General features: G+C 56.4%; 73 protein-coding genes and 1 non-coding gene across 74 annotated transcripts; 41 read left to right on the forward strand and 33 right to left on the reverse strand.

Annotated features, from left to right (window-relative positions):
* The first annotated feature begins 792 nt into the window (after positions 1–792).
* Positions 793–1,580, forward strand: B0I36DRAFT_319982 (uncharacterized protein). Its single transcript, XM_046153488.1, has one exon. The coding sequence runs from the start codon at positions 806–808 to the stop codon at positions 1,265–1,267; it is 462 nt and encodes a 153-aa protein (XP_046013593.1). The 5' UTR covers positions 793–805; the 3' UTR covers positions 1,268–1,580.
* A 4,337-nt stretch (positions 1,581–5,917) lies between these two features.
* On the forward strand, positions 5,918–6,757 carry B0I36DRAFT_373380 (prolyl aminopeptidase-like protein; the record flags this gene model as incomplete). The annotated part of the gene is made up of 1 exon (XM_046160190.1): positions 5,918–6,757. The coding sequence occupies one exon, from the start codon at positions 5,918–5,920 to the stop codon at positions 6,755–6,757; it is 840 nt and encodes a 279-aa protein (XP_046013594.1).
* Positions 6,758–7,583: 826 nt separating this feature from the next.
* Positions 7,584–10,061, forward strand: B0I36DRAFT_100348 (uncharacterized protein). The gene is made up of 4 exons (XM_046147699.1): positions 7,584–8,337; positions 8,414–8,827; positions 8,894–9,177; positions 9,238–10,061. Exons 1-4 carry the CDS (start codon positions 7,754–7,756, stop codon positions 9,960–9,962), a joined length of 2,007 nt encoding a protein of 668 aa, XP_046013595.1. The 5' UTR covers positions 7,584–7,753; the 3' UTR covers positions 9,963–10,061.
* Positions 10,062–10,859: 798 nt separating this feature from the next.
* On the forward strand, positions 10,860–13,002 carry B0I36DRAFT_241327 (major facilitator superfamily-domain-containing protein; the record flags this gene model as incomplete). The annotated part of the gene is made up of 8 exons (XM_046149835.1): positions 10,860–11,024; positions 11,088–11,164; positions 11,220–11,271; positions 11,336–11,533; positions 11,638–11,731; positions 11,797–12,303; positions 12,372–12,526; positions 12,610–13,002. 8 exons carry the CDS (start codon positions 10,860–10,862, stop codon positions 13,000–13,002), a joined length of 1,641 nt encoding a protein of 546 aa, XP_046013596.1.
* A 423-nt stretch (positions 13,003–13,425) lies between these two features.
* On the forward strand, positions 13,426–15,331 carry B0I36DRAFT_320000 (meiotically up-regulated gene 113-domain-containing protein). Its single transcript, XM_046153490.1, has one exon. The coding sequence runs from the start codon at positions 13,709–13,711 to the stop codon at positions 15,074–15,076; it is 1,368 nt and encodes a 455-aa protein (XP_046013597.1). The 5' UTR covers positions 13,426–13,708; the 3' UTR covers positions 15,077–15,331.
* A 3,913-nt stretch (positions 15,332–19,244) lies between these two features.
* On the forward strand, positions 19,245–21,827 carry B0I36DRAFT_320003 (FAD binding domain-containing protein). The gene has a single exon (XM_046153491.1). It carries the CDS (start codon positions 19,508–19,510, stop codon positions 21,341–21,343), a length of 1,836 nt encoding a protein of 611 aa, XP_046013598.1. The 5' UTR covers positions 19,245–19,507; the 3' UTR covers positions 21,344–21,827.
* Positions 21,828–24,382: 2,555 nt separating this feature from the next.
* On the reverse strand, positions 24,383–29,397 carry B0I36DRAFT_100400 (uncharacterized protein). The gene is made up of 2 exons (XM_046147700.1): positions 29,350–29,397; positions 24,383–29,275 (listed from the first exon to the last, which is right to left on the reverse strand). Exon 2 carries the CDS (start codon positions 29,195–29,197, stop codon positions 24,734–24,736), a length of 4,464 nt encoding a protein of 1,487 aa, XP_046013599.1. The 5' UTR covers positions 29,198–29,275; positions 29,350–29,397; the 3' UTR covers positions 24,383–24,733.
* Positions 29,398–31,889: 2,492 nt separating this feature from the next.
* B0I36DRAFT_407325 (uncharacterized protein) lies at positions 31,890–32,354 on the forward strand (the record flags this gene model as incomplete). Its single annotated transcript, XM_046161840.1, has 1 exon — positions 31,890–32,354. A coding segment is annotated over one exon (465 nt), but the record flags the coding sequence as incomplete, so codon positions are not given.
* Positions 32,355–36,345: 3,991 nt separating this feature from the next.
* Positions 36,346–39,027, reverse strand: B0I36DRAFT_240706 (GTPase-activating protein GYP7; the record flags this gene model as incomplete). Its single annotated transcript, XM_046149784.1, has 3 exons — positions 36,346–36,683; positions 36,751–37,332; positions 37,389–39,027. 3 exons carry the CDS (start codon positions 39,025–39,027, stop codon positions 36,346–36,348), a joined length of 2,559 nt encoding a protein of 852 aa, XP_046013601.1.
* A 771-nt stretch (positions 39,028–39,798) lies between these two features.
* B0I36DRAFT_361540 (Sec1-binding region of Mso1-domain-containing protein) lies at positions 39,799–40,710 on the reverse strand (the record flags this gene model as incomplete). The annotated part of the gene is made up of 1 exon (XM_046158495.1): positions 39,799–40,710. One exon carries the CDS (start codon positions 40,708–40,710, stop codon positions 39,799–39,801), a length of 912 nt encoding a protein of 303 aa, XP_046013602.1.
* Positions 40,711–41,554: 844 nt separating this feature from the next.
* Positions 41,555–42,744, reverse strand: B0I36DRAFT_421671 (ribosomal L28e protein family-domain-containing protein; the record flags this gene model as incomplete). Its single annotated transcript, XM_046162189.1, has 3 exons — positions 42,298–42,744; positions 41,878–42,215; positions 41,555–41,853 (listed from the first exon to the last, which is right to left on the reverse strand). Exons 1-3 carry the CDS (start codon positions 42,642–42,644, stop codon positions 41,555–41,557), a joined length of 984 nt encoding a protein of 327 aa, XP_046013603.1. The 5' UTR covers positions 42,645–42,744.
* A 167-nt stretch (positions 42,745–42,911) lies between these two features.
* Positions 42,912–45,549, forward strand: B0I36DRAFT_320011 (tRNA modification GTPase trmE). Its single transcript, XM_046153492.1, has 3 exons — positions 42,912–43,664; positions 43,732–45,281; positions 45,408–45,549. Exons 1-3 carry the CDS (start codon positions 43,380–43,382, stop codon positions 45,424–45,426), a joined length of 1,854 nt encoding a protein of 617 aa, XP_046013604.1. The 5' UTR covers positions 42,912–43,379; the 3' UTR covers positions 45,427–45,549.
* Positions 45,550–46,199: 650 nt separating this feature from the next.
* Positions 46,200–46,581, reverse strand: B0I36DRAFT_361543 (uncharacterized protein; the record flags this gene model as incomplete). The annotated part of the gene is made up of 2 exons (XM_046158496.1): positions 46,200–46,341; positions 46,544–46,581. The coding sequence occupies 2 exons, from the start codon at positions 46,579–46,581 to the stop codon at positions 46,200–46,202; spliced, it is 180 nt and encodes a 59-aa protein (XP_046013605.1).
* Positions 46,582–49,394: 2,813 nt separating this feature from the next.
* B0I36DRAFT_320013 (uncharacterized protein) lies at positions 49,395–50,730 on the reverse strand. Its single transcript, XM_046153493.1, has one exon. It carries the CDS (start codon positions 50,500–50,502, stop codon positions 49,594–49,596), a length of 909 nt encoding a protein of 302 aa, XP_046013606.1. The 5' UTR covers positions 50,503–50,730; the 3' UTR covers positions 49,395–49,593.
* Positions 50,731–50,901: 171 nt separating this feature from the next.
* B0I36DRAFT_421673 (glycoside hydrolase) lies at positions 50,902–53,957 on the forward strand. The gene is made up of 3 exons (XM_046162190.1): positions 50,902–51,424; positions 51,511–53,477; positions 53,542–53,957. Exons 1-3 carry the CDS (start codon positions 51,187–51,189, stop codon positions 53,791–53,793), a joined length of 2,457 nt encoding a protein of 818 aa, XP_046013607.1. The 5' UTR covers positions 50,902–51,186; the 3' UTR covers positions 53,794–53,957.
* A 331-nt stretch (positions 53,958–54,288) lies between these two features.
* Positions 54,289–55,589, forward strand: B0I36DRAFT_320018 (uncharacterized protein). Its single transcript, XM_046153494.1, has 3 exons — positions 54,289–54,673; positions 54,787–54,862; positions 55,109–55,589. Exons 1-3 carry the CDS (start codon positions 54,628–54,630, stop codon positions 55,317–55,319), a joined length of 333 nt encoding a protein of 110 aa, XP_046013608.1. The 5' UTR covers positions 54,289–54,627; the 3' UTR covers positions 55,320–55,589.
* Positions 55,590–56,922: 1,333 nt separating this feature from the next.
* On the forward strand, positions 56,923–59,219 carry B0I36DRAFT_320022 (uncharacterized protein). The gene has a single exon (XM_046153495.1). The coding sequence runs from the start codon at positions 57,385–57,387 to the stop codon at positions 59,119–59,121; it is 1,737 nt and encodes a 578-aa protein (XP_046013609.1). The 5' UTR covers positions 56,923–57,384; the 3' UTR covers positions 59,122–59,219.
* A 776-nt stretch (positions 59,220–59,995) lies between these two features.
* Positions 59,996–62,158, reverse strand: B0I36DRAFT_373396 (major facilitator superfamily domain-containing protein; the record flags this gene model as incomplete). The annotated part of the gene is made up of 2 exons (XM_046160194.1): positions 59,996–61,648; positions 62,105–62,158. 2 exons carry the CDS (start codon positions 62,156–62,158, stop codon positions 59,996–59,998), a joined length of 1,707 nt encoding a protein of 568 aa, XP_046013610.1.
* A 269-nt stretch (positions 62,159–62,427) lies between these two features.
* B0I36DRAFT_320024 (uncharacterized protein) lies at positions 62,428–62,913 on the forward strand. Its single transcript, XM_046153496.1, has one exon. The coding sequence runs from the start codon at positions 62,475–62,477 to the stop codon at positions 62,658–62,660; it is 186 nt and encodes a 61-aa protein (XP_046013611.1). The 5' UTR covers positions 62,428–62,474; the 3' UTR covers positions 62,661–62,913.
* B0I36DRAFT_100575 (uncharacterized protein) lies at positions 62,428–63,318 on the forward strand. Its single transcript, XM_046147702.1, has 2 exons — positions 62,428–62,944; positions 63,047–63,318. Exons 1-2 carry the CDS (start codon positions 62,657–62,659, stop codon positions 63,230–63,232), a joined length of 474 nt encoding a protein of 157 aa, XP_046013612.1. The 5' UTR covers positions 62,428–62,656; the 3' UTR covers positions 63,233–63,318.
* A 452-nt stretch (positions 63,319–63,770) lies between these two features.
* On the reverse strand, positions 63,771–66,408 carry B0I36DRAFT_100549 (fungal-specific transcription factor domain-containing protein). The gene is made up of 6 exons (XM_046147701.1): positions 66,164–66,408; positions 66,025–66,080; positions 65,715–65,966; positions 65,174–65,659; positions 64,410–65,121; positions 63,771–64,355 (listed from the first exon to the last, which is right to left on the reverse strand). The coding sequence occupies exons 1-6, from the start codon at positions 66,219–66,221 to the stop codon at positions 63,829–63,831; spliced, it is 2,091 nt and encodes a 696-aa protein (XP_046013613.1). The 5' UTR covers positions 66,222–66,408; the 3' UTR covers positions 63,771–63,828.
* A 1,519-nt stretch (positions 66,409–67,927) lies between these two features.
* B0I36DRAFT_265794 (homoaconitase) lies at positions 67,928–70,860 on the forward strand. The gene is made up of 2 exons (XM_046151203.1): positions 67,928–68,319; positions 68,370–70,860. The coding sequence occupies exons 1-2, from the start codon at positions 68,000–68,002 to the stop codon at positions 70,396–70,398; spliced, it is 2,349 nt and encodes a 782-aa protein (XP_046013614.1). The 5' UTR covers positions 67,928–67,999; the 3' UTR covers positions 70,399–70,860.
* Positions 70,861–71,009: 149 nt separating this feature from the next.
* Positions 71,010–74,503, reverse strand: B0I36DRAFT_320030 (uncharacterized protein). Its single transcript, XM_046153497.1, has 2 exons — positions 73,459–74,503; positions 71,010–73,397 (listed from the first exon to the last, which is right to left on the reverse strand). Exons 1-2 carry the CDS (start codon positions 74,018–74,020, stop codon positions 71,209–71,211), a joined length of 2,751 nt encoding a protein of 916 aa, XP_046013615.1. The 5' UTR covers positions 74,021–74,503; the 3' UTR covers positions 71,010–71,208.
* B0I36DRAFT_320032 (uncharacterized protein) lies at positions 74,504–75,434 on the reverse strand (the record flags this gene model as incomplete). The annotated part of the gene is made up of 1 exon (XM_046153498.1): positions 74,504–75,434. A coding segment is annotated over exon 1 (551 nt), but the record flags the coding sequence as incomplete, so codon positions are not given.
* A 1,092-nt stretch (positions 75,435–76,526) lies between these two features.
* Positions 76,527–78,359, forward strand: B0I36DRAFT_320035 (uncharacterized protein). Its single transcript, XM_046153499.1, has 2 exons — positions 76,527–77,735; positions 77,812–78,359. The coding sequence occupies exons 1-2, from the start codon at positions 76,961–76,963 to the stop codon at positions 78,066–78,068; spliced, it is 1,032 nt and encodes a 343-aa protein (XP_046013617.1). The 5' UTR covers positions 76,527–76,960; the 3' UTR covers positions 78,069–78,359.
* Positions 78,360–78,966: 607 nt separating this feature from the next.
* B0I36DRAFT_100620 (uncharacterized protein) lies at positions 78,967–79,966 on the forward strand. Its single transcript, XM_046147703.1, has 2 exons — positions 78,967–79,813; positions 79,941–79,966. The coding sequence occupies exon 1, from the start codon at positions 79,238–79,240 to the stop codon at positions 79,712–79,714; it is 477 nt and encodes a 158-aa protein (XP_046013618.1). The 5' UTR covers positions 78,967–79,237; the 3' UTR covers positions 79,715–79,813; positions 79,941–79,966.
* Positions 79,967–81,689: 1,723 nt separating this feature from the next.
* On the forward strand, positions 81,690–82,754 carry B0I36DRAFT_100631 (uncharacterized protein). Its single transcript, XM_046147704.1, has one exon. The coding sequence runs from the start codon at positions 82,003–82,005 to the stop codon at positions 82,582–82,584; it is 582 nt and encodes a 193-aa protein (XP_046013619.1). The 5' UTR covers positions 81,690–82,002; the 3' UTR covers positions 82,585–82,754.
* Positions 82,755–88,250: 5,496 nt separating this feature from the next.
* B0I36DRAFT_241814 (family 3 glycosyltransferase) lies at positions 88,251–90,634 on the forward strand (the record flags this gene model as incomplete). The annotated part of the gene is made up of 5 exons (XM_046149863.1): positions 88,251–88,332; positions 88,403–88,500; positions 88,569–88,844; positions 88,908–90,463; positions 90,520–90,634. The coding sequence occupies 5 exons, from the start codon at positions 88,251–88,253 to the stop codon at positions 90,632–90,634; spliced, it is 2,127 nt and encodes a 708-aa protein (XP_046013620.1).
* A 2,488-nt stretch (positions 90,635–93,122) lies between these two features.
* On the forward strand, positions 93,123–95,270 carry B0I36DRAFT_361556 (uncharacterized protein; the record flags this gene model as incomplete). Its single annotated transcript, XM_046158497.1, has 2 exons — positions 93,123–93,514; positions 93,596–95,270. The coding sequence occupies 2 exons, from the start codon at positions 93,123–93,125 to the stop codon at positions 95,268–95,270; spliced, it is 2,067 nt and encodes a 688-aa protein (XP_046013621.1).
* Positions 95,271–95,581: 311 nt separating this feature from the next.
* Positions 95,582–97,363, reverse strand: B0I36DRAFT_320046 (CobW/HypB/UreG, nucleotide-binding domain-containing protein). The gene has a single exon (XM_046153500.1). The coding sequence runs from the start codon at positions 97,303–97,305 to the stop codon at positions 95,983–95,985; it is 1,323 nt and encodes a 440-aa protein (XP_046013622.1). The 5' UTR covers positions 97,306–97,363; the 3' UTR covers positions 95,582–95,982.
* Positions 97,364–98,324: 961 nt separating this feature from the next.
* B0I36DRAFT_347957 (uncharacterized protein) lies at positions 98,325–98,800 on the forward strand (the record flags this gene model as incomplete). The annotated part of the gene is made up of 2 exons (XM_046156630.1): positions 98,325–98,463; positions 98,601–98,800. The coding sequence occupies 2 exons, from the start codon at positions 98,325–98,327 to the stop codon at positions 98,798–98,800; spliced, it is 339 nt and encodes a 112-aa protein (XP_046013623.1).
* A 537-nt stretch (positions 98,801–99,337) lies between these two features.
* B0I36DRAFT_430178 (uncharacterized protein) lies at positions 99,338–104,127 on the reverse strand. The gene is made up of 2 exons (XM_046162526.1): positions 99,938–104,127; positions 99,338–99,846 (listed from the first exon to the last, which is right to left on the reverse strand). Exons 1-2 carry the CDS (start codon positions 103,756–103,758, stop codon positions 99,729–99,731), a joined length of 3,939 nt encoding a protein of 1,312 aa, XP_046013624.1. The 5' UTR covers positions 103,759–104,127; the 3' UTR covers positions 99,338–99,728.
* Positions 104,128–105,241: 1,114 nt separating this feature from the next.
* On the reverse strand, positions 105,242–106,226 carry B0I36DRAFT_100687 (uncharacterized protein). The gene is made up of 2 exons (XM_046147706.1): positions 105,507–106,226; positions 105,242–105,449 (listed from the first exon to the last, which is right to left on the reverse strand). The coding sequence occupies exons 1-2, from the start codon at positions 105,957–105,959 to the stop codon at positions 105,279–105,281; spliced, it is 624 nt and encodes a 207-aa protein (XP_046013625.1). The 5' UTR covers positions 105,960–106,226; the 3' UTR covers positions 105,242–105,278.
* A 195-nt stretch (positions 106,227–106,421) lies between these two features.
* B0I36DRAFT_240488 (ERG2/sigma1 receptor-like protein) lies at positions 106,422–107,234 on the forward strand (the record flags this gene model as incomplete). The annotated part of the gene is made up of 2 exons (XM_046149765.1): positions 106,422–106,776; positions 106,867–107,234. The coding sequence occupies 2 exons, from the start codon at positions 106,422–106,424 to the stop codon at positions 107,232–107,234; spliced, it is 723 nt and encodes a 240-aa protein (XP_046013626.1).
* Positions 107,235–107,536: 302 nt separating this feature from the next.
* Positions 107,537–109,051, reverse strand: B0I36DRAFT_320056 (pseudouridine synthase). Its single transcript, XM_046153501.1, has one exon. It carries the CDS (start codon positions 108,902–108,904, stop codon positions 107,807–107,809), a length of 1,098 nt encoding a protein of 365 aa, XP_046013627.1. The 5' UTR covers positions 108,905–109,051; the 3' UTR covers positions 107,537–107,806.
* Position 109,052: 1 nt separating this feature from the next.
* B0I36DRAFT_320057 (uncharacterized protein) lies at positions 109,053–109,673 on the forward strand. The gene is made up of 2 exons (XM_046153502.1): positions 109,053–109,275; positions 109,350–109,673. Exons 1-2 carry the CDS (start codon positions 109,059–109,061, stop codon positions 109,490–109,492), a joined length of 360 nt encoding a protein of 119 aa, XP_046013628.1. The 5' UTR covers positions 109,053–109,058; the 3' UTR covers positions 109,493–109,673.
* Positions 109,674–110,150: 477 nt separating this feature from the next.
* Positions 110,151–112,882, forward strand: B0I36DRAFT_100711 (uncharacterized protein). The gene is made up of 3 exons (XM_046147708.1): positions 110,151–111,060; positions 111,129–112,282; positions 112,379–112,882. Exons 1-3 carry the CDS (start codon positions 110,356–110,358, stop codon positions 112,479–112,481), a joined length of 1,962 nt encoding a protein of 653 aa, XP_046013629.1. The 5' UTR covers positions 110,151–110,355; the 3' UTR covers positions 112,482–112,882.
* A 3,901-nt stretch (positions 112,883–116,783) lies between these two features.
* B0I36DRAFT_320061 (uncharacterized protein) lies at positions 116,784–118,785 on the forward strand. Its single transcript, XM_046153503.1, has 5 exons — positions 116,784–117,184; positions 117,247–117,360; positions 117,421–117,437; positions 117,487–117,637; positions 117,693–118,785. Exons 1-5 carry the CDS (start codon positions 117,017–117,019, stop codon positions 118,293–118,295), a joined length of 1,053 nt encoding a protein of 350 aa, XP_046013630.1. The 5' UTR covers positions 116,784–117,016; the 3' UTR covers positions 118,296–118,785.
* B0I36DRAFT_382806 (uncharacterized protein) lies at positions 118,482–119,454 on the reverse strand (the record flags this gene model as incomplete). The annotated part of the gene is made up of 1 exon (XM_046160937.1): positions 118,482–119,454. Exon 1 carries the CDS (start codon positions 119,202–119,204, stop codon positions 118,482–118,484), a length of 723 nt encoding a protein of 240 aa, XP_046013631.1. The 5' UTR covers positions 119,205–119,454.
* A 420-nt stretch (positions 119,455–119,874) lies between these two features.
* Positions 119,875–119,994, reverse strand: B0I36DRAFT_t71. The gene has a single exon. It is a non-coding gene; the product is annotated as a tRNA-Ser (tRNA).
* Positions 119,995–120,793: 799 nt separating this feature from the next.
* On the reverse strand, positions 120,794–123,974 carry B0I36DRAFT_100753 (uncharacterized protein). Its single transcript, XM_046147709.1, has 3 exons — positions 123,364–123,974; positions 122,515–123,287; positions 120,794–122,456 (listed from the first exon to the last, which is right to left on the reverse strand). The coding sequence occupies exons 1-3, from the start codon at positions 123,732–123,734 to the stop codon at positions 120,835–120,837; spliced, it is 2,766 nt and encodes a 921-aa protein (XP_046013632.1). The 5' UTR covers positions 123,735–123,974; the 3' UTR covers positions 120,794–120,834.
* Positions 123,975–125,858: 1,884 nt separating this feature from the next.
* Positions 125,859–127,563, reverse strand: B0I36DRAFT_100766 (uncharacterized protein). The gene is made up of 2 exons (XM_046147710.1): positions 126,546–127,563; positions 125,859–126,484 (listed from the first exon to the last, which is right to left on the reverse strand). Exons 1-2 carry the CDS (start codon positions 127,175–127,177, stop codon positions 125,983–125,985), a joined length of 1,134 nt encoding a protein of 377 aa, XP_046013633.1. The 5' UTR covers positions 127,178–127,563; the 3' UTR covers positions 125,859–125,982.
* Positions 127,564–128,322: 759 nt separating this feature from the next.
* Positions 128,323–128,964, forward strand: B0I36DRAFT_361568 (acyl-CoA N-acyltransferase; the record flags this gene model as incomplete). Its single annotated transcript, XM_046158498.1, has 2 exons — positions 128,323–128,491; positions 128,561–128,964. The coding sequence occupies 2 exons, from the start codon at positions 128,323–128,325 to the stop codon at positions 128,962–128,964; spliced, it is 573 nt and encodes a 190-aa protein (XP_046013634.1).
* Positions 128,965–128,988: 24 nt separating this feature from the next.
* Positions 128,989–129,800, reverse strand: B0I36DRAFT_373407 (short-chain dehydrogenase; the record flags this gene model as incomplete). Its single annotated transcript, XM_046160196.1, has 2 exons — positions 128,989–129,299; positions 129,356–129,800. 2 exons carry the CDS (start codon positions 129,798–129,800, stop codon positions 128,989–128,991), a joined length of 756 nt encoding a protein of 251 aa, XP_046013635.1.
* A 1,266-nt stretch (positions 129,801–131,066) lies between these two features.
* Positions 131,067–134,104, forward strand: B0I36DRAFT_320069 (uncharacterized protein). Its single transcript, XM_046153504.1, has 2 exons — positions 131,067–133,567; positions 133,654–134,104. Exons 1-2 carry the CDS (start codon positions 131,359–131,361, stop codon positions 133,899–133,901), a joined length of 2,457 nt encoding a protein of 818 aa, XP_046013636.1. The 5' UTR covers positions 131,067–131,358; the 3' UTR covers positions 133,902–134,104.
* An 890-nt stretch (positions 134,105–134,994) lies between these two features.
* On the forward strand, positions 134,995–136,292 carry B0I36DRAFT_361571 (uncharacterized protein; the record flags this gene model as incomplete). Its single annotated transcript, XM_046158499.1, has 4 exons — positions 134,995–135,046; positions 135,135–135,246; positions 135,415–135,767; positions 135,826–136,292. The coding sequence occupies 4 exons, from the start codon at positions 134,995–134,997 to the stop codon at positions 136,290–136,292; spliced, it is 984 nt and encodes a 327-aa protein (XP_046013637.1).
* Positions 136,293–137,439: 1,147 nt separating this feature from the next.
* Positions 137,440–141,034, reverse strand: B0I36DRAFT_100812 (Sec39 domain-containing protein). The gene is made up of 3 exons (XM_046147711.1): positions 139,368–141,034; positions 139,154–139,310; positions 137,440–139,099 (listed from the first exon to the last, which is right to left on the reverse strand). The coding sequence occupies exons 1-3, from the start codon at positions 140,869–140,871 to the stop codon at positions 137,773–137,775; spliced, it is 2,988 nt and encodes a 995-aa protein (XP_046013638.1). The 5' UTR covers positions 140,872–141,034; the 3' UTR covers positions 137,440–137,772.
* Positions 141,035–141,254: 220 nt separating this feature from the next.
* Positions 141,255–142,980, forward strand: B0I36DRAFT_100859 (t-SNARE). The gene is made up of 3 exons (XM_046147712.1): positions 141,255–141,619; positions 141,697–142,301; positions 142,390–142,980. The coding sequence occupies exons 1-3, from the start codon at positions 141,597–141,599 to the stop codon at positions 142,857–142,859; spliced, it is 1,098 nt and encodes a 365-aa protein (XP_046013639.1). The 5' UTR covers positions 141,255–141,596; the 3' UTR covers positions 142,860–142,980.
* Positions 142,981–143,260: 280 nt separating this feature from the next.
* B0I36DRAFT_361574 (uncharacterized protein) lies at positions 143,261–145,123 on the reverse strand (the record flags this gene model as incomplete). The annotated part of the gene is made up of 1 exon (XM_046158500.1): positions 143,261–145,123. One exon carries the CDS (start codon positions 145,121–145,123, stop codon positions 143,261–143,263), a length of 1,863 nt encoding a protein of 620 aa, XP_046013640.1.
* Positions 145,124–146,176: 1,053 nt separating this feature from the next.
* B0I36DRAFT_361575 (uncharacterized protein) lies at positions 146,177–146,746 on the forward strand (the record flags this gene model as incomplete). The annotated part of the gene is made up of 4 exons (XM_046158501.1): positions 146,177–146,181; positions 146,357–146,441; positions 146,558–146,618; positions 146,685–146,746. 4 exons carry the CDS (start codon positions 146,177–146,179, stop codon positions 146,744–146,746), a joined length of 213 nt encoding a protein of 70 aa, XP_046013641.1.
* Positions 146,747–147,160: 414 nt separating this feature from the next.
* B0I36DRAFT_361576 (clathrin light chain) lies at positions 147,161–147,963 on the reverse strand (the record flags this gene model as incomplete). Its single annotated transcript, XM_046158502.1, has 3 exons — positions 147,161–147,610; positions 147,667–147,860; positions 147,921–147,963. 3 exons carry the CDS (start codon positions 147,961–147,963, stop codon positions 147,161–147,163), a joined length of 687 nt encoding a protein of 228 aa, XP_046013642.1.
* A 438-nt stretch (positions 147,964–148,401) lies between these two features.
* B0I36DRAFT_430191 (RNA polymerase II-binding domain-containing protein) lies at positions 148,402–150,360 on the forward strand. The gene is made up of 4 exons (XM_046162527.1): positions 148,402–148,876; positions 148,952–149,043; positions 149,109–149,309; positions 149,370–150,360. The coding sequence occupies exons 1-4, from the start codon at positions 148,779–148,781 to the stop codon at positions 150,167–150,169; spliced, it is 1,191 nt and encodes a 396-aa protein (XP_046013643.1). The 5' UTR covers positions 148,402–148,778; the 3' UTR covers positions 150,170–150,360.
* Positions 150,361–151,151, reverse strand: B0I36DRAFT_320083 (uncharacterized protein). Its single transcript, XM_046153505.1, has one exon. The coding sequence runs from the start codon at positions 150,912–150,914 to the stop codon at positions 150,441–150,443; it is 474 nt and encodes a 157-aa protein (XP_046013644.1). The 5' UTR covers positions 150,915–151,151; the 3' UTR covers positions 150,361–150,440.
* Positions 151,152–151,808: 657 nt separating this feature from the next.
* On the forward strand, positions 151,809–154,741 carry B0I36DRAFT_320085 (P-loop containing nucleoside triphosphate hydrolase protein). The gene has a single exon (XM_046153506.1). It carries the CDS (start codon positions 152,015–152,017, stop codon positions 154,427–154,429), a length of 2,415 nt encoding a protein of 804 aa, XP_046013645.1. The 5' UTR covers positions 151,809–152,014; the 3' UTR covers positions 154,430–154,741.
* A 259-nt stretch (positions 154,742–155,000) lies between these two features.
* On the forward strand, positions 155,001–156,437 carry B0I36DRAFT_320086 (hydrolase). Its single transcript, XM_046153507.1, has 2 exons — positions 155,001–155,320; positions 155,457–156,437. Exons 1-2 carry the CDS (start codon positions 155,255–155,257, stop codon positions 156,342–156,344), a joined length of 954 nt encoding a protein of 317 aa, XP_046013646.1. The 5' UTR covers positions 155,001–155,254; the 3' UTR covers positions 156,345–156,437.
* Positions 156,438–156,757: 320 nt separating this feature from the next.
* B0I36DRAFT_320088 (adaptor protein complex gamma-adaptin subunit) lies at positions 156,758–160,153 on the forward strand. Its single transcript, XM_046153508.1, has 5 exons — positions 156,758–156,933; positions 157,017–157,140; positions 157,318–157,506; positions 157,591–159,694; positions 159,757–160,153. Exons 1-5 carry the CDS (start codon positions 156,924–156,926, stop codon positions 159,841–159,843), a joined length of 2,514 nt encoding a protein of 837 aa, XP_046013647.1. The 5' UTR covers positions 156,758–156,923; the 3' UTR covers positions 159,844–160,153.
* A 211-nt stretch (positions 160,154–160,364) lies between these two features.
* Positions 160,365–163,800, reverse strand: B0I36DRAFT_407345 (uncharacterized protein; the record flags this gene model as incomplete). Its single annotated transcript, XM_046161841.1, has 3 exons — positions 160,365–162,283; positions 162,401–163,000; positions 163,113–163,800. The coding sequence occupies 3 exons, from the start codon at positions 163,798–163,800 to the stop codon at positions 160,656–160,658; spliced, it is 2,916 nt and encodes a 971-aa protein (XP_046013648.1). The 3' UTR covers positions 160,365–160,655.
* A 567-nt stretch (positions 163,801–164,367) lies between these two features.
* On the reverse strand, positions 164,368–166,550 carry B0I36DRAFT_320091 (uncharacterized protein). Its single transcript, XM_046153509.1, has 3 exons — positions 166,037–166,550; positions 165,701–165,796; positions 164,368–165,580 (listed from the first exon to the last, which is right to left on the reverse strand). The coding sequence occupies exons 1-3, from the start codon at positions 166,274–166,276 to the stop codon at positions 164,651–164,653; spliced, it is 1,266 nt and encodes a 421-aa protein (XP_046013649.1). The 5' UTR covers positions 166,277–166,550; the 3' UTR covers positions 164,368–164,650.
* Positions 166,551–167,108: 558 nt separating this feature from the next.
* B0I36DRAFT_241053 (cation efflux family-domain-containing protein) lies at positions 167,109–168,521 on the reverse strand (the record flags this gene model as incomplete). Its single annotated transcript, XM_046149814.1, has 1 exon — positions 167,109–168,521. The coding sequence occupies one exon, from the start codon at positions 168,519–168,521 to the stop codon at positions 167,109–167,111; it is 1,413 nt and encodes a 470-aa protein (XP_046013650.1).
* A 1,713-nt stretch (positions 168,522–170,234) lies between these two features.
* B0I36DRAFT_240635 (class I alpha-mannosidase) lies at positions 170,235–172,036 on the reverse strand (the record flags this gene model as incomplete). The annotated part of the gene is made up of 2 exons (XM_046149775.1): positions 170,235–171,404; positions 171,479–172,036. 2 exons carry the CDS (start codon positions 172,034–172,036, stop codon positions 170,235–170,237), a joined length of 1,728 nt encoding a protein of 575 aa, XP_046013651.1.
* Positions 172,037–172,892: 856 nt separating this feature from the next.
* On the reverse strand, positions 172,893–174,488 carry B0I36DRAFT_320099 (EF-hand protein). Its single transcript, XM_046153510.1, has 7 exons — positions 174,332–174,488; positions 174,155–174,211; positions 174,030–174,045; positions 173,755–173,880; positions 173,617–173,687; positions 173,406–173,547; positions 172,893–173,341 (listed from the first exon to the last, which is right to left on the reverse strand). Exons 1-7 carry the CDS (start codon positions 174,332–174,334, stop codon positions 173,307–173,309), a joined length of 450 nt encoding a protein of 149 aa, XP_046013652.1. The 5' UTR covers positions 174,335–174,488; the 3' UTR covers positions 172,893–173,306.
* Positions 174,489–175,152: 664 nt separating this feature from the next.
* Positions 175,153–176,216, forward strand: B0I36DRAFT_320102 (uncharacterized protein). Its single transcript, XM_046153511.1, has 2 exons — positions 175,153–175,337; positions 175,401–176,216. The coding sequence occupies exons 1-2, from the start codon at positions 175,310–175,312 to the stop codon at positions 175,727–175,729; spliced, it is 357 nt and encodes a 118-aa protein (XP_046013653.1). The 5' UTR covers positions 175,153–175,309; the 3' UTR covers positions 175,730–176,216.
* A 544-nt stretch (positions 176,217–176,760) lies between these two features.
* Positions 176,761–178,669, forward strand: B0I36DRAFT_101004 (uncharacterized protein). Its single transcript, XM_046147714.1, has 2 exons — positions 176,761–177,317; positions 177,375–178,669. Exons 1-2 carry the CDS (start codon positions 176,884–176,886, stop codon positions 178,537–178,539), a joined length of 1,599 nt encoding a protein of 532 aa, XP_046013654.1. The 5' UTR covers positions 176,761–176,883; the 3' UTR covers positions 178,540–178,669.
* A 5-nt stretch (positions 178,670–178,674) lies between these two features.
* On the reverse strand, positions 178,675–181,021 carry B0I36DRAFT_320105 (uncharacterized protein). The gene has a single exon (XM_046153512.1). The coding sequence runs from the start codon at positions 180,721–180,723 to the stop codon at positions 178,930–178,932; it is 1,794 nt and encodes a 597-aa protein (XP_046013655.1). The 5' UTR covers positions 180,724–181,021; the 3' UTR covers positions 178,675–178,929.
* Positions 181,022–183,017: 1,996 nt separating this feature from the next.
* Positions 183,018–187,539, forward strand: B0I36DRAFT_347985 (uncharacterized protein; the record flags this gene model as incomplete). Its single annotated transcript, XM_046156631.1, has 2 exons — positions 183,018–183,465; positions 183,617–187,539. The coding sequence occupies 2 exons, from the start codon at positions 183,018–183,020 to the stop codon at positions 187,537–187,539; spliced, it is 4,371 nt and encodes a 1,456-aa protein (XP_046013656.1).
* Positions 187,540–188,125: 586 nt separating this feature from the next.
* Positions 188,126–190,267, reverse strand: B0I36DRAFT_241397 (uncharacterized protein; the record flags this gene model as incomplete). The annotated part of the gene is made up of 2 exons (XM_046149843.1): positions 188,126–189,425; positions 189,498–190,267. 2 exons carry the CDS (start codon positions 190,265–190,267, stop codon positions 188,126–188,128), a joined length of 2,070 nt encoding a protein of 689 aa, XP_046013657.1.
* Positions 190,268–190,738: 471 nt separating this feature from the next.
* Positions 190,739–193,053, reverse strand: B0I36DRAFT_320113 (uncharacterized protein). The gene is made up of 2 exons (XM_046153513.1): positions 192,540–193,053; positions 190,739–192,392 (listed from the first exon to the last, which is right to left on the reverse strand). Exons 1-2 carry the CDS (start codon positions 192,630–192,632, stop codon positions 191,076–191,078), a joined length of 1,410 nt encoding a protein of 469 aa, XP_046013658.1. The 5' UTR covers positions 192,633–193,053; the 3' UTR covers positions 190,739–191,075.
* A 213-nt stretch (positions 193,054–193,266) lies between these two features.
* Positions 193,267–195,510, reverse strand: B0I36DRAFT_101030 (uncharacterized protein). Its single transcript, XM_046147716.1, has one exon. It carries the CDS (start codon positions 195,122–195,124, stop codon positions 193,568–193,570), a length of 1,557 nt encoding a protein of 518 aa, XP_046013659.1. The 5' UTR covers positions 195,125–195,510; the 3' UTR covers positions 193,267–193,567.
* A 2,663-nt stretch (positions 195,511–198,173) lies between these two features.
* Positions 198,174–199,660, forward strand: B0I36DRAFT_101040 (uncharacterized protein). The gene is made up of 2 exons (XM_046147717.1): positions 198,174–198,631; positions 198,695–199,660. Exons 1-2 carry the CDS (start codon positions 198,388–198,390, stop codon positions 199,384–199,386), a joined length of 936 nt encoding a protein of 311 aa, XP_046013660.1. The 5' UTR covers positions 198,174–198,387; the 3' UTR covers positions 199,387–199,660.
* Positions 199,661–199,933: 273 nt separating this feature from the next.
* On the forward strand, positions 199,934–200,733 carry B0I36DRAFT_361593 (uncharacterized protein; the record flags this gene model as incomplete). Its single annotated transcript, XM_046158503.1, has 2 exons — positions 199,934–200,047; positions 200,167–200,733. 2 exons carry the CDS (start codon positions 199,934–199,936, stop codon positions 200,731–200,733), a joined length of 681 nt encoding a protein of 226 aa, XP_046013661.1.
* Positions 200,734–201,717: 984 nt separating this feature from the next.
* Positions 201,718–203,281, forward strand: B0I36DRAFT_347989 (uncharacterized protein; the record flags this gene model as incomplete). Its single annotated transcript, XM_046156632.1, has 3 exons — positions 201,718–202,483; positions 202,703–202,828; positions 203,169–203,281. 3 exons carry the CDS (start codon positions 201,718–201,720, stop codon positions 203,279–203,281), a joined length of 1,005 nt encoding a protein of 334 aa, XP_046013662.1.
* Positions 203,282–204,483: 1,202 nt separating this feature from the next.
* On the reverse strand, positions 204,484–208,345 carry B0I36DRAFT_430206 (uncharacterized protein; the record flags this gene model as incomplete). Its single annotated transcript, XM_046162528.1, has 6 exons — positions 204,484–205,123; positions 205,687–205,755; positions 206,230–206,360; positions 206,672–207,192; positions 208,224–208,257; positions 208,319–208,345. The coding sequence occupies 6 exons, from the start codon at positions 208,343–208,345 to the stop codon at positions 204,856–204,858; spliced, it is 1,050 nt and encodes a 349-aa protein (XP_046013663.1). The 3' UTR covers positions 204,484–204,855.
* Positions 208,346–211,626: 3,281 nt separating this feature from the next.
* Positions 211,627–212,467, forward strand: B0I36DRAFT_347991 (uncharacterized protein; the record flags this gene model as incomplete). The annotated part of the gene is made up of 3 exons (XM_046156633.1): positions 211,627–211,715; positions 211,959–212,039; positions 212,095–212,467. 3 exons carry the CDS (start codon positions 211,627–211,629, stop codon positions 212,465–212,467), a joined length of 543 nt encoding a protein of 180 aa, XP_046013664.1.
* Positions 212,468–213,113: 646 nt separating this feature from the next.
* Positions 213,114–214,636, forward strand: B0I36DRAFT_320122 (Homeodomain-like protein). Its single transcript, XM_046153514.1, has one exon. The coding sequence runs from the start codon at positions 213,512–213,514 to the stop codon at positions 214,433–214,435; it is 924 nt and encodes a 307-aa protein (XP_046013665.1). The 5' UTR covers positions 213,114–213,511; the 3' UTR covers positions 214,436–214,636.
* The last annotated feature ends 15,850 nt before the right edge of the window (positions 214,637–230,486 follow it).

The raw sequence follows: 230,486 nt of genomic DNA on the forward strand, positions 1-230,486 counted from the left end.
TATATCGAGAAGGAGGTGTCCAAAGAAGTTGGAGCGATACAGTCTGACAAGGCCGTGTCACACCCCAACCGTCCATACCCCGCATGTCACAAGCATTCGCCTTGGCAGGCACATTTTCCTTTCACATTCGGAGCTTGCAGCCATCTTGATCGCGATTATGGTCCTCTGGAGTGCATCCCGTCAAACACGCGCCTCTCTGTCACCAGAAAGCTCAACATGTATGTGCACTTTGTACTTGCTGGCAATCAGGGGACTCGACAACTTCACACTAGAAGCGCTATCAGGGCTGACGGGAAGGCGCAGAAGCCGCTTTAGTCTGAGCTTGATGCACTAGCCCACATGATGACTCACGGCGCTGGAGGTTGGGTTGGATAGACTTTTCCTTCTTGTCGTATGCGTTGTGGAACTTGAACGAGCAGAGGATGGAAGGCCCTGGGGAATTTTCCTGTCAACCCCCGTCTCGAAACCCCCCATGCATTACGCGAAGGCAAGCGCCGGAGTGGTCGGGAGGCACGGAGATCAATGACTGCAAGGGGACCGTCGCATGATTCGGCCCTGATTTCGTGGCGTTTGTCACTGGGGTCTGGTGCCGGCACTTCTCGGTGCTCGCACTCCATCCCATCAAGGCGAAGCTTTGCTCCTGGCTCTAGCCCTGCTCCCCCCGCTGGTGGGTCTAGGCATCGCTTGACTCGGGAAACGAGCCGCTGAAGAAATGGGTTTTTGCCTCTGCGGCTCAGGAGCCCTGCGACCAGTTCGGCCACACCTGGGCAGTTACTGATCATATCGTGGAGCGTGTTGTCAGCACATGTCGTCTTGTTATGCAGTGCCTGAAGCGCTGGATGTCCCTGCATGGCGAAGCGAGCCCTGGCGAGACATGGCATGTCAGCAAAGTGTGAATCAAGTTCTTCACGAATGGATTGATCTGATGTCTCAAAGTCATTATCCAGCATCACAGTGCGCTACCCGTCTTGCTACATTAGTAAGGCCCATTGCGCAGGGGAATGTGTTTTTTTCTTCTCTTCTGGCACCAGGAAAATGCACATGCAGTCTAGCACAGTACTGTTTCCTTTTGCCGACTGGTATTTGCCTTCTGACTGCACGTGCATGCAACCTCGCAGGGTGGGACCAGGGAGCCGACTGGGGGGCTTCATCGGCAACCTCCAGAGTCCCTGGTAGTGCTGGTGCCAGCACGCCAGCAATTAACGTAGTTGTGGTGGGTTTGGCGAAGGGCAAGAGACAAGCCAACTACCGTGGTAGGGCGAAATGATAACCAAAGCACACCCTGGGTCAACCGCCATGTGGACAGCCCAGCCTGGTCGTCTGCCAAGCAAGCTAGACCTGCAACCCTGGCCCCGAGTTGTGGAGTCAGCATCAACAAGTCATGCACCGTGCTGCTGCCAGCAGCCATTCAGTTGTAGGCAATTTTGCGTGGCATGTCGATCGTTGCGTACACAAGGCGAGCATTGCGATCCGTGGCCGCGAGCATGGGCTCATTCTGCAGCGTGCGACTGTGCGATCCACCAGTAGGCGCCACACCATGGCAGTCGGCGTGAGAGTGAACGAGCCGTTGCCCACGGACGGACAAGTCAGGCACTCGCACGCCGCTTGCCTTGGCAACGAAAGTCGATGGATAGCACAGTGGCTTATTGCCCAGATCGTCAGTCAAAGCAAACGGTGCCCAGTCTGAAGCGTGTCGACGAGCCCTGAGAGGACACAGCGAGGTCCTGGCAGCTGTCCTGCTCTCTCAGAGGCTCGCCAGGTAGGGATCCGGCGACGTCGTACGACATGATGCGGCGTGGCGTGACACAGCAAGCTGCGAACCGATGCAATGAATTGTGCAGCCCCAAGGAGATATCACGCCAGAGGTTGATGCTGGGGTTGGTGAAGGGCGGGCAAGGCGGGTGGGCGGGCGCACTTCAAAAGACCCTCGTCATGTGTCGCTGTCCCCCACACCCCTCAGTCAGTTCCTTGTCGCTCCAGAGAGCGCTAGGCGGGAAGCAGTAAAGACTCATCTGATCGCCTGTCGGCATTTCGATAGGCTTGCTCAGGGGGCGACGGCCTCGGCGCCTGTGCTTGGCTGCGCGCAGCAGTGTCTTTGGAGATGGCGTGGTACAGTAGAGTATGTGGTGGTCGTGAGTACGTTAGCGTAGTGAGGGTGACGGAGGACAGGCCGCGGGACTGTGCTAGGAGCCAGCAATGAGCCTTTACCAGTCAGTGACTTCCATTGCTTGCCTCCATTGGCCGCAAGCCACGAGCACGCGCGATGCTACCATGGCAATGATTGCCCATCTGGCCAGCACCAGCCCGACCCGACCTGCGCCCTGGGCGTTGTGCCGCACGCCAAAGCGGGATGGCTCACTTGGCGAGCGCGCCTTACCCGCCCGCCCCTCGCTCCATCAACCATCAACGACAGCGTGAGTGGTTGCTCAGCACCCGGTTGACGGTTGACTGGACCGGCCATGCACCGGCCGGCCGTCTGCCGGCGGAGGGCAGGATCGACCGCGCCGTGTCGGGCTGCCCCTCAATGTCAATCCTTCCGTTCCGTCACTGCTGATCGGTCGCTTATGCACTGTTCATCTGTGATAAGCGTAAATGGTTATTCCCGCGAGACGAAAAGCGGCTGCTGAAACGTGACGGCTGCCGGCATGCCCAGCAGGCGATTTGCTCTCCGCCAGAATTACTGCTGCACAATGCCTGCACCTGCAGCTCCCATGGCGGGCGGCATCACCCATCAGCCCATCACACGTCCCAGCCGGCCCAGGTGCACCGAACCGCAACACCCCGGCTCGTCCTTGTCGCCAGCCATGTCCATCCGTGGCTGGCCGCTCGTCTTGATTGCTGCGGCAAAACCTGACGCAACGTGGGAGGGCAAGAAATGTTCCGAAGCATGTCGACAACGAAAGCCCCCGAGTCCAAATGCCAAAACACAACCCAGCAGCTGGATTTTGCTATCAGTTTCAGTATCTCAATGCGTTGCTGCAGGCTTTGCTGCTTCAGGGTCACGGGTGCTCATCCCGCGTGGGCTGCCCACATGAGCACCTTCCACATCACGCGCTCCATGCCAGGATTTGCTCGACGAGTGGCAGGTCAAAATCAAAGTCCGCCTCCCTCCCAATTGCCGGCCATTCTTCATTGGCTGCAACCCACCAATCTGCAGTGCCCATGCCGTTGGCGTCGTTGCATCGACTGCAAGCCTAGGCCACACACACACCATCTGGTCAAGTTCAATGGCCAACTGCCGAGACTGCGACCAGTCACGCGGCGCCAAGACCGCCATCGGTTCTGCAAACGGTCGTAGCCCTAGGGCTTGTCTTTGGAGTTTGCGGGCTGGTGATTGGAGGCACGTCTTTAACTTGATGCTAATTAGTACAACTCACTTTGGTAGGTCAGTGCCGACTCCTACGGTACTGTGCAGTTGTCGTAGGTGAGTTTCTTACGTGATGGTGCAAGGCTCGTATAGGTCCCTGACGCACAAAAATGAGGCCACGTTCGGTAGCGTACAGGTAGTATGACTTTTAGAAATCAGAGCTCGTCACCATGTCTGACCAAGAGAGAGTTTAAATTCTCCTGGAAGCCTCCAAGAAAGGGCCACGGAAGTGACTGCGAAAGAGTGCATCATGGTTTTGCAGTTGACCACGCCGAGACTGATAGCGTAATGGTGCATCTAAATCCTCATCAATGGGATGCAGTCACATGCGTGACGAAATTGCAGCAGGCAGGCAACTAATTGCATTTCCCCTCATTACGACGAACAGCCTAGTGGACAATGTGGTCTTGCCTTACTTCTTCGGCTTTGAGAACTGCCCCTTCGATAATACGCAGCCCGTAGAGCATCAATGCCAGATCAGCACAAATACAGTATCCTCGTAGTGTTCGTCAAGACCAAGACAATATTTCTCACTCTGGACTTCACTTGACAATTGAAATTCCGCGATATCTCTCTATTCTAATAAGAGATACGTTCTCGGGTTGAGCCAAACGAAATCACAAGCGTTTTGGGCGAGTTTCACATTTGGCATCAAAGCCACATCCTTTGAGATTTGACCTCAGACCTGACTTTAAGATCAGGGCCACTGGACGAACAGCGCCCACTCTATGGCTTGCGACGGGGCAGACACTACAATGTTTGGTTCATGGGGACATTTGGTAGTGTCAGACATTATTGATAATCACTGTACGATTTTTGAAGACATAATGATTCACTTTGCTGAATTTCTGCAACTTGCGCGTGTGTATCTTTGGAGAAGCTGACACGCGATGGGAACCATGAGCGTAGGCGCCGCTTGGTACGGAGAAGACACGGCGTGTATTTTGAGTGCAGCCTAAAGGCACGGTTTATTACACGATAGATTCGTAGCACCTCCAAACCCCTAGGACAAGTGGGTTGCGCGTACTGTAAATAATGATGATCTTTGGAGGAATGGGGTGGAACAAACGGTCCTTCCCATGGTCAAAGTCTTCGCTGGAAACGCATTTGTCCTCCCCGACGCACGTCGGATGCTCTCAGACACAACGATATCTTTACATGGCAGTCAGCAAACGCTCCCGAATGCAAGCATAGCTTCGTTATCTTTTCACACCCAGACGACGAAGAGCTGAGAATAGAATGAGAGTCCTGACGAGAGGGCCGAACGACTGCTGACGATGACCACTTCGAGGTTCCTCAGTACCCGTTTGGTGCTGAGCAAGACTTAGAGCGGCCGTGACTAGTCATCTCCTCTGGGCAACAACTCAGCGTGCAAAGAGAAGTGTGACATCGTTTTCACTATGAGAGGAATAGGTTCATTTATGATGCAGCTCCGTTGTGGGTATGCATTTCAAGAAAGTCAATTTATGCCAAACTCGTAGCTGATAGTAAGAAGACCTCTGTAACTCCTTACGGCGTACAGCTATTTTTGGACATCTTTCTGGCACTTTGAACAAACATTTTGTTTTGTTTTATAATCATTCTAAGCTTCTCTGAAGATATCTTGCATGGTATACTCATGGGTCTGAATATGGCCATTTGATACACTAAATCAGGACTTGCCCCTGGAGACATGACTTGTCCTTCGCTCAGCTGTTGAAGGTTGTCCGTATCTGGATCTTCACGGGGGTTTTCCTGGGTCGACTTTGAAGCTGTCCCAATCGTCATGTCCAGGGTTTTGCCAATTGCCGTGCGTCGCGGAAGTACGGCCCTTTAATCCCTCAAATATTCTGCTGCAAGACCGTTCGCAAACAGGAAAAGAAAGGGGAGGAGAAGACAAAAAGCCCATACAGCTGCTGTCTATGATGACTTTTGTACCCTGTCACCTTTCCACTCCCTCATGAGATGCTGACTCATACGCGCGCGCAGTGCACCTCTCTCCACCATGCACAACTTTCACCGACGAACACCATGTCATCGGCAGACCTATGACTTTGTCCGCGGAACTTCCGCGCTGACTTCACCAAAACTTCACCACGAACCCTTTTCTCACTCCTGTTTCTCCCGGTGGGGTTTCCCCGAAACTGGCCGTCATGGCCCGACTTTTACTCTTTACCAATGAAGTGACTCTGCCAAGCGGATTGAGGCTGGGGTGCGGCGCGCGTGTTTTCGTGAAAGAGCGAAGCGTCAGCGAGTTCTGCAGTTGAGTCTGGACATTCCGTGTGTTCCGTGTGTTCCGTGTATATCCTTACTAGCCAGGTTTGACAGCGCGTGCCATGTATATATAGGGGTCGTTTCCCGGGCCTTTGCTCCTAGGCGTGGTTCATGTGTTCTCTCTTCTATGTATAACCGCTCACACTTGGTTTCTCGAAACACTTCCTCCTCGCCCATTAAAGAAACTCAACGTCGACGTAGACACATAACGAAGACCTCTACCTCGGCCAACATTGAAGCCAGTAGACCCCTAACACGACCAGTTCAACAATTATAGAACCAGGAGACTCATAAACAATGACCTCGAAGCCATCGATAGTCTTCGTGCCTGGTGCTTGGCACGCGCCTCACTACTGGGACAAGGTCATCGCTTACCTGACCCAGCAAGGCTACAGTTGCTCGACCGTCACATTGCCATCGACCCTCGAAAACCCTGACTCAGGTTTACTCGAAGACATTACTGCAGCGCGCGCAGTCATTACCAAAGAGACGGCAAAGGGACAAGATGTGGTCGTTGTGGCCCATTCGTACGGTGGCGCTGTTGGGGCTAGCGCCATCAAGGGTCTTTCAAAGACACCAGACCTTCACTCCGACGATGGCGATTCCAGGCCCAGAACCAGCAGCGCTACAAACGTGGAGAAGAATGCTACCACGCAGGGCCACGTCGTGAGCTTCGTGCTCGTCGCCAGCGGCCTTGTGAGGACGGGGCTCAGTTTTATCGGTCACGTACCTGGCGGTACGCCTCCACCACAGTGGCGCGTCAACCTCGAGACTGGATTTGCCGAAATCACCCTCGACGCCGAGGGGATTCGCGAGTTCTTCTACCACGACCTCTCAGAAGACGAGGGCAGGTTCTGGGTCTCGCAGCTGAAACCACATGCATTGAGGTCAGTGACCGAGGGCGGCGAGCACATGTATTCGGGCTGGAAGGATGTGCCCTGCTGGATGCTTGTCTGTACCGAGGACAGGGCAATGCCGATGGAGCTACTGCGGATGATGGTCAAGAACGGCCAGGACGAAGGGGCGGCGATCACGCTCCGCGAGGCTTCCAGCAGCCACTCACCTATGCTCAGCATTCCAGACGTTGTATCTGGGCTGATTGTGGAGGCAGCCCAAGAGGCGCGGTCTTCATCATGATAAGTCTTATGGCATTTCATGGTGGCTATCTGGCCTGACAGCAGCTCGTTGATGACGCGTGCTCGGGGTCTTACGTCTTCACCTCATGATCGTGGCTTATATTGGACGGGTTCGCTTGTTTGAAAGAACACTTGTTCTCCACTACAATTATCAATGATATTAGATTACAGCTATAAGCAATGACGTCGATGTTAGCATATTTACTCTCGCTCACGGTGAGACTTCTCCAGACGAGAGAAAACTGTATTACCCGTGCCTAGGCACGATCAGGATGTCTTTCGGGTGCTTGCAGAGCCCGCTGGTCGATCTCCCGTATCACTGACGGACAACGCACAACTGCTTGTTTCAGCTTGGCCCACCCTAGTACGTCCCGACTGGCCCAGAGGCGACAAGCAGCAGGCAGGACGAAAACATCAGGTCAAGTCGCTCGCCAACAGCAACAACGCAGATCGCACGGGGATGCATAAGGATTGCACGTCGTGGTCTAATCAACTGGACCGGCCTGCAGTGCCTGACAAGGCCCTGGCCCATGCAGCAGACCCGAGATTCGAGGACCCGCAGTGTTTCCAAGCTGCCAAGCTTGAATTGAGCGCAGGCCGGGACACGGTCAAAGTCATTGGCAAAATGCAGCATGACTGTATGAGTATGTGTTGGGTGCAAAGCCGGGCCGGAGTTCAGGAGCGTGGGAGGTGGGAACAGGGATTGGGCGGAATTCCGCGGGCAGTGGGGCTGACGAATCCCGCCGGCTTACACGCATCCTGAGGCAGGCGCGACCTGTGCCCCAAGCCAGCCAGTCGCATCTCCTGCCACCCTTTGGGCGAGACGGAGCAAGTTCACTTTGCAACTCCACGAAAGGCACTTCTGACGGAATCATGTGCTGGGCTTCCGGATCCCTGAGCTAAGTCTGAGGGAGCTGCGGCGGAACTGTGAAACACTCCAATTTCAGAAACACCGCCCCTAAGTCGTACAGGCTGCCCATCACCTACTCAGCTCCGAATGGATGCCGCCCAACACCAGCGAGAGCGGGATCCCGCTGGGTCGAGTCGACAGTCCGCGCCCTACGGCCACGCCTGTGCCGGCTGTGTCCGGGCCAAGTGCAAGTGCGTAGTTCGCAGCCACGGCGGCACGGACCCGCGCTGTGAGCGCTGCTGCCGCTTAGACAGGGAATGCGTGCCCTCTCCCAATGTCCGCAGCCAGGCTGGCAAACGCAATCACGAGGCCGGAAAGCGGCGGGCCGTCAAGAGCAACGCGAATGCTGGCGGCATCAGTGGTCGCCACGGTAACTTGAGTTCCCCCGCAGAAGATCGCATAGACCGTACAACCCAGCTTGAACAGAAGCTCGACAGTCTCATGGACATGCTTGCCTCTCAGTGTCAGCAAAGGCTGTCACCGGCGGCTACGGCTGGGGCATTCACTCCACCCTTGAGCGTCCTTACTCGGGCTCCTGATGATGTCCAAGGACAAGTCCCGATCTCGACTTCGAGTTCTGTGCAACAGTCTCAGGACGCTGGTTACCTTTCCCAGTTCCGAAGTTTCTTTCTCCAGGCCTGCCCATTCATCTACCTTGCGCCTGAGACGACGTAAGTTTACCTCCAACGACATGCTTGTGCCAAGATTTCCCCGGTCTCAAAGCTGCTGACTGGAATGGCATGGTAGTGTGGCCGAATTGCAACAAAAGCGGCCGTTCTTGTGGCTGAACATAAAATCCGTCTGCTGCAAGTCTACGCGCGAGCAAATTGCCCTTGATCATGAGATACGTGCCATTCTTGCACAGAAGATCATCGTCGAAATGGAGAGAAACCTAGATCTCCTGCAAGGCTTGCTTGTGTTTCTCACATGGACAGTTAGGAGATTCAGGGATAAGCCGTTTCTTTGCGTTTACTCGGGCATCGCGGCCTCGATGGTGTCAGATCTTCGACTGGACAGGCTCATGCATGAGCCCGTGAATCGAGAAACAAATTCATCCCACGCATTTGCGCAGCCATTTCATGTACGCCCGCAGCTGCCTCATTTGGAGAGAACGAACGAGGAGCGGCGCACCGTCCTCGGGTGTTACATTCATTGTGCAAGGTAAGTCTGCTACCTACCATGCGTCATTCTGCCTCAAACAGTCCTGTTGATGGGGAAAGAGCCTAGTCTCCATCTATTTCTGAGATCGCCACCCATGAGATGGACATCTCACATGGACGAGTGCCTGCAACATCTTGCGGACAAACCGGAGGTCCCGGCCGACGCGGTGCTCGTCACGATCGTCAAACTCAACAGGGTTCTGGAAAACCTGGTTCCTGCAACCGCATGGCGCTTCGACCTCGAGGAGCCAGATCAATCAGAACTGCCTTCTCCCATGCTCTATGTCCGGTCCATGATTTCAAATCTTAAGGCAATACGCGACGAGTCTCGGGCCAAAACACCTGGAAACAGTAGGTCGACATAGTTTGAACTGGAAGTCCATAGTGGCATGAGTCCTGACCTGCTTGTAGGGTATCTACAAGCCTATCTCGCCCACGCAGAAGTCCTTGTCAACGACCTGCCCCTGCACAGCATATTCGCACCCCGTTCTCGTGGCACAAAGATGGACATGGACAGAATCTCCTGCCTCCACGCATGCCTCCAAGGGATGAGAAGCTTCTTTGACTCGATGTTCACATTAACGCCTGAGGAGTTCTTCGGCAGCCCTTCGTTCTTGGGTATTGGTTACACCCGTGTTCTCCACATTCTATACCGCCTGTCGTGTACAGAAGACCCCTCATGGGACAGAAGTATGATTAGGGAGACTATTGATGTCATCAAAGAGCTCGAGGCAGGCGCGGACCTGTTTGCCGCCATTCCTGCAGCACTTGGCCTCGAGCTGGTTGAGAACGATACTTTTTCGAGGACTGCACCAATGCTTCGCGCATGTAGCTTGCTGTGGCAGCGTAACCTGATGGCGGCTGAGGGTAACGGGGACCTATGCTCTGCCCATAGAACCCTTCACCGTACTCAGCAACGATGGAGCCCAGCTGAGCATGCTGGTGGCCAGACTTGCAGTACAAGCGACAGCACTAGTCGGCGGGATGTTGAGGTAGACATTACCCCCGTGGTTGGCCCAGAACAACCCATCTCAAACCAGTCGCTCCATGATGATACCATGTTCGCGGATCTTCTAAACGAAGACTGGCAGATGGATTCATCAATGATGTGGTTCTTCAACGGGTTCCCAACCTGAGCGTTCGTGTAGCTAGACGTGGGCACGTATGTGCAAGTCTGAGGACGCATCCTCAGTAGCAATCACAATGATTGAGAACGACTTCAGTGCATACTATCTTGCCCCGGTGGAAGACAGCAGTGTGCGGCCACTTCATAAGAAAATGCTGCGCCCGCTGTGAGACAACTGGACTCTACATCACATTACTTGGGGGCGGAAATGTGGCCAGTGCGGAATTCCGCTCGTCGGATTCAAAACCATCCGAAAGACGACCTCCACCGGCGAAGGATGTACCAAGAGTTTAGCCATTTCAGTAAAGGGGGTTTTCATTTCCATTCAACAAGTGAACTCCGTCCCGAGACACAAGTGTCGTGCGTGTGGCGGCCCAGCAGACCGGCGAGGGGCGGAATGGCACGATTGGTGGAGGTACGGGATTGGCGGACATACGGGTTTCCACTTACACCACGGCGCTGTCCTCGAACTTCGAGAGGATTGGAAGGCGTAGTCTATTTATTCTTTTAGAGAAAGGGGAGGAGAAGCTGTCGCACGAATCTGAGATACCGTCCGCATGGTTCAATCTCGTCCTACGATCGGACACAGCTTGCGATACCACACCTGATTCCGCGCCCCGGAATACTCGGTGCTTCCTGGCCGTCCAATCCAGCCGCTTGTGATCCCTGAAACGCCTGCACTCGACAAAGAAAGTACCACAAGGCTACGTCGCCTATAAACCCAATGGCCACAGCCGCAGACGGCCTCGAGGCCCCTGACGCCAAGGTCTTTCCTGCGATGCTGCTGACGACATCGCCACCACAGCCGCAGCCGCCAGCAATGTTTGGAAAGGGAGCACACAGCAACAACGACAATAGCGCAGATGGAGCAGCCAAGAACAACAAGAGCGACACCTGCGGCGAGTTCATGCGCCTGGAGGATGGTTCTGATCCCGAGACGGACACCTCTAGGGAGCTGGGCCCGCCTGAATTTACCCACGAGTTCTTACACGGATTGCGACTCCTCCTTGTTACTGGCGGGCTGACGTTGGTTATGTTCCTGGGCATGATGGACATCTCGATCATCGCCACGGTTAGTGGTCGCGCCGCCGTCCAGACCGCACGCAGCATCCACGACGGCTAACACCGGAGATAGGCAATTCCGCAAATAACCAGTGACTTTCACAGGCTGGAACATGTCGGCTGGTACATTGGCGTATACTCGCTGTGCAGGTCAGTGAGGCGTCATGGGATTGACGACAATCGCAGTGCTAACTCAATTGTACAGCGCTGCTCTCCAGCCACTGTCGGGCAAGGTCTTTACATATTTCAGTACCAAGGTCGGTAGTTATCGAGATACAAACATGGCGAGGCCTCAGGTGCTGATACGAACGGATCTCACAGTGGTCTTTTTTGAGCTTCTTCTTCATCTTCGAAGTCGGGTCGTGCATAAGTGGTGCAGCAGTCTCCTCAGAAATGTTGATTGGTGGCCGAGCGATTGCTGGTCTCGGCTACTCAGGAGTTACCAATGGAGCACTGACAATCATTGCGTCCGCCATTGCGCCCCCTAAAAGACCTTGTATGTTTTTCCCCCGGGATGGAGTTGGCCGACTGTTGCTGGCGAGACTGACAATTATTGTTCCCAGTGCACACTGCGATAGCCATGGGAAGTGAGTACGGGCTGGCGAGGAGTACCGAGAGGGAAGTGCGCTAACCGGACACTGACAGTCTCTCAAATTGGCATGATATTGGGACCGATCCTCGGAGGAGTGTTTACCGAGTTTGTATCATGGAGATGGTGTAAGTCACCCTGATTGAAAGACGAGTCCAGTTCAAAGAACTAACATGGGCGATGACGGAACTAGGTTTCTACATCAACCTACCTCTGGGCGCATTCACAGCCGTATGCCTCGTCTTTATCGACATCCCCGACCAGGTCCGGAAGGAACCAGTATCATTCGAACTTGTCCGCCGGCTTCTGCCACGATTCGATCTGGTTGGATTCGCCCTGTTTGCGCCTGCTGCCGTCATGGGGTTGCTTGCTCTGCAATTCGGGGCTAGCACGTATGGCTGGAGTTCGCCCGTCGTCATTGGATTGTTTTGCGGCTGTGCAGGCGCTGCGGCACTGTTTGTAGCTTGGGAACATCGCATGAAGGATGATGCCATGATGCCATTCGACGTAATCCGCAGAACGGCCGTTTGGTCATGCTCAATCAACTTCTCTGGGATCATGTCGCTGGCAGTTGTGGCAGGCAACTACATGCCCATATATTTCCAGTCAGTTCGCGGTCTGAGTCCTGCGATGAGTGGCGTTTATATGCTCGTCAGCACCGCGTCCAATATCTTGTTCATCTTGATTTCCGGCGCGTTGAGTGAGTCAACATCTCTTTCCATATACATCACGAAGCATCTTGGTTTTTTTGCTAATGTAGGCGTCAAGTGACGAGGTTCCGCTACCCAATGCCCTGGTCAATGGCCTCAGGAGCTCTCGGTGCCGTGGCCTGCGGACTCATGTCGACCTGGGCGCCCGGATCAACATTGGCCGCGGTTTTTGGATACCAAGTCCTCAACGGGGCACGTGGTTTAGGGATGCAGGTGGTGAGTTGAACAATGGCCTCAAGCTTAAAGCTCATGTACTCGAACCATTACTGACCAGAAGAAAACTCCTATCTTTTGAGCAGCCGATCCTGGTTGTACAACACGTGCTGCCAGCGGGCAAGATCGCGGTGGGCAACAGCCTGATGGTGTTCTTCTCCAACTCGGCGACGGCGGTCATGGTGACGATTGGCAATGTCATCTTCCAGGAGAGTCTCGTGGCCGAGCTCGCGGCCCGCGCGCCCTCGGTGAGTCCGGCTGCCGCCATCGCGGCCGGAGGCAGTGCAGAGGCGGTGCGCGCGCTGGCCATTGCCAGTGGGGCGGATGTCGAGAGCTTGCTGCTTGCGTATTCTCTGAGCGTCAACAGGGTGTTTTACCTGCTGGCCGGGATATGCGTGGTGGTGTTTGTGTCGGCGTTTGGGATTGGTTGGGTTGACTTGGGGCACAAGGACAAGAAGGACGAAGAGAAGGTGTAGATAGGTACTTACGCGTACTTGAGTACTTCTGGAGGAGGCGTTGTTGCAGAATCCCGACGCAAGTAGCTCACTACTGCCTCAGTATGTGGTGCGTGCCCAGCTGCGTGCAGACCTGACAGGGCCCAATCCAGCTCACCATGATACCTAATGCTGAGCACACAAGCATCACAGCCATGTGAACAAGCCTGATCTGCCCAGCACGGGGGTTTGATGTGAGCAAACCAGGAACCAGGCAAGGCCATGATTCAAGAATGCCTGGAGATGGAGCCAACAAGGCTGCCTGGAACCCCCTGTCAGAACGCCCTGTGACGTCGCAGTGCAGCGCTGTCAAGCCCCCTGCCCAGTGTTTGTTTAGCGGCCGCCCATTGCTCCCCTGCGCGTCAGGGCATGGCTGGCGCGTGAATCCTCGTCGACTCAACCCACCACCATGTCACAGGTGACGGTGACGGTGCTGGTGCCGGTTCTGCCGGCACAGCCAACCCTCGCCGGTCTCCAGAATAGTTTCTCCATAACACTTCAGCGTGAGGCTGTCCGTCCCAGGAAGCAATGGACCCGTCAGGCATTCCTTGCTGCAGATAGCATCGACCAGGCACTCGTCCCAGCTCACCCTCTTGCACGGCCACTCACCGCTCTTGGCGCCTAACCTCAACCACATCACCGCGCTTCTTCGCGCCGCCAGGCTCGCGGACCGGACCAGGCTTCAACAATGCCCTTCATTCCAAACACACCAGAATCGCTGCTCGGTCGGTCAGACTCCAAGAACCCAGAGACCACATGCCGCGGCATCACAGGAAGCGGCCGGCCATGTCGGAGGCCCCTCGCGTCTTCCACAGCCTCGTCACCAGCCGTTTCGCCAGGCCATGGCAGAGGCAAAGGGCGGCCGTCGCAGCTGCGTGTCGACGATCCCAGCAACCCGGATCTCTACTGCTGGCAGCATCGTGACCAGGCAAGCTCGTCCGCAAAATCCAGCCCGGGACCGAGGTTGTCTCAGACACCGATCCTGGAGAGCAGAGCCAGCCTAGACACGCTCATGGACCGTCTCGGCATCGTGGAGGCCCAGCAGAAGCAGAACAAGAAGGCCAAGGGCAGGAGGCCAGACGGTACTCCTACCAGGCCACAGGCCACATCGACGGCCGGAACACCAGTAATGGGCTACGGCGCCAGCAGTCCCAGTGCCAGACCACCGCCACCATCACGAAAGACGAAAAAGAAGCAGTCGACCTTCTGCTGCTGCTTCTCGTTCCCGGTCTTCGAGGAGGAACCCCCAGTTCGGCCCAAACCGATTCCACTCCAATCGGCACCTGCCAAGCTGCCCGCAGGTCGTCGGACTTCTGGGCAGCACCTCGCACCACCTTCCGGGCGCCCTAGCATGGCCTCCTCTTCAAGACGGAGATCGTCAGCTCAGTCGGCAATGTCCCAGACCTCGCAGTATCTCTCCTTGATCCCGCCGTCGGCCACGCCGCAGACGGCATCGCAGCTGATGGCCGAGCTCGCGAAGCCCGTGTCGCAGCAGGACGAGGCAGGCTACATCTACATCTTCTGGCTGACCCCGGAATCGCAGCCCTCGACGCCGCCCGCCGAGGCGGCCAAGTCGCTGCTGAGCCCGCCGGCGACGCGCGAGGCCGGGAAGCGGAGGGCGAGCGACGTGCTCGACGCCTTTGCCGCCAACGCGAGCAAGGGGTATTCTGCCGCTGCTGCCGCAAAGGGGGGCGGCAGCAACAACAACAAAAACAAGACGATCCTGCTCAAGATCGGCCGGGCGTCAAACGTGCAGCGCCGGCTGAACGAGTGGACCAGGCAGTGCGGCTACAACCTCTCCCTTATCCGCTACTACCCGTACATACCGACCAACCGGCCCTCCACGCCGCGCAAGGTCCCGCACAGCCACAAGGTCGAGCGCCTGGTGCACATCGAGCTTGCGGGGGCCGGGTTGCGCGTGGGCGACCGCGAGAACTGCGACGCGTGCGGCAAGGCGCATCGCGAGTGGTTCGAGGTCGAGGCCTCGCGGCAGAGTATCATGACGGTGGACGAGAATGTGCGGCGGTGGGCGGACTGGGATGAGATGAATGAGTAGCGCGTAGGGTGTGTGTGTGTGTGTGTGTGTGTGTGTGTTGCGCGTGTGTATCGCATTCCTCCACCCACCAAGGGCAACCCGGGGCTGGTTACGTTTGGGACTTCTGATGGTTGCGCCCTGTTTTGACGATGAAGAACGACGATCAAATGACTTGATGAATATCACGACTGATTTTCTGCATGTGTCCTAAGAGCGTGGTTAGAGTTGCTCAGTACAAAGCGCATATTTTAGCAGGAAATAAAAGCAACATACGTCAAACATGAGTGAGTCACCGAGTCTTATTAATTGGTGCAAGATTTTCACGCATGAAATAGTCCGAAGCAACTGCTATAGAGACCTTGAATCGATCCGCCGCCTTCTTCTTCGTCAATAAGCGATCCCAGCTCCGCTTACTTTACCACTACTCACTCGCCTTGCTGAAGCCCCTAGATATGCGAGGTGCTTTCTTACGAATATATACGTATACATATATATACATATCTGCGCTGCACGCCTTGTTTCACGTTGCATTTTCCCTGGGCACTGAAAGGACGGCTTAAGTTAGGCCCTCAATGCTGGTCACCCGCTGGGCTTCCTGATAATTTTCTGAGCCCAACAAACCATCGTTGAAGCAGGGAAGCTTGACTGGTGCGACGCTTGAAAAACGGGTGCATGTTAATCACGACGTGGCTCGTGACGTCACGGCTCAGAACACTTCTAGATAACGAGATCTTCCCTGGTAGAGCCAGGGCCAGGATAAAGACTTCCGGGATGTAGAGAAGGGAAGAAGGGGGGAGGGGGGTGTTCATAATTGATCTAACTGTTAGCATCCAAAGGTCTTCTGACAGACATAATGTAATTTCATAAGTGTGCTTCGATATATGTCCACGCGCTGCACGCAGCCACAGACCCGGACCGAAGGCAGGGCATATCTCGTAGTGTACCCTGCCATCGACAGCAGCTGCCGGAGTCGGGCTGCGTGAGATGGGGGTTCCGGCTCGGGTCCAGGACGGGGAGCCGGGGACGACGGCGCTCTACCCCAGATTCCCCGGATCCTGAACACAGAGCACAAGTCACAGACAGCCATGGGAAGCTAGTTCGGGATGTCGAATTTTCCTGCTGCTCGGAGTACGCGACGAGCTAAAGGAGTGCAACGCATTGGCGGCTAATGGGGAGAGTGTGTGGTGGGTTAGCGTAGCCGTAGCCAGCCGAGCCGAGCCGAGCCACACACACACATAGATGCGCGGGACTGAAGCCATCGGGACAAGACTGCAGACGAGTCGGCTATGCAACGAGCATTAATACAGCTCTGGACCGTACCAATAGACGATTTGTCTTGCCTTGTCATGTGGCTGTAGCGTGGAAACGCGTGGAATATGCTTTTGCCTCTTCGGAGTTTGTAGTAAACGTTGTATCTCGTGCCTAGGCGAGACAACTACACCAATAGAACACACCTTACCACCAACTGCCAAATGGATTCGATGGGCGTAGCTGGAGGCCATACCGACTCATACCAGGCCTTGATGACACGTTCTTGGGGAGGCATGGCAGCCATGTCAAAGCATTCAGCGGATTGTGTGTAGAGATAATGCTTGTGGCGGTGTAGTCGTCCTTTATGACCGAAGAAGTCGTGCAGCGTTCACAAATTGTTAATGCAAGGTGCACAGATACAGGGACGGTTCCAAAGCTGGAGATCGACCCGATGATCACTTCCAGCAGCACGGAACACGACCATCCCTCCTCCCTCGATTCCGATATCCTTGCAGCCGCCAGATACAGCTGAATTGGGATCGGCCCAGCCAGGCACCGACAGAGAATGCCTGATCTCCATCTGGTCTGGTCCGGGCTACCGGCGTCATGAGGCACGCACAGGCAGCTTGGCTTGGCTTGGCTCATTACCACGGGGTAGCCTATTATCCTGCCTGCACTTGCTGCGTGCCCGGCTGGCCCTTGCATCCTTGCACGCTCCCAGAGCCACTAATACCGGTATTGTTCCGGATGGCGGCAAGGGTGGATGGATGGATAGGACCTGTCCGCCCCCGGCGCAAGGGCGAGGCGGTGTAATCTTATCAGATCATCTTGCTCACCACCGTGACTTGTCGGCCCGTGTCTCAGTCATTATATTACGCAAGCCGTGGATCGATATTTGCAGCACGGGGACCCCGAGCACGAGAATGGAGCCCGAATTTCGACGAGGGTGGTCTCTCTCGTCTGGTCCGATGGACAGACCAGCCAGGCCCGGGGACCGGTCAATGCACACAAGAAGAGTCCTGCATGGGGGGGGGCATTTTGCTTTGTTGAGTTCGGGCTTGGCGAAACCGTACGGTATCATGGTTCCGGCGGTGTGTGGGTTCGTGCGTGTGTTCTCACACGTGCGCTTTAACGGAAAAGTTTGCAAGCAAAATGATCAAGGATCCTTCTTGGGCTTTGTTTCTTCCGGCATTGCATCCCAACCCACAGACAGGGGGTGTGGTGTCACTGCAGGCTTCTGGCGAGTCTGCAGAGACGCCGATTTTGCCCTGCCACTCCTGACGTGGGGATTAATATCCCTATTGGGGATCGGGGGCTAGCTGATCAAAGTCCAGCAGAAAGGTCGCCAGCCTGCTCCCAAGTCTGTTGAGTCTGTTGGGCTGGCTGAGCTCAAGAGGCAAATCGACGCAAATGGGCTAGGTTGCGACACACCTTCGAGTCACTCGTCCTTGGCGGGGCCCGGGGTCTCATCTCGTTTTGTTTTATCAGATCATCAGGAACCCGAGCGAAACACTCGAGCCACATAATCTTATCTGATCCGTCTTTTGCGTGGTGGCAGGTGAGACAAGGGAGAGAGACAGGGGTAGTTTGGTCCCCGGAGTTGTGGAGCGGCAGAGTGCGCATGTGTAAGGTGCGTGCCCTTCGCCGAAACCGGCCACTTAACTTCATAGCCCACCCTCCTCCACTCTCGTCTTGTGCGACAACAGTGCACGCTGCCGGCTGTCGGGAGTCACGATTAGAGCTGGCATGATTGAACCCAACATGACGCCGCAGGGCCCGGCTCCTGGACACGATGGGTGCCTTTCGGATGGACAAGACACGAGCGTGTTGTCGGGGAGAGGGGAACATCAATTGGCCGCCCACAGTGGAGGGCAGTGGAGACTGGACGCGGGTGCTTGGTCCTGGTCTCATGTGACGAGAAGCTGCTGCGTGCAACCATGTCTGGACGACAATCGCCGCAAAAGAGAGACAGGCCTTGAGCCGTGGTGGTTCAGCCCCGTGCGAATTGATCCTCCCGGGGTAAGTTTCATGCTGTCTCTGGGAGAGGTTCTGGGGCGGCTGATCTGATCATGGTGTGTACAGTAATGCCAAAATTTTGAGTCTAGGAGGATGGCGGAGCGCCATTGGCCGGCCTTTGCCTGGGGCCGGAGGTTGCCGCGCAAGCGTGTTCTTCGCAGGGCCTGGCGGAGGCAATCGCCCACTGGAAATGGCTTGGACATGGGCAGATGCAACGATGCATCGGGCCACACTCACTTTGTGCTCTCGCGGTGTGCTGCGCCGTGCTCATGATTGTCTACGTAGTGTACCTACTTTAAGTACCTTGCAGAGGACGTGCGAGATTGGGATTGTGCACGCAATGGCTGCAAGCACGCAATGGCCGTCCTTACTGTGCAGCAGTCACGGCGGCGAGGGGCGAGGAAAGAGCCGGCAGTGGGCGCTGTCGGGAGGGGATCGGAAGAGGTCTTCCCCCTGATCTGATAAGCGATGGATGAGATGATGATGGAATGTGCCGGCCCCACCCGGGGTGCTGAAGTCATCATTTGCCAATCCAAGGCCTGCCCATCACTCAGCAGAGCCACTGCCCATTACCAGCCCATGACAGTCCCTCTGCAAGGACTGCTTCTGCCCATTTCCAGACAGGCTCAAAAGCCATCCATCGCTGAGAGTCTGATTATCCACTGGCCAGTCAGCAGGCAGACAGACAGAGACAGCCGGCTCCACTGTCGCCAGCCAGGGCAGCAGAGAGAGAGAGTTTGCCTCCGCACCCACGCATATTGACGCAACAGAAGCACCGCTCGGCACCGCCCCCCCCCTATCCTATCCACACAGCCAGCCAGCCCAGTGGAAGCCCAGGCCTGGCCCTGCCCCAACCGAGTCCAACTTCCGGCCCTCGGCAGCCAGCCGCCCACCCACCCACCAACCCGCCCCTGCGGCTTCCGACTTTTCGGCCTGCTCTGCCCTGCACCGCCGGCCTGTGTCCCACGACGTCAAAACCACCCTGCTCGCCCTCTTGTTTTTCCCTAGAGCCCATTGTCCAACCATTTCCACAGGCACACTTCCACACAACGCAGCAAGACTTGCAGGGTCACCAACAAATAAATCAACTTACCCCGTCATCGTCCATCTATCCACGCTCTCGCCTGCAACGCTCCCACCTCACCCACGTCGTCTTGCCCTCGGGCAGCACCACCACCACCCACCATGCCGTCTCAGATCTCACAGCTGCTGGCCGAGTCCGTGGCCGACTGCGTGCCCGAAGAGCCCACCAACTCCTCTGTCGCCCCTTCCCTCACCTACTCGGAAGACTCAGAGGATCAGGACGAGCTCGCACACCCCATTCCCCTCCCCAAGAGGCGGAGGGCCTCGACGCGCCTCATTGCCCAGAGCGTTGCCGACATCCAGCGCATCACTGGCGAGTCTACACAGCAGATTGTCAACCGCTGCTGCGGCGGCGGCTGCTGCTTCAAGCTCGGCAAGCGCACCGAGGGCCTCGAGTACGAGGAGGTGCCCCAGCCTGACAACGACGCCTTCCGCTCCCTCGGTCTCAAGTTCTTCGAGATCCCCACCACCCTCACCGGCATCCCCGACATGCCCGAACAGACTGCCTTTTTCCAGCCCGTCAAGAGCTCCGCCAAGAACATCACTAGCCCCCCGTCCCCGACCGACTCCGGAGTCGAGATCGACGCCGACACGAGCCTCGAGCAACAGGCCAAGAAGCTGCAGCTCGAAGACCTCGACACCACGATACAGCCTCCGTCATTCGTCCAGCCCCACCCGCCCTACAATGTCTTCCCTGCAAAGCTGCACAACACGCGCGAGCTGACCAGGGACGGCGCCGAGAAGCGGACCTTCCACTTTGATCTTGATGTCACAGACTACCCCGAGGAGAGTGGCATGGACTTCAAGGTGGGCGGTGCCATTGGCGTCTCCGCGCCCAACGATGCCGAGGCCGTCGAGGAGATCCTTGACCTGCTCATGGTGCCCCGCTTCCTCCGCGACAAGCCGGTCCTTCTGCGGACGACCAAGGGTCGTTGGCCCACGGTCTGGGGCGACGACCAGGCCAGAGAGCTTGTGACCACACGGAGGGATCTCCTGACGTGGTGCTGCGACATCCAGTCGTACCCTCCGACCAAGCCTCTCCTGCGCATCCTTGCCGAGTATGCCCAGGATGAGAACGAACGCAAGCTGCTCATGTTCCTGTGTGCTGCGGAGGGCCAGGGTGTCTTCTGCGACTTCCGCACAGGCCCTCACATCTCGCTCTCCCAGATCCTGAATGCCTTCCCCTCCGCCAAGCCGCCCATGGACGTGCTGCTCTCGAGCCTGCAGCAGCTGATGCCCCGATTCTACTCGCTGTCCAACGACCCCCACGAGTCGTACGAGATGCGCGACGGCAAGCAGCACCGCCTCATCGAGATCGCCGTCACCGTCCACGAGACGTCAGACTGGAAGACGGGCACCCGTAAAGGCGTTGGCTCTGGCTTCTTCCAGCGCCAGTCGCTCAAGTTCCTCGACCAGGTGGCTGCCGGCAAGACGCCGCAGCTCTACATCCCCATGTTCAAGGGCCTCATGGCCAACCCGCTCGCCAAGCAGTTCGTTTCCGACGGCCCCATGCTGCTGATTGGCGCTGGCGTGGGCATCGCGCCCTTCCGCGGCTTCGTGCAGCGCCGCCTCAAGAACGCCAACTGCGCCAACAAGGTCTGGGTGCTGCAGGGCATCCGCGACTCGCTCGTCGACGAGCTGTACAGCGGCGAGTGGGGTGTCCACGAGGATGAGGTGAAGCGCGTCATCCAGAGTCGCAAGGGCGAGAGCAGATATGTGCAGGACGAGGTCGTACACCAGGCTGACCTCGTCTGGTACATCATCAACTCTGTCGACGGCCGCGTGTTTGTCTGCGGCAGCAGCAAAGGAATGGGCGAGGGCGTCGAGGAGGCCCTGATCAAGGTCGCCATGGACAAGGGCAACCTCGAGCACGACGAGGCCCGGCGGTACTGGGACCTCAAGAAGGACGCAGGGCAGTACATTGCCGAGACGTGGTAGTAGTCGACCACACCTGCTTTCCTGGGGCGAAAAAGAAAACCGACACTTACATTGTACATATTGAGTTTCTCCCGACTTTTTCTTCCTTTCTGTCAGTCATCTGGATGGACATGAGAAGAGAAAAGCAAAAGGGGAAACTGGGACACACCCTCCAAAAGGCGTTTTTAGACGAGGGAGTTTCAGGACAGGCGGGGTTTTGTTTTTACTGATCATGGCTTGGGGCGTTTTTTGTTTTTGCATTTCCTGGGATTTTCTTTTCTAGAAGAGGCCGCAAACCATTGGGTTTTGGGGCTTTGTGTCGGATGTGGTATGAACTGGGGGGGGGGGGGTTTAGCTGCAAAACGACAGCAGTGGAAGCCATCAATCTTTGGTGATATGGGAGATAGGGCAAGAAAATGCAGACGATGAAGATACACACATGTCTGCTCCGCTCCTTGTGCCTCGAGTGTCCATGATTGCGACAAGGGAGTGACCATGAATTTATGATGGAAGTGTCCGTGAATGTGTAACACGGTGCTCGATCGTGATCTAAGCTGTGTGTCCGCGGGGGGGGGGGGGGATGATGGGGGTTCTGGTTTAGCACTGGATGAAGAGTGAGAACATACATTACATATTTGCGAGTATGGCGATGACGGATGTGAGGCTTTTGGTAGAGAGAGAGAGAGAGAGAGACAGACAGATGTCCCCAAAGTCCGTGTGCTTACATCTTTTGGGGGGCAGGATTCGGGTTTGGACGTGGAGAGCAGGCGGCCCAGCCAAGCAGACGGAGGAGAAAGCAAGGCAGGAGGCAGAAGGCAGGAGAAGAAGAAGGAGAAGAAGAAGAAGGAGGAGAAGGTGAGGAACATGAGCATAGCAGCAGGTCTGCGTGTGTGTTTTGTGATGGTTGCCTGACCTGACCCAGAGTGAGCTTTGGGGGTGGTAGGCGGCGGCGGGCGGCTGGGGACGGACTCGGCGGTGGGGCCCACCCGGGGAATTCGGACTCGGGGATCGGGGATAGTGGTTGTTTGTTGTGGTGGTGGTGGTTGCTGTTGTGGTTGCTGTTGTGGTTGTTGGGGGCGGCCACCTCGGGGGCAAGGCAATAGCAGTAGTAGTTTACCTCTCTACAAGTGCACAAATTGAGCTCGTACGCAAATGATCAGGCTTATTTGTACCGCACACACATGGACACCAATCCGATCAGCCAGGCTGTGATATCCCGACCATTAACTCCGGGTGTGTGTGCCCAAGTTGGAGGTTTTCCGCATTCCAGTCCGTCCAGCTCCGCCAATGAGATGAGGTTGTCGAGGGTTGGATACTCCAGCAGTTTAATATTCTTGTCTGGGCATCTTTGCTGGCAAGACCACGCTTTCTAGGCCTTGGCTTCTCTTCATGGCCACCACAATCACGATCACCTCGTCGCCCGACGACGGCTGCCTGCGATGTGGAAATGGTGCTCGTTCCGCATTGTGGTGGTCCCGTCCGCGCTGTGGACGTCCGTCGACCCGGGAGTAGACGTGCGTCTAGGCTTTCCTTCTACGCAGGGGTCGCCTTCTACTCTCGTAGCACATTCTCCCCCCGCACATTCTATCGCCAACACTAGGCGGACTTGATCTTTACTTATCCAGCTCGGTTCAGGGCCCGCTCTGCATCGATCAAGTTTGTCTGTTGTAAATCATGCAAGTTCCCAACCCCGGCCTTCAGGGCAAGGGGGCACGGCCGATTACCCCTTTCGGACTACGCTGGCCAATCAGCAGCAGCCCCTGGGACCTTGCGGGCGGCGCAGGCTCTAATTAATTGTCCCAAGACTTGCTGGTTGACCCTTTGGTGGTGGTAGTATTAGTAGGCAAATGACAGAAACCCGACTCCCAGGCCAGAGACTTTTCCATACTCTTTTCCTAAATGACGCCATTTCTTATCCGCAATGTTGAGAGCAACATCCTCGCCCAAGCTTCAATGGCGTGAACTTGTACGCCCGCCCGTCCGTCTCCGAGTTCCTCTCCCAAAAGAATTCAACCACCCCTTTTTGATTCCCATTGAGGACGGAGTTTCGTTCCCAGTCTACCCAACACTGATTGGTTCTCGTGTAAAAGGCGTTGGAAAAAACTTTGAATGCCTCAACTTCAGCAATTCACGAAAAGCTCCACACACAAAAAGGTTGTGTCGCCGACATGAAAATGGGGTTCCTTGGCACAAGCAATACCTCGGAGGACTTTCTGCCCCTTGCCCCCGCCCCCCTCACCCCAAACAGGGGGAAGAACCATTCTTCACCACGAGCTCTCCCCCTCGAAGCTCCTGAAGCAGTGGCCACGTGGAACTAGAGGCGGAAGGCGGAAGAAGTCGTCGAGTCCCCCCTGCGGAATTAGAGAGGTCGCCGGTTGTCATTCAGAGACAAAACCTCTCGTCATCTTCCGTCAGGTAGAGGAACCCTCGTTCTCTTTCTTCCCCCGTCCCCTTTCCGCTCCTCCACGCCGCCCACAATTTTCAACATCCTTGTTTTGATGCGGGTGCAAGAGCCCAGCAGCACAGCCAGAGCGACCCCAACGGAGATGAAGGCCGGCAAGTCGTTTTCTCGTCCTTGCCAAGGTGGCATTTCTCTGTACACAGCTCGTAGTCCGCGCTGTCGCAGCCGGGCGTGGCAGGGCGGACAAGGATATGATGGTTCTGCAGAGTGGCAGAGTCGGATGAAGAGGTGATTTGACTAAAGGCCATTGAAGTTATACTACCTTCAACTACTCATAAGGACGCCACCACATGAATAAAGACATATTCCACATACTTAGATAGACCATGATGAATTTCATTCGGAAACGACAGGGGTATCTATTAAATAAAGCCTTATGGTCATGCTCTGCTGGCTGCGCTATGCTTGTGTGATTAAATCATGCTAAATAATTATTCCAGGGTCAGGGCTTCGCCCGCCCTTCACGTCATTCTTTCCTCAAACTTCGTAACTCTTGTCCCCGTCACCGCCTTTCATTGCATTGGGCGTTCCAGGCTCTGAACTCATGATATGCTGAGGATCTTGAATGTCGTTGTTGGTTCCTAATTAAACCATCGGCACCTTGTACACAAGGCTGCCTGTGTCGATTATTCCTTCAATGGCTTGAATGGCCTTCTCGTCCTTTCGAGTGGCTGTATGCAAAAATGCGATGTGTGGCGAAGTGGCAGCTCTTCGACCATGATGCATAGGCTTGCGCCCGTTTAAAGTCTTGTCATTGTACTTGGATGACTTTTTGGTGAAAATGAAACCCGGATGCGTCAGACTTTGTCGTCGTGGTCCGTAATCATAGAAAGTGTGCCTTCAAGGCGAATAAGAAGTAAAACTGCACAGTATCCATCGAGGATATTGCATCAGTCGCCCGGCCAGCGGATAAAAGTTGTGCTGGCGATTCGTTCTCGGCATTCGAGGGGTCATAGGCTTGCATGTCGACCGCTTCCCTCGGGTATTCTGGCGTGGCAGACCATGAGCTTCAAGCTCGTGCCCCATTGCTCGCATTCTGCCAACACAGCCTTGTCGCTCCATATGCTCCTACCTCCCGTTGAAGATTCGTAGCACCGGTTGTACCACCATCTGCCAACTTTAGAGACCATTTTGGTGATGTTCTCGTCGCCCTTTTCGGTCTCGTCCCGCATCATCTCTGCAAGACTTCTTTCGTCCTTCTTCCGCTTTTCTCCCGCTTGGTTGCTTGTCACGGCGCTGGCGGCGACTGGAACACCAACTCGGCATGTCTTGATGTCCACGAAGCCCTTGCGACCCATTAGTCGGAGCATGGTGTCTGATGTGCTACCCAAGCTGTACTCTGGATGCTTCGCTGCAACTCTCTCTTTGAGGCCTCGCGCGGCTCGACGCGTGCGGCTGCCAACGTTGTTCAGGTCTGCGTCAAGGATAGAAAGCTCGATATAACCACCTGGCTTAAGAACTCTCCTAGCTTCCGAGACGATGTTGCGGAAGTGGGCCTCAGGAGCCGCGGCGGGGAATCTGAACACGACGGATGTGAACGTGTCAGGACCAAACGGAAACTTCTCCAGATGAGACATGAATTGAATCTGGTGGTGGTTAGGGGGCGACAAGGGGAAAGAGGCAGTCGTCTGTTCTTTGGCGATTGGAGCTCTTGGCGAGAGGTTGAAGAAAGTTGCTGCTGGATAAGTCTCGGCGGCATAGAATGACCAGTCATCATTCCCGAGCCCATCAATGACGAGAATGGCGTGCCTCTTCAGAGAGCCAACGACATTGACGAGTTCATCTCGCACAGGGCTGAAGAGCACCTGGCCAAATGTCAACCACTTGCTTACGGTCATGGACCCAACTCTGAGGTTCACTTGGGAGAGCGGGCTCTCTTGGCTGCTTCTGCTACTGTTTGAGCTGTTGCGAGCAGCAGTGGCGTTCGCATCCGAGCTGGAGCTGTTCCGGTCCAAGTTTGGAGAGATGTTGCTGACCTCCACAGAAACAGGTTTCTCGGGGACAAAAGAGTCATGAGCCGGCGCATTTCGATCGCTGTATCCTGATACGAACTCCGTCACGGAGAAGGGAGTGGAAGGCACATCGGACCCAAACCTGAATGCAGCGTTTATCCTCGCCGTCATGTCGGCACTGTAGTGGCTCGAAGCTGTCAGAGCCTTCCCGTTGTCTGCAGAGTCGCGAGTGTTGTTTTGAGGCCAAAACTCCTTGGAAGGCTGAAACTTGATGGTAGGCGACTCCGCCGTCTTTGCCGATCGCTTCCTTACTAGACGCGAATCATATCGCTCCAGATGGAACGGTGTACCCAAAGATGAAGTCGCTGAGAGCGGAGGCTCGCCCATGAAATCATTGTACTCATCCCAGATTTCGTCTTCCCCAAGCGGCGCACTTGGTTGGGGAGTGACGGCAGTGTGATTGATGTAGCTACTGCTGGACGTGCAGGTTGTCGTTTCGGAATTCTTTCTCGGCGAGAACGCGATGAATTCGCCATGAGCCGAGACGGCTCCGCCTTCGGGGCTTTCGTCCTCTGAGCATTCGATATCAGTTGCGTCATCACAGACGGCTTCAGGCGTCAGTGGCTTTGGAGAGTCATGGAGTGGAGGCATGGCCAGTCGAGTAGAGTCCTCGACCTGTCCACCAACTGTGATTTGAGTACTGAGACGATGAAAAGGCCGAGAGAAGCTTTTGGGAGAAGTGTGCTCAGGTCGGCTCGTGATGACCTTGGGTATCCGACCGACTTGCGGCAGGCGACTTGCTTTGGGCTTGGCTTCTGAAGGGACTGGCTTTGGTTCCTCGAGCAACCGGCCGGCAGGCTGCGAAGAAGATTGTTCCCCTCTTTTCCGCGAAGCCTCAACCTCGATTGAGGGCCTGCGCTTCTCAGCAGCAGGGCGGACTTCAGGAGCCGCCCTCCCCGGTGGAATATTAAGTGGTTGAGTCTGGCTAGGGTGCTGCAGGACTGCTGCTTCTTTCAAGATGTCTTCCATGGGTTGCTCTTCGTTGTCCTCCTGCTCTGAGGAATCCATCATGGTATAAAAGGTAACTGGCTTTGGGGGCTGTGTCTTCTCAAGAGGGGCGGAAACTACATCTTTTGCTTTCTTCTCTTCCTTGGTGGATGACCCATGTGATCTACCAAAGATGTTCCACTTGCGCGGCGATTTGGCCTTCTTCGTGAGTTTCTTCGGGCCATTTGCTGAGATAAGCACTCCGTGCCGCGACGAAGACTGAGACAAATCGAAGGAGTCGTCCGTGAAGATGGCAGTGTCGACGCTATCGACGGATGGCGACGCAAAACCCCTCGTCACAATCGGCTTCGGAATATTGACTGGGGTTTTGTCTGGCGAGTGAACACGTTGTACAGATCGGCGAAATGCTAGTGTCGAGTGCATGCTGACAGACCCGGCGTCGCTACTATCGGATGGTCGGCGCGACTTGCTGGCAGTTCGAGGCAAGGCAGACGGAGCGAGCTTGGAACGAAAGTCCTCCCGTGATGACGCCGAAGCAGTGGAATCTTTGCGCGTAGCAGTGCTCGGCCTTCGCAGTTGGGAGGCGGGCGCTGGTGCTGCACGGGATAACTCAGTGCTGTTGTTCCGATTCTCAACAATCTCACCACCAGCAATCACCACTGGGTTCAGTCGGTCCAAAAGAAAGGTATCTGTCGCGGGAAGACTGCTGAGGCTTTCTGATGACGAGACTGCCCCAGCGAGTCCTCGCGGGGGAAGTGCTCCTGAACTGCTTCTCCGTTTAGCAGCCCCTAACCGGCCATAGCCTTCGTGTCCTGTCCCAGCTGCTGGGCCCTTTCGAGTGGGCCGGTCTGCTTTCGAAGGCTGTGGATCATCTACCGAAGGCTTCTGTTTCCTGCCAAAGATGGGAAAACGAGATCGGAAGGAGGGAACGCTTGGGCTAGGAGTACGCGTGAATCGGCTGGCGGACGATGCTTCCGCCGACTGGGTCTTATCCTTCCCCTTGGAGGACTTAGCAAGCGATGGCCGACTTGAGGCAAGCGCTTCTGTCGAGGAAGCGTAATCTGCTACTCTCGGTAGTGAGCTTGGTGCCAGCTGGCTACTCTGGCGACGTTCAGAGACACTCGAGGTTGACAAATTGCTATGGATGACTGGCATTGGTCCCCCAAGCTGCGAATAGAGGTCCGGAGTGCCATCTCTGGACGGCCTTGAGGGCATTCCGGGGCGCAGCTGTGGGCTTGGAAGCGGGCCGCCGTAGCCATCGGCTGATGGTCGCCTTGCTTGAACCGGGGAGAGTGCCCTCATGACTGGCTTTGCGGGTACTTTTGCGGACTTGGATGGCGAGCTGTGTTCCTTCGGGACCTTCTGCAACTTTTGCGGGCTTCTCCTGATTCCGTATTCCAAGGAAGAAGACGTGGAAGTCTGCTGTTTCTTCTTGTCCGCTCTGTCATCAGTGCGGACAGTCGAGTTTGAAGACGACGACGTCAGAGCTTCCCTAACGGCAGCAAGCCCACTGGGCTCGGTGACGAAGGACTCTGGGTCCTTGGAAATACTCCCAGCCCTTCTCCGGGTTACTGGAGGCCTCGAGTCTGCCGGGCTACCCTGTCTCAGCTTGGTAGCTGGAAATCGCATAGGTGCCACAAGGCCTGGGGATTGCGACGACATTGACGTGGGCGTGGTGTCTCGGCTGTATGGCCCGGGGCCGGGCGACTCGGACCATCTCGTCGATGGACTAGCACTGAAAGTGCTTAATTGACTTTGGCTGCTTGCTCCAGAAAAAAGAGGAGTCGGAGGGGGCAAATCGGTTGCGAGACGGTAGGGGACCTCCAACACGACACCGTGGCGTGTATGTGAGGGGGGTTCGATGTCTCTGTATCGATCAAGCTCGGGGTACACGTTCGTGGTCGAGGATGCGGAAACCTCTGTTCTGTCAGGACGCTCTAACACCGTGTTTGGCTGTGTGTAGCCACGCTCGACAGGGGCACTCGACCCTGCGACAGTCGACGCCCAGCTGTCCTCATATGGTTCTGGCTGGGGTGCGTTACGAGCTGGCGCGACTGCTCTATTTATTCCCGTGGGTTTCCGCCGCAGCATGCTACGAGCCTGTAAAGACGCAATCTCCTTCTCACGGACGCCAGCTGTGTGCGGCAGGGCGGTGGTGCCGGTGGTGACAGTGCTCCATGACTGATCGTCATGGCTCGCTGATGGACGTGTTGGTGCTGACCCCGATGGCCGTCGTCCAGAGGACATTTGTGGCAGGCGGGACTGTTGTCCGTTCGTTCTTGAGCCCTTTGGGGCAGCAAGACGGTTGCTCGCTGCCTCCTGGCGGGCTAGTCGACTCAGTGTGGTGGGGAAACCTTGTTCGTCCTCGGACTCGACGGCACCGCCCATCCTTCCATACCGTGAGTGGTCGTCTATGCGAGGCCGGGAAGACGATCGCATTCTGGTCGAAGGCATATTGGCTGTGGATTCAGGCAGGCATAGAAACTCGTCTCGCACGGCGAGTCGCGGTAAACTGAGCAGTATTAGAGGTACCTGCGACCGTCAAATTAGTAGCAGGACTTCCAACGGACGGTCCTGGCTTTTGTGGGTTTTTGAGGCTGTCGTACCAACCAGTCGAGGTGGATGTGTGAGGGTGGGAAGGTATGAACAACTATATCAAAAGGCCTTACCAGGAGAAGAGGAAAAAGAAGAAAAAGAACAAGCAGCAACCTTGGCGAGATTTGGGACGGACTCGATAGTTTAAAGAACCCTGCACAATGTGTCTGTGGCTGCGTTGTGGTGTGATGGCCAAGGTGTGATTCTGTGAAGATGGTGGGTGGTAAGCACCTTGGACGTGGAGAGGTAGGTGCTGGGGCACCAAAGGCTGTTGCAGGGTCCTTCCAGAGGTGTCGGAATGTTGCTGCGGGGAGGTCGTTTTCGCCTCTCTGGAGTGATGTAGTGATGGAGAGACTGGGAGATATCGGCAAGAGGCAAGTATCGGGACCTCCGTTGCGGGTTGCACAAGGTTATATCAGACGTGTACCTCAGTCTCTCCGAGTGTCCATGGCTGTCTCTGGCCCTGCAGGTGGGCTCCAGTCGAGGTGCCGGGTTCAAGGTCCAAGAACGGCTGTGGATACGGGCGGGTCTGCGTGGCGTCCGAGGTCCCTGTAGGCGCCAAGGGGACGAGCAGCATGGGCGTGCGTTGCTCCACCCGCCAGGCGCTTGCACGAGAGATGGCTGGCTGGCATCGCCGACGCGACCACCCTGGCCAGCCGGTATGGATGTGGCCACAGAGGGCCGATCACTCGAGTATCTTGCACAACCCCGGCTGGCAAGGGGCCATTCACGTCCCAGCCTGGCAGTCCCGTCGACTCACTTCACATGGCACGGCACGCCAGAGCCTCTCGCAGCAGCGGCCTCAGAAGTGCACCTCCGAACCGGTCTGGCCGCCCCAGACTTTCACGATCGGAACAAACTCAACGTCGACGGCGTCACGCCGCGGCCCGCGAAACTGCTAGCGCAGGTCCAACTTGTCGCTGATGGCGCTGCCTGTCGAGCGTCGAGGCTTTGGGGATGCCTGCCATGACGCCCGCGTTGTAAAGCTTGCACCGCTGTCGAAGAGCTACTCTCGGCGCCCACCCAGAGCGAGGCCAATGGTTCTTGGGTGTCTATTGGCTAAAAGCAGCGTCGTCCAAGGCGACGGCTTTCGGGCTGGCTCACGAGCCGCCGGAATGGTAGGAGGTAAGAGTGCACTCTATCTGGTCTGGGGCAGACAGAGCGATGTCCTTGCCGCGGATTGTCTCGGTCTGTCTTCTTGAGACCTGGGGAAAAGGTCACATGGTGCATGAGCATGTCTCGGAGACTCAAGCGGTCTCGTGAGACTGTCGGTCGATCGGCCGCTGGCTCGGCTGTGTCAGGACCGCCGTTGTCGCTCTGCTTTCGGCAAGTATTGTAAGGCCATTCCATCCAGTTAGCATCCGGCCAGTGGTGTGTGACCCTGAAAAGCAGGATCCCTGCCGCTGTGGGGAGGAGGGAGCCGATGGAAAAAGCCTGCCGTTGAATGCTGTCTGGGATTGCACGGGCGTCCAAGGAGGCGACAGGACTGCAGCTTGCATACATCCTGGGCTGTGGCTGAGTTGACTTCCGCGGCCGACATGCTGGCCATCGTGTCTGCACGTCGAGCTGTTTTTGGCACTGCAACAACGTGCACTCTTGGACCTCTCGTCCAGTAAAGACTCTTGGGTGTACGTATCTAGCTAGTCGGAGGAATGAGATCCAGCAATAGAACACCGCCGTCTCATATCATTCATGTTTCGGGCCCCGAGCCCGGTAACCCCAAAAGGACAGCCCTGGGAGCGGTGGCTGACCACGGGCCGCAACCACGAATCCGACGGTAGGGAGGGTCATGAACCTGACGATACAGGCAGCAGCGGTGATCACATGACAGCACCAAGTGACTCTCTGGAAACTCTCATTTGACCAAGCGTACCCATGCCTTGGACGAGATCAGACTGGCATGACGATCCGAGCAGAAAAGCCCCTGTGTCGAGTCGACCATTTCCAGCCGTGCCGTGCTCTCACCCCCTACCTAGGTGACCATGCACCGTCGCCTGGTAGCAAACGCAGCCTGGAGCCTGCTCTTCTCTTTTACCATTGGCTCCTGGCGGATGATTTCCATCCAATCACTGGCGACAAGGCCATCGGAACCTTTCAGGATGCGGCACGCGTTGCTTCAGACCACAGCCAGTTGAACCAAGCAAACCGAGCTAATTTCGTGAGTCTAATGCTGCGGGCCAGTCACAGAGGACAACACTGCGATCTCATGCTTGTGCTTCCTGGCGAGCCTCTGGGGTGATAAGGTGATGGCCGAACTCGCCTCACGTGGTTTCGTTAGTGAATGATGCGGTGGCTCAGGGCAAGTCGACAGCCGTGGACTCAAACCGCTTCCCAATGCAGCTGTGCTGACACGCTTGGCAGAGTCTGGCGGGGGACGCCTAGCTCCAGCACGGCGGTCCGGCCCATCCTAACAAGCCGAGTCCAACTTTAAAGATCTGACTAGAGCCCCTCCTTTCCGCAATGCGACAAACACAATGCTGCTGGCCGAACAATGTCCATTGTTCGCACTTGTGCAACCCCAACAAAGTGCGCCGACAGTGTTTGACGAGCGCGACTACACATCTGCGCAATCCACACTGCTGTGCGGAGACATGGCCGAGGCGCTCGTGGCAGCCCAATCAAGCAGCAATCGCGTGCGGCACGGATCTACTGTAGCAGCTCGTGCGTGCAGGCTGCAGAGGCAGGTCGAGCTGAAAGGATGCACGTAATGCCTGCCATGGAAAACTTTGCGGCCTTTGAGTGGCCCAAGAGTCCGGCATCAACAAGGTTCATGTTGGCTGGCCTCAAGGATCCGAGCCTCTGGACCCGGCACATGGGAGCCCTCACAGAGAAACCGTGCCGATCCACCGGCTCTATGTCGTATCGCATTCAGGGCCACGTCGGTCTTCAAGGTGACTTTCGCCCCAAGGCTGGCAAGGCTGACCGAGTCTTCGTGGTGTCCGAGCCTGCGCGCTTCTCGACTGCTCGGCAGCCCGATGGCGGTGAAGAAGAGAATGGACGTCATGCTCTGCACTAGCGATCCCGTCGTCAATGCTCGTGGGGTGCGTGGCGAGCGACGGTCTTGTCGGTGTGGTGTGGCGTTGCGCGGGCCCTGTAGTCAGGTATGCCACTCCGGTTTTACTCGGAACGGGCACGCACTGGCCGGTTTACAGTGCCACAGATGTGCTGTCTAGCGTGGCTGCCAGCCTGCTCTTTCTCGCCTGGTTGCGCAAGCGCATGCACTCCGCCACGCCCACCTGGGCAGCCCCTACCCTGATGGACCTCGCCCCACGTACCTGCTGTGTCATCCACAACTCGGGCACGCTAAAGCCTCACACAGAGCTGAGGCTCAGCTCTCCAGGCATATCGATTTGCAATTGACGTGGCATGTCTGTTTTCCAACCGCTCTTGCGCCACAGCGGACTGGTGCTCTCAACTCCTCTCAATCCCTCGCAGAGGCCGCCACTGGCGACGTCACGGAAAAAAAAACACCGCCAGCACAAAACTCTCCGATCTCGGAGCATGGATGCTTCTGTTGCGTGCTGTCGCAGCTCGAGCGACTGCAAGCAGCACAAATCACGCAACGGCGACGCTTCAGGTCCTCGAATGTCTGTTTTTGTTTGGCAGCGGCTGTCAGTCCAGGCTCCGTGGCCTATCGAATCCTTGGGGCTCCCGGATCCCTGTGCCTAGGCAGGGATATCTCATCCACTTATAGCCGCCTCGGATGCCACCAACTTGGGTCCAGCCGCGACGAGCAGGGGTTGTGCACACCTCATTGGCTCCATCGTGGAGGAGCTAGCGAGACTCCAGACACTTGACGAGTGGTTCGCGGCAACGAAGGATTGTCACGAGGTGGTGTGAAGGCCTGCGACAATGTGGTCCGTCACGACGCGCAAAGGAACTTTGCGCATCATGGGTCGCCAAGCATTTTGACCTTGAACAACTGCTGTTTCGCATCTTGCATTCTCATGCCAGCGACTCTCCTGTCTTGTCCTGGCCCGGAAAAAGGACGATGCGGATAGCTTGCTCTTTACAACATTGAAACGGCCTGCGGCTGCTTGTCAGCTTAGGCGCTGCATGTTCCGGACATATAGCACAGCTCTCTCTATTCAGTGCCCACCAGCTTTCCTGTTTGGTTGCCAGTAGACGCGCAAACCGTGGGGGCGTAAGCCGCCATGCGAGAAGCAGGCGGATCCCAACCATGCAATCCGCTTCCCTTCAAGGTCCTGTCATAAGCATGGCCATCACGTTGGCCGGATTTGGCACTTTGGGATCCCAAAATGGCTCCCCGCACCCCAGATGCTGACATCTGCTTATCGACCTGATGTGGCCGCGTTGCGAGCACACTGTCAGTAGTGGCCCACACCAAATCTCCTCACCCCTGGCACGTCAACGGAAGTCTCCAGACCAGTCTCGATATATACGACCAATGAGAATTCGAAGAATAAATATCTCAAGGATTCCGGTCGTGTTGGTGTGTAATCAATCTCCATGGTGGTGCGACGATGGAACCGGAGCAACATGACAGATCGCGCGCCCCTATTGACCCATATCGGTGTTGAGCATCGAGTCCGGCCATCAGTGGTTCTCTAGTACAGCACCACCGTCGCAGCGCCCACCACATCACAACCGCGAGATGGTGACGAGCAGCTCCATCACAAACCTGCATACATCACACCTCAGGGATCTTGTGTCACACAGGCGGATCAGGTTCCCCGGACCCGCCCTCCAAAAGCTCGCAGTCTGCTATGCAGTTGAGACCGCGTGTAGATTCTCCCGGTGGTCATTAGAAAGGCGTCGCGCATAGTTGCGCCCTGGAAGGGTACGACGCAAGTCATCGACGTGCCAGATCGGAACGCTTGCATGCATCACATCGCGGCGATCAGGAAAGCCCGGGCAGACTCTTCGTCGCCTGGCATATCAGAGCAGTAACCTTCAAACAGGATTCGACCCAACTTGCGGTACATCCTTGATGATGAGTCTATGCTTCGCTATTCAGCAAAATTGATTGATTGTGGCGTGATGATGTTATCAAAATCTTACAAATTTGGCATATCCTTCCGGCAGCGCAAACATGAGCTCCCTGAGTCAATGGCACGGTCTCCTCTGGTTTGGGCAGTTCTGCGCTCAAGCTCACAGCCTGGCCTCAACAACACTAGGGATAGTGTGAACAGCGGAAACCAGGGTATCCCTGCCTCCCGCGTCCTCCCGTAATGTCCTGCTTTCCCGAATTCGGGATTTTCCATTGACTTTTTGCCTTTGCCGCCGTTGCCCTTTGAATTCTCAAGGCTCGAGCTAAGCTAGCGGCCTCGTGGGCAAACGAGCGAATAGTTGAAGAAAGACCCTGAATGCCCTAAGCCTGGCGGCTTACGGCGCCAGCCGCCAGCGAGTGGGGAACTTGCTGGCGACGTGGGCTCGTACTAGGACAATTTAGCCTCGTCCTTGCCCATCCTGGAGGGCACGCCGCTCACTCCCGCCAATGCCATAGGCCGCAAGCAAGCGGGCGGGGTGGCGGAAGCCCAGGAGTTATAGCCGGCAGGTTACGAATCAGGCCGCCCCTAGCGAATTCTTGGTCGAGAAAGAGGAGCTGTCTGTGTCGCCCACCTCGACAACGTGGGTGTTTTGACGAGGTCAAGGTCTCGAGATTTATGGGAAACTCTTTTTCTGGGCACCGGGGAAGTCTTGCCGATGGGGGTGGGTGGGCTTCAGCTCTTTTGACTCCATTCGGGGAAAGGGGCTGCGCCTCCCATCCACGTCCACTTTGATCCAAGACTTAGTAGCAGACGAGTCCCGGTTCCCCGGGAAGCTTTTTGCTAGCTGTCAACAGGGGCGTTCATCGCTGGTAGGGATCACCCTGCTTGTTACTGCTGCCACGCACGATCGTTCACGAAAGAGAAGAGCTGAATGGACGGTCCCGGGCAAGCATCCGTAGCCAGAGAGCAGAGGGTAAAGGAAGAAGCCAGATCGTATAATGCCCATACACACTGAAGCTGACCCCCCTTGAACTCCATAAATGGAGCTTTCTCACGGCGAGTGGGCTCATTCTATAGGGGGGGGAATCTAGGCGTCCACAAACCGGGATTATGCCAGTAATTGAAGCCAGCTGCTGCTGCTGCTGGCCTCTGCTGGATCCCCAGGGGCCCGGTCCTTTGTCCTTCCCGGCGCAGATCCGGATCGCAGTTGTATGGCTCGGATGCATTGCCGGCTCAAACAGATGGAGTCGATCGATGGGTCGATCGATGAGGGAGGGAGGAGGGGGGGAGGGGGGGGAGGATAGATTTCAGCTTCCCTGTCGAGCTGAAAGGCAGACTGTGTGTATACACGCGCGCGGACTGGTGTCATGATAATCTCACTTGGAACCCGATTCTTTTCGAGGGTTCATCCTGGCTTCTTGCTCTGCGTCGCCGCCGCCGACCCGCTCCTCTAGCTACATAGATTTGGTGGTGAATTTGAACTCCTTGCCCATCCTTGGTAGGTAACCAGGTTGTATCGATTTGTGTCCCCGCCTCCATCTACGCGTTTGCTCTTTTCCGAAAACCCAAAAAAAGAGCAGAAGAAAAAAGTTGCTAGAATTTCAAACGGACTCTTAACCCCCAAAATCACTGAACCATGCACTCAGTCTCTCTCTCCCTTCCTCCATAAACTGGACCACTAGAAAACAATTGTCAGAGGGGGGCAGATGCCAGGCGAATATGATGATGGTGATGCACTCGAGCTAAACTTCTCTAGTGCTCTGACCACAAGACAGGAAGCACTACAGACATATGCTCTATGAACAACCTCTGCGTGCAAGAGGCTCCACGGCGGCCGAGACAATCACAGCTTCAATCACACGTATACAGACTTGTGTACAGGCCGAAATTTATGCCTTGATTCCTCAAATAATGGTTTTATTTAAATAATCCCAGAATCTTTCCGCCCGGATGCACCAGTAACCAAAATGCAAGTATAAGTAAGAGAGCGGGGAGAATAATGAAAGGAAGAAAGTTTGATCGTGAATCATCCGCATAAGCATCCGCGACATCCTTTCAAGCATGGAACCCGTCCCCCTTCTTGCGAACCTCCTTCCTCGGCAAGACTTCAACAGTCCGGCTCAGAAGCTTTCTCAGCTCAGGCGTGATGACCTTGATTGTCTCCACATCCTTGCCCTCAGGAGCTTTGCCTTTGTCAGTGCCGGGTTTATTCGGGGATCTTGGTGACCGGCTTGATGGCCCTTCTGTAACAGAGGGACTGCTTGCTTGCTGGGGCGGTTTGGGGAAATTCTCCTTCTTGTCGATCGCTTCTACAAGGCGCTTGAAACGCCTGAATAGTTGCTCTGCTCGGACAAGTGTGGAGCCGAGATCGATCGTGTTTGACAACTCGTTGACTAGAGGTGCGAAACCCGTCAGTTTATTACCCGTTAGACCCGTTCAATGATCTGCAGCTCAACTTACCATATTTGAGTACTTCATCGAAATGCAGTAGATGTTCCATAATCACCTCACGATGCTTCTCAAGGATGGCAAGGGCGATGAACAGGTGGAAGCTGCTGCTCAGGTAGTCCGTCCACAAGCCCTCCCACAGGCGAAGCACATCCATCCAGGCAAACTCGCGCTTGTACCACACGAGAAGCATCCGGAAGAAAAAGAAGAAATTCGTGCTTTCGGCTGATTTGAGGTGCTCGTAAAGCTTGGGGTCCATGAATTGAACAAGATGGTCGAGGGTCAGTAGTTGGTTGCGCATGCCAGACTGGTCACGGAGGAAATTGCGCTCCATCCGGTCCATGAAGTGCTGGAAGCCCCAGAATGCAACCGCGTCATCCTGCATAACAGCATATATGGGAGCCAGCAGGTCTGACATGCCCTGGACGTAGCCAAGGTCCTTGTTGTACTCGTTGTATGTCAGAAGCATGTCCTTCATTTGCTCCATGTGAACGTTTGTGCCAGAGTCGGCAAATGGAGAGTCGGGATCCGGATGCGGTATATCTTCGCCAGCGAAGATTGGCACTGTCCGGTCCGTTCGGTGGACATCCTTTTCTGTTCCTTGTTAGCTTTTTTGGGTCGCGGAAACCGCCAGATATGCATTGGCTTACCGATTCTCAGCCGCTGCTCTCGCCACCATTCACCTTCTTCACCTTCTCCGCCCATGTCGACTAGTCTTTCCCACCAGGCGCCTTTGAGCTTGACATACTCATCCCGCAAAGATGAAATCTGCGCGCGACGTTCTTCTGCCGTGCTGTACCACTCGTACACGCCAAGAAGGAACAGCCACGCCTCCTTCCTCGTACCATCTTCGGGATCGATGCCGCCATGGAATATACGCTCCTTGACTTCGTCCACAGTGACTGACAGGCGGCCGGTTCTCGGGTCGAAGAAGCTGTTCCATTCCTTCATGTTCACTGGCGTCCGACGCTCTACGAGCGACAGATTGCTGGCTTCGAGCAGCTCGAACTCGCCGACGTCGGTGTCCTCCATCTCCATAACGTCGCGCGCGGTCCATATCCTTTGGTTGCGTTCACGCTCGCTTTGCTCGGCCATACCCATCGCCCATCGGGCCAGGTATATCCGCGCGCTGTCAAACTCATCCTGGATCGTTTGTATTTCTGGATTCTTGACCATGCGCCTAACCTGCGGAGGCACTTTGGGATTATCGATAATGTCTTGCGCGGTGCGGCGAGTAAAGGTGGTGACCTGGCTGAACTTCTCCATGAGACTCCAGCCCGTCTCCTTGACAAATTTCATCACCGGGTCCATGGCCGCGTCGGGACCGGGGCTGCTTGGACCAGCAGGATTCGCGCCGGCGGCTCCTCCGACGGTCGTGCCGACGGAGCCGTCGCGCTGGCCAGCCTTGGACGCCGTGCTTGTCGTGAGCTTCCCTCCAAAAGCATTGCTGTCTTCTTTTGACGGCTCGATCAAGTAGATGTTGGGCTCGGCACCACTCCTCTCGATCTTCACATAGCGTTTCAACCACCGCAGAACCTCGTCTCCACCCCAAAACATTTGCCCATGCTCCCCGAAGGGGTCGAAATTCTCCTTGGCCCGCTTCTTCTTCTGCAGGATTGTAGATTGGCACTCGCTGTCATGGAAGAAGAGCGCGGGGAAACTGTCGCCTGCACGAGTGTTGATGATGACTGATCCAAACCACCAGCCGAGGCTGGGCGGCCTCACGGTGAGCGAGTAGATGGCGCTCACAGGGATGGCAAAGGCATAACGTCCTATGGAGCCCGTGTGCGTGGTGACCGTCGGAGGCGGCGGGACGAGATAGCTCTGTCTTGGAGGAGAGTCGCCATCGGTAAGGTCGACCTTGACGTAGATGCTTTCCGATGCGCCCAACGAGGTTTCGGGCACCCATGCCAGCAGCAGATCAGCGGCAGCTGGGGAAGAATGGTTTGATGCTGGGGTTCTTTCAGAGGACGAGGTTGCGGCACCTTTCTGCTGCAAAAGGGCGATGTAGCCTGGGATATTGTCCTTGGCCGACGGACTGGGGTGGACATAGACCTTGCTCTTGGAGAAGAGGAGCTTGACACCACGGCCCGACGCAGCGTGGGTGATGGTGTCGTAGCCGCCCTCCTCGTCGTCACTCATGGCGTAGAAGCTGCCTGTGGGCGAGCTGGATCTGACGTTGTTGTTCCTGTTGTCGCTTGTGGTGGTGGTGCTGCTGTTGTTGCTTGCCTGTAGAGAGGTGGTTGCGGCAGCACTGACAGCATTGGTGATGGCGGGGTCTGATGTCATCGCTGCCAGCTCGCTGAGTGCACGGCGGCAAAGTGCGCGTTTGAGCAAATGTCGAAGAGCCTGGGACGGAGGGACGGGCAGAGGACTCCAACGGCCACAGCGTAGCAACGGCGGCACGGGGTTCGAACAACTGGATGATGGTGCCACGCGGGGAGCGAGATCAGCTGCAGCTGTGTTCTTGTGCTGGGGCTCTGGTGCGAGCATGTGCCGGCAAACGTCCTCGTGAGTAAGTGAGGCGCGGCCCACCCAAAGCTGGATTCCTGCTGCCTACCAAACTTCGCCTCTGAACCATGAGCGCCCCCTACGCGGCCAAATGCGGGGCAATCGAGGGAGCCTGTGGCCAACTCTAATGTTTGGATCGTGGCGAGACACGATACTGCACTCAGGGTCACTATTTGAACGATGATGGGAATTGCTGTTGGGCATGGGCGTGCTGGATGGCATTACGGCCCCGACCCGACCCTTCTGACCCATGTTTGCCCCGCTACGCAGTCAGTGGCTTGCAGGCTGCATGCCATGATCGCCGTGCTTCCACCTCATAGTCGTTCCCGCCACAAGCCAGGGTTGTTCGTCTCTGCCTGGACTTGACTCTGCGAGCCTCGTCATTGTCACACGCGTCCATGACCTTGATGATTACGACGGGCACCAAAGATTGCATGTGCTGCGTCAAGGCACCCTACACCACAGACGGTCGAGGCAGAAGTAGACACGGGCACTTGTGAGATAGGGTGGAAGATGTTGAACTCAGGCTGTAATCATTGCAAACGTAAATCACCGGAATGCTCGAGGACCACTCGGCAGTCCCCCCATCCGCCGGCCTCCGCTGCTTCCACTGCCACCGCCACCGCCGCCCATAGCGGCGAACTCATCCTCGTTGCTCGCCCACGGCGCATTAGCTGCCATGAACGGCCGATCCGCCCCCCTGCGTGTCGCTGAATTATCGTAAGCTCCTCCCGGCGCGAACCTGTCCTCGTAACTGCCCCCTCCGCTGCTGCTGCTCTGTGCTGGTCTTGAGTTGCTGGGTTGCGCCGGAGGGTTAAAAGGTCCAGTCTGGGAGGGACTTGTCGTTCGCGCACCGCCGCCCCAGAGTCTCTGCTTCAGCCGGTCCTGCGCAGAACCGCCACCGCTGGCCGCTGCCGGCGCCGGCGAGACCGACGATGCACCACTCTGGTAGCTTCCCCCACGTTGACTAGGCAGCGGTCGAGCCTGCAATTCGTCCCGGCCTCCACCACCACCACCACCCGCTGCTCCGCCCATGGGATCCGAGTTGCGGAACGGGTTCTGCCTCGTGTCGCTGCCACGCATCGCGGGCGGTACATTGCGGCCCCTTCGCAGACTCTGCACTTCCTGCTGCTGTTGGGGCGCCGGATTCGAATCCCACAGCGAGCTCAGGGCTCCCCCTCCTTGTTGCTGCTGCAGCCCACCACCGGCAGCCGCACCGTAACGCGCGCCGACCTGCGACGCGGGCTGCGAGTAGACGGCAGCCACAGGCGGTGGTGCCTTGGGGTCCGGCGGCAGCCATCCGGGGAACGGCTTCCCTTTCTCCGTGTAGTATGAGCGCAGCACGCGGCAGACGTGCGTGTCATCCTCGGTGTCGCCGTCCGTCTCGCTGTTGAGGAATGTCCGCTGGAGGTTGCTGACTTTGGACGATGCCGTGCTCACGAGACTCGTGTACCACGACATGGTTGGTCGGAGCCGGCGCGGCTGTCCAGGGGCTTTGGTTGCAAGTCCGGAGCGCGATCAAAGGCGGGATGTTGCAACACCAAAATCGACCGTGTTTCCTTTAGGCTCTGCTCAGCAGGTCGTCGTCAATCGTCCTGGCGACACTAGTCGTGACGGTCGCAGATCTGGTTGTGCTAAAGGCTGGGCCTACAATCAAATGACGAGGTCGTGTGGTTGTTGATGATCGGGTCGGTCGAGGTCACTGATATCCGCGGAATGCCTAGCTGCTGCCTCCTACTCGAATTTGGGAGAGAGAAGTTTGTGCAGTGTTTGAAGTCGCTCGCCGAAGGATTAGGTTGGGCAGGAAAGCGGTGATCGTCATGCTGTTTCAAGGGAGCGAGCAATAAGGAGCTCCAGGTGGGGTCGCTGCACCATAGGGTTGCTTTACTTCCTTCAGTAGCCCCACCAACGGTGCGGCAAGCTTCAGAGTCACTCCGAGACGTTTGTCAAGGGCCATGTTCACGAGGGTGACGAAAATCATCTTGTCAATGACTCCCACACGCGGCAGTGGTGCGGGCGGTCTTCGTATAACTGGTCTATGCGGAGCAAGATGTCGCAATCTCTCTCGGGCGTTCTCCAGCTCAAGCTGGGTTCTCAGCACAACGCTAGCACTTGTGTCGAACATTCCCGTTCATGCACAAGTTCTTGCTCCTGGTTCTCGAAGCGCATCGCAGATTTCGCTGTGGAGGGTATCGATGGATCAGCTTCTATGTACACAGTGCCATCGCAGAGAGCGAGAGGAAACATCTCAATAAACGCCTGAACACCGCTTTCTGCCAACAAGTCATGTTCGCTCGCAACATCCCTAGAAGGCAAGCTCCGGACGCTGGTACTCATGCTCCTCCTCGATCTCCCGCCGGGCCTTCTTCGGCTTAGCCCGCGTGACTTTGCCACGCTTCCGCTTGTCGCCGGCGGCGGCAGCAACAGCAGACGCTGCTTTCCTCTTCTTCTTGGCCGCCGCGGCATCATCTTCGCTGTCGTCGGTCTCCGACTCGTCTTCGTCTGCCGACTCGTCGCTGCCCAGCCAGTCCTCAATATCCTCCAGATCGTCCTCGCTCTCGTCAAAGTCGGACACATACTCGACGGCACCATCGCCTTCCTCATCTTCCCGCTCGTACTCGAGCTCACGCTCTTCCTCATCCTCTTCTTCCTCCTCATCCTCGTCCTCAATGCCCCGGTCGAGATCCTTGTCACGAGTGCCGTCGCCCTCACGCTCGAGCGCATTGAGAACCTTCTTCCAGATGTTCTCGCTGACGTTAAGAGGCTGGTCGCCGTACGCGCCCTCGCGTAATCTCTGGACAAGCTCGCGTTCGATTGTGCGTTCGAGCTTGGCGGCGGCTTCGGCCTTGCGCTCACGGGTCTCTTCTCTCCGGCGCACCTTGGGTGCAAGTTTTGGCACGACTCGTTCGCCCAGTCTGTCTTCCTCCTTCGCAAGTCTACGCATACGAACGGCGACCTGGACGAGTCTGCGGATTTCGAGTGTCAGTGCATGCTTTCAAATGCCGGGCTTGCTTGTGAGAACAGCAGCATAGAACGTGAGCATCATACCTTGTGAGTCTCTGCTTGCACTTGTGCTGCAGGAATGAGGGCCAGTAGATGAGGCGATCATCTATTTGCTTCAGGGCAGTCTGGTAGTTTTGCGACAGCTTGATGCGCTCCCAGAGTTTTGATGGCAGATGGGCCCGCTCGATCGTCTTCATGTAGAGGTAGATGGTGCCATTGGCAGAGCTGCGGATGGTGGCATATCGGCTGTTGGCGAGAGGACAGGACTGTCTGTTGCACAGACCCGTGACATTGTACTCGTTGCGGCAGAAGTTCTTCTCCTTGGTTGTTTTGAGCTTGAAGGAGCAAAACTGCTGGTTGATGATTTGCCAGACAATCTCGTCGGACGCCATCTTGACGACTATGCACCCGGGTGACTTGGATTGAAGAAGGGTGGTCGGTCGAAATGGGGATTGTTGCTTTGCGACGCGGAGGGGCGGCGTATAACAGCATGAGATCTGGGCTGCACCTGCCTCTACCTAAAGATTTCAAAAAAATTCAGGACGCAGCTGCGAACTGCCGGGCGGTGAAGCGCGGCCTGGTCCGCAAGTGGAGTCCATCCTTGCTCAACTCGGCCTCACGTAGCACGCTTTGCCCACTGAGGCATTCATACTGGACGACTGAGCGGAGGTACACACTATGGCATGTACCTGATATGAGCACTTGATGCTTGGTCGCTGGTTATGCTGAAAATTGCGAATTCTTAAGGGGCATTATTTGTCGTCCTATAACTGTACAGTATATTTGCAGTAGTTCTTTGCATACGCTTAACTTTGTTGGAACTGTGCCTCGGTGTCCAAGAAACATGCTGGCATTTCTGGGCCAGACGGAAACATGGGCGACATGATTGGTCACTTTGCGGCCAGCCTAGGGTCTTCTGGCGATGCTTGGAAGTTGAAACTACGACACTGGATATTCAACGACCGCTTGAGAGCCTAAATACCTTTCAGCTTCCATCCTGCCAGTGTTTAATGCACGGATCCTCGAGTCGAGAGGGGGGTTTAGTGTCATCCGTCCTCTGAAAAGCGCGATAAAGGACACGACAAGCCGAATCAGTAGCGCATTTCCTCCTCCAGGGCCTTCAATCCATGCATCGCGCCCTGTGTCGGCGCCTGTGCAGTCGCTTCAGCTATTCACAAATTGGCGCCGTAAATGCACAGAGTCGACCACTGCTGCAGCCTACATTCCTACCGCACAATCGGTGTCTCAGCCGATGCAATGCGCCTATAAGCAAAAGGCAATATGTATCCGGGCCTGACAAGGACACACATGTCCAGCCAAGCAAACACGGCGACACCATCTACGCTCTCTCGACTGCTGCAGGTAAAGCAGGCATCGCGGTGATCCGTGTCTCTGGCCCAGCTTGCCGACAGGTAAGAAATTCCTCTGACAACGCCATCTTGAGTGTGACCGAGACTGGGCGTTGATAGGCCAGGATAGATCTACCATGCGCTTTGCCCAGACAAGGTTTTCCCAAAGCCTCGATATGCTGCGGTCAGGACATTATACCAGCCGGGCTCTTTAGAGCTTGAGGTCCTTGACTCGGAAGCGCTGGTCTTGTATTTCCCGTCACCTCGCACGGTCACTGGCGAAGATGTGCTGGAGCTGCACATCCATGGCGGGAGTGCCACAGTCAAGGCTGTCTTGGCCGCCATCTCGACTTGCAATTCCGCGCCGAGACGCGGCAGCGGGAACGACACGCAAATCTTGCACGGAGACATTCGCTATGCTGAACCAGGAGAATTCACCCGCCGCGCATTCCTCAACGACCGTCTCGACCTCGCCCAAGTGGAGGCTCTCAGCGAGACCCTCTCAGCGGAAACGGAGCAGCAACGTCGCGCCGCAGTGCGTGGGAACTCCGGTGCGCTAGGACGGACATACGACGGATGGCGTCTCCAGCTCCTGCAGGCTCGCGCCGAGATGGAGGCCCTGATCGACTTCTCCGAGGATCAGCACTTTGACGAATCACCTGCGGCCCTTGCGGCCAACGTGACAGCCCAGGTCCGACAGATGCTCGCGAGCATCGACATGCATGAGCAGGCCGGGCAGCGAGGCGAGCTATTGCGAAGCGGCATCAAGATTGCCCTGCTCGGCCCTCCGAACGTAGGCAAGAGCTCGCTCATGAACCAGCTTGTCGGACGCGAGGCGTCTATCGTGTCTGGCGAGTCCGGAACCACGAGGGATATCATCGAAGCCAACTTGGATATCAGGGGCTACTTGTGCACATTTGCCGACACTGCTGGATTCCGTTCTGCTAGGTCGCTTTCAGCACTCAACACGCCGATCGGTGCGGTCGAGGAGGAGGGCATTCGTCGGGCGCGTGCGAAGGCGCTTGACTCGGATGTGATTATCGTTCTTGCCTCTGTCGAGCCTGTTCTTGGGACTGAATCAGCCGCTGCCACCGCGACTTACGAGATCCAATACGACAGGGAGACTCTCGCCCTCGCAGCGCAGTGCGGGCAGTGCCTGGTGGTGGTTAACAAGCGTGACTCGGTTTCTCAGGAGCATCTCGACGAACTAGTCTCTAGATTTCAACAGGACGTCCTGAGTCAGATCCCGGGCCTCGAGTCCTCAACGCCCCTTCTCATTTCATGCAACGAGGCCATCTCTTCACAAGTCTCTCCAACCTCTGTCGCCACTACCAGGGACACAAGCTCCCGGACGCACAACCTCCCAGACCCCGGCGGGATCACCAGTCTTGCCGACACACTCGTTTCCTCTTTTTCTTCCATGACCTCGCTTCCAAAGGACCTGCAGGACCTGCACGGTGTCACGGAGCGGCAGCGGCAGCTCCTCAAGCAGTGCCGGACGCATCTGCTGGACTATCTGAACAATGTCGACGGCACGCCGGCAGCACAGGCAACAGGGGATGACATTGATATTACCATGGCGGCCGAGCAGCTCCGCTACGCGGCGAATTGCCTAGGTCGAATCACGGGCCGCGGGGAGGCTGGGGACGTCGAAGAGATTCTGGGTGTCATTTTTGAGAAGTAAGTCCTTGTTGCGCCAACAGTGTTACCGCATTGTTAGCATTCATGTTCCGCCTAAATTTCCATGGCATGATAAAGGCGCCAGTATTGGTTTGTCCGTCGCTAACAATTTCACTGGATCTTCAGGTTCTGCGTGGGAAAGTAGACACGCACGTGATCGCACTTGATAATTTGAGGCCTCTTCTTGGTGAATTCACAGGTCTCAAGAGTGATGGCAGTGGCATAGGTGGAACGATGATGTATAATGCTATAAGTCTTTGAGCTGCAAAGAGACAGTATATGGAATGCTTGTACAGGGCTTTTCCTCCACCAAATAGCAATCCTCGTGACTCCATCTGCCGTCTTTGGGCCCCCATATTCGCTCTAACTTTCTTAGTCAAACAGGCCGCCATCTATGCTCCCCTCTTCTGGGAGTCAAACCACCAGTTCCGCCCAATTCTAGTGCACGTTCGCGCGGAAATAACATATAGGAAAGTAATGAAGTAAATGATCTTGGGGACGGGGAAATGGAAAAGAAGGAAACCGCATTGCTGCGAAGCGCTGATCTGTGTAAATGCCGCAGGTAACTAAGCTGTGATGACTATGACGATGGGAGTGGCGTGAGAAAATTGGAAGGCAGAACAGGTCTTCGCAAGAATCCTGCGCATGTAAATGCTGCAATTGAAATGCTGTGACAACGGTACTCTGGAGAAAAGCGTGACTCGTGGAAGTCGGAGAGAATTGTATCAGGTGCAAGGGGATTATGACTGGTTTGCGACGTGGCCGTCCCGGGGTATTTCGAGAAAAAGAATATCGTGAATGGATCAGAAGCTTGCTTGCTGGAAATGATGTTGAAAGATCCGAAAACAGGACGTCTGGAAACCAGGATTCCAGAGACGAGGGTGGTCCAAGTGACCAGTCGCTGGCATGGCCATTGGCCTAGTTGTAGCCACTGCGGCCCTTGTCCTCCTCATCCTCGCCGTCCTTGTTGTATCCGGAGCGGCCGTAGTTGCGGCACTTGTCCTCCTCGTCCTCGCCGTCCTTGTTGTAGCCGGAGCGGCCGTAGGCAACAGGAACCTGGCTGTAGGTGGTGATGGTGAAGGCGGCCATTGCGAATTAAAGGATGATGACTTTTTGGGGCTGTTTGATGACAGAGAGGTTATCTGGTGGGGAATTGGTAAAGGTTGTCTGGATTGTAGACTTCTGTGACTGGAGAGTAGTGCTTGTGCTGGTTGTCGAAAAAGAGCAGCCTTAAACTCGAGGGATCACGAGTGAATATATACTCGGCCGGGTGGACATTCTGGAAGCACCCGTCGCCCATATCGGGGACCTGCACATTGGTCACGACAACTGTGGTCAGGAGCAAACCTACCTCTTACTGGCATCACTCCGATGTGTCGTCGGCACAGCCCACACCCCACGCGTAGAGGGCCCCCAATAACGAGCCTCATGTCGCGGCCGCCTGAGGTCGGCAAGGATGGAGCCATCTGACATAACCGGACCCTGGTCTGAAGGGTCCCTGCTTCCCAAGCATGGGGGTTGAGCCAAGCCGAGGATGGGTGGGTGGGTGACAAGGGTGCAGGTCTCCTTCAAAGGTGCAAGTGTGATGTACTGGTTGGCGAGATGATTGGTGCAAAAGAGATGACGGCAAGGCATCAACGTGCAATCTGTCAGCATTTCAGCCATTGGAATAGACTTACAACAAATTAATGTGCGTGCCGCTATTGTATGCTGGCTGCGGAAGCTTCCGGGTGCAATTTTCCAGGGCTCTAGAAGCACCACGACAATGCTTTCGTTCAATATACTAATCTGAAAGCGATAAGAGTTGCGATTTGGACTCGGTTGTAGATTATTGCAAGGCGCTGCGTAGCAGGGGGTTTGCAGTGTATCATCAGAGAACGACGACATTCACACAAAGAGGTAGAGAGAGGCAGCATGCACACTCGTCGAAGCGTACAAGCCCATGTGCATGCAAAGTCGAATCGAGACTAGGCGGGATCGCTATATTTGGCGCCTGAGCGGATCAGACAGCAGCCATAGTGTTTTGACAAATTCATCGTCCCGAACGAACAACGATTTGGGATTGGACAAAATCGGGCTGACTGAGTAGACTGACCGGCCCGTTTGGGGGCATAGCCTTCCTGCTGCGCAAAGCTGGTGAGTCTGAGGTGCAGCTGACAGGAGGCGGACCTGACCGAAGCGGGCTGACGGGGAAGTTGAACGGTGGGTGAACATGATGCTGGGGGCCCGCCACGACAGGCACAAACCATGCCCCAGTGGGGATGCCTGTAGCGATCTCGAAGGTCTTCCGTTGTTGATCGAGTCACCTTTCGCTTGTCTGGCTGTCCACCTCACATCCTTGTTGAATATGCCAATGTGGTTGATGCTCGGATCATGTTGTGTTGCTAATTCCTCAATTGCTGGCTTGTTCCCTAGTGCTGCTGAAGCACACCCGTGGCAGCAGTTGAAGCTTTCCTACTAACCGTCTATACAGCGGTTGAGTTCAGATGCAGGTTCCAGGGCCATGACGAAGCGACAACTGGGGGTGGCCACGGGACTGCTTCGGCCGCCCCGGGCAGTGGATGGCTCGAGGACAGGGATTGCCGCCCAGAGGGGGATGGCCTATCGGCTGGAAACGGGCAATGACTGCCACGAGGAGCAATTGCGCAGCCCCCAACCTATTCTTGGTGGGCAAGGGGACAGGCAGGTAGGTCGTGATGGGATGGTGTAGCGACCCGGCTGCCTTGTGGCAGCAATGAACACCGACCCTGTGGTTCTTGTCCAGGCTGGACGGGCCCGGCAGGCTGGTAACTACAGCGACATTGCAGACGTCGGCAGGGCTGCATGCCTCTGCAGCACATCAATGAAGCTTCTTGTTGGAGAAACGTGTTGTTGTCCTGGTACTGACGACAAGACATGCAAAAACCGTTGCTTGGGACCACATTCTCGCGTTCTCCTCGGGAGACTCGTGCAGTAGCCATAAGCGCTGGGCCACAACCACGCCTGCTCAAGCCAGACCAGATATTCGAGCACTTCTGACGGATCCTCGCAGGTTCTCGTGTCTGCTCTCGGCGAGTCCTAAAAATAGCGCCCGGCGCTCGCAGCCTCAGGCACGCAACAGAAGCATCTTCAAAATATGCTGACTGAGCACCCATAGCCAGCATCCTGTCTCGCTTGATAGTCCAGATTCAGCGGCTCCCCACCACGATGCAAGTCCACTCTGGCCAGTTCTCTCTGCGCTGCCGTGACTCCTCAGCGTCCCGCGTCCACCTCGTGGCCCCCTCGGCTCCCACGCCGGTCTCTGTCACACCCCAAGCGGGACTCCGCCTCAGCCCTACGACGTGCGCGGGTCTTTCCAGAAGCGGTGCTTGTGCTTGTCAGCGCCGGCCTCGTCACCCTCGGTGTCCGCGGCCCTTGGCTGAGGTTGGCCAAGGCTATCTTTCACCCTTCTCGGGGTGCAATGACGTCCCTGTCCCCCCAAGCTCAACACCGCGTGGCCCCCGCGCCGCGATGACTCTTGTCGCCCGCATTCTCGTGACTACCTTCAAGCATACGTATATGGCAGCACTTGCATATTGCGCGCCCTGTGATATGATCAGCAACTACGGCCCCCTCTGGGGCTTCGTCAGCCATACCATCACTTGCAGCTGGATGTCCCGCCGTGCCGCACACACCGGAACGTGGCTTGGATTGCGCCATGCTCACCGGCTACGCATCCCAGTGTGGCAGCCTCTCTCGGCCTCTCGCGATATGTGCATGACGAAGCCTTTCCGGGGTATGGTTGTCTTTAGCATTCCAGACGGCGAGCGGCCGAAAAGGCGAGTCTTCTTTCATTCCCATTCACATCCACGTGACCGTGGTATAACTACGCACGATCTATGACCATGACGACATAAGCCCCGGACTTAAGCACCACAAGAAACCGGTATGGGCATGCCATGTTCAGCAAGAGTACTTTCATGCGCTTTCCTACCGGGGTACAGTGATCAGGTGGCTCGGGAAAAAGACCTGCGAGTCCTCAGCTCATCCAATTGGTACACGAGGAACGACAGTTGACATCACTAGGACAGCGCGACATCCGATGTAGTCATATACTACTCTGCAACGCCGCAGGCACTTAGGCAGCACGAATGTGTTTGTTGTCACCTCGAAGCTCGTGGGCATATGGTCAGATTGATTTGAAATTTGATTGACTTCGGCAAATTGCTAGAAGTTGACTCGCGCGCTCCTGTTGGCAATGATAATGTTCGTGTAAGTCCGTTGTGGGTATATCTTTCTTTGACCGCTGTGCCATCTTCCACACATCCATCCCTGAAACGGCCGGTATGGCTTCTTAATCTCTGGTCGGGCTGAGTGGTCTGTTGAAACCACCGACACGATTCATGTACTGGCGGTATTCAGTCTTCTTCTCCTTGCGCACATAGTACGCGTTGTTGCCAGTGACCTTCTTCCCCTTCGTGGTGCCGAAACCGCCAAATCCCATCATGGCAGCCATGTCCATGCCGCCGTCGTCCTCGACAACCTCGTCGTCATCGTCCTCTCCTTCGACCTGCTCTCGATCTTCGTCCATGGCATCATGGTCGTGCTGCCGGCCAGGTGATCGAGACCTCCTCTCCTCCGCGTATGCCGAGTTCCCTCTTGATCTCCTCTCCTGCTCTCGATCGTCATCGATCGAGTCTCGTGCGTCGTGGTCGGCTGCAACCGCACCGTTCTTCGCAGAATGACCGCCCACTTTGATCGACAGAGGCGTGCTGTTGGACGAAGAGTTCTTCCCACTGGCCCGGTCCGACTTAGGGCGCGAAGGCAATGGGGAGTTGTGCTCGCTCCGGCTCGCTTCCTTGACGCCCCGTGGTGGACTGCGAGAACGACGAGGAGGTGGCGAGTGGTTGTGTCTGCTGTGCCGTTCCCGGTCATCCCGGCCGTCGCGATAACGCCCATCATGCCTGCCATCCGCAACTCTGTGGCCCCCCCGTCGATCGTAGTCACGATCCCGATTTCGGTGGTCGCGTCCGGCATCTCGGTCGCGGTCGCGGCGTGGGGAGCGTGACCTGGAGCGGTTGCCATGGTTGTTGTTGTTGTGTCTGCGACTGCTGCTGTAGTCGTCGCCTCCTCCGCGCTCGTTGCGATGTCGGCCGGACGCGCTGTCGCGATCGTGTCTGGCGTGGTTGCTGCGTCTATCGGCTTCGTCCCACATCTGGCTGCTATCGGGGCGGTTGCGCCCACGTCGCGGCTGGTCTGCCATCTCGAAGTCGGCTACAAGGCTCTAGTGCTCTAGTAGTCCTATACTCGGGTGGCAGTATCGTGAAGACGTGCGTGCAGGCAGTGTATGCTTTGGTTGGATGGTGAGGAGGAGTTCTCTTTTGGCCTGTATTGTGTGTTTGCTGAAATGGTGGTAATGCCCTGCCTTTTGAGACCATCAGGCAACGTGATGGCGGCCAGAAAGGCGTGGAATTTCTTCTGCAACTGGCTGGGCCAACTGTGGATCCCATCCCGGCTCGTCATGTCCAGCGCTAACCTGATGGAGAGCAAGCTGGTTGACGGTCCTGAGGCCCCTGGCCCGATTTCCCCACGAGGGGTTTCCTTTGTCTTGGCGGCGGAAGCTGTTGCAGCTTCCCCAAAATGCCCTTAAGTCAAGGTGGCACCTCCATAATACAGAAAGCTCCTCCCGTGCCCTCTGACAAATAGTCCTGGCCTTCTTCGCTTTACAACAGAAGAAATTGTCGCGCAGCTTGGCTGGTTGTAAATCAGCCGCAGAATAGATTCTGCGAAGGCGACTGTATTCGCCTCGTCCAGTTCCTGTCCTTCCAACACTGAGCCAGCAGTCGCACGAGCCACTGTCCTTGCGGCAACGACAATCGACCGACCCCTCCCAACCCTCAGGCACGCGGCGTCGCATTGTCCTACGCTCAATGCTCGACATCAAATCATGTTGCTCCGGTGTTCCCTGACAGCATTGCTGTCCATTGCATCTCTGGCCCCAGGCGCCGTCAAGGCTCAAGACGAGTCCATTCTCACCGCCGAGTATGGCAGACAGAACAACCAGAGCCTGCTATGGGGTCCTTACAGGCCAAACCTCTACTTTGGAGTCAGGCCTCGAGTCCCCAACAGCATTATGGCCGCTCTAATGTGGGCGAAGGTCGACAACTACATGGAGGTCCAAAATGGTGCGTTCATCATTCCCAATTGGCCTGAGGGACCCGACCTGCGTGTGGGGGTCTCGTTAACTGACAATCTTGCGATTGGCAACTAGGCTTCCGGTACACCTGTGAGCAAAACGAAGACATGGCTGGCTACGGCTGGGACGAGTACGATACAAGAAACGGCGGCATACAGACGATCCACGATACTCAAAACAAGATTGACATCACCACCTCCTTTGTCAAGATTCCCGGCGGTGCTCACGGCGGCAGCTGGGCCGTACGAATCAAAGGCGAGCCACGCGATGATGCAGGATCGGATCTGAAGACATCCATTTTCTTCTATGTGACCTCGGAACCCGTTGGCAACGTCCTAGAGGTCGTGGCGGACGGCGAGCATACTGGTTTTGCTGGAGATGTGACAATCAAAGGTCAGCATGCCCAGCTCGGGACATTTCAAATGGTGGTAACCGAAGGCAAGGGCGGTCATCCGACAAGCAACCACGCTACCTCCAGTGAGCGACCCCTGGATAAGACTATTGTCAGCACTCTCGAGCTCCCGCAGGAGCACCTCTGGCAGGGCAAACAGGTCATCTTTGCTCAGCTCAAAGCCGGTGTCGACCAGATCATCAAAGATTACGGCCAGGACAACGCACCCCCACCGTGGCAAACGTACATGATGCGCAACAATCCGGGCTCCGGCAACGTCCAGATTGTGCAGAAAGTCTTCGAAGGTGCCTTTGAGTTCGACGTCCTCTTTACTAGTGGCTCGGCTAGCGAGGACGTCACAAGCGAGGATTTGACGGCCGAAATCGAGAGGAACTCCGCTTCGTTCCATGAGAAGTTCATAGAGATTTTCGCCCCTCAGACTCCGTTCAAGGGCGATAAGTACAGCACGTTTGGGAAAAGCATGCTGTCCAACTTGGCCGGTGGCATCGGTTATTTCTACGGAAATCAGATCGTCGACCGATCCTACGCTTCAGAATACGAGGAGGAGAACGAAGGTTTCTGGGAAGAGGCGGCGGAAGCACGCGCGCGGAACCGCCAGATCGAGGAGGGCCCGTACGAGTTGTTCACCAGCATCCCATCTCGTCCCTTCTTTCCTCGAGGATTCCTTTGGGATGAGGGCTTCCACTTGATGCCTATTGCCGAATGGGACATGGATCTTGCGCTCGAGGTCGTCAAGAGCTGGTACAACCTCATGGACGAGGACGGATGGATCGCTCGTGAGCAGATTCTCGGTGCCGAGGCGCGCAGCAAGGTTCCACCAGAGTTCCAGGTGCAATACCCGCACTATGCGAACCCGCCTACCCTTTTTCTGGTCCTGGAGGGCTTCCTGGAAAAGCTCGCCCGATCCAACGGGAGCATGCCCGCGGGCCAGGAGAAATTGTTGCATGAGAGCACCTTTTCGAATGCGCACTTGACCAATCCGGAGCTGGGCACCCAATACCTGCATAATCTGTACCCGCTGCTCCGACGCCAGTTCCTTTGGTTTAAGTCGACCCAGTTCGGCGATATCAAATCATATGACCGCGAGGCTTTCTCGACCAAAGAAGCCTACAGGTGGCGTGGTCGTACTGTACCGCACATCCTGACCAGTGGTCTGGACGACTACCCTCGCGCACAGACACCCCACCCTGGTGAGCTTCATGTCGATTTGATGTCCTGGGTTGGCCTAATGGCCAAGGTCCTACTCAAGATTGCTGGTGTCGTGGGAGCAAGCGAGGACGTCTACGAGTACTCCAAGGTTCTCAATGCCATTGAGCACAACCTGAAGGATCTTCACTGGTCGGAGAAGGACGGTGCATACTGCGACGCCACTATTGACGATTTTGAGGAGCATGTACTAGTCTGCCACAAGGGCTATATCAGCCTTTTCCCTTTCATTCTGGGCCTTCTCAAGCCGGACGACCCGACCCTAGGCAAGACCGTGGACCTCCTCAGCGACCCTGAAGAGCTGTGGAGTCCTTATGGCATCCGCAGTCTGAGCAAGAAAGACGAGTTCTACGAGACTGCCGAGAACTACTGGCGCAGTCCCGTCTGGATCAACATCAACTTCCTTGCTCTGCAGCAATTGCTTGTAAGTTTCGCACTGATCACGGTCGTCTCCCGAGGCGGAACGCTAATGTAAAGTCCCGTCGCAGAATGTCGCACAACAAGAAGGGCCCTTCCAGGCCAAGGCTAAGAAGACATACACGAGTCTGCGCAAGAATCTCGTTGAGAACATCTACGACAACTGGAAGACGACGGGCTTTGCATGGGAGCAGTACAATCCGGACACGGGCAAGGGTCAGCGTACCCAGCACTTTACAGGCTGGACGAGCCTGGTTGTCAAGATCATGGCTATGCCCGACCTTGATTCAGATGCCGATAACCATGTTCGCGATGAGCTGTAGAGGCTGCAGTGCAGCAAGTGGATTGCGAGGCAAATTCCCTGGGCAATCCCATGGCTCAGTTGAACCATAGATAGAGCAATCCCCGAAAGCAGCCACAATCGCAAGGCTTTGAGGGAGCATCCAGTGTTATTTCCGTGGTGGGCCGATCGGAGTGGGCGAGTCGGATGTGCATTGCCGGGCGCGACTCTTTGTCAATCTTGAAATGATGCCAATGTTGGACATCGTGAACAACAACAGCAGGGCCTGCCGATCTGTGGAAACCAGGGCTGCCAAGGCACAAGGCCAACCATGTGCCGAGTCCCGTGTGGGGCATGCGCTAAAGGATCGTAAAAACGGGGGTGCCGGCGACCCAGCCACTGGGCCTGGCTGCGCCTGGACTGGTGCTCTGCCTGCGTCTGCGTAAGGCTGTCCAGGGTGGATTACGTCATGGAGCAGTTTGGGTGCTTGTGACAGGAATATGCAGTCATGAAGTGGAGAGAGAGCTTGCTCGTGTGGTGTCGCCCAGAGACCAGCCAATGTAAAACGCGTGGAGGCCGCTGTTGGCTCGACCGTTGGACAAGATCCCCACGTCCCTTTTCTCCCTTCTCTGGAAATCTGCAAGGCTGCGAATCTCACACACTGATTCACTGCCAATCACCACCGGCTGAACAACATTTGACACTCAGCTTTGCTGAATCGAACGACACATCTGCAACGGCCGCAACCAGCTTGTCAGCGTCCCCCCGCACCAGCACCGCCAGAGATTCTGCGACAAACGGAGTCCCAGACGAGCATACCTCTCTCTCCCCCCTCTGTGCAAGCGAGCGCAAACAACAAAAACCATCAATCTCAACCATGGGTGCCGCGTCCGCAGTCATTCTGGTGCTCATCACCATCCTCTGTAAGTAGCCACCGGCCCCGCATGCGCGCGCGCGCGCGCGTGTGCATGTGCCATTGTATGACCTAGATCCCGCTGACATGCGCTCTGCTCCTTCCCCCCCTCCTTCGCTGTAGTCCCTCCCGTAGGCGTCTTCATGGTCGCCGGCTGTGGTGCTGACTTGTGCGTCAACATTTGTCTCACATTGCTTGGGTAAGTCATTTTCCCTGGGGGCTCCCTATCAGAGGGTCACGGGTGGGTGGGTGTGTGTATATGTGTGTGGCTAGCTGCGCGCGGCGATACGTCCATATTTGCATATGGGAATTCCTCCCCGTGTCATTTTGCTCCGCTGGCCATTTTTGCATATATTCCGAGCCAGATCCGGTGTATATGCCCACACACAATATGGAAAATGGAGAAATCAAAAGTGTGTTCCCTAACAGACATGGGCTCTCGCAGATACTTGCCAGGCCACATCCACGCATTCTACATAGAGTATGTCTACTATGACCGCAGGGAGCAGGCGCGCGAGGGCCGCTTCGCCGCGAGTCGCGCTCCAGGCGTGTACTCGGACCGTGTCCAGACTGGCGGCCAGGGCTACGGCACGATGAATCCTGCTCCTCCTACTGGACACCATGGCGGCGGTCCTGCGGCTCCCGCATACAACTAGGTTCACCTTTGGAGAATGGAAGGGCATACGGGGATGTGGGGGTGGGAGAAGAGCTCGGAAAATCGCTCCTTGAGGAGGGTGATCTTCGTGAACGAAGGGTGGTGTCGTTCTCGTCGAGGGTTATAAGGGACATATCATATGCCAGGGGCGGAGTGGAGTAATGGATCGTGCTGGGTTACTTCTTGCAGTTCACGCCTTACAAGGTCATGATTCTCGGAGAAGGACAAAGCCCTCGAGAGATTTAATTAAATTGATGTCTTTGAACAAGCCTTCATGCACATCTCGATCGTCTTGAGCTGCAAGATCACGACAGAACTGCAGCTGCCCGGAGAACGCGTCAGCAAGGGTGTACCCGCAGCATCGTCTTGCTTGTCCCTTGCTACCTCCTCAACGTAGCTCTTCCCTCTGCGGCTTGTTTAAGGAAGAGGCGTCTGTGCCTGCAGTCTTCTCAACGTACGTGCTGCTGAGCGAGATCTGCCGGATGGTTCGGCGGATGCGTTCCTCTTTGTGGCTGTTAACGGCTAGCTTTTCCCACAGCACATGGACGCTGCAGCAGTAGTTGCATTGGCTCTTTTGGGCTGGCTAGTCCCAGTCTGCCGGAGCGTTCCAGACGATATCCAGCTTCTATTATATGCCACCCTGAGAGCTTGCCATGGAGGGGAAGAGGGGACGCATGCAACGAGGAGCCCCCTCTACGCTCAAGAGGAACCACGAGTGCTGCTGGCCCATGCAGCTCGAAACCCGGCCGGATGCTGGTTGGCGCATGCACGCATGTAGTGTATGCATGCAGGAAAAAAAAAGAGAGACCGCCCAGCAAATGGGAATAGTCGTCCTGTCCTGTCCTCTGGCAAGAGACCCCGCCTTTTCGACCAATCCCACAGAGACACAACAGCACTCTGTTGCAGGGACACGCTTTGGACTTTTGTGCCATTCTGCGTGGCGCGTCAATGCGGACTCTGGGACTCCAAAGCGTTCGGTGTTGGGTTTTTCTGGCTGGCTGGTCACATTTGCGTATCGGTCGAGCTCGTGCTTCATTTGCGCTGTCTCGTTTCCACGTTGCGACACACACACACACACACACACACATGCCAGGACATCACGCCCAGGGTGCTCACTTAGAGGACAGTGGTTGTGCAGAGGGCATGTTCTGCATGCAGGAGTGCAGGAGTCGTGTGGGTCGTCGACGCACCGTATCTATCACCTTCCCAAGCTGAGTGGAAGCAGCGCCTTGCAGGGCCGGCTGCTGGCCATCTCTCCCTGGTGTCCATTGATTTCTGTGACTGGTCGAAAAGTCGATGCCGTGGCGGCTGCTGCTGCACGACGGGCGACCTTTTGTGTGGGTGACCAAATCAGAGGGTGCCAGCTCAGTGCATGCAAGCAGCAGCAGCAGCAGCAGGTGGTCTAGATACAGAAACAGCCCCCCTGCAAGCAGGTGCGGCCTCGGAGTCCAGTCCCCCCGCCCGGCAGCCACGTTAGCGCTGCTGCTCGCCCGTCGCTCCTTCCCCATCGTGTCGGGCGGGGATCGCCGCAAACTGGAGCTGCTTGCCTGCCGTCGCCATGTGGATTCGTCCCTTCAGGGCCCCCGTTTTCCAATTCCCCATCTCAGACTTTTCCGCAACCACCATCCTTCCTGCCTGCCTTCCCTGCTGCATCTCGACTCGGCGCACGCTCACTCTGGCAGTGACTGGTCAATCCCTCGAGTGTCTCAGCAGCCGCAGGCCGCAGATCGTGCAGCGCAACGAACAGCAGTCGTTGGCATCTGCGACACCGCTCGAATCCGACGCAGGGTTGATGGTCCCAGCTCCTCTTGCGTCCTCCGCCACCTCGCCAGAGACGAGACACGCAACTTGCACCGCATTGCCCCGGCCTGGCGCCTCTCTGCATTACCTCGCCTGCGTGTTCGGTGCGATAGATTCCACGTAGGCCCCCGGCCTGCATCTCTGCTGCACCTACAACCGCCCCCGTCGGCCGCGCTGGCCGTGCATACACGTCTGGCATCTTGCTTCGCCCCGTCATCCGTCGTTCCTCCCGCTACTCCCCACAGCTGAGATCTATATCCAGCATCATGTCGACCCTGCTCCCGTCAGCGCCGGCGCCAGACTTGTTGTTGGCCAGTCACGCCACGCCTTCGTCGATCCGCACCCGTGCTGCTACCACGACATCGGCCGTGCCCGCAGCCGCCACGCCCGCGCCGTCGGTGCCCAGAACGACGTCCCATACCCGCAGTGTCTCTGGAAGCCGTCGAGAATCACTGCCCTTTGTCTTCCGGCCGCCGCTCCACTCAAACACGTCCTCGACCTCGCTAGTCCCCAGCACAGCTGAGGGCCGGCCAATCCCTCTCGACAACTCCACCGCGGCTCATCGGACCAGCGCATTGCGTGAGCTCAACCGCAGCCAGCCGTCTTCGAGACATCGGTATACGAGGAGCGCCGGCGCCCCCCCGAGCGTAAACAGCACGACGACTGGAACATACTCTCAGCCTGTCCTGGTCCGGACATATTCCGGACCGCCCCCGTCGTCTTCCTCCTCACGACCAGCCAGTCGCAGAGCACCGCTGTCCAGCATCTCCATCACCTCGAGCGTCACCAATTGGCGGCCTGGGAGGGCAGGGGCTGTTGTGAACATGGCACGATCTGTCAAGGGAAAGAGCAGGCCGCTGAAGCCGTCGAAAGCGGGGCTGGATGATGCCAAGCTGCCACCGCTCGAGGCATTCACTTTCAAGAGCATCATGACGGAGATGCAGCAGGATATTGGTGCCGATCTGGACAGGATAGCAGAGATCTGCGCTCGATCGAGATATTCGCTCAGCAACCAGTACGAAGTCCATGTCGCTCCTCACGGCTCAGGCACGAGCTTCGCGGCCTCGGAAACGCGATCGTCGCAGCAGCGTGGGAGCAATGCCGGTCCAACATTACAGGCCATTACTAGTGACGATGAACAGAGCTCAAGCACTAGACACCGCAGGCGCAAAGGCACGCAGCGTCGGAGAAGTGCTGCATATGGCACGCTCGAGACTATCATGAGCTCGAGCAGGTCGTCGGATGAGGACAGGAGCAAGAAGAAGCCAGCTGCCGAGCTTGCAGAGGAGGTTCGGGGCCGTGCTGGAACGCAGGACTCGAACAGCAGCGGAAGTGCTCAGGATGGCAGTGGTGCCACCAATCTATCAAGCGAGGAGCAGGCGCAAGCGCAGAGGAGGTCAATGCGCCGCAAGTCGTCGTCTTTTGCGGCGGTCGTGATGGACAACACACGCACTAGTCAGGGCGCTCTCGATGCCACCTCACCTCGATCGTCTGGGACAGCCCTAATTAGTGAGCCTGCAAGGCCTGAGACGTCGCGGAATCACCTTGAGATCAGGACGTCTGCAGAGGACACTGCGGGAATGGTAGCCTTCGGCTCGACAGAGTCGCAACAGCAGCAGCAGCAACAGCAGCGAGCTGCCCATGAGACAACTCCGGCGCAGCCCTCTCGAGCAGTTGTGTCGGCCTCCATGGCATCTGCAGCGATTTCGACCCCCGATAGGCCTGGTGAGCCCAGTGCACGATCGAGCCTGTTTTCAGGACTGAGCTCGTGGATTCCCTGGAGGGCCGGTGCCGGAACAAATGCCAACCCAGTGAGAGCTGTTACTGAAGTTGCCACTACTGACCCCAAAAGCGGACATCGTAGTAGTGGCCAGTCCAAGAGCTATGCTGAGGGTACCCTACGGGAGCTTCTCAAGACGGCGGAATCCTCGACCTTACCCGTGCCCGGGGGCTCGTCTGGAACCGCGGACCATAAAGGCAAAGGTGTCGAGCATGTCCTGTGAAGGTAGACCGAGAGAAACAAATGCCATATGTATATTGATCGGGCAGGAGTTAAAAAAGGGAATGTTGGAAATTTAATCAAAGTGGTCTTTATATCCTACTTGACACTATGCTCTCCACACACACTGAGTCCAGCCCGTGAAGAAGCTGCACCGCACGGTATCTTTGCCCGCATAGAACCTCCTAATCTCGCAATGATTACAGACCATGAACCACACCGCGGTCTGCCAGTTTGCGGAGGCATTTCCCAGCGGAATGTGTGTCTGCTCTCGCCGAGGGCGAGCACATGCAGTGCACATAAATGTCTGGGAACCCACCACTCGAGCAATAACTTTTGAATTTGGATTACTGTCTAGGATTGAAATGGCACCTTTACTAAGAGGCCGCCCCCGCACATGAATAAGTGAAGATATATTGGCCTACGAGCCCTTTGTCTGTCTACCTGCCTACCTAGGTAGTAGGTACACATAGTCTTGGGCCAGTTTCCGTGTTTACCCCCCAAAGTAGAGCAACTAGCTCACAGCACAGTAATCTCATAAGTATCAGTAAAGAAAACAGTCTTGTTCTTTTTATATTATGCCATACAAATCGCAGACAGTCTCAAATGCGCATGAGCAGAGTGGGTATTTTAATAAGAAAAACAGAAACCATCCAGCCTGGGTATGAAAATGCAAAGCCATCCTACCCAGAGGATGTGAAAAAAGGGAAAAGAAAACAAAAACACGCTGCATGCTGGGTTTGTGGTCTTATCGTACCCTCCCTTCCCGACATATGGGGCTGTCCCATGTCATTACTCGGGTGTATCCAATGCTGTGGACTTTTTTGTACAGTTAGTTATTCCCTTTTCTCGGGTATGGGCTGGTCTCTCCACCCACTTCAAACCTCCTCCTTGCCAAAGGCTTGAGCGGTACCGGCACTGGTACCTGCACCGACAGCAGTGCCCTCGGTATCGGAGCCGGCGCCCGCCTTGTCCTTCTCCTCGTCTGATGCCGAGGCTGACGCAGCCCGCGCGGCGTCCTGCTTGTTCTTCTTCTCCTTGACGCTGCGCCACTCCATGGCCAGTGCGGCAAAGATGGTCAGACACGTACACGCCGCGCCAACGATGAAGACCTGTCTCAGGCTCAGGTTGTACGCATCAAGAACGACACCGCGCACGCCTTCTGGCAGCGCGGAGCTCAGGCTTGTGGCGCCCGTGTTCTCGATGAGCTCTGGCGTGACGCCCATGACACCCTCGAGACGCTTGAGGAGCTCATTGGTCAAGACATTCTGGCCCACAGATATGAAGATGGCACCGGAGAGGAGTTGCGTGAAGAACATGAGAGATATTCCCATGGAGACGTCCTTGGTTGGGAGAACGGTCTGCGCTGCGAGATTGGGTGCCTGGAATGTCCAACCCAGGCCGAAGCCGTAGAGGATCTGATAGCCGATCCATTTGGGCGCGGGAGTGGAGGCGTCAAAGGTCAGGAAGAGACCAGAGCCAATGGACATGATGCATACGCCGGCCAGCATGAAGGGCGTGTAGTAGCCCAGACGGGAGACAAGGAGGCCGTTGGAGATGGAGCCCACAACCATGGCGAGGGTAAGGGGAAGCAGGTGGATGCCCGAGTCGACGGCCGAGTCGCCCTTGATGGCTTGGAACCAGATGGGGATGTAGTAAATATAGATCAACATGCCCGCGCCAACGCAGGTTGTCGCCCAGACTCCAGCAACCATGGAGCGCTGGGTGAAAAGACGTGGCGAGAGGGTGGCGGTCTCGGGTCTGAGAATCTGTACAGCGACGAAGGCGAGGAAGAGGGCGACTCCGAGGGTTAGGAGGGCGATGATACGGCCATTGTTCCAGGCATACGTGACGCCTCCCCACTGCAGGGCGAGGAGGAGGCAGATGATGCCCGGGATGAGAGCCAGAGTGCCGATGGGGTCAAGCTGGGCAAGCTTCTGGCTGGTGGTCAGGTCATCGCCCTCCTTGCTTCTGGGAACGTCAAGAATGAAGCCGACGAGGACCATGACGACGGCTCCAAAGGGGAGGTTGATGTAGAAGCACCACCTCCAGCTAACATTGGAAGTGAATGCACCGCCGACGAGAGGTCCGAGAATGGAGGCGATGCCAAAGATGGCGCCAAAGAGGCCCTGGTACTTTGGGCGCTGGTGCAAGGGCACGGCGTAGACGAGCAGGACAACGGCGCCGGAAAAGATGCCAGCGGCGCCGACACCCTGGACGGCGCGGCCGATGATGAGGGCGACGGAGTTTGGAGCGGCGCCGCAGATGGCGGAGCCGATCTCGAAGAGGAGGACGCAGCTGAGAAAGGTTGCCTTTATGGAGTAGTACTTGTAGAGCTTGCCAAAGAGGAGCTGAAAGCTGCAGGTGGTGAGTTGATAGGCAGAACCGTACCAGCCAACATCCTGGAGGGAGTGGAACTCGTCGGTGATTGCGGGGACGGCGGTGCCGATGATGAGGCGGTCGAGGGCAACGAGGAAGATGGTGCAGAAGATGGAGGCGAGGAGGGCGGCGAGCCGCAGGCCGGTTGGGTACTCGATGTCCTCGTCGTCACCGTTGTTGGGTGCCGTTGTGGTGGTGGGTTTCTCTGGCGCGGCTCCGGGCCCGGCGACGGGGGCGACGGCCGGGGCAGGTGTTGGCTCGTCGTCGGTGATGCCTGCCAGGGCGGCGGCCGGGGTCTGGGCTCGGCCAAGACGCATCTTGGCGGTGGTCTGGCGGCGAAGGGGAAAGTGCAGTATCTGTGATATCTTGTAGGTATCTGCGCAGTGCCCTGGTGTGCTGGTCTTTGGGGCTTTAGTTGTGGTGTGGTGTTGCTGTTGCTGCTACTGTTGGATGTTGTTGTCGTTGTTGCTAAGAGTCAGGGTAACAACCAACACCAAGAGGCAGGTGCGAGGCAGCGGATAGATATATGTGCCTGCCTCGTCTAACGGTCACAGCTTGGACATGCCTCATGGCCGATTCAACCCAACCCTTTGGTCTGGGCTGGTCACCCGCGACCAGGGCGTCGACTCGGTGCCGGCAGGCGGCTGGCCCAGCTCGGACATGTCTGGGCCCCGACCAGTCCTGCTCGGCCGCAAAATGCAGTACTACGCAAGACACGCCTACCACGAGACTAATGGCAAAGGCGTGGCCCACGGCGCTCGGCCGTGTCTGCCCCGTCGCTCGGCTGCGCTTGGCCCGATCAGGCATGGCTGGCCCCGTTATGTCCGGCCATGGCAGCTTTCTACCTCCGGGGCCCAAGTGACTCACCTGGCCACTTAACTCGTTCAACGAGGCCATCACCACCCCCTTCATCAAAGCTCAGTCAGCCATCCCAAGCCACAGGCCCAGGCTGCCGTCGCTTGCACCTCTCTGGCTTGCATGGCTCCCTGGATGACCCGAGATTCCAGGCATCCATCTGATAAACCTCCTTTCCCCCTTGGACCGTGGCCCGGCACCCTCCCCCTGCACCTGCACATCTCGGCCCTCCGGTGGCCCACTCAGCTCCGGGATCAACAACCACCACCACCATACCTCCAAAAGGACACCTCGTCGTCATCATCATGAATTGTGAGGGTCGACCCAATATGTCACCCGCAACGCTTGCTCATGCCCACCCCCTTCAAGCCAGAGAGACAAGGCAGGCCATGATGGCAGGGATGCCACCACATTCTTTCCATGCAGTTCCGTCGCTGTCGTTTGTAATCGTCGGCGTCATCGCCGTGCCAGTTGTCCAAACCTCGCTTCCCTCTCTGCTCCTCCCGAGTTTGTCCGTCTTACTCAGGCACCTTTCGGTGCGTTATAGGGTCCCCCCCCCCCCGGAAATAGAGAAAATTACGCAGTATTCATCGGTGCCTGCCAAAGCGGGCCCTTCCCCCAGACCCTTTCAACCCCAGGCACCTGCACCTAACGTACGTACTCTCCCAACGTTGGAGCAAGACGTAATCACCTAGCCCATAATGCAAAAGTCTCGCCCTTGCACCTCGCAGAACCAACAAAGAAAAAAAAACCAAAAAAAGGTTTCAAGGAATTGGCTCAAACCGGCAGTCTCTAATCCCCGAGAGCTGCCACCCCACCTTCTCAAAAATGGAACAAACGTCTCGTGCCTCACCGCATGCTACTATGTACTACTCCTATGAGATTAAGAGAGAAATGGGGGGCCACTAAGATTCAAAAATTCTTTTTGGGAAAAGGGTCTCTCCCTCTCTCGGGTCATCTATCCGTGCGGGCTCCACTCCCTGTGGTTCCGGTCGGAGGGTGGGTGGGTAAATTGGAGAGTTTTGGTTTTGCAAAAAGTGATAAATACGGCCGATGATTGCCAAAAGAAATTCGGCCGAATCTTCTCTCACCTTCTGCATAGTGGTGTTCGGATGCTGCCGACAGCCGACGGCCGACTTCTTTCTATCTCTCTCTCTCTCTCTGCCATCACGCCCCGAGTCTGCGTCATGCCGGCCCCGATGTGCAGCAGGGATTTCAATTCGTCTACCTTCTTGTGTGTATCTGTACGGCGCACTATCGCTCTATGTTATAGTGGTATGCGTGGCTCGCATTGATCTCACCAGTGACCATCTAGATCGCCCCCCAAGTTCTCATGGAGTACCCTGCCTGTCCATAGCTTGACCTCTATTTGCTTTCTATCCTGCCCTCTATCCAAAGAAAGCGACCAGAAAAATGCACGCTGTGTGACGCCGGGTAAATCCAGAACCATGAATCATACACATGCTGCCCCAAACTTTCACGTCCAGGTGTCGTTCGTGATGCCGTAGTCCGTGCCGAGGGGTCCAAAGTCAGGGGCGCCACTCACCCCGTTCACTCCGTTGCCCGTCCCAAAAATGTTCCAGTCCATCGTCTGTGAGTCCACAAACAGCACCTGCTCCCAGGGCACCTCGAACCCGTTCGGCGCATTCATCACAACCGTCGAGGGTGCCACCTGCGGAGGGAATGGCATCGCCATGGCGCTGGCCGGGGTGTGGAATTGCGATTCGTCCTTTGGTAACAGCGTCTCCAGGGTGAGCACAAACTGGGGCACCTTCGGGGGGGCACCAGTCGTCTCTTCGATGTGCGCTCGTCGGAGTTTCCACGCCCTCATTGTGTGTACTGCAAGTGCCATGTGCACCTTGTTTGTCAGGTCGAGAAGCGGCGTGTGCAAGCCGTAGAAAGCTTCTAAAACTGCCCATGCCCTCTCCACCAGTTGTCCTGACGTCCTTGCGCTCAGTTGCCCAACCATGTATACCAAGACCTCGACCTGAAAGTGTGTCATTACTGCTTGCTGTCAGTTCACCGAGCGATATGCGGGAAGGAGTCTACGAGACTGACCAAACCAAAGGAAGGGCCCATGAGTCCTGACAGCCCGGTATAAGGTCAGACTGTGTTCACAGGTCGTGACTGATATCTTGAAGAGGTTATCCTTGGCCGTAAACAGTTCCGACCCCCACTCTGGTTGGTCTTGCGGGGGACACACCAGGTCCCGCAATTTGGCCATGAACATGACCTTCGAGTCCTTGGCAAGTTGGTGTATCGCTCCCATCGAAGGGTCGCAGTACTCTTCCACGATCCGAGTCATGACAGCATCAGCCTCGTCAATGCGCTTCCGAGCCTTGCTGACCTCTGCGTCGTTTGGCGGATTTACTGCGGCTCTTTCGTTCCGCATGATGACAAGCTCCAATGAAGAGCTGTCAGTCAGCAGCTTCCCTATCTCGTACGCGATCAAGCAGTACACCATGTCCGTGGGCACGTCTTTGGATTGTATCGCCGTCATCGTAGGAAACAGGTCCGTGTCGTCGAGGTTTGCGGGTTTTCGGGTGTCCCACCCTCGTGGCAGAACGGACTGGCCCAAGCCAGACATCAGGGCATACATGGAATCAATCATCACGATCTGCCACCATATCCTCCGGCGCATCTCGGACTCAAACGGCGAAAGGCCAAAGTTCTCGCCGTCACGGTGCAGGCCCATCTTTTGCGCGATCCTGACAATGGTACCATTCAAAATCCACGCAGCATGTCTGTCGTACCGCCCCGAGAGTGACAACTAGCGTAGGGGTTAGTGCTGGCCAGACCCTTGAACTGAGGCTCAAACATACCATGAATAAGACAAGCGCCTGGAGGACGATCATGTCGTAGAATCTGAGTATTCCTATCCGCATAAGGGTAAGTCGCACACCCTTTGAGAATCGCTCCAGTGCTTCAGATTTAGAATAGCCCAGCTGCACCAAGCACTCTTCCTCCGACATGGACACTGTTGCCATCAGATAGATGGAAAAGAGCAGCGCCTCGACGTTCCTGGGCATTTGTTTGTGATTTGCAGCAGCCACAACGACGAGCGGCTGCAATGAGGGCACGTGGATCACTTTCGTAAGGGGGTTGATCCTATCGAGGAAAGTCTGCCACAGATGGAAAACGTGGCCCGGCTCAGGATGTAGGTTGTCCACATTTCCGGTTCCGTGTTCGGCTAGGATCAGCCCCGAATTCAAATCAGGTGATGATCCATTCGTTGATGGATCGTACATTGGCGTGCTGTACTCGTCGTCTTTGTCTTCGTCATCAAGAATCTCTCTCATGGCTCGAAGCTGAGAAACTGTCAGCGAAGCTCAACAACACTTGACCCATCTCGCGACAACGAACCTCATCATGTATGTTAGCGCAAAGAAAACTGTCCATGAACTTTACGCCTCCGCCGCCGTCAACGATCAGCTGTCCGAAAGGGCGCCATGGCTCTTTGCCTTCGCCGCTGTCGGAGGAATGGTCGTCCGGCTTCTTGGTAGCATACTCTGAGAGCAGCTCCTCACATCGGGCGAGTCGCTGTTGAAGGTCTTGATTGGGCCGGCGTCTCTTCCTGGCTGGCGCGGGAGTGCTTGGCGTACACTTGACATTGGCCTGCCAACTTGTCAGTAAGTGGCACGCAGCGGACACCAAGGGGAGTGATGATACTCACTTTTATACAGTTCGCACAAGGACTATTCCGGTCACATTTGATCTTCCGGGTCTGGCCTGAATGCAAGTGGAGGTCAGCTATCATCCACCGAGAAGGTTGTAAACTTTGTGGTCGAGCGTAACTCGAGCTCAGGACTCACAGAGAACGCATGCTAGAACACGCGGAGTCTTGCCGGTTGCGTTGGGAGTCGTTTCCATTTGAGGCAACGAGCAGTAGCTGCATTCAACGCATAGGGCTTTCAACTAAGAACCGTGATATAGTCGACTCCGTGATGGGTCACATTCGTGCCACTCTACGTGGGTTACTGTGGAAAGTCTGGCTGAAGGGTCCGCCAACACGCTCACGTCGCGACGCAAGTATTGGCCGTGCTTCTTCCGCCCTCGACGGTGGTATGATGGCACTGTGATCCTGGTGTCTCGACTCGAGATCAGACCAAGCGGGAGAATAAACTTGGAGGTCCGTCGAAGCACAACCGGATCCGCCGGCTCGGATCGTAGCCTCAGACGTCAGCTCAAAGAGTTGGGGATGATGGTTATAGCGTACAGCCTACGTCGACGTTGTCGTCGTAGTAGATGGTGGACGAGCGCAGTGGGCGGAAACTGAGGCGTCCGACAAGGAAGATCGATGGTGGGGTTCAAGGCAGGTCTCAGGGGGGGGAGGGAGGTAAGCTCGTTGGTGCGATTGCACAGCCGCCTTACAAACGGATGCCGTCGGAAGGCTCCTTGCAGCAACAGGCTAGGGGGACTTTGTACAAGGCACCAGAATTGCGAATGGTTATGAAGAGAGGGCAGGCTTGTGCTCGGCTGGAGATGTCCTGTGATGAAACTGGGGACTCTGGCAGGCGGACGCCAAAGTCCAAGGTTGGCACAGAGTCAGATGGCGGCTCTGGAGCGAGGGGGGCAAGGCGGCTGTGACGAGAAGCTTCAGGCCTGGGGACGGTGGAACTTTTACACAGTAGGATGAATGGTGTGCTTCCAACGTGTCAGGGGATACGGCCGGTTCGAGCGTTTTAGGCCTAGAGAGGAAGCAGAGGTCGACGACACTCAGATTAAGTAATCACGCCGGAGCGGGCGGGTTCTGTCACACGCGCGGCAGCAGTGGGTGGCGGGAGCCAATTGCTGATTGGTCTGCAGCAGGACGGAAGCTTAAGTCCACTCCTGCCTAAGATGATCGACTACAGTACAAAAATGGGTGGGCCATGGATGGCTTACGTAAGAAAGTAACCACTAACAATTTCCACCCCTGTCTCCAGTGTCCACCTGCGACAGGTTCTCCTGCCAAGGCCTATCGAGGTTCACTCGGAGGCCTGGTTGCACAACGTCTGATGCCCTGCGCTTTGCTGCCAGGATTGCCGGACCCGGGTGGAACCCCAGCAGGCCATGTGGCCAGCGGCAGCGGCCCCAGCAGCACGAGAACGCCAGGCCGTCCCAGGCCACGGTCGTATGGCTGGCCTCTGTGAGTCGTGGCTCGACAGCTCAGAGATACGATCAAAAGTCTAGCTGCTTTATGCGTGCGGCCTGCCCTGTATGCCCCTATCGTCCTCTGTGAGGCTTCCACCCCACGAGCCTCGGGCGGCCCAGCGAGAAGGAGGAGCGAGGCCACCCACAGACCAAGCCACTTATAGACGACAGACTTTGGGTGCACAACAACGACGGAGGCACCCATTCTGTCGTGCTGTGGTGGGTAATGTCCGGCCACTACGATGTAATAGCTGCTGTCAGGGCGGCCGTGTGGCCGGGAGACAAAGCCCCGAATCGTTGGGGTGTTGTGCCAATAGGCACCACGCAATTACTGAGAGCCCCATTAAAATTTATTCGTGCTTGGTGGCAGCAGAGGACGATACCGGAGCCGTGGGGCCTTTTTTTCTGATAATCTGGGGTCCAATGCGTCAACCTCGCAGTCACACCCCTCGACGTTTTCCCCGACTCCAACCACGGCCTTCTCCAGGTTCTCCAAACACAATTCCAGCGTCACCATGCGGCGTTTCTTTCGGGGTCCTGCCTTTGCCGCTCGGGCGGTCCTGTCGGCTCGCAGCTCACTCCGGCCCACCCGATTTCCGGGCAGCAGCTTGGCGACGCCTGTCCGCCGCTACACGCCATCGGCGACACGGAGACAAGATGCCTTTCACTCGCAACTCGAAGACCAGACCGCTGCATCCTTCTTGTCCTCGCTCGGGGCGACCACGACGCAGACTCCCCAGACCTTGACCGAGAAGATTGTGCAGCGATACTCAGTCGGTCTCGCCGAGGGCAAGAAAGTCAAGTCCGGAGACTACGTAACGCTGGCCCCCGCAAGGTAGCTACAGACTCCATCTAGTACATGACCAGATACTAAGAGCAACTCAGATGCATGACGCACGACAACTCATGGCCCGTGGCTCTCAAGTTCATGTCCATCGGCGCCTCCCAGATCCACGACAACCAGCAGATCGTCATGACCCTCGACCACGATGTCCAGAACAAGAGCGAGTCCAACCTCAAGAAATACCAGCAGATCGAAAACTTTGCGCAGCAGCACGGCGTCGACTTCTACCCTGCCGGCCGGGGTATTGGTCACCAGATCATGGTTGAGGAAGGCTATGCTTGGCCTGGAACCGTTACCGTTGCATCGGACTCCCACTCCAACATGTACGGCGGTGTCGGTTGTCTCGGTACACCGGTCGTGAGGACCGACGCTGCGAGCATCTGGGCTACAGGCAGGACATGGTGGCAAATTCCCCCGATCGCAAAAGTGACGTTCACCGGTCTTCTGCCGGCTGGAGTTACGGGAAAGGATGTCATTGTGGCTCTGTGTGGGCTGTTCAACAGCGACGACGTCCTAAACCACGCCATCGAGTTCACCGGCTCAGAGCAGACAATGTCAACCTTGTCTGTTGACGATCGTCTGACGATTGCGAACATGACCACGGAGTGGGGTGCGCTGTCTGGCCTGTTCCCCATCGATTCGACCCTCAAAACCTGGTTGCGCGCTCGGGCAACAGCTTCGGCAGTCCTCGGTGACGACAAGGGCATGAAGCAGTTCTCCCACCAGCGAATCGAGGAGCTCATTCAGAACCCCATCACGGCCGACCCTGGCGCGACATACGCCAAGTCGTTGTATCTCAACCTCTCTACCCTCTCACCGTTTGTCGCCGGTCCCAACTCGGTCAAGGTGGCCACCCCCCTTCGCGACCTCGAGGCGCAGGACATCAAGGTCGACAAGACGTATCTGGTCTCGTGCACAAACTCGCGCGCATCTGACATTGCTGCGGCCGCCAGAGTCTTCCGTGAAGCCGCGGAAAAAGGCATCGAGCCCAAGGTCGCCCCTGGCGTCAAGCTCTACATCGCCGCCGCGTCGACTCTCGAGCAGGAAATTGCCGAGGTGAGCGGTGACTGGCAGGTTCTGCTAAACGCAGGTGCCGAGCCTCTGCCCTCCGGCTGCGGGCCGTGCATTGGTCTGGGCACCGGTCTGCTCGAGCCTGGCGAGGTCGGTGTGAGCGCGTCGAACCGCAACTTCAAGGGCCGCATGGGCTCGACCGAAGCCAAGGCATACCTCGCCAGTCCCGAAATCGTCGCCGCGAGCGCCTTGCAGGGCAAGATCGCCGGACCGGGCTGGTATGAGAAGCCCGAGGGCGTCGAGAAGGTCATCATCGGCGAGGGGCTCGGCAACCACGAGCAGGACAAGGCAATGAGCATCGAGGACGCCCTCGAGCAGATCCTTGCGCAGGCAAACAGCGTCATCTCGGGTGCCGAGTCGGGCGAGGGCGAGGATGCAGCCGCTAGCGCAGAGGGCGAGGAGGCTCTGACTGAAGTCCTCCCGGGCTTCCCCGAGAAGGTCGAGGGCGAGATCGTCTTTTGCGACGCCGACAACATCAACACCGACGGCATCTACCCGGGCAAGTACACCTACCAAGATGGCATCACCGTCGAGCAGATGGCCGAGGTCTGCATGGAGAACTATGACAAGTCGTTCCGTGAGGTCGCCAAGGCCGGGGACATCCTCGTCACCGGCTTCAACTTTGGCTGTGGCAGTTCCCGCGAGCAGGCCGCCACCGCCATCCTGGCCAAGAAGATCCCCATGGTCGTCGCGGGCAGCTTTGGCAACATCTTTAGCCGCAACAGCATAAACAACGCTCTGATGGGCGTCGAGGTGCCCCGCCTCGTCGAGCGCCTGCGCGAGACTTTCAAGGACGCCTCGTCGGACGCCGGCAAGGTCCTGACTCGGAGGACGGACTGGAAGTTCGCCTGGGACGTGCGGAGGAGCAAGGTCACTATCACCGAAGGCGAGGGTGGCAACACCTGGAGCCAGAAGGTTGGCGAGCTGCCGCCAAACGTCCAGGAGATTATCGCGCGCGGCGGCCTCGAGAAGTGGGTGAAGCACGAGATTGCGGTGTGAAAGACTGGCTGTCAAGATCTTCCTTCTTTTTTTTTTCTTGTCGCCCCCAGGTGGCAATGTAGACTCTCAAAACTGGCGAAGATGACCCTGTACATATCACGAGATATACGAAGCTACTAAATGAGACAGATTAAACTAGACAAAAAGGTTCTGTCTTGCCAAGCGCGAACATTACATTATGCAACCACCAGTCCCGTCGGTCTCATCGAGAGTTCCCTCCAAACAAAGTGAGAAAGGGACGTCCAGCCGCCCAGTGCTGCCGAGCAAACAGTCAAGACTAAAGACACACAGCCTGCCTGAGGGCCTCACGGCAGGAATTGCACAAAGCATGTGGATAAAAAGGTCCTGTACATACGTGCTCAAAGTACTCAAGTACACTCATGCCGAGGAGCAGCAGCAGCCCAAAAAAAAGAAATGCAATGAGCGACAGAGCCACAAGTCCCACCGGCGGAGGAAGGATGCAATCTCATGCCACGTTTACCACCTAGGTGTCTGATCGTCACCCTTAGACGGGGGGTTTCCTTTGTGCTCGGCCTGGCCCGCCTACATGTCGTATCATTGTGGCTACAGTGCGTTTGGTATTGTGCTGCTGATATCACAGTCGTATGCTCTTTTATTGAGATGATGTTCTTTTATTCATTATGCATCTATTTATCTCCCCTGTTTTCTGACAAGGCCTAAGGTTCACTCTCCTGAACAAGTATCCCTTGCATCAAGTGAGGGAATCTTCGACTCTCTGGGACCAAGTGGACTAAGTAGTGTCCCTGGTCAGGGAGGGAAAGCAAAACCCCACCCTCGCAGGCGCGGCTGTTAGATTCCAGCACTCTTGACGCAGATCCACAGAACTACTGGGACAATAACATTGTCGTTGCCTCCAGTGAGCACGGCCTCCGTCAAGCTGGCAGTGGCTGCACATATGCCAATCTTGGCAAGTACTGCCGGGACTTCGGAAACCGATGTCACGATATGTTCATGGTGAGCTGCGGTGGCCCATCCGCCGATGCGCAGCCACGCGTACGCAGCAGTCAAGCCGGCGAATACGGCTGCGGCAAATGCCACGCTACCCTCGATGCTCTTGCCTCCGCCCCAGAACCATTTGCGATGTCCATAACGGCGGCCAATAAGGGATGCGGCCGCGTCGCCCAGGCCAACGCAGACAACGCCTGCTACCATGCTCACTTCGCGTGTGGGCACTTCCCAGCCTGCCCAGTATGCGGACCCGGTCCGAGGCAATGAGCCCAGCGATAACCACAGTGGAATCGCGCAGCCTATGAGTAGAAAGATGTGAGAGATCACAACGGGCCCACGCAGGTCTCGGCCGTCCACGTAAGGAGCTAGGAAGGAGGCCAGCGGCTTGGATAAAGGTGGGAGCTGGCTGGCTCGAAGCAGGTCGAGAAGAAGGAAAAGACCGAGTATGACGGTCAATGCCATGGCCACAAAGGCTGGGTCGATATATATCGAAGGCAAGAACATGGCCACCATCATGAAGTGGAATACTTTCCGCCGCGTGTCGACTTCGTAGAACGGCGACAGGGTGAACACAACGCAGAGACCCACGGCGATAACAACCGCACAGTATCCACTGAGTGCGAGCCTAGTCGTAGCTTCTCCAAGGTAGTCATAGCGTATATGCTCTGCCCACCCAGTCGAGGTGCTAATCGTTGTCTCATCTTGGTGGGTTCGTGGTGGTAGACATATCCATCTCTGCAAGTTGTTACTGACGACTTGCCACCTGAACCAAGGGACCTCGCCAAACATGTAGCCAAGCGCCCAGCCTATCGCTTCGTGTCCATCGAGCGCCTCTTGCCTAACGACTTCCATGGCGCCCACAAATGGAGCTGGAACAAATATGGCGAAGATGATGCAGATGTAGAGATACATAGCATAGATCCACTTTCTAGCACTTGCCTGCTCCTGAGTGAGCGAGAAGAAGGCCCTCACAGAGCTTGAGGTAGAGCGCTTCCGACGCCCGGATGGCGTGTGTGTATGTGATTTAGGCGGGACATGAGGTCTGCTAGGCATCGTATGGCGCCTCAGAGGCGCGAAGGACACCTGTTCCTTAGCCGATCTGCCATCGTCGGAAACACGTTCAGGCAGGAACTCTTCGTAAGTTTTGGTCAAAGTATGTGAACGGTCCATTTGGACTGTGGTGACGCGACTCAAACCACGTGATGGCAATACACCCGCGCCATCACTTCCGTCGTGCTCATCGTAAGCAGCCTCACACGAACTACAGGACGAGCTGTCCAATGATGTATGGAAGAGTTCATGCCTGACTTTGCGCCATGGGACGACGGCCGAGAAGAAAGATGGCTTGCGCTTTGTCGTGTTCGAGACTCGCTTGAACCTCCATTTCGGCACGCGAGCAAGCGCGACTCCCCACTGGACAACATGGCTGCAAGCAAGAAGAAGATCCACGCCCCCAACCCAGAGCATCGCTTTCATGATGAGCATCTGAGGAGATGCAGCCATCAGTTGTAGATTGATCAGTGCCACCGAAAGCAACTGAAGCTCGGCAGTGAGTAGGCTCGTGGTGGTGAGAGCATTCAACACCAGGCAAAGGCTGTGGTGAAGTGGATATAAGAGAGTAGCGTTTTCGACCGATAGACACGGGCGCATGCTATCGACCTCTGCCAGGCACAAGTGCCCAAGCTTGACGTCTTCTCGCTGTGCCGCAATGGCTATAGGAATGCATGATATAATCCAGTGTATAGGGTTCGGGGTGGAATTTGAGCTGGTGGACGGCACCAGTGCCGCAGGTAGGGACGCGATAGCGAGAACAATATTTAGTGGTATTAGAGCGGCGTTGTCGACTGCCACGATCCAAGACACGATTAAGGTGATTAAGGGTGGATACAGTGCCGGTGCTGGGTCGAAGGATGCGGGAACGGCTATGGGAAATGCCGTGGTTGGTTTTCGTCGTATATAGGCCCAAGCCATGAGCCGAAACGGATATAGAAGCACTAGCAAGGTGTATATTCCCAGGCCGGCGTAAAGCTCTGCTTGGTTGTCAGTATATTATACTGTAGAGGATCGGCTCGCTGGGAAAGACAATCGTACCGTATTTCCAACTCCGTAGGACTCGCCGTACTTGAGTGTTGCTCTGGACAGCCAGACAGAGACCGCCTAGAATTACGATTTCGAGGAAGCGTCTTGCAACCTCCTTCCTCCTCCGTGTGTCCACGGTTGCGGCTTGCTGAGCATGGCCCTTGGGGGTGCCTCGCCTGGAGCTGAACACAAACTTTTGGACGTCATCTTTGACAATCGCAGGCGATGGGGCAGGAGAACTCGTCCCAGAGCTGACTTCGTTCAGCCCCCTCACACCTTTGTGGTGTCGCTTAGGCGCTGGCAGTCCCTTGAGAAAGTGCTCGTCGTCGGCCTCAGTGCCGCTAGCGCTGCTAAGGGAGGCATCGTGCGACTCGTAGGGGTACCCTGTGCGAGGCCGAAGGGTCCCTGACCGAGATTTCGACGCCGGAAAGGCCTGAGCAGGTTCGAGGAGCTCCGAGTTATATCGGTGGTATGGGTGAGGCGATCGGGAAAGAATGCGCAATTGGTCGTGGTCGGCTAGGGAGGGGGACTCGAGAGCGGGACCAGCAGCGGAGGTGTCGAGAAGCTCAGGCATGACGAGACCAGCTGGCTGGCGCGGTTCGACTTTGCGCGGGGCCAGCCAGCAAGACCAGCAAGGTCATGCAAATGAAGAAGGTGGTTTCGTATCAGGGTTGGGCCGTCGGTGATGGGCGGTTGGGTTCCCGCATCGCAATGCGGCTCCGTGGATCGGCAATGTGGCAGGACCGTACCGGCCGGCTCGGAACTCGATTGTCGTTAGCTGGAGAACAGCGCTGCTGCTGTCGAGGTGGCGTTGTGTAATCGATTCAAAGTGATGAGCAACACCGGACGGGAGGTCGTCGTGCCTCTAGGTGTATCGTACAATGAGTGCACGCGTGGCAGTGGGCGCTATGACTGGCTGAAGGCGCGGATTCGTGGTTTCTGTTGGTGCTGTGCCTCGACGGTGACGACGCGGAAGCAGCTTCAAGGTGTGACGGGCCAAGACCCCTCTGGCATGCTTCGAGCTCCAATGTTTCTGCCCCACGACACAACCTTGGGAAGATAAAAGGTGCGCTCCCTGAACAGTCGCTTCCGGCGTCCCGGCCGGAGACCCCACTCTCACCTTTTTGACACTTGAGCATGTGAAGCCTGCCTCCTTCCTGCCATGCTCAACAGTCGGTGTATGCAAGGGCGGTGTCAAACTACAAATCGACCAGCAGAGCTCCCAACAACTGCCATATCTCTTGATAGTCGACCGGACATTAGGTCCAAGGGTCATACACTTAGTCCAGACACAATCCATCATACATTTAGCTAATACGCCGTTGTCCACTGGCAAGCCCCACGCCTCGGCAGCCGAGGATGCCAGATTTCAAAGTTACCAGAGACGCGGCAGTGTCGCCGATGCTCAATTCTGCATGCCCACAAATGAAGGCTTCTACTAAATCGTGATTCATGCTACACCAGCAGTAGCACGACAATCCCCTTGTTGTCGAGCGAGCTTGTGTTCTGTTATCATGTGGGATGTGAGACTGCGGAGCTCGCATCTTTAGCTGCAAATAAGGTGCAAGCATGGAACGGACATGTCGTGATGCAGGAAACAGCAGAAAATATCTGAGCTGAATGTCAGGAGGCAGTCCGTAGCACTCATTTTCTAGATGATGAAGTTTAGATGCCGCGCAATGTTCCTTGGTCGAACGCGCAGAACACGCGTCACCACCGAAGGCGAGAAATTGCTCGGCCCGGGCATCTGTCCATGGGTGGGTTTTGTGTGACCGCAACCGCCAGGCTTGCAACAACACGACATGGCACACGAGAGGGCACTGTCTCGGTGGGTCTCGTATCGATCGTGACGACGACGTCATGATGGCGCTTGAAGCACCAAAAGGTCCGTGTCCCCCGAGTTGCCCAAGGGAGCACTAATTAGAGCACGGCAGTCCGGCAATTGCTGCGATAGACCTGGCAGCAGCTCAACTCGACGGTTGTTGCTGGCTGTCCGAAATCAGGGCTTGTTGATAAAGCGCATTTTACCTAACACGGACAACAGTCCGCCACTGACAGGGCGCCAATAGTACTTGAAGGTGGGCCGTTGAACTTGACGGCGTGCCATGTCGAACAAGGGCTTGGCATGGCCGACGGGGCCGGTAGCCGTGTTCCTGCTGGACCCGCCAGCATGGGATTTCTCGAGTGTCGACAAAGAACCATCGATGATTGTCGATAAGCGCACCATTTCGCAGTGTGCGAAAGATGCAGAAGGAGCACGGCAGCACACCGCACCGGGCGACGTTGCACTTTGGGCTGAATGGATTTGCCCGTAACCCTACATGCGTCTTGGATCCTCTCGGCCTAGGCTGGACCCCGCTGCTGACTGCACTGCAGTGTGGCTGTGGGCGACGTGGTCCTTTTTTTCTTGACGCACCGGTCTGCAGTCATGATAGAGTTTGATGGTTGTGGTGGAAGAAAGGGGCTGGGCGACACGGTGGTCGATGTCGTGTCCCCAATGGCGCGGCCGCTAGGAGCACGAGCTCCAGCTCCGGGCAGGGGCCTCCTGGTTGCTCCGGCGCTCATGCGATGTTGGATCTCCCTCAGGCGGACAGCCTGAAGCTCGGAGTTCCTGCCACCTGCACGGCGAGCAGGGATCGTGGTTCCTTCTTCCCACTCCTCCTGTGGCAGGGCCCCCCCGGCCCGGTGACGATTGCGCGAGGTGATACTTACACAAGTGTGTGAGGTGCAGATTGGAGTGAACGAACCGGTCGAGCTCATGATGGTGTTTGAGTGTATTGGTATGCGAGACGATTGTGTGGCTGCCAGAGTGCGTGCCTCGTCGCAGCGCAGACTGCCTCGAAGTAGTGGCTGTTGCTCGGTGAAGCGATACGAGGGCTGCTTGCTGGGTCGACAGTCCATAGCCAGTGGTTTCCAAGGTTGGCACGCCTGGCGTCAGGCAGCTACCATAGCCTAGCTCCGCGACAGCTCGGAGGGTCCGCCCCAGCCCGCCCGCCCCCCTCCGCATCCGCTCGTATCTGTATCTTGACATCCAGGACCTCTCCACCCGCCCTGCTGCTGCATGCTTCAGCTTCTCTCGACTTTCTGACCTGTCCAGCTTGCCAGGTTGTCCCTCGTTGTTTGCCTCCAGTCCGGCGCAGACTGGCCGGCCTGCAGCCCACCATCCTACTCCGCCCCTCGCAACATCGAGACAGCTTCAAGGCACTGCCGTTGGAGCCTAGCGGCCCCCGCCCTGTGTGCTGATGATGCAACAGCGTCCCGTGAAACGGATCCGAGAATAAACCACACTCGCCGGCCTCCCGCCGCGAACCAACCAACCTTCTTCGTCGTCGCCTTTGTCTCCAGCGATCCGCACGCCCAATACCTGCTTGCTTCCGAAGCCGCATGCAAGCACGAGCAGTAGCCTTGCCTTAGTCCGCAGCTGTGTCTTTCTGCCAACCACATCCAGTTGCTTTTTATCCTCATTACACATCAGGTTTTCTTGTAAGAGGTCGTCTTGCATCGACTCCTCAAAATGGCACCCATCCCGCGTCATCAGCAGGACCATCTCCTCCCGCTATCCGCTGCCTCAACGCAACCGGCAAACGTTCGAGTAGGGGAGAAGACAATCATTGAGCCTGCAGGATACGAAAGGCATCTGGTCTCGCCGCCGCTGTCAAAGCCCAGCAGAATGCCTACTGCAAGAGCACTACTTGTGGCTCTGCTGGTCGGATGCCTTGTGGTGGTAGGCTTTGCTCACTCAGACTCTTCTGCTCCCGACGATGCCTGTTCCAGCGGCCAAGAACATGCTTGTATCGAGGTTGATGTCGCCCACGACAAGTCCGCGCTGGCTCGCCTGATAGACTCAGCTTCGCCAGAAGCTCTTCACAAGTTCTTGCACACAGTGACAGGATTCCAGCATGGGGTCTTTGATAGCGATCATGCCGCCGTCGAAGCTGTTCTCGAGATCGACCCGGCTCTTTCTTCGACTGTAGCGCAACTGCAGCGGAGGCAGAACGGAACCACGACAGATGATCCTGGGAATACCCAATCCAGCAGCTCGGCCAACGAGCCCCCAACGACTACCACCAGCACGCCCGACCAGTCAACTCCGCCAGTAGAGTCGTCGACACCCACAGTCTCGGAGCCTTCAACGTCCTTGCCCTCAACCACGGACTCGGTCGTGGTGCCGCCCACAACAACCTCGGGCCCAACTCCCACGACGCCAACCGGCTCAAGTTCCAGCAGCCCATCGAACACGGAGCAGACGACCACAACTGGCCCGGCAACCACCAGCACCACCGATAGAGGTCAGTAGCGCTTTTCTTAACAAGCACACAAAGTGGTGTTTATCCGGAAGAGGCTGACTGACAGCAAAATACGCAGGTCCAACCACCTCGCCGCCCAGGCCAAGTACCTGCCCCAAGACCAACGTGCAGACGACGACACTGCCTGGAGGCGCCGTGCTCACGCTAACCTCGGTCACCTTTGTCACTCCTGGCGTACCTGAGACCCCAACGACATCCAAGACTGTCGATGCAAGCCTGCAAAGCGGTGCTGCTGTGCCTGTCGGTTCCAGCCAACGGCTGCCGCTACTCGAGTTGCTTGTTGGCGGTATTGCTGCCATGGCCATACTGGCTTGAAACCATGGCATGGTTATGAAGATTTTTCAAGTGCCATCACTTCAAGGGGATTGTTGGGGTGGCGCTCATGACGATGTGCAGCCACAAGTCCGCCAAAGAACAATGAATCTGCGACAGCAAACCACAGCACGTGGAATCGGCATTGTATGTCGCATGGCCTTTGATTTTCCTATTTTACGACTGAAATGAAACCCCGAAGAGCAGAGTAAGGCCATCGAGTTCTTACACATACATATACGGAAAGACTATCGGACATGCATAGCGTTGGCATATTACAATAGACATTGTTTCGTTGAGTTGCATCATACAGGTCTTGTGATTGTTCAGTAACAGTCTTCATAGTGATGCAATATGCAATGAAGCAGCGCAGGCTTCAGCGTGTCTGTCTGAGCCGGGCCTTGCCTCGACACAGACTAGCGAGCGATCAAACTCTGCCCCCGTGCTGAAGTCTGAAGCTTGCTCGGCCTTGTTACTGGAATGCTCCCCATTCTGCGCACCTGGCCAGAGCTGCCATCCGAGGTCCTCAGAGAATGTTTGGCATTTCATCTAGTTGTTCGCACAATGAATTAGCTACCTAACTTACTCCCATATCAAGCAACCCGACCCAGATACTATCGTAAGCAATCTGAGCCAAAGCAGTTTGTCTAGATGGTAGGACCTCATGGGAATTGACGGCGCACGACAGATAACATGGAAAACGTAGTGTGGATATGGAGAAGCAGGCCCCCGAAACAAAGGAAACGCAGAGCCTCAATGGAAACCTGTGGACGCCAAGCCGCTTTCAGAGTCTTTGCCCGTTCAACTTTGGAGGAACCCAATGCGCTCTGGCTCCACACCTCGCCGCAACCAACCACGAGGTGGAGACTGTGGGGTGCTTCCATGGGCGGCGCGCGCCCCAGGCTAACAAAAGAGAGCTTCCTTTCGGCCTTTCTAACCAGCTCAAGCCCGGATCCGTCTTAACCCACCAAGATCGATCGGTCCTTTGCACGAGCCAGGAGACACACCGCGACCGTCCACCACGCCTGGGACGGACAAACGAACCGGCAGCCTGCCGTTCGGCGCAAACAAACCCCCTCCCCTTCCCTCGGCCGCGCGCCACGCGGACGGCGACGGATTCGATAACACCTGGCACACGTCGCCGCACAGGGTTGCGACAGCCACGGAGAACGATGCCGTCAGACGACTACGCGGGCTTCGTTCCCGGAGCGCTCAAGCTCAAAGGCGCCAAGGTCACAAAGTCCAAGAAGAAGAAAAGCAAGGCCAGCAGCAGAGAAGCAGAACAAGCAATCAGTAACGCTGTGGCCGTGGTGGGCACAGATGATGATGATGATGCAGGTCGGGGAAAGAAGCAGCGGGTGCAAAGGTCGCGGTCGCCTGGAGACAGCAGCAGAGAGCGCAGGCGCGACGACGACGACGATGACGACAACAAAGATCATGACAGGGCCGAGTCCTCGGGAACAAGGTACAGGACCAAGGCCGAACAAGCACGCGAGGAGGCACAGCGTCGGCGGATGCTGCAGATGATGGAGTCTGGCAAGGCGAAGCCAGAGCTCCTGAAGACGCACAAGGAGCGCGTCGAGGAGCTCAACACGTACTTGTCACGGCTCAGTGAGCATCATGACATGCCAAAGATTGGGCCTGGCTGAGAGACGACATGGGAAAGAGTGTTCGGAGAAGCAGGCCATTGGAGGAAACACCACAGCTCAGACTTGATTGCGGATCTCTGGAGGCAGAGAGTCGAATGGGTGCGGTCGCTGTCACCCGTTGGAAAAATCTGGGAGCCCAAACGAGCCTGCACCAGGCCGAGTCTTCCATGGCAGGACGTGTAGCTGGCTGACCAAGGCACGGCCCTTAGGCGAGTCTTTATATCAGTGATGGTTACTGCCGCAGTCATACGAAACAACAGAGGATCCGTCGGCACATGCCTATCTGGCCTGATCAGGGATCGGCCGAGGGAGAGGTCCGGCCTAGACGCGATGTGTGAGGAGACAAGGGTTTATGGCATCAATTCCAGATTGCTGGTATGCGCATGAGTCGGGCTATGGGTCTTGAAATGCAGCTGGGGCCAGCGGCCAGGGTGGACTGTATTTATTGTTGTTCTGAGGAATCGAATGTCATCAAATCATATACCTTTACTGAGGGCCTGGCTCGCCCTGCGCAAGAAGGCGTTCCACGCAGGAGGGGAGGGGCGGACACCGTCGAGCACTAGGCTAGGCGCGGGTGTGCGCATGTCTCGGATCTGGGTCGAAGGGAGTTGAACCAAGAATCATAACAATCTCGAGGCCATTCTTGGGCCTGGCCTCTCTACCTTGCTAGATTTTGGGCGAATCTTGACATGCATACATTGCGAGCGAACGATGATGAGGCAGTCGAGAGTGCCATTAAGCACGATTGATGCACTCCTTTGGACGCGGGCCACCGCGCCCAGCATCAAAGCATGGCGGACGTTGGATGCAGCTGGCCGCAGCTGCGTTGATAGCCGATAAGCCAGGTAGAAACGACGAGGAAGCCGGGGTTGCTGGTCGCCCCCACATGGCCGCAACCATTGAAAAGCTCGCTCTCCAGAGATTTCTCGTGTTTTCTTCTTCCCTTTCCCTCTCCAGATCAAAAAGTATTACACAGAGTAGCCACGACCGTCGCCTCGAACCTCAACAGTGACGAGTTGCCATCTCGCCTAGCGAGAACCACTCTGGAGAGCATCTCCCAGTCCTTTTAGGAAGTCTACCGAACGTCTACATGACAGTGTGCGGCAGATGTCGAAATTAGAGGGTACATACCATTGCCTGCGCTCCTCAGCAGCTATTTTTATTTGATTCGCGTGCCTGCCTCTGGGTCGAGTCGACATGACAAGGCGCCGCCGCCCTCATCTGCCCGTCGTCAGAGACGCCTGAATTCCTGCGTGCCACTGCGCCAGGCAACGTGGCAGTCTTGTCTCCGCCTTGGAATTCTATTCAATCTGTAGTGTGCTTTCTCATTGTTGACATGACCATACGCTAAGATTCATGCCAGCGCAATGGCTTCCATGACCCGCCCTCCCTACCGCTATGTGCGAGGGACCGTTGCCGCCCAGCTCACGATGATTTGTGCCAGCTGAGGCATTCAGGCCCCATTGTCTGCAGACCTGTGCGAAGGGGGAGGGCCGCGCCAGTCTGTCTCGTGCATCAAGGAGGATGCTGCGCTTCCTGCCTGTGTAGCAGTCAGTCCCACTGCTGCTGCCCTTCGGACCCTCCCAACTTTGACCTCCTCGCGACGGATAGCAGGAGTCGACCTCCTGGCTGGGCCAGTTCGGCTGGACGGGACAGCCCATTCCGCTTTCGCCAAAGTGTGACCGGCACCACTCTCTTCTCGCCCTGCTAAGGAGAAGCAGGTTCAGGCCGAACTTCGTGTGCCCATGTATCCGACATGACGCGTGCGGTCATGAGCAGCCCGGCTTGCCCCTCTGTGTCTCAAGCGAATAGTGAGACCGTATGGAGTTCATGAGCGGCTGTGGATTCCGACGTCTCAGTCTAGAGTGCTACGGCGCCGATGCCCCAAGCAGAGGCATCGGTCCAGAGGCTAACTGGCGACAAACCTGCTGGAATGCGAAGAAATCACCTGCCATTCTTCACTGGATGCTGGGACGGGCGAAGGGCGGCCCACGACTGGCTGCTCCGTGTCTCTGATGAGGACGCGCTCGGCCAGCGTCGACGAACCCGTGCGAGCCTGTCTCTCTTCCGGTATAAAGACTTGGACAATGTCCGGCTCAAGTTAGAGCGTTCTTCTGCACCCAGCTTCAGCATCAGTCATTCGCTACTACATCTACCACCAGCTGCTCACTCGTTGCCTTCTGGCCATTACACTCTTTTCTCCAGCAGCTCTCACACAGACATCCGGCTATCAGCTCTCTGGTAATCTCTAATCACTCGTTACTTAACAACAAAAACCCACCACCACAATGTCTACCATCACTTCCACCTTCAACTACTGCACGCCTCCGGCGTCGACGACGACCGTCGTCAGCACCGTCTACACGACTACCCTGCCCGCTGCTTGCGAGACTGGTTACTGGGACGCTACATATGTCATCACCGACTACTGCTACGGCAGCTGCGAGTACTACCAGTACCCGGTCATCCCCCCAGGATTCGGTGTCACCACTGTCCACTGCCCCGTCTGCCCGACTCCGGAGTATGTCATCACCTGCCCGACTACCGGCACCGCCAAGCCTACCGGTCCCCTCCCTCCTCCTGTGATCACTGGCAATGGTGTTACCATCACCTGCGACACCTGCGGTGTCACTCCCACCGTCACCATCTACGAGTCTGAGGCTACCGAGGCTGTGGCCACCACCTACCCTCCCGGCCCCGTCGTGGTCGGCACCGGCGCCCCTGTCTACCCCCCAGTGGTTGTCACCACCGGCACCCAGGCTGGCCAGACCAACCCTCCCGTCGTCATCGCCGGCGCCCCCTCCGTCTCCCGGAGTCTGGGTCTCATCTCTGGTCTCGCCGTCATCGCTGGCTACATCTACCTTCTGTAAATGGATTGGCAGTCTTGGACTCCGTCTTCGAGGCGCTCTCTCAAGGCGTAAAAGCCAAATTCTTTGGCAGAAAAGTTATGTTGCAGAGGAATATGGCACATGGTCGTGGTTTGTCGGCGCGGGAAAGGATCAATCATGGGTCGTCCTCACCCTTGGCTTGAGCACACGCTCGACCTCACACAAACCTAGCCGCTTCTTGCCGCCTGCGCGCATCAGTCACCTTCCAATCAGCATACTTTCCCGGTCGCAAGAGGTACAGCTTCACGATGTTCATGTGTGGTTTTGATTGGTTTCCCCCCTGGAGACGAAGGGGTTTGAGAAAGAGGTGGTGGGAGAAGATTCATCTAATTTTGTTCAATAGAGAGTCCTGTCTGACAGGCAGTGTGGGTGTACTGCTTGAGAGAGAGGCATACACTTGCACTGCCCGGGAGACGGGCGAGATACCGAGAGACCACACCACTTTTTCCGAGAGAGAAGGGAGCGAGTACAGGGTGCCGCGATCTGGAGAGAGAGAGAGAATCCTGTGGGAGGGTCTGGCCCGTCGGCGTACCCAGAGAGACGGGTCCGGGTGACCAGCTTTACATGTGGATTTGGATCTTTTCGATGCTGCTTCTTTTTTTATCTTTTCCATACTTATCCATGTTTTTATTCTCATCCTACTATACGACTGATACTTAATGGTTCGAGCTGACCTGGAGTTCAAGTCCCTGCTTGCTTGCCTGGTGACAGTGACCCTTTCATGCCTAAGCTGCGAGTGTGTGCTCTCATCCCCTTTCTTTGGACTCAGGGAGACGGGGTTCCTTTGAGATGCAACCATGTTAAGTCAGATCAGAGGAGCTGACGGCAGCCGCCCAATACCCGACGGTACCCACGCGGTGTGCTCAAAAGTGAAGCTGCCGCTGTCCTCGCTCGTGCTATGCCATCTTCTGTGTTGTCGCTGTGCTGGTTAAGTAGAATCCCACAACGTCCATAAGAATCCAGCACAATCTTAAAATATCGGCCTGCCTTTGAAGAGACAGAAATGCCTGAAGTCTACTGTCGAAGTTGGAAGTTCATGTCCAAACATGCTACTATCTTGTTGCTGACATGCTATTGTTGTCTCTGAGGATTTTGGTCGTGGCCACAAGAGAACCCTTTTCTAAAAAGTCGGCCACCTAAAATTCACCCAGACCTCAGGACCTCCACATCCTATGATGTATCCAATCCGTCAGTAGTATATAGTCTGGGGGGTGAACAGATATATGGTCACCTGTTGCAGTGAATAACGCAGTTACTCCTCCCAGGCTCAAGCCGCTTCCTATCCGGGAGGAAGCTTGGTGTTCTGTACTTTTCACAATTCGCCGACCATCTTATCTTCTGGTCTTCTCGGCCTCCAATTTCATCTAAACCACATGCTTCATGAACGTTGAAATGAACGGAAACACCTAACGGAAGACAGAGGAAACCATTTCAGCAGCTGCCTGCAGACCTTGTTCACTGGAGCAAAAAAAGACTTGGCGCTTCGTTTTGCATACATCTGTCGAATTTCTCTCGGATCCATATTGTGTTGCAAAGCATTGATGGAATGTATCTCTGGGAAATATCATATTTCGCAAACGAGTACGGGCGAGCTGCATGTGGCAGCCGTCCGAAAGGGGGGGGGGTCGACATCAAAGTGTTACACCATGCGCTGCCTTTCATCACTGATGTGCTGGATTCCAGTTGATATTGTCTCCGGCACCGAGCATATTGTCATGTTGCACCTTGTCGTACCGCGCGCAAGCTTCCCGCGTCTTTGGGCCCAGAATACTACTCCATAGCAGCAGTCTAGCGTAATGGGATGAGAATTTTGACCCGGGGGGATGATTTCGTGCTTCATTGGTGTTTATTTTTATTTATTTATTTTGGTTCATGTGACTTCACGACCCGAAACGGGGCATGGAGATGTGTGTGTGTACATGATCCTTCGCATCAAGGTTCGTTCTCAAATGAATTGCAAATGTCTTGTACATGTTCTACCGTCAATGAATCCCAGATAGCGGAGTCGTAAAGCGCTTGAACAAGCACTGCCATGAACGAACGCTACTATTGGGGGAAAAACACAACTGCTTTTATTATTGTTTTATTATAATCGATTTTTAAAAGGAAGGAAAATCTCGTAACGAAGGAACGCCGCTATCTAATCGCTTCCTAGCATGACAGATCAGACTCGCATCACGAGGCGGAAAAACTCGCACGCGAAGCCCACCATAGCTGTTCCATTTCTGTTCGATATCATCGGCAGCTGGCGTTGTCATCTGAATTTGCCCTGTCACAGGGTAGCAGTGGAAACCAACTAGTGGGACGCCATCCCTTGACATGGTGCGCGGTTACCACCAACACGGACGGCATTACTGTCCTCCGTCGGCGCCACGCCATCGCCCCTCCGCCCGCGCTGGCCGACGTAGGACCGAGCTGAGCTGTGTAGCGCCTCTGCTTTGCTCACTTTTGGAGAAGGAGGGAAAAAAAAAAATTTGTGCAGGCGCGACAACGGCCGTCGGCGTCGCTTAGGCCCCAAGGTGTATTCGTGCTGAGCCGGCTTGCGCCGAATTTAGCTCCTTGCAACTCACACTGGACTAATGCGCGGCTGCGATGTCGCTCTAGCGCTTCTCCAACCATCCCATCTCCCCACACCTACTCCAAAGAGGGCCTGCCTGTCGGTCCGGTTGGGTAGGAGTTTCGTGCATGCAACAATAGTAGCACAATGCAGGCCAGCGATTGATCAGGGTCCAGCTCAGTCCCTGCATTGATGACTCGAGACCTAGCCCGCGAGGAAAAGGCTTGGGGAAATGCCAATGGTTTCTTGTCGAATGCTGATCAAGGCGGCCACTCCTTGCTGCTTCCCTCTGGGCAAACAAGAATGACGCCTCCATCGAGTCCTGCCCGGAGATATGATGCTGAGTCACGAGAGCGCCACCAGCGAGTCTCAGCAGTCCACGATTAGAACGTCATGTCTGTCGCTGTGACGTCTGCAAGCATGTCCCCGTTGCGCACGCAATCATGACATCTGTACCATGTAACCCTGGAGCGCCCCTCACTACCACGGCAATGGCAGATGTATGTAAGAGACCATGGATTTGGCGCTCTTGGCCGCCGATCAGCTGTGCAACACCACGCCGCTCGTGTCTGGAGATGCGGGGTGTGGGAACCCCCATGAGGGTGTCGGGGGTGGGTTGGCCATCGGCAGGCCTTGAGCTTCAGAGAGCTACTATGGTAGAGCAAGGCTTAGCGGTCCTGTCTACCAGCCGGCAGATGGGAAAGTGAAGTCGAGGACATCGAGGCTGACAGAATTCAACCAGCAGGCCAATGGCACTTTTTTTTGAGGCTGGAAGGGTTGGCTCGCAGCAAAGCAACGAGACTTTTGAGTTTGGGGTCAAGTGCAAATTAGCGAGCTAACGGGCGAATGCAGCGTGCCAAGTGGGCGAGTCTGCGTCGGAGGGGAGGGTGGACCAAGCAGGCGTGTGTCCCTGTCATGCGTCGTGCATGGAAGGAAGCTGCTCGCCAGCGACTCCCAGCAGAGGGCCAAGAATGCTAACCACGCATATCCCTAGTGTCCTCTGCTGCATGCGGCGTTGGGACACGGCCGGCTGGAATGCAGCCGTTGATGAGCACGCGCCTGTGCCCTGGGTGATGTGGCCCTGCCTGCCCTGATTCCTACGGAGCTCGAGACAACTCACAGATCGAGCAGGCATGGCCGAGAACCGTGCAAGGCATGCGGAGAACAAAGCCGGACGCCTCTGTAGATCCCTCTTGGTTGCAGTGTCCGGTTTGCCTCGTCAACCGCCTCGCTGTGTACCATCCAAGACCGTAGCCAGACAATTGTAGTTGGTGGGGGTTCTCAGCGGATCCACGGTGCGCACGGTGGAAACGGCCCAGAGGCACCGTCGTTGTTGAGCTGCACGGAGAGTCCCATGGCATGGATATTAGCATGGCCCTCGAATCTACACAGCTGCAGCATTGAAACGGTGGCGACTCATCATCTCGGGTGCTGGCAGACGCGATGCTGACACTCGCCACGTGCTGGCCGCTCTCGTGTCTGAAGCACTTGTGCGAGACATGGCCAGTGCTCGCTCGAGCTCGTCAGCCTCAACGTAGTGCTGTGTCCCTCCCTGTCTGACGGGTCCGGAAGAGCAGCTGGGCAATGCGATGGGTGATTGACCGTGGGAGGCTCTCCTCCTCGTTCATGATGAAGGCCCAGGGCAGTGTTGGGTGAGCGCCAAGCGAGGAGCCGGGTTGGGCCAGACCGCGATTGGACAGGGCCAAGGGCCCACACTGGCGGTACCTGGCACGACCGATGACGCAGTGGCTCTGCTGCTGGAGGCCGTGTTAGAAGGTGTGATGGCAGGCCCGGCCAGCATGCTAACAGCCACCGCGGCTGATGTCACAGCGCATGGGCTGCTGCTGCAAGTACCTACCTCCCACGGGCTGCCGGGGGCCGGGGCCCAAGCTCCCTGCCTAGCGGGAGAGCGCGACCGGTGCTGCAGCTAGCCAGCCCGCCGCCAGGCCTTTTTGGGCCGTTTGTCGACTCCTCATGCCCGCCGGGGCTCGCGCATCCCGCATCACTTGCACCCCCGTCGCTCTGGAGACGGGTCTGGAGACCGGGGAGAGCTCCCAGCTGTCGGCGCCTAGCTTGCGCGGTGGGCCTCGAGCATCTCATTTCTCGCGAACAATGGATGGGGCAGCGCAGCCTCTCGCACAGTCGCAGGCCCAGTTGCTTCCGGTGGTGGGGCTGCAGCCGTGGTGATCGCGATTGATGCTGCCGCTCGCACAGGGATTGCGCATCTGGTCGAGCATCTGTCAGCGATGGTTACCGCGAGCCTCAACTTCCCGAGCTGTGGCAATCGCCTCCTTTACGTAAAAGCCACGCCCAACGCTTTGCCTGCAACGGCGCCGTGCCGTGCGGCGGCAGTCGATGGGATGCGGGAATACGCAGCAGCTCCTGCTCTTCCTGCAGCTGCCGGGCCGGGCAGGGCCCCTCCTCATCTTGCTCCGTCTCGACAAGAAGGTGCTCCTCCTCGCATGCGCCAGACATCCCCATACTGTATCCGTCTTGCGCACCACCACCCTTTTAACAACTCCACTTCCCCAGTAGCCCAAAAACCTTGCCCCAGCCTGCTCCTCATCTCTGTGCCTGTCTGCCTCGGGGTCACAAGCCTCTTCTCCTCTCGTCTGCCATTGTTCGTCCTGCCTGCTCTTCGCCCGCGCCGCTGTCCTCTAGCTGTTCTGGCATCGCGATAGCATCACTTTTCCATCATCACGCTTGGTACGAGCTTTCTTAGGCCAACCCCCTGTCCATGATATCGTCACATCAGCCCCTGCCCTGCCGAAACCGCATTTGCGCGCTAGCTTGAGATTGCCTGTGCTCCCCAGCACGCCTTGGCTATCGGATTTCCTCGATCCACAGCCTAGAGATCGAGCTTGAGGGAACTTGTGCGCGGCAGCATTTGTTTTCCTCTTTCTCTCTCGTTCAATCCGCTCGCTCTCGAGCTCTCCCATTCGCCTTCTACCACTAACCTTTTGTCAATTGCTCCGACAGGTTGAAGCATACAGTTCCGCAATCGCACCGCCCAGGCGCTTTCGCACATTCAGGCTTGGAGCTGCTCTCTGCAACCTGTGACACTGTCGGCTTCTCGGACTGCACCGTCACCATGAGCGAGACGGAGGAAAAAGTCCAGCGCGAGGTCAAGGACCATCTGCTGTTCGAGGTTGCGACCGAGGTCGCCCACCGCGGTATGTCCTTGGGGAACTGGAAGTTGCCGCGCAACTCGATTCGCCCAGACGCTAATTGTTCCTGTCGCAGTTGGTGGTATCTATTCCGTCATCAAATCGAAAGCTCCTGTCACGACAGCTGAATATGGCGACCGCTACACTCTCATCGGTCCTCTCAACCACCAATCGGTTAGTCTACAAGATGGTCGAGAGAAACTACGCTACATGGTGGCGCTGACAAAACTTTGGCGAAACAGGCCGCCGTCGAGGTGGAAGAGCTCGAGCCGACCAACCCTGCTATTCGCGAGAGTATCGAGGCGATGAAGAATCGGGGGATTGGTTTGTTGTACGGACGCTGGCTCATCGAGGGCGCGCCCAGGGTGCTCCTGATCGACACCAAGACGGCGTATGGCTACATGAATGAGTGGAAGGCGGATCTCTGGAACACTGCCGGGATCCCCTCCCCTCCTAACGACGACGAGACTAACGAAGCCATTGTCTTCGGATACTTGGTAGCCTGGTTCCTTGGCGAGGTGAGTTACCCGGCCCTTTCTGGCGCTACGTTTTATGTCGTGTCCTAACCCCGATGTCTCTAGTTCGTCTCTCGCGAGAAGAAGAAGGCCGTCATTGCCCACTTCCACGAGTGGCTGGCGGGCGTTGCTCTGCCGCTGTGCAAAAAGCGGCGCATGGATGTAACCACAATCTTCACCACACACGCCACGCTCCTTGGGCGCTACCTCTGCGCCGGCTCCGTCGATTTCTACAACAACTTGCAATGGTTCGACGTCGATGCCGAGGCTGGTAAACGAGGCATTTACCACAGATATTGTATCGAGCGTGCCGCGGCACATGCCTGCGATGTCTTTACCACTGTCTCCCACATCACTGCTTTCGAGAGCGAGCACTTGCTGAAGCGCAAGCCGGACGGTGTCCTGCCCAATGGACTCAACGTCACAAAGTTTTCTGCCATGCACGAGTTCCAGAATCTCCACCAGGTCTCCAAAGAGAAAATCCACGACTTCGTCCGTGGGCACTTCTACGGCCACTACGACTTTGAGCCCGAGAATACGCTCTACTTCTTCACTGCGGGTCGTTATGAGTTCAGAAATAAGGGCGTGGACATGTTCATCGAGTCTCTCGCTCGTCTGAACCATCGCCTCAAGGCGGCCGGTAGCAAGACAACCGTCGTTGCTTTCGTCATCATGCCTGCCCAGACGACATCTTTGACAGTCGAAGCCCTCAAGGGCCAGGCCGTTATAAAGTCGCTCCGCGATACAGTCGATGTCATTGAGAAAGGAATTGGCCGTCGCGTTTTTGAGCGCTCACTCAAGTGGCACGAGGGCGACGCCCTTCCCGATGAGAAGGAGCTCATCACCAGCGCCGACAGGGTGCTTCTCCGTCGCCGTCTGTTTGCGATGAAGAGACATGGGCTACCCCCAATTGTCACACACAACATGGTCAATGACTCGGAAGATCCCATCCTCAACCAGATCCGTCGCGTACAGCTCTTCAACCACCCTTCGGACCGCGTCAAGATTGTCTTCCACCCCGAGTTCCTGAGCTCGTCCAACCCTGTCCTGCCGCTTGACTACGACGACTTCGTCCGTGGCACGCACATGGGTATCTTTGCTTCGTACTACGAGCCTTGGGGCTACACTCCCGCGGAATGTACCGTCATGGGCGTGCCCAGCATCACTACCAACCTTTCCGGATTTGGTTGCTACATGGAGGAGCTGATTGAGAACTCGAGTGATTATGGAATCTACATTGTCGACCGTCGCTCGAAGGGTGTTGATGACTCCGTCAATGAGTTGACGTCGCACATGTTTGACTTCTGCCAGAAGAGCCGTCGCCAGAGAATCAACCAGAGGAACAGAACCGAGCGCCTCAGTGATCTGCTGGATTGGAAGAGGATGGGTATGGAGTATGTCAAGGCTCGGCAGCTTGCTCTGCGCAGAGCCTACCCTGACTCCTTCGTGGGTCGCCAAGACGACGACTTTATTCCCGGCGTCGAGCAGAAGATCTCAAGGCCGTTCTCTGTGCCCGGCTCGCCCAGAGACCGCTCTGGCATGATGACACCGGGCGACTTCGCCAGTCTGCAGGAAGGACGCGAAGGACTGAATACGGAGGACTATGTTGCTTGGAAATTGCCGTAAGTGTCTTCACTGTTATGTCCCAGGATGACTACTAACTTTGATGACGAATTAGTGAAGAGGAAGATCCCGACGAGTACCCGTTCCCGCTCACCCTGCGGACCAAGAAGCCCACGATATCGGGTGACGCATCGCCCCTCGACAGCATCCAGCTTAATGGTGGCAACTGAATGGTCGATCCGCACACAGTGACGATTGCAAAAGGGGCCACGGGAGAGCGCTGCGCCATAGCGTAGCAGAGCCACCTCCATAATATACTAGCCGAAGCGAGCCATGAGATTGCGGTTCATGAACGATCCGTGGCAAGGGCTCCCTTTGCGGTCGCGAACTGGTATGATGGGCAGGAAAGGGGGTGAGGGGCGCTCAAGGAGATGTGGACGAATTTGGTTGTATAAAAGAGGCGCTGTCGACACGTGCCTGGCGACGCGCAGCGCACACTGCATGAAGGGAGAGATGCCCAGCTTTCTGGCTGGGCATCACTCGCTTGTTTCTTACGTAATTGTTTTTGCCATTGTTCCCACCATATAGTGTTTGTCGCATCCACAACAGCATGATCAGAATGTAGCAGTATCGAGGAAGAGGGTTGGCGATGTGTTTTCGACTTGCTCACTTTGCCTGGCATGTTGTGCCATCTGTGTGACAACCATCCATGTCATCAAGCTCGGAACGAAGGGGGCCAACGATTGTGGGGAACAGCGCCACTCGGCAACTCGGTTTGCACCCGGCTGCTGCCAAGGCTGCCGACCTGCGTGCGGCAGAGAGCGGTTGCCCCCTTGGCAAGTGCTTGATTGGATGTCGGGCAGGCTTACCGAGCAGACGCGACGGGAGGCCGTAGGCGATGCTTGACTGGTCATTAACTTCTGGGCCGTGTCTGGTTGGCTGCCTGATTTGTGACCACTGCGATGCCATGCCTGAGCAGTAGCTTTGTTTGCTCACTTCCAAGGTTGTCTGACCTTCCTGTTTGCTTGCAACCTGTCTGCCGGGACCTAGCGACCTGGGCAGTTTTGTCCTTTTGGGCAGACTGCGGGGACTGAAGGCGAGGGGATATATGTGAAGTGTATGTACTTGAGCGGCACATTGGGCCCGGAATGGCAACCTTGAGGAATTGGGCCAGGTACGAAGAAGGAAGGAAGGGGAGAAGGATTCTTCGCTGGTCACTCGTAAGGCTTGCGGCACTGCCCGTCTATCCTAGTCAGTCGGAATTGTCCTGGATTGGCCTCTCGATGCCCATCCACCATTCCTCCAGCCTGCGGGTGGAGGAGTGGAGCGGTTTTGATGATTGAGTGAAAGACACCCATGGACAACTTCTGATACTATGTTTGGGGTAGAGACGAGCTTGGCATTGACACTGGCTCGCGGGGGATAGGCAAGGTGTGTGTGTGTGTGCAAGATCTAGTAGTGGGGAGTGGATTATGCGCAATGCATGTCGACGGAAACGAAACAACTTGAAACGAAACGACATCCGCCCGCCTGTCATCCAGCCGACGGCTGATCTCGGCCCTGCTGGGTGTCGCCGGGCTCAGTGCATTGCAGATCGTCAGGAGGAATGCAAGGGCTGGTCCTGCCAGAGTGTACGAGTTAGTGAAAGGAGCACAACGTACGCTGACCAGCGCCACCAAAACCACCACCGTCAAAGCAGGCCCAGTCCCTGGCAGGGTCCAGGGGTTGTCCCCATGCTTGGCTGGGCTGAAGGCTGGGGGCCAGGCTGCCGATGACAATACCATGCGGGCACGCAATGGACGGGTATGAGGTGGAGTACGAGGCACCTGGGCAGGAACAATGGGACCTTTTGCACCGCTGTAACGGCCGGCGTGGGCATTGTTTGATCGCCAGCCCGTGGCACAGGCCGTCCACGGGTCTTTTGGACTGGAGGCCGTCTCCTCTGAGAACCTGGAGAAAAACCGTGTTGGGGGGTGTGTCCTGCCGTCCTCCTTCTCCTCCTCATCATCCACACCGACAGCTGCACCGCCTTCTTTCAATCTTTGGGAATCAAAGCGGCCGTCTCGAGTCGAGTGCCGTGCTCCGTCCTTAGCAGGAGGGCCAATCTCCACAGCGGCGAGCTGAGCACGCGTGCTTCAGCCCGCTCACGTCCCTGAAATTGGGCCCTGCCTCACGCAGTTAGGCCGCTGCCGCATAGCAAGCCACCAGCGACGACCTTCTCCATTCTCCACTCCGGCTCGCCAGCCCAGGGTTTGCTTGCTCGCTCGGCCTTCGTTTCCCTCCTCTCCTCCAAGACACCTCGCGGACTCCTGATCTCTGCTCGTCACTTTCCTCGCCTGCCTCACCCTCTCGCCGTTGAATCGCTCCCCTTGGGGTGTTTGTGTGCGACTTGTCAAACGGTGGCAACAGCCAGAAACCCTGTTTCTCGCCACCTCCTTCCCCTGGCGAAACTCGGCACCCCCACTACTACCACCACCACCTCTTTAACCCGTCCCTGTCAGACCGGGCCCGGGAGCTGGTCCCGTCAACGCCCCTCTGGACCAGCGCGACACGGTCGACGACCTCGTCTTTCGTGTCAATTGCATTGGAATCTCCCGGGCGGTACCCTCACTGCCGCCTCAGCCCGACGACCGTTCTTCACCCGTCGGCCCCTAGACAAGTGCACAGTACTTCAGTACCCTACTCTCTCCCCTCCTGGTGCCATCAGCAGTCGTCACAATGCGCAAGTTCTTCCGGCGCTCCAAAAAGTCCAACAGCGACGTCTCGGCTTCGGCCACCTCGTCGTCATGGAAGCCCTCCCTCGGCAAGAGCAACAAGCGCAACAGCTACGACGAGATGGAGCGTGTCAAGTATCGCATGTACAACGGCCGCCAGTCCCAGTACTACAACCCGGCTGTCGAGCACAGCAATGTCCGCGTGCCCTGGCTCGAGCTGCCGCCCCGCGTCCTCGAGCGCATCTTTGCTTTTGTCTGCCCCCACGCCTCTGACGAGACATATGAGAACTGCGAGAGCAGCGCCATCGAGGACGCCTGCATGCTCTGTGACCTACGAGACCTCGCCCACGCCGGCGCCGTGTGTCGGGCGTGGCGCAGATCTGCGCTCAAAGTCATGTGAGTTTAGTTGAGCTGCTGGTGCATAATCCTGTAGAGTCGGACTGGGCTGACTGTAATTTCTGCTTGCTTGCGTTTCAGGTACCACAGCATACGCATCGACTCTGTACACTACTGCGAGCGCGAGATCGATCTGTCCGAGAAGCGGAAACGGAAAACGAAATTCGACAAGAACGGAACGCCCGAAGACCCCGCTGCTGCGCGCCTGAGATTGCTATGCCGGACTCTTCGTGACGACCCCACACGCCTCGGCGTGCTCGTGCAATACTTCAAGACCCCATACATGATCCGCGAGGCCAAGTCGTCCGACCTCGCTCGTACGCTCGCGGTCTTGCCGAATCTCAAATATGTCGATCTTCCAGAAGGGCTTTACCACGACGACCCCGCGTATCACACTTTGAGGCTGGAAGTACAGGCAAGATGTCGAGATCTGCGCAAGATGACGTTCAACGGCGGCAGCGAGGCGAGCTTGGAAGCCTTGGGCTTTGGCAATATCTGGTCGAACCTTGAGGTCTTGGAGCTCGGGCGCATCCAGATTGACCCGACAAAGCTGCGGTACACTCTGGCCATGCTGCCCAACCTGAGAGCGCTGAAAGTTTCTGAAAGCAAGATCATCGACGACGACGTGTTCAGATATAATGACGTGCTGCCAGCATTCCCCCCCTTGGAGGAGCTCATTTTGAAGAATGTGCCGCGCCTGACGGCCGAGGGCCTGGTCGACTACCTGTCTCGGGAAGACTCGCAGCAAAGTCTCAGGTTCCTATTTCTTGAAGCTACAGGTGTGCACCCAGCCACTCTCCACGACGTGCTAGCTGTAGCACATCGCCTGGAAACGCTTTCAGTAGTTGAGCAGGTCGAGACTGGGTTCCCAACTCAGTCTACGCCGACACCGCCCTTGACTAACTGGGCGCTGCGCACTCTGCGCTATGAGATCACCGCGTCGCCTAGCGTAGGCCCCTACGCCAACGTGACGGCCGGCTATTACCACTACCTCGCCAGCTCGCTTTTTGCGGGCGGCATGCCGATGCTCTCTGCTGTATATGTCCGCGACCAGAGCTTCCCAGACCTGCTGATCGGCTTGCCACCACCAGTACCGGGCTTTGGTGGTCCCGGGCAGCGACCGAGCAGCTCTTCAAGCATGAAGATGTTCAACGGAGGCAGCCTCGGAGGTAGCCCAGGTAGCCCAGGCAGCCCCCCTGGAGGGTTTGGGCTGTCACCATCCGGACAGATGCAACAGTCACGATTTAGTTCCAACAACCCGTTTGCAGCGCCAGCGCCACCTTTTGGCGGCCGAAGCGGTGGTGGCGGAGGCTTCCCTGGCGGACCGCCCATGCTGAGTCTGAGCCAGCCGCTCGAGATTTACACGAAGGGCGAGGACGACTTCGACTGGGCAACGACAAGGATGGACCCAATCGACGCGGACGGTGGTCGCGGGCGAAGGGGTCGTGGACACAACCGGAGTGCTAGCTCCACTAGCGGGCGGCCCATGAGCTCATACGGCCTGGCAGACATTGGTCAAGGCTGGTCGAACGGTGCGGGCGCGCGGATGAGCGTCGTGGTGGGCAATGGCGCCGGGGGGTTCTTGGCCGTGCCTGCAGGCGGAGGGGACAACAAGGCGACTGGCGCCAACGGCCGGAGGGGCTCGTCGACGAGCCAGATGGGGCCCGGGGCGGCCGCAGCGTCTCCCGGGCGAGAGGACTTTTGGCCGCGGCCGACTAGCAGTTCTGGCCGTGGCACTCGTGATCTATGGAGATGAAGATTGTGGTTGTGGATGAGGGAAAGAAAAGGGGCAAGGATGGATGGATGATTCTATGTACATAATGTCGGATTGACGAGGGTGTGCCCAGACGAGTATGGATTTGATGCGCAGACGACTTGGCGTCATGTCGGGTGGACTTGAAACTACAAAGTGGACTTGAGCTACAAAATAACAAAACGAAGATACCCCCAACTTGTGTGCAACGATCCTTCCCCTCTCTCTCTCTCTGTGTGTGTGTGTGTGTGTCTGGGTATGTATGCGACTTGATCTGGCCGGCTCGCATGACCGGCTCTAAATATATACCAAGAACATGTGTAGTACATGATGCATAGTTAATCTGGGTTGATCAACCAGTCGACGTCTTTCGCTCCCTATGCTCTAATTCCATCTGTATTCATAGGTCTAGATACTCTTATGTACATGTCAGCAACTGCCATGTAATCTGCCCTCTTTTTTAAACACCAAAACGCCACACCAAGATCTACTTAATCCCCAGCTAAAGAAAAAAAATGAAAACCGAAGGGCGAGTAGTCACCCCACCAACCGCTGAGCAGAGCAGACTGGCTTTATCTTCGTGATATATACACATATACGTCCTCGTACGCCAACACGTCACATGGGCTGTACTAGCCGATCCTGCATGCTGCTGCTCCTCCTGCCCCACCCACTGACAAAGCTCGGCGGAATGACCTGGAGAGTTTGCTCTGTATTACGCAATCTTGGTCACAGTCAACTCCCACCCATCTCGTGCTCCAGTCGGTGTACCATTGCTCTGCGCGTCCTGCGATGTGGAATCCGTCGTCGAGCTGGACGGCAGGAGCTCTAGGAACCCGCCGGCCTCGAGCTTCTTCTTCCACTTTGTGCTCTCGTAGCGCGCGAGGATGAGCGTCATGCGCAGGGGGATCGAATCTGACGACTCGTGCTCTGGTATTGTTGATGTTGTTGTGATTGTTGGTGCTGTGGCTGTGGGTGCTTGGTTCTGGCTCCCGGCAGAAGCAGACGAAGAAGATGCGAGGGGTGTGAAAGTCCACCGGCCAAAAGCCCAGTTCAGAATGTAGCGCTGGTTGCTTGCCGCAGGAGGAGTAGCTGTTGCGCCTGTGGCGGCGGCGGCGGCCGAGGGTTGGCCTTCAGAGCTGGCGACGGAACCGGTGGGCGCGGTGAGGACGGACTTTATGCGATATACCTCGTCCTTGGGGGCGGACTTGAGAAGCTTGAGGAGCTTGGTCGGGTCGACGGCCAGTGGTGACGAGGATGATGATGAAGAAGTCGGTTTGAGGGTGACGGAGAGGACCTCGACCTCGGTCTGGTGGTCGTGCTTATGCTCCTCCTCCTCCCCGTGATGCTCGTGGCCGTGGCTGTCATGTCCGTGGCTGTGACCGTTTTGCTGGGCTGGCTTCTCGTCCAGAGCCTGCGCGAGCCCGCCATCGATGCCAAAGATGACATCTACCGGCACCCTGCCCTTGTCGCTCTTGACCCAGGCAATGTCGAGCTCGAGATCGCCGACGCGGTCGAGGACCTCGTCGAAGCGCCGCTCGTCGCAGAGCTCCCACTTGTTGAAGACGATGAGGTCGGTGTAGCGGGCCTGGACGCGGGCCGTGTAGCTCGTGTCCTCGTAGCCTTGCCAGTTCTCGACGTCGATGACGCTGACGACGCCGTCGAGGGTGTAGCGGCCGCCGGTCTCGCGGGCGAGGCGGTTGATCTCGATGGCGAGGGTGGCGGGGAAGGCGGAGCCCGAGGTCTCGATGACGATGCGGTCCGGGCTGATGGCGGCGTCGAGCTCGGCGAGGGACTCTGAGAGCTGGCCGACCTGGTTGCAGCAGATGCAGCCGTTGAGGAGCTCCTGGACGCCCGAGATGGCCGAGGAGGAGGCGAGCTGGGAGTCGACGGCAACGTCGCCAAACTCGTTTTTGAGGAGGGCGAGCTTGTACGAGGGGTTTGCCTTGCGGAGCTGGGGCAGGAGGTTGAGGAAGAGGGTCGTCTTGCCGGAGCCGAGGAAGCCCGTGACAATGGTGATGGGGATCGGAGCCGCCATGGCTGCGGGCGTGCTGCGTGGAATGTCGATGGTGTCGAGAGTGTCGAGAGTGTCGAAGGTGTCGAAGGTGTCGAGGAGGGCCGGTGTCGGTGGTGCAGAAATGTTTTGGCGGGGTCTGGCGGTTGGGGGTGGGGGGCCCTGCAAGTGCAGCGCCTGTTCCAGATCCGCGCCAGGGGTTCCCAAGATACGCTTGCGCTTATCCGCCGTGCTGGCAGCGGGATGACGTCAGTTGTTGAGGAGCCAGAAATCTCCAAGGCGAAGAGGAGCCATGGATCGGGAGCCTCCTGGTGACATGCAACATCCCAGACCAGTCTGTGCCCTTTATTCGCAGGGCTCCAGCCAGCGAGGGTCCCAATACACGACGGCCTTCTTGGGCGGGCATGTGCCCCTGGCCAATGCCATGACCATGTCGTGCCTCGTCCCTCGCTCTAGCGCCGTCGATATCTGTTCCTGCACAAACCTAATGGCCCGCCACTGCACGGAATATAGACTCCGCCATGCCATACACTTGACATGTGGCAGAACCATCAGTAGCTCAAGGCCAGCTGTGCGTGCAAGCCAGGACCAGCAGTAGGGGGGAAAGGGGCCCTGACAAAGTCCTGCTGCCGATTTTCCCGGCCGAGTGGGTGGGAAAGCGGGATGACGTCAAGGCGCCGGCGCGGTGCAAACCAAGCACCACAGCCGCGAAACCCTGCTTGACTCGAGGCTCAACCGTGCCTTTTGGTATATCGTGCGGCTGAACTCTGGACGGGGGCCATTTGCCTAGCTTTTCAATTCATCTGTGGTTTCCTCCCTTTGCTGCTTCCAGAATCCCCTGCCAATTCCACACCCTGTTCTGCATTGCAGTGACTGTCAAAAACGGTAATGGTCCCTGATGCTTGTCTGCCTGCCTGTATGCCTGCCCTATAGGGTTCCATATAGTAGTCGACCAACTAACACCCAAGTCTCTGTACCAGCACCAGATCACAAATCACACAAGACCACCAACTTTTCACAAAAACAGACACCAAAAACAAAACATGACCTCGGACAACAAGAGCACCCCCGGCGCCGAGCCGCACCAGAAGCAGCTCTCTTTCAAGCAGCAGCTCGACAAGGCAGCCTTTGAGGCAAAGCACCCAGACGCAGGCAAGCGCGAACCCACCATCGTGGACAAGGGTATGCTATTTGCCTTTATTTTCCAGTCTTGTCTCTTTACATGCACAAAGTAAAACCTCGAAAACAACAAGGGGAAGAACGACAACAGTTATGAAAGGCACATGGCACTAACAGAGGAATGCATTTGAAAAAAACAGTGGCGGAGACAGTAACAACCTACGTCCCCCCGCTAGGCAAGATCCTCAACAAGTCCCCTTCTCCAGACAACAACGGCCAGCAGAAGCCGACGGCAGACCCAGACGTCCCGCCAGTCAGACCAGACCACGATCCACACATCGAGGAGTTTGTCAGGGACCAGCATCGGAGCAAGAAGCCCGACGGCAAGGTCGTTACGTAAGAGAGGGAGAGAGAGAGAGCGGGAGAGAATATGGGGCGAGGGCAATCGAGCCGTGGACTGTGCAGATTGTCGCAAAAGGGGAAGCGGAAACAGATAAAACTGGGAAGTAGCGAGACAGAGAGGGAGCGAGAAAACGGAACCCGGTTACAGGCAGGCGTTCCCGCGAAATAACCAAGGCCCAGGGCGAGGCACAGTGAGTGCAATTTACGTAGTGCGTGCAGGGCAGACTGCGCGCACCAACGCGTGAGACACACATGCCTGGGCACGAGGAAGGGAGGTCAAGGACAACCAACCCAAGGGAGGATTACCGTGGCCGACACATGGCGTCGTCGTTAACCGCGATTCTTCCCGAACGTAAGAGAGAGGGGTGCTCCTTATAGCTCGCCTAGGCAAAGAAACAAACGAGCAGGCAGGCAGGCAGCCAGCTTTGTATCCTCAGTTCATTAACATTATCCCAACTCGCACGGATGCGCCATGTACCACCTATAGTACTACCTAGTCTTCAAACTACTCAACCTCTATCACCCTGGAAGCGATGCGTCACTTGTAGATAAGAGAGTCCGTCTTGGGCGGCATCTCTGCTTTGTCAGCACACTTCTTTCGCCTTTACAGCGGCGCCAGGAGTGATGGAATAGAGGTAAATTCGCACCCCAGCCGGCAAGATACCCAGAGATATATATGTATGTAAAGTCATGACTACGTACAAAAGCAAAACAACTCGGCCAGCAGCTCAACAGTCCGTGGACCACCGCCTTCCTTACCAACCTCTCCATGACCACACATGAAAGAAACCACGACAAGGACGCCACTGAAAATGCTCATCGTTAAAAAGGAAACTATGCTTTCGTCACTGATTCGATAGCCAAAAACTCTGCCCATCTTTACCTTTTCCTCCAAGAACATGCGCGCGAAGCTGACGCATGGCTCCTCAAATCCCCTGCACTTTCCTGTACGAGGGCGGCCTCATCGTTCTCCGAATGAGCTTGACTGCATACGGAGGAATCAGAGACAACGCGGCGATAGCAAGGACTCGCCATAGGAAACCCCTGCGACCAAGCTTAATGTCAGCGACTGAGCCCTACTTACTTATGCGGCATGGAGACTGAACCAGAAAAGAGAGGGGAACACAAAACTCACCAGCTCAGTAGGAAGTCAAGGTCAAAGTACCCGCCGAGGAAAGGAATCGAGGCAATGTAGATCAGGAACGTGCCCACAATCGAGGCGATCATAACCGGGTGCCACGTGGTGATCTCAATGGCGACCATGAGCAGCTCGTTGAGCACGAGGACCGTGTAGCTCACGGCAACCATCTTCGGCCCGTCCACCTCGGTCAGAAGCTGCGATAGGCCCTGAATCATGCCGCCCTGGTAGATCGAGACTGCCACCCACACGAAGAACGTCCGATAAGAAAGCGAGCGGCCAGAGGTCAGCTCCTTGTAAAGCTCGGGGTACAGGTTGGCGAGGTTCTCGTCGACATCCTTGTCCAGCACCAAAGACAGGACAGGCATGGCAGTGTACACCGTGGCGTAACCAACCAGGAGCCAGTCCTTGTACAAACCCTCTGGCTCAAACTTGATGGCGATGCTGTACATGGTCTGACATACGGCAATGATCAAACCGCGATGTATGACAAACTGGGCGAGCTTAGCACTGCGCTTGTAGCTATTACGGCCATGCCAAACGAGAAGCTTGGTGAGGTGGCAGAACTGCTCAATGGAGAAGTCGGCAGCAAGACTAGCTTGGCGTCCTTCTTTTCCGACGATACCAACACCGACGTCAGCGGCCTGAATCATAGATACATCGTTGCCACCGTCGCCAATGCAGCAGACGCGCTTTTTGGTGAAGTCCTTGATCAGTCGCGCCACGTCGGCTTTTTGTGTTGGCGAGCACCGGCACGCGACGACCGTGGGGAGGCGTACAGCCACGGAGATAAACTCGGGCCCAAAGTGCGTAAGGAACAGAGTCAGACTTTCGCCGTCTATCAGCAAGCAAGAGTCGGTCTTGCTGCGGAGGAAGTCGAGATGGTCTTGGGCATTCTCCTTGCGTTTGAGCTGTGCTACCGTATAGATGTACTGCCCGCGAGCAACAAGCTTCGAGCTGACTGCAACACACCTTGCCGTCTCGACCTTGTCTCCTGTCAACATCCAGATTTTGATGCCGGCATTCCGGAGGAGCTCGAGAGACGGCTTGACGTCACGTTGCAATTTGTCCTCAACACCAGTGACACCGAGCAATTCGAGATCGTGTTCCAAATGCTGTGCAACCACTTGCTGCATGCCAGCATCGCGACCAGTGATTGCGAGAGATGCTGCCTGGTATGCCGCCAAGAACTCGCGGTACTGGCTGAGTGCGAGCTTCTTGCGGCCAACCACAAGCGTTCTCAAGCCTTCGCGAGCCATGTTTGCAGTTTCCTCGTCGAGCCAATCATTTGCAGCAACAATCTTGCTCATGACCGTGTCGGCGCCTTTCTGATAGAACCATATCTCTCCCGAGTCCAAGCTCGGCGGTGAAGCTTGTGAGTGCTCGTAGAAGTGAACAATGATGCCCATGCGCTTGCCTTCAGATGTGAATGGAAAGACCTCCAGGATTCGCACTTGAACCACAGGCTTCCCTGTGGTTGTAGACTCAAGTACCATGCTCTTGCGATCTCGAGATGCTAATCGAAGCCCGACAGACTCTGTCCACCGCACGATGGCAATCTCGTCTGGCGATGAGGCTTGGTACGAAGTAACGATCTGACCATCCTCTTCGTCTGTCGTTGGCGTGACATTATGGCACAAGGCCAGGGCTAAAACGACGTCTCGCACCCGTGTACCGATCTCGCGCCGCGTCCGTGTCGCTGTGACTCCCGCTGTTGTGGTGAATGTAGACGAGGGCGTCACTAGAGAATTATCTGCCGTCGTACTGACAAATCCATGCTTGACATAGGCTGCGACCTCGTCCATGGCGTCATTGGCATAAGAAACCGTGCCGACGTGGATCTTCTTCATCTCCATCTCATTCTGCGTAAGAGTACCGGTCTTGTCGCTGAGTAGGTACTCGATGCGCCCGAGGTCTTCCGGGATCGTGCTTGTGCGCACCACAGCACCAGGGATACCTGGGTCCCTCTGGATAAACCAGGAATATACGCTCTTTCCAAGATCCAGGTTGACGCGCAGACTGATGGGGACAATGGTCGAGAATAGAACCAGAAACCGCATGATCTTGACATACCAAATGTTGCCCTCAGTATTGCCAAACCCTTCCAAAGCGACAAGGATGATGGACAAGGCCAGTGTCAGGGCACAGAGGATCTTGGTCAGAGAGTTGATTTCGAATTCGAGCAGGCCGGTTTTGGACCGTGAGGCTGAGGTGGAAAGTGCGGATCGGGTCTGTGGACCAGTGTAGACGATCACGCCAAGTGTGATCGCTTGTGATGCAATGACAGTATTTGCCCAGGCGGTGTTGTCAATCGACAGGGGCGCCGAGCTCGAGTCTTCCTCCTCGCCCTCAACCACATCGTAATTCCGACGCGCGGACCTCGGTGGTAAGAGCTCGACTGTCCCCGCAAAGTCGTTGACTTTCTTGTCAGGCTTGCCGCCGGTTACGCGGAGTCGCACAAATTCCTCCAGTGGTAAGGACTGGGTCAGGGCAGACGCCAGACGTAGCTTCCAATCTGTCTCGCCATCAAGCTGATCTGTTCTGATAAATGTCTCACCAGAAGGACCTTCGCTCGCAGGTTCTGACTGCGTGGTTTCAGCCGCCTTTCCCTTCCTGGATCTCGAAGTGTGCGAGCCCGCTTCGTCAGTTTCTGAGGTGTCGACCAGCAGCGACTCAGTGCCTGTATTCTGAGGGGTCGCCTCGGTAGCCGGGGTGACATCCGCAGTGATGCACTTCAGGATGACGATGTCTGCCGGCACTCGTTGGCCTTTGCTGAGTTTCAGAACGTCTCCAACCTTTAGGTCACGAGACTTCTTGCTTACTTCCGTCACATAGGACGATGCCTGATGAATACCCTCACCCTCCGCGCGCTCCTCTTCCTCCTGTATATCCGCCAATCTGTCCCGGTTCAGGGCAGCACGTCGCCGTCCATTTCGCAGCGAGGATGACTTCAGCGTCTGCGCAGTTCGGCCGGCTTGGTCGCGTGCTGGAGGATCTTTGCTGAACTGCAAGACCTGGTATGGCTCCGCGTTCGCTTCGTTGTCTCTCCGCCGCCGTTCAATGTCGTCGTATGCTTCCTTGCCCATCGTGATGATAAGCACAAACGCCAGGGGTGCCACGTACGTCGAAAGATAGCCTATCCTCAAGGCGGGGATAGCCTGGGAGAGAGCTACCAGCAAGAAGTACATGTTGAAGAAGAAAGAGAATTCGTTGTATAACGTGACGGGGAGGAAGCTGAAAGCGGTATATTTCGCATTTGATATAAGATTCGGGGGAAAGCGCACGGATTGCGCTGCTCCAACTGATATAACTCGAGATGCTGAGGGATCGTCTTCCTCGGCATCGTCCGCATCGTCTGGACTCGGGGCCCCCTTCTGGGAGCCCGCTACGGAAAGAAAGCTCGGCAGGCGCAACGTCGACCCTATACTCGCCAGGCGATCGCTGGCGAAAGAGGGCCGTCTTCGAGAGCGGGATCCATGCTCATTCAGTAGAGGCGCGTCGTCGTCGGCTCGGCGACTGCCGTCGGAGTATCGGCCTGGCTGCCCCTCGTCGTCTTCGAGCAGCCCCATCGCATCCTCATTGCCATCTCGTCTGGCGCCGGCCTCGCCATAGCCGCGACCTCTGTTGCCGGACCGCCTCAGGCCCCCCATGCGGAGGTTTCGCAGCGCGATGCGCGGAGCCCGCTGGGCCGAGCTGGCTGCTGTCTGTGACGAAGTTGTCGGGTCGAGCTCTTGAAGATCTAGGTCTGCATCGGAATCGGAGTCGTTGACAGGTGAGTCGGGTGGTTCTGGCGTGCGGTAGGGGTGTGAAGGTGGCATGCCCGCGGCCAGATCATGCGCACATGCAACACAGCCGGTGAAAGGTGTCGACCTTCACAGTGGTCGTCTTGATCGATGTGCAGATTGCGTTCGTAGTGGCAGGTGGTTCTGTTGTGACCCGTTGGAGCTTGCCCGACGGCTGGGACAAAGGGGAGGCGTCGCGACTAGAGTGTGCCTGCCAAAGTAGTCGATGCGGTAGCGCCGCTATTGTTTCCGGCCGAGTCGAGCTTGCCGCCAAATATAGTACCCAAAAGCACTGGAATCGTCGTTGCGGTATACAGCGTCGTATTATAGGGGCGTCTGATGCACTCTTAATAGGCGCTTGATCGAGTGCGCAGGCAAATTCCTTGATTGTGTAGAGTGGGAGGTTGTGGACAGGCTACGTCAACGGGTTTGTGAGGCACATGCCACTGATCAAGTGCGCATTTGCTGTGTCACACAGGCACCCCCAGGGCCCTGGCACATGCCAAGTGCTCGGTTTGGCGGCCTTCAGCTCCTCCAAGTGCACGCTTAGGAAATGTGGCTCCCGTAGCGTCGGATCCAGGGGACCTGATCTGCGCTGGCCGCCAGTGTCCCGCCTAGCGAAGGATCACTTTTATATGTAGATCAACTCTTTGCTTCTCTAGATGATGTATTCTTATTTTGCACAACTCCCATACAACTTACGATGCATTTGATTTGATTGAATTAGTCTCACTGATGCGCTCGCAGTCGATCTAGAAACGTCACTACAGACTAGACTGCACGAGGCAGCCAGGCATCTGCACCAAGGCAAGAGTACAATTGTTGTAGCCTGGTGCCTAGCGGCCCGCACACGGTTCTGTAACACGGCGTCGAGTACTATCCTCTCGATGCCGAGGAGCCATGCCCATTATGACTTCAAGTGCCGATAACGTAACATGGCCGCTGGCCTGTTTGCCACATTCGTCTAGTTTCCCAGCTCCCATGCGGCAGTAAGGTACGTGAGCACAAAATGTATACTGCACCGATTCTCCCCGCCAAAGACCCAGACCCATTCCGAGGACGATCTTCATAGAGTGGTGCCGTATTCTGTGTGTTTGTTACGCGGTGCAGACCGCCACGACTGCCGTATTGAGAGCTCCGTGCCAGCACGACTCTGTTGTTCAGAACGGCTCACGAGCTGTCCGCATCTGATGAAATTGCTGCGGCTGAGTTTCCGCGAATGGTAAAAGCAGGATTTCGCAAGCAATGGAAGAATTTGCGTGCCACTCGAGCCCGAGCCCGAGCCCGTGAAGTTGCTGACCAGGACTCTTCGTATGGCAGAGTGTGTGAAAGGGTCTGCTTCTCTTCGCGGCCCACTACGGCGCCGGCTGGAGTCGGAGGATGCTGTGCTTTGGACTGTCGAAGCTGCTTCTCTGAACGGCCGAGTATAAGACCTCGATCAGTCAGAGGCATTTCCGCAACCGAAAGCAGTTGTCCGGTGTGACCGTAGGTCCTTGCATCACTGATTTCACAGCCAGAGCGAACTGCAGGTGATTTCAACCGCTATCCAAGGTTGCTCAGAAGGGCTTTGCCACCTTCCTCGCCTCACTGAGACCAGTTTCTGGATCTTTGTACTCCTTCCAGCTGACGGGGAACATGGTGTTTCCAGCTTCGCTGGTGGCCATGATGACACCGAGCTCGTTGCTGGCAGTGGCAAGGTAGTAGTTAGCCTGATCACCTAGCGAAATCTGTTGAACATGTCAGCTACCCGCGTTTGGCCATTGGGGATGATCAAGGTGCTTTACCACTTGGGCTCGAACAATGTCGCCGGGACGGAAGCTCTCATATATCTTGACACGGTCCTTCTCGGTAGCACGGACATCCTGCACGCGGATAATGCCCTGCCAGTCGGCCTCGAGGACAGTATCGCCCACAACCAGAATGGCAACAGTGGCCTGGCGAGGCTGAATGCGTGTTACGCGGCACAGGACGATGTTGCCGACCTCGGGCAGGACCTCGCGCTGCTTCTCGTGCACGGCGCCCGGCCGTGAGACCGAGATGGTCGGCAGGGGCCCAGCTTGCGAGCTGATGATCCTGTTGAGCCGCTTAGACGGGCCAGGCGCCTTGTCTGGCTGCGCGACAGCGACAGTGCCGAGCAGAGAAGCATAGAGGTTGGACTCGCGGACGTGGGTACCAGGCCCGGCAATGTACTTGTCGGTTGAGCCGAGTAGCTGGCCAGGAACTGCGACTTGAGCCATGGTGGAGGCTGGCAGGTTGAGAGAGCGTGGTACTGTGACAGCGGCCGCGGGCCTATACAGAGCGTCTTGTAGGGGTGGCTGGGGATTCCTGGTTGTGGTGCTGCTGTGATATTGCTGTTGCTTGGTGTCACTGACCTCAAAAGCCGAGGCGTGGGCATGAGGTCACCAACGCTATTTTTTCTGCCCGCCTGGGAGCTGTTTGGCGGGCCCTGCATCTGCAAGGGTCGCGGTTGACCTGACAGGACCGGCGTCCTGGGAACCAGTGCTGGTCCCCGCGAAAAGCCACCCAGAAAGGGGTTCAGACCCGCTTTTTATTTCCATCGCGCTGCAACGCCCCGAATCTCCCATCTCGCGATTGCCCTGCTTATTGTCGTGCCCTGTCTGCTTCTTTTCTTTCCCGTTCCAAACAAGCCGGCTACCTCACATTCCTTTGCCTACCAGAGCGTCGCACCCGCACCAAAGATGGCCCCCAACAAGAAGAGCGGCGGTGCCAAGAAGGCCTCTGGCTGCTGCAACTGCAGCTTCACCAAGATCCTGACCTGGATTGGCATCTTCATCGGCATCTTCACGCCGATTGTCTACGTGCTCGAGCGCAACCTCGAGAGCTTCTACATCTTCAAGACGGGCGAGCTGCACGACCTCGCCAAGCGCGCCGTGGCACTCTACCCGGACGACACGGCCGCCATTGTCAAGCACATCGTCGACGAGCTCGCCGAGAAGCACCCCAAGCACGTCAACCCAGCCCACGATGTCAGCGCCGAGTGGATGTTCAACAACGCGGGTGGTGCCATGGGCGGCATGTACCTCCTCCATGCTAGTCAGTTCTTCCCCCAAAATCCCGTTCCATTGTTATTCCAGGAATCCCCCAACATCATAATCATGGTCTTTACTCACATCATCCAAACAGGCATCACCGAGTACCTCATCATCTTTGGCACCCCGATCGGCACAGAGGGCCACACGGGCCGGCACACGGCCGACGACTTCTTCCACATCCTGACGGGCACCCAGTACGCCTACGCCCCTGGCTCGTACAAGCCCGAGATCTACAAGGCCGGCGACGTGCACCACCTCCGCCGCGGCACCGTCAAGCAGTACATGATGCCCGAGACGGGCTGCTTCGCGCTCGAGTACGCCCGCGGCTGGATCCCGCCCATGCTCTTCTTCGGCTTCGCCGACGGCCTCTCGAGCACCCTCGACTTCCCGACCCTGTGGCAGACCACGCGCATCACCGGCCGCGAGATGATTGGCAACCTGCTTCGCGGCAAGCTCTAGGGGAGCTGCTTAGTGCTCTCTAAGCACGCAGCGTATTTACAGTTTCCGGGATCATCATACTCCCGGGGATTGGTGAAAGGTGGCGCCGCGGCCGAGCCTGTTCGTTGCTACCTTCGTACCTTCGTGTGCCTCTTGAGGGTCTAGTCAAGGAGTGGTCTAGGGCATGGCAGTTTTTGCCTGCCAACTCGAGATCCTGGCAGTGATCTCTTGTACATTGTTTGTGTAAAACATAGAATACAGGATGTATGGCGATAATGTTAATATGAATAGACCATGTCACTTCCAAAGCTTTGCGTATGGCCATACTTGTTGTTGCAGTGGACTCGATTGTGAGAAAATTAAACGTGAAACGTGGGCATTACAATCGAATGCGAAGAGTGGTATATTGTTGTCTTATCTAGCATCTATCATGCCGAAACCTCTGCGGGGAAGTTATGGCTGCCTCTACATCAATACGCTTTGTAACGCCATTCCCATGCATATCTCAAAAGGGTTGTATATATGTGCTGAGTGGGCTTTTCGGTGCGGATCTCTGCATGGACGAAGTGTCCTTTAGATCAAAGCGCCTCGATTCAGCTCGCACGAGCAGCGGGTACGGGGTCCTCAAACCCGTTCCAAGACTCTTCATCAATGTCTTTCTTCTTCTCCTCAGCTGGGGCAGCGACACTTTGCTCGTTGGCTTGGGTCGTAAGCGCTCGCGATGCCGACGGGGACCGCGATCGGCCACGGTGTGCCGGTGATTGGCTAGTCCTCGGTCGCTTCGGCGAGGCAATGCCTGTGGCATCGTTGGACATCTTGCGCTTGTGTCGAGTTGGCGATCCCGGAGTCCGGTGCTTGTTTGGGTGATGGATCTGAGCGCGTGTCGGCTGAGTCGCGCCACCGTCTTTCTTCTTGCTATTCCAATCTTCTAGCATGGCATTGAGCTTTGGCGACCACACAGCCTCCCCTTTGGCGAGCTCTGTGTACTCGAGGCATGTGGGGCCCCCGACAGTGAAATCTCCTTGCGTACTTCTTGCAAGCTCGGCCATCATGGCAGCTGAGCCCACCTTCACGCCCAGGTCATGACAGAAGCTACGAACATAGAAGCCAGACGTCACCTTCATACGTATCCTGGCCGCAGGCGGGCCTTTGTCATCCCAGGGCGGCGGCGTGTTCGGGTCCGGTGAGGGCGGGATGAGGTTGGAGCCCTTACCGGGCCTGGGAGACTGCGGCGGCGGGTCACCGAGCGCTCCTGACATCAACGGAACGTTAGACTCGGGTTTCCTTCGCTTGTTGGGCTTATCGTAGATGAGGGCATCGACTTTCTCGTCGGCCTTACGCTTGAAGTCCTCGTGAGCCTCGAGTGCCTTGGTCTCCTGCTCTTCCTCCTCGGGGCTCCGTTTCTTGCCCTCGGCCTGCTGCTTGCCAATCTTCCAAACCTGCTCTGCGAAGCTGCGCTCAAAGTTGGTGGCCTCGTCCGCGGGCCAGCGGTAGTTGTGCGCGCCGGGCTCGTACCACTCGACAAGCTCGAGCTCCACCACCTCAACCTTTCTGGTGGCGATCTCCCGGGGGATCGGCTTTCCCTCACGCGCGTATTCATAGAGGGGCTTCCCCTCCATTTTGAGTGCCGAGTATAGCGGAGGCATCTGGTCAAGCTCACCACGGAACGAGTTGAGAGCCTCTTCGACCATGGGTCTCGTGATGTGGTCGTAGGCAGTCTTCTTGAGGACCTTGCCCACTCGGTCGTAGGTGTCGGTGCTGGCACCAAAGAGAACCACCGTCTCATATACTTTCTTGCAGTCGAGGAAGCCCTGGAGCGACTTGGTTCCCTTGCCGACACCGAGAATGAGGACGCCTGTCGCGAGAGGGTCGAGAGTGCCGCCGTGGCCCAGCTTGACCTGCAGCCTGTTCATCTTTCTGCGCTTCTTCTTTGTGTTTGACTCGGCCTCGCGGGCGCTCTGCATCTCGTCCATGGCGCTCTTGAAGTGGGCCGAGGGGTTGAAATGGTGCTGGCAGTCACGAATGACTTGGGCAGAGCTCATGCCTATGGGCTTGTTGATGGCTAGGGTGTAATTGAAAGAGTCAGCCAGCGGGAAAGTTGCCGCCAGAGCAGGTCTGGACGAGGGCATGACCAACCGAAAACGCCGTCAACGACACATGGCTTGGAGGAGGTCGCCATGCTGGCGATCCTAGTGAAGTGTGTGAATGTGGTGAAGAGTGGGCGGCCCAGGAGACGGGCGACGGCCATGCCCTTGGAGCAGGCAGCCTGGGGGGTTTAAAACTTGTGCAACGGCGTTAGGCTGCACATTCTTGTGTAGAGGAGGAGTGGCGAGTCGCCTAGGGGTTGTCTCTATAGCATACTATGGTCGGGAAGCATGCGACAGTGAATGGATGGTGAGAGGATCGAGGCTGTAGACTGGGCTGTATTAGACAAAGGTGGGAGGAGCGATCATTGACATGCTGGGACTTTTTTTTCAGAGCCAGTCGCGCGGCCGCTTGCCATTCCACAGCATTAGCTCGCACTAGCATTTCCCCCACGCGGGCCAGGGTCCACCGCAACCCTGGCCAGAGACACTTACAGCGTTCTGGTTCTGGCGCACAGGATGATGGAGCTCACAGGTTGTGGAAGTCCTGCAAGTCGGTCAAGAAATGGTCGATATACCACTTCCGGCTCTGGGTCGCATAGACTTGCATGAACAAGTACACTGAGCTGCCCTGCAGGAAAGATGTTTTGTCATGGCGTTTTGTCACAAACACCTTCTACGCCTGGCCAGGGTGACTCTCCTCTGAGTGGCCAATGCCTCTGATCTGGCATGCTGCCCCGTTTTAACGCAGCCCGCCCTGGCCTGGAGACGCAGGCGCGTTTGCATGAGCAAGCGCGACTTGACGATAAGATATCACCTCGGCGTCGCCTGCCGTCGCCCACCAAGCCCATACCTCAGCACCAACCTTCACTTCGACATCGTCGCCCAAGTGCCGCCTCGCCTGCTACACGCAACCCGCCGAGCCCAGACTTCTCCCTCAGCCACAACCGTCTCCATGAGTCGAGACTCGTCTCCCCGCTGACTGTCCCTGGCCTTCAGCCACCAGGGCCGATTCCCGTCCTCCGTCTACCCCGCCTTCACAACGTCCTGTATTCACCATGGTGGCCCGCCGGCGCCGAGCGCTGTCCAACTCGACGGTCGCCACCGTCGACGAGTCCGCTGTCCCGTACTTCAAAGAAAGCTCCGTCCTCAAGAAGGTGCCGCCTTCGTACCACAGCGACGAATGGCCATGCTTCCTCCTTGTCGATGCCACCGTCTATGACAGGCACGGCCGCATGGCCAATCAGCTCAGCGTCGACCTCGAAGGGCCTTTCATCATCCGTGGCAAGCTCGCACTCGACAAGGACCAGGAAAAATACCTCGTGGCGCGGCCAGGCAAGTGCAGAGACGCCTTTGTCCAGATCGAAAACAGTGCCTCGTTCGCCGTCGCGCTCAAGGACGAGGACAACGGCCCTCCCCTGCCTGTCCTGTGGGCTAGTGGCGAAGCAGGCTGGTACGAGATCGTCCCGAGCGACAAATACAAGGGCATCGCCCATGCCATGTTCCAGTCGATATCGCTGTACTATTCAATGGTCGATCAGTTCGCAGCTGCGTCGAGCAAGAAGAAGAGCAGCAAGAGGAAACCGCGCCCCGACATTCAATCTGAAATAAACGAGATGCTCTTCCATTTCGCTGTCCAGGAAGGCGAAGGCTTGACTCTTCCAGAAGCCATACAACGTTGTGATGACAATGTGATCTTCTTCCTCTCCCACTTCGAGAATAAGTCTTCACCATTCTACAAGTGGCTGGCGTCGAGGCACCCGGTAAGACAAAGCCACGCGACACGCTCCTGCACGATTGTGCTGAATACGAAAGCTGATTCCGATCTCAGGATGTCTTGGAGCGACTGGCCAACAGGGTCGTCCATGACAATGCACCCCTGGTTGTACCGGGATTCGAGGCTGCAGATCCTGCAGATCCTAGATATAGAATCAAGTCGGCATCACTCGAAGCTACTGGTGGCTCTCGGCGGAGCCGTGGAGCTTCTCGTCAGGAATCTGCCAACAGTGCGTCGGAAACACAATCGAAGCACCGAGATCTCGCTTCCCGTCCAAAGCGCGACGCAAGTGCCCCCAAAGCCGATGTCGAGATGGCGGATGCCGCAAACCCCGTGAAAAAGGGTCTCGAAGCCCTACTTGAGTTTCTCGAAGAAGAGCGCGAGAGTATCAACGCTCTCCAGGGGGGACATCCCCAAAGAAAAGCTTGCAAGGATATCTTGCCCAAATCGTGGCATACCAAGGTGTATCTGTCCTGCAGTATTCCTAATTATGGCGGCGGTAAGGAAGTCTGCGAATACTACGCCGAGGATCTCGTCCAGCGGCTGGGTAAAGAATGGCATGATAGCCAATTATACAAGTGGGCCAAGCAGAACGTGAAGACTCGACCTGCGTTTGAGAACATTACTGAGGAGAAGATCATCAACCTGGTTAGAAGGCAAAAGAAACCTCGGGCCTCTGCAGTAAACAGCGCGCCCCGAACGCCACAGCCTAGTTCAGGAGGCAAGCACCTGCCACACCCTGGCCGGACAGGAGGGAAGCAATCTGGGCTGCGCCCGGTGTACAGCAAAAAGCGCCCAAGAGATGCTTTCGCCTCTGACGACGAGATGGACATCGACAGTGATGATGTAGGCAGCGGCCCTGCACAACGGCGCAAGAAGTCCCGCTTTCTGGGGGGCAAGCACGCTAGTGGTGCTTCATCGTCATCTGACGACGATGACGAAGTGCCAGATAGTCCTCTGACGAAGCTGGTGGTGACTGCTGAGAACCTGCCATCAACATTTGCCAGCGGGCCAAACTCGACCTGGACATGCGAAGAACCCGACTGCGGTTTCGTCGTGCGTGGCGCAGACGACGAAGACGGCCAAAAGGCCATCAACGACCACTACGAAGAGCACGAGAGGGCAGCCAGGGAGCTGATGCAGGAGATGGAGACGAGCCGCGTCAACCTCGCCGTGCAGGAGGGCAAGAAGGGTCATTTGCCTATCGAGTACGTTTATTTCACCATTGCTGGGCTTTCGCAATCACAGCAACGCAGTACGGTTGTCATGGAAAAAAACGCTAACCATGGACCCCGTCTGTCTAGCCACCTTCTTGAAAAGATTCGCAGCTTAGGAGGAGAACCGCCACTGAAAGAGCCCTCACTCGACGGCGAGCCGAGACCGATCAAGCGAAGCTTGCTCATCTAGCTGGTCTGGGTCAGTTATGTGGCGGCCCGCCTGGCTCGGATACGTCGACCCTTAATTGGGACATGGCATGATTACATCCATCAAGGCGTTGTTCATGGCCAACTGTAGAGCCCCGTCTTTGTTTCTTTTGATTTGTTAAATCATGATACCCCAGTCGCTATTATACATCTAGAGCCAGCATTAGACCTCGGTAATGAGCGCCCAGAACACCGCACATCGTGTGTATGAGTACATGTTGAAGTACAAACAGAACAAGAAACCTGCCAGGATGGGGAAGCCATCGCCTGTATTCCTAGACGGAAAAATATGTCAAGTATAAACAGGAGAGTCTAATTTGGAACACATCACTTTTCATGCTTTTACGTGCTTGGTGATGTGTCGTGCTTCTTTTTGCTATTTATTCCTGTCTTGAAGACCCGTGGTGCAGGTCTCCCTCCAAGTAGTATTGCTGCGTATGGTGCCTGGCCCCATGGCTCAGCTGGACGATACGCTATGTTGGCTGATCGTCTTTTCTAGGTCTCCTTGCATTACTACCTCAGAGCACAGCTTCTCGGCCTAGATCACAGCCAGGAGGAACCTGTCATGAATGCCCACTACCGACTGGTACGAACCCACTCAGCTTTTTTCTTGATGTGGTTGTTGATAATCCGCTTTTTTCCGTTGTTCAACAAGATATGCCTTGTAGGGAGGGATCGAGTAGTACGCGTCGCCTAATGAAGTTTCGCTTGGGGTTTGGGGGTTCGTGGTGCATCAAGCGATGAAAGCTTTGCCGGCCTAGGTAACCAGCCATAACGTATCTGCTCTATCGGCGCAGCTTGAGGAACCCGGCCGCTTTGTCCCACGCCGCACGATCGCTAGATGACACCTCTTTCTCCAGTGTCTTGACACCTGCATGAACTGCGCCGAAGAACTCGCACGCAATATCCAGGTCTTCGAAAAAGTGAGTCGCATACGGCACAAACTTTCCGGGGAAGTCGTTCTTCTTTGCCTGCTTTTGTTCCGCAGTGTCATTGGGGTGGATATCGTCCAGCAGAGTCTTAACAGCAATGCCAAGGGCGACATCAGTGTCTGACAAGAAAGGTATCCTAGGAGGACAGTCAGTTATTAGGCATACAGACAATAGATTGAAGCGCAGGTAGAATTTACCTTTGACCGATGTCAAGATAGTCATCTCGATCTCGCTTGGCGTGTGCAAAGAGGAACATGGATGCTACAATTGCTTCCAAAAGGTCACGTCCAGCTTCGCGGACAGAGGAACTCAGCGATCTAAAGGACAAGAAGTTCTTGCTCAATGGACCCGTGTATCCGTTGGCCTGGTGACGTAATTTAAGAAGAATGGCGCAGCGAGAGATCAGCAATAGGCTGGCTTTGTCGTCGTCCGACCCGTTCATGGGCAAGCCATTGAGTTCTGGATGCTGATTCCGTGTGTTGAGTAGATCAAAGCGCAGCAGCTCGAACGCCAGGAGAACTGCCTCGTACAGTCCGGTCACTGCGCTATACTTCTTGACTGTTGGCTCAAGCGCTTCGAGAGATGTGGCCAATGCCCGGCCCCAGGCGGTCAAAGAATGGCTGTCATCTACGTAGCCACGCAGATGAAGGAAGCGCCATATGGTAAGAGATGTAATGACGTTGGCAGAGGCGATTCCTTTGAGCTTCTCCGTTGCTACGGTGCTCTTGACGAACGCTTCGTTCTTGAGAGACGTGACCTCAAAGAAGATTGAGCCTTGCACAGCAGTTGGGAAGTGTTGCTTGATCGTCTCCTCCTTCGCAGTCCACATGTTGACTTTCTTCATCGTCGGGTTCTCACCAGGTCTGTACTCAATTCTGTGCGAGTATTTGTCATCATACCACACCTTGACGTTGAGCGGCTTATGCTGGACGCCACGGTGCAGCCTTGGGAGAAGCAAAGCAATCCCCTGCTCCCTCAATGGCATCAGCTGTGTCGTGACCAGCCGCCTGTACTCCTCGGACTTTACACCGTCGAGTGTAGGGAAGACGACAACCTGGTTGCTCGAAATCCAACCAAGTGTACGAGCCCCCACGAGTCCAGTATTAAGATAATGCAGCATCTCAGCTGGTAACTGCAAACCGAGATACTCCCAGTTGTCTGATGTCAGGTGGTCATAGTCGTGGACCTTGACCTCTCCGCTCTCGTCGATGTAGATGAAGTGATCGACAGCCATGCGTGACTTGCGGTACTTTTGCAGCCAGTTTGGGTCACGGGCCTGGAGTATGTCGTTGAAGGATGCGCAGGCATTGGCTACTGCCTTGTCGGATGTGCGGAGCATATTGACAGCATCTTGAATGCTTGAACGCTGGCGGGGCGTAATGGTTGGGTCCTGTAGCGGTGGAAATGCTGGCAAAAAAGTCGTACCAGTCATGAGTAAGGCATCCGTGAACATGCGATCGCTGACCCCCAGGGCTTTGATCAGATTCTTTTTGGAAATCGCCGAGAATTTGCCAGCATCCCAGTCAATGAAGCGGATGACGTGGTCTTTGATGGGATAAAGGAGCAGCTCTTGTGAACCCATGATGGCAGCACACTGCTCTGACTCAATCATGTCAAGGTAGGCAATCTGACCTCGTTAGTAAAGTCACTATCCTGTCAGATCGTGGCACAACTTACTTGGGCTGAGGCGTTGAAGGGCGGGACCAGGAAATGCAGACCGCGACTTTTCAGAATGCTCTGCAGGAGTGGGAACAGGTTTTGAACGAGGTAAGCTCCGCGATGCGCACCAAACGCGGCCACGGCCTCGTTGGCTTGGCTCTGGAAGTACAGTCCCCATGCTTCATCAGTGCCTACGATGGCCTGCTTCCCTCTTTGAACTGTAACCTCATCCTGGCCCACCATGGACTGGCCGTTGAAAATGAAGAACGGTATCGTCTTGTTTTGCTTCCAACTGTCGAGATCGGCTTCGATATGTGTCTGGATACCGGTCAGGCCACCAAGGGCTGGAAGGAGCGGCTCATGGAACGGTGAGTTGTCGAGGAAGAGCTGGAGGTAGAAAGAGGCGTCCACCGCAATGGCACAGTCCTCAAGCTGGCTCACGTCGGCATGTCTAGAGGTATGTCAGAACTGTGTGTAATGGTACAAGGGGAAAGTGGCCATGTCTGCTTACTGAACCTGCTCATTGATCCAATGGTCCTCGACAGAAGCTTGAGGGGAAATTCATGTCAGTTGCGGTCGTCCAGCCGATTGCTCCAGAATTCTCTTGGCCGCCCATGACAGTGCGCCACCATAAAGTCCCGCTCTGGCCCCTGGATTCGTGTACGGATGGCATAGAGCACTCACTCGGCATGTTGTTCCACGGCTACCTTCCGAATATGGGGTTGCTAGTGGTGAAGCTGCTCGCGGAAGGCGAAGCAGTTCGTCCTGGTAAACGCTATTTGTATCCAATGTATGGGGCGAAAGCGGCGCGACGGAGTAGATGCCTCTAGCGCAAGCAGGCAAGGCTTGCGACAAGGTGAGGTCGACGTATGGTGCCCACGCGAGGGACGTGGAAGCTTCGGTTGGCGTGCCGACACTGGGCGAAGTCGTGGACGGGCTGTCGGGGAGTGGTGATGGCGAGGACGGGCTCGAGACACCGGGCGTGCAAGACAAGCCAAGGCACGGAAGCAGCTGCTCGTGTGACGATTGGCAGTGCTGGTGAAGAGAAGGTGGGTGCGCAAAGCACAGGTCGTGAGAGGGAGGCACTTGGGGACACAAACAAAGGGCTGTTTCAATGCTCGAGTGTGCGCCGCCACATTCAGAAGCCAACCAGCTCCAGGTCACCCAGGTGGGCGAGCTCTGCTCGGGTGCCTGCCGCTAGGCCCACAAGGGTCATGTACCGGTACTTGGTACGCAGGCGGCTGCACTCCGCGCCGCACCTCATTACTTGTCCCCTCAGCAGTACTCGCAACCTCCCGGCCGCCTACCCCTGGAGGGGCCCGTAGTCCCTGTTCCAGCTCCATTTGGCTGGCCGAGCCCCTCCAAGGCGCCTTCCAGGGCACGCGAGTGGTGGCCCCGCGATGAATCCATCCATGACGGGCTTGGTATCTGAACTCCCCTCGGGACCACCCGTCACAACCATAGACGATGCTTTTCTCAGGGCTACTGCTCAGAGAGCTCGCACTGACCGCTCTTATTGCAGAGCCTTTCTAAGTCAAGACCACGTAGAAGCCATCCTCGGCGAAACATACCATCTATAGAGAATTTGAACATTTCAAGTGAACCCACGAGGCACGACATGGATAATGTCCATCATCCGGTAGATTTCTTCTGGGATCTCGCAAAATATAAAAGAATGCAGACTATGGGCTTGTGTTGGCGGTTTTGAGGTGACATGCACGCATGAAAGTGAAAGGCGGACGAGCGATCAACGAAAAGGCTCGCTCCATCAGCCTAGAGCTTGGCAGCAACTTGTTTTATCGTCCGATTGCGGATTCACCTCTCGTAGCTGGCGGGCTGTCTGACACGGCCCCAGCAGGAAGCTGAGCTGCCAGCCCTACCAACATTCAGTCAAGGTCCTTAAGTCGCCCAGGCGGAATTGATAACCATGGCAGGCAACGCGCAGATCCCCATCATCGACATTTCGGCTACCCAGGGTGACCAGGGGGACATCGCCAAGCACCTCGTCGCTGCTGCTGCAGAGCACGGCTTTATCTACATCAAGAACACTGGCCGCGATATCTCTGCCGAGAAGATACAAAAAGCTTTTGAGCTGGTTAGAGCTCCAAGCATGATCCATACCAAGATCCACTTGATTGACACTGTTCCAACCTGCAGTCAAAACTCCTCTTTGAGTCGCCGCTGGAAGAGAAGCAGCGATGTAGCATCCAGCAGAACAACCAGGGCTGGTCTGGCATGCACTCTGAGACCCTTGACCCTGCCTCGCAGCGTGTAAGTTGTCATGGCGAGTTTCGTTGGCCTTCTGCTTGGATGCTAATACGTATGTCCCAGGTCGGTGACTTTAAAGAGTGCGTGCTCAACTCACGTTCTCATTGATTTGGACTAATGAGGTGCTAGGGCATTCAACTTTGGGCCGTTCAAAGATGGCAGAGCAACCCAACCCGTCCCTGCGTCGATGGAGGCGCATCACGCCGAGCTTGCCTCCTTCCGAGACGCATGTCATGAATTGTGCCGGAAGCTCCTGTTCTTGTTTGGGGTTGGTCTAGAGGTACGTTCCCAGGCGGAGGAAGCGATATCCGATACCTGGGCTGATCGCAAGCTAGGTGTCGCCCGCGGACTTTTTCACGGCTGCACACAACCCAGACGAGCCATCGGGGTCGATTTTGAGATTCCTCCGTTATCCTCCACCAAGCGAGACCCCTGACGCTCAAGCTGGCGACGTTCGAGCTGGTGCCCATTCCGACTATGGTTCTGTGACGTTGCTCTTCCGGATCCCCGGTCAAGCAGGTCTCGAAATTCTGACACCATCAAATACCTGGGCCCCCGTCCCTGTCACGCCTCCTGGTACCGAGAACGACCCATCACCACCGATCCTCGTCAACATTGGCGACTTGCTGTCGTACTGGACCAATGGCCTGCTTCGGAGTACTGTGCACCGAGTGTCGTTCTCGCCCGGACAGGCGGCACACGGTGAATCGAGTGTCGACCCGCGTTATTCCCTCGTCTTCTTCTGCCACCCAGCGCACGATACTCCGCTAGTGTCAGTCCCGAGCGAGCGTGTCCGCAACTTCAGTGGCGTATCGAGTCAGGCCAAGGAGGGCAACCCGTACGCGGAGCGCAAGGTCCTGACCGCAGAAGAGCATCTTCAGATGCGCCTCCAGGCGTCCTATGGCGACCTGTACAAGGACAAGTCGAAGGGGGCGTGATAATGACATGACATGCTCGGCGTTGGAGGGCAATTACGTCGTCAAGTATACACGGGACATGTAGGACGAAGAATCAGACAGATAGTAAATGGTCGAGACCATACTGGGTTGACCACCGCTCTGCCGACATACACATATCATACACTCAACTTACAAGTTTGGGCTTTGCTGCTCCACCCGGACATTTTACTTCTTCTCCTGGTCCTGCTTCTCCTCCTGCTTGTGTTTCTCTTCCCTCGCCGCCAGGACCTCCGCACGCTTCTGCTTGCCGCTGTTCCGCACGTCCGAGATGTGATCCATGATCAGCCCCCAGATCCCACCACCACCTTCCTGCAGAGCCTCCCGCTCCCGCCGCGCCCTCTTCTCCTTCCAATCCTCCTCGGCATCGCCCATCCAGATCGCCTCGAGCGATCCTTTCCTCTCCTCCTCCTCCTCCACCCCTCCTCTTCCACCCCCTTGCTTCTTGCCCTCCCCCGCACCAGCACCGCCGCTATACCGCCCCGCAGCGTCCAGCCTGGCCTGGTCCGCCGCGGCCGCCGCCCGCCGCTCCCGCTCCTGCCTCATGAGCATCTGCGTGCGCTGCGCCTTCTCGGGCAGCTCCGTGCCCGCCATGCTCTGGAGCCGGCCGCCCATGCGTGCGAAGGTCGAGGTCCCCGTGTAGTCGAGCGCGAGCTGGTTCGTGCCCCACAGCGCCACGCCGCCGAGGATGACGAGCCGCAGGTCGAACCGCCGCGGGGGCAGGAACATGGCGCCCAGGGCTATCGGGGTCACGCCCAGCGCGACGTTGTGCAGGATCGCGTCCTCGGCGGCCGCGGGGTCGGTGTTGGTGTTGGTGGGGGAGGAGGAGGAGGAGGATGACGCTGGTGTCGGGCCCGCGGGCGGCTGCTGTGTGGGATCTGAGGAGGCCATGGTTTTTTTTTTTCTTCTTCTTTTGTTGTTGTCGGCTGGAAGAATTGCGAGAGCGACTGTCTGGCTAGCACAGGGAGAGAAGGTGCGCTTGCGCCCAGGATGAGATGCTCGGGCCTAGGTCTGACTGGTTGCTAGACAGTGTCGGATCAGAGCCGATCTTGAGCGTGAGGGCAAGAACAGATTGTTGTCCGCTTGGTGGATGATTTGAAGCATTTCAGACCAAGGTGATGTATGACGAGGTGTGCCAATCGGGGCTAAACTTTTTTGCAGGGATCTGTACTACACCAACAATACCACAGCTTCCACTTGACAGGCTAAAGTTCTACAACAGCTTGGATGCACAATCATGATAAGCATAGAGAAAACAACCCAATTCCAGCTGAGAAGCCACGAGGCTCGCCATTTGAAGAAGAAAGATTCTGCGTCACCCGCCTCTGCAGCTATTTGCAGACCAGGAAGACCAAGACCTCCACAATTGCTGGCCCACGGGCCTTGACGGCTTACACGGCACGGCACCCAACACCGCAAAAGAATGCCACTACCAACAAACACCCATTGATCTCCTCACAACTCCTTGGCTTGGCACCACGCCAGGGAGCAAAAAGGAAGTATACTAACTACAGTAGTAGCAAATGTACAAAAAATTGAGGTTATTCAATGCGCTTAGTCGCGACAAAGACAGGACTCGAACCTGCGCGACCGAAGTCATCAGCTTACGTAAGCTCAACTGCCTGAAGCAGGCGGATGAGCGTTTTCGAGGCTGACCCATTAACCACTCTGGCACTTTGCCTGATTGTTGGAAAGCCGTATGCTTATACTCTACTATAGCCACCGAATGATGCGGGGGACACTGAAAGGAAAGGCACGACCAGATCTATAAGTCGTCTCACAATGAGATCGTGGTCGAGTGAGTTTGCGAATGGTATACTTGCCAGCCATCTTGCAAGGACAGAAATATTCATGGCCTCAAGCTTGTGTTTTAAACACACCAAGACTGAAGTCCCTCTACTCTAGACGAGGAGATATGATCAAATAGCCAGGGACTGAGAATAATATCGAATTAGACGTTCAGCAAGATTCTTGATTCTCATAGGCCGTTCAATAGCTTTGTGCTTGCGACTCCTCGAAGGCCACCAATCTAACGACCGTCATGCCAGCTGGCGACGAGGAAATAACGGTAAATGGAACCATTGCCATCAATAGACAACATAGCTTGGATTCCAAAGAAGCTCATATTTTCCTGACGCTCCCGCCGTGACATTAAGTAGTAGGACACGAGAATGCAGGCCTTCCTTTCCTAATATTTTGTAACTCGCACACGATACTGAGTGTCATCCATATCTGTCAACTGTCTGCAGAGGAGAAACAGGTACTTTATGCATTGTATTGAGACATTATCAGATAAAGAAACAGCCGTATTGGCAACTATTAATGTACGACAGAAATCAACGCTATTTGCCATCCCTTGTGCTCATTCTGCTTCTGGATAGCTACATGTGCCTCGATGGCACTACCCAAGCATTGTTTGCGCAGAATATACTCTGCTGAAACCTACTATATGAAACTCTTGTTGCAGAGCACACATCCCATGTTGGACCATTCCTAAAAGTACAAGACCTGGTCGCCGCCGTCACGATGCTGACCTGCCGGTCGCCGAAGCCCCCGTAGTCCGAATCGGGATGCCTTCGTGTACCAGAGCCCCCGTGGGTGCAGGAGGCAGTGGCGCCTTGAGCCGCGACAGCGAGGCCCCTCGGGACTGAGACATCCCATTGGCACCAGCAGAAGAAGAAGACATGTCGATAGCCGCCGATCGACCGTGGTAGACGCCATTTCCGCCGCTGTTTATGCTGCCGTACATGCTGCTCTCGGCTGTAGATGCGGCGGCGCTGGTCACACCCTGCTGTGGTCGTCGTTTGGATGACATGTGCTGCCTCAGATCGCCGTGGGCAGGCTGCTGTCCGCTGATACTGCCTGTCCGGGAAGACGAGCGAGGTCCGATTTGGGCATCGATGAAGCTCGCACCAGCGAGACTGAGATCGTCGACATCTGGTGTCTCGTCACCGCCACGATACCGCCGCTGTGGTGTCTGCTGCGAAGGTGGTCGCTGATAAGCCGCCGTCGACGAAGCTCCCGGGCCACTACTGCCGGCCAGGAGCGACTGCCGGTCAAAGTCGCTAGGCAAGGGCGTGCCCCCGATGCTCGTCTGCCCAATGTGTCTGCTGACCGGCGGTGCATCGCGGGTTCTTCGGCTGCTCGACTCTGCCTCGTCCTCGACGAGGACCACCATCCACACTCCCACTGCCCCGTTGCCGCCCAGTAACGGCGTGCAGTGGATCCAGCGGCCCTTTCCTGTTGCGCCTCCCAGGCCTGCCGCGGCAGATGCCTCTCTGCTGCCGTGGCTGTCGCGCTTCGCCCGGTCGCTGAGCCAGCGGACCTTTGCTGTGACGCCGTGCCCGTCGGCAAATGCCTGCGCTAGGGCTTCTTTGACTTGTCTCGACCCGCCGATGCGGTCCATGAAGCTGCTCTGAAGCATCCCCGGAACGCGCATGCTGGGGCTGGCGAAGAGGACTCTCATGCTGGGATACGGCCGGACGAGGAGGTAGTGCTCATATACGCCGCTGAGCTTGCCGCCGGATGTCGATGGCAGGGTCATGATGGGGTCGCTGTCGCGCCGCTGCATCGAGGCATCATCTCGAATCAGCAGACGCGGCTTGTTCCAGTTGGTGAGGTTCGCGTCGTCCACGCCGCCGCCTCCCTCGCCGCCGTGCGTCGCCTGCCGTGTCCGGTGCAGCGAGCCGCCGTGTTCCCGGACCGTCTTGAGCTCCGTGAGGTTGAACATTTCGGCCAGACCGCGGAACTCGTCTTTATCCGTTGTGTCGGCATGGTGGAGTTGTGACTTGCTGGCGTCAAATCTGCCGTGCTGCTGGCTCTCGCGGGCCTCTTGCTGCTGCACGAGGCGTTCCATCGACTCCAGTCCAGCGCACTCTTTGACTAGTCCAGACACATCGACCTGAGCACCGATAAAGTAGCGGACATTCCCACGGCTGTCGAACAGGGGCGACACCATGAGCAGGTTCATAAATGGCGACCCGTCTCGTCTGTAGTTGAGAAATGTCTCGCAGTGCTCCTTTCCAGCAAGGACTTTCTCCTTCAGCCGCCGCACGCTGGAAGGGTTTGTCTTTGGGCCTTGGAGGAAACGGCAGTTGCGGCCGAGCACGTAATTCATGCCGTACTGTGTTGTTCGGTGGAACTCTGTAGGCCATGGTCAGCGTCATCCTGTCTCCTCTGGGTAACAAAAGACACCACTTGCCCTCGCTGGCAAAGATGATCGGGTTGTCTGGCCGAGAAGGATCCGTCAGGCAAAACACCTCTGCAAGGCCCTCTGAGAGATCCCTCAAATGCACAGGCAGTGTGTCGGCAATACGTCGCTTGATCGTCACGCTCACTGTCCGCACCCACGTATGGGTGATGTACGCCGGCAAGTCCTCACGCGCGAGCCGCTCAAACGCCTGGTCGGCCTTGGCCTGCAAGTCGTCGTTTGCGGTGTTTTGTATTGGCTCTTGAGAAACGCCGAGGTCCTTGGGTGCTCTCAGTGATCTTGCGATCGAATTCACATAATCCAGCGCCCTCAGGGCCTTGAGTGCGTCAAGATAGTACACCAGCACAGGCACAGAGGCCGGATGGGCGGCACAGAGAAACGTGGTGAAACGCTGAAGAAGGACCGGGTCTTCAAAGATGACCTCGAGGTGCTCCTTCGAGAAGAGCAGTTCCGAACGTGCCTCTAGGGAGTACTGCGTGGGCTCATTCGCCGGGACGACGAGGTCGAACGATGCTGGGTCAATTTCTTCTTCTGCCAGAGGCTCGAGGCCGTCGTTATTGCCGGCGCCCTTGGTTTGCAATGGCGGAAGTGCTGAGTTGGCGGGCGCGAAGGATGACGCGGATGACGGCACGTGTGAGGACTTGGACATGATGCTCTTTCGGGCTGCAGATGGTGATCTCGTCGATCCTCCGTAGTGTTGAACCGTCTCTGGTGAAGGTTGGCGCTCCACGTGCTGGCCAGTATAGTAGGACTGGCTTTGAGAACTGTGACAGGCAGCGTATGTAAGTGGTTGTCCCTGGCTCGGACGACAAGTGTGTGCTCGGCATGGTGTCTCCCTACCTTCGTGGGCGCGCAAAGGACTGGTCCCTGTCGTCAGGGATATAACTGTCGTCCATGTCTGCAAAGTTCAATTCTGTAGGCAGGTCTCTCGTGCTCAAGTATGAATGCCCTGCAGGACTGGGGGGCATGTCGTATGTGCTCTGCTGCGAACGACTTCTGGGCACGTTGGGAGCCTCCGCAGCTTCTTGATAGTGAGTAGTGTAGTCACTGTCGTCGTAGTGAGTAGACGACGGTACCGTGCTGGGCAGGAATTCTGAAAAGGAGGCTCGACTAGGAGACGATACGGAGTGTGGTGGAAGGTCTTCACGGCCGCGGCTCGCTGGTGTGGCGTCTGCCAAGTGCGACAGACTTCTTGAGAATCTGCGGAGCATCACAAAAGCTTTGTCTCCAGAGTCACCCGAAGGGAAAATAATGACAAACGGACGAGTTATCCAGGCAGGTTAGTGAGAGACAGGTCTTGCTTCTTTGGGCGTTAGCTGGAAGCCGGATCCTCTTCTTGCAGACGGTCCCAGAGATTCCAGAGGGACTAATCTTTTTGCTTTTTCTGTTCGGGATCAGAGATTAGACTGTGCTCTGAGCTGGATTGGCAGCAGTCAGTCAACTAGGAAGACTGGAAAGAGGCAGGGACAGCAGGCGGGAGGAAGAATTGGTGGTGGGCATGGGCAACCAAGGGGCACGGCAAGCGAATCACGACGGAGACGGCACAGGACGTCCACGCCCTAAGTAGAGCCGGCGACACGCGAACATCCCGCCGTCCTCGACCTCCAACGACGACTAGTCTCGTCTTTTCCATGACGAGGGCTCTGGGGGCGGGTCAGGATACGGAACCCGTCATTGCCGGCGGACTGGCTGATGAGGGCCCAGAAACGCTACCCAGCCGAGATTCGTTCAAAGATGGTCATCCATTGGCTGCTTGTCCCCCATCTTGACCCCATCAGTCGAGATCGTTCCGCACAAATCCACCAGAGCAAAAGGGCGAGGCAAGAAGAGTCAGTCGGCCTTTGGTCGCAGGTCCCCGATGATGCAATGGCGAAGAGATGGCGTCGGCCTAAGCCCATGGCTAGCGGCAGTTTCCTGCGGGCCTCGAGTCTGATTTTGGCGGCGCTTCTGCCGTTGCGCATCATGACTGGCTCTCAGGGGTCACGACACTAAACTGCAGCGAGGTTAGCGAGTATTCGAAGTCAGCGGGGAGACCGGCCGGAAGGCATTGTACCTTCACCACCCGTGAACCATCTCGAGTCTGATTTTCAAGGCGAAAAAGCCGGTTTGCCTCTCTCTGGCTGGTGATGAGCGTGGTCACACAAAGACGTGCTTCCCTAGCTCTGATGTGAGATGCGCAGACAAACATCGCGAACTAGGATGGCATGAAAAGGTATCATTGACAGAACTCCAGGGGGCAGTAAATTAGATGTTCTGGCTGTTCCTGGTATGCTTGGTGGACTCGATCGAGGCGAACGGCCGGGGTGGCAGGCTAGGCAAGGCGATCGAGAGACAAAAAGCAATCACAAAGCTGACATGGATGGGACGGGGCGCGCTAAAACGTGGACCGACGAGACGGTACCACCATGATGGGGAAGACTGCTCCAGTGGGGATCCAGGGACGGGAATTCAGACGCTCCCGTGCAAAGGCTGATTGCTCTGGCAGCACTACAGCGTTATCAGGCCAGCAGCAGCCACGCTGGTTGGGATCAACTGAACGATCGAGCACATTCTTGCGTTAATCGCGAGTCTGCACAAGCATACTGGCTTAGCTTGCTGTCTGCGTGCCGCAACCGCTTTTCGGGTCGAAGCCATGATAATGCCCTTGTCAGTTGGACCAAGCAGGCACGAACCCAATCCCAAGCTGCAGACCTCGATTGTCCCGATCGACCCCTGGCAAGTGATCGGCCTGCATGACTAGCCTAGGTCTCCGACGAACTCACCAGGGGCGGAATAGCACGGGTGGATGCTCATTTGTTCAACACCACGATACAGAAGTTAGGAGAAGACAAGCTATAGGATCCTGCGGCACAATTCCGAGATTCTAATCTCCCGAGCCTCAGCCGTCTGCCGTAAGGACGGCTTACGAGCACGGCTCGCACTTTTGGCGACACGGATACGGGGCCGAAACAGCAGCTCATTACTTATTCCGGCACCCCTGTCACGTAATCTCTATTGTGAGATGGGGACATGTGCCAGAAAGGCAGCTTGTATCTCTATGGAGAATAAATCTAATGGTATCTGAGATGTGTCTAGTCTGCCAAAATGGCGGATAGAGGAGCTGATGCTGATTTATTGTGTTTTCGTCGCTGTAAAAGTATGTGCGTGCATGTGAAAATTGATCCTCTTGTCCTGTCTGATCAAGGCGAGGAGCGTATGGTTCCTTCTGCATTTGCTCCAGTGTCGTCTACAGTGGGGTGGTGGTGCGATGGAATCATTGTGTATGGAAAGCCGCACTATTTGATGATAGCAGGCGAAGTACACCATGTACACATGCCTGTGGACGTCTACCTCGTGATATTCGGACGCGGATCTTGCAGAGGTGGATGCAATACGGCTCTGTGCGGGCGTCATTGCTTGAGGGCACCGTCACTGAGGCCCAGGCACCCCGAGCCCTTTGCACCCATCCGCGAACGTCGTTTATGCGGACTCGGCTTGAGCCATCAGTCGTGCTCGCCACCCATTACAGACTTCCTCGAAACCACCTACGACGTCTCTGCAGACTCCCGCACACTCTCGCTTCTCCAATCGGTCACTCCAATTTCCCCGGGTGAGCCACCTCTCACCTTCTTCTCTGAGCTCTTCTTCGCGCTTCATCTCGGCCACCAGCTCTTTCGCGGTGCGAAGTCGCCGCGTTGCAGTCGTCGTGGTTTGCCTCGACATGTGCAGTGTGTCCGACAGGTAGTTCAGAGTTTGGACTAAATCAGCGGTGACCGTGTGTAGCGCTGCCAAATTGCTCAGTGCTGCCGTTGCAGGGCGTGGCATGTCATCGGCAACGGATGCGAGAAGTGGAAGGAGCTCGTCGATTGTCTCCGGGTCTGGCGGTGCGACCAGTGGCGACAGGAGCGGGAATGTCAAGTTGTGAATTTGCCGCGTTTGGTGTGTCAAGTGTGTTGATAATGCCGAGTGAGCAGTAATCAGCCTGGTTCGTTGTGTCAGCGTTTGGATTCAGTCCCGCAGTATTGCCTGTGACACGCCCTTACCTCGTGGTGTTTCCCTCCACACTGGACTGCGATCCGAGGTCCCTGAGGCCGTCTGTGACTCTCTTAAATACTGGGTCGGCTGTATTGCCAAGGCTGTCGGTTCCGCGCCTTGCCAAAGTCTCTACCGCATCGATCTTGGCGACCAAGCTCGGTGGCATGCCTGCCATGTCCAAGTCTGTTTCTGAGCCGTACTCGCTTCCATCATAGGCGCTGGCCTCGCGCCGATGTGCCCGGACATTTTGCTGCTCTGGTGCGTTCAACGTTACCGTTCTTGTTCTTGCTGGCAGTGCTGGCTCATCTGTGGGTGTGGGAACGGTGTTGGACATTTCGGACTCTTCGCCTTCGCCGTCATCCTCCTCCTCATCGTACTCCTCTTCCGAGTCTGAAAAGGCATCGGCGAGCTCATCAGCAAGGTTGCCGAGCCCGTTGCCCTGGTCGAGACCTCCGTTGCCAAGCATCGAAAGCTCTGTCTCATTCATGCTGTTGCGTAGTGGCGTCAGAGGGTCCTGGAATGAAGACTTTGACAGGCGCCTAGCATCAGGTGATGCATTTGGGCTCGGGGTCTGGAAGCGGGTGTCGATAGCGGAGGACTGGCGGGAGTGTCGCGGAGTTTGCGGTGACCTCGACATCATGCAGGCGGTTCTGTCGGTTGGTTTGGGTGGTTGTTTTCGTGTTGGCTTCAGCAGCGGTGTGGTGACGGCGTCGAGTTGTAGCACACACCCAGCCCACCGCTAGCCCTCGGGACGGCGTGTGGCTTGTGTTTGGGAGAGAGTCGTCGAGCGGTGATGCTGCAAGTGGTTGCCGGGACCACTGGCTGCCAAAGTCGCTGAATGAGGGGCTCTTCAGGGTCTGACGAATCTCGGGGCTGCAGTCGAGCAGGCCAGGGAGGTCGAGCACTGGTTTTCGGCGGCTTCGCTGCACTTTTTGAGGAGGAAGAGATGCTGGGCCAGACTGACAGAGAAACTGCCAGGCGTGAAAGTTGATCAGCAGTTGGGAGACGGTGCTCGTGAGGTTGTCGTCGCTGTTTATCCTTATTTCCCAAAACTCCTGGCAGGTGCTCCGCTGGTTGGATGCCCCGGCAGGCTGCAGGGACCGCTGATTGGGCTTGTCGAGCTTTGACCCTAGCTCAAAGAGGTTCGTCTCCCAGCACAGGCACGCTCGCCTGGGTTTTTGGCATAAACAAATGCCATCCCAGGCACGGTAAGGGGCCGGTCGTACCGCAGAAATACACGTGCGTAGCACAGAGCTGTTGCGATGGAGCAACAATAACTCTCCACGAGGTCGCGTACGTGCTGGCACTGTCCAGATCCCAGTGCACTATCCCGGTCTCAAGCCATCCTCCAGTAAGTACCTTGATACGTACAGTACCAAGTCGAGCGTGGTCGTGAGACGAACATCGTCCGGAAAACGTCACTGTTCCACACAAGGCATGCAGAGGGCTGGTCTGCTACCATGCGGGCGAAATACAGACATAAATTAGGGCTGCAGCCTTGTTCGACAGCATGGCTTGTCGTCAGATGTGGTTACCTTCTGCAGCCTTTCTTGAACGCCCTCGTGAGTGTTTCTGCCCGCCCTGTCAGGGTGACTAGGAGTGACGGGCGCCACGCCCCTCCTTCACTGGAACACATGTCGAGCCTGGTGGGGCTCAACTTTTTTGAGCACTGCCATTGTCCTCTGACGCCGCCAGTGCTACCCATTGACTGGCTGATTCACAGTAATTACTGCACACCTGCGTTTCTGGGGAGGCGGCTTCTGCTCCTCTCTCTTCATCGAAAACATGACAACTTTCAGGCCCTTTAGGCCGGACGACCTAAACAGGGTATCCAAGTGCAATCTCGACCCGCTGACCGAGACTTACGACTTGAGCTTCTATGTGCAATACTACACGAAATGGCCATCGCTATTCCAAGTCGCGGAGGACACCAATGGGAACATTGTAGGATACAGTATGTCAGCTTGCTCGCATCCGCAGCCTTGTGCCCTGTGCTGACAATTGTGACTGTTGACGTGTCTAGTCATGGGCAAGGTTGAGAGCTCCCCGGACTACTTCAAGTTCTCCGAGCATTACCTGCCATGGCATGCGCACATCACTGCGCTTACGGTAGCGCCAGAGGCTCGCCGCTCAGGGGTTGGCAGCATCCTCACAGAGTTTCTAGAGAAGGCGGCAGATGCCCATGAAGCCCTGTTTGTGGATCTCTTCGTTCGGAAAAGCAACACTCGAGCGATCAACTTCTACGAGAAGCTGGGATACAGCGTATTCCGCGTCGTCAAGGACTACTACGGGGACAACGTCAACGACCCAACCGCCAACGGCGAAGACGCCTATGACATGCGCAAATCTATGAAGCGGGATGCCAAGGGCGAGCACGTGCGAGCCGATGGCCGCGATCACGCTGTCAATCCCGAGGATGTCTTCTAGCGACCTCGACCGCCAACTCTCCTCTCACGTCATTGCTCCATCAACCGAGTACACGCTGCCACTGACGTATCGACTTTCTGGGCTCAAAAGAAACACAATCACGTGGGCGACTTCCTCCGCAGTCCCGTGTCGCCCGAAGGCTGCGGTATCATCAAACGGCTCATCCGGCGAACGTCCGTGGAAGGCGAAGCTCTTGTCCATCAGCGGCGTATGGATCGATCCTGGTGCCACAGCATTGACTCGAACCTCGCGAGATCCATTCTCTTTCGCTGCTGCCCGCGTGAGCCCAAGAACACCGTGCTTGCTCGCGTCATAAGCTCCGTGCATGGCGAAACCTGTTGCTAGATATCAGCCTCCCAACCCGCCTCTCAGGTGAAGCACGGAGACAGACCTTGAAGACCATGGATGGAGCTCAAATTGACAATTGACCCGCCATCAACGATGGCGCGAAGTTCTGCCCTCATGCAGTACATGGTGCCAGTTAGATTGACGGCGATGATCTTGTGCCATTCGTCGTCCTCCAAGTCAGCCACGGCGCGAAGGCCGTGGTGTCTGCCAATTATGCCCGCGTTGTTGACCGCGCCATCGAGCCGGCCATACTTTTCTATTATCCCGCTGATCCATGTTTCAACTTGCTCCCTGGCCGAGACATCTACCGTGGTCATGCTGAATTGGGCCTGGAGCTGGCTGAAATGAGCATCAGCCTTCTTCATTGCCTCTTGGTCGACATCGCAGAGGCACACGATGGCGCCCTTTTTGGACAGGATTTGAGCGGTTGCGAGCCCAATACCGCTCGCCGCGCCTGTTATGGCGATGACTTTGCCCTCGAAAGACATTTTGCCAAGTGCTGTGCGATGTTGTACTTGCTGAGAGAGGGACAAGGCGATGCCAACTGCGGGGTAACTTTTTCTGGTATTCCCCTGGCACGAAATGCTGGTAGAGGCATTGCTCTCCTGCACCGTACATCGAGATCATAAGAGAACATGCTTGAATCCATACAGTCCACTACCAACATGAGTTTGCGTCGAAAGCAAGATGACATGGAACTGTTGTGACTACGCTACGCAAGCGAGTGCAGGGCATTGTTAGTGCGGTAAGAGTGCCCAGACCCTCTGCCTGGGGTAGACGGTATGACAACTATCAGGGCGAGATGATCATGTAGATCATGTATCTCACAGTACGAACATAATCAGGAAGAGAATCAGAAAAGGGCGGCTAAGCCCGACTACAGCTCAACCCATGGCATGGAGAGGGCGGTTTGGCGTTCAACGCGCCGAGCCGAGGAGTTTTTCCATGGGTGCCCTCATGCGAATTCTATGGAGCACGCTCGGTGCATTCACATGCATGCACCACCGCCCTGGAACGCTAGTTGCAGGACTCAAGGTTGCAACCAAGATGCGGCTAGTGGAATCGAATGTTCCACAGAGATCATGACAGCCCGCTGGGATTTTCAGGTCAGCAGACTACGCCTCTCCCAGGAAGCTAAACACTTGGACTGATCGAGTGGGTGGTTAGCCAAGTCTGGCCATAAGCTTTTTGTGAAGACAAGCAAAGATTCTGGAATCGGCCTGCAGCAGCGAGACTCCGGAGCAGCATTCCAGGCTAACGCCTTAAGGGTCCTCTATTTAGCTGGACGGTCGCCGCGTCTAGCGTCTCGCCGACTGACTCTTGTGCTCAAGGAATCTGAATCATGACGGAGGAACCAGAGGCGTGAGATGGAGGGGCCGAGGCGCGGCCTGCTGACCATCATCACTAAGCGGCCCCCTCGCCGTCGAGCACCGCCTGCCCCTCGTTTCGCGTTGGCCACGTCGTGGACGGCCGGTCAGCGCTGGGTTGCGAGGTGGATCAGGCGGGCACGTCGGAAGCGCAGCTGCGACATCCGGGTTGGCTGTAGCGTCCAGGCACAGGGGCTTGGCGCAACCGGCCCATGTTCATCTGACCTGCTCCCAACGAATCGCGGCGCGCAGCCACTGTGGGGGATCGTGGGCGTGTTGCGTGGATGACGTTCCGCTCTCCTGCTTTCCAGCTTCCCCGGCTGGGGTCGGCCCACGGCCATGGCGGAGGACGAGCAGGGCCTTTTCCCCAGGCACGCACCTGTTTTTCCAAGAAGCTCTCCTCTAGTCACGAGCGCGCAAGACCGCAAGCCCTTTCTCTCAGCCTTTCAATTACTTCTTCCATTTTTAAACGGATCTGCTGGTCTGTTTTGCTTCGACCTCGCTGCAATCTCGCCCCGTTGGACGACTTCGCCCAGGACTGCTGGACAGCCGACGTGAACCGGGCAGCAGCCTCCTCTGCAGCCCGCCGCCATTCTACCTAGACAGCGTCTTTAGCAATTCCACGACGACCTCCCAATTGGGCTCGTGAGGCGCTCTCGCTTTCGTCGAGATCGCCAAAATGAAGCTCAGCCTCTATGCTGCGCTCACTGCGCTGGCGAGCACGGTCGTGGACGCCTCAACCCTGACACCATCAGTGCTGCCGCTGCTTGTGCGTAGTCCCTATCTGAGCTTCTGGCTGCCTCGTGCTAGGCATGAGCCATGGCATCAATGGCCACAGTTCTGGACGGGGAGTACTGTTGGCTTCGCCGTCATGGCCCGCGTTCCTGAGACTGGCACCGTCTACCCTTTGTTGGGTCGTCCGCACGATTTCCTCACCCATTCTAGTAAATATGGCGTCGATTATGCGCATTACCACGGAGCTACTTACGATGCCTCGACGACCAACCTGACTTACACCCTTGGCGGCTCCGACGTCAAAGTCACGCTTTCTTTCCTCTCCCCAATCACTCCGACGTCGACCTTCCGCCAGTCTCTACCTGCCAGCTACCTAAACGTTGTCGTAGAGGGCTCTCTCGATGTGTCCATTTTCATCGACATTAACGGTGAATTTGTCAGTGGTCATCGGGATAGCCAGATCACCTGGGACTTTAGACAATCCAACAGCACCAAGCATGCAGAGGCTATCAAGACCTGGAGCTTCAAGCGCACCCAGGAGCAGATCCTCACCGAAGCATGGGATAAGGCCGAATGGGGCACTCTTCACTTCAGCGGACCTGCTGACACCGATCACCAGTCTGGCGAGATCCACACAATCTGCCGCGAGTTTGCAGAGACTAGTGCTCTCAAGAACTACAACGATGATTATCATCGTGGTATTTTTGAGAAAGAGCCGGTTTTTGCTTTTGCCAAGACGTTCAAGCTCAGCAAGAAGGCTCGCAATGGCACTGCCTCTGACAATGCCCTTTTCACCTTTGCACTTGTCCAGGATCCGGTTATTCAGTTCGCCTCCGCCAGAGGTCTGACCCTGATGCGCCCTCTCTGGGCATCTTACTTCTCGTCTGTGGAACAAATGCTCCAGTACCACTACAACGACTATGACACGGCAGTCTACCTGGCAGACAACTACTCGACTCAGCTTGCCAAGGACGCATATGCGTCTGGCTCGCAGGATTACCAGGATATCGTGGCTGTGTCGGCGCGGCAGGTTCTGGGCGGAACCCAGTTTTCTGGAACCCCAGATGATCCCATCATCTTCTTGAAGGAGATCTCTTCCGACGGCAACCTTCAGACGGTTGATGTGATTTACCCTGCATTTCCATTCTTTCTCTACACGAACCCACAGTGGCTCGCCTACCTTCTGGAGCCTCTCATCGAGCACCAGTTGAGTGGGCAGTATCCCAACGACTACAGCATGCATGATCTCGGGGCGCACTTCCCCAACGCCACTGGCCACAACGATGGTAATGACGAGTACATGCCCGTGGAGGAGTGCGGCAACATGCTTATCATGGGTCTTGCTCTGGTCAACGGACTGAAAGATGGCTCGGCAGCTACCTTTTCCCGTGAGGCTCTCCCACAAACCCAAGCCCTGGACATTGAGCCTGCAATCAGGGCCCAAGCTCTGGACGAGTACGGTATGGATTTGACATTCCACGAAAGTGGCACAAGTGGCAGATCCGCCGCCCAGAAGTGGGTGAATCGGTCATACAAGCTGTGGAAGCAGTGGACAGGCTATCTTGTCAGAGAGTCGCTCATCCCATCCAACCAGTTGTGCACCGATGACTTTGCCGGCTGGCTCGCAAACAACACCAATTTGGCGCTTAAGGGAATCGTTGGGATCAAGGCGATGGCAGGACTGGCTGAGCTCATCGGTGAAGACAAGGACGCCAAATACTACAACGACGTGGCCGCCGACTATATCGAGAAGTGGCAGGACTATGGCCTGTCCCGAGATGGCACCCACGCGAAGCTGGCTTACACCTGGTATGGCTCATGGACAACACTGTACAACATCTTTGCCGATGCCTTGCTATGTTTCCACCTGCCCGAGGAGCAGTCCTCGCTGGGACCTAGCCGCTTCTGGACCGAGGACGAGATCTTGCTGGGGGCAGACAAGAAGTCTTCCAAGACGTTCATCCCCGACTCGATCTACAGGATGCAAAGCAACTGGTACCAGGCCGTCCTGCAGCGCTACGGGCTGCCCCTGGACAGCCGCCATCTATACACCAAGAGCGACTGGGAGTTTTTTGCAGCCGCTGTTGCAAGCAAGAGTGTGCGCTCTGAAATCCTGACACATGTGGCTGCATGGGTCAACGAAACGACTACAGGTAAGTCAACCATCACAGCAAGGTGTCTTGATACCTCCTGGGGCTGTGGAAGCAACGCCTGCTAACGAACATGCCGCGATCGAAAGACCACCCGCTGACGGACCTCTATGACACGGAGGGAGACGGCGGCTACCCTGGCATTGCCTTTATGGCGCGACCGGTGGTGGGCGGCCACTTTGCCTTCCTCGCCCTGGAGCGGGCTTGCGGAGGCAAGGCGGTGGAGGGACTCAAGTTCCTGGACGATGCAGAGTCATTCACTGCGGTGGACGTCGAGGCTGCTCTGAGGGCTGATATGCTAGAGAACCAGAGCCAGGACGAGATCGGGGAGCTCTGAGTGTGGGAAAGACAAGATTCCCGATGACAAGGGTCTGTGACGCCACCGCCAGCCTTGCCATCGCACAGGAGTTATTATGACCCTGGCTGGCTGACATGAACTGGGAGCCATTCACATGGCCGAGACGGAAAATAAATGCATGGGACGTAGCACTCATCAGTCAGTGAATGAAGCTTTACAATACCATGATGTTCCGCACAAAATATCCCGATAATCGTGTCCGATGCTGTGCTGACAACGCTGGCCCGTATGAAGGAAGTTCTGCATCAGATTCGTGTCAGCATGTCTTGGTGTTATGCTTGTCAATAGCAGCCGGGCTTTTGGAACTTTGCTGTGGCTATTCGCACTGCTTGGAGCCTTGCTCTCCCGGGGAGGCATGCATGGCCAGAGCACCCACAGCCGGGCGCAGCTGGCCAATGGCTGAACCAGTGCAGCCCGTGCCATAGGGTACCTGGGTACGACCCGACGCCTGGCCGATGCACGTTGCCACATCAGGCACCCGGGCCAGTCTACCCTGATTGACTCGCTGCCAGCTGCGCGCACCTTCCCGTCTCCACCAACTTTTCCCCCGTCCATCCTCTCCACACGCGCGCGCGCATCGCTGCCATCTACTTCTTTTCTTCTGACCTCTTACTGCTTCCATCTCAACCGCACGACACCTTCCCTTCCGGCCATCTGTACCAACACTCGCAAAAGGTAACCAATCGCCTTGTCTGTCTCTCGTTTTCCCGGCCGGCCTCGTTTCGCACACTTTCGCATCGTTGTCACTGCCAGCGCAACGCACCATTGCCTGGAAAAAGCAATCACCTACCGGTTGCCTGCTTGTCTGCCTGCCTGCCTGTCGCATTTTTTCCGTCCTGCACCTTTTCAAATTCACAGCCATCCGCCTCTGCATCTTCCAAGTCGCCCCGGCCAGCCTGTCACTCAATTCAGCACATCTCTTCCTGAAACACCCGTCGACCCGTCACCATCACTCACCAGTGTTCCCGACGCGGCCTCATTCACTTCCGCATCATCAGCACCTGCAACGCCAGCAGTCAAGCACTTCAAACCTCGCGCTGACACCACGCCTTCCGTTCAATTAGCAACAACCATGGCCACTACTGCTATGGACTACGAGTCCGCCAACGGCGACCGTTACGATGGTACGTTCTCGTAATCTTGCGCTGCTCAGCTCGAAGGCACTGCCGGACAGCCCTCCAAGTGAGCTCAGTCACTAATGTGTCGATTCAGACGATGGTGCTCGCTATGACCGTCGCAGCGCCTCGCCCCGTGCGTCCCGTGAGGACGACCCCGTTGAGAGCTCGCGTCGCAGATCTGCCTCGCCCGGTGCCAACGCCGACCGGTAAGCAACCCGCTTTGTCAGCATCTTTCCCATACTCGAGTCTCAAGGACGACCCTGCTTGGCTCTGGCCAAGATGCAGTCTCTTTGACGCTGAGATTATTCTGCAACTCATCCAAATCACGGCGTGGCGCGGTACGAAATATCTCTGACACAAGCTTTTCTCGACAGTGCCCCTAAGCATGACAACGGCAGCCGTGGTGGCGATGACGATGATGGAGCTATCAACCCTGGCTCCAACCTTTTTGTTACCGGCATCCACCCCAGACTCTCCGAAGCTGAGGTTACGCGCCTCTTCGAGAAGTACGGCGAGGTCGAGAAGTGCCAGATCATGAAGGACCCCCACACCAAGGAGTCGCGTGGCTTCGGCTTCGTCAAGATGGTCACCTCCGACCAGGCCGACGCTGCCAAGGATGGCCTCCAGGGTGAGGTCATCGAGGGTCGCACCTTGAGCATTGAGAAGGCCCGTCGTGCTCGCCCTCGCACTCCTACTCCCGGCAAATACTTTGGCCCTCCCAAGCGTGGTATGTGACACCCCGTTTCTCTGCTCGTGCTGTAGTCAATCGCTAACCTGAGATGCAGAGGGTGGTGGCGGTGGCCGTCCTCGCTTCGACGATCGTCGTCGTGGTGGTGGCTATGGTGGCCGTGACGACTCTTACCGAGGATACCGTGGCGACCGTGGCTATGGCGGCCGTGAGGACCGTGGCTATGGTGGCCGCGAGGAGCGTGGTTACCGTGATGACCGTGGCTACAGCGGTGGTCGTGACGATCGCAGCTATGCCCGCCGCGATGACCGTGGTTATGACCGCGGCTACAGTGGTGGCCGTGAGGACCGTGGCTACGGCGGTGGCCGTGGAGGCGAGGATCGTGGTTACAGCGGCGGTCGTGAGGAGCGTAGCTACGGCGGCGGCCGTGGAGGCGAGGACCGTGGTTATAATGGCCGTGATGACCGCAGCTATGGCAGCGGTCGTCGTGACCGCGACGATGGTGGCTACGCCGATGCTGGCGCTCGGGCTGAACCCCGCGACACTTACAGTGGTGCCCAGTAAAGCAGCACGTATGCTTTGTCGTCTTTTCAGGTCAACAGTTTCAGACATCCGATCGCCCAACTTCAAGTTTGACGACTATTTGCAACACCACACTTACGCTCTATGTAATCGCCCATTCCATCTTTGGCAGTCCGCCAAATGCCTTTTTCCTCAATCTGTCAGCTGTGTCGATCAAAACTACTGGGCAAAACAAAATTTCGGCGAAAGAACAGAAAGTTCCTATCATCTCTCGGCCTTTGGAGTTCTTGAACGGCAGGCACACACGGGTTCTTACAAAACAACACTTTCCTATCACCCTATGCACTTAATTCCGTACCAGCAATTGCAATCCGGGCGCGCCCAGTAGTCCGGAGCTTGCCTCCTTCGACTCACGGTACCAACTTGGCGACTTCGGGGTGTGATGCCCTGCGATATGACAATGACACCGGCAAAGTGGGCAGACGGTGCAACTTTCCCGGCGCATTTCACATTTCGCCATTGTTCAGCTTTATTTTGCGTCGATTAGAGAGACACATTCGCATGTTCCACTATGATATCCCGGTCTTGTATCAGTATTTCCGTTTCGGGGTATCTTCAGCTCGACGAGTATAAAAGACGGCGGAGCAGCAAAAAAGCACGCGGCAGACATGGTCACCAGCGTGCTCAAGGACAACCAGTTTTGCAACAGATAATTGATCGCAAATCCCAAGGTGCAACTCGGCTCGGCTTATTGATTCGTAAAATACCATCTCGCTTGACTTCGCCATCGACGCACCTCGCTCCAGTCGGAATGCCGCATCCATGAAACCCGACCATACAGGACCCATAGCATACATCCCTGCTCGATCAAGCGAGTGTTGCGGTTGTCAGCGCTGGCTCGACACGGCTGTGTTTGAGACTTGGATGCGTGCGAGAAGGGTCTTGTTGGCATTGTCACAATCTCACAAGCTTACCAATACTGCTCCCAGGTAAAGAAATATCTGTCTCCCCTTTATTGACACAGAGCGTTTGCTGCAGGTCATCTGTTTGTTCGCTGGTACTTCCCAATGACGCCTCGCATCGCAACTCACGGCACGCTCCTTCCGGACATGCATTCAGCAAACATCATTGTTGCATCCTTGCCTCGTGGCTGATGTTGTCCGCCACCTTCTTCTGTACGCCACACCCAACGTCAATGTCGCAGCATCATCCCGCGCAAATCTCCTAACTCCCGTATTTCACCGTTGCCTCAGACTTGGGAGCCCCTTCCATCCATAAGATGTAGGTCTTCAGCTAGCATGAGATATATATATACATATATCATCTTCACATAATGTAGACCGAGATAGTCGAAAGTGAAGGCAATCAAAGAAACCTTATCATACCGCCATTCTTTTGTGAACGCAGTCATTGATTGAGCGCTTGTATGCCTTTATACTTCACAAGAGGAGAACCCTTGAATCGCGTAACGCTGCAGCTAGATCTCGGCTAAATGTCCCTTCCTCCCACGGGATCTATCATCTCAGTCGTGATCGTCATCACGCTCGTCCTCACCATACTGTCTTCGATCAGCACCAGCCGCGGGCTGCGCACCAATCAGCCATCCGACGCCGGAGGCCAGCGTGCCAACTGCAGCCTCGCGGAGCTGGTCGCGCTTGCGCGGGCCTGCCCTGCCGTGCCCACTGCTGCCATCATCAAGAGTGCCGGTACTGCTGCTCATCCCGTTGTCGCTCCCCGCAGCACCGCCTCCGCCGCCGCCAATGCCACCAGCAAGGCTCCCGAGGCCGCCGATACTGAAGCGGCTCGTGCTGGCGTTGCTCTTGTTGCTCTTGTTGCTCGCCGTGCTCCCGCCGCGCTGCAGGCTCGCGAGCGCAGGCAGCGTTCGCTGGGCGCGGGCGATGCTCGCGCGGGACAAGTCGAACAGGGACATTGGGGCCTCTTCTGCGGCAGAGCTGGCTGTTGCCGCGAGACCGGGCCTCGTGGGCCGCCCGCTGCGTCCGACGCCGGCGGGGACGGTGCTGCTGAAGCCGCCGGGCATGGCCTGGGTGCTGTTGCTGTCGTCGATCAGATGGGCGCCGGTGTCGTCCCATGCCGACTCGCTCGCCTCCTCGGCCTTGATGGCCGCGTTGAGCTCCTCCTCGCACTTGCGGAACACGTTGAGGATCTCCTGGAGCGTGGACGCGGGCGCGATGCGCAGCGCCGTGGAGAGGCACTCGATGCGCTGCTCCAGGTGGCGGATGTCGAGGTTTCCGGATGCCGTGCCGATGTGTGTCGGCCGGATGGTCTTCTCGGTCCGGCGGTAGCGGCCGGCCTGAAGCGCTGCCTTCCAGGAGTAGTCGTCCTGAGGAGTGGCGGCGACGCTTTTGGATGATGGGATGTTTGGGATTGTTTGTGGGGGAGCATAACGGCTCGTTGCGAGACGGTTCACAACGTACGAGTAGGCCGTCTCAAAGTCGTCTTCTGTCAGCGCAGCGTCAACGCACATGGCTGTGATGCGTTGTTCTACCGACAGCTGCTGCTGCTGCTCGTCGAGCTGTCCAGGACTAGGTGTCCCTCGGGTCTTTACGTGCTCAGGCTGGTCCTTCTTCGCGACCAGCCCTGCGCTAACCATGTTGCTTCCTATTTCCAGAAAGTCTTGGATCTTTGTGTAGCTCTTGGGGTTCTGCTCGAGAACCTTCTGGACTATAGATACTGGATCTGCGTGCACGCGGAGTACGACAGGTGTGAAGGGTTCCCCTTGCTTTAGCACAAGGCGATATTCTCCGAGTGCATGCGTGGCGCGGAGCAGTGACTCGATGCGACGAGCTTCTGGTGACGACTGTGGGATGGTTTCGGGAAAAGCATGTATGCTGTTATTGGGGATTAGAATAAGTGGCGCACGTAGGCAGACAGGTTGAACTTACATATCATGGCATTTCAACAATCCACCCCTTCCCCGATGTGGATTCGTAGCATTGTCGTATGCGGCCATCGCGGCGTTGACTATAGTATCTCGTAAGACGGTGGAATCCAGAATCTTGTCAGAGGGTTCCTCGTATATCGAGCGCGCAAGCGAGTAACCTGAAGCCATGTTAGCCGGGTCAAAGGATTCTTCCTGTTTCCGCAAATGCGCCTTACGTGTGTTGCTCAAGAATGCTTTGAGACACTCGACCTCGAGGAACTCTTTCTTGAGCTGTCCCAGAACACCTCGGGTTTCGCTTTGAGCAGCGCCCCAGTCCTCTTCTGCGCCCCAGTCACGCAGCCACAGAAGCTCGTCCCGAGCTCTAAGCCAATATTTGTCGTCATTCTTGGGACCAACACTGCTGAAAGAGCGGATCATCCGCATCGCTTCTGCTTTCTGTTCCCGCTCGTCTTGCAGGAATGCTAGCTCGCCAGCCCTCCTCACAGAGCATGGTGCTCCAGTCTTTGTGAGTATATAAGCACTCAGCGTTAGCGCATGCAGAAGCCTCGTCGCTTCGTCGCTGGGAGTGGTGAGAGGATTCGAGTCCTCAAGTAAATCGTTCCTCAAGAAAGTGGCATTCTTGGGGTCCAGTAGAGGGTCGTTGGTGACGTCCGTGAAGGGCGATAACAGAGACGACGCTACTTGTAACGTCGGACACGCGTCTTGGTCGAGGAGGCTCATCACCTTGCTTATGATTGTGTTGACTCCGATAAGGGCATCCACGGAGGCTTCCGGGATCAGATATGCACAAGCCAGCACGGCGCGAGCATAGCGGCCCTCCAAATAACCCTGCTCTTCGTCTTCAAACCATAGGCTACCATACTCGCCCAGATCAGCATCTGCAGGGCCATCCCACTGATCGATAGCACTGACCACCACCTTCCATGATGTACTGGCTTTCGTGGTGAACCATTCTAATACGTGTTCCCAGGCTGGACATAGTCTCTTTCCGTCCTCACTAGGGGGGTTATCGCCAGCATGCTGATTTGTCCAGTGTGTGGGATCGTAGAGCCATGGTCCCACCAGGCCCCGGAGATCTCTGCCCACCAGTGAGATGTGTTTTTCTTGTGTCCCGGTCTGGTCGAGGAGCATCTGGACAGCTATCCGGTCGTCAAGATTTTGGAATGCGGCGAGAGAAACGTCCACTGGAGCTTCGGGATAGTACAAGCAGTTCCGCCTGAGCAGTGGAAGCAAGGATGATATCAACCATGTGCGTAACGCTTGGGCATGGTCGAGGAACGGCACTACCAAGTCGGGTAGCTGCGTGAGAAGGCCAGCCTCCTCGTCGATGCGGTGTGCTCTTTGAATTAAGAAGAGGCTGAAAGAGTCGTTGAGGAGCTCGGCTGGCGCGCCGTCCCACGCCAGAGGCAGCAACTTCAGGCGCCGTACTTTCTTCGTGGCATCTTTGTCGTCTAGATCGTCGATCGAGGCCGTGTCGACCTGCGGCATTGCTTCATCGTCATATTCCCAGTCTCCAGATTCGATGCGCTCCAGAAGACCGACATAGTGATTTGGCTCGAGAGTCTCGGGAAGAACCGAGAGGAGAATGCGGAGCAGCAGCTCTTTGTGTAGCACATGCGGATGCTGTGCTGCCAAGGCAGTGAGGCTTGGGATGGCTGCCTTTGTCGCAAGGTGAACAGCCAGGAGGACCACGCGGGGCGCGGACAGAAGGGCGGACATTGTTGTCGGCTGGGCTATCGCATGGGCATTGTTGTGTGGTGGGCACCACGGGCTCTGATTATTGTACGTGTCGGAAGTGCCGAGCAATGCAGCGCCGGGGTCATGGGGCCATCGCTGGCGGGTGAGTGTCGAGCCTCGTTTCGCTGTGGGCTGAGATGGTGCAAGGTGTTCGCGATGATGGCATCCCTTCACATCCCACCCACTGAGCTCCGAGCTCCCCACTTACACCCTTCTGGGCGGCCCACTCAGCCTGCGACACGGCGACTTTTAGGTACTTCCGGCCCCTGACTTGTGGGCGCTGGCATGCACTCTGCCAGGTCTGCCCAGGTACTCCGGGGTGGTGCTCCAGCGTCGATGGCCCAATCCAGGGTGCATTCTGTCATCTCCAGCTCCAGTGTTGCCGAAGGTGCACTCGGCCAAGGGGCAGCAAGCACTACGTCAGCCAGAGAAGTGGCAGCTCATCTCAACATCAATCTCGTCGACGTCGCCAACCACACCACGACAGTACCCAGGCCTGCTGGTTCCGAGACCACCAACACTACCCAACCAGGCACATCAAGATCCAGAACGTCTACTTCGTACCTACGCCCCGGGCCGTCGCAGCCGACGTCACCTTTGTTCCTCGGACGCACGATAGCGGATCGTCAACGAGCCCACCACAATCGCCATTGGCCTTGTGACTCGACATTGCAGCCCGTTTATAAGAATCACTCTCGGCGTCCGCCATGTGGCGAGATCGCACTAATTTGTAAATCCACACCACGATCCCTGTTTGCAGCTTCTTTCGTTTGAGCTGATCACCAACCACTCTGCGCGCGCCCACAGATACATCTCGTACAGACAGTCGTACACACACCATCCCGCCAAGAAGACTCGATACGGGCCCGGACCGGGCGGAGGCAGCAGCATCGGCGGCGGCGGCGGCGGCAACCATAGAGGGTTCGGTGCGGCCTCCGATGGCTTCGGACGCAGCAGTGCACTGGCCGGCGGCAATGAAGACACACAGGGCCTTCTCTCGGGGGCCGACTACCTCGACGATGGCGACGCGGTTATCGAGATGGACCTGCTCCCCCCGCGCTGGGCAGACGTCAGCGACGAGGTGACCGAGCACCTAGAAAAGATAGCCAAGCAGTCGCACGCGCTCGAGCGGCTGCATCAGAAGCACGTCCTGCCCGGGTTCAATGACGACGAGGCCAAGAAGGCCGAGGAGGACGAGATCGACCGCCTCACGAGGAGCATCACACGCGCGTTCCACGACTGCCACAAATGCATACAGACGGTCGAGCAGATGGTGCGCGAGAGCAGGAGTAGTCCGCAGGGGATGACTTCCGCAGAGGAGACCATGGCGCGGAATATCCAGGTGTCGCTGGCTGCGAAAGTACAAGAGGCATCGGCGGGCTTCCGGAAGAAGCAGAGCGCATATCTAAAGAGTATGGCTCCCCAATTCTTGCGACCGGAAAACACTAGACTTTTGAGTCAAGCGCGATATGAGCTTCCACAGTACTAACATCATGACAGAACTCCGCGGGATGTCTGGTTTAGAACGATCAAGCACACCACTAGGCGGCACCTCCTCCTCATCGGCAGCCTACGCCGCATCATCAGAGGCGGACCCTTCTCTCCTCGAGTCGGAGTCGGACAAGTCGTATAGCGTGTCAGCTCTGCAGACGCAGCAGCACCAGACGCTTCTGCACAGCAATGACGCTGTCATCGCCCAGCGCGAGCGCGAGATCGAGAGCATCGCGCAGGGCATCATCGAGCTGTCCGACATGTTTCGCGACCTGCAGACCATGGTCATCGACCAGGGCACCATGCTCGACCGCATTGACTACAACGTCGAGCGCATGAACACGGACGTCAAGGGCGCCGAGAAGGAGCTCATCATCGCAGACGGCTACCAAAAGAAGACGACCAAGCGAAAGCTCATATTGCTCTTATTACTGCTGATCGCGGGCGCAATAATACTACTCGTCATTACGAAACGGTAGTTACTGTCTGGGTGCCTGGATGTTTTGCGTGTTGCACACGCCCGCGAAGCAGGATCCGTGCGAAGCAACTTGGTTGGGGAGCAAGAGTGATCTATGCAATGAGACGGGGTGCTTATTCGAATATGAGTTGTAGATAGCGAAAGGATACCCGGGGCTGGCTCGATGCTCGACTGGACCAAGACATGCTCGTCACAGTTACATACTGGCGACGAGAACCAAGTTGATTATTCACGAAACGTTCATGTCATGCGTGACACCACCACAATACTGTCAATCGCAGTGTGCTTCGAAGAGGCCATTTCAACCAATCAAGCGAAAGAAGTCGATAAGTCCACAGATTCTACTATCACAGAATTCTATATGTCGGGGTATCTCTGAAATGGTACAAAGTCGCTCTGCCATTAGTGTACATCTGCCTGAGAGCCAGCTTTCCGCTGGTCTAGTCGGTCAATTTGAGCACGAAGCTCGGATAGGGGTGGGAGCAGCTCTTCGCCCCAGGCCTGATCGAGAAGCGCTTTCATAGCTGCTAACGGCACCGTGTTGGCTGCCCTGGCACGCTCGATTCTCGGATTGACCGGGCTTCCAGACCCATAAAGATACGATAGTCGCACAACAATCCGACGCATAAGATGTGGCGTGTCAAGCCACAATCCGCGATCCTTGAGTAGTCGTAAGTGCTTCACGACACGGGCATAGTGTTGCCGGCCGAAGCCAGGTGTGCCTCGCTGAAGACGAGATGTGCTCGCCGGATAGTGGGAAAAGGTTGTGCTAAAAGTCCACCTGACCATGGCGCTGATCATTTTCGCGCTGAATATCTGCCGCAAAGGGTGCATCGGGTTTTGAGCTGGCAGATCTTTAGGCACGTACATGCCAAGAATTCCCTCTACACTGCGGAACGCATTTCGCATGGATTGCGGGAGGTCGTCCATATGGACAGGTATGAAACCTGGTCTGCGCGATTGAGGGTGCATGTACGCGTCGACAAGATGGACAGTCAGCTCCTCGAGGTCGTTCAGTCGGCCCGCCCGCCCAAAGTAGCGCATGATGCGAGCCCAACATCTCGATGGGATGGGTGTCTCCATACGAGCAAGTTGCTTGCACGTCGCAAGGTAGAAGTCCACCGACTCTACGACTTTTCCAGAGTGCAGCTCGGCGTCTCGGGGAATGTCTTCAAGCAGGTTGTGGAAGATCATCCTCGCACGAGCCCTGTCTAGACCAACTTCCATCGCCTCCATGTCTTCCAAAACAGCCAACAAATTCCGCCATTCCCGTTCTTGAAAGTGTGCTTCGACAAGAGCATTGGCGGTATCCTTGGCTGATTGCTGCAGAATGTAGTGGTTCGCAGACAAAAGTAGCTTGTAGGCTCTGATGTCAAGGGTCTCTGACTCTGTCTCAATGAGACGGTTTTGCAGAGGGATGTCATCCCAGACGTCTGGATGGAAATCGCTACGCATGAGGCTTGTGTACATGTCTTCGAGCTGGTGCTCCGCAAAATACACAAGCAGCTTGGCATAGTTTCTCACTGGCAATCCAATGCCATGAGCACGGAGCTGCTCTATGCGTCCCAGGAGTCCCTCCGGAGTGCCCTCACGTGTGGCAATGGATTGTAGTGAAAGAGGCCCAATCCTCTCGATGCCAAGCGCGGCAACTGTTGATATGGCTGTGTCTAATGATACCCAGGAAGTTGCGAACCAACGTGCTCCAAGATGGTCGTTGTAGTTCTTGACGGTGATGCCGAATGTGTGCCCATGGACCCGATTGACAAGCTCCCGACTAAGCTCTGGTTGTTCCTCCCCACGTTCTATTTTGGCTGAAATACGGCTGCGCTCCTCGCGAGAGAGTCGCCGGTGTGGGAAATAGCCAGCCAAGAACCGCAGGAATGGTCTTGATGCTGCTAGTTGCTGCGGCAGATCGTTGTGGGCAACAAATACGTTGCGCCATCTAGTTGCCAGTTTGGACATGCCCTGGTTGTAGAGATAAGGCACCATACTGTCATACATTGGGCGGTACGGGCTCATCGTGTAAAGCGCTTGCAATGTCGAAGCCTGGTAAAGTTCTTCATCGTGCGAGAATTGCCGTAGTATGCTGAGGAATTCGCCGGCACCAGGGTCGAAATTTGGAAACAGGCGCACGTGCCACTGAACAGCTCTTTGGTGCTCATGGGCAGACAGGAAGTGGCGTATAATGGTCGTGTAGAGACCTGGCCACTTTGCATCGTGCATGTGCTTCATCCACTCGCTGTAGAGATAGATGTTTTGCAGCATTCTGCCATCGTTCGACCTCAATGCTGTGTCCAAGATGGTCTGCCAGAAGGACGTTCCCAGCGGCCCCTCGGTCTTGAACAGCGCCTTTCGTCCCCAAAGAGCCCTCCATACTCTTTCAACTCCAGCATCGCCATTGACGCGTTTTTGGTAATCCAGCAAACAGCTCCATAAACCTAGATCACCGTGATTCTCAGGCTTGTCGACCAGGAGCTTGCGAGCGCGATGCCGTCGTGAGAAATCGCTCTCAGACGCCAGGCGAGCCCGGTCGTATAGCAAGGACTGCCATTTCCCATAATGTTTGCCACTGACAACTTCAATGGCCTCCGGGGGTGTCGAATGGGACTCCGCTGACGATCTCGAAGTTGCTGGAGTGACTGCGCTGGTGTCGGTAGGCGTCGGTGGTGCTGGCGTGCTTCGAATGATGGGAGTGCGTGGCGCTGTTGCGGGAACTGCAAGAAACCTCACAAAGCTCGTTGCTGGTGTGCTACTTTGCCGGGTCGTTCCTGATCGTGCTCGGCATCGTGCTGGGCCGAGGAGCTGCTGAAGCTTCACATGCCGAACAGGTGGACTGGCCCGTCGCATTACTGCCTCCCACTACATAATACCTCTTCTGTACAAAGCCTCGCTGTCTGGTCGTAGCAGGCGGGCAGAAAGGACTCGGCGAGGAATACTGTGTTGTGGTTGGAGAAGTGCTGTGATCACGAATGGAGATCACGAATGCTTCGGGAGACTATGGTTCGGAGATAAGCCACTTGCAAAAAAGTACTGGCACCGCGGGGCGCATGCACAAATGAGTGCAACTGCTTGTGCCCTTCCAACGTTGCTTGTGCAGCAACTAAGGCCATGACGCTAACAATGCCGGGTAGGCACATTTCGTGGAAGGGCCACCGAAGTTGACCCAGCTTAGTCAGGTTGCAGCAGCCGACCAATCCCGGGACATCCAGTCCAATTGACGGTGATTGCTTCACTTCAAGCTCTCGTCACACCCCTCGTACGATCCCATACAAAGTCGCTCACCACGTCGCATAACCGCCACGAACAATCACCGCCGCCATGGGGTGCGTATACTTCGATTTCCTTCCCGACGACACAGATATACCCGCCGCGCGATGATACCTGCCAATTGGCTGCCTCTGCCGAGGTTTTTCGCGCCACTGGCGCGCAGAAATACGGCATGCGAAGCTATGGCTACTTGGACAGCGACAGTAACTGACTCCACGTGGTTTCGTACAGTCTCGTCAACGCCCCCAACAAGGTGCCCGAGCACCAGCGCTTCTACCAGCAGCAGTACAAGCAGCACGTCCGTCTCTGGAAGATTGTACGTCCACCCCACTACGGCATACGATGAATGAGGTCCAAGTTGGGTCATGGGAAGGCTACAGAGGAGATATAAACTCGCACGGGCGACGGAGGCTGACAATTTGACCAACTTAGGGTCCCCGTGCCAACCTCATGATGGTTCCCTTCCAGATTCTCGTCTGGGGCAGCTTCAGCGGTATGTTTATTGCTCGGTATTGGATGTTTGCCTTTTGGTCGAATTACTGACATGCTCGTGTCACAGCCTCCATGTACATGATGGGACGCAAGATCTTCGGTTATAACACCTGGTTTGGCAAGAACTAAGCGGGGTGCATTCGATTTCTGAGAGGATGACTACGACTGGTGCACGAATGATCGCCATGGAGATACTGGGCGCTGTATATCGATGCCACGCCAATAGAGATTCAAGCAATTCTATCCCTTTTGTCTGACGAACTTGGACAGCGAAATATTTGGGTGGAGGGTCTCCCCGCTCGCCATTGTAATGTCCCCTTTAAATGGGTCGTAATTGGCCAGTCATTATTATCCATCGTTGGCAGAAGGTATCTGGGCATCCTGCCTCTATTTTTGATGACCTGTTGTAGAGTACAAACTGAGCTGGTTTCACTATGCCTTTCCGATGCTGGCAAAGAATCGTGCCAGCACAACGTGTACAGTTTAGTCGAAGAGCTCCTAGCAAACCGACTACGAATTTCCGGCGCTCGGTGCCCGGCGATTTCAGATGCCGGTAGCGCCTGGAGCCTTCTCATCCTTCCGTAGGGTAGTAAGGAGCTCGCGGAAGCGCTCCTTGCCGGAACCGCTGGCACCGCCCTTTGCGCCCTTTCCACTGACGTCGACCAGCTTGCAGATGCGCTCCCAGCTCGTGCCTCCCGAGGTGGTATCGTCACGGCTCGCCAGGAAAGCCTCCTCGTCCTTGCGTGTCTGGGCGATGGTCTTCTCCTTCTTGTTGTTGTAGTTCTCGTAGAAGTCGTCAATGTTCTGCTGCGCCTCCTTGATGGTCTCGGCCTTCTGTTGCTCGAATTGTTCTTGGCGCTTAGCATTGGCAGCATCCCGCTTCTCACGCCATTCTCTGATCACTTCGGGTTCCTGCTCCTCTTCGGCGTAAGCTCCGTAGCCAGAGTTGTACTGAACTGAAGGACCAGTGATGGAACCCCCCGGGGCAACTTGCTGTGAATGGCGAATCAGTTACTGTTTTGCGCATCCAATACACTTTCGCGACGAACCTCATTGCCGCTGCTGATGTCTGGAAAGCTGCTCTGGAATTGGGCCGCATCGGTGTTGTCCTCGCCGGCTCCATCACCTCCTCCTAACAGGTCGTCGTCGTTGGTTGTGAATTGTGTCGCATCGTCTCCCAGAAGGGCGCGCTCGCGGGCGAGGAAGTCATCGGCATCGCCGACGTCCCTGACATCGGTTTGCGCTGTTCTGCAGTTAGATGGTGGATGCCGTGTATGTGTTACTAGGGCGGGGCGGGCCTCACCTCCTGAATCGAAGTCGTCCAATGACGGAAACCGGTCCGCCATGATTGTCTGTTCTGAGTTTGCGAAGGGAAAGTGGCGGTGCAACAAGAGTCTGTGGTGCCGAGCGATAGGGTGATGGCGTTGAAGCGGGATCGTTGTCGCAGTTGTCCTTGGGAGGGAAGCTCGCCGTGAAAGCTGGTCTGCGGTTCGAGGTCCTGCAGGGCCAGGGTGGATGCTGGATGTACGTAGCTGGCAATTGCGTACCTCCAATGTCGCTGACCGGCCCGGGTTGTCGCCTGCCTGCCCATGCGCTACCTAAGCCCAGGTGTACTTTGTGCAGCTCCTGAGCTAACCGGAAGGAGAAACGATGTACCCCTGACCAGAATTATGCGTGGGCCCAGTCCCAACTTTATGCAATTGCACCGAAGCGCGTCCTGGACGCCGCACAAAGCGTGGCACTAGGCACATACCTGCCAGGCGTCCCTCTCAATCACAGGTTATCAACTGTTTTCATCCATCAACTTCCATCATCTAGCGCGTGTTTGCACATAACCCATCGCGGTCTGCCACTCTGCAGTCCAGGCATTACCTTGTGCATCACATAGTCTTTGCCATTGAGGTCTGAAGGCAGGCGAGCTAGCTAGACATTGCGCATTCAATACATGCTGCTTTGCCCAGCTCTGATTGTATCCTGGCAGCTTGATAGTAGTACATGTCTCGTTCTGAATGAAGCACGCCCTACTCAATCGACACAACAAGCCACGCCAACAAGCACTCACTATTGGAGCCGAGCCATCGCCATTCATCCGCTTTCCGCAGCGCCTGATTCTCCTCCCAGCCATCGTCGACGTTAGCAGCACCACGGCCAACACCTCACCATGTCTTATAATGACGATGCTGTGCTGGCCAAGCTGTCCGGCCTAGCAGAGACCCAAGACAGCATTGTCACTGTGGCCCAATGGATCATGTTCCACCGGTAGGTCGAATAACTCGTCTACTCTTGCGATCTTGATGGCTCATGTACGGAACTCACTGACACAGCCAATATCAGACGTCACGCGGATCGGACTGTCCAACTCTGGCTCCAACGACTAAAGGACTCTCCTAGCAACAAGAGGCTAAACCTCATTTACCTAGCCAATGGTGAGCACAGAGTCACGACATACTCTTGTCTCATGATGCAAGTTACTGATCACAAACCGTGACAGAGGTCACCCAGCAATCAAAAGCACGCCACAAAGAGGACTTCCTCGTCGCCTTCTCTCCTGTCATCGCTGAGGCTGTAGCAACAGCGTACAAAGGAGCGCCACTGGAGGTGCAGACAAGAGTCAAACGCGTCGTTGACGTTTGGAGAGAACGTAATGTTTTTGAGGAACCCATTCAGCAGGCAGCGGAGGCTCGGCTGACCGGTATGCTGAGTCCAACCCCCATATTTCTGAGCAATTATGAATATGGCTAACAGCGTGCAGAGATTGACAAGACTCGTGGCACAACCAAGACCGGGCTTGGTGGCAATATCTTCGGCGGGAGTGGCCCCTCGGTCCCAACAGAACTTGCACCTCTCGTGACACCACAGCAGAATGTCACCAAAGCAGTCAACCCGATGAAGACGGCTGTCAGCACTGCGGACCAAGAGTTTGAGAAGCTGATGGGACCATCGGCCGCTATCCCTTCGGCTCCGGTCTACGCCGCTCGTCTGAGTGCGCTTCTGAAGACTCTTGCCCAAGCAGAGGGTGCCGTGGAGCAGTGTGTTAAAGCTCGGCGCACACTGGTCGGAGAGCTCCAGAAGATCCTGGAGACTAACCGGACGGCCCTGATTGCGGAGGAAGACCAGCTTGAGACCTTGACGAAGAGGAAGGATGATGCGAGCAACAAGAAGAGTGACGTCGAGCGCGCCATCTTGGCTGGACTTCCGCCCGATGAGTCCTATCCCTCCGGCGGCTTCGGCGAGCAGCCTCAGCCAGAGCCCGAACAACCCGAAATGGAGGCATTGACGCCACCGTCCATAGAGCCAGAAGGTCCTGAGGACAGCTCAATCATGGCGACACTGGCGCCGGAGGCACCGATTGGTGCTGTAGTCGAAGCGTTCGAAGGTGACGTCAGCAACAACTCACAGGATGGATCTTTCCAGAGGATTGTCGTGGCTGGGACTAATGGTAATAAAAAGCGGAGATTGGACGACGACAACGGTTTTCCTGATCTTGGTGGCGAGGGTCTCGACGCAGACGTTGTGGACATGCTGCGGACAGACAGCAGTGGTGCTCAGTGATGGTGAGGGATTGTGTATGAACAGGCCGGTCTGTATTGGTGTGGTCCGGGAGTCCATGAGCACAAGGGTGCCTAAGTATTTTCAGGTTTCGAGAGACTGTCGGAGCCATTGTTTACACCATATGTATCATTCGCATCATAAGCTCAATTTTCTGTTCTTGAATCAATGATAAGCCTTCGTTGAATCCTCCCAGCTTCGTGACGATGAAAGTCAAGCCCATGTCCAACCTGTACAACTGATACACCCCGGCGATCGCCGCTCATTCATGAAATCACATCCGTCGAGGTGTAGACTGCCCAATTGGCAAGTCGCTCAACAAGCTCCACCGCTGTTCCTCATGCCTTTGTCGCCGTGCACGATCCTCACGCCAGAGGGTTTGTGAAGCCGGCCGTGGTGGTGTCTCCGGCATATCTTTGCACTCGCTATTTTCTTCGCTCTGGTCAATGATTTGATTCTGGTAGGGAAATGCCTCCTTTTGTCCGTATAAATCGCCATTGTTGTCTTGCAGTCCGCCAGAACCCAGTTGGGAGTTGTTGTCTATCGTCTTGTCTGCTTCAGCAAGTCTTGACCGGATATTCTGTTGGTTTTGCCGGCGAGGGTCCGCGGTGATTGTCAGATCGTGCGTGTCTTGTGTTGACCTTGTGGAAAGTAGTCCGAAGCATGACATCGTGGCATCCTTGACAGCAAGAAAAATGGAAGATAGAGCTGTAGACATGCCCATAATGTCATCATCTTTCAGTGACATTCAAGGGAGTTCTCGTTGATATGTATTTTGAGTTGGGTATTTACTCGGCAAGCAGTAGTGCTGGCGGCTCAGTCCTGGTAAATGTTCATTGCGAGAACTGAGAGACGATGGTTCTTGCATATCGCGGATGACACATGGATGAAAGATCCGGCCGGCCGTTGAATTGCCTGTGAACGCCAAATGAGGTCTTGTCCGTGTTATCGCACTCGATAGCAGGTGATCAAGCATGCGAGAGGTGTATTCCAGGTAGGACGTTCAGAGCAGGTAGACTTTTTCTTATCATGCATCAAACCGAATTTGGTAGGTGTCTGATGTTGCGTAAAATACATTTCTCTGCTGTCTTGTATGTAGGCATATACTCAGACTGACTATAATTTTTGATAATGCTACGAAAAGTACCGAGAATGCAACTATCAGGCTGCAAGACTTTGCTGGACAGGCTGGAATGCGTTCCTGAAATATAAGCCACGCAAAAGTCATGTGTAAGTCGATGATCCAACCGGCTCAAGGATTCAGACTCAGTTCTGACATGGTCTGGTGCACTACACTTGGGGGGTTTTTGGAAGGATGCATGGCAATATTTTTAGAGAGTGGTAAATACAAGCTTGTCGACAGCCGTCCATTTGCGTCTCAAAAAGGATACTCGTGGTCTTCATTGACATAGTAGGGCCACAGAAGGCCCAAGGTAGGGCAGCAGCTCTGCGGTTGGTGATGAGGTAAGCGGGTGGGAGAGTGGGCTCGGCTGAGCGGGAGTGCGTGCAGTCAGCGAAGCACCAGGTACAGGAGACCCGACCCTTGCTCCGAGCCGTGCGGGACTTGGAGCTCGGCGAGCTCAGCATGTGCATGGAGCTCGGACATGTTCGCAGGTGATGACGGAACCACCGTCTCCATCGCCATCTTTCCGCCCAGGTTGTCACCACCACAGCGCCGCGTCCCCTCCGCTGCAACACTCTCTCGACTTTGCCGCGCGGGCAGACTTGGACTGCGACTGGCCTCCTCGAATGTGCGCGCGCTCCGCCTCCAACATGCGCAAGAGTGCACAGCCAGTCTCCTTCCCGCCCATGACGAGCCTGCCTTGAGGGGCACCTTCCCACACCATCATGGCGACATGGACGAGGGCCTCTGCGCGGCTCCTCCCGGGGCCGGCGCGCCCGCCGTTGCTGTCGCTCTCTTCGACTCAGCATCCCACAGCTTCCTTTGCGCAGAACGCGCGATTCTCCTCACATTGCGTCTCGGCCCGGTGGCTCCCTCAACCCCGGCCATCAGCGATATTACTGCAGCGCACCCTGCCTACATTTTCTGTACATACCCACTTCTCCTCAACTCGGGTGGTTGCCCGTGATGCCACTCGACCACCGGCGGCGAATACGACTGTGAAGGATGCAGTGCCTGCTGCCAAATCAGCAGATCCAGGGACTCCCGCCGCTTCTACTGCCGACCGAGAGCCCGCATCAGAAAGCCCCGCAGACAACAATGATAGCGTGGAGCCGGCAAAGAAGCTCGAGTTTGGACGGAGCGAAAAGGCCAACAGGGCTGCCGAGGTCAACTACGCGGCGCGCCTGTCCAAAGAGGGCAAGGAACCTAAAAAGTCACGATGGTCCGCCCTCAGTGATGCCAAGAGGCTGCTGTCCTTAGTCAAGCCCGAGACCAAGCCGCTCGCTGGCGCCATTCTGCTGCTTCTTGTCTCGTCCGCAGTCACGATGACGGTACCCTGGTCTGTCGGAAAAATCATGGACCTGTCGAACGTCCCGCTCAACGAGGCCAACATCTTTGGGCTGTCCATCTACGAATTCTTCGGAGCATATATCGCAATCCTCTGCCTCGGAGCCGCCGCCAACTGGGGGCGAATCATGCTCCTGAGGGTTATCGGTGAGCGTGTTGTCACCAAGCTTAGGTCCAAACTGTACACGAATACACTGCGTCAGGATGCCGAGTTCTTTGACGCCAACCGCGTGGGAGATTTGATCTCCCGTCTTGGTTCCGACAGCGTCATTGTTGGCAAGAGCATCACACAAAATGTCTCGGATGGTTTAAGGTCTCTTGTTTCCGGTATCGCTGGCTTCAGTGCCATGATCTGGATAAGCCCGACGCTCACCATGGTACTCGTCTATACTGCTCCATTCTTGGGTGGTGCTTCGTTCATCTACGCCAAGATTATCAGAAAGCTCAGCCGAGAGATGCAAAAGAACATTGGCACAATGACCAAGATTGCAGAAGAACGCCTGGGTAATGTTAAAACTACCCAGGCTTTCGTTGGAGAGCAGCAAGAAGCAGCCCGGTACCACAAACAAGTGAAGAAGGTTTTCGACATCGGGAAGAAGCAGGGGCTCATGGACGCTCGGTATTTCTCCACGACCGGTTGGATGGGTAACATGACCATTGTTGCCCTGCTCTGGTTTGGTGGGGATGCTGTGCGTAATGGCTTGATGACCCCAGGAGACATGACAACCTTCATGTTCTATACATTCTTTGCGGGCTCGAGTCTGTTTGGCCTCTCTCAGTTCTGGTCTGAGCTGATGAAAGGAGTTGGTGCGGCCGATCGCCTTTTTGAGCTGCAAGATCGCCGAACCACGATACCGCCAACCAAGGGCCTCCCAGTCAAGTCGGCACAGGGCATCATCAAGTTCGAAAATGTCCATTTCGCCTACCCGACGCGGCCAGCTGTCAAGATCTTTAACGGACTGAACTTCGAGATTCCTTCAGGTAGCAATGTCTGCATTGTTGGGCCATCTGGAGGTGGCAAATCAACAGTCTCCTCCTTGCTCCTGCGTTTCTACAATCCAACCTCGGGAGCAATCACAATCAACGGTACCAACATCACCGATATGAATGCCAAGTCGCTGCGACGTCGCATCGGCATGGTCGGCCAGGAACCTGTGCTTTTCTCGGGCACTATTGCTGAAAACATCTCATACGGCAGACCGAACGCAACACGTTGGGAGATCGTACAAGCGGCTCAGAAGGCCAATTGTTCATTCATCAGTGATTTCCCCGATGGACTTGAGACTCAAGTTGGTCCTCGCGGAGCACAACTATCTGGTGGCCAGAAGCAGCGTATTGCAATCGCTCGTGCTTTGGTCAAGGACCCCGACATCCTCATCCTCGATGAAGCCACCTCGGCGCTGGATGCAGAGTCGGAAACGCTTGTCAACTCTGCCCTCGCGGAGCTTCTCAAAGGCCGCAACACGACCATCTCCATTGCACACCGACTTTCCACAATCAAGCGATCCGACACGATCATTGTCCTGAGCAGCGACGGTACCGTCGCCGAGGTTGGGCGTTACAAGGACCTCAGCGCAAACCCCGACTCAGCCTTCAGCCACTTGATGGAGTGGCAGATGAGTGGAGGCGATGTGCCAACCACACCATCACACGTAGTCGACGGTCGTGTGGCGGAGCTCGAAGACCTCGAGGATGAGTTTGCAGGGGAGCGAGATCAGGAGCACTTTGAGGAAGAGGAAGAGGAAGAGCATCGAGAGGGTGAAAACCCTGAGGATGATAAATCCCGCAAGTAATCGGACATCGACAGCGATACCCCAAAGGAGCAGCACTCGCACATTGAGCAAGGGTTTTGGGCATTCACCACTTCGCTTGGACACATGGATGGAATGCGAGAGATGGTTGAGCTGGGCAACAGCAGAGCGAACCATGGAACAATCATACAAAATCGAATTGGTCTCGGACGGCCTGGGATACATTGTAATTGTCTAGACAACGTTTAAAGTACATAAATAAGAAATGTTGTACAGTTCTCCGCTCAACAAGCCTGTAACTCACTGGGAAGTCTAGCCCCAAGAGTCTTACGAAGCTAAAATCACGCTGGGAAGTGGTTTCGGAGCTCCAGTCGTGCATGCCAGCAACAACGATCTAATGCCAGGCTAAGCATGTAAGCTTATGAATGCGACAAATGCGCGTTTGACACGGCTTGATGACCTGTCTACTATGGTAGGTGGCGCACAGAGTTCGGTCAGCCCTGAGATGAAGGTGCCAAGGGTCTGGCATGTGACGTCCCAAGCAGGCAAGGCCGCTTGCGTGCACACTTGCACGTGTTGTGGAGAAGGAGCTTACTCCGACTTCCGGGTCTCTCTCCCTTGAGCCTGACGCCGCATCCTTTGAACTGGATTTCATTTCTTCAAACCCGAGGCGATAGCACTTCATTCGCACTCCACATCCGCATCGCCAGTCTTTCATCAGAGTCTCCTGGCCTTTGAAAACCCCTTTCGCCACGCAGCTCCTTGTCCATCGTGCCAGACGCCAAGCCTCGGCTGATCCACGTTACTCACAGTGCTGAAGCACTTGATCCCAGCTGACGGCTGACGGCAAGGAGACTCATTTGCATCATGGTGCAGGTTACGGAGGGCAAGTTCGAGATTGATGGCGCCAGCCTTCACAGCAAGACATGGCTGGTGAGTCCCGATGGAGGAATATCATGCTCGACGGCCTCCTTCAAACCAATGCTGGGTTTATTTGCTTCCGGCCTCTTGAGATTCTACTGCAGATTGAAGCCGGGCCCGCAATATCATAGCTGACAAGATGTCATAGCCCGATGGAGAGGTCAAGGCTAAGCTGATCTTCTTCCACGGTTTCAGCGACCACATTGACCGATACTACGACTTCTTCCCGTCACTCGCCCGTCGCGGAATCGCGACTTACGGCATTGACCAGCGCGGCTGGGGCAAGAGCGCACCGGGCAAGGCCCACCGCGGCCGGACGGGCCCGACGACACGCGTGATGGCCGACATGGCGGCCTTCATCAAGTCTCAGCTGCCCTCGCCTGACGCGCCCGTGTTCGTGCTCGGCCACTCGATGGGTGGTGGGCAGGTGCTCACGTTCGCCAGCACGCCCGAGTACGACGATGTCGTGGCGCAGGTGCGAGGGTGGCTGCTCGAGTCCCCCTTTGTCGGGTTCGCGCCGGAGCTGAAGCCCAACTGGTTCACCGTCGCGAGCGGAAAGCTCGCGGCTAGAGTGGTGCCCAATTTCCAGATGGTCAACGTGATCCCGCCCGAGAACCTCACGCGCGACCCGGAGGTGCAGAAGTCGCTGCACGCTGACGAGCTCGTGCACAACACGGGCACGCTTGAAGGACTTGCGGGTATGCTGGACCGCACCGGCAAGCTGAGCAGTGGGGAGCTCAAGATCAGCGGCAAGGTCAAGAGCTTGTTCATGACGTTTGGCACCGAGGACAAGGCAACAAGCTACGACCTTGCCAAGGCCTGGTTTGACCGGCAGACTACGATCCCTGACGCCGAGTTCAAGTCGTACGACGGCGCATATCACATGCTTCATGCGGATCTTGGGTGCGAGAAGTATTACGAGGATACTGCAAACTGGATTCTCGCAAGGGCCGGTGGCGGCGATGGCTCTACCAGGACGGAGAGTGCGCCTGCTCCTGCCCCGGCTGAGGGGACTAAGGCTGAGTCCAAGCTCTAAGGACGGCGCGATGCACAGATGTTTGTGTAAGATGCCACGTAGTTTAGTAGCCGGATTTCACAGATTGAAAAAACAAAAACCACCATGATCTTACCTAGCATACATTCCTGTGGTCTTGCACGAGACAGAGGCATCGATGATGCTCCAGCCCCCCGACTTACAAAACCCCAACAACTCCAAGGTTGCCATGAGGTTCAGCATCAGCCACACCGACCCCACTTGTTCAAACGCTGGTCCACGAAGCTCCAGCGGTGTGTGGCTTGTCCGAGCTAAACGTGGGGTTGCCCAGGCGGGTGCCTCTCTCCCTGAAGTGTGACCACTTGCAGGACTGTAGCTCCACAGCAGCTGAGGGTCCAGCTCACCTGGACTGGCCCTTGGGAGCCCCTGGGTGTCTGTCCAGACCAATGTGTCAAGTATTAACCCCGGCCCGTTAGGAGAGACAGGCAGCGTAATCCAGCGACCGCTCACAAGCTCGCATCTCGACACCTGCATAGTTCCTGGCTTCCCTTTTCTTCGCAGGTTCGGCCGCATCCCTCTCACCGCTAGGCTGCCCGCAAAGGGCTCCCGAATGCCAGCAAGATGAGTTCCTGTTCGTCCATCACCCCATTCTACGGCGCCTTAGGCCCTAAGCTCAAGTGGCATGCACTGACGGCACTCCTCCTCCCGAAACAGTGAAGCAGTTCATCCGCAACGTGCGTGCCGCCAAGACGATCGCCGACGAGCGTGCAGTCATCCAAAAGGAGAGCGCTGCGATCCGAGCGAGCTTCCGCGAAGAGAGTCACGATCCCAACGTCAGGTGCGCTCAACTTTCAATCGATCGATCCCCCGCCGCTGTTACCGCCCGCCGCTCGCCTGCTATTGCATCGCAAACCTTGTCGAACTCTTACGAGCTCAACACCACGTGGGCAATTGCAAAGCAGAGGTGTGCATTTCCACTTAAGCTCACGCCATACTAACAAGTTTGCCGCTGCAGACGCAACAATGTCGCCAAGTTGCTGTACCTCTTCACCCTCGGTGAGCGGACACACTTCGGGCAGATCGAATGCATTAAGCTCCTGGCGTCACCGCGCTTTGCCGACAAGCGACTTGGACACCTGGCGACAAGCTTGCTGCTTGATGAGAACCAAGAGGTCTTGACATTGGTCACCAACTCTATACAAAAGTGCGTCGGGGCACCTGAACCCCTGGAGAGCGCGCCATGGGCTGCTGTGATGATTACAGATTGCTAACAGGTATTTCCGACTAGTGACCTGGGCCACTCGAACCAATACATCGTCGGCCTGGCGCTCGGAACGCTGGGCAACATCGCCTCTGTCGAAATGTCACGAGACCTGTTCGCCGAGATCGAGAAATGCATATCGACCGCCAACCCCTATATCAGGAGAAAAGCTGCCCTCTGCGCCATGAGGATATGTCGCAAGGTACCGGATCTGCAGGAGCACTTTGTTGAGAAGGCAGCCCAGATGCTCTCGGATCGCAACCATGGAGTGCTGCTTTGCGGCCTGACGCTTGTGACGAGCATGTGCGAGGCTGAGGAGGAGGACGACAGCGGCGAGGACCTCGGCATCATCGAAAAGTATAAGCAGTTCATCCCGCTACTCGTGCGGACACTCAAGGGCCTCGCAACCTCGGGCTATGCTCCAGAGCACGACGTCACTGGCATTACGGACCCCTTCTTGCAGGTCAAGATCCTCCGGCTGTTGCGCGTACTCGTCCGCGGTGATCCGGAAGGTACCGAGCAGATTAGCGACATCCTCGCACAGGTGGCGACCAACACAGACTCGAACAAGAATGTCGGCAACTCGATCCTCTACGAAGCCGTGCGGACGATCCTTGACATTGAGGCCGACTCGGGTTTGCGCGTGCTCGGTGTCAACATCCTCGGAAAGTTCTTGGCGAACCGTGACAACAATATCAGATATGTGGCGCTGAACACGCTGATCAAAGTCGTGGCCATTGAGCCCAATGCAGTCCAACGACATAGAAACACCATCCTCGAGTGCTTGAGGGATCCGGATATTAGCATTAGGAGAAGAGCGCTCGACCTGAGCTTCACGCTGATCAACGAGAGCAACGTTCGCGTCCTGATTCGGGAGCTTCTTGCCTTCTTGGAGGTTGCGGACAATGAGTTCAAGCCCACCATGACAACACAGATTGGAATCGCTGCCGACAGATATTCTCCAAACAAGCGGTGGCATGTCGATACCATGTTGAGGGTCTTGACACTGGCCGGAAATTACGTCAAAGAGCCAATCATGGCGTCGTTTATCCGTCTCGTCGCGACCACACCGGAGCTCCAAACATATGCCGTGCAGAAGCTTTACCTGAACTTGAAGAAGGATATCACGCAGGAGAGCTTGACGCAGGCTGGTGCGTGGTGCATTGGCGAGTACGGCGATGCTTTGCTAAGCGGTGGGCAGTATGAGGATGAAGAGCTCGTGCAGGATGTCAAAGAGCACGAGATTATTGACCTTTTCAACAACATCCTGAACAGCAGCTACGCCACACAAGTGGCCACCGAGTACATCGTTACTGCTCTGATCAAATTATCGACGAGGTTCTCGGACCCAGCCCAGGCCCAACGAGTGCAGCAGCTCATCGCCAATCACCAGACAAGTTTGGATGTCGAGATTCAGCAGCGAGCTGTCGAGTACGGCAATCTGTTCTCGTTCAACGAGGTCCGGCAAGGCGTGCTTGAAAGGATGCCTCCTCCACAAATCAAGGAGGAGTCCCGTGTGCTGGGCGAGTCCTCCTCAAAGAAGAAGAAGGCTGCGAACCGAAAGTCGAAGCTTGTTGCCAAGCCCACGACCGACCAGGATCTGCTAGATCTGATGGGCGACAGCACGAGCACTCCAATCACATCACCAACCAACGGATCCCAGAACAATGCCGATCTACTTGCCGACATCCTCGGGGGCGCTACGTCGCCGCCCCCTAATGCCACGTCGCCGCCACCTTCCCAAGGAAACGCTTCCATCATGGATCTGTTCTCTCAAGGCCCGTCGGCTCCATCACCCGCTCCACCCGCCGGCGGCATGTCTGGTCTCGACATGTTATCGCAGATGGGATCTCCGCCACCCCAGCAGGTAGCGGCTGCACCTGCACCGGGTGGTCTGCCGTGCTATGACAAGAATGGGGTTAATGTTACTATCTTGTTGCAGCGCAATGCGGAAGGCAACGTGCAGGCGACGGCGCGCTTCCGCAACTCTGCAGGCGGCCAAATCGGCAACGTCGGTCTACAGGCAGCCGTCCCCAAGACGCAGAAGTTGCAACTGCTGAGCATCTCGAACCCGAACATCCCACCTGGAGGCGACGCAACGCAAGTGATGAGGATCATGGGCGCCAAGGGGGTAAGTTTGCCTATACTGCCCATGTGTCTCTTACGAGATCGATTAACTAACATTCATGACAGCCATTGCGTTTGAAGCTTCGGATCGACTATGTACATCCATCGGCAGGACAGGTGCAGGACGAGGTCAAGTGGACCGAGCCATCATAAGTGGCGACGTCGGCTCGAGGAAGCAGGACTACGACTCGCGATCGGAGAGTTGGCTGAAACTAAAACTCTCCATCACCTACCTTGATTGTAGTCCAAAGTGAATAACATATAGAGAGCAAATACCATGAGCAACAGGCCTGAGACCGAGTTCTCACATTTGACATCACCAACCATATGCGTCATGTGCGCACACAAGTGACAATAGCATGGCCACTGCTTACAATATGACACCCACTTGCATTTGTGACTGAGTTTGTTAATTCAGTCCACTTGTATGAAAAGAAGCTCTATCCCATATGAACATCTCTAGGTACATATCGCAAGCTGTACAATGCAAGTTTTACATTTCTCCGTATTCATGATGCTGCGCGGCCTGCAAAGCAAACTAACAAATTCGTGTACCCCTAGAGATCATCAGGATTTACCAGGAGCAGTATATTTTTCATGTGGTTTCAGCCTAGTATTGCAGCCGGGGCTGGCGAGAGATGAGGGTCCGGAGCAGCTGTAAAGTCATGTTACAAGTCGCATGTGGTATCTATCGAGTACATCCTGTACGGTCTTCAAATCATCTGTATCGTCCCGGCCAATCCCCCATGCAAGCCATGATACGAATGACTTTCCGTCATCCCATTCTTTTGATCTCGTAGGACGGGCCTGTCCTATCCACTGGGGCACGGCTCGCCAGAGACTCCATCCAGCACACACTCGGTGGGGCTTTCTCTCTCTCTCTCTCAACCCTGTTTCTTTACTTGCCTCAAGATCACGAGGGAGAGCAAATCAAAGTGCGATAGATGACCAAATCCTCTAGGGCTTCAAATGACGTCCCGCGGATTCGGCACCCACGCACGCAGGTCCTCGAAGATGTACCACACTGGAATCAGGCCCTCGAGCTTGACCTCGACCACGGCGTCGTGCAGGTCGGCCATGTATCGCTCGTGCAGCGAGTTTTGCTCCTCGGTGATGCGGTCTAGAGCGCGGTATTGGATCTCGCTGCTACTGCTGCTGCCGCCGTCACCGCCGCGTTCCTCATCGCTGTCATCTTCATCCTCAGCTTCACCGGCGTCATCGTCGTCAGCATAGTCGTCGACGGAGCTAGTGGACGAGGAAGCGTGCTGGCGCCCGTGACGACCTAGCACCGGGTGCGGGACGCTGGCGCCGAAGCTCGCGGGCGGGACGTAGCGAGGCTCGAGGGGCGCGATGCAGCGCAGGCGAGGCTGGAGGTCTCCAGTCTCTCCTTCTTCTGCTGCTGCTGCTGGTTCCCTACTTTCCATCGCCGTTGCTTGCGCCACTTCCTTGCCAGACCTGGTACCTGTTTGGGTAGCCGTGGTGCTGCCGCTGGGTCTGGGCCTCTGCTCCGTGCCGTGAGCGGCCTGGCCGACGACGGCGCTCTGCTTCTCCTTGTCCGACAAGGTTGTCGTTCCCTTGGCCGGATACTTGCCCTTATCCTTGCTCTTGCCCTTCTTCTTCTCCCGCATGGCTCTGATCTTGCCGTTGATCCTCTCCATGCGCGCCCTCTTCCGCTCCATTTCCATGACCTCCTTCCTCTCGTTCTCCCGGGCCAGCCGTCTCCGCGCCTCCCTCAGCGCGGAGGGCGACGAGGCGTAGATCCTGCTCGTCGCGAGCAGCCGCGGTCGCAGGTCGAGAAGCATCCTCTCCGCGCTGGGGACCGGGGCGGTGCACAGCCCCTTGGCTGCCCAGCGCTGGGTCTCCCCGGCGCCCAGGACCGGCTTGAGGAGTGGGCGTTCGTGGTCGCGCAGGAGCAGGGTCTGGAAGTGGACATCCGTGACGAGTTCCTTGTACTTGTCCTGCAGGGCCGTCGCGGTGGTGTTCTGCTGTTGTTGTTGGGCCGATAGAGTAGTTGCGGTATCAGTCCCGTCGCTGTTGCTGTTGCCCTTGCCGCTGCTGCTGCTGCTGGCACCGTCGCTGTGGCCGCTTCCTTGGGCATCCTGGTCGTAACGTGTCTCTGCGACATCGTAACCCGCAGCCATGGCGGCTGGGCAGGCACACCGCTCTGGCATGTGATATACTTCGCCCAGAATGTACACGGTCTGCACTTGGCCCAAGATCTCGACGGTCCGGAGGGGCAGCGACAGGTGCGCAAAGGCCGGATCCCTGGCGACGTGGGTGTCGTCGACATTGGGATTCTGCTGGGTGGTGTGCAGCAAGGGGATCTCGTTGCCGTCTCTGTCCGTGTTGATGGGCTGGAGTAGCTCGACAGTGTTGCTCAGAGTCAGGCTCGCGGCGGCGTGGCGGGTGCTGAGCTCGTCGTGGATCAGATAGTCAAATGTCTCTCGTGGGACGAGATATACGCGGCCGTAGACGCGCGGCGTTAGAGGAGGTGGCATGGTCCTCTCTGCCGAATCTCGGGGCTCTTGAGTGTAGGATACGATGGTCGGGTACCCTTCGGACGATATTTGGCCGTTCGTGGGACCATGAGTGCCTATAGGAACATTCGTCGTTAGCCGAGATTTTGAGGTTTGAGCGCTTGCCAAAATGCTTGCTTGCGTGTTATGGCATGAGGTCTCTGGAACAGCAACCTTCGAACTGATGAACTTACCAGCACGCCTTGGGCCGGCCAGGCAGAACCGCCAGCCTTCAATCTTGGCGACGCCAACAGGGATCGCGTCCGGATACTCTCTGAGCATGCGACTCTCCTGCATGAGCCGGTCATAGGCAAAGAAGTAGACGTTCTCATGGCCGCCAGCCCGTGTCTCTGTCCAGTCAGTACTCTGACCTCCATATGGCGGCGTCCCAGAATCCTCAAGCACATCAATGTCTGCCTCTACTTGGCGAGACTCGCTGATGACCTCCAGCTCATTAGACAGCGGCTCGTCGTCAGAGTCGACTATGGTGTCAACACCGTGTTTGTCAGACATGACGACTTCGTCGGAAGAATGAACCATGATCTGCGAGATCGCTAGCTTGGCCCGCTTGGCCGGAGTGGAAGGCTCGTCAGCTTCCAACGGCCGCTTCGCTACGGGCAGGGCTTTGGCTTTCTTGGAATTCCTAGTCTGTCGTTCTCCTTGCCCTGTGGCTGCCGCGGTAGCGGGAGGAGGAGGCTGGTTGCTCTTTTTCGTCTTTGCACGAGCGGTCCCTTTGCCAGTCTTGGTGGCGAGAGAGCTCCTCTTGGCTGTAAGTGGGCGACGCTCCGGTGAATCTGTGTTGACGTAGATTGTTGACCTGACTTCCTCGTCGTCTGCGCACGATGAAACAAAACTTGTTAGTGCTGGAAAAGAGACCGAATCTCGCAGCCATATTCATCCGCTTACCAGAATTCCAACTGCTAGCGGCCTCCTGAGGCTCGGCAGTCTCGGGGACAGTAGCAGTCAATCCCTCTCTAGTCAAGGTGCGAGCACGTTTCGTCTCGCGCTCTTCTGTTTCGCCCTCCTTGTGCTTTTGAGCTTCGTCAGGGTTGGCGGCAGATTGTGTGGCGCTACTTGTAGCATCAGTAGTGGCGTCGGGTCTCTTCCTCTTCCTGATAAAGTTCTTTGGGCGTTCTGTTTTGACACGTTGTGTGGTGCTGTAGGTGGTAGTGTTGTAGTCCGTCGCTGTGGCAGCAGCAGCAGCAGCAGGAAGAGTTGAAGTACCAGCAGCCGTTGCCGTGGTGCCCAAGGACGCTTCGCCATGACCACTGCCGCCGCTGCCACCAGACAAGGCCAGCAACGTCTCCGCGACTGATCTTTCGTCCGCGTCCCCCAGGGCGGAATCACGAAACACCCTGTCGTAGTTGGTTGCCGATGGTGGGCCTTTCCTGGAGCCTGGTCGCTTCTTTGATGCATTTGGTGCCTGGCTCTTTGTCGCTGCTGGCCTGGCCGGTTCATTGTTCGTCTGGGCCGGCTGGGGCGCCTGGGCTGGCTGTGTCTTTTGTACCTCGTCCTGTTCTGCCTTGGCAGTCTCGGCTCTGGTTACCCTCTTGCCGACGCCAGGCGGGATGTAGGACCGTGGATTACGTGGCATGGTGTCCCTGGTAGATGATCTCGCACTTGGTGAATCTCAAATCCGAATTGAAGGCTGGAAGAAGTGGTTCCTTGGAGTGTTCCGCGGACGCTTCCTGGCAGATTTCAAGGGCTGGATGCTCGTTGGCGACTGTGGTTTCTACAAGTCTTCTGTGAAGGACGCGTGAAGTTGCTCAGCTTGCTCGGTCGTATATATCGATCAGCTGAGTTCAGAGGACGCATTCGATGTTTGTTGCGCAGCGTGTGGCAGTGAGAGGACTTGGTAGGCAAGATTCCGCTCAGTTGACTGCCTGGTCCAGAGAAGGTGGCAAGGAGGAGCCTTTGACTGCCACAAAGTTAAAGCTGAGTATCGTGGCGAGATGCGAAATAGATATGAATTGAACAAGATCCAAGAAACGGTGGGCGGGCTGGGGATGAAGTATTAACTCGAACAATGCCAAGTCTTGTAAATGCCAGAGTCGTTGTTCAGAAGTCGCGATAGCAAACGACTGGCTTGTAAGCCGTTGAGTTGTGGTCGGGGAGTTGTGTTTCTGACGATTGTTGCAAACGTGTGTCCCCAACGTTGACGGTGCAATTGAGTTTGCATACGTACAGTCTTTGTGTGCGAGTAGCAGAGCTTTTGCGAGCTTTCGTAACAACGACAGAAGACGGAGAATTATTGCAGAGAGAGTGTGTGTGTGTGTGACGGCGAGACTGTGTTTGACAGTGACCAAACCAGTGAATGGTTGCAAGTTGTGAGAGTTGTGAGTTTGGCTTCAACACCTCAGCACGCTTTCACCCCTACATCATCATTCATACCAAGTGCAGTACCGCGTCCATTCTGGAGAGGGGACCGAGACCTTGTGAGAAAATCACCACCACTTCTCACAGAGCACTCTGTCCCTCGCCATTCCGACCCCTTCAGGGTCTGTGAGCTGCCTTACAAACTCATCCGTCATGCTCGGCACACCACAGATGTACACCACGGCGGCATCCTTCGCTGCTGATGGCCCGTCTGTGCTCTGAATAACGGATGCTACATCGTCAACAGTGATCCTCCTCTTCTCAAAAGGTATCTTGATCCCTGCATCTGCACAAACAACCTCGCCGTTCGTGCCATCGCCGGTCGCTAGACCCGTCAAGAATAGTCTGAGACGCCCCTTGACATGACCCTCTTCAAACACCCGTGCGATACGGTCCAGAAAGAGAACTTCCTCTCCCCGCCGCTGTTCCCCCATCGCCTTCTTACTTCCAGAAACACCACCTCCCGCCGGGTCCTTGACCGAGTACAAGAACTCGACCTCGAACTGATGATTCCTTACCCCGTCTACACCAGAGGGTCCCTCGGCGAGGTAGCTCAGCATGCTCATCAGTGGGTTCACGCCCACACCACCCGCGACAAAGACAACCTTGCGAAGACTCGCGACATCGACGGTAGGAGGTGGCGGCCAGGTGAAGCTTCCGCCGATCCGGACCTGCAGCTCTCTCCCAATGACTGCGGACGAAGTGTCCGAGTCAGTGCTGCTGCTGCGATGCTCGCCTCCACTCGTGACATGGTCAGGCGCATCCTGATCCTGCCATAACCACGCTGCGGGCGGGTTGTCCGGGGACCTCTGGACAGCGAGCTCGAGATATCCCCGGCCTATCCCGTTGTCGGTGCTGTTACTTTCTGCGCTGCTCCCATGGCCCGTGGTCGCCGGGGCGTTTCGAGGCAGAGCCGTTGAGGGGGACGAGGTCAGCGTGAAGCCGCCCGCCTTCGCGATGCCCGGGCAGTATACGTCCAACCACTGGCCTGGGAGGAACTACGATGGTGCACAATCGGATTCTGTGAGCAACATTGCCTCGGAATTGTGGTCGGTAGTTCATGTCGTAGCAACGATCATGATGAACGATATAGGGAAGGAAAAAAGAGGGAATTGTACCTTGACGGGTTGCGCGGACGCCGGTAAACCCAGACGGAAGAGACGGATCTGGTCGTTGACGCGATCGACTCTTTGTATCACGACGGGGATTAGGGACTGATGTAGGGATAATTGAGCATGTTAGCCAGGTTTGCTACGAAATAGGACGTATGAAATCTAATATCAACTCCAAGTTGCTCAACACAACCAGACACCACAACAGAAAGCTCCCCGAGCAAAACCATACAACAGCAGAAAAAACTGACAGTCACTGGAAACTCTCTCGAAGGCGTCCAAGGAATGACGACGAGAAATGGAGAAGGAAGAAAAAGAATAGCACAAAAACAATGGACTGACCTTCTCCCTAGGCTCTCCGGCCGTCCTCTCCAAATGCGGCACACTCTCACCTTTCGGCTTCTTCTCCTCTGCCGTGCCGCCGCCGCCGACCATCACGACGGTTCTGCAGAACAACCGGGGGTAACGAAAGATGTGAGCAGAGCCTGTTCTGACTCCGACCGCGCGACAAGCAGGCAAATATACCGAGAGCCCTACTACACCTCTAGCAGAGCTTCGTGGGAGGAACAGGGTTCTTGACATGAACCTACGGCCTGACTGCCCCGACACCAGATTGAGCAATTGACGAACACGCCCAAGCTTTCAAAGCCCCCCTGTCAGTGTGTTACGGAGGGGATGCTGGGTGAAACGAAAAGAATAACCCTGGTAAAAAGATAGAAAACCCGTACTTGGTGCCAAGTCGTCGAATGCAAGTGCCCTCGCGTATCTATGAAGGACGCCACTGTCAAGTTACGAGTGTTGTTTCTGTCATGGGCTCTCAAACAAGGACATCTTCACTTCTCCACCATGACCTCGGGAAAGCCAGTCGTCGTAGGATAGCAAGTTGAGCAAGCGCTAGACTGAGGGAAAGTGTGGGGTTGGGACCCACACAAGCTCCAACCTCGAGGGGCTCGAGAACACTTGGTCATGTTTGTTTATCGTCTCAAAATTTAATTGAGGGACTCTTCTTATGGATCCGAACTTGTTTTCTATTGTTTTTGGGGATATTCTATACTTTTCTTGTGATGCTTTGCCATTTGTTTTCCGCACTGTTTCGCTCCAAGGAAATAAAACTATACGCAAACCTATGTGCTCGATGTGTCCACAAGTCACCCTCGTCTTTGCTGCTCAGTGGCAGATCCGAGTATCCTCGATTGGTGGAAAGGACTGTATACGAAGCGCTTCAATGCTTTCTCATAACACCTTGCTGCTGCTGCTGCTGCTGCTGCTCTCCCCGGTACAAAGAGCCGACTCCAAGTACGACCCACACTTGGTCGCACATGCACTCGAGTCGAGTCATGACATTGAATCTTCTGGTAATGGGCACGCACATGCGGCAAGATATAGCCATCCAATCGAGCGTTTTCAGCAAAACTCAGATGTCCTTCTTGAAGAAATGCTCAGGCTTGTGAGTCGTCTCGTAGTCCACGTGGACGTAAGCACGCTCGATATCTGGCAGGTTCTCAAGCTTCATCTGCAGCTCCTCGGCGACATCGTGGGTAGCACGCAGCGACGAGTCGGGGTTCATGACGATGTCGACCTCGGCGATGAGGCGCGGGCCAGAGTGGTACACGCGGACGGTGTCGATGCCCATGATGGCGGGCGAGTGCGTGAGCGAGACGTAGGTGATGAGCTGCTGCATCTCAACGCTGGCGACGACACCCACGAGCAAGAGGAACTCCTGGAACGCTGTGCGGAGCCAGATGCAGCTAATGAGCACAGACAGGATGATGGCGCCCATGGGGTCGATCCACCAGACGAGCTTGCTACCACCGACTGATGTGAGGATACCGAAGCCGTTGATGAGCAGATCGTTGCGGTGGTCCTGCCAGAGGATGTCGACCTGGCTATACTTGTCCTTGATACCCCAGCAGTAGAGAAACAAGCAGAACTTGGTGGTGAACGCGATGGCGACTGCAATGACGGCTGGAAGATGGAAACCGTTCACCTCATCCGAAGCTCCGTCGTGCGTTGCAATATCCCGGATCGAGAAGCAGATGAGAATGAGCGAAACGGCAGTCATCAGGAACGAGAATGCAATGTTGCCAGCAGTCTCGAGGCGCGCCTTTCCGGACGGGAACCGGCTCGGGTCGACCTTTTTGACCGCGCGATTGGCCATGATAAGCATCAGATTACTGGCAGGGTCGAAGATCGAGTCGGCCATGGTGGTGAAGAGCGACAGCGACCCAGAAGAAATGGCTCCGTAGAGCTGCAGGATCGACAGGACAACGTTGGCAGCGAACGAGCCATAGACGGCGATCTTGTACCGCAGGTGGTCATCAGACTGCTCCTGGCGCGCCTCGTTCCGGTGCTCGTCGACACTTTTGAGCAGGCGCTCAATGGTCTCATTTTGTGTGCGGTAAAAGCCCTCAACCTTCTTGGGGTTCGCCTTCTTGGTCTTGTGCCCGCCAGGGGTCTTGTTGCCGGAGTGCCCATCGCGCTTGCGAGAGGTGTTGGCTCTAATCTGCTCAAGCTGAGCATCCGTCCGGAAGGCTGACGACAGATTGAAAGGGTCGTTGCCGTCGCGCCAGCGCAGCTGCCCGGGCTGCATTTCTACATCTGTGGCTTGAGATGGGTGACGCGAGACCGGGTGCTGCTCGGCAGTCTCCTCCTCAGCCTCGACACCGGTGCTCTTAGCATTGTTGGTGTTGTTGTCCACTGGAGGGCTGGTTGGCGGAGGCGGCGCGAAAGCCCTGATCGAGGAGCGAGCACTGCCAGACCTCTCGTGCTCGTGGAGCTGGAAGACGTGCGGGTGCCGGGTGATGCTGTGGGACAAGTCTGGCTCCATTGTGACGGCAGGAGAATGCCACCAGGACGATGACCAGGGGCGGTCGTTAAGGAGGCGCTTCTATCAGGCGGTCAGGGGAGGATGAGCTCAAGTTGACGGCAGGTTGCCAACAACAGCAAGCAAGAAAAAGATGTGGCAAAAGACTAGAGTATATGTCGCGCGGGAAGTACCACGGACGTGACAGAGCAACTGTTGAAGGAGGACAAAGGATGGGGGATATGGTGAGGTAATATGCCTGTAAGTAATAGTGACGAGGAGGCAGCGCAATTTTATGGACCTGCCCGTCAGACCGGGCGGCCCCTGCTGCTTTGCTCGCTTCAAGCACGAGCGCAAGCCCAAAGCTTATGAGCTTGGTGGTGCTGGCGGTGCAGATAGTTCTGCAGGCCCTCAGACTGGGGAAGAGGCGGGGGCAATAATGGACGGCGACGCGGAGGCGGCGAATGTCCGTGATGGTGGGTGGATGGGCAAGGGAAGCAGCCAAACCAAACCAAACCAAACATATTGGCGGGTGGAGCAAGGGCCCTTTGAGATGGGGCCCTGGCTTGGCAGAGATCTGATGCGGTTGCGGCGCAGGCTAAGGCAGGTGCGCTGGGGGCCTCCCAGCAAACCCAACTGCCCACGTGTGCCTCGCCATTGTGCCCTTTGTCCTCTGTCCCAGTCGCATGGTTGCTTGCCCGTTCAGGACAAGGGCAGTGTCCAGCTGCCTCGTACTTGACGTCGGCACGAAGATGCAGTTGCAGAGTTTACAGAAAAAGGAGATATTGCATACCATCGTGTCGCTGGTCTCCCACGTCTGGCCAAAGACAGTGCAGTGCGTCCCGTGTCGGCGGGCGTGCTGGGTCGCCAAGCGTTTTTGTCTTCTCGTCCTCTTGCCAGGGGGGTTAGAGGAGTCCCGGTGTCGGTCCGTCTCCTACAGCCGACGGAGCCGGCGAGATGCAGTTGACAAGGCGGCAGAAAAAAGGTCCTGAAAAGGCAGGACAATGCGTGATGTCAGGAATGAGGAGTGCTCAAGCCTCAAGCCCCAAGCACATGTCGTCTATATAAACATTCCTGCCCTGGTCCTTAAGTTCAGATGACATCCCGATCGTGTGGGCTAGGGGCGAAAACCACTCGGAAGAGGGCGTCACTTGTGCAAACCCCAGCTTTTCTCAGCCGCCCGTTGCCGAGCTTAGAGGAAGGCTTTTATGCCCGAGTCATAATTACCTCAGCTGGGGACCTGTTCCTGATCCTTTCGCAAGCTAGACACAGCCAGCCCACATACCAGGAGGTCTAGTCCTCTTGGCACCTAGAAGATTGCCTCCATCCCCTGAGCTTGCGTCAATTGTTGGCAGTTTCCGCCCGCAATCACTTTCCCTTGTGCCTATGTACACGCCGCGTCTTGGTGGCTGTGCAATGCTAGCGCGGAACGTGCGAGTAATTAACCTTCGGTTTGTGGGCCTAGCTTGTCGACCCCAGATCGCGCGTTTCTTTGGTTGTGATGATGTAGCTGCGTCGACTAGTGCGCTTTAGTATCGTTCATTCATGGATTGAAGGATCTCACTCATGGCGACCTCGATTTCTCGTCGTCACAGGCTGTCAGGTTCACTCCCAAGTGAGGACTCGATATGTCTTTCCCTGTGGAGGGTATCATTCAATATCTAGCATGCAGATTGGGACTAGCAGGCTGAGACTTGAAGATGTCTCAGTCTTTCGATCAACCGGTATTATTCTGGCTCATGAGGCCTCAGGCGCATCTGCCCTGCGCAGTGGGTGCGCCTCCGTGTTGAGCACCCACTCATCGAGGCTGACCACGCTGTGCTCTTCAAAGACGAGATAGAAGTACTTGAGCGTCTCGGCGAGCCAGAACGACTCCATCGAGTCCTTCTGCAGCGGCGGGTCGACGAGCACATCCTCCACCGATGCAGCCGCAATGTCAGTCCTCGTCGCGGTCTCGACCGCCTTGAACATGTCCCATGCCTTTTCCGCCCACTCCTGCTCGCCCGTGATGCGGTGCATGATGAAGACGGACTCGATGGCCTCTGGCCGCAGAATGTACCGGTGGTCGTTGACATTGACCATGCCCTTGGGGAAATGCGCTTCGTCCAGGAAGGTCTGCAGCTCGTCGATCTTGGGCGCCTCGCCCTGGTTGTAGCGCGCCGTGCGCCACTGCTTCCACAGCGCGTCCACCCACCGCTTCTCTGTCCACTGGCAGTCGTCGTCGCAGGGCACGAACGCAAAGGCCTCCGGCCCCAGGCCCGTCGCCGTGGTGTTGTACGCCCACACGCACCCGTTCGTGAGCTGCGCGGCGGCCTCCAAGTCATGCGGCCGCGAGAACACTTTCGCCGCGAGCCCGACCATCCCGCCCGTGAAGCACGTGAGGTGCTGGGCGTGGTTGTTGGTCGTGATCTCTGCTTTCCAGGTCCCGGCGCCGCTGATCCGGCCGTCCACAAAGAATGCGACAGGCACGTTCTGCGGGTTCGCACCACGCTTGAGGAGGTGCTTCATGGCGACGTCGATGAAGCCCTCGTATAGCTTGCGCGGCTGCTCCAGCACGCCGCCCAGCAGGAGGTACTGCTTGGGGAAGTACTCGTATAGCGAGTCGGACATGCCGCCGAGCGTGTAGTCGTGGCTCTTGAAGCCCATCGGCCAGGTCGACGGGTCCACGTAGACCGGCCACATCCCGGGCAAGGATGTGTGCTGCTGGCTCTTCTCGAACTGGTCCGAGATGCGCTTCACCGCATCGTAATACTGCTGGTCTCCCGTGAGCTGCGTCAGCTTGGTGAGCTCCAGGCTCAACGAGCCAACTTCAGCAACCAGCGTCCGCGCCGATGCGCCTTGATCCATCCCGCCTGTGTACTGCCGCCAGTCCCACCTCGCGACAGGAAGGTGTGTTGGCGTGTCAAACTGTGATGAGAATCTCGTGATCAGTATGCCTCCAGAACTTTCTTAACTCTAGACAGCCCAGAGTGAAGACTCACCGCACACATGACCAAGTCTGCAACCTGGACAGCCTTCCGCAGCAGCACGGGGTACTTCTTCCCACTGAGCTCATACGCCGCTAGAAACCCGCCGAGGTATCTAATCACGGTCTCAAAGATGTTCACCAGCTCTGCCCGCGTCTTTGTGAAATCAATCTCCTCGCACGCCTTGACAGCCTCCTCAAACTCGTCCCTGAGCCCCATGATCCACAGCGTGTCGAGCGCGTCGACCAGCGTCGCCGCCCACCCGCCGAAAGGATCAACCGATTCGCCCGTCAACGGGCGGACCTCGTCGTGCATCCACGCATGCTTCTTGTACCCTGCCCAGCTGTGCAGGAAGCTCTCCCGCACGGCATCACGCCTCGCGAGCCGCGTCTTCCTGGATGCCGCAGACTCCTCCGTCTTCTCAGAGGCCTGGACCCGCGGGATCTTGCCCGGCACCGGAAGCTCTGTCGGCAGCACGTGCACCGTCTTCACCGGGAATCGCGGCGGCAGCTTCTTCCACTGCGTGATCTTGCGGTACGGCACGTTCCCCCTAAAGTGTCCTCCCGGGCCCATGAGGGGCGAGCTCTCCCCTCCGGCTCCGGGGTCAAAATTGTCGTCATCGTTGACCGACTCGACCCCGTGCTGGTTATACTTGGCCCGGTACGTCGGCAGGCCGTTGTCCTCGAAGAGCAGGCCCCCGCCGCCGCCCTGGAATAGCCATATCGTAATGGTCAGGAGGAAGACTGTGGTTGCTATCAGGGTGCGCACTTTGCGAAATGCCATGGCTGGCTGGTGGCGCTGCTAAGTGAGGCTTCCGCCAGGCTGCAGGCCGCACGTGAAAAGGGGAAAGTCGAAAACACGAAAGAAAGCAGAGAAAGGTAGTAGACAATGACGTCAACTTCCCCTTGGGCAGTCTCTGCTCTGGCGGCCTCGCTATCACACCAGAGGGTACGATGTCGAGATCAGACAGTCAAAAGAGCACAGAAAAGACAGGCAGAGACCTCAAAGCGCCTAAAAGCAGTAATGCTGAGCTGTGTTGAAGAAGATGCAAGGCTGTACAATGAATTGTGCTGCGCTCCCAATGGCACGCAAAAGCGGGACCCATGCGAAGAGCTCAAAGCTCACAAGCAAAGGCGACCGACATCCCGGTGCCAAGACATGATCACAAGGTATCCACGGCCGACTCAAGCACTGTGTTTTCAGGGTCCATTTTTACAGTCTTGTCCTGGCAAGCATATCAGGACTTGAATCGCGGCGCGCCTAGCAGCTGCATGAGAATCTGCACAAGCCCAGGCGCGCCGCGATACTTTCGTCACTTTCAAGACATTGACGTAGCCTTTCCAAGGCTTCGACCTGCTATGCGAACCACGCGCGTATGCGGGACACTCGATGATACGGGTACGACGACAGAAAAACACTCCATGTAATGCCCTGCTTTCTTGCAATGTTCGAAAAGACCACTCTGTGGAATTCAAGCTTTGCAATGAACGCCGATAGGTTCGACGTGCCACACAGTGTTAGGCAGGATGCAGGGCATGATATGCGACAACCCTGTTTTGCCTTGCTCTAGAGAAATCACTGTCACGCAAGAACCATCTGTTGCGCACATCTATGAGCGTATTTTTCATATCACATTGTAGAGCTGCATGCTCTAGCATTTCCTTTAGTGCTTCCCCATGACCGTCAGGACTCATAATCATGTACCATATGTGTAGTCAGTTCCACCCGTGCACTTCCGTCAAGTCCCGCGCAGCAGCCAACGGACACGTCAAGGCCCAAATCATGCTTGGTGTCAAATTTGGTAAGATTGGATTAAATCGCAGTGGTTCGGCTGCAACTATATCTATTTCTGCATCATGAGCTGGACGAACTCGTTGTCTGTAAACATTTCCTTGTGTTAGCCTGGACAATCGAGGAGTATCATGAAGATGTAAGTACGCACAGTCGATGCGTCCATCGCCGTCCTGGTCGGCCTCGCGGATCATCTCGTCAACTTCGTCGTCGGTCAACTTCTCGCCAATAGAGGTCATGACGTGGCGAAGCTCGGCAGCAGAAATGAAGCCATTGTTGTCGCGGTCGAAGACCTTTTACTCATGTTAGCGAGAGGAGCTCTGTCCAAACGATGGTCATGGGGCTCAAATGGAACAAGGTACCTTGAAAGCCTCCCGAATCTCCTCCTCGGAGTCGGTATCCTTCATCTTGCGAGCCATCATGGTGAGGAACTCTAGGATCAGGTTAGTAAACTGGCGATGATCGGCTAAGTATCCGGGCCGGGTCCGGAGATGTCTCACCAGGGAAGTCAATGGTGCCGTTGTTGTCAGCATCGACCTCGTTGATCATGTCCTGGAGCTCAGACTCCGAGGGGTTCTGGCCAAGAGAGCGCATGACGGTGCCCAGCTCCTTGGTGGTGATTTGTCCTACCGACCACACGATTAGCTGCTATTGCCCACAACCTGGATATGTCTTCTTGCGATGTGTCGCTAGGGCGGGTAGCAAGTGCTTCGAGCGCGGGGGAGGGTATTTCGTTGCGGTCGACCGCCGGGCTTCGATGGCGAGTGGCACTTACCATCGCCGTCCTTGTCCTGCAAGTCAAACCATGTTAGTGAAACACTCGATTGCGGGTTGAGGAAATAGCAGGTGCCAAGGCGCCAAGCGAGATTCGCGTGACAGACTGGGCATAACAGGACTTACAAAGAGGGAGAAGGCCTCCTTGAACTCGGAGACTTGCTCTTCAGTCAGAGAATCGGCCTATAGGCGGTAACGAGTCCGTGTGGTCAGCACATCTGGTCTTGCGCGTAGTGCTGATATCTACGGCCCTCAAAGCGAACAGAGAACCGCAGGGCGGTCGGCAGGGAGCGATTGACGAACCATTTTAGCTTGGTGTGTGGGAGAGAATCCGCAAAGTCTACTAGAGTCGCGAACGAGTGAGGGTGGTGTTGATGGTGTAAATGTTGATAGCGTGTGGGTTTGTCCAGGCAGGACCTCCTGGGAAGAGGGGCTCCGGCAGCTGGGCTCTCAGGAGGTGGGCAGAGAGGCAGCCCTGGGAGCTTCTTGGCCCCTCCTCTCCCGCGCTCTCGAAGCTGGGCGGCCTGCCCCGAACAATAGGAGTGGGGCGCGACCCCAATGGCGCCAGCCGGCCAGGCTGACCAGTTGGACGGAAGCCGCCCAGGGTGGTGAGGGCTGCCCAGGCGTGGTCAGCCTGGCAGCTCTTCAATCTGCGACGCCCGTGCGTCAACGAGTATGCCGGTGCAACTATGGCTTGCAGCAGCTGCACCAGATTGCCCAGGTGGGGAAGAGGCAAGAACATGATGAGACGCATGTGTTCACCACAGGACTGGCGGGCAAGAGACTGGCAACTTTGCAAATGATCAAGCAAGAAGGAGCATGGTTTGTTCTTTGCATCTGGCAATAGAGTACCGGAAGGGAATCTCGCACAGCCTAAGTATCTCCATCTCGTGCATTCCAAGGTTGTCAGAGTATGTGTGCAGTGAATCTCGTCAAAGGCTCACAGCCAAACCGGCCGGGCCAGGGAGCTCCGGTCAACCTTGGACGCACGAGCATGAGCAGCTTGGAACCGGGGTGGCCTGCCTTCAGGTGGTCGCCGGGTGGCCGTCATTGAAGGAAGTTGGGCTGTTGCGTCACCTGGCCGCCAGCTGCCTTTGTGGGCTCCTTCGAACCGTGGAATGCGCGGTCATAGAGCTGGGTGCCTTTGCCGCTCACGTTTGTGATTGGGGCCGGCAGAATGTGGGGCCTGTTCATTCAACGTCAATTCGCACCTTTCGACCAGTCAAGCATATCACCACCTGTTCGCGGAGCCTCAAACCCCATCAATACGGCAGATTCAACATGGCTTCTGGTTTCGGAAACGACGGAGGTACCTTTCGCCCACCCAGCAACGATCATTAGCGCCTGTTACTGACCCAATCGCTGCCCGCAGGCCCCGGCCGATGCTTTCCCTTCTGGCAGGAGGTCCTCGCCTGCTACGTCGTCAACACCTCCGCAGAGGACGACTCCGGGAAGAAGAAATGCTCCCCCGCGCTCGAGGACTACTATGAGTGCCTGCACCACAAGAAGGAGGTCAGAGCCCCCATGACGGCTTGGACTGTCAAAACGTGCAGTCCCCAACGGGCCATTGAACTGACGCACATTCTCCTGGACAGGCTGCGCGAACGATGGCCCTGCAGGCCGCTTATAGAAAGGCCGAGTTCGGAAATGGCAGGAGCAACGCACCGACAGCTGGGCAGATACGGAATCTGGGCTTACTAGACAAGGAGGAGGAGTCGAAGAAGCTGATCAGCCAATAAGTTAACGACACCATACATACCATCTCGGCCTTCCTGGAGTGTCAGGCGCTCCGGCGAATCGAAGCGCGAAACTTTGTACATATCAGACCGCTTCTAATGTAGGAGAATAGAAGCCCTTTGAGAATATGGTCTGGGCAAAGCTCGCCCTGAACAACAGTCTTGGTAGTGCTTGAGGACTGTGTCCTTGCCTAAAGGCTTGGGACTTCGAAAACGGATCACCTCAGACTTAGGATGGAGTCGGACAGTTTATTGCTCCAGAGTGGTCAGGTGCGTAACTGGAAGCGCAAGCCAGTTTTCGGTGTAGTATGCAGGCTGATGGTGTTGGACAAAGCTCGTAACGGGCATGACCATGGTGAGCGAACTGCAGAAGTCATCATCCCCGAGATTGCTCGGTGCCGCTGGTCCATTTCGATGTTTCCCAACGGCAATAAACGAGGACGTTCTCCATACTTTGCATCGCTCGTGTGACTCCTGCTATTCCTGGAGAACCACCTAATCTTCCCGCAACCGAGAAGGCGACGCTACGAGCCTGCTTGGTAAGATCAGCTGTCATGTGAGACTGGAACATTAAATGTCGTTTAGCATGGCGCACTGCACTACGGATAGCACGCTCGAGCGTCAAGTCATCCTGTGTTGGCAGGAGGGGCGGTTAGTCGCGACTGCCTAAGTCGGGGAAGTCACTCGAGCGCTGACGGGAGCAACAATTTGACGGCCCAACGTATGGCGGTGCACTTGGGATTATGCATTCGCCCACGCGCATGTTGGCGCCATGCTAAGTTTCGTCGAAGCTCTGTTCCGCCCAATTGCAGAACCTTTGACCTCAAGCTACAACTCCCCTGACACAGGCGGCTTTCCACACATCGGGCCTAAGCCAGTCCTAGACACTGGCAATCATGCCTTCTCTTCGCGGCATCGAGTTGTCCCTTGTGACAGGCCTCGATTCTCAAGCTCTTCTAGAGTATCCTCATCCTGACGTTTCCTCCACTTGCGTCGATGCCCGTCAGGCGGGCGAGCGTGACCTTGTGGCTCAGGATTCATCGCCTTTGAAGCTGGACAGATCTGCCGCATCCGACGTCAACAGCCCTCCAAAAACGTCGAAGGCTCGTGTGTCTGTTTATGTGTCATCGACTCCTGGTATGTCGTCACTGCTTACCACGGGATGGTTCACCACTGAGATCAACAGGGGCCGAGTTCAGACTCCGATATTCCGTCAAAACCTCACCAGCACCATCCAAGTATCTCTTTTTCAAGTTACTCATGAACGGCCGCCACATTGTGTCCTGGGGCATCGACACAGCACTGTGCAGCGGTGGCACGGTAGCGAAAGCTTTATACCAGCCAGGTCAAACCCAATCTGACGAACAGACAATCTCAAAAGATTCAGGGTCGGGTATCGAGTCACGTTACTTTCACTTTGCGCCAGGACAAGTGGCTAAGTGTGCAGCCGAGGACGGCGGCCTCATCGAGGTCCGTGTTTTTAGATGCACTGGACGTCGACGAGCGGCTCCCGTGCTGGGCGAGTACCGTAATCAGGAACACTACGGCATTGCGTGAGTGCCAGATGACCAGCCACCTTTTTTCAAAGAAGGCTAATTAGAATCACACAGCTCTCCAAGCGGTGGCTTGGTCGAGTGCCCAAGAGACACCCGCTACTATGATTACCTCTTGCTCGACGCCAAAGATTCCCCATACGCCGCTGTTCTATTTCACTATCGGTCACTGGCATATCTTCACCAGTTGAACTTGATTCCGTCGCAATATGAACATTTCGGCCCCGTCTTTCCAGTACAGCTCAATGACCATAAGAGCGAAGCACCATCGTCAACACTCTCTGAGATTCGAGAGCCCCCCCACAAGCTTCGACTTGCGTCTGATCACTTGGCCTGCGCACCGTTGGAAATATCGACCACTTCAGCCTCCATGCGAGGACGAAAAGCTGGAGGTGCGGGTGAAGACATAGCGCTTGATAGCACAAGCCACCCGACTACTCTTCGCCCGTCAGAGGTGCATCGTCTCGCGCAAGAGCCTCCATCCGATCCTATGTCACCGGCGACGACCAGCTGCCTGCAGGAGCAAGACATTGAATCAATGCCAATGCAAAGCATTCGCTCGAGAAAATCCTCTTGTGCTTCATCCATGAGATCCAATTGCCCCTCCCTGACACCATCCCTGCTCCAGTATGTGGACAGCATCGAATTTCTTGACGAGGACATCCAGGTCAGTACAGCACAGCCATTGGTGATTGCCCCTGCGTCTACTATGAACACGGAGCCCGAATGTAATGCGCACAGGATGAGCGAGGACAAGTATAACTCTGAATGTGCATCGTTGCAGTCATCTTCTGTGACCTGTAGCTCCCGCGATCGTTCTCCACAGCCTGGTCATGGAAGATGGAGTGGAGAACTATCTCAGGCCCAAGTGATCTCGGGCAAGGGTTCGCGCAGCGGACAAAAGGCAAAATCGGCACAGAACGAATATAGAGCTGGCAGAGACCAAGTGTTGGCCACAATCCCCTTGAATATTTCAGAAGCAGAATGGCTGAGAAACCCGCGCGCGCAGGTGGTGGAGACAGGAGGAACGAAAAAAGCAGGCCTAAGCCACCAACGAGAAGGAAGGCCACCAACACCACACCCAAAAGAGCATGAGAAGTCGACAGCTCCCAGCATGACCATTGCGCCATCTATCTCTGATCCAATTGGCAGTCAGCCGGACCGACCGGGCCCAGCGTCGCGGATCAGCGATCGAGGCATGCCTTTCGGAAACTGGATATAACGTTGACGAACCAAGATTATGAAATCACAACAATGAGAGGGGTGTGGCATGTGTGCCTTGTCAAGTGAAGGGAGCAGGGAACTCTACTGGTCTCACATGGCATAGTACAACATCACGAACTCAGCAAACACCAAATTGTTGTAATCAAACATAGAATTGTGACTATACCATCCTACTCCGTGCGAGCCGTGCCCAAACGCCTTGAACTAAACATGAATGACTTTCCCCAGCACCGTGACCGGTTCGTGCAGCAGGGAAGGGGAGTAAGCATTAGTTCCAAACCCGAAGAATACCGTAGCAAAGGCCAAAAGCTAATCAAGGCTAACCATGACATCCTATAAACACGAGAAGCGCTGCACAAATAGAGAACTGCAAGTATGCCACATACTCTTACCGCAGAACCCTGCGCATGCCATCCCGCCGCCGAAGCTCGGCCTGAGCCTCCTGATCAGGCGATTTCGGTATATCCTCTGCAGATGGTGACGATGGGCCACCTTTCTCTGCACCGTTTCCATAACTCTGAGCACCGTCCTGGCCAGCCGTGGAAGACCACTCGTGGCCATTGTTGCCGAGGAGGTAGTCGCCTAGGTAGCGCATGGCCTGGAACACCTCCTCACCGGTGGGCACGATGGCACTGCCGGGCAGGAGGAAGCCGTAGCTGCCCGTGTCGCGCAGCTTGATCTGGTAGCTGTGGCGCGCGCCGAACTCGTGGAAGAAGTAGTCGATCATGGCGCCGCCTCTGTTCTCGATCCTGTTGAGCTCCGTCACGGCCGGCGAAGAGGAGGAGGACGACGACTGATTGTAGGCCGTGGCGCCCTCACAGGCTGACGCGACCGTGTATGGCTCGCCATTGGCCAGGCGTAGGTGCTTCGCCAGGTTGAATGCTACCTCCTGCAGCGTCTCCCAGTTCGGTGGGAGGGCACTGCACGAGTACTCATAAGGGAAGAGGACCTGCTGAGAGTAGGAGTGCAGGTCGAGGTGCGCGACGAAGCTGGTGCCCCGCTGGGTCTCGTTGCGGGCCCAGTCGGCGAGCTGCTTCGCCTCGACTGCTTCGAAGGCTGTGTGGCCGCCGTAGCTCTCGGAGCACTGCTCATCCTGGTGCTGCAGGGAGTTCCAGCGGAAGCCGAAGGAATGATCGAGGTCGAAACCTGGGCAGATGGACAGAGTTGTGGGCTGCCTTGACTTGCGCCAGAGACGATCTACGTCCCAGCTGTATACGTATCCGTCGGGGTTGATGACTGGGGCAAAGACGATGTCGAAATTCTCGAGGATCGTGGTCACCAGAGGATCCGAGTCGATGGCCCTGATAAACGACCATGCGAGGTAGTTGACGCTGCTGGTGGAGATCCATTCTCTCGCGTGGATACCTCCGGTGACGAGAATGGTCTCGCGCCGAGCCCATTCGTCCTCGTCGTGATCCTTCAGTCCCACTCGCAATCCGGGTATCTCCCGCCCTTCATAGGACTGGCCAAGACTGATCAGGCGGACGTGCCCGCGAGACTTGAACATGGACTCGAGGAACTTCATCCAGGTCGTGATAGTAGCCAACGACTGGTAATCCTGGAAGAAGAGATCGTCGGTGCCGGTCGAGGTTTTTGACAGGAATGGAATCCAGTTCTTGACTGATTCTGTGACGCCGCGCGTCCGGAAGAGTGACTGGAGCTCGGCGTCGTCGTGGGACTTTGACGGGTAGGACGCAGCGATCGCACGTGACAAGTCTGGGATGAGAATGCTGTGGCCCTCGCGGAGCGACTCGGGTAGCAGACTCAAGAAGGCGCGCACCCGCTTCTTGGACTCTATGCGCACATCGGTATGGTTGGCCGTGAAGTCCCAGACGTCCAGAATCATGCGATCAATGGCTCGCCGAAGGGCAGCCTCGTCGTCTTGTGTGGTGACATTGAAGCGGACCACGACCTGGTCTTCGTATATGCGCAGCGATTCGCGTATCTGTGCGTTCTCCCACCAGCTGTGTTGTTGTCGATTGGTCCGGCTGAGAGACCATCTGAATGGGCCGAAGTCTAGGATGCGGCTCAAGATGGAGGAGGAGGAGGGGGAGGAGGAGCTCGGCGCTGGCTGTGACTTGGCATTGACGGGAATGCGATTGGCGGTAGCTGGTGCAACAATTGAACTCGCGGCGATGAGCGCGATAGCAAGCGCCCGATATGCGAGGCCTTTGGGAGCCATGCTGATCGTGCCCGCTTCGTGGACGGTCGAAGGAGGAGTCCCGGGCTGCCTGCGCTCGGATTCTCGAGGTTGCGAGTGGCGTGGGTTGGGGCAACGAGGCTATTAGGGCATGGGGGGACGTTGAACGCCAGCTCCCAGCCACGATGGCAACGACGATTGACTACTGGGGACGGTTTTCGGGACGTAGCGAGGATGCAGCAGAGCGACGAGACAAATGATGTTGTTGGAAGGTATTCGTGGACCAGGGAGGCCTCTTCAGCTTCGGCCGTTGGACATGGAAAGTGGAAGCTCCGCGCTTGGAAGTTGGAGTTTGGCCTGTTAGCTTGGAGGCGCGTGCCGAAATTCGGCTGCCTGGGCTGTTATCTCTACGTACCTTAACAAGCTTGTGCTACAGCGGGTTTCCCTCCACCACGGGCCAGAGGTCAAACTGCCACAGCATAAAGATGATGCCAGACACAATGTTGCAGGTCACGATGTGAGACCGAGACACTGCAAAGCGTCCGGTCATGCCTGACGTACCGGGGTCTTGCAGCTCTTTCGACTTTGATGCAGGCAAGTCACTACTTGTTGGCGGTGCCGAGAACTTTGGCTCTCTGGTGTCCCGTCCCCACCTTGTGCTCGCCCCCGAACTGGGCCTCACTACACTAACGTAGCTATGGGGCTAGAGCTGCTTGTGATCCACCAGCAAGAACAGACAACCGTCCCAAGGGTTGAGTGAGAGTGGGCTCACAGAACGCATGTTTAGTGTGTTGCAATAGATAGCCATCAGATTGTTGACAGCGCTGCTGGCCCACCAACCTAGGGTATGTAAGATATGTCCTTTATGTGGAAGACCGTCCAGATGTGGTGCCAGCGCAGCGGCCCAAGCCCGGCGAACACAAAAGACTAGCGAGTTGCTAGACGAGGATGACGGGCTTGCTGAAGTCAGCTGCGGAACTTTCGGATCATCTGCTTGTGAGTCCCTCAAGGCGCTGTCAGCTTGTGGCATGATCCGCTTGGGCAATGGCGGCAAGCCGTTGCTGATGTTATGCTCGTTTACTAAACCCTTTGACGGGCGTCCATGAATGCGCAAGGTAGCCTGTGTCGTACTGTCCGTCAGAGGCGAGACACGTCTTATGCCTTTCGCCTCGCGAGACTGGGGCCTCGCGAGACTGGTCAGAGTCGCCTACTGTTGCGGCTCTTTGATTGCATGCGCTTGTACGGAGTTCATTGCATGGCTTCCCGTGGCTCAAGGTCTTCTCTCGATCTCGCATGCGGAATCTGCGACTGAAGATGGCAAGGAGGGCGAGGGTGCAGTGGAGTACTATGGAACGCGAGAGAGCTTCTAGATTGAGTTAATACCGGCCCCCTGCTTCAGGGCTTGCGCGGAACCACGGGGACGGTAATCTAGGAGGAACATGGGCTGGAAGCCGTGAAGGACAGCCTGCCGACGGCCGCGAGCCGCCTGTGCAAGTTGACATCTAGAGCTGGCGTGAGACGATTACGCAGGCAGCTCCTGGCGAGCGCACGCGGGAGAGTCGACGGAACCATGATCGGATTGTCCAGGTGTTTGGCGTAATTATGCCCAGGCCAGGTCCTCCTGAGTTTAGCTCTCTGGCAAGTACCCAGCCTCGCCCCAGCCAGACAGGCACGGGCCCCGCTCCAGCGCGCCGCGTAATGGGCAGACAGCGTGGTCCGGCCCGCCCATTGGCCGGCCGGGCCTTTCCTCAGGCTCCCTGCGCTGCTGACAGCTGTGGAGCTGGCGCTGCGAGGGCCCTCGCCCACTCCTGAGCTGCCTCTCCTTGTCTGTGCTGCGGTTGCGCGCCGGCACGACACACGCCAATTGCCATTGGGAAACATCCCATCCTCTCGCCGCTTCCCGTCAACAGCGTCAGCTTCCGTCTGCCGTCTAGACCAGCTGCTCTCCCGCCTGTCTCTTGCTCACATTCCTGGCCAGCGCTGCCTCGTCCTGACGCTCTGCTTTCCACCGTCGTCAACCCCCCCTGCTCCCCAGACAGCGGCTCGCCTTCAGGACTCCCTCTCACGACACACTCTCGTACTCCGTAGACGATCCCGCCTGCACTACTGCGTCCCCGACCTGTGCGACCCTTTCTGCCGCCCCAGGCGAGTCGAGCTTTTGGAACAATGGGCTGCCGACACTCTACCACTTGACTATACGCCAAGCAGTTGCCAATCAACCCCGGGCGCTGCCATTACTGTCTCTACCGCCCCTTGCTCAATCCTGTCCGAAGTCGACTCCGCCGATAGACTCTGAGGCACGGCATTCTGCGGCCAGCAGGCTTTTCTTGGGCACAATGCCTTTCCTACGGCGTCGTGGCGTCAATGCCAGCGAATCGGATATGAGGCGCCACACCATACTTCTCGACCCTGTCAACGACGGCCCTATTTCCCTGCCTCGCAAATCTGAAGCCGAGGAGACCCAGCAGCCCGACCCGGCGGCGATCCCACCCATCATTTTGGAAGACACGACTGCTGCCAATTCGGGAGAGAATGGCGGCACAGATGGTGCTGAGCGACCGTCCACTTCTGGTGACAGGAATGAGGAGGACCTCACACGCCTGCGCAGTGGCGGCCTCGACCCTCTCGATCGATCAATATCCCCCCCGATCCAGGCAGACAGTCAGAAGCACCGAAGGTTCAGCATGCTCAGGTTTCGCAATGCCTCGGATTCGCAACTCTCAGCCAGGATAAAACAACAACAGCTGCAGGAAGCGGCCGACAACCCCCTGCCGCCCACACAAAGTACGTGATGGCCCTCTTTCATGCAATGTTGAAGCACCACAAGAGCCCGCGTTTTTGGGAAAGCCGGGGTTTACGCCACTCCATGAAGCACAAATAACCCTTTGAAGGCTGCCAAATGATGCATTTTCGCCTGCTGACCGCTCCATCACAGCACCGTCTATTATCACGACCGCACCGACTATGCAGCTCGATGCTGAAGCGAAGAAGCCACGTCTTAAGTTGACGATGAGGATGCGCCGCTCGGGAGAAGTTGCTCGTGAAGGACAAGGATTACCAGAGACACCATCGGGACTAGGCGCAGCTTTCTCTAGCGCAAGCAAAAGAAGGCGAAGCATGAACGAGCGGACATTATCTTCTACTTCAACCACGAGCAAGCACACAGTCACTTTTGAGGAACCCCTCAGGGAGCAGGCCGAAGGCAACGACTACGGGGCAACCTTAACACCACCAGCGCCACGGGCCTCGGAATCGTCACGTTCCGAATACAGCTTCCATGACCCTGGGATTTCTCGAAGTACCACTGCATCGACAAGTTCTGCGAGCAGCTTCTTCCGGCTTGGTCGTCGCAAACCAAAGCAATCTGAACCAATGTTCCCCATTGCGCATCTGCAGCAGAAAGGCAAATCCATGGACCCTGCGGCCGGCTCAAGCTCGTCGCTGGTTCCGAGCAACAAATCTCGCACTTCTGTCGGGCAAGACCGAGCTACGACACCTGTAGCGTCCCCAACTCATGGCTTGGGGTTGTTTTCCAAAGCTGCTGGCTCACCTGCCACGCCAAAGTTCCGCCCCCCATCTCAACATTCTGGACAATCATCGCCTACGCGAGGACCTTTGGGACTAAGAGGTCGATCGTCAACGATGAGCTCTCTCGGTGGCGCCTCATTGAATGAACGCTCTGGGCAGCTTGATCCTCCTAGGAACTCTGCTTCTATTGGCCGCAAGAGTTTCGGAGACCTGCTCGGACTGAGCAGAATGCGTCCTAACGTCGACGGGCTTCGGCAAGGTACTTTGACACCAGCCACACCAGCGTCGAACAACTCCAAGAACAACTCACTCCAGTTACCTCGGGAGCCGGTCGTCACACTGCCCGAGCGGCGAGAGGACGACTCGCCAGCCAAATATTTGGCAAGGGTTGAGGATGAGCTGAAGCGCAGTGTGATAGCAGCGGCACTATCGAAACCAACGGATCCTTTCTTTGCCGCCGTGCTGAGAAGCTATATGCGGAAGTTCAGTTTCTTTGAAGAGCCTATGGATATGGCGATTCGCAAGCTTCTTATGGAAGCCGAGTTGCCAAAGGAGACACAGCAGATTGATCGATGCTTAGAGGCGTTTGCGAACCGCTACCACGAGTGCAATCCAGGAATCTATTCGAATCCAGAACAAGCGTACTTTATCGCATTTTCTCTCCTCATCCTCCACACAGATGTCTTCAATAAGAACAACAAGCACAAGATGCAGAAGCCAGACTACCTGAAGAACACCAGCGGAGAAGGCATATTTGACGAGATATTGGAGTGCTTTTACGACAACATATCATATACCCCTTTTATCCATGTCGAGGACGACAACAGCATCAACGGGTCGGGAGAGCACAAGGTCCGCAAGTCAATATTTCCTCACGGCCCAACTGAGCCTCATCGGAAGTCCAAAGACCCGATCGATCCATATACGCTGATCATTGACAACAAGCTTGACGTGCTCCGACCTCCGCTCAAGGATCAGATACCGCTCGAAGAGCATTTGAGCTATCTTGGGACCGCGAAAGAGCTCAATCTCAAGGAGCTGCAGAAAACGTTCTTCCGCACTGGTGTACTTCAGATCGTTTCTGCAAGGTCGAGGCCAGATGCGTTCATGACCGAAAAGACATCGATCAATCCCGAGGAGGCGCATGTCGGTATTGTGGACATCAAGGTGACCAAGGTCGGACTCTTGTGGCGTAAAGACGCCAAGAAGAAGAAGACACGCTCACCTTGGCAGGAGTGGGGAGCCATCCTGACTGGCTCTCAGCTTTACTTTTTCCGCAATATCCAATGGGTCAAGAACCTCATTCACCAGTACGATGCGCACATCAAAGACGGCCAAGATGGCATCCCGCTCATTTTCAAGCCGCCGCTCGACAACTTTAAGCCTGATGCCCTCATGTCCACTGAAGGCGCGGTTGCCCTGTTCGACACTGAGTACAAGAAGCATAAGAACTCTTTCGTCTATGTCAGACATGGCGGCCTCGAAGAGGTCCTACTCGCTCCGACCGAAGACGACCGGAACGATTGGCTTGCAAAACTCAACTACGCCGCCGCTTTCAGAAGCACAGGAGTTCGCATGCGTGGTACGAACCACGAAGGCCAAACGCGCAGAGCCATCCGGCGATTGGACTCGAGTGAGCCAACGCAGCTTGTGCAAACCCCGACTGGAGAAGTCAGCATCAATCGGGGTCTGATTGATCAACAGATGTTCCGCGATATTCACATTGCGAGGCGCAGGATGATGGCCGAGAAGATCGAGGAGTTGACGGAGAAACTTCAGACGGCCGACAAGAGTCTCGAGACGCAGCTGCGCAATGCCCGACATATCATGGTCTTGGCTCCGATCCAGGAAAAGACCCGAGAACAGGTTCGAGCGGGCGCCTCCAGAATCATAGCCCTGCTGAAGTGGTCGCGCTCCGAGATATGGCGTCTGAAGTGTTACCAGGATATACTCAGAATGGATCTTGAAGAGGAGAGGGCTGCCAATGGCGACCTTGGTGACACTGAGACCGCGTCACTGGCTCATTCTGCGGACAGGACGTCTTTGAGACACAAGGAATCCAAGGGTAGCTCTCGTCTAACATTGCCGCAGAGCCCACCCTCCTTATCGAGTGTGATCAATGATGCGCTCGCCAAACAGACTGACGGCGGTTCTCCCAACACGGATGTTTTCCAAACGCCGCCAACGAGCGCCACAGCGCCAGGTTACCAAGTACCATCCCTGAGAGACCTGCCCGGTTTCTCACAAGAGAGCCTGCAAAATCGTAAAACGTCAGTGTCGAGCATGAACTCGTCGGCCGCAGGCCGTGCTCTGTCCAGCACAGATGGCCTCACAAGTCCTTCAGCGGGACCCAATGGAGTTGGCCACGAGCCTGAAGTAGATGCTGGCGAACGCCAAGTTCTGGAGCAAGCGGGTCTTTTGGAAATCGACGCAGCCGGAATCTCGGCAGGCAGACCTCACTCGTTTGTAGGCCAGCCAGATGAGGAGACCGAGAGGTCTAAGAAGTCACGAGGAAGTGTGTCGGACAAGGACAAGCTGGAGAGGAACAAGATTCGTCGCAGTTTGCAGAGGACACTGCGAGACGGCGCTGGACATCTTTCACATCATCGCAGTCGCAGAGGGAAGGATTCGAGCTCCAGTGCTGCCTTGTCCGACGAGACCGTCCGCGAGGAAATCCTTTCCCGCGGGACGGGCAGTTTTACTGTCCATGGCAAGAAAGCTTCCGTCATCAATTTTGGTGATGAGCTCCAGAATCTTTCTCCAGAAGAGCGCATGCGTCAGCGCAAGCAGTCGCAGCAGCTCGATGAAAATGGAGTGCCCATGTCTCCTGGGAGCGTTGACGACGACTTCCACTCCATCGTGAGTGGTGAGCCTTCTGAAGACCGGCGCGGCTCGAACGCGAGCGCGAGCACAGCCACAGCGCGCTCCTTCCGTGAACTGCATCGCAAGTACTCGACGACGCGAAGCCAGTCGAGAGGTCGCGCGGGCGGACTGACTGTACCATCAGACAACGATGACAGCGACGCTGCTATCAGCTTTTCCGATGGTCGCAGGACGCCTCTGCCACCGCTTGATGATGAGGACGAGCTGGACGACGAAGAGGATGGCCGCGCCGGCCCTCGTGGAATGCCACGCAGATCTGTCTACTTGACCCCTGAACCACCAGCGGATGCCTCCGACTCCGAATCAGAAGACGACGATGATGACGGCGACAACAATGACGCCGCTGGCCGGGACGCCACTAGCACCGACAAGGCTGGCAGCAGCCTCGAGAAAGGGAAAGACGTCGAGCGACTGCCCAGCCCACCCGTGCAGGCAGTCTCTGCCTGAAGACTGAAAACGAGATGCGGATCGGCCCAGCCACAAGCGTCGCCGAGACAGGGGCCACGGCTGGAACGCCAAGTGAGGGAATGAGGTGACATGTAGAACATTGAGAACAAACGTCAGGGCGAAAACAGAGGGAACTTGGTCAAGAGGATGCAGACAGGGCTAGTTAGAGGCGCGCATTTGAAAATGATACCTTTTCATTTCTTGATCACTGTATACTTGTCCTCATCGTCTGCATGTAACAATGGTGCTCCTCTGTGATTGCGGGCACACGTGGTGGATATTGTCTTCACTGTAAGCTTTAATGACCCCCTTGGAGGCCGACGTCGTTTGATCAATGCAGATATATGGCCTTTCTTTTATCTGACGCAGGGTTGTTCCTCGGCTTCAGCCTGCTCATCCGCTTTAACTGTGGCCTAGCTGCGGGTTTGCACGGCATGATTTCGAAGCCCATGGAAGTTTCACAGCAAGGGGCCAAACATGAACATGATTTCCTTTTTTAACCTCTCTTTCTACCAACTCATCGCATGGATGAATAGGAGGGAAAAAGCAGAGGGGGGGGGGGGGGCATTGAGACCACCCCCAAAATCTACCTCTTGCCCTTCTTCTTGTTGCCCTTCTTGCCTCCTCCACCACCACCACCACCACCACCGCCACCTCCGGCCCCGGAACCGCTTCCGCCGCTTCCGCTCTCGACGACCTTGACGTGCCCCGCCCCGCCGGCGAGCTCGAGCGTCTCGCCCTCGTCCTTGACGGCGCCGCCCTGGGTGGAATCCTGGGCGCGCTTCTTGCCCTTCTTGCCCTTGGGCCGGTACGTGCTGCGGTCCCGCAGGGGCAGCCAGCGCTCCGGGTCCGGCTTGGGCATGCCCTCGACGTAGTCCTTTGGCAGGCGGATCCTGCGCTTCTTGGTCTTGTTGGCGGCGGCCTTGTTTGGAACGTCGGCGGTGTCGGCGGCAGGGCGCTTCTTGCTGCCACTGGCGGCGGCGGCGGCATTGCCGGATGAGACTGGCACCGTGGCCACGCCGGCGCTGAGCAGGGCGTCGACGTCGACGCCCGAGATGAGCCGCTCGACGGGCGTCAGGGACTGCAGGTACGGCTCGACCTTGGCGTAGTCGGTTGTCGCGAAGGAGGCGACGAGACCGGCCACGGCGAGCGGGTCGTTCTTGCTGCTGCTGGACACGAGGTTCTCAAACGTGGCGCCCGCCGAGGCGACGTGTGCCGGGTCGGACGACTTGAGGAGTTCCACGCCGGCCTCGCGTAGCAGCGACGACGCGGCGTCCTTGGGTTTCGAGCGCCAGTGCGTCGACGCCTTGGCCAACTCGTTGCGGATCGCGCCCTGGCGGCCCTGCAGCCTGTAGAGCGCGACGGCAACGGCGACGAGTCCCGGGGCGAAGCGCGCATCCTCGTGGCCGGGCGCCGTAGAGGCCTCGAGGCGCTTTAGGAAAGCGTCTAGGAGGTCGAGCGCTGGGCCCGGGTTCGAGGTCTGTACGTAGAGCTGGATGATGGTCAGGAGCAGGCCAATGTCCGTTGGTCTCTTCTCCAGGACGGGGAGGATCTCGTGCAGAGCAGCCTTGCCGGTCTGCAGGCGGGCTTTCGCGGCGGCGCTAATGACACCTAGGCCCGCGATCTCGGGCGAGGCCGGCGAGTCGGTGGCGGATAGTATCGTCTTTGTGGCCGCGCGCTGTACGCCGTCAAACTTCTGGCATTGCAGGTCCAGAGCATATTTGTTGCGGCGCAGCGCGGCAGCTTGATACTCAAAGAGCTTGTCGTTGCCGGCCAGCGTCGTGGCAGACTCTGTCAGGCGCTGCGTCACATAAGGGTTCTTGGCCTCGCCCCCTATAGCCACCTGGTTGTTGCTGGCGACGGCCTTGGTAGGCGCCTCGGTGATGCTGGAAAAGGATCGGAGTTAGCCTCTTTGGCAATGCTTTTCACGATCCATAGGTCATTTATGGCAAACTCACTCTGTAAGCTCTATCGACTTCTGCAGTGCCGCCGCCTCGGTCTCCTTGCCCAGCCTCGTAAGCACATAGGCGTGCTGGATGATGATGGGCAGCAGCTCAGACTTCTTTTCCTGGTCCGAGAGATCCTCGCTGGCCTCGCACAGGTCTCTTGCGCGCTTGAGCAGGACCGATGCCTTGCTCAGATCGCCGCGGGCGATGCAGCCACAGGCCGAGTTGAAAGCCGTCTCAAAGGCCTCCAGGTCCTCCCGCGCGGGCTGCTTCTGGCTCTCGTCCAGCAGCTCCCCCCGGCCGCTCCACTCGAGCTGTGCGTGGGTGGCGAGCCGGTTGATCTTGATGTCGTTGTCCTCGCCCTCGGCGCCCTCGTGGCTGTGGTTCTGCTCGAGCTCGCGGTACAGGTTGGCCGCGTCGTCGAAGCGTTCTGCCCGGTAGGCGATCTGGGCAGACAGGTGCGTCGAGGCGCGCGGTTTGGCGCCGGTGCCGCCGCTGCGCAGAGCCTTGTCGGCCTCCTCATGCTGGCCAGTCTTGTACAAGGCGTAGGCCTTTTCGAGGGAGGCCTGGCTCTCGAGGGCGCTGCCGGCGTCGGAAATGGCCCGCAGCGCATCTTCAAAGCGGTCGAGCTTGAGCAGGGCGACAACACGGGTGTGCTGGGCGTTGATGTCGGCGCCCTTGGAGGCCTTGATGGCGGCGTTGGCAATCTTGAGGGCCTCGTCGTGGTCGTCGATCGAGGATGCGCCGAGCAGCTTGGCGAGCGCTGCCGTGGGTTCTGACATTGTCGTCTCACGGCGCTGGGGCGAGTAGATCGGCGGCGTACCCGCTGGTTCGTGTTTGGCTGCGGTCGTGGTCGTGGGTTTCGTTGACCACCTGTTGTCTGGGAAGTCCGGAGGTCGATCGACTAGATGCTTGACATGCTCGCTGATAGAAGACGATTGTGGGGCGATGGGTGCCGATTTTATGGCTTGTCCTGTGGCATGCGCGAGCGCAGATGCAATAGAACAGTACACCTTTGCAGAGCAGACTAGTCTAGAGTACGGCCGTGCGTCCTTGTGCCGTCTGTGTCGCGATTGAGGACGTCGGGTGCTCTGGTGCTCTGGTGGATGGGGGGGTATCCCGCTTTTGCGATGGGTCTCGACAGGTGGCGGTGGTGTGGTGCAGCTTTCCAGGGACGCAGTGCAATCAATGGTGGGGTTGAACACGCTTGGCTCTGGACGTGACTGGGATCCGCCGTGTGGTCAATTGGGTCTCACAATTCTACCCTATTATTGCATGTAGGCTTGTGCGCGCCAACCATCAGGCCATGACGTCTTGCTAGTATGCATGCTACAAGTGTGAGCCAGCGTATAGTCGTAAACACCTCTCTAGACAGTCGAATCGATGAAGAAAGTGACGGAGTGGGCACGTGTATTCGAGTCACCAGAAGTCAGGTATATTCCAATGCTATCGCACGGCACGGCCTCTTGGGATATCTTTTTGTTTTGCCATCGTCACCAAGTCATTCTTGTGTTGCATGGCGTCGCCTTGGTGCCTGGTCTGCTCCTTTGGACATATCCAGGATGACCCGCCTCACCTCCGTGACCAGTCTCAATCGAACAGGTCACCTGCCTTCTTCCTGTTCCGCGCTCCTCCCCGGTTTCCAAAGAGCTCCTTGTTCTCGTTGCCAGTGCTTCCACCTCCAAACTTGTCCGGGAATAGCTCTCTTGCAGACTTGCCCATGCCCTTGATAGCAAAGCCCTGGTCTGCGCTCTCCTTGCTTGCAGCGCCGCGAATGCTGAACGCCGAGCCGCCTGCTGCCGGATCAGATATCCTGTCTGCCAGTCTTCCACCCTGCCCAGGCGCCGAGATCCTGTCTTCGAGACGGCGGCTCTGGCTCCTCGATGACGTCGTAGTAGAAGGCACGTCGTTGCTGCCGTCCATGAGCGGCAGCATGATGCCCTTGGCCAGGAGCTCCGTGGCGTCCTCGAGCTTATCACCAAGCCGCCCGTCGCCCTTGTCTGCCGTGGGGAACAGCTCCCTCGCCCTGTTGCTGCGCTGCATGTGGCTCTTGACCGCCCTCGCCCTGTCGCGGTTCCGTGCCGCCGAAGCGTCGCTGGCAAATCCGTCCATGTCGCGATCGCCATCCCTGTCGCGTATCGGAGATCTCGACCGGTCTCGCGAGGCGCCATTCCGCCGCGAGCGCGGCTCCCGTCCCGTCGTCGCATCTCCACCCAGCGGGAACAGCTCCTTGCCGGCATTCTCCCTCCGGCCCGGGCTAGCACGTCTCCGCCCGCCGTCGTCAGAGTCGGGCGTGTACGACCTCCTGCGCCTCGAGCTGCGCGCGTCTCCGCCAGATCGCGTCGCCAGCGCAGCCTCGTCGTCGTCGTACAGGTTGACGTCGAAATGGTCCTTGGGCTCGTCCTCGCGTGTCCTCCGCGGCTGCTGCTGCCGCCTGCCGTAGTCGTCGCCGCCGTCCCGATCGCGATACCTGCGCGTCTCTCCACGCCGCCGCGCGCGCTCTTCCGGGTCGTACTCCGGGTTCAGCAGGTAGAACCTGCTCCGCTGCGCGGCGCCCTGCTGCTTCTTGTCGCCCCAGACCGCGCGGCGCACCTGCAGCGCGACCTCGGGCCGCTGGGAGAACGGCTTCGCGGGCAGGAGCTGCTTGAGCGGCAAGCCCGCGACGTCCACGATGGTCTCGGCGGCCAGCGCGGCGAGGGCCCGCGAGGCGACGTCCTCGGCGCCGAAGAGCAGGTTCGCGGACGTGTCGTCGATCCATTCTATCCTGCTGAACGACGTCTCGGGGAAGTGCTCCGCCACGTAGGCCTTGAGCTCCTTTGGGTTCAGCACGTCGAGGCCTCGTATGTGGACTTTGGTCGGCGCAATCGCTTCAGGGTCTTCGGTGACTTCGCCGGGCGAGCGTGGTGCCTAAACATCATAGAGCCAGAAAAGGCCATGTTAGAATAACAGCAAGCATGTGGTGACCCGAGTAGGACTCCTCCACTTGCCACACCGCGCGATCGACGACGTCCGCTCGCGTGACTGGGCGGTGACGGGGGAGCTGTGTTGCCATACCAAGTCTTCCAGGTATGCTTCTGGCACTATCGGCTCGTCGGGCACGAGGTCCACCTCTACCTCCATCTCCATGTCCAAGTCCATTGTGTCCATGATTGGCGATTGTCACGCGCTTGGCGCGTTCGTGTGGTTCTGAAGGATGGGATTGCCGGACGGAAGGCTACTTGTGATCTTGTTCGTCGGGCTGGTGAGGGTTTGCGAGTGCTGTGGAGGGAACCGAGACTTTAGACCGGCTGTGTTTCGCCTGGTGTCTGTGTGAGGGCACGCCCTGGCCGTGTTGCTGGGCGCAATTGGCGAACCAGCTTGTCTAGTCGAGGATTGTCTCTGGTGTCGGCTGTCCAGATATGTGGGTGGCGAGTGAAGCCGACCACGAAACTCTTGTTGGCAGTGAGCTTGCGGTGATACCAAGCACAAATAGATTTTGTGCAGGCGAGATCTCGGGCTCGCAGTGTGCTGTGAGCTGCGTCAAGTTCGAGCGGGTGTTGCTCTTGAGGAAGTCGGCATAAAGCACTTCCAAAACAGAAGCAACTGAGCTAGGCGGAGCTCGATTCTGGGCTTATCAGCCAGGGTGCACCACTGCGTTGCGGGTTGGGCTGGGCGTGCCAGCCCCACTGGACCTGAATCGAATGATTGGCTCGACTTATAGGGATTGCACAACCTCATCGGAGGGTTGCATCACAAGCGACCATTGGTCTTTCACGGAGGCCGGGGCTCTTCATTGAGTGCATGGACCGGTTTTGGAAGACTCCATATTTTCATCTAAGTGTTCATCAAGTCATCTTTGGCTGACAAGCGAGCAGCGCTTTTCTCATATCTAACGCCTGTAGAACGCCAACCCTGGCAGGACACATCGTCCTGCCCTCCGCTGATGATCCACATCTTGTTCTTCGGCACAGACATCCATGTGAATCCAAGCCCAAATTGCTAAATCTGAAAAAGAAAGTTTCAAAGTCGTCTCGTGTCGCTAAGCCGTCCGTCTAAATGCCGTGTGAGTATCTTCAAATCAAATATATATAGTCATAAGGTCCCTAAGCTATCGCTGTAGCTTCTCCATGTGGGCGCATCTTCAGGGATACAGGCAAGTCGTAATTGGTGCGTGGAACCTTGGCTGCACGCGCATAGTCCTCACTGTCACTGCCTTCAGTCGTCACGGTTCTCGTGTCGGCCGTTGTGTTAACCAAGGCTGTCGCTGGTGTTGTTCGGGGCCCTTCAGCGCTTTGCAAGTCTGTATAGGGCTCAGAACCTTGAGACATCTCGGCTGCGTGTCTCTTCTTTGGCACGGGACGGGCAAAGTGAGGCGTTGGGCTTGAGGCCGGCTGACAGCTAAATGATAATGATGCAGGAGCGAGTCGAGGATCATGATCCCAGCTCGATTCGAGGCCTTTGAGGAATACTGGTGCCGCGCGTAGCTCCTCCCAGGTCAAGTCGTTATGTCGCAAGGCGATGTATAGTGAATCTATCCGTCCGTCTGCGGCCATGACGGCACAATGCTTGACGAGAAACTCATGTGTATAGCTGTGTGGCACAGCTAATGTTGGGTCCAATGGGCGCAACATCGGAAGTCCTGCGAGCGGGTGTGTATCGCAAAGACGAGCGTGGAATGGTACCCACTCTCGCCCCTGGAGCACATGGCTGAAAGCACTCGACACCGCCGACACGAACGATTGACCGTCCCGTCCGCTGACGGCAATCATCTGGTGAAGTCCACGGGAAAGACAGCGTTTGTAGGCCCTGGTATCCTTCTCAAAGGGGAACGGCTGCGAGATTGAGGGGAGCAGGGACACGTGGACCGTCCAATCTTGCACGGGGCCGGTCATATTTGACGGTGTTACGACAGTCCTGGTTTTATTTGTCATACTCCTAGTCTCGCTTTCGAGCGTGGGGTGGAGTTCTTTACGCGAGGAGTCAACGCGTGGCTGGATCGGGGATATAGGATCTCTGTAGGTATGCTGGCTTGGCGATGACGACGTCGACTGAGGAGCATCCATGTCAGATCTGGGTTCTTCTAGTGACTCGATTCGTTCCTCGAGAGATATAGATGCTTCGTTGAGTTCTCGGAACCTCTCGTCAAGTCTTGAAATGTTGTCCGCGTGGTCGTCGAGCCGCTCATCCAGTATTGTATCCTGTAGCTTTTGCCGCTTGGCGACCTGGTCGATGGACTGCCAAGTCCTTGAAACGTTGCGGTAGCAACCTTTGATGTCGGCAGCAGCCTCTTCCTTATGCCTCTCTACCATTTCTTCCAACTCGCCAAGGCGCTTAACAATCATGCCCAGATCTCCGCCTATGCCCCCCTGATAGTCGCGATCGAGTTGCCGTTCCAAAGCCTGGACTCTCTGACGAAGACGCTCGACTTCACTTGTGCCAGTCGGAGACTCTAGGTCCTTGAGGTGGTAGCAAGACTGATGCCCGCACTGGCAGACAACACCAGGATGGTCGTGATTGAGCGTGAAGCATATGCAGGCACATCTTTGCCCTTTGATCTCGGGATTAAGCAAGATGTACCTGCACTGGCCTCTGGGGAGTCTGACCTCATCGAGGTTTGTCGCATATGATTGCTGCGGTGGTGGAGATATTGGAGGCGACATGGCTTTACGGTGTCCCGGCGAAAGACAGAAGATTCCAAGAAAAGACAGCAAGGTGTTGGACGGTCAGAAATGGTGAGTTGGACAGCTGGGCGTAGTGGAAAATGACGTTTGCCAGAAATCGGCGAGACCTGTCCGGGTTGAATATCGCAGACACTACCACTCGTAATCTGCAGGGCTCGATAGCCAGGTTGCGGAAGGAGCGTCGTCCATGGAAACAGCCTCAGGGACGTGGGAAGATGGACAAGGGAGACCCGCAAGAGGCAGTATGAAGAAGCGTGTGCCTGGCAACGTTGACCTTGGGGGTGAGATGAAAAGATGTGGACCTGGAGGGCGAGCAGAGAGGTGGTGCAGTCTGGGGAATCCGCGATATTTGCGGGCCGGCTAGGATAAGTACGGGTAGTGACGCACCCAGCGGGAGGCCGTGGCGCCGTCGGCTCCTTGTGGCCATAGATAATGCCCACGAGATAGTCAGGGGTCGTCCCACGGGAGGACGCCTAGCGGACCCACCATCCGTTATCAGCCCTGCAGCAAACTCCTTTTGCCGTGTCAAAGAGTTGGGGGTTGCCCACTGCCCATCGGGATCTCGTCCCTGTGGAGGGGCTCGACGGCGGGCACGGAGGCTTGCACGGCACTCTTGCGTGCTTTTCCGTAATGATAAGGTGCGATCGCACACGCACACACACAACCCTGCGGTCCACAAAGCCAAAGCAATCTTTGCTGCCTTGACGTGCTCGTCATGGGCGGGCTGCGCGCAAGCTAACCCTCAACGGGGTGGCCAGAAAGTCGTGGCGCTACGCCCAGGACAAGCAGCAGCAGCGGCAGCGTGAACTACGCTTCCTCACACATGCTTGGATGTCTGTGATTGCGACTCCTGGCGGTCTATGGTGTAGTAGTCAGCCCGTGGTCAGCCAGGATGCCTGTCGCCAGACGGACAAAGGGCCCGGGTGCCGCCCCAGGCCATCGAATGAGTGGCCGCAAGCAGTCGTGGATGGCTAGATAAGGGCGCGCGGGCGCCGGGGTCTGGGCTGCGTGCAACTCAGACCAGGCCAGCATGCAGATAGGGCCGAGATTCAGCGAGACAAATAGAATCCTGGCTTGGTGCCACGCGGGCCTCGACTGGCGCGGTGTGCGTTCCATCCCTGGCTGCGCAATGTGTCAGAGCGTGTGGCAGGCAGGCAGGCAGACAGGCAGGCCACGGGGAAGTCGTACACTCAAAGCCCGGGCTTGGACGCGCGAATACAAAACGGGTTGGCTCGAAGCGTCCAACGAGGTGAGGTATGCGGCTTCGAGGTCGTGGGTGCTCATTACCATCGGGAGCTGCCTTTGTGGTGACGGCAATTGTCGATGAGCGTTGAGGCACTGCAGCGTGCCAGTCGTGGTGCTTGGCACGATGGGATCATCTTGGGCGTGGGGGACGTGCTGTCGCCCGTGCCAGTCCGGCGTGCTGTACCGATACCGCTCGCTGATAAGAATCGAGCGGCATGTCACAAACGGGGCGAACTCAATGGCCTCGAACGGGCCACTCCAGAACTCAAGAAGGTGGAGAGTGGCCATGGTGGTACCTGAAGACTGAGCACTGTCAAGTCGAGCTGGTATATTTTGAGGTACCATGCAGGTGATCAGTGGGTGCTGGCAAGTCTACGATCTGCTACAGCCTGCCGACTCTACGCCCGAGCTCGAACCTGCCTTCCCTGCCATGCGCCTTTCACTGCAAATGAGTCGCGTAGCGTCGAGCCGTAGGTACCTCGTGTACGCGCAGCTGAGGTTTTCTCTATGTTCCTCAGCAGTCTTCGCAACAGTGAGCCCAGCATTCCGTCGCCGTTGACTTACCTGACTCGAGACCCGGTCCATCCGGATGACTTCATTGATCGCACCATCACCAGGTCTGCGTTCTCGACGTCGTCTCGCAGCTGGGACGCAGACGCACGGTCTTCAAAAGTCAGCATCTGCCCATTGCGTCGTAGCTCCCAGCCGGCAGCAATCAACTTCGCCCGTGAGGCTACAGGACAACACGCAAGACCAGTAGCGGCGGATTGAGCTAACGGCGTAATTAATGAGCCACGCTCCGTCCCGTCCCGCCCCCCACCCCAGGGACGCGTTGACATGTGCTAGTCAGTGTCTGGGCCCAGCGTCCTACTGGCCAACGCGGGCAATACGACTCGGGAGCGCATGACTTGAGTTCTTCTGATTGGCGACCACGGCTTCCACCGATGGCCTGCCCGCGTATAAAATCAGCTGCTGAAGGTGGTCTCAACACAGTATCATCTCTGAGCACGGAGCCTTATCGAGCGACGCTGTAGCTCTCCAGCATAGGGCAGTGATAAGAACCAGAACGCTGTCCAGGACTTGACACGGCTCACCGGTGGCCTGTTTGGGCAATACTGGCACTGGCAAAACTTATGTGTCGACCACGGGACCATGCATGAGGGCATTATCATCCCGCGCTGTTACAGGATCATGATAGCGGGAAAGCAACCCTGTGCAGGCTGCTGCATGCAGCCTCCTGAGATAAGCCTCACACGGGACCCAGCACGGCAACCAAGGTCCCCCGGCATGAGATCTGCGAAGTTGTCGGCAGTTCGACAATTGACGGCAACTTGGCACGTGCCCTCCCGTGTGAACACTGGCAGGATATATACGACAGCGGTGTCTCCAAAGCCTGCGAGCTGTGCAGGGTCCAGCACGATGTGCGCAAGAGTGTTAGATGCGTGCGACACCAACGCTGCTTGGCCATGTGATTCGCTGTCACCCTATGGTCAGTGATCAGCTCAACAACGACTAAAGGCGGCATACACAGACCCTTGGCTTCCTGCAAAACGGCTTGCTATGAGTACATAGCACGAAGAAGCAACAGACGAGGCTGCAATCAACTCGCAACCAGGAATCTCCTTGATATGTTTTTGTCTCTATTGCCATTTTTGATTGTACTGCATGTTCGCTAGCCAATCTTGCAGTGCACATGCAATGCGCGGGCTGGGCTGTATCGTGTCATTGGTTGTTGCAAGCGCCGTGGTTCAATGCTCTAAAGATGGTTGTCCTATCACAGGCAGCTATTCTTCTCCAACCATAGTACCCCGCCCAGCCTTTTGTCCAGGAACCGTGAGCAAGGACGCCTCTAGTATCTTGAGGTTGCACTGCCACAAAATCGAAGGGGCAAACTCCAGGTTCATACACTCCATCTGTGTCGCGGCGGCGGGAGATCAGCATCTCACCGGCCATTGTCGATCATCTCGCGCACGTCTGTACAGCGGCAAGACGCGGCAATGGGGTCTGGATTCGGCGAGGCAGTATCGTCCCTCCTGGCAACATATGGCAGATGTCTCAAGTTGCTCAAGGCATTCAAGGGTCACCATTCACTACAGCAACCTGGTGATGGGGGAGCTCCGTCGGTGGCATCGCAATCTCAGACATCACTTCGCCAGTCCATTCGCTCCGACCGTTCGAGAATCCGCAAGGCCTATTCTGCGCGACTGTATCGGGAGGGAGGCCGGTTGTCAAAGGGTGATTGTAAGTTGAGGATTCCTTGCCCACTTCTTCGTGTAAGTCGGCATGGGCTCACATCGACTCCAGCGGTTTCGAGGTCAAACTTGAGAGGCATCATTCGCAAGCTCAGAGCAGCCTTGGTCAATATCCTGAACCTGGCGAAGACCCAGCAGCCGGCCATTGATTATGATGCTCTGACGGCACTATCAAACGCATCGCGAATCGACGCGATTCGGACTATGGATGACCTGTCACAAAGATTGCATAGACCTTCTCGGGGAAGTCTCAAGTCCAGCAGCTCCAAGACATCCTCATCTGCAGACTCACAATCGCGGAAGCGCGGCAGGCGGCGTAGTCCTAAAGAGAAACTTGGCTCAAAAGCATCTGGTTCGCTCTCCATCGAGGAAGCCAAAGGCCCAGATGAGATGCGGGAAGCTTCGCGTCGCTCTCATGCGCGCTCAAGAAGCTCAAGACATCTGTCACGAGACCATCATCAAACATCGGGACCGTCAGCAGCTGAGCCCGCCACCAAGCGCAGGCGTGCTAAGCTCACGAAGCAGCACGCCGACTGTGACACGTTTGTTCACACCCGGGTGTCATATATCTCAATGTCGTCGGACAGCACGAAACTTGGCGAAATCCCATATCGCGGGTCGCGCCTTGTGAGACACCTTACAGCCGACGAGGAGTCCTTAAGCCACCAAGCGACATATCCTCTATATGCTCATCAGCCAGTACAACAGGGGAAGGTGGGACTCCTCCGTCGCCTTTTCAGGTGAACTTTGTGGTTGTCGGTGGGTTCATCATAGCCCGGCTTAATCGAAACTTTCCGCGGGGATCGAGATTGGTGGGCATCACGAAACATACTCAAAATACGGCAAGGCGTCAATGCACGGATGCGGCAGATATGTTCCGGGCTCCAGCGAGCAGACCCGGCCATTGCTTGGCAAATCTCTGGACGCGATAGCCGAGCCCAACAACTGCAGCCTCGCGTCGTTACTTAGGCTATAACAACGGGGAAGTTCCGCACTTATGGTCCTCGACTCTTGGCCGGGCTCGACGATTGCTGAGTCGCCTCAGCCCTGCCATTTGGGGTCCGGGGTTGGATCATGCCGGTCTGACAGGCTCAATGGGCAAACCAAGGTTACGGCTAGAGGGGTTATGCATAAGCTTATCTTGGCGTCCAGCCCAGGTTTCCTCATCATCTTTGGGTAATCGTGGAGAATATAAATTACAAGACCCGACGACTTGGTACGCTTGCCAAGTGGCGCTTCATCTCGAACTTAACCCACTCCCCAGCCACGCAAGGGGCCAGACCGTCCCAAGATGACCTCCTCCATCAACAATCTGCCCACGCCCTCATTTGTGACTGGCAGCTGCCTATGCAAGGCTTTGAGTTACCGCGTTGACTTCCCGAGCGGGCACAATTTCGAAGAATCGGTTTGTTCCGCCCGATTCCCCCCCGCCCCGTCACCCTCCCTGTGTAGCAAGGTTTGCCGCTTTAACCTTGACGAGTGGCTGGCGGCACCCAATCAGCAAGACTCTGGACAAATTATCAGAAAACTAACGACGGATATCTCCGCGTCAACCAGTCCGGCACTTGCCAATGCACGCAGTGCCGGAAGAACGTTTCGGGCCTGTTCTTCATGTACTACAAGGTGCCAAAAGCCGCATTCAGGTGGGCCGCCATCGAGAACACGGCGTTACCTTCGGCGCCAGCTCCGGCGAGCAGCGCCACCACCACCACGTCCGGTCCAGATCTGGTCGACTTCTTGGCTTTCCCAAGGGCGTACAAGTCGTTCCAGGCATCGCCAGGCCGCTCGCGGGGGTTCTGCGCCGAATGCGGGAGCATGATGTTCTGGTCCCGCGATGACGGGCCCAATGTGTCGATAGCAATCGGCACCGTGGACCCGCTCTATCTCTTTGGGGAGGGGGCAGGTGGTGGTGACGACGGCGGAGTCGGAGATGGCCCTGGAAAGGATGTGCCGAAAGGAGGATATGGACTTGTCCTCGCAAGCGGCGGAGGCGGTCACGAGTGGATCCAGAACGAGATTCCTGGGGTCACGGACAAGCTGAGCATATTGGGGTTCGTCCGAGGCGAGCGCTGCGTGTCCGAGGAAGAATGATTCTTGTTGGTCAAGCCCTTGTCGTTATTCTGAATGCTCGGCATCGCCCTGCAATGTGACAATTGTCGTTTTTGCAGGCAGGTGGCCAGCAAAAGGGATGCCATGTTTCTCCAACCAGCTCTTATTGTCACAACGACATGGTTTAATCGAGAGATACGTACAAGGATGTTGCCCAAGGAGGACATGTAGAAAGCACCATCTATGCCCTCTACAACCCAAAGATGCATGACTGTTGTTGCTAGACTGGCCACGAGCAGTGACTGACTGGTTTGGCTGGTGTCTTTCGCCAGAGTCTGCAGCACTGGTACTTGCGCGGCTACGTCTGTGTTGCCCGGAAGTGCCGCGAGTTGAGGGTTTTCGTTGCTCATTGTTGTGTTGCTGTAGTGTTTGGCCGCCCGTTTGCAAGCAGTCATTCAGTCACTCAGTCACTTAGTGATGCAATCACATCGGACTCCTCTTGGCTGCTGCTGCTGCCCGTGACTGAACTGATGCATCGCCTAGATAGCTTCAGTATTCGATTAAGAGGTCTTGTGCTGCGACCCCAGAGAACACCAGAGCGTTGAGTGTCCAGTGATTGCTGAGCCGCTGTTGTCTGCGATTGTGTTGTGCCTGCCTTGCCAGACTTCGAGCAGATGCCTTGGTGCGGCTGGCTCACCACAACTTCACCAACATCGATTCCTCAGTGCGGCAACAAGCCAGTGTTTGTAAGATATCTCGTCTTCAAAAGTGTGAAGTCTTCATCTCACATCAACACCGCCTTCTCGTGACTTGCACTGCTTGATATGCGTGTGCGATGTCGACAACACCTCCATCCTATAAGCCAACCCAGACCATTGGACACTCGTCGTCGCCTCACAAGCTCATCACCGACTGACGGGCGACGTTCAAAAAAACAAAAACAAAAAAAAGCACTGCTGCCCACAAAGGACCTGACACTACAAAAGACACAACTGCTGGACGGCTCCAGCCAGCATAGTGCCGCTCATGGCAGACCTCAACTGGTTCCAGAGACTCGGGCGAGCGCGCACACCGGCGCCGCCTCCGTCTCCGACCGTTGTCTCCGATCAAGCCACCGCCGCCACGCAAGAGACAGCCACGGGAGGAGCAGCAGCACCGCGAGCTCTGCCAGCCCCGACCCTGACACTCGGCCAGAAGTGGGCAATCGCCTCGGCGTCAACGCCAAATCTGACAGTGCGACCGGCAGCCGCAGCGCCATCCTCTGTCAGCACAGCAGCAAATGGGCCACAGCACCGACCAGCCCTCCAAGCCCGAAAGAAGTCCAGCTTCATGTCCCTGCTAGGCGGCGGAAGCGGAAGCGGCGGGGGGAACACCGGCAACATCAGCAACAACACCAGTAACCATAGGTGCAACAACTTGTCCTCGGATCCAGCAGACTACGAAGAGGATGAGCAGCCCGTGATATTCGTGCGCACGCGTGGAGAAGATATCTGCCAACCACCAAAAGTAGACGATGTCGCAAGGACGGTCCAGGCGGTGCTGTTGCAGCGCGGGGTGATGGAGGCGCTCCCTATCGAGTACAATGCCCACATGCTGCACGTCCTCAGCGAGTTCTTTAAAATGCAAGCCCGCATGCAGAAGAAGGAGGCTCGGTGGGAGGACATGTCGCTGAACCACGCGTGGGAGAGACAGGAGTGGGGACTGCTTGGGGATGAGTGGCTGGAGCGAGAGAAGGAGTACAAGGCCGAGGTGAAGAGGCTGGAGCTCTTGCTGTCCAAGATATCTACCCAGGGTATGGAGGCTGTTCAGGTAGCGAGGTCAAACAGCATTGTTGAGAGAAGCGGGCCAAATAAGATGGCCGCGAGGATCGCGAAACTCAAGGCGTCGCCGGAGACGACAGGTATGCCATGTGGAAGTGCACAGTTTTTTTCTAAGGCATGCCCAAGCAGGAAGACTGACCATGCCCCAGCAGAAGTGCCACGGCATTGTTCCGATCATCAGTGCCCTATAGGGTGTCGTGACAGTCAGCCGGCGGACAGCAAAGCGGGCAGCCATACCCGATCTGGATCAAATGGTGAGAAACTGAAGGCCGTGCCAGTCAGTGGGCAATCAAAGTCAGGTTTAAGTACGGAGACTCGTAAGTCTGATTGTTCTTCTTGTAGCTGGACTTGGAGTCACTAAGTGTTTCGGCAACCGTCCGTACAGGCACGCCTCTTAAGGTTCTTGAAGAAAAATCAGACATCGTACTGAGCGACACCGTACGGCGCTGGAACGAGAAGCTACACGACGAGAAAAAAACTGGGAATGCCAAGTCGGGCGAGGCTTTTATAAATGCAGAGTCCGATGCACGCGAAAACCATAGCACCAGGCTCACAGCAAACCCGGGGAGCAGCGGCGAGAGCTCCATATGGCCGGAATTGACAACCATGCGGCACGAAGCAAGTGGTGATGCAGTACTGAAGTCCATCTCGAACCAGACACACCATTTGGCAACGGAGAGGGCGGAAAAGCTCTCCGAACAAGCACAGGAGGTATCTTCATCTTCAGTGACCGCACGTTCACCTATCAGTACAGATTCGGTGGCTGTTAAGGCTGGCGGGTTTCCAACCGAGCGTCCAGCGATATCTACACTGACCACTGCAGCACCCTCTCGGTCGGAAATGATTGGGATCTCCTACGAAAGACGTGCGAAAAACGACTCACAGTCTCACTCATATAGGAGGGCAGCACGGTTCTCATTTGTTCCAGGGGATAATGTTTTCTCAGTAACCGTGAGATCGCGCAGCAACTCGTCGGATCATGGAACGAAACGACGATTGGAACCCCCAGACACAGGTGTTGACAGTGGTGGGGAGCATAAAATGTGTCATGGCATGACGCGCCGTCGACACACATGAAGCAGTAACTGCCTCTGAGAAAGTATCTGGGCTCAATGCAGGCGTGGTGGAGGGCCCTGCAACAGTAACGCATGTAGCGATGACAACCCAGGCGTGCAGTATGGACATGCGAGCTTGCCACAAGCCGTATGGGCGTGTACTTTCCCAAGTGGAGCAAGCGGTCACCTGTAAAGAAGAATCCTCCGGAGGCAAGGGTTATGACGGAGTAACCTCGATTAAACCGCAGAGGCCAACGAAAACGGTAAAATCTTAAACTGACTGCGGGTGCAGTGCCCTCTCTGCCAAGGCTCTCTCGTCATGATTTAGTCTTCTTGTGATCCCACGGCTTTGTGCGGATGATGACCAATCCTGGTCGGGGCGTGCGCTCGACCATGCGTGTTCGAGGTTCTCCAACACAAGGCTACAAAGCTCTATTCACACATATCATCGAGAGAGCGCGATGGCCGCTCAGCAGCCTAGATCCAAGGCATCGAGCGCCACCCCAATGAGCATAATGGGGGCGGCATGTTCCATGATTCCGGAAAGAGGAGTGGTGACGCTGCCTTGACGGGCCGTAGATGAACATCAGCCAGGCTGCACAAACTCTTTGCTCAGGTAGATATCGGGAGAAGCCACAGTGATGCATACTTTCCACTTCCTTTGATTGCTCGCATCACGCACGTATGGTTGCTTGATAATCAAGCAAGATGTCAAGAAAGGTTGCATACGTGCGATTAGAGTTCGATGTTGGGTTGTGTAGTGGCAGCTGGGCTGGGATGCGGCTCAGACGGGCCGGGCTTCCCCAAGTGGCGGAAAGAGAGGGCTGGTGGTCTACCGGACGACTAGCGGGGGATAGGAAAAGTACAGCTTTGATGGGACAGGTAGGAAACTGACCGCACGCGGTGCCGTTGGACATGTGTACTGATGGGGCATCGCGGTCGATTCTGGGGGATGATGACTTGGTGGTGGGAGCTTCTCGTCCCCTTGGACTGTGTGCAGTGAGGACATGGAGCCAAGGCCCCAAGAGGACCAAAGAAGATGCTTTCTCAGATCGAGACGCAGAAATGATCTCATTGTTCGGTCTTTATTACACCATAAGGCCTCACGGGGAAAAGGAAAATGCAGAGGGTGTCACATATGTCTGAGAGAGAACATGTCTGTTTCCGTCCAGTCTCTGATCCTTACTTTGACGTTGGTGCTGCTTTGGGCCACTCGCTGGTGTGCGCCCAGGGTAATTGATGTGTTGACAGGGACGACAGTTCCGTGGAAAGTGGCTTGCAAGTGAGTGCTATGGTATCCTGAACGTCTTGACATCCCGGATCTCGGCTGCAGTCTGAGTGGCCAGCTCCGCTGTGTTGTCACCGTCGGCACGATCTTGGGAGATAAAGTTAGAGACAGGCGAGGGCTTTTGTGGCTGATGACATCCAATCGTCTCATAGGATCTACCGCCGAAAGTCGATGAAACGGGCGGCTTGACGTTGACGGGTTCACAGTGAATAAGAGCTTTGCGGTTATGCCTGCGGACTGGATAACACGGGTCTTTCTCAAAATCGAGCCTAGAGTCAAAGTTAAAGCAATGTGACAGAGACGATCACATCTCAGGCCGATGCCATGGCCTTGACGTGGAGCCTATCCGCAACGACGAGATCCAGCAACCACGCGGGTACGTCTAGATTGTCTAGCTGGGCCCAGATGCGCCAGCTGTACTTTAGCGGAGAGTCGTATGGCTATTATTTACCCCGTGGATTGAAGAACAAAGTTTGTGCCAAGCTACGCTTGATATTGCTAAGCCAAGCAAGCTTGGTACAGGACCGCTGTTTCCCGGTGCGCTTAACATTCCTTGGCAGAAACTCTGCTTGCCGTGAAGCGAATGACGAACCTAGCTAGGGCAGATAGAGCTGATCGGCCAATGAAGCCCAGCCGAAGGCGCAATGGCACTTGCTTTGAGCGGCGACAGGATTATACTACCGATGCAGTGTGGTATGGGCGGCTTCTTCCGCGCCTGTCGATGCTATCAAGGCTGAAATTGGACAGGGCGTTTTGGACCACGGCAATAGCATGGGAATGTCATTAGATGCCTGTGCGAAATTCAGTTGTAACACTGGCAAACAGAGCTTACCTGAATGCTTGGCTTCGTGTACCTCTGCCGTCGGTCCATAGACTGGCTGCTGTGATTTGGATCGCTAGGCTGCATGCAGCTCGAGACCGATCCGTGCATCACCATCTGACACAGAAGCCACGGAAGTGTCAACGGCCGAGTGGCTCGCCCAAGACATTCCAACGTCTGATGTGATGTGAAATTAACAGGACCGCGCAAGAATGTGAACTTTCTGTGTGTATGCTAATCACTTCCAACCGCGAATCATTCTTGGCGGTCGATCACTTGCCCATCCTTCCGATTTGGTAGTGCTTGAGTCAAAGCCTTATTCATGTCTTGAATTAGTTATTTCCGGTTTTGTCAGCCACCTGCAAGGGACCCGTCGCTGTAGGGGGTGGTTCTTTGTGAGGCTGAATGATCCCGCGTCGAAGTCACCCGGTCGGCGGAAGCGTATGCTGAATGATATCGGCTCCGTGCTGCCGAGTGTGGTGGATGGAGCTCTGCTCAAGAAGGCTCCTTGAAGGCAACGTCTCAGCACTCAGGAGGCCTGGCAGTTGGACTAACACAACGGCACTAGCACCGTATGTTGCGACTGGAGGAGTATGTCCGGCGTGGATGTCGTGGGATTGGCCAGAGTTGGCGAGCTCGGACGGTGAGAGCGTGGAGCTAGGCAGGGCAGCGCTTCCGATGGTTCTCTAGCGCGCTGGCTCGCGCTTAGTCTCGAGTCGCAAGGTGAGAGGTGTGGTTGTGGTTGGCTCTGGGCAGTCGCGATAGAAGTCGGACTGGTCCCTCGTTGACAGCAGACAGCGGCTTAGTATGTAAGGCACGTCGGGTGGCTGCTCAACTAGGCCAGGCTGGGGGAAGCCTCCGCGCCCGCCTCGTGGTGGTTGCCAAACGGCGCCGGGCGCTCCTGCCTAGAACGGGGACAGCCTCTGACGCCGAACCTTGAGCCCCCGATGCGGCGTACATGGCAGTCGCGACTGGCTCCCACACAATAGGCACAAACCTTCGCCATCGCCGCCCCGTTGGCCAGTTTGACAGCAACGGCCCTCAAGGCTACACCCCGCAGGCTTCCACGAGGTGAGCCTCTCGACACAAGCATCTCGGCCGCGTTCTTGACAGACGCCCCTAGGTCTTGTCTGATCACGTCCTGTCCTATGCCAGCTCCGAGGATCTTGATTGGGCATCGCAGCCGACGGGACCAGCATCTTATCCAGCGCAAAACACCGCACGAGGCAGCTGTTGAAGGCTCACGAACCTGGCCAGGCGCGACAGCGACCTGCAGAAGACGCAACTTGCTCTCATGACCGGCAAGTTCCATCCGCCAACAGCGTGCGACCCATTCTTGCCCGCGGGCGTGGCCTGCAACATGCAGGTGCAATACAACAAACTCGGCCGCCAAGCAAGGCTGTTGTTTGCACTCGCTGAGCTCGCCTAGTCTCGGGTCCGCAGGCTGCCTTGGAGTCATTGACGTCTTTGCCTTCTCGGGACCGTAGTGATCCGAAAGTCTTGATGTCGTGCGAAACCCTACCAATACTATATTCTCGTAACGACGGAAAAGACTCCGCCAGCTCGCTGGTTGGCCACGGCAGCAAGGTGGGCACTCTCTCTGCCCTATCCCACATGCCTCATTGGTGATGCTCCTCGTCACAGTGAGGCGCTGTGCTCCCTTATTGGCCGCCCCCTCGCTTACTTGAGGAAGCCTCCCGCTGCTCATTCCGCCGCCCGCTTGTCGATTGATTGGTGCATTCAGCTGGCTGATCATACTTCCGGACAAAGCCGACGGCCCAAACTCAGCCAGACAGGTGTGCTATTGAAAGAGTCTCGACGGAGCGTGAATAGGACAGCCTCCCATGGCAAACCGGACTTGTCAACAAGACCGACGTGGGGTCGAATGCGTAATAGGCGATTGTCCACTACGGTCAAACACGTCTGTAAAACTGTGATTACAACAGCGTACATGCAGGACCAGCTCCTGCATGCACCCCAGGAGCCTTTCACAAAACCAAAAAAAAGAAACCGGTTCATCAAATAAGTTAATGACGGAGACAATGTGGCAAACTCATGCCTGTAAGAAATAAGTTATGCGCGGCCGTGCGTGGAGATCTGCTGCAAGGCATTGTCGTGCCTCGATGTTGCTTTTGATGGAGCTGCGCTGACCAGGACCAGAGAAGCTAGCTTACAAGGAATAGAGAAGCTTTCGACTCACACGTGCCGCCTCGTATGACAGGTCATTACTTGAAGCGCCGTCGAACCCGGCCTGGCCACATGGATATCCTTGCCATTCATCAATGGGGGCTCGAGCGACCCGCGCGGGAATCGTGTGTATTCTTGTCAGGCACGATGTTTCGTCTCAGCAAGGACGTGCGTTTCAAGTCGGCCGCCATGCCAAGGATAACCATCGAGTGCTCCAAATCCTGAGCCACTACGAAGAAGATGAAAGCCAAGATACCCAGTCAGGATAGCCTGAGTAGAACTTGTTGCATGACTCATTTCTTTATTTGATCCTCCATGCACCAAGGGCTATGGGATAGACACTTTGCGGCTGGTGAGCTTACCGTCTCTGGAGCAAAGCTTGCGCACCCACTTGAGCTTTGGGTTTATGGGTTATACAGAGCTCTTCTAAAGCCGTTCTGCGCTGTCGTAGACTTACCTTGGCTAATCTGCTTGCGATGGTCATTCTGACCTCTTACGAACGCTGACAAATACTTGCGCTTGGTCGCCGATGAATACGCCTCAAACCTCGCCCTGCCTGATCTATTGACTGAGCGTATGCCCTTTCCGTCTCCAACAATCGCGAAGGCTGAAAATTGCAGGACGACCATGTTCAATTGACAGGTAACCCTCGTCATCATTTGTGTCATTTCGGGTTTATGTAGAGCGGCAAAAATTTCAATAAGCTAGGGTTATTGTTCAATATAATATCTCCGTCGTCTCGACCAGAGCATGCCCCCTTTAGACTTCCATAATTGACTCCGAGGATAGGCACATCTCCACCACAGTTATACAAGGTAGGGTCACTCTGGATGCAAGATGAGGTAAATCCTGCCAGTAACAATGGGTCGACACATCGGACCAAGGTCGAGAGGGCTTTTTGGAAACACCAGAAAAGGGTACAACTACAGTCCTCGATTGACTTACGAAGATGGCGCGTTGCCACGCAGTCATGCTCGCAAGTGTATTACACATGCTACTCTTTGGTACCTGGCGCCCTGCCCTGCCATCTCTACTCCGTTGGCTGGCTGATACAAAGCTCCGTCAGACACGTCTCAGTAAAAAGCTGCCCAGAGGACACCTTCTCGTGACAATAAACACTGGCTGTCGCGGCTCTTCAAATTTCCGAAGCCCTCGATTCCACACGAGCAACGATTGGGGTCAAGATATAGACTCACAAATATCGCGTCACTCGCTAGAAAGCTACTCGGGGCTTGCGTGGTGATTTCAGCTATATCATGCAGAGCTATTGACCACTGTTCAGCTGAGTGGCGAATGACCCAGTGAGTAGCCGGTACGGAACTCATATGCGAGTGACCAGCCCAAACTTTGATGATCCCCCGCTAATGCATGCTTGGCATGTCGGCAGTACTGTCTGCCCGCCCCAGCAAAGCGCTAAGCTCTTGCCACGAGCTGTCACCGGTGCAGTAGCAGCAACCTAGTGCCGCCAGCATGTCAACGTCAGCCCCCATGCCAACAGGCCCAAAACCCCTTCTCTCAGTTGGAAAGTGGACAATAGGAAAACGGTGCAGGTCTGAGGTCTGGGGAAAACCTTAGAAAAAACACGCCTTCGAGTGTGTATGTGCGGCGTTGGTCTGGTTCCTCTCCTAAGATCTTACTTCTGGTAGGCATCTAGACCGAGATTTCCCTCGCCGTTTGGGCGTGGGCGTGCACTACTGAGACAACGCGGAGCATGCGGACTGCGCAGATTCCCTTGTGCTCGGCTCAGTCTCATATTTCGAATGAGAATGATAACCCGCACTGCAACCGAAATCGCGCGTAAGGATTGCATGCCTACGCAGGAGTCTCCAGCGCTTCCCAGGTTTGTATGGTGGAAGATCCCCATGAATCTTGCCTTTCATAATTGCACAGCTACATCTGAGAGAGCGAGGATGGATCAAGGGGGGGATCGATTATGGCAATGATGACGACGGGGACGGACAGTCTGCCTCGCAACGATTGACGCTTCCGGACACATCCTGCTGTTTCTTCCAGGCCGCGGTGGCGAGGCCCTCCACATCTCCACATGCAGAACTCTAAATTGTTCAGACTCTCAGCCAGGTGATGATGGTCAGCGGTATGCTGCACAACCGATGCCCCAGCTTGCATCGAGGACTGTAATTTAGACTTTGAGATAACTCTCTGTGCGCGCTCAACGCCCACATCGGCAACAGATCTTTTGGCTTATGTTTCCAAGCCCTGGCTGAGGGATCTCACGCCGATGCTGATGCTGATGCTGCTGCTGCTGCGTTTAAAGAAAAGCCACAAAACGGCGAGAACCCTTATAGGGCTCGATCGGGAAGGCAGTTTTGGTCTATCGCGTAACAGAAAGAACGATAGGGTTTCTCGCTGGGCTTCTCTCTCTCTCTTTCTTTCAGTGATGCCCTTTGACGTTGGAATGGCTGACAGTATCACGATCGACACAAGCGCAGCCCTGTGTGGCTCGTTTCCAGGGCCTCCTGGTGGTGGTGGTGGCTTGGGCCAAACCACTGCCAGCTGGTCAGGGATCGTTTGTTGCTGGCCGAAAAAAAAATACTTGTGTTGCACGCGCGCGCGCCGCCGCCGCCCACAGGGTCCTTCAGAGACAGGCGAGCTGTCTCTCCAGGGCCCGGCTCAGCTGCTGGTTGGCCGACTGGCTGGTCGACATTATTATTGCCCAGCTGCACCTGGCCCTGCAAGCACCTGGCCCAAAGAGGGTAATGCATTCTGAGACCTGTCGCTGCCGGGGCATGGGGTCCTGCCTCGTTGCAACGCTGGCTAAGCACGTAACGAGGACGCCGGTGCGCGGGTGACAAAGAGAGAGTGCCCGACATGGGGGGCAGGCAACATGAAGAAATCCTCGCGATGTAGGGATTGTACTACGTGGCCGACTCGCTTGCAGACGGAGGCCGCACTCACTATTTCCACGTCGGGACTGTGGTGCTTGACGCCCCTCGTCCACAAAGTTTGGGACCGTGGGACAAAAGCGTACCGAGCACAGCCAGACCTACTCATGCAAACAGGAACCCGCGCGCGAAACGGCTGGCAGCGTTGCGCTCGTCACTGGGGGAGGGGGAACCCTGTGACGGTGTCGAGGCTTTGGTAATCGCAGGTGCACGCACACACCGGAACAGTACAAAACTCTCTGGAGCCCCTCGAGTGACAGAATCGTCAATCCAGCCACAACATAGACACAAGACCAGAGCGCGGGGGCGTAATGGACGGAAGTACCCTAAAGGAGACGGGCCGGCCGGGTAGACGAGAAGTGGAGGCTGCGCTGGTTAGCCTCTCGTGGCACCTTCAATTGTCGCACAGTCGAATCTCGCACATCGTCGAATGAAGTCGTCGCCCTGCGACAGCTAGCTGGGTGCTGGCGTTCGCCCCTACAAAGAACGATGGGCCTAGGACGAAACAGCATTCGAGCTGGCGTCTCTAGTGTCAACGGGAGGCGCACGCACAACCTGTCAGGTCACCGGCCACGATCGCCCACACTTTAAATTGCCTCTTACCTGTTTCAACCAGAGTTGCGAGCCACGGGGTTGTTGTGCAGGGTAGAGGAGGCAGGTGGGAAGGGCAGGGTAAGGTAGGGAGGGGATGGCAGGGGAGGATGGCCCCGTTCGACAAGATGCTGCTCCGCATAAGAAACACAGGCAGGCATCCACTCCATGGGGCATGCTGCTTTTCTTATTCGGATTCCGCAGCAGTTCCCAGGTGCCGGCTCTATGGTGGCCCCCCTGGCCGGTATGTTGCTATCTATGGGCACTCTGTATGTACCTGGCCCTGGTGGAGGGGGCGGGCAGACTGGCCAGAGGGGAGGGGGACAACAGGCTGGCCCTCGATTGGAGTCCCGTGTGCATGTACGTGCTCGATCTGCTTGACGTGGGTTTCCGTGCCGCTGGAACCTCCGTGATGTGCGGCAGGGGTCCAGCTGTGTGCGCAGGGGTGGGTGCCCCAAACACACCCACGCTGACGACTCGACACCTCGAGCAGTGTACTCCGTAATGCCCAAGGCATGCGTCGTGTCGTCGTGCTGGCGGTAACCACCATCTGCCCAATTTCCAACGAACGGGCATGCACTGTGCACTGCAGATCCAACGTAGCCGCGCTGCTCATCATCCACCAGCGATCCAGGCAGGGGCCGGGAATACCGCGAGACATTTGGGAGCTTTGGATAAGCCGGGGTAATTGAACCAAACGGTGACACTGCGCCAACTTGGCATGATGGCTTGGATGGAGCCTAGGCCGTCCGGATGCGGATGGCAAGCATCATCTCGTCGTCAAGTGTCCGGCTGCAAAGTCCACAGAGCCTAGCCGGCCATCAAGCTTGGGCTGGCTCACAAAGAGTTTCGAGAGCGGAAGAATGGGCGTCATGGACCTTGAAGGCACGGAATCTCCCATTGTCGAACACAGCATCACTCGCTCAGATGTCTTGCGCAGAGGCCGATCAGCCTTTGGCATGCATCAAGACGAACTCGGCGAGAGGAAGAGATCTGGCGAGAGAAACAGATCGGAAGAAGAAACGAGGCCGGTAATCTCCTTGTTCTCTGCGTGCGGTGCACGGTTGCTCTTTGCTGTGGAGAGGAAAGGCTCGAATACCTCGAGAGAGTAGACATGTCCTCGGTGAGGGACGATTCACCCTGGGGGCCGCAAGGACAACGACAGAGCACAAGACATTACTTTGGATGAGCTGAATGGGAGCGGCGGCGGTGTTTCTACACAGGGGTGCTGGAGCAAGGTACTGTACTTGACAGAGTGCACGCCCGCACGCCAGGATCAGCGACGCCCCCTCCCTGCCCGGCTGCCACTCTGTGTGCGACAGATGGACCTTGGCCAGATTGGGGAGGAGGGGCCTGCCATATCCAGGCAGATCTGACTTTGGGAGCTGGCGGATCGTGGGTCTTGGCGCCGCCTGGCAGTCGACGTCGAGGGTTGGGCCCCTTTGCCGGACTTGGACACACAGAGGGGCGTGCATGCACCCCCGTCTGAGGTACGCTATCGACACACACGCCTCCTCCACACTCTGTGCCATCCCTGATCCCGGTCCCATCACGCTCCGCTCCAGCAGCCCGGAGCCAGCCTGTCAATCCAGCCTGGCGCCCAGCTCATCACTAACGTGAGCTGCCCTGTCCTGGACGGCAGCCACAGGAGGAGACTCTACGGGACACTCCCCCCAGCACGTTGCGGCCCTCTTCTTTGGCGTGCTCCACCACGCTCACACCACCCCTCTCGTCTGCTCCTCCACTCCCCCTCCATCCATTCGTTCCCCTTTCCCGATCTGATGCCGCTGAGCCTTGTCCGCTGTCTCCCAAACTATGCATACTTATATCTATGTCATCCGTCGATCTTTCCGTTGTCCTGGCCCTAGTCTCACTAACTAACCGGGTCCGTTTCTCTCTCCAGATAATAAACCCATACACACACGCACGCTTGTGCCTCCCGCCACAATTATATATCCTCCTGTCCATCCATCCTCCCTCCACTGTCTGGGCCCAAGTCCACCATCAACCCTTCGTCCACTTACAGTCGACACCGGTCCGCAGACTCTTGACGACTCTGCCCCTCAAGACACTACACCGGCAACACCAAGCCTCAACCTTCAAAGAAATTATCACAACCAAGCTTCAGCCTCTCAAGAACAACCACAGCAAACATCATGTCTTCACAACGACGTGGCCCGTGGTCCCAGAAGGAGGATCACCTTCTTATGCATCTCGTCTCCATGTCTGGACCTCTCAACTGGGTCAGAATTTCACAAGAGCTCACCTCGCGGACACCAAAGCAATGCCGTGAACGCTACCACCAGAACCTCAAGCCGACCCTAAACCACGAGCCCATCACACCAGAGGAGGGTGTGATGATTGAGAGGCTGGTGGAGCAGATGGGCAAGAGATGGGCAGAGATTGCGAGAAAGCTGCACAACAGAAGCGACAACGCTGTCAAGAACTGGTGGAACGGTAGCATGAACAGACGCAAGCGCATGGTCGGCCGCAGGCGAAACAGCTCTTACGAAGACCACCACGACGGCATGGGATACACGAGGGCGGCCCCTCCGCCATCATTGCGCCTCGCCACCTTCTCCCAGCAGCCGCAATATCACCAGCAACCACACTACCCACAACACCACCACCACCACCACATTCACACTGAGCCAGCTTACTCCGGACACTACATGCCCTCTGCATGGTCAAGGCATCACGGCATGCCCTCACCATCAGCTGTCTCCCCCGGTGGCGAGTCGGTTGATGGAGTGCCGTCTCTCGTCTCGGATGCGGGCTCTGTGTATGCCACCTCACCCAAGTCGACTGTTATCTCCGAGACTCCCATCGAGCTCCCCCCACTACGAATCGGAGAGTCGGCGTCACCAGTCACACCCTCTTTCAGCTGCAGCCCCAAGCTTCACTCGTTCGCCAGCGGCCATGACCAGCTTCGCCTGCCTCCCATCAAGCCTCAAGCCGACAGTCGCTCGCAGCTTCCCACTGCACCCAACTCCCCTGTGTTCCTCCAGCGGACACCGCAGAGCGAGGAGTGGGTTGCCCCGCGGGACTCGAGGATGAAGATGAGCAGTCTTTTGTCATAAATATAATCGCGTCTGTACAAGCATCTAATATGGCGTTACTGGTTTCGTGGGAGAGGACGAATGCATATGAGCGGGGAAAGGGAAAGCATCAACATGTATAGCGCCTTTAATTTCTTGACGATTGGTCGACGGATACCCAAGCGATGGCGTATAATACTATCAAATATTTATCTCTTTTCGCCATACTAAACTTCTTCACTGACGGATATGTGCCGTGTGCAAGTATGTCCCCTACCGTAACGCAAGAAATGCCTCGCCGTTTTGATCACAATCACGAGCGGCGGACCCTCTAACCACGACACTGAGAAACGGAGAAACTAGATTGAGACAGGATGATGGCCTTTTGTCAGAATCAAAGAGACAGGGTTCCTATCAAAGTCCAGTTGACATGAACAGTGTTGCGACACAGATGGCCGTACCTGCCTCTGGTCCGGGCTGGGTTTCCTCGGATGGGTCCCTACCTTGTGAACGAGCATGTCGCCCTCTTGCCACAGGGGAACTGACGCACGTTGGCGACCTTTCCGACCCGGCCGCTGCTGCCCACAACCCCCCCTCCCCAAGTCACTCTTCCCTCCCGCCTCACCCTGATGCCACGACAATGCATCGGACCACAAAGTTGCCATTGTCCATCAGTCAGACTCAGCTCAGTTCAGCTTGGCTGGAATCGAGATTTGGCGGCAGCCGCCGCGCACCGTACAAGCTGAAGAAAGGGAGGGGCGACGACCATGCACAGCCAGCCGCTTCCACAAGCCAGGACCACCACCACACTTGGACAGACTCGGTGATGGATGGCACCACCGCGCCACTCTCGTGCCCTGGCCATGCATGCACGGTAGGCTGGCGCTAACACAAACGGACTCCCAATACCACGCCATCCCAACGGCTTCTCTGGCTCGGAAGCAGCAAATTGCGACTGCCGTTTGGACGCACAGATCACCACCTAAACAGAAATCACCCGGTTGGCGTCCTGGTGGTCGCACCCACACTGAGTCGTCGCACCGATGTAGTCCCTGTGGCTGTCTTCCTCCAGTTACCGGCTACCCGCTCTTCTCGCCTATCTTCGCCTACTCTCGAACCACCTGTACACTAGCATGATTGTAAGCAATTTGAAGCTCACATCCTCAAAAGGCACATCGGGGACGCGTAATGCATGGCACACCTTGGCCTGACCCGACATACCAAGCATAGACCAGTGTACAATAGACTGGGTGTTGCCGGAGAGGAGTTGACACCAAGCCTTCCTTGGGGAGTGAATGACCAAGCACCCAGCATGACGCTTTGGTTGGCCGCCAGCCTTGACCAGTCCCCGCGGCATATCCTTTGGAGCATCGACACGACGGGGTGGACCCGGCATGACCTGCAGCGAGACCAGGACTGATCAAGTGCTTGCGTGGTCAGATTCTCATTGTGGCCCGAACGGCGTTCTCGGCTCCAAGGGCCCAGCCACTTGTACTCCACGTTCTGCCTCTTCCTACGCCTTCGACAGCCTGGCATAACGCATTTGTTCCTTGGATCTATCTAAAGCCCACTGGCCAGCGCATCAGTTGGATCGCCCAAGTACCAGGGTTGGCCCTGCGCCTGCCCATCATTCACCTCAGGACGTGCTCAGACAAGGCGGGCCTTCGACAAAGACAGGCTCTCGTGACGGGGGCTATCCCTGGCAGAGATCCATCTGCAACGACCATTGAGCTAGGCTTGCACATCGCTAGTGGGCTTACCTGCACCTCACTCATGTAATATTCCCATGCAAAGCATCGAGGGGAACGAGCGTTGGACGCACAAATGCAATGCCCCAAGACAAGCCAAATATGGTGTTTCGACTGCCTCACGACAGCGTTGGCATAGCCCATGAGGAAGAGGTCGATCGATTTCTGCAGTGCGACGAATAGTCGTGACAGTGAAGCTTAAGGTCTGCCAGACAATAAAGCTCATCGGGCGTCAACGCCGGCTCGACACAAACCGCAGCTTTTCAGGAGCCTTGACCATGAGCCGGTTAAGGCAAAGGACCTTTTCAAGCCCGGTTCGCTCGCGCGCCACAAGGCTTGTGGACACATCAATGACGGGCAGTGTTCCTGGTGGATATCGCGCGTGACTCCGAATGGCGATCGGCTAGTGCAGTTTCTCCCGCCGGGAGGTCCTGGTCGACTGCCGAGACTGCCAGGCCAGATAGGTTTTTCAAAGGCCCTAGACCCATGGACAATCATACAGAACGGAGCTGAGACTGCGACAGGGAATCCTTTGGGGGAGCCTTGGGGCCTCCCTTGAAGACTCAGCGCCTCTGAAAGTCCGAGTGTTCGCGCGTGCGCTCTTGATATGGAGATAACTTGGGAAGAACTAGTATGAGTCGGGTCGCTCTTATTAGCTGAACATTGGCTGAAAGATCCTGGTCCATGGCTGGCTGCAGACGGCTACGATCAGCAACTTGATTGGCTACGTACTCGGCAAACCCTTGTCGAGCTAGGGGCTTGATGGAGATCACCGTCGGGGATCTTTGGGTCAGGCTGTCGGGCGCCTGCCACTGGGCAGCCATATTGAGTCCTTGGCATTGGGCCTGTCTGAGCTTAGCGGATCGCTTCAGAGCGCCGTTGAGGCAGGAGACCCAGCGCGATGGATCAACGGCCTGGCAATAGCGCGCAGACGAGTCTGGTCTCACACGGGCGAGCTCCTCTGGTCCTCTGCTCGTCCTGCCCATTCGCCGCCCCCTTACAAACAAAGTGCACGTCATCTCACATATATCCGCCGCGCGGCTCAGTATTCCTTGTGGTCTTCGGCTGCGTGTCTTGCCTCCATGGTTTTCGCGACAGCCTTCCACCTGGTCCTCGGAGCTGGAGATTTTCTCGGAGCGCTGCGGCCTTCGCCGATAGAGCTATCCCCACTTCTGTGCTCCCTGGAAGAGAGACAGTGTCTCTCGTCGCATCCAAATCCAGTTAGCAACAGGTCAGACTGGTGGCTGTCTCTTCAACCAACACTTTACAAGGGACAAATTTGTGCTTGCTTTCCGCAGCATTGTTGCATATGAGCGTGTTCCGGTCCACTCGAGCCTGTCGGAGATATTCCTCGAGTCCTTGGCCAGGTCGTGAGCGGTCTTGTGGCTGCACCAGTTCTGTTCATCCCTAACCCAAACAGTGACTTGCAGTTCGGGTCAACCAGAGCCAGCACCTTAGTGTACTGTCCCTGGCGCCGTGTGGCAATCGCAGCGCCCGACACTAGCTGAGCGTTGCGCTAAATTAGCTCTCTTCGACCTATGGCAACATTAAACCACAGGACACCAGTTGCCCAGCTTGATATTGCTGGTGCGTGGATCCGAGACAATGTGGCTCAATGAAACTGGAATATCACTGATATGGACAAGCATCCAGCGGCGGCTCCAGCTGCTTGAGGTTGGGAATGGACTATTACGTCGTTCAAGACTCGGTCGGCGACATACATCGATGCCAAGTCGCAAGTCGCTTATCTGGTGGTGCCAAGTGGCCATGGCCAAGATTACACATGACATGGAGCGTGCACGCGGCGGAATCCAACAGCGAGGAAACAGTCTCGACCATCGCCAGGTGAACAAAGGCCATTGCTCATGCAGCCAACCGATGCAGGCAATGCAGGTGCGAACCCTAAGATTTGGAAGTACCGCACTCTCATGGACGTGCCACGACGAAAAAGCCAGGCTCGGAAGATTACGTTGCAGGCTCAAGCTGACTCCAGGGTGGGGTGCGCATTGCTGGGGCCGTGACGTGGCCGGCTTGACACTGTACGACATGTGGCTTCGGGGCCTATATGGCACATGCCAGAACAATATGAGATTTTGCCCGGCATGGCATCACAGCCCAACCTGGCTGCGGATCAGGGGATCCAGCTACCTGGTTAAGCAGCTCGTGAACCCTGAACCCGGTGCGACCATGCACTCTCCTCGCCGTGTTGTTTGGAGGGGAAATTGACTCCAACAGCAATCCACGCAGTCGACTCTGGTCATCCGCTTTTGGTTTTTTTTTTTTTTTTTTATCCCTTTCTTTTTGGCCTCGTCGTCATCGTAGGGGTGCTCGCCTGCCCGAGCTCATCGACGTTGAAATGCGATTGCGGCCATCTGCGATGGACTGCATCGTCGCCGCCCATGACAAGTATGCCACTTGATGCTACAGGAAGGGGCGGAGAGCGTGTTTGCTTTTCCCCGCCGGATGTCTACAGGTGAGCTCGTCTGCTTGAGATTGCAAAATTCATGCAGGCATGGAGTCGGGCTGCATATTGGCGAACGGTGTTGTCCGATAACCTTTGCCGCCAACCTGTTCTCTAGTCTAGGTAGTGAGTGGCTTGAGGGACGGCCACTTGCGCTGCAGCAAGCCCCCATGCACCTCACTCCATCCACGAGTACAGAACACGACGTCTGCCCCTGGACAACGCAGCTTCCAAACCACAGGGGTCTCCTGCAATCAACCAGAGCCTCTGACGACAACCAGACGATGCAGAGGCAGGCGAACCCAGGGTCGTCGCACCGTCACCGTTACTGGCCAGATTGCAGCTGCTTGGGCCGGACATGTTTGCATCCCAGATGGACGTGCGGGCGGGTGTTGTTTGCACCCCGGTCAGTCACAATCGAGGTTTAGATTTAGTTGCGGAGCCGGCGCAGACGCGGGTTGCGCCATGTGCATGGGCAGCACTGTGATTGGCCGGGAGGGGCAGCGGCAATCACGGTTCCCTTGGCTCCCGCAGCTCAATCCCGGCGCTATGGGTGAGACACGGGTGTGCGTGTTTCCGGAGCACGCACTGGCCATGGACGATCATGTGTGGCTTGGAGCAGACAATGCGGACTGCAGAGCGACGGCTGCAGATGGTGGTGACGGAGGCATCAGTCAAGCCGCCCGGGCAGGCTTGGTTGGTGGACCGTGCCCGGCTGCACCATCCGGGCTGGCCCCCAAAAGAGCTTGTTGGAGGATTCCAGGTTGGAGCGTGGCTCTAGGCTGGTCGAGGCACAAGCTGAGGCACAAAGGAAGCCAGCCACAGGCTCCAAGGTTCCACATGCTGGGGTTGCATGGGTATGGAATCATCATTGCCGACTTTTGGGGGCCCCTGTTCCCGCCTGTCATGTCGTACGGCGCAAGGTACCGTACCCGTGAGACCCCCCGCCCCAGCTTCTCCCCAGCCAGCCCTCGCCCGTCGAAATCGAAAGCACGGTGGCATTCAAGCGACGAGAAGCTGTCACGGCCTAAATGACCTACCACGCTGGCCAGGGTCTCGCACTCCACCAGTCTCCTTGTCGGGATCTGACGAGCATCATGCACGGATGATGATGCAGATGGAGATGCTGCAAGCGACGGCATCTCCGCGCGGCCGTCCATCCTCATCAACATGATGACCATCAGCAGCAGCAGTAGCCGCATGGAGTTCCTCATGACGAACAATCATGATCAACACAAACAGTCGTAGCCTCGCCGCCCAGCATGTACACCGGACCGACAGTGTAGCGAGAGCAGGCTAGAGGGCAGGCTGAGACAGGCGGCCGCAGGCACCTGAACACGCGCACAACACAACCTGGTGCAACCGCGTCTGCATGGCCGTCCCAACATCAATCTGCTGACCGTGCTGCTGGGCAGCGGCCGGATCGTTGCAGGCAGATCGGGCGGAGTAGACGAACCGGCGAACAACGTGGGACGAGACACGCGACCACTCTCACCGGATTCAATAGCGCAGGGCTGCTCAAGCATGGCCCTGTGGACGCCTGCATCGGCCGGAACCACCCCTTGCACAGACGGATTGCAACCCCGGTGCCATCTAAATAGGCTTGGGGCCACCGATCGGGGGGATCCAGCGATCTGGTTCAACAGTCTCCAGCGCCAGGGGCCGTAAGGGGGGAGGGAGGGGGCGCGCTGCATACGGAGCACAGCACAGTGTTGCTTTGGGGCTTGGCGACGAGCAAGGACAAAGACATGGGAAAAGGGCCCCGTTATCCTTCACGTCACTAGCGTGGCCAGTAGCCCGCTGAGGTACCCCGGCGCTGGCCAGGGGCAGCCCCGGCACACACCTTGTCACTCGAGGTTCTCTCGCAAGATTTCGCCTGAACAGGACTAGACGGCTGGCCAGGGATCGAGGCAGCCGCCTGCAGGTGCCTCTGCCAAGCGCCCTGACCGTTTCCCTTTGCACGCCCCTCTCTCCAAGGGACCCCTTGTTCCACCTTGCCACAAAACAAAACAGAACTGAACTGAACAACACAGGGCCCTGGTCGCCTGCGATACCGAGTCTCAGGCTCTCACCTCGGTGCTCGGTGCACAACCAACTGCGAAGGATCAACTACGCGCCATGTATTCCACGGCTCACTCGCCTCCAGTCGCCGGCACCCGGGCCCTTATGAGCTAGTCCCAACCAAGCCACGCCAGTGGGTGATTGCTCAATCACTAGAAGGATGCCGCGGCACATCCCATCGAGGAATCAGCACGCTCGACACCCAAAGGGCAATGGCCAAAAACCCGCAGAGCCGAGGATTGCTCTCTGCAAACAAGGGGGCTGAGATTCTGCAACAATGAGAAGGAGGGGCCCCAGGCACGGTGGTGGACGGATTGCTGTTTGCCCGCCGTCAGACTTGGTTGCGACGTGCTCGTGTCCGTTCCACGTCGAAAGAACCCTGAGGCTCGCATGCTGCACCCAAAAGCGGCCATTTGTCAGGGCCCGCTGGGGGGCGACCAGCCAGCCAGGGCCCGGAGAACAGGCCGTTGCGCAACCACGACCGCGCGCTAGTCAGACCACTGCCGGGCGATCCCCGAGCAACCACATACCGCCGTATCGTCATGGCATCGTCAGCACCGGGGCGCTTCCTTTTTCTTGGTCGTTCTGGAAGACGCCATGGAACAATGACAGAAGGGTACCGGTCCTGGCAACCACCACCGCGACGGGCATGCCGACACACCGGTAATCTCGCCAAAGGACCCTGCCTTGTGTTCCCATCAATGCCGGGCGTAAGCTCCTTTCTGCACAGTGGCACCCTGTCGTCGTCCGGTTTTCCTTTGCTTTTCCACCTCGACTCCTCCACTCGACCGTGTTCCTGGGTGCTCGGTGCAAGTCAGGGCCCGTTGTCGTCCCCACAGTCGTCAGACACATGGTCCCTTTTGGGGCGGAACAGGTTTGCTTTTTGCTGCTGTTGCAGGGCCTCGCCAGTGCCGGGCCCTTCTGGCCTGTGGCCTCGTTCTTTGAAACATGAACGCATACAGCCGCCAGATTTGGAGTGCATACGTGCTCGACTGGGACAGGGAGACTTCACCCCAGTCTCTTCGAGCGCCTTGCAGCCGCCTTCTGAAAGGACAGGACGGCTGCGGGGAGCAGAGGTTTCCCTTCGCCAACCTGGACTGCCAGGATGAGAAGACGTCTGTTTCAATGTGTTTACTACATGTCACATATACCCCACCCCATCCACCTATCCCAGTCTACCCGCACGGATAGAAAACCCCAGCTAGCATCCGTCCTTGGCACGCTCGCCATGCAGCTGAAGCAGGGCTCCTGTCACCAATAAATATCTACCGGGCCCAGGGTGGGGGGAGTGGGGGAGGGGCGTGCAATGAGGGAAGCTGTACCGAGGGCCTCTGGCGCAGCAGAAGTACTGTACCTCTACAACTGCCATGGCCCACGTCGTCCTGCCTGGCTGCCCCCTTGCATGCCCTGTCGACAGCACGGGAAACAGAAAAAGGGAAGCAAGAGGCTGCAAACTTGTTCGTCACTGCCCTCTCGAAACGCGCACCTTGCAGATCCCCAAGCCCGGAAGAGCAACTCCCGCAGCCGTCCGCCCCCGTGCCCCGGCCCAGGCTGGTGGTAACTCGACTGGTACTCTCGTGGCTAAGAATAAGTCAATCGGGCCTGAGACGGCCAGCAGCACAAAAGAGCCCAGCGACGAGAGAGCTTGGGCCCGGGGAGCTCGTTGATGTTCCGAGCCCACACGGAACGACTCTTGCCCGACTTTGCATCTCTTAAATTCGTTTATTGCCTTTGGTTACGCGAGTCTCGGGCCAGGATCATCATCACCATCATCATCTGGCCGCCGGCCTAAGCACGCACGCACGCACGCTCTTTGTCTCGGTCCCGAAACCTGACAGGCCCTGCCCACAAGAGTGATCACTAGCCGAGCAAGCCACGCGCTCACGACACCACCCCGCCGGCACCATGATGGACTGTGGTTAGGCTGGGCGTTGGCTGGCTCCCCTTGCCATGGATGTCCGGCCCCACCCCACTCCACCCCCTGGGAGCGCGCGCGCGCGGCGCGGGAATGGCGCACGACGGCGGGCGAGGGGGGTTGTTTCCTGCCTCAATGTCACCCGCTCAGCTACAGTACGTGGGTGGTGGATGGGTGTGGTGTGGTGTGGTGTACCAGCTGCTGCCAGTGGACCAATCCCAGGGATCCCCGTCCAGGACTTGACTGCCGGTCTGCTCAGAGGGGGGGGGGGGGGGCATGATGGAGGAGCCATTGTTGATATCAAAGCCGAGTGCACGCCTCGGCGGCGGCCTCAGCTGAACGCCCTGGCTAACAACACTCTGGCCCGTCTGTCGATTTCGCGGCACCACTGTCTGTTGGCTGCCCACCTCGCCTGCTGCGGCAGATGACCAGACCACGCGCTGCAAGCTTGAGCAGAGACTGAGACGGAACGGGATGGGGCTGCCGGAAAAGAAGTAACGGTCAGGAGGTGGTGGTGGTTCGGCCATGGCTTTCCAAGCAACAACACGAACTTCCTATCCACGGCATGCTGGGTGGGCCATCTACTTGGTTGTTTGGTTGGTTGCTTTCTTGCTTGCTTGCCTGCCTGCCTGCCCGCGCTCGCTCTGCTCGCTTGTTAAAAGCTCGAGGACAGGACCAGACCAAGGCCCTTTTGCAAAAGAGCCGCCCCCCCCCCCCCCAATATCCCCTCGGAGCTCAAGCCTGTCTCTGTCCTCCAGTCATGTTCTGTCGTCCCGTGCTTCAAGTTGGTGCACAGGACTAGGGGCATGCCGTGCTTCTGCTGCTGCTTCTGCTTCTGCTTCTGACTTGCATTACCTTTCGACCATTGAAACCGGGGCCGAGCTGCAGACATTTCTTGTTGTCGTCGTGCTTACTGACCGTTCCTCCTCCCCCTGTTATGTTTCTCGGTGCCGTGCCCTTGCCCAAAATCATCACACAGTTAGACGGGCGTGTCGTTTGTCTTTGGTGCAAAGTGTAAGTTATGCTGTTTCCTGCAGATATGTATAATGCGCAAGGGGGGGTTGTGTCTCTGCCATTCTCGATGACGGCGATGACGATGACCACGACAACCAAGAAGCGTCTTTTTTGTATATAAAAAGGAAAAAAAGGTCATTGATTGCGGGTGGCTAGAGTATAGCCATCTTGAGTTACATGCGTATATATGACAAGATAAGTTTTCTGGAAGTAGGGCATTTCGAGGAACAAGCAAGAGAAAGAGAGAGAGAGGGAGAGAGAGAGGGAGCATTTCACCTTCACTCGAACCCGCAAACGAAACGGGGCCCAAGGATTTTTCTATCAAAGGCTTTTTCCCCCATCGCGTGGAGCCTCTGTGTGTGTGTGTGTGTGTGTGTGTGACTGAATGAGAGAGTGAGAGAGAAGGAAAGGGATGTGCGTTCATACAGGCCGTATGTGTTCTTGATTTATAAAGTTCAAGGGGGGAAGAGGGGAGAGGGAGAGAGAGAGCCCTTTCTTCTTTTCTTTTCTTCCTCTTGCTTGTTCTTCTTCTCCCTTAAAGCTACAGAAAATGCGATTTATCAATACACAGTGATAAGCCAACCCTTTGATCAGCTCTCCAAATTATTTTCTATTTAGCTTGAACCCCAGAAAAGAAAGAAAGAAAAGAGATAGAGAGAAAAGAAGAAAAAAAGGATCAACGGTGGAGGCACTCTGCTTTGACGAGACAAGTCACTTCCGGTTTTTTTTTTCTTCCAAATTCTCCCATTTATGAAACTCGTCGGGGCCATCCACCAAAAAAACAACAACAACAACACACAATCTACCGCCCCATTAGCATAAATGGATAGATGCATGGATGAAGTCCCATGAACGACGACGACAACAAGCTATAACACTGCTCATATATACTCTTTGACCGTGATAAACAACTCTCTCTCACACACACAACCTGAAACAACAACCGAATGAAACTAAACAGTAAAAATAAAAAGTAAAAGAGGAATATTTCCTCCCCTTCGCTAAGCGTACTTCGATACAACACTCCGCAGTGCTCTCGCAGGCTCCCGCTCCATGCACATCCCGTCCCCCGTCCCTCCCCCCCATCTCATTCTCTCATGTGCCGCGAGCAAAGACTTGATGACATGTGCTGCCCATCACTCTTACACCTCTAACTCTCCACCTCCCCTCCTTCTCCCTGCTCTCTCTGTCTCTCTCTCTCTCTCTCTGTACACTCCCTGTGGGGTCCCAATCTCGTCAAGCCACTATCAAGCACGTGGACGAGGCAGCATCGCACGGTCTGAGACCGGCCCGTCCCCCGAGAACGACTCTCTTGCACCTCCGCCCCCCCTCTCCCTGACTCGCTCTGGCCTTTTGGAGGGAGGTGTCGCGCCTCTCATCATATCACAAGTCCATGCTACGACAGTGGATCGACGAGACAGTGAGTGGCGGCGGGAGTGGGAGTGGTAGTAGAAGACTATCGACGGCGCCGTTGCAAACACAACAGTCTAAGCGCAAGAGCTATGGAGAGATCAGCCTTGAGGGGCAAAAGGATCGGGGCTTCACGGCTCGGCGCGGCCAAATTTCTCTCGCTCTTCTCTCCTCGCCCCCCTCCCTGTCCCTCTCTGCTTCTCTCGTTTCTCCTCGTGCTATGCTTGCATATTCTCACCCGCCCAAGCACCCGCCCGCTTAACCTTCCCTCCTTTGCTAGCGTGATTCGGGGACTCGAAAATGGTCCAAGCCCCTAACTCCACGGCCGGCCGGCCCAGAACAACAACACGGGTGGGAATGATGCCAAACTCCACTAAGGAAGGGACATGTAAGACGCTCGAGCGCCTTGTTTGCCGCAGACACCCTCCCCCCACTACCTCGTGTCCTTACTGTTGGCAGCAACAGTCTGCTGCATCGCCCTGTTCGCGGCTCCACGGACGAGCTCAAGTGGAGGGTGAGAGCATCTATTGTTCCCTCTCTCTCGCCACGTGGGAGAGCCCCATGCGAGACACACAAACCCCCTCATACTTACGCACACAAGGTCCTCAAGCTAACCCGGGAACGCCAGGCGGGCCATCGGCTATGAGGAATCGGTGATGCTCTGTAAACCCGCGGACGAAGCAGCGAATTGGCGAGAGGGACAGAGAAAGCGGGACGAAGCGAGACTGGAGGCGCTTGATGGAGATTGTGACGATTCGGCGGTCAGCCATCGCAGAACTGGCTTGTATCTGGGAAATGAGCCTTCAGGTGAACTCGCCAAAAGATGCCACGACCAGGGACATCGTGACAGACCGTGCCGGATGAATGTGATATGACTCGAAGGCGTCAAGTTGCAATGCCGGGCTGTAAAGAATACGTAGTGACGCCGTGTTCTCCTGGCTCGACCATGATTTGGTCTCAGGACTGCATCGCCGCCGAGGGATCGCTTGTAGCAACTTCCTAGCTCCCTAGGTCGATAGCCATCAGTGGTTGGCCGTGAGCGATACCAGCACGACGCCGGTGTCCCACGAAGGATGGCTAGATACAAAGGCAGCAAGTCGTAAAGTGACCGCACCACATTTGTGCCCAGATGGATCTCCTCAAAAGGACCCTGGCCTGGCTCAGACACAACAGATCGTCGTACCTCGAGTGAGCCAGTCAACTTGACTTCAGCACGGCTTTTGACGGTTCCAAGGATCCAGGGGTCCTCCCAGGAGTTTGACCTGACGGCAGTGGCGATCTCCCAGGGCCAGAGGACTCACCTGGAACCGTCAATGCGGCACGGCAGATCCTCCAACGGCGGCAGCGGGCCCTTCCTGGAGGCGCTTTGTCGTCGGCGAGCTAGACCAGCTTGGCGCGGTGGGCCGTATTGTCCGTCAACAGACTACAGCACGGCCGCAAAGCTAATCAAGAAATACGCTGCGCGGTATTCGTACCGCACCGCCCGCACGGCCGTTTTGGAACAATAGGAGTCGTTAGACACTACACTGGGCACACAGACTCGACTGCGTGCCGATCAGACGGAGGGGATTGAAGACTTACGGAGCATGACCTGACACCTGGGGGCCAGTGGGCTATTTCTCCGGGACTTTGGTAGCCTAACGGCGCCATGACACGAGACCGGCATTATCGGTCGAGGATCGTTGATCACAATGATGATGAGGGCGATTGTATTGATAATGGGACGCCCCTCTGCATGTCCCTCCAGTGGCTTGGGTCTTTGCACAGTAAACTGTTCGGACATCGTTCTCAATGATGCTGCTGCCGGACTCGACGTTCCCACTCCTGTGTACAAAACACATATGCGAGCAAACCTTCCAGTAACGTTCGACAAAAGGCACATGCCAAAAGTGGAAGCATGACTCGGAAGAAAAGGCAAACACGCGCTGAATCGAGGTTGACTTGTCTCACCTAGAGCTCGCAGGCTAACCGGATGGTTCACGTCAGTAGAGGGCTGTTCAAGTTGTGCTCACCAAGGACAGCCGATGTCTCAGCACATCTTGTGCATGAACCGTGCGTCGTTCTTTTGGCACGATAAGGCCAACCATCCCAGGAGCTAACACAAAAAAAGGCAACGCGTTCTCGTTCTGTACACTCCCAGCCGAGATTTCAGCACCCACTCCATACGAGCTAGTGACATGTCGACCATCCTTGGCACCATGGCCAACGACCAACGGCGCCGCCGCTGGTGGCCGCGGCCGTCGAACCGTCTTGCTTCCCTCTATGGAGTACACTCGCATCGTCACACTCGTAAAGGGCAAAGCGCCGTGGTGTGGGCCATCGTGGCGCTCGTACAACGCTAGGGAATGGTCCGAAGAGCTGAAAATGATCAGCGCTACTGTGAGGCACAAAAAGTGTCTCCAGAACCGTTGGTGCTATGGAAAATAGCGCTTCCTCTAGAGCCGGGCTAGGACAGGCTGGTAATTGGCGGACGCGAGGCACTTCAGAAGAGGGCGTCTGCACAATGAGCGCATAACAGGTGGTGATTGTGTGGCCGACTTCGCCACTCATCGTTCCCCCTACACGTTGGATCAGCAACGGTCTTGCCTAACAATGATAGTGGCCACACGATGGAATAAAGAGCCCTTGATTGACAGTGGACAGGTGCCAACAGAGATCCACCTTTGGTCTGCTAGCTGTATTAGTGGGTGTGAAAGAACAAGAAGGAATGGTCGCTTACTGAAGGGAGCCGTGAGTGATCACTCCAGAGAGTCATAGCGGTGCTGCCGCGGGAGACTATGACGCATCCGGGACTGCTCCCGAAAGACTACAGAGCGCCCCCGGACATTGCTTCACTAGTAGCTACCGGACATAAAACCATCATTGAGCTGCCTCGTCGGGTTCGTATCGGAGTTTGTGGTCGATATTAGCACGGTACCATGGCGAACAAGGCGTCAGCATGGGCGGTACTGGAGCACGGTCTCTCGTGCCTCTCTCCGGGGACGAGAGCACAACTTTCCGTAAGACCACAGCGCGGACGGATGGCACTGCCTATTGGCTCAAGACCGAGGTGGCACAATTCAGACTTTTCTTTCATGCTAGACTCGAATCGTATGAGCAGGTGTGGCTCGAGAGACATATTGGCGGTTTCACCAGCCTGCCGAGAAGATGTTGGTGATCTTCCGAAGAAGCTGCCCACAGGCAAGGGCCCTCTCTCCCCTACATGTTCCGCCTCGACCGCATGAGTGTGGCTTCTCGACCTTACCTCGTCGCCCCGACGGTCCAATTCTTAGAGACAACACAGGTCGGAGTGACGAGGTGTTTGAGTATCATGCCATACCATGCGGTTGTGCCACCCCAGCACTTGTCTCATAGGAGGTTGTCTTGTGCATTCTTCATTAGGCCGTTCCGCTTCTAAGATCGTGATGGCTGAGCACACTGAGCAATGTGACTCCCATGGCAGCGGTGCCGAGCAGTTGGCCGCGTGCCACGAGTCAGTAAGCCAGAATTGGCGTCCTTGACGGACTCGTTGGCAGACCAAGAAGGCGTGTGCTGCTGGAGGGCGTTTCTCTTGGAGTTCTGGCAAGGGAAAGCCGTTGTGCCACGTGTGAACCCAAAGAGCCAGCGGAGACAGCGCGCCGGGGCGTCAAACGGCGGCTCGCTAGTGACCTGCTCAGGCAATAAAAGGGGCAAGTAGTACGCCAGCAGGCTCTCGCTGCTGCAAGGTCCCGTCTGCGTGCTCCCTTGCAGACTTGACTACCTCCTGAAGCTTCGCTACTGGCGTGACTGGTCGGCGACGCCGAAACCTAGTGGCCTGCACTTGTGCGGGTGGGCACTCTGGAGAGAACAGAACAGGAGCAGGAGCAGCCGGAAGGTGTGTGTGGCTGGCTGTGACTGACGGCGCGGTGCGAGCCACACACGAGGGATCCGACCATCGTGAAAGACCCGGTCTGGTGACGAGTGGATGGTGGTGCCGCCTCAAGGTGGGACCGTCAGCTTGCTAAAAGCCCAAATATGCCCATGAGGAACGCACGCGATGTGCACAGCGTAAAGCACGGGTCGTTTGACGTCTTGTCTTGTCTTGTGGGTGGTGATCCGGGGTATGGATGAGCATTTGGAATGTGGAGTAGCCGGCGCAGGCAAGCAAAGCAAAACTCGAACACAGACGTTGCTGCAGGACGGACGTTGCGGGCGAATAGAGCTGCGTGACAGTGCCGTGCCTACTCGGGGCCATGGGTCCGAAGGGGTCATCCAAGGGAGAGAGGATGGTCGGAGTGAAAACGTGGTCGGGTGCCCTGAGCCGCCTTGCCCGTAGCTTCGAGAGACGATTCGATAGTGCCAACACGATGGATGTCCCACGCCCCTTTCACACCTTGCTCGCGCGGCAAACCACGCGTTGGACGATGCCGTTCGTGCGGGCGTGCCGTTAGGGATGTGGGCGAGCATCCATGCTTCAGAGTTCTGGCATGTTCCCATGATTGGTGCCGGCAGGATGGTGGCCAGTATCCCACGGAAATAGCTGTTGCCGGTCTGCAAGGCCAAAAGTCGTGATGGGATGGTGTGGACGGCTTGCCCACAGTGCGTCTGGGTCGAATGCCTGCCTTCGACGCACGTCTCGGTCGTCCCGTCGATGTTCCTCTGCAGAGGGAAGGAACGACATCTCGAGCCAACCTGGCAACGCCAGGCAGGCACGAGGCTGCGCAGACCTTGCCAACCACCAGCGTCGCAAGCAAAGGTGTAACAGTCCAGGGATGAAACAGAATTCGGAGAGTGATTCTTCTCGTGCTGGTTAGTGCCTGGCAGGCAGATGTTCGGCAGTGCAGTCTCGTCTTCCAGCGCAGTCTTGGCTAGTCTTCAAGGATCATCCCGGTCCATCACCAGTCACTTCTTGTGGCACAACTGCCAGGAAACGAGCGCAAGTGGGAGGCACGGCCTTTTCTGGCACCGTTTTATCGACCGTTATCCTCGACGATCGCAGCTGCCCTGTGGGATGGGGGGCGACACGGTCTCTTGCACCAGGATCCTATGGCTGTACGGCTTGAATCGCCGTCAGCTCACGATTCGACGTCCGTACAATCAAGCAGCAAGATTTGCAGACTGTTATGATCTCAGGAAATCGAGTGGAAGAGGCTCGCAGCGTGCCAGACTGAGGTCAAAGACGCCTTGGACAAAATCCCACACTCGGGTAGGTGTGATCTAGGCCGTGACCTTTCAAGAAATGCCTCACCACAAGTCAAGAGCCTGTTGTCTACTCCAGCGCATCTGCAGCGTCAAGCGTTCTATTGATGGACAGGATTGATTATCAGGTAGAGGGCTTGCATCATAATGGGGTATATCTCAAAGAAGAAACAGAAACATCCGTGAGGACTGTCAAGAGCACAGAGTGAGTCTAGTTTGTGTTGCTTGCCCTTTGAGTACATGCAATATTCACATGGCCATAGTCGGGGCACATGCTGCAAATAATGTAAAAAGCGGTTCAAGAAGCATGATCGCACAACCGTCTAT

Source organism: Microdochium trichocladiopsis (genome assembly GCF_020744255.1).
Source record: "Microdochium trichocladiopsis strain MPI-CAGE-CH-0230 chromosome Unknown B0I36scaffold_4, whole genome shotgun sequence".
Taxonomy (NCBI): Eukaryota; Fungi; Ascomycota; class Sordariomycetes; order Xylariales; family Microdochiaceae; genus Microdochium; species Microdochium trichocladiopsis.

Bases quoted from the DNA above. Each gene is read 5' to 3' on its own strand.
- B0I36DRAFT_430178 (XM_046162526.1), bottom strand. From the start codon at position 103,758: ATGCCACCTTCACACCCCTACCGCACGCCAGAACCACCCGACTCACCT. The intron at 99,847-99,937 runs GTGAGTTTTGTG...GCTTGGTCGCAG, and splicing joins CTTGACTTCCTACTGAGCTG to GGGTTTCCTATGGCGAGTCC.
- B0I36DRAFT_100348 (XM_046147699.1), top strand. From the start codon at position 7,754: ATGGATGCCGCCCAACACCAGCGAGAGCGGGATCCCGCTGGGTCGAGT. The intron at 8,338-8,413 runs GTAAGTTTACCT...ATGGCATGGTAG, and splicing joins TACCTTGCGCCTGAGACGAC to TGTGGCCGAATTGCAACAAA. The intron at 9,178-9,237 runs GTAGGTCGACAT...ACCTGCTTGTAG, and splicing joins GGCCAAAACACCTGGAAACA to GGTATCTACAAGCCTATCTC.
- B0I36DRAFT_320085 (XM_046153506.1), top strand. From the start codon at position 152,015: ATGGCGACATGGACGAGGGCCTCTGCGCGGCTCCTCCCGGGGCCGGCG.
- B0I36DRAFT_320083 (XM_046153505.1), bottom strand. From the start codon at position 150,914: ATGTCACTGAAAGATGATGACATTATGGGCATGTCTACAGCTCTATCT.
- B0I36DRAFT_320011 (XM_046153492.1), top strand. From the start codon at position 43,380: ATGCATCGCGCCCTGTGTCGGCGCCTGTGCAGTCGCTTCAGCTATTCA. The intron at 43,665-43,731 runs GTAAGAAATTCC...AGGCCAGGATAG, and splicing joins CTGGCCCAGCTTGCCGACAG to ATCTACCATGCGCTTTGCCC.
- B0I36DRAFT_320069 (XM_046153504.1), top strand. From the start codon at position 131,359: ATGAAGCTCAGCCTCTATGCTGCGCTCACTGCGCTGGCGAGCACGGTC. The intron at 133,568-133,653 runs GTAAGTCAACCA...CGCGATCGAAAG, and splicing joins GGTCAACGAAACGACTACAG to ACCACCCGCTGACGGACCTC.
- B0I36DRAFT_100812 (XM_046147711.1), bottom strand. From the start codon at position 140,871: ATGTCCGCCCTTCTGTCCGCGCCCCGCGTGGTCCTCCTGGCTGTTCAC. The intron at 139,311-139,367 runs GTAAGGCGCATT...ACATGGCTTCAG, and splicing joins AGCATTCTTGAGCAACACAC to GTTACTCGCTTGCGCGCTCG. The intron at 139,100-139,153 runs GTAAGTTCAACC...CCCCAATAACAG, and splicing joins TTGTTGAAATGCCATGATAT to CATACATGCTTTTCCCGAAA.
- B0I36DRAFT_100753 (XM_046147709.1), bottom strand. From the start codon at position 123,734: ATGCTCCGCAGATTCTCAAGAAGTCTGTCGCACTTGGCAGACGCCACA. The intron at 123,288-123,363 runs GTAGGGAGACAC...TGCCTGTCACAG, and splicing joins TCCTTTGCGCGCCCACGAAG to TTCTCAAAGCCAGTCCTACT. The intron at 122,457-122,514 runs GCAAGTGGTGTC...CATGGCCTACAG, and splicing joins GATCATCTTTGCCAGCGAGG to AGTTCCACCGAACAACACAG.
- B0I36DRAFT_320024 (XM_046153496.1), top strand. From the start codon at position 62,475: ATGGCTCCCTGGATGACCCGAGATTCCAGGCATCCATCTGATAAACCT.
- B0I36DRAFT_320022 (XM_046153495.1), top strand. From the start codon at position 57,385: ATGTCGACCCTGCTCCCGTCAGCGCCGGCGCCAGACTTGTTGTTGGCC.
- B0I36DRAFT_320003 (XM_046153491.1), top strand. From the start codon at position 19,508: ATGCCGTCTCAGATCTCACAGCTGCTGGCCGAGTCCGTGGCCGACTGC.
- B0I36DRAFT_320122 (XM_046153514.1), top strand. From the start codon at position 213,512: ATGTCTTCACAACGACGTGGCCCGTGGTCCCAGAAGGAGGATCACCTT.
- B0I36DRAFT_101030 (XM_046147716.1), bottom strand. From the start codon at position 195,124: ATGTCGCCTCCAATATCTCCACCACCGCAGCAATCATATGCGACAAAC.
- B0I36DRAFT_320030 (XM_046153497.1), bottom strand. From the start codon at position 74,020: ATGCCTGAGCTTCTCGACACCTCCGCTGCTGGTCCCGCTCTCGAGTCC. The intron at 73,398-73,458 runs GTACGATTGTCT...ACAACCAAGCAG, and splicing joins CCTACGGAGTTGGAAATACG to AGCTTTACGCCGGCCTGGGA.
- B0I36DRAFT_320056 (XM_046153501.1), bottom strand. From the start codon at position 108,904: ATGGTCGAAGAGGCTCTCAACTCGTTCCGTGGTGAGCTTGACCAGATG.
- B0I36DRAFT_421673 (XM_046162190.1), top strand. From the start codon at position 51,187: ATGTTGCTCCGGTGTTCCCTGACAGCATTGCTGTCCATTGCATCTCTG. The intron at 51,425-51,510 runs GTGCGTTCATCA...ATTGGCAACTAG, and splicing joins CTACATGGAGGTCCAAAATG to GCTTCCGGTACACCTGTGAG. The intron at 53,478-53,541 runs GTAAGTTTCGCA...GTCCCGTCGCAG, and splicing joins TTGCTCTGCAGCAATTGCTT to AATGTCGCACAACAAGAAGG.
- B0I36DRAFT_320061 (XM_046153503.1), top strand. From the start codon at position 117,017: ATGGCAGGCAACGCGCAGATCCCCATCATCGACATTTCGGCTACCCAG. The intron at 117,185-117,246 runs GTTAGAGCTCCA...TCCAACCTGCAG, and splicing joins TACAAAAAGCTTTTGAGCTG to TCAAAACTCCTCTTTGAGTC. The intron at 117,638-117,692 runs GTACGTTCCCAG...ATCGCAAGCTAG, and splicing joins TGTTTGGGGTTGGTCTAGAG to GTGTCGCCCGCGGACTTTTT.
- B0I36DRAFT_320086 (XM_046153507.1), top strand. From the start codon at position 155,255: ATGGTGCAGGTTACGGAGGGCAAGTTCGAGATTGATGGCGCCAGCCTT. The intron at 155,321-155,456 runs GTGAGTCCCGAT...AAGATGTCATAG, and splicing joins TTCACAGCAAGACATGGCTG to CCCGATGGAGAGGTCAAGGC.
- B0I36DRAFT_100620 (XM_046147703.1), top strand. From the start codon at position 79,238: ATGCCGTCAGACGACTACGCGGGCTTCGTTCCCGGAGCGCTCAAGCTC.
- B0I36DRAFT_100400 (XM_046147700.1), bottom strand. From the start codon at position 29,197: ATGCCTTCGACCAGAATGCGATCGTCTTCCCGGCCTCGCATAGACGAC.
- B0I36DRAFT_100711 (XM_046147708.1), top strand. From the start codon at position 110,356: ATGGTGGCCCGCCGGCGCCGAGCGCTGTCCAACTCGACGGTCGCCACC. The intron at 111,061-111,128 runs GTAAGACAAAGC...TTCCGATCTCAG, and splicing joins GGCTGGCGTCGAGGCACCCG to GATGTCTTGGAGCGACTGGC. The intron at 112,283-112,378 runs GTACGTTTATTT...CCGTCTGTCTAG, and splicing joins AAGGGTCATTTGCCTATCGA to CCACCTTCTTGAAAAGATTC.
- B0I36DRAFT_320035 (XM_046153499.1), top strand. From the start codon at position 76,961: ATGGCACCCATCCCGCGTCATCAGCAGGACCATCTCCTCCCGCTATCC. The intron at 77,736-77,811 runs GTCAGTAGCGCT...CAAAATACGCAG, and splicing joins CACCAGCACCACCGATAGAG to GTCCAACCACCTCGCCGCCC.
- B0I36DRAFT_320105 (XM_046153512.1), bottom strand. From the start codon at position 180,723: ATGGCTCCCAAAGGCCTCGCATATCGGGCGCTTGCTATCGCGCTCATC.
- B0I36DRAFT_430191 (XM_046162527.1), top strand. From the start codon at position 148,779: ATGTCTTATAATGACGATGCTGTGCTGGCCAAGCTGTCCGGCCTAGCA. The intron at 148,877-148,951 runs GTAGGTCGAATA...AGCCAATATCAG, and splicing joins CAATGGATCATGTTCCACCG to ACGTCACGCGGATCGGACTG. The intron at 149,310-149,369 runs GTATGCTGAGTC...AACAGCGTGCAG, and splicing joins AGCGGAGGCTCGGCTGACCG to AGATTGACAAGACTCGTGGC.
- B0I36DRAFT_101004 (XM_046147714.1), top strand. From the start codon at position 176,884: ATGTGTCATCGACTCCTGGTATGTCGTCACTGCTTACCACGGGATGGT. The intron at 177,318-177,374 runs GTGAGTGCCAGA...AGAATCACACAG, and splicing joins CAGGAACACTACGGCATTGC to CTCTCCAAGCGGTGGCTTGG.
- B0I36DRAFT_100549 (XM_046147701.1), bottom strand. From the start codon at position 66,221: ATGGAAACGACTCCCAACGCAACCGGCAAGACTCCGCGTGTTCTAGCA. The intron at 65,660-65,714 runs GTTCGTTGTCGC...ACAGTTTCTCAG, and splicing joins GCGCTAACATACATGATGAG to CTTCGAGCCATGAGAGAGAT. The intron at 64,356-64,409 runs GTCAGTCTCGTA...GACAGCAAGCAG, and splicing joins TGGGCCCTTCCTTTGGTTTG to TAATGACACACTTTCAGGTC.
- B0I36DRAFT_320088 (XM_046153508.1), top strand. The intron at 157,141-157,317 runs GTGCGCTCAACT...TTGCCGCTGCAG, and splicing joins AGTCACGATCCCAACGTCAG to ACGCAACAATGTCGCCAAGT. The intron at 159,695-159,756 runs GTAAGTTTGCCT...CATTCATGACAG, and splicing joins GGATCATGGGCGCCAAGGGG to CCATTGCGTTTGAAGCTTCG.
- B0I36DRAFT_320046 (XM_046153500.1), bottom strand. From the start codon at position 97,305: ATGGCGGCTCCGATCCCCATCACCATTGTCACGGGCTTCCTCGGCTCC.
- B0I36DRAFT_100631 (XM_046147704.1), top strand. From the start codon at position 82,003: ATGTCTACCATCACTTCCACCTTCAACTACTGCACGCCTCCGGCGTCG.
- B0I36DRAFT_100687 (XM_046147706.1), bottom strand. From the start codon at position 105,959: ATGGCTCAAGTCGCAGTTCCTGGCCAGCTACTCGGCTCAACCGACAAG. The intron at 105,450-105,506 runs GTAAAGCACCTT...CATGTTCAACAG, and splicing joins ACATTGTTCGAGCCCAAGTG to ATTTCGCTAGGTGATCAGGC.
- B0I36DRAFT_100766 (XM_046147710.1), bottom strand. From the start codon at position 127,177: ATGATGTCGAGGTCACCGCAAACTCCGCGACACTCCCGCCAGTCCTCC. The intron at 126,485-126,545 runs GTAAGGGCGTGT...ACAACGAACCAG, and splicing joins GTGGAGGGAAACACCACGAG to GCTGATTACTGCTCACTCGG.
- B0I36DRAFT_320018 (XM_046153494.1), top strand. From the start codon at position 54,628: ATGGGTGCCGCGTCCGCAGTCATTCTGGTGCTCATCACCATCCTCT. The intron at 54,674-54,786 runs GTAAGTAGCCAC...CCTTCGCTGTAG, and splicing joins GGTGCTCATCACCATCCTCT to TCCCTCCCGTAGGCGTCTTC. The intron at 54,863-55,108 runs GTAAGTCATTTT...GGGCTCTCGCAG, and splicing joins ATTTGTCTCACATTGCTTGG to ATACTTGCCAGGCCACATCC.
- B0I36DRAFT_320057 (XM_046153502.1), top strand. From the start codon at position 109,059: ATGAGGACGCCTGTCGCGAGAGGGTCGAGAGTGCCGCCGTGGCCCAGC. The intron at 109,276-109,349 runs CTAGGGTGTAAT...GGCATGACCAAC, and splicing joins GCCTATGGGCTTGTTGATGG to CGAAAACGCCGTCAACGACA.
- B0I36DRAFT_265794 (XM_046151203.1), top strand. From the start codon at position 68,000: ATGCGGCGTTTCTTTCGGGGTCCTGCCTTTGCCGCTCGGGCGGTCCTG. The intron at 68,320-68,369 runs GTAGCTACAGAC...AGAGCAACTCAG, and splicing joins GTAACGCTGGCCCCCGCAAG to ATGCATGACGCACGACAACT.
- B0I36DRAFT_320099 (XM_046153510.1), bottom strand. The intron at 173,688-173,754 runs GTGAGACATCTC...ACCTGATCCTAG, and splicing joins CGGCACCATTGACTTCCCTG to AGTTCCTCACCATGATGGCT. The intron at 173,548-173,616 runs GTACCTTGTTCC...CATGAGTAAAAG, and splicing joins AGATTCGGGAGGCTTTCAAG to GTCTTCGACCGCGACAACAA.
- B0I36DRAFT_100859 (XM_046147712.1), top strand. From the start codon at position 141,597: ATGTGGCGAGATCGCACTAATTT. The intron at 141,620-141,696 runs GTAAATCCACAC...GCGCGCCCACAG, and splicing joins TGGCGAGATCGCACTAATTT to ATACATCTCGTACAGACAGT. The intron at 142,302-142,389 runs GTATGGCTCCCC...ACATCATGACAG, and splicing joins GCAGAGCGCATATCTAAAGA to AACTCCGCGGGATGTCTGGT.
- B0I36DRAFT_320091 (XM_046153509.1), bottom strand. From the start codon at position 166,276: ATGTCAAGAACCCTGTTCCTCCCACGAAGCTCTGCTAGAGGTGTAGTA. The intron at 165,797-166,036 runs GTCAGTCCATTG...TCCCTACATCAG, and splicing joins CCGGAGAGCCTAGGGAGAAG to TCCCTAATCCCCGTCGTGAT. The intron at 165,581-165,700 runs GTACAATTCCCT...GCACCATCGTAG, and splicing joins CGTCCGCGCAACCCGTCAAG to TTCCTCCCAGGCCAGTGGTT.
- B0I36DRAFT_320013 (XM_046153493.1), bottom strand. From the start codon at position 50,502: ATGGCAGACCAGCCGCGACGTGGGCGCAACCGCCCCGATAGCAGCCAG.
- B0I36DRAFT_100575 (XM_046147702.1), top strand. From the start codon at position 62,657: ATGAATTGTGAGGGTCGACCCAATATGTCACCCGCAACGCTTGCTCAT. The intron at 62,945-63,046 runs GTGCCTGCCAAA...GTAATCACCTAG, and splicing joins AAATTACGCAGTATTCATCG to CCCATAATGCAAAAGTCTCG.
- B0I36DRAFT_319982 (XM_046153488.1), top strand. From the start codon at position 806: ATGTCGTCTTGTTATGCAGTGCCTGAAGCGCTGGATGTCCCTGCATGG.
- B0I36DRAFT_320102 (XM_046153511.1), top strand. From the start codon at position 175,310: ATGGCTTCTGGTTTCGGAAACGACGGAG. The intron at 175,338-175,400 runs GTACCTTTCGCC...CGCTGCCCGCAG, and splicing joins TGGTTTCGGAAACGACGGAG to GCCCCGGCCGATGCTTTCCC.
- B0I36DRAFT_101040 (XM_046147717.1), top strand. From the start codon at position 198,388: ATGGGGTCTGGATTCGGCGAGGCAGTATCGTCCCTCCTGGCAACATAT. The intron at 198,632-198,694 runs GTAAGTTGAGGA...CATCGACTCCAG, and splicing joins CCGGTTGTCAAAGGGTGATT to CGGTTTCGAGGTCAAACTTG.
- B0I36DRAFT_320000 (XM_046153490.1), top strand. From the start codon at position 13,709: ATGCCCTTCATTCCAAACACACCAGAATCGCTGCTCGGTCGGTCAGAC.
- B0I36DRAFT_320113 (XM_046153513.1), bottom strand. From the start codon at position 192,632: ATGGACACAATGGACTTGGACATGGAGATGGAGGTAGAGGTGGACCTC. The intron at 192,393-192,539 runs GTATGGCAACAC...TATGATGTTTAG, and splicing joins AAGCATACCTGGAAGACTTG to GCACCACGCTCGCCCGGCGA.